At 38.3% G+C, this 266,853-nt stretch overlaps 3 protein-coding genes across 9 annotated transcripts; 2 read left to right on the top strand and 1 right to left on the bottom strand.

The window, feature by feature from the left end:
• Nucleotides 1-14,696: 14,696 nt before the first annotated feature.
• Nucleotides 14,697-81,694, top strand: samd7 (sterile alpha motif domain containing 7). Of its 4 annotated transcripts, none has more exons than XM_039761102.1 (13): nt 14,697-14,755; nt 16,197-16,288; nt 45,702-45,835; nt 51,648-51,739; nt 61,887-61,961; nt 63,191-63,328; nt 63,774-63,897; nt 75,108-75,232; nt 76,392-76,470; nt 76,685-77,364; nt 78,234-78,355; nt 79,659-79,769; nt 80,566-81,694. In XM_039761102.1, exons 6-13 carry the CDS (start codon nt 63,226-63,228, stop codon nt 80,794-80,796), a joined length of 1,575 nt encoding a protein of 524 aa, XP_039617036.1. In that variant the 5' UTR covers nt 14,697-14,755; nt 16,197-16,288; nt 45,702-45,835; nt 51,648-51,739; nt 61,887-61,961; nt 63,191-63,225; the 3' UTR covers nt 80,797-81,694. The 4 variants fall into 4 exon arrangements, with proteins under 4 accessions (XP_039617036.1, XP_039617010.1, XP_039617020.1 ...); XM_039761076.1 differs by lacking the exon at nt 14,697-14,755 and adding an exon at nt 14,826-15,491; XM_039761086.1 differs by lacking the exon at nt 14,697-14,755 and adding an exon at nt 14,826-15,491 and having other exon boundaries at nt 61,890-61,961.
• Nucleotides 81,695-107,615: 25,921 nt separating this feature from the next.
• Nucleotides 107,616-135,638, top strand: sec62 (SEC62 homolog, preprotein translocation factor). Its single transcript, XM_039761116.1, has 8 exons — nt 107,616-107,705; nt 122,115-122,223; nt 127,090-127,195; nt 127,938-128,121; nt 128,220-128,315; nt 129,527-129,587; nt 130,134-130,253; nt 133,025-135,638. The coding sequence occupies exons 1-8, from the start codon at nt 107,670-107,672 to the stop codon at nt 133,525-133,527; spliced, it is 1,215 nt and encodes a 404-aa protein (XP_039617050.1). The 5' UTR covers nt 107,616-107,669; the 3' UTR covers nt 133,528-135,638.
• A 2,399-nt stretch (nt 135,639-138,037) lies between these two features.
• Nucleotides 138,038-222,184, bottom strand: nadkb (NAD kinase b). Of its 4 annotated transcripts, none has more exons than XM_039761146.1 (12): nt 222,103-222,184; nt 194,337-194,634; nt 190,347-190,430; nt 155,768-155,897; nt 151,171-151,279; nt 150,706-150,791; nt 148,991-149,093; nt 145,439-145,599; nt 144,315-144,414; nt 143,766-143,923; nt 139,191-139,273; nt 138,038-138,590 (listed from the first exon to the last, which is right to left on the bottom strand). In XM_039761146.1, the coding sequence occupies exons 2-12, from the start codon at nt 194,558-194,560 to the stop codon at nt 138,449-138,451; spliced, it is 1,380 nt and encodes a 459-aa protein (XP_039617080.1). In that variant the 5' UTR covers nt 194,561-194,634; nt 222,103-222,184; the 3' UTR covers nt 138,038-138,448. The 4 variants fall into 4 exon arrangements, with proteins under 4 accessions (XP_039617080.1, XP_039617061.1, XP_039617072.1 ...); XM_039761127.1 differs by having other exon boundaries at nt 222,090-222,184; XM_039761138.1 differs by lacking the exon at nt 222,103-222,184 and adding an exon at nt 221,565-221,653.
• Between the last annotated feature and the right edge of the window lie 44,669 nt (nt 222,185-266,853).

Genomic DNA, 266,853 nt, shown 5'->3' on the forward strand with positions numbered 1-266,853 from the left:
GTAACCAGTGTAGTGACATTAAAACTGGAGAAATGTGTTCGGATTTTCTTTTCCTAGTTAGGATTCTAGCAGCTGCATTCTGCACTAGTTGCAAACGATTTATGTCTTTTTTGGGTAGTCCTGAGAGGAGTGCATTACAGTAATCTAGTCGACTGAAAACAAATGTGAACTAATTTCTCAGCATCTTTCAGATATAAGAGGTCTAACTTTGCTATGTTTCTTAAGTGAAAAAATGCTGTCCTAGTGATCTGATTAATATGTGATTTAAAATTCAGATTACAGTCAACAATTACCCCTAAGCTTTTTACCTCCGTCTTGACTTTTAATCCTAATGTATCCAGTTTATTTCTAATAGCCTCATTGTATCCATTATTGCCAATCACTAAGATTTCAGTTTTCTCTTTATTTAACTTGAGAAAGTTACTATTCATCCATTCTGAGATACAAGTCAGACATTGTGTTAGTGAATCAAGAGAATCGGGTCATCAGGTGCTATTGATAAGTACAGCTGTGTGTCATCAGCATAGCTGTGGTAGCTCACGTTGTGCCCTGAGATAATCTGACCTAACGGAAGCATGTAGATTGAGAAGAGCAGCGGACCCAGGATAGAGCCTTGTGGAACACCATATGGATATCATGTGTCTTCGAGTTGTAATTACCACAACTAACAAAAATTTTCTCCCTGTCAGGTAGGATTCAAACCAATTTAAGACACTGCCAGAGAGGCCCACCCATTGACTAAGGCGATTTCTAAGAATATTATGATCAATGGTGTCAAATGCAGCACTCAGATCTAAGAGGATGAGAACAGATAAATGGCCTCTGTCTGCATTTACCCAAGTCATTTACTACTTTAACGAGTGCAGTTTCTGTGCTGTGATTTGTTCTAAAACCGACTGAAATTTATCAAGAATAGCATGTTTATTTAGGTGGTCATTTAACTGCATAATGACTGCCTTCTCTAGAACTTTACTTAAGAAAGGCAGGTTAGAGATGGGTCTAAAATTTTCAAGAGCCGAGGGTCAAGATTATGTTTCTTAAGAGGGGTTTAACTACAGCAGTCTTAAGACAGTCTTGGGAAGACCCCCGTATCTAATGATGAATTTACTATGTCAAGAACATTATCAATTAGCACGCCTGATACTTCTTTGAAAAACCTTGTTGGTATTGGGTCAAGGATGCAGGTGGAGGGTTTTAATTGAGATATTATTTTTTGTAAATCGGGTAAATCTATCCTAGTGAAAGAGTTTAATTTGTTTATAACAGAATGCTGGGGTTTAGGAGGATCCTTAGTGTTGGAGGATATACTATGTTATTTCTAATATCATTAATTTTTTGATTGAAAAATACAGCAATAGCCTCACAGGTTTTACTGGAAGTACTTAGGAGGCATTCCTTTGAGTTACCTGGGTTTAGTAGGCGATCAATTGTAGAAAATAAGACTCTGGGATTACTAGCATTGTTATTTATAATCTTAGAGAAATAGCAGCGCCTCTCAAGACGGACAGTGTTATTGTATTCTGTTATTTTAACTTTTAATATTTCATAGTGGATAGTTAGTTTAGTCTTCCTCCATTTACGCTCAGCTCTATGGCATGTTCTCTTTAAATCAGACACTCTTTGGGTCTTCCATGGTATAACAATGCTAGAAGATTTTTTAACTGTCTTTTCAGGTGCAACTATGTCAACAGCAGCTCTCACTTTAGTATTAAATCTTTCCACCTTACTATTTACATTATCCTTGCTATTATAGGTGGCACTATAAACGGACTGATTGCTTAGAATGTTTGTAAGTTTTAAAGCTGCTGCTGAGTCAAAGAAGTGTTTTTTAACAATATGCTTCTCATGGGTGTGTTTTTATCATTATTTCTATATTAAAAGTAGAAGAAAATGGTCTGATAGACCAATATCAATGATCTGTTTTATATCAACTTTCAGTCCTTTAGTAATCACTAAGTCTAACGTATGACCTGCTTTATGTGTAGGCTGATTTACGAGCTGTCTCAAATCAAAAGAATCCAGGAGGTTCATAAATTCTTTTACTTTTAGATCACACTGATTATCTATATGAAAATTAAAGTCGCCAACTATTAGGAGTGTGTCATAGTTAGTAATTAAAATTGACATTAAGTCAGAGAATTCCTCAAAAAAAGACGCGTTGAATTTTGGAGGTCTATACACGGATAATACTAGAACTTGAGAATCTCCATGAATAACAACGGCGAGATACTCAAAGGACTTGAACTTACCAAAACTAGCACACCAAAATTAGCACATACTAATCAATGCAACTCCATTGTCTGGTAAATCTGACCTTGCCTGTTGTGACTACTCTTTTGTATGTACTTAAAAAACAAGAAAATATTTAAAAAAAGAATTCGCCTCTACTCTTACACTGTCACTCTTCTCCAAAAGATTTTATGAATGCATTAGAGTAATAATTTACATTCAGACATTACAAATCCAACCTACTGAGTGAGATGAAAATTGAACTCTGCCAAAAAACAATTTTCTTCCCTAGTAGAACTCCCAGAATACCTTACATCCAGGATGCAAAGTGTCCAACCAACCACTCTGGGCATCTGAGACAGCTATTACCAATGGTCAATTGACATTTCAGTGCATCTCTTTTTTGAGTGCCTCAGATCAAACTACACTACTACAAAGCTAAACATTGAACTTTGGTCTTAAATGCTTGGATACTCTGTGCTTAAATATAATATTTGTAAAGGGCAAAGCAAACTTAGAAGATAAATTCAATAAAAATTCATCATCCAGATCACATTAGATGGTCACTGCCTCCCATTCAGCCCCCTATGTGTTCTATGCCACTGCCACATGTAAGCATTTAAGTCTTGAAGTATGAGGAAAGAGCCAGTAACAGGTACCTTTTTGAGTCCTGAACCTAATGTCTGTAAGAAGGACAGATACTTGGAATGGTTGCTGAGAACACAAAGAACTTTTCTGTCATAGGACAGAAGAGCCAACATATCAACTTCAGCAACCCATTGTAACTTCAATGAAGCCAGATATTGTATATTTATTAAAATATTTTCAGATAGGGGAAGGAAAATCAAAGCAAAAACTAAAGTAAACAGCAAACCAGTTGCCTCTCTTGGACTACATTTGCAGCTGCTAATTCCTGCCTTCCCCACAGCACCTTAACACACTCGCTTCCTCCATCTTTTTCTGTCTCTGTCAAGTTTCAGATGATACCTTCTTCATTACATGATACATTATCTGCTAGATATATTAATTTGAAAAAGAGTAGACTTTGGGGATGTACAGGATACGCAATAATGTTAAGGTGCCATATGGCATTCAATTGAGGCACTATAGGTATTGTATATACCAAGAAAATATTTCACTACACCATTATATTACCTCCTGGCCTTAGGCAACAGGTGTGAAACCTGGTATGTTTCTGTGCTGCTTCAGGGATTGAAACATTCAGAAATTCCCCTTTATTGTAAAGAGATATTTTATCTGAGTAATTGTGCTCTGCTTTTCTGTTCACTGGAATGTGTTCAGCCATTCTTCTCTGACCTTTCTCAATGCTCAGAAGATCTCAAGAGATAACTACTGTGTTAAAACTGGTCAGGAGAAATGTCAAGTCAAACTATATTTTTAGTGTGACAGAGATGAGTAAATGTCTTAAGACAGTAAACAAAAGGGTAGGCCAAAACTAAAGCTAAGATTCCTTACACAGGTTTTCAGTTCTAAGATTGTTATCAAAACCAAAACATTAGCCAAAAACAAACAAGTAGTCTATACCACAACACATTAACAGATATTCTTTATTTGCTTAAGCACAGGTCTCTATCATGGCCACCATGAGGTCACAGGTCATATAGTGTGTGCATCTTCTGCCTTGCAACCCTTGCAGTATCAGTGATCAGACACACAATGTGATGGCACACATGAAATCTAGAAAGACAAAATAGCAGCATCTATAACAAAACAATTAAACAAAATGGTTATGTGATGTAACCACTGAAATAATGAAAACAAATTTAGACAAAAACAAAAATATTCTGAAAAATTGTCCAAAATTTAGAAACAAATGAAAAATGGAATATTTTAACAAATTCTTAAAAATAAAAGTGAGTTATGCTGCTATGCATAGAAACACTGATCAGAGAAGGTACAGCTTGAATCATAAAAATTAATGATCCCATGTTTATGTAAACAATAATAACAATAATTCTTAACATTTACAGCATATAGTGCTTTTCTCACTATTTAAAGCACTTCTGTGAGTGGGGAGCCACTTCAACCACCACTAACATGCAGCATTCACCTGGATGATGCGACAGCAGCCATTTTTAAGCCAGTATGCTCACCACACATTAGCTGTTAGATGGTGAAGTGGTGACAGAGATAGCTAATTAGAGTCAGGGGATGATTATTGGGCCACAATGACTAGGCCATGGTAGCCAATTTAGCCTGGATTTTGGGATACACACTACTGTTTATGAAGGATGCTCAGGGATTTTCTATGACCACAAAGAGTCAGGACCTTGGTTTCATGTCTCGTATGAAGGACGGCACCATTTTTATAACACAGTATCCCCATCACTGCACTAGGGCATTGGGATCCACATTCAGACAACAGGGTAAGTGCCCCCTGCTGGCCACACCAAAACCCTTCCATGCAGCAACCCAAGCTTTTCCTAGATAGTCTCTCATCTAAGTACTGTACTGGCTGGACCCGAACATGCCTTAGTTTCAGGCGGATGACCCGTTCTGATGTGTATGTGGTATGGCTGCTGAAAGAAGCCAAATATATTAAAAGCTGATAAAAGGTCAAGAGGCATAAGGACAAAAGAGTGAGAAACAGAGGCGAAAGCACTGTGTGACTAAAAGTTGAGCAGTCTCTGCAGAATAGCTTCTTTGAAAAACAGACCGGAAAAGATCTTACAGATCAATGTCCTCCTGGAGAACGTGGGGGATTATTTAAAACATATCCAATCCTGTTTCTTGGATAGATACAAGGATGAGAAAGACAGAACTCTAACTCCTGACATCAGCCAAGGTTAGAGAGTGCTTCTTGAAAGTAAGGATCACATAAGCTTTCTGGAGAATGTGCTAAAATGACATATGGAATATATAAGAAGAGACAGAATGAAGGAGATGCAAACAAATAGGGTTCATTACACAGATGGCGGGTGTATGGTTACAGAAGAGTCAAGAAATGTCAGAACAGATTATAAGAGAGAAAAATGAAATAGAACAGCTAGTATTCAGTGAATCAGAGGATATCTGAGGTTTGAACTGTTTCGAAATATCAGCAAAGTTAGAAGAGAAGAGGGTGGAAAACACATCCAGAAAAAAAGACAGAGGGAGCAGGAAACGCATGAGGGCTCAAAAGACAGTTGGAAGTCAGAGAACAAGCAAAATGGATTCCATTAGGAATACTGACTGATGAATAGAAGGAAGGAAGAATGAAGGGAACTATGGACACATAGCACAAACTGTGGTAAGACAGGCAGAAAATGCAAACAAGTCAACATTATTTAACCTTTCTTGCTCCTCCAAGAAAACATAAAGCAAAAGAATTTTTTCTTTGCTGACAAAACAGCAAGGGGAAGTTATTAAATTACATAATTCAAGTATCTAGTATTATTGAATAACATCTTAAATAGAATTAAGAATAGCTTTTTCATGACTGAGTAATTTGCAAATTGTGAACCCAGTAATACTAAGTCAATTGTCATAAACCGACTAAATGCACAGTATGTTGGTTTAAAACAACTCTAAAATGTGCAACTCTTAGCTTGAGGAATGGAAGCCAATGAGTAAGCACAGAGTACAAGGATGCGTTAAGCCGAGGGTTTTCAGCAGTTGTTAATCAGATCAGCCCATTTAATCCTTAGTTCATGTGAGTTTGCTGAAGTGGCATTAGCTGCAGAAAATTAACTATTCACTATGAATTAACTATTCACTATGAAACAGTGGGTCTTTAGAAAATTACACTTCTCAGCTTCCACAGCCACCTTTGTTTTGTATAGTTCCTTTCCATACATTGTCTTTTAAATGTATTCATATTATATTACAAACTGTTCATATGGTAAATATATAGCAGGTGAAACCTCGTCTTCAAAATGGCTTGAGACAAAGAAGAGCTTGATGGAGGCCATATAAAAAAGCAACCCACTTTGGGGACCATAGAACCTCTTTAAAATCTAATGCTACAAGAGCAGGGGCTGTTGCAGTAAATTTTGTAGGTATAGAGGGTTCCTCAGAACAAATCTAATTACATAGGTTAGATAGTGGCAGAGGCTACAGTGGGAATTGCAGGGCACAAACTTTACTCCCTCAAACTGCTAGATACCAGCAGGAAGTCTCAAAAATTGGCTGCAAGGTTCCCCCTGAACATAAAACCACAATGGTGTATAAATTGCTGCAACATCCCAATACACATTTGGTCTACAGGTTTTGTTGGTAAACCTTGGATAACACTCAGTAGCAGGGAACTAACACAACTCTAGTTAAACAGAGAGCAATGTGGCCTAGTGAGTTGTAAGGTGGGTGAGCAAATGGACCACCTCACCACCTAATGAAAAAAACTGAGCATTATGAAGTTTTCTTTTTTAAATAATTGGTACTTAGTATTTTCCTCACTTTCAAAGATTTCCCATGTTTTCTGCACTCAAATTGGCATAATTTTGTCCATCTTTATGTGAAGTTTAAATGCACAATTTGAGTTGTAGTTTAGGGTTATACTGGCATCACTGAGCAAAATGTACTGTATAAGCCAATACTGGAAAGATTATCAGTCAATTATAAGGTACACACATGGACAAACACTCGCAAAGAGACCATTTAGACTCACCATTTAACCTAACATCTATGACATGTAAGAATGCTGAAGAAGACAAAAGATAAACCAAATAAAAAGCCAACATACACACAAGAATGTGCAGCCTCACCAAAGACAGCAGTGTCAACCTAGTATTATCACATTTTAAAAATAAAAAAAAATTCCCTGTAGAACATATTACAATAATAAATGGGAATACTGATAGTCATTCAATAAATAATGATCCTACTGACTATATAACAGTGTTTAGGGTGCAAAGTACACTTCTTTTTTATGTTGTGTACTCTTGATGAGGGACAGACAATAGGTGTTATCAAAAGGTAGGGGAAGGTGAAATCCATTCTTAACTTATTCTTCCTGGTAGAAAGTTCAATTCATGTTTTTCCTTCACCCTGTAAGACCTTTTTGTATATTTTCAAAAGGATGTAGTAAACTATCTGACACATGTGGTGCAACCTACTCTCTCCAATAATTTTATTTTAATATTAGAACCACTAATTAAATATTTATTCATAACTTTCCATATGTTATTAAAGTGTTGTTGACAAGTGTATATATTGTAAGAGGAAGTTTACTTTCTAACTGCTACAGAATTATTTTTTACCCAGTATTTCAGTAAAAAGCTAACATAAGGAAGCTAATTTTTGCTTCTAAATAGTCTGCAGTGAGTTTATTTCAATTTGCACAAATAACAAAACCAAAGTAAAAGGATAGTAGGATAAATCAGATATTTCTGAAAACACTGCACTATGTAAAGTATATCTTATGTATACAACATGATGAATAAAGTAAATGTAATTAGAATTTTATAGAAATTTGGAATGATTTTTAAAAATATTGTGATTGAAGAAGAAGCAGCTTTGCTGACATGAGATGATTTGCTACAAGAAAACACACTTTTTCATAAACTTAAATTAAGGTAATTCTAGATAAGATGCAGCAACATGCAAATCTCATATCTCACAGTAATCAAAGTCTTTAAAAGTGCCTGATTTCGTAATAAAAGAAGTAATTTCCTGGCTGGGATTCTTCACTCTTTCAGGTCCTCGAGGAGGGCAGAATGCATCCCCAGTACAGTAAGCACCTCTGATGAAGACATGTATGAAATTTACTGAATTTAACAAGAAGGGAGTACTAGGGTGTTGTACCGTGTTAGCCATTATGAATGTAGAGAAAAGCCAAGCAAAATGACACTTTTTATTGGCTAACTAAAAAGATTACAATATGCAAGCTTTCGAGGCAACTCAGGCCCCTTCTTCAGTCGAGGCAACTCAGGCCCCTTCTTCAGGCAAGAAACTGAGTCTCTGGTTTATTTATCCAATGCGGAACCCAGTATGCGACAATATTTAAGCTACAATACTCCACCTGCAGAAAGAAGATTTCATAAACTTTAGTGTGAATTGTGTACATAATTACACAGTCAAAAACATATACATCCTCCGCTAAATACATTAAATGTTTTATTAAGATAATGGCTAATAGGACAGAAAAGGAGGACTGCTGTACATTTATCTTCCTATTTTTAATTGTTAACTTTATAAAGGACCTTCTGATGACATATTCTGGGAAAAGCACTATATAAATGAAGACTGATATATTATTACTGATATTTAAATCCAAATTTTCAGTTATGAAAATGATTATAATCTGCAGTGACTTTTTTAGGTTATAACCATGTACCATGTGACAAGAAAGATAATGTTGACTATTTTAATCACATTCTAAATTCTCCTAAATTTGTGGAGTACTGCAGGTCAATTTAAAATGAAATTGTACTAATAAAGAATGCTCCAGATCAGAACTTAGAAATCAAGGGCTACAAGGAAGGAGATGTAAATATGGACAGAAAGTAAAATCATAATATTAAAAAGCAAAAATGATGCATCTGTTCTTACACATAGCATAAACAATCTAATGCTCAGTATTTTGTTTTTACTTTTTTATAAATAGTATTTGCCAAATGTTTGTGTGAAATACAGTGGATTAAGGAAGTATTCAGTACTCTACACTTTTTACACATTTTGCTATGGTGCAGCTTTGTGCTAAAATCATTTTTCCTACATCAAGCAACACTTAATACCCGAGAATGACAAAGCGAAAACAGGATTTTAGAAACTGTTGCAAATTTATTAAAAATAAAACACTGAAATATCACATTGACTCAAGTATTCAGACCCTTTATTATGATACTTGAACTATGGCTTAGGTGTATCCTAATATATTGATCTTCACTGAGTTTTTTCTACACCTTTTTTGGATTGCATCTTTGGTCAATACAATTAATTGGGCATAATTAGGAAAGGCACAAACCTATAGAAGGTCTCTCAGATGACAATGTGAAAGAAATTGCCTGCACAGCTTACAGGCAGGATTGTGTTGAGGCACAACTTTGGGGAAAGCTACAAAATATTCCTGCAAGATTGAAGGTTCCTAAAGGCACAGTTGCTTTTATAATTCCTAAATGGAAGAAGTGTCCAGAACACTCCACTGATCTGGCTTTTGACAGAGTGGCCGGATAGAAGAGTCTCCTCAGTCACATGGAGGCTTTCTTTGCACAAAAGCTCCAAAGGACTCTGTAATGTCTAGGAGAAAACCAAATAGTACTCATCACTGGTGCAATACCATTCCAACAGTGAAGCATGGTGGTAGCAGCATCATGGTGAGGGTTTTTTTTCAGCAGCAGGGACTGATAGACTAGAAGGGGTTGAGGGAAATATGAATAGAACAAAGAGTACTGAGATATACTTAACAAAAACCTACTCCAGAGCACTCAGGACCTCAGTCTCTACTAAAAGTTCACCTTACAACAGGAAAATAACCCCAAGCACAAAACAAAGACAACACAGAAATGGTTTAGGCATAGCTCAGAAAATGTCCTTAATTTGTTCTGCCAGAGCAGGGGTATGAAGCAAATAGAACATCTCTGATGAGTACTAAAAAGAACTGCTAACCAGTGCTGCCCATCCAATCTGGCAGAGCTTGAGAAGATCTGCAAAGAAGAACGTCAGAAAATCTCCAAATCCAGGTGTATGAAGCTTGTCACATCATAACCAGGAAGATGCCAGGCTGCAGTAACTGCCAGGAAAAAAATACTTGTGTCAATGTGATACTTCAATTTATTTTCTTTTATTATTAATACATTTGAAAAAATTTCTAAAATCATGTTTTTGCTTTGTTATCCTGGTTTATTAAGTATTACATAATGTAGATTAAAAATGAATTTAAATGATGTTAGCACAACACTACAAGATGGCAAAATATGAAAAAGTGAAGAGGTCTGAATTGCTTCTGAATCAACTGTGTTTGTCTGTGTGTGTGCCTGTTTTACATAAGTAAATCTACTCTATATATATAAAATCCTAAGCCTAAAAGTGCAACGATTTTATGTGATGTTTTTATGTCACTTTTTGTCACACTTTAAATCTGGCTTATTTTAAAACCTACATATATATGTTTGGTATAATTCTTTTCAGAATGTATCGAACTTTAATGTGATGTTGTTAGATTTTCAGATTCTTATTCCATTTTTAAAGTATAAACTAAAAAATATCAAGAACTCATGTCCCTAGAGACAAGACTTTGTGCTATGAGATTTAACCACACCTGAGGCCGGAAAAAAAAGATAAAGAGTAGATGACAAAGTAGAACGTCATAGACACAAGGCAGTGAAAAAAAAGGACAGTTGCTGTGCAGGCTTTTAAATGTTCAAAGTGCTGTGCAAGATGCAGATCATGCAGCACGGCAGCAGTAGCAAGCAGCGACAGAGATGCAAAGTGGCTGTAGCGTAATGCAGGCCGGGGGGGTTGGGGAGTGAAGCGAGTAGGGAGTGAACCCCCTAGTATATATATAAAAATATACTATCACACTACAGTCTACAGTAAAATAAAGCCTCACTAATCATAGTAGTTAGTACTGCTGCCTCATAACTCCAGGGATCAGATTTATAAATCTTGAATACTCACAAAAAGAGCCTTGAAATGTTTGTATGCAACTATTGCTAATGTTGGGATCTTTAAAAAAAAAACTTAATGGGAGAAATTGCGTATATTTATGGCAGCTCTGACCCATCCATGCACAACATTTCAGAGAAACCTAGAAATAATCACACCCTTGATCAAGCAGGGAAATGCAGCTAAACCAGCTAAAGGATGACTCACTCATGTAAAAATTAATATCACTGATTACACTTTAATTAATATCACATATTACACCTCAATTGTGTTGAATATGATGTACAAACTGCATTTTAGTTTCCTTTTAAGAGGGTCAATGTTGCTTTTCTCTTTTAACTCCACCATGTTTGCTGTGCTGGAAGCCATTATCCAACCAGCGAAGCACTACCTACAGCTTTTGTATAGTGTGGATGTGCATACTGTGGAATTAGTGCTGTTGGCACCGACCTGACACAGACTGACAACGGAGGCACAGGTGAAAACGAAACAAAAATATTTATTTTTCTTCAGCCCTAACACAGTCCCCAAAAACACCAAAAAAACACCATAACACACTCTTCTTATCCTTTACTCCTCCCAGGCAGCGTTGTCCTCCCTCCTCCCGACTCTGGCGCCTGGAGTGGTGACTGTCTGCTCCTTTTATAGCCCACCTGGAAGTGTTGCAGGTGCTTGTTGACCTACTTCCGGCTGCACTTCTGGGTGTGGCTGTGCTCCCGCCCAGACGGGCTCATTAACCAGTGCAGCTCCCCCTGGCAGTGGCCACAGAGCCCAACAGGAATGAGCTCCGGTGTTCCAAAATTGTGACCCCGATGAAACCCAGTGGGCTGCCACCAAGTGTTCCGGGGGACGTTGCGTGAATCCCATGGCTGTTTCCCCAGGTCTAGTGTCAAAGGGGCATCCCAGCCGGGCATAGGTCCCAGCCATTTCGTCACAATACATAAATCATATTTTTGACAAAAGTTGCTGGTTTTCCTAAAATAATTGAAACACTTTACTGTGCTCAAATTGCAATGATAAGGGCATCTAGCGAGAATGAAACTGCTTCTGTTAACCATAAGCAGTGCCATCCCATTAATGCACAAGCCATTTGTGATGCCAAGATGAGACTGACTATTGTCATGGCTTGGTGACCCATGACTCATTTATTTTCAGGCAAAGCAGTTTTGGCAGATGTTATGATGCTGTATGTGGTGGCTGGCTTGTTGTTTGGTTTTTCATATGGTCTGCACTATTCATTGCAACAGTAATAATGTTATTGCATTTGCCAGGCAAAAGAGGTTATCTGCAGAGAAACTTGTACCTAATGCCTCAACCCCTGGAATCCAGAATTTTTTAAATGAGACCCCAGGAGACTGATTTGAATTCCAGTCTTGTCTGGATGTAGTTTGCTTGTTATATTGTTCTCACTGTGTTTGCATGGATTTATTAACAAATATTCTGTTTTTCCTACCACATCCCAAAGACACACATGGCAGACTGTTTGGGAAGGCATCACAAAATGAGAGAGAATGGATGCATGTATGTGTTTTGAATTACAGGTCAAACAAAATTCAAAAAAGGCTTCACATTCGAAAGTAGATCTCAGGATACAAATGAGATCTAGAAACACTGAAACGTTGCTCTAAACTAGAATAAACTTGCGGCCTGGACACATAAAAGACAAAGCTTACAAATGCGAAAAGAGAAAAATAATTAATCGGTACCCTAACTTGAGCAGGTTTTTTCACGGTTTCCCATGGGAATTGAATTTCAACATTTTAATACATGTTATTACACACCTTTACACACCAAACACATTGGTGAAGAAATTGTTTGGTAACGATTTAGTTGGCAGATTAGTGAGATATCTCATAAAATGCCCATACTAAGAGGGGAACTGTGAAAAAACCCTGGTGACAGAAAACAAAAACAGTCCTTCTTATTACACTAATAATAAAGTTTATTAAAAAAAAGACAGAATTCCAAAACAACAGAACAAAGAGTTAATTAAAACATAGAGAAAATACATTAGAAAAATGTTATCTTGAAGTGGGAACACTAGGTAAACAAATCTAAAATCCAACAATTAAATCATAAACATAAAAGATCAGAGAATCCAGAAACCACAAAATCAAACAGTTAACCTTAAAAAAATACTGAGAGTAAATCCAAAAAAATGCCAAACAGCAAAACTGGGGAAGCAAGCGCCTCAGTGATTATGTTTGAATTTCCTCACACTTAAATAGTGATGAGGGTAGTCCCACAGCTGTAGCATTGGGGACTTCCATCCTCCTTAGGTTCCACATACAGAGAACATGAGGGACTGCTAAGAGAAAGGACATTGTTGCAAAAAGAATAGATAACTAAAAAATAATTTAACTTCAGAAGATACTTAACAAAAAGTATTAAACATAATGAGAAAGCAATTAAATACAACATTCATTAATACATATATTAAAACATTATATATAAAAACAATAAAAATATCAAACAAACAAACAAACAAACTTGAACTGGACTAGACACTTCTGGTCACGGATGGAGAAATTATCATTTTAAACTTTATTGTCCATTTAAAGATCATCGTCATGAATCTGCTGCTTATAAAATAAATAGGTCCATAAATATTTGTGTTAAAAAAAATGCTTTAGTTGCCTCACATTTTTATGCAATCATTTTGTTCAACCCACTGAATTAAAGCTGAAAGTCTGCTCTTCAACTGCATCCAAGTTGTTTCATTTTAAATTCATTATGGTAATGTACAGAACCAAAATTAGAAAAAAGTTGTCTCTGTCCAAATATTTATGGACCTAAATGTAAATTACACCTTCTATAGGAACACTTATGCACCCATTTAATTCTAAATTTAATTTCATATAACCTTCTCCCAGTAACTTTTTTGTAATTTTGAGGTACAGGGTCAATTCTAAAATTATGGAACACACTACCCATAGGAAGCAGTGCCCACTCACCTTGCAATACACAAAGTAAAGCATTGAACTGTTAATGATGGGTCATCATTAGTGGATACTTTTAGAGTACTTTAACCGATCTGCCACTTTAACTGGAAAAAGGAGACTACTACAGAAAATGCCTCCATTCACATTCAGTGTATTAAACAGTTTATGAACCTGCATTATCAGTTTAAGGTGATGCAGTCAAAAATACAAACATACGGTCCTGATGGGCCCATTCCCGGAGGATTTTGACTTGTGAAGCACAATTACACTGACTTGTAACACTTCAACAGCATACTGCCCATTAGCTCTCTTATTATAACCTCTGTGTCGTCACAGTGACCTTTTGCCCAGAATATAAAATTTTTTTATTTTTTTTCTAAATTATGTCTTACAATAAAAACCTTAGTAATCATCCATGCATTTTCTAAGACGCAAATTGGCTCCAAGATCCTGTGATATGAGTCTAACTGCAGCCCTTAATACCAGTTAGACTCTGCTGGGGATTCTACATCTACCCTAACAGTACTGGACACAACTAGCCCTGGACGGGACGATAGTTCATCGCTGCGTTAGTACTTTTTCAGTTCATATACAATGCTTTTTTTATGGATTGATGAGCGACCTTTCAGCAATATAACCGACCAAAACACAGATACAAAAGATAATCCTTCTTATATTTTATCCATTCATTCTACTTAAAGGGCAAGACAGTCTATCTCGGTAAAGCATCAAGAAAGAAATCAGCACTAGACAGGGCGCCAGTCCATCAGTGGGTTCACTCACTCACACTGGTACAACTGAGAGTCGCCAGGTAACGTAAATGGTACGTCGCTGGGTACGTGATTGAAATCTCGCATAGCACACGATTACATGTAAAACAGCAGAAATCGAGTTTTAATCGGGAACGCAGCTTGTCTGTCAAGTGGCTCAGACAAGTGTCCCATGAAGGAAGTAATTCGAAGCCACAGGGGGTGATTGAAACTTAGTTGAAAAGGAGCTCCCCTGGATAGTCATATCAGCGTCTTCAAAAAAACGAGAAGGTAGGCTCATGCGTTTTTATATTTTAAGTTTTTCCACATAATATGAAGCAACAAAGTCCCCCTCAAGACGAAGCATTTCTACTTGGGAAGGAGGAGTCCGAAGAAGAGGCACCCGCTAGCTTCCCACAGCAGGGGGCCTTCTGGGAAAATCCGCTTTCCACTAGGTCGCTCATCGCAGGCCACGTTCGCGTCGGAGAATCCCAGGAGGGAATCGCACAGGCAATGCGAGATTCGCAGGTCGAGCACGACGATTTCACCGGGAACGCCGCTGTGCACCTTGACGCCCTGCAGGCTCCTAGCCTCCTGAACCCATGGCTGGTGATGAAGAGTTCGTGCTTCGCAGAGTCTGTACCTTCCGAAAATGTTTCGGGAAGCCCCCCGTCTCCCTGCTCTTATACCTTTCCTGGCCATTGTTACCTGTCGCCTGCCGTCGGCTACGCGGAGCTACGCGGCGGATTACCGCCGGCTTTTGCTTGCCCCTGGCTGACCTGTGTGCCTGAAGAAGGCAACGGAGAGGACGCGACTTTCGCCATGGAAGTGCTGTACGACTGTGGGGAGCCTTGTGTACCGGTGGAGTGCGGAGAGAAGCGAGCGCTGCTGTACCCCTCCCGGCTGTGCCAGGGTAGCCGTGGTCTGTCAATCTTGTACGGAGACATGTGGCTCACGCCAAACGAGTTTCAGAGCGCCAGCGGAAGAGAGAATGCCAAGGACTGGAAAAGAAGCATCAAGCACAAGGGTGAGAACTTGCATCTTACAGTGACCCCCCTCCGCCAGACCCTGCGTCATAGCCGCACTGCCCAGGTCACAAACCTGATGCTGTTTTTGCATACTACACATTTTGTAAAAGCTGTCGAATAGATGTGGTCTCCCTTGCCATTCGAAATGTGTTGCAAACGTTCAACATATAATGCACCAGCTTGCAGTCCTGCTGTAAGATTTGATCCATTTGTGACCAACAGTTAGAAGTGAAATGTATCACTTCAGTCACCTTTGTCATGTGGAACTGGAATTAATGGGGTTGATGTTGAAGAATAACATTTTGTACCCCTGAGCTCCCTTTGCTGGCATAAAAAGATGTGAGTTGGGGGCGCTGATTTGCACTGAAACTGCCTCAGTCTACAGTGTTCACTGGCAGGTTTGAATTTTAAATTAATGTGTAGTACCATATCCATATTATCTCTGCTTTTAAAATAAAGGTCTGTAAAGTAAACCTGGTGTAAATAATAAAATGAAGCTGTTTTACCAGAAGACTTTTTTGACCTCTTTTTACTTCAGTTTTTTACATATCCAATAAATCAATTGGTCAAGTCCTTAGCTCTACTGTGTGATAGTTCATGTGGTATATCAATAGAAAATATGCAGGCAAGATGAATAAGAAATCAGTACAGTAGATAGAAGGGCATGACTTCACCTTTGACTCTTTTTCTTCTTTTGCTTTTAGGGAGGAATCTGAAATGGTTAATCTGTAGAGGGCTGCTGAGTACTCATCCCCCAGTTTGTGAGCACACAGGATGTGGTTTCCACCAGTTAACAGTAAGTATACTATTAAAGTTTGAGATCTCCAAACAGCATTACATAGTCAGAAAGTCACAGGTTCACAAAAATACTATCGCAAATAGGGCAGAGAGCATCTTCCTCTGTATAACAAGCAAAATTGTGTAGAGGATTTGAACCTACAGCTTTGTGAATTTTCTTTTTTAACTTTATTTTAACCCAATATGCACATAGAGGTTTTTAGCATTATTACGGGTAAATTACATACCCAAATATTACTCTGCTTATGTAATAAAGAAGCTGCATATGGCTGAATACTAGTGAGTACAAGACTCCAGGTTTTTAAAAGAAAGTGTTTATATGTTTAAAAAAGCTTTGTTTATACCAATATCAACTAAATAAAACACAAAAATGCACTTTAGGGATTTCTTTAAAAAATGGATTTTATAATCAATAACTAATCAATAACAATTTGTGATGCAGTACCCTGGGATCAATTATCTTTTGTGCTCCAATCTGTTGACTATCATTGTACTAAGTTTAGATGTCATATTCCATAGCATTGCAAAATTACACTGTTTGGCACAAGGTGTCCCCCTTTTTACAAATCTTTTAGTCTCTTGCATCTAAACAATCTCTCAACACAAGTACAGTACAATCCCTCTTAACTGGCCTTGCATTAACCAGCCAACGGATTAACCGGCCTGTTAAAATAAAATAAAATATATTTTTTTTAATCCTAAATTCTTCTTTATATGTATGCACTTCCTTCTTTCCTGGAAGGTGAGAGGTATTTTAAAACCAGCAAACAACAAAACAGTGTTCAAATTAAATAAAGTGCAGTGTATAAAAAGACTTCTCTAAATAAATAATCCATTAAAACAAGTGAATTAGTGGAGGTTAAAATCCATTAGTTAAAAAAAAAAACAACAAGTCCTTTAACAACAACACAAACTGGAAGCAGTCTCTTAAAATCCAATGCACGGTGCCTTCTTCTTTCTACCTGCATGCTCCCCTGCTTCTCCCATTGGTCTAAGCCGCGAGTGTGGCGATTATTTATTTAAAAAGTGGCCTTTTTGACTTGAGCTGTGAACCCGCTACACCACACTGTCCAGTCGTTGTACGAGAAAAAAACCTGTGTGCGAAATCGTGGATGAAGCCTTGTGGATATGGTTTCTTCAGGAACGTCAAAGAGGTACAGTACATACCTTAGAAATATTTCTGGTTAAGAGGGATTGTACTGTATTGTACTTGCAGTTTTATTTTTTTATGAAGGAGGTTAGAGGATAGGGATAATGCCTTTCCTGTATTTCTAAGGTACTTTTGGATCGCAGGTGGCCATTACTACATTGTGAGCACATGAGACTAGTTCATGGTATAATATCCCCCACCCCAATCCCCAGCCCTCTCTCTGATTCTAATCAAATTCATTTTTGCCTTCTGGGGGAAGGAGATTATACCTTCAACAAGACAGTAGCTGAAACAGTTTTTATTTCTGACACCTTAATATGCGTGATGTGATACAATAACATTGAATTTTAGGGGGATGGGGTGCAGGACAGATCCCCACCCCCGTGAAACTGTGAGTGGCGGCGTAGCATTGCACAGTGTAATTCACTGACATTAGATTGAAGAGCGGTTCTCCGTGAAAATTAGAACTGTGTGATTTAGTGATATTTGATTGGGGGGATGGGGGTCTCCACATGAAACTGTGAGCAGCAGCGTGATACCAGTCTTTGATCGAATGAATTTGTCCCCAGTGAAAGTTTGCGTGGCCAGTGACATTTGATCAAAGTTGAAAAAGGAAGAGCACTGCTTAGCAAACTAACATAAAGAGAACATGTCGCAGACAGCATCCAGATGTGGTAACTGAACTGATTACGCTTAACTCTTTCAGGGTGGACATCAACTTTTGTTGAAATTCAGGGGTAGAGGACAGTTATCGAGTGTAAATGGCTACAAACTCACTGTTACATTTTAGTTTGACTTTCTTTGCTAGAAGAAAAGTTAGCTTCGTTGATTTGATATTGATTTCTTGCATGTGCATGAGTAGCGAATTGCAAACAACCTCTAAAATGGCATCAACATCTGGCAAAAGATGAAAGTGAAGACGCAAAGCAAAATACTCCGTGGATGACGTTTTGTGTATTTACACCGAATTGGACTCTGACTTGCCGGACTCGAATTTTAATGAAAGTGATCTGGAGATCAAGATCAAAAACAAAAGTGAGGTACTGGCATCAGTGGATCGTCCCTAGTGGATTGCGGTGCTGAATACCTTCTTGTAACTGATGCACCTATGGCAACATTTGCCTGAGAGTACCACCACTTCTGATGACAAGAGCAACAAACTAGATTGCGTTGTATTGTGACTGCCACCACTGCCAGGCAACAGACCCACTGTGCATTCCTGCTGGCCATCAAACCGCCCCCATATCAGAGATGGCGATTGTGCAGCGTCCGCAGCCACAGCATGCAACGACAGATGTTTTATGTTGATTTATGTGTGAAACCATCACTTTTTGTGCTTTTCAAAAAAATATTCAGCCCTCAAAGTGTTAATCTTTTTTACTTCACAGTTATACTAAGCAGTACTTAAAAATCAATCATAGCATCAATTTCTTCAGCAAACAAGTCGTTCTCGGTAGAAGCTGTGACTCATGGCCTTCATATTTTATATCACTAGCCTTCTGTAACTTTTCTAGTACTTCCTCAACTGTATGTTTTTGTTTGAAGAAAACATTTCCCTAGTATAAACTTCAAGTCTTATTGCACATCAACTAAAAAATCTGTCTGCAGTATTACAGAAATTTGTGTGTAACAATGCACAAAAATTAGTTGTCACATATGCAATATATTTTATGTCTTTTATGCTTGGCACTGACGTGTAGAACAAGGGACCAATCACAGACACTATACATTATTGAAAAGATTTTAAACTCAGCAGTCTAACGTTAATGAGTCTTTCACTGTATGTGGCATGATGTAGGTGAGTTCTTTGATAAAAGAAAATTCACTCAGCTGTAATGTGGTGCTCACCTCTGTACATACATGTGCAAGTCACATATTCTATTAATGTAAGAGAGCAGACAACATTGACATTTATGATTTACTGTGTATGAAAGAAGACACTCTTGGGTATATAAAAATGCCATTATTGCTTTTGATTAAGTTGTGTTTTTTTTTGTACTGTACACAAACAACTTTGAAATATGATGGTGCCCCGACTGCAGGGCACCTTGTGCATAAAATGACAACAGGAATATACAGTGCCAAAATATTTTTTTATATATTACTTATCCCATGCAGTTTGTAGTAAAGACAGAGAAAAACATTTATTCTCATGTTTTTGTAAAGAGCGAATATAATAGTGTTTCTAATAGAACAGGACTCTTGGTCCATTAACGAGGGGTGGAGATGGGTCTTCATTTCAAAAGCACAAACCCATGTGAAGGGGCTTCCTGTTTGTGGACTGCTTTAACTTTTCAGAGCTATTTATTTAACAATACTTTAACAAAAATATGTGTTTTGCACATTGTGAGCATATTGCTGGTTGACTTGATATGTGGGCTGTGCAACATAAGTAATGTGCAATTTTTCTTTTTTTTTTTTCTTTTCTGGACGTTTTTATATTGTTTGCTAGGGTCCAGTGTTGGTAGCAATTGACTCCTGTTCTATCAGAAAAATTCTGTTAGATCTCCATGAAAATTTGTGAATATTTTTTTTGTTAGCTATCACTACAAACTACATGGGGTAAGTAATAAATAAAGAAATATAATTTTGGGTTGGAGTATTCCTTTAATTTTTTTTTTTTTTTTGTAGTGCTTGCCAAATTTTATGATTGCTTTGTTCTTCTTTTCCCTACAAAACAAGTGACCATTTTCTCAGTAATATTTTTAACAGTTTAGAACATATATCTTTTCCCTTTTGGGAAGTTCATGTTATTTGATCATAGGCAATTTACATTTCCTCTGTGTGTTATGTAGATGATTACAATATAAATGCCTACTCCTACTGGGAACCATATATAGGTGACAGAGCACTTTTTTAATAATCGGTTTGGGGTAGAGATTTTAATGTGAGGTTTAGCTGATACAAGTGTAATGGCCTACCTCATAGTTCATGAGCTGTCATTAAGAGGAGGGCACACAGACTGATTACAAGAGGTATTGCCAGATGGCTTTTATGTAACTTTGCTTCACTTCTCATGTACAGTTATGCAAGTTAATTATTTAAATTATAGTTATGATTGCTTCCACACTGTATGCATTGCTGCTGCCTAATTATGCAAAGTAACCAGAATACCTAACTCATGCATTGTTGCTCTCTTAATCTGTTTATGTTATTAGTATGTATTTGACAAATGTTTACCCCAGGTAACATGCAAGAAATGTTTGCAGTGATTTATATATTTACTTTTTTTATTTATCCTTCATAAATAATAGAGAAGTCTGACTCTATTGTACCTTGGTTCATGTGCGGAAATCGGCACTCAGGTGTGTAGTAAATGCTGATGTAATATGAATAAAGAATTGTGAAACATTGTGTAGTCTTAACCACCAAATATTTCCTCCTTGCTTACAGCATCCTGCCTCTTCATGGAATATGAGTACTGCACACCAAAGTATAGCTAAAATCATGTTGTTTAGAATGTTCTTAGGTGATACTTTTTTTTGGTATTCAGTATTGTTACATAGTGTATTAAAGACAGGGTTGTAGTCTTCTGTAATCCTTTATCAGGTTCCTATACTATTGTTTACACTGCTTTATCTCATATGCTATATATAAATGGTTGGAGGCACCCAGTATGGCAGCGGCCACTCCAGTCTCTTGATTATGATATGCAATTTTCGTTAAATGTACTGTCTACTCCCAAGTAGTTAAATACTAGATTGGTCTACAATCGATGGCTTACTAGCCTTAAAACTCAAAACACTCTATAAACTAGGAATTTTACACCAGCAAGGCCCAGATGTCTGTGCAGCAGCGGACTCTTCTGTCATCACTGACAGCAACTGGAAGCGACACAAGTAGTATGAGAGGCCACACAAATGCGATACTGGAGTGGGTATTGGCGCTAGCTTTAAAGAATAACCCCTATGAACCCTTGCTTCCATTTGTTCTGTTGTCAAACATCCACTTACTGGAAAATAAAATGGAATATTTGAGACTGGATTTAACTACCCAGTGCAAGGGAGGACTAACAACATTCTGTGCGGATAGGCACCACGCTCTTAGCAGTAAATCACGGGGAGGAGGTCTGTGCATTTACATTAACAACAATTGATGCACTAACAGTGAAATTGTCTTAAGCCACTATTTGGAAGATATAGAGTTCCTAATGCTAAATTGTCTACCATTCTATTTGCCAAGATAATTCACAGCTATTAGCATTACAGCTGTATACATTCCCCTCAGTGCAAACACAAAAGACACACTATTCACACTGTATCAGTCAGTCAGCACAATGCAAAATACTAATCCAGACTGTGTGCATATTATTGCTGGAGACTTTAACCAAGGCAACCTGAGGACAGTTTTACCACATTATTACCAACATGTGGACTTCACAACCATGGGAGAAAACACATTAGACCAGGTTTACACAAACATCACATAGGCATTTAGGGTAGCCCCCCACCCTCACGCAGGGAATTTGGACCATCTCTCTGTAATGCTTATATCAGCATGCAGGCCACTGCTATCTAGAAGAAAGCAGTTTGTTAAGCAGATAAGGATTTGGCCAAAGGTGTTTCAGCACCTCGGGTCTGTTCTGCATGTACAGATGTGTTGAGAAAGGGTGCCATTGTTAACCAACAAATCAGTTTGTGGGAGTATGCAGAGTCTGTGATGGGATTCATATCTAAGTGTATGGAAGATGTGTCCGTCATCAAGAATGTTACCATATGTGCCAACTAGAAACGCTTGCTCACCAGAGAGGTGTGTGCACTTCTGAGAGCATGAAATGCTGCCTTCAAGTCTGGGAACAAAAATGCTCCTTAGGTCTGCAAGAGCCAACCTGAACTGGAGCATGAGAGCAACAAAGCATGCTTAACTGACAGAATCCAGGGTCACTTCACTGATTCAAATGATCCCAGGTGCTTGTGGCAAGGCATACAGTCGATCACAGACTACAGATAATGACATTATTAATTTCTTTAATATGCTTAACACTTCAGCTGGTTTGAAGAAAAAAAACAAAACAATAACAATGAAAGCCCCTCCCAGCCTGTCTGATGAAGTACTCTGTCTTGACCCAGCTCATATTCAGAGGACACTGTGCAGGGTCAACACATGGAAAGCTGCAGGTCCTGACAGAATACCAGGGTGTGCACTCACAGAATGTGCCGACCAACTGATGCACTTTCTTGGCAGACATTTGTAATACCTCCCTGAGTCAAGCCATTATATCCCCGTGCTTCAAGGACAGTACTATCCTACCATTGCCAAAGAAGTCACCAACATCAGTGTTCAATGACCATTATCCTATAGCACTCGCACGCATTGTGATGAAGTGCTTTGATAGGGTGGTCAAGGGTCATATGACATCCAGACTTCCTGCAACGTATGACACACTTCAGTTTGCATACCACCATAACTGCTCTACTGATGATGCCATATCGGCAGCACCTGACCATGGCCCATCTGGAGAATAAGAACAGTTATGCAAGGCTGCTCTTCATTGACTTCAGTTCTGCTTTTAATGCATTTTATCCCCAGCAATTAGTAAGAAAACTTGACCCACCAGGCATCAACACTCTATTATGCAACTGGGTATTGTATGTCTTCACTGACAGACTCCAGATGGTACGTGTTAGAAAAAACATGTTTGAGACCATCACATGAACATGGGGTTCCCCCAGGGCTGTGTTCTGAACTCTCTGTTGTTAACTTTGATGACTCTTGATTGTTGGGCTGGGCAAATCATATCATCAAATTTACAGATGACACAATGGTGGTGGGCCTCATCAGCATCGATGTTGACTCGGCCTACAGAGTGGAAGTGAAAGAACTCATCATCTGGTGTGATAACAGCAGCCTGTCCCTGAAAGTCAGCAAGATGAAGGAGATCATTGTTGACTTACAGAGGAAGTACATGGCACATACTCCACATATATAATCCATGGCATCACTGTGCAGTCAGGAGGAAGTACCAAGTTCCTGGGGTGCACATCATGGATGACATGACATGCACTACCAACACCACCTCCCTTGTCAAGAAGGCACTGCAGCACCTACACGTTCTGCGATGGATGAGGACACACAGCATTCTACAGAGGTGCTATAGAGAGCATCATGTCCAGTAGCCTTTCAGTCTGGTCCCTACAAAGAGTGGTGAGGACAGCAGAAAAAATCATCAGAACCTCCTCTGGTCTATACAATATCCCGCTGCCTTAGGAGAGCCTACAAGATAGTCAGAGACTCCACTCATCCAGCCTGTTATTTCCATGCATTATTTTAATGTTTTTCATCATTGGAGTACTTACCGTTGTTCACCAATGTCAAGTTTACATTTTTTGTCACATTTGTTTACCTTAGAATGTGAAATATTCTTAAATAATGTGCAATTTCTTTTTTTATCTCTTTGTCTATTGGACTGTACATGTAGTTTGTCAGTTTATGCTATTATGTCTATCTGTTGCTGTATAACTATGTGCTTTTCATTATGTTTATGTTCGCACACTGAGCCTAGAGAGAGTTTCATTCTGCTGTGAGCAGAAATGTACTTATTCATTCATATATCCTTCTTTTAACTGGTTTCATATGATGTTACCAGTGGTGATTAAATACCAATGTTAAGAATACAAATTTAGGGATGCAAGTGATTTAACCTTTGATTACCTTGTAGTAAGTATATAAACTGAACAGTCTTTAAGTAATTAATATTTTACACTTTCTTAACATGATCCTTATAACACTTCCTCTGCCCCCAGCAGAGTGTCATCCATGATGTAACTGGCCATATACCATATAGCCAATTTAAGGGCATGCTTACCATAAAGTGCTCCAGAAGCTTAATCTGGTGGCTATAAATTACCAAAGCTTCACAGCTATAAAGGAGGGTGATAATGCAGATGGCTTGGTAGACGCAGACATTTGTGTGGAGATGCAAATACCTGTTTTGAAAGACCCAGGGCTGAAGTATCCCAAAGGCAACTGCTGCTTACTGGATTAAGTTCTGGACCTCATTGTCAATGCTGCTGTCTTCAGGGAGAATACTTCTCAGATGTCCGACGAGTGAAAGTATTGACTGATATTCATCAGCAGTAGTAAAAACTGAGGGTGTTGGCACTCCATTGATGGATTATTTCCATTTTGGTGGTGTTAATGATCAGTCCTATCCTGCTGCCTGCTCTTGCTGCTGCATCAAGGACAAACTGAGGGTCTTGTAGGATGTGATAAACAGTCAGACACATACTGCAGGTCAAAAACTCTCACTCTGAAACCAGTGCCATCAGATCAATTGTTCTCGGCTGTTAACCAATTGGCTAACAGCTTACAGTATGTGGATGACTGACTCTTAAGGTTTTTGATGTGTTCTATTTCTAAACAAACTTTTATAAAATTCTTTCAGTAATGAAAAAAGGTTATAACACATTGTCATTTAAGGTTGAAACAAAGCATAATGCATAAATGAAATAATTTCTGGAAGATTATCCTTGCGTTATTTCCTATTTTATTAAGGAGGGTGTCTTTTTTAACTATATATGGTATTATTTGATTAGGAGGTTGATTATCAGTCATGATATGTGATTGATGAAAGTTTGCCTCCCTATTTAACAGCAAAGTGATTAAGAGTACATCTAGTCTCAACTGACTTGCACTAGATACAAAGCTGTGTTTCAGAAAACAAGGTGCAATGAGACAAATGTGTACTTGCTCTAGCATCATTGCTTTTTTGACTTCTGCATCTTTCTCACATTTTTGTTAGGATATTGTGAAATTTGTGCACATTAGAACATAGTTACCATCTTCAGTTGTGTAGTTTTCTTTATTTGGGTTCGTTTCTTTGTTTTTATTTTCTTTTAAGTATGTAGATGTGATATTAGGACATCTTAGCTATTAGCTTATCAAACAAGCATATTGGACTGAAAAGTCTCCACTCACTTGTCAAACCTCTTTGGTTGTTACTTGGAAGGTATGCCACGGATATCAGTGCCAGCATATACATATCCTTAACTATTTATAATATCAGTTATACCATGTCTTAAACAGTGGACTGTGAGTGCAGAACACTCATTAGTGTTTTTGTTTTCACTTTATATACCGTGTTTCCCCGAAAATAAGATTGGGTCTTATATTAATTTTTGCTGCAAAAGAAGCACTAGGGCTTATTTTCAAGGGATATCTTATATTTTTTCATGTACAACAATATACATTTATCCAAATACAATCATGTCATCTTCTTCTGGAATATCGTCATAACTCTCAACATTCTAACCTTGAATTCCAGCCTGAATTTCTTGCTACTCCAGCTGATTTTAGGATCCTCCAGGATCGATTTGTGCATGCTTCGATGTTTGATGGATGATTCGATGTAGTGAAGCAAAATACGCACATACAAATGTATTCATGTTGCCTTTATATTCAAGCGTTGCATATTCCCTAAAGTAACGACACAATATATTTTAAAAGTCTCACATACCATCTTCTGTGCTGCCTTTTTTTTTTTTTACCTCACGATACCATCAGAAAATACGGCAGCAAATTTGAGTCACAGATAAGAAAAAATAAGGACATAATGAAAATGTCTATTTTGTGATTTAAAGTGGAAATTTTGGTTTTAAATTTGAAATGTCCAATTTAATCCCGTAGTTTGTCATTAAAGTAGACCAGTGTAAACATCATTTTTAAACCGACCCAGTTGTTAATTGCAACACGCTTTTGGGGCTTCCTCCTGACCTGACAGCAGTGGCAAGCACCAAAAGATTGCCGCACAGAACACATTACATTTTTAATATTCCAGCTCTCTACACATTTAGAATTCTTAGAATTATACTTGATATCACTTTCATGATGAAATGCATTAAAATATGTATTACATTTTACAGATAGATTGTTAACTTTATTTAAATAATGAATACTGTTAATAGTTGCACATGTGGGGTGGCACAGTGGCAGAGTGGTAGTGCTGCTGTCTCACGGGGAGTCACGTCCCTGGTGATCCCTGCCCCTAGTTTGCATGTTTTCCTGGTGGGTTTCCACTGTGTGCTCAGTTTTCCATCCAAAGACATGAAGGTTTGGGGATTTGGTGAAGCTATAGTGACGTCAGTGTATGTGTGTGCTTGTGTTCATCTTGAGATGAGCTGATGCCCTGTCCAGGGATTTTGTTTCTGTCTTGCCCCGATGTTGCTGGAATGGGTGCATCCCTGAATTGATGGATGTAATCATTAAACATCCTTTTCAGGTATATTGTGGCAAGGTGTCCTCGGAATTTAATGGATGTTTCAGGCACACGCGTCACATCGCGTGAAGTATAAACCTGGCCTTAGGCACCTGTCTTTTCAGCTGATGATCTTGACTAGGGCTTATTTTTGGGGTAGGGCTTATATTACACAGCAGCCTGAAAATCATGCTAGGCCTTATTTTCGGAGTAGGTCTTATTTTCGGGGAAACACAGTAGATTGATAGAACTTTATTTGTCCTCAGAGGGAAATATGGCTTTTTACAGAAGCTTAATATATATAATATATATACAGTAATCCCTCCTCGATCTCGGGGGTTGCGTTCCAGAACCCCCCGCGATAGGTGAAAATCCGCGAAGTAGAAACCATATGTTTGTATGGTTATCTGTACTAATTATAGGCAAAGCCCTCACTGACTGACTGACTCATCACTAATTCTCCAACTTCCCGTGTAGGTAGAAGGCTTAAATTTGGCAAGCCCATTCCTTACAGCTTACTTACAAAAGTTAAGCAGGTTTAATTTCGAAATTCTATGCGTAACGGTCATAACGGTCAACAACGTCCACCATATTGAACTTTCTTATTCATGGCCCCATCTTCACGAAATTTGGTAGGCGGCTTCCCTGCGCTAACCGAAACCAATGTACATGCTTATTTCGGTGGTATGACGCCACTGTCAGCCACCATATTGAACTTTCCAACGTCACTAATTCTCCAACTTCCCGTGTAGGTAGAAGGCTGAAATTTGGTACTTATTTCGGTGGTATGATGCCACTGTCGGCCGCCATATTGAACTTTTAACGGAAACCGATGTACGTACTTATTTCGTTGGTATGACACCACTGTCGGCCGCCATATTGAACTTTCCAACGTCACTAATTCTCCAACTTCCCGTGTAGGTAGAAGGCTGAAATTTGGCAGGTTCATTCCTTACAGCTTACTTACAAAAGTTGGGCAGGTTTCATTTCGAAATTCTACGCGTAATGGTCATAACGGTCAACAACATCCGCAATGTTTAACTTTCTTCTTTGATCTTCTCGAAATTTGGTTGGCGGCTTCCCTGCACTAACCGAAACCAATGTATGTACTTATTTCGGTGGTATGATGCCACTGATGGCCGCCATATTGAACTTTTCAACAGTCTTTGTTACTTATGGGCCCATCTTCAAGAAATGTGGTACACGGGTTCCCAATGCTAACTGAATCCTACTTACGTACATATATACGTCCATAGCCTGCAGCTCGGTCACCGTGTGAGGTGGCGTTGGGTCCCCCATGCCAATGCCTCCCAGGTTGTTGGCTGCCTGCCTATATAAGACCATCCGTCGCTCCAGTCTCTACATTACCTTCCTTGCTTCACCACGGGATTCACGTCTCCTTACTGATAACTACAGCCTTTTTGTTTAATCCACGGCTTCTCCGCTGTTTATTGTTTGTTTATTACAATTATAGTTATTGTATAGGTATTTTAGACTTACTTTACATTGCTCAGGTACCCATTTCCTTTATCATTCCAACCCCCATTACCATGTCTATTGAGGTGATCACCATCGATCAAAGAACTGTCACTTACCGAGTGGTTTCCAAGCCCGGAAATGGCACCTACCTTTTCCATTCTCTTTGTTACATATTGCACGGCCATATCAGGCTCACTCTTGATATCCGGAGGAACATTGTGTCTTATGTATTGAATGACTGGGACAGGTTCAAGGTGTGGACTGATGACGGTACAGGGGATGATTATACTACACAGGAGCACTATAAGAGTGAAATACTGTACTTAAGCCCTTCACCTATGGTTCTGCATGTGAGTTGATGGCTGCCGCTGAATTGTTCGGTTGTCGCTTTCAAGTGTACCGAAAAGGCCAAATATTTTACACCTTTCGACAACCGCCAATACATCTTAAACATCTTAGATTGACAGGTGACGATTTCAGTAGTGGACACTTTGATGTTTATGAATGTTTAAACTCTCAAAAGCTGGATGCCAAGTTATCGATGAAACCGGTTGTGTGCTTACAACGCTTGACAGATGCCGAATGTCACTTCAACACAACAAATCCTGCAAATACTGTCGTAATTGAAACAAACCATGAAACTCAAACCGATTATGACAGCTGCAATCCAAGATGTGAGATTTGAAACAAGATTACTGTTCACACAGCCAATATGTATATGTATATATATATATATGTGTGTGTGTGTATATATATATATATATATATATATATATATATATATATATATATATATATATATATATATATATATATATATATATATATATATATATATGTATATATGTATATATATATATATGTATATATATATATATGTATATATATATATACATATATATATATATATATATATATATATATATATATGTATATATATATATATGTATATATGTATATGTGTGTGTGTGTGTGTGTGTGTGTGTGTGTGTGTATATATATATATATATTTTAAACCTGGCCCGGACACAGACAGACGGACAGCATATTCTTGCCCAACACACTTTTATTTACACTATATTATTATATACAACAGTCACGTGCACTCACAACCCCAGCGCCCTTGGCACTGATTCCCCCAAGTCCAGGGCCCACAGTCCTGTGCCTTGCTTCCTGGCCGCCTCCTGTCCTCGCTCTCCAGCTCAGTCCTTCTGCCTCCCGACTTCCACCAATCACTGGAGGGAGGCGGCCCCTTAAATAATGCCCCGGATGAGCCCCAGGTGCTTCGCCTCTATATATATATTAAGCGTGGCGGAAGTGTCGCTGTCTTCCTGGCAGCTCTCCGGGTGCCACACAAAGTCTTCCCCGGCACTTCCTGGTGTGGCGGAAGTGCGGGCTCCGGATAATTAGGCACGGCGCCGCCTGGCGGTGGCCACGGGTCCCTACAGGGCTGGGCTTCAAAGCCCTGTACCCGAGGCCCCTGCCTAACCAGGACGGACGCCCCCATAATATATATATATATATATATATATATATATATATATATGTACTAGCAAAATACCAGCAGAGAGAAGTAGTGTGTTAAAGAAGCAATGAAAAGAAAAGGAAACATTTTGAAAATAACGTAACATGATTGTCAATGTAATTGTTTTGTCACTGTTGTGAGTGATGAGTGTTGCTGTCATATATATATATATATATATATATATATTACACACACATAAACATATATATACATATCTATACATATACACATACACACACACATATATATATACATATACATACATATCTACATATATACACACACAGCTATTTCGTATCAGTGCAATACGCTGCTTGTTAAAACGGATAACTCCCGCTCTTACGTGCAAGTCTGCGTGGATATTATGAACTATCGTATTTGTTCAAGTTCTATTTAAATTTTAAATAGAAGGAATTTTTATTTAGTCGACAGAAATATCTTTGGTAGGAATGGTAAAACAGACAGGAATATTATTAGTGAATAAATCAACTCAAACCTTAAATAACTTAAAAGAACAAACATTCAAATTTCTTTACTCTTATGTAAATTTATATAAAAATAAACTTAGATTTTAAATATCCCAAAAGATTTTGCTCTCCATAAAAATATATCCTTTCAAAATTATACAAATTCAAATATGAACATGCTGCATAACAAAACCTGGAAATATAAATAAAATGTGTTCCTTTCAGCAATAACAAATCAAATCATTAAGTTGTCTTTGCTCATATGTCATTTTAGAGCTGGACGCCTGGCATCTATTTTTGGCAACAGGTTCGTTTATGTTTGGTGTGAGGTTCTGTGTTGTGGAGATTCTCAGGATGGATTGCAGGTGCTCATCAGTGAGGCGACTCCTGTGTGCTGTTTTGTTAGTCTTTATCACTGAGAAGAGCTTCTCACACAGATATGTGCTACCAAACATGCACAAGGTTCGAGCCGCATGTAGACGGACTTTTTGTTCTTCAAAGTCACCAAAGTGCCGTGCAAACTCAGTGCGCTCGGTTTATCAGCAAAGTGCGTTTGGGAACACCGTAGTGACGACTTGGTTTAACATTACTTGGCAACAGGGAAAGTTGCACTGGTGCATTTGTGTCTCCCATAAAAGCAACTTCACTTGAAATCACTTTGTGATTGTGACGGGTAAAACGTCCGCTGAAGTGTCAGATTCTTATTTAATTCTTCTGCTTTCTGTATCTTCTGCATTGCATTCAGGTCTTTCAGCCTCACTGATGAGCACCTGCAATCCATCCTGAGAATCTCCACAACACAGAACTCCCTGATGTTTTGTCTCATAGTGCCGTCTTAGATTAAATTCTGTAATTACAGCCACATTAGCTCCACAAATGAGACACACGGGTTCAGTAAACATATACTCAGCCTCCCATCGGTTTTAAAGGCTCTATTTTCAGAATCAACTTTTCTCTTCAGCATCGTGTGAGCTAGCTTCGCAATAACTTGCAGCATCATAAGCTAGACTTGATTAACGGTAAGTGTTGGCAAGGCAGCTGAAGCGCTGCATTATGGGATCTGTAGTTTATTGTGTTACCAGCGCTTCATATACCCGGGCTTTAATAACAATAATACAGTATATAAAATGATCTCGCGGGCTGGATATAATTACACGGGCGGATGTGGCCCCCCCTTGAGTTTGACACATATGGACTAAATAGAACTTGAAAAGATATATTTTTCAAATGTGATGCGCAATTCAGATAGAGTTGACGCACACTACAGCCTGCATGCCTCAATAAGTCATCCTCCCTCGCTCTTACTTTTTACCGTTCATCTAATGAATACACTGAGTATGGCTTTACCAAAACAATCATTGATGGCGAATAAAGTATCCATTATTCGAGTATGTAGATCGGGATATATATATATACATATATATATATATATATATATATCAGCGTATGCAGAGAGTAGTGTGTTAAAAAGCTAGAAAAGAAAAGGGAACATTTTAAAAATAGCGTAACATGACTGTCAATATACAGTATTTGTTTTGTGAGTGTTACTGAGTGTTGCTGTCATCAAGGATTTGATTATCATTATTTCTTTCAATCAGGTTCGTATTTGTAGGATGTGTTGTGTTCAAGTTACATTCCGTGTTTGTCAATCGTTGTAAAGATGACAGGTTTCATTCATCGATTCGTTTCTTACTGCATCAATAAACAGCTCGTCTTCTTCTTTATCTGAGACCTGACACACTGCATTCACGGGTTTTTTACACTGTCTTCCTTTAGCGGGACATTGACTTTTTCCACGTGTGCTTTGTTTCCAGTAGTTGGATTTATGAATATGCTTGTATGTATCAGGCGCTTCATATTTTTGCTGCCTTTTCAATTGTGTAATTCGGTTTTGTTCAGCTCTTTGGAACTGTTGCTTTTATCTGTGCACTCGTCAGTTCCGTGAGCCACTCGGTGTACATGCATCGAAGGTTCCCAGCTGTGCTGGTGCCATCTCGTGCTATGTCCATGGCTGTATTTAATGTTACCTTAGTCCTGGCACTTAAAACTTTCTCTCGCAGTTTAGCTGAGTTTGTGTCAAACACCACCCTGACCATCTCATCTTCCTCTCCATAAGCACAGTCCTTCACCCGTGAATATTTAGTGGCAGTTTGCTATTGGATTGCCGCTGACGGACGGCCTTATATGGGCAGGCACTAAATTACAAGCGCCAGCGCAGCCTGTCTATGAACTTAATTTAAAGTGTAGGTTTACATCGTGCTTTGTTTCAGTAGCAGAACTCATGAATATGGTTGTATATGTCACTCGCTTCGCTTCTTATTGTTTAGCTGCCTTCTCAATTATATAATGCATGTTTTCTTCAGCGCTTTTTGAGGTCTTCCTGGTTTTCTATGTACTGCGTGATTACGTGGGAGGCGTGATGATGTCACACGAAACTCCGCCCCGGCGTTGAAGCTCATCTCCATTACAGTAAATGGAAAAACTGCTTCCAGTTATGACCATTACGTGTAGAATTTCGATATAAAACCTGCCCAACTTTTGTAAGGAAGCTGTAAGGAATGAACCTGCCAAATTTCAGCCTTCCACCCACACGGGAAGTTGGAGAATTAGTGATGAGTCAGTGAGTGAGTGAGGGCTTTGCCTTTTATTAGTATATATATATATATATATATATATATATATATATATATATATATATATATATATATATATATATATATATATATATATATATATATATATATATATATATATATATATATATATATATATATATGTATATATATATATATGTATATATATATATGTGTATATATATATGTATTTGTGTATGTATATGTATGTATATTTCTGTTCTGTTTGGAATTCCGTGTTTGGACTTACATCATGACAATGCAACGTATAACCGTAAGTGAATATTGTTTCTTTCTCTCTAATAAATAAACTGACTTTTCACATTACAGCGAGTAATTAACCATAGTAAAAAATAGTTAAACATAATACATTAAAAGAAAGATATGTTTCATGTTACATGAGAGGTATTCATTGAGTTATACGTTTTGTGTTCTGTTTGGCTTTGAAATTAACACACAAATACTTTTTAAATTTACACTCTTAACATTTCAGTAAAAACATACGCCAAACAACAAATCTTTTAATTCTCACAGATAAGCCTCTTCACTGAGAAGAAACACTACTTTTCCCTGATGGCAACACGAATTAGATGATTTACAAGTTTCTGATTTAAACTTTAAAGCTAAACAATATCTACATACTTACTGTCATATCACCTATGTCTATATATTCAATCTTTTTTGCTGTTCCATTATTTCACTGAAAAATAATTTCCGTTTGTTAGCGCTAATGCAATCTTTTCTATCAGTTTTTTGTGCCTTTTGAATTTTACTACTTTCATAATCTGTAATCTGCTCTGCATGTGTATCGCGCCAATGTTTTTGAACCAGTTTACATCGTTCTGCTTTGTCTTCTACTCTGCCTTTTATTTCCATCCCCGCTTGGACCTGCTAGGTATTCAATTCCACTTGGTCCGGGTTGATTATTACTTTCCTTATTTTCCAAATTTGCACTTAGATTATTATTGTTCTTTTTTGAATTCTTTTCTCTCCAATGTTTTTGGGCCTCATTGACGCGCTGCCTTTTCTTCTTTGCTTGCTGTGTCATCTAGCACGTATAGAATTTTTGACCAAAATTTAACTATTATGAATGGAACGAATAGATTGCATGTATAACAATACTGTCCAGAAAAGCTTCTTTAAAGGATGAAACGGAGGACTTTTCATAAATTACTTAAAATGAAGAAAACGTAAACATTTATAAGAGCTGAGAGTGCAGGAAGTGTGTCTGACAAAAGCATTCACATGAATGAGAGGTGATTGAACCATGTGTGTGGTTGAATATGGTTGAGAGGAGTGCAGGACTTGAAAAAATCTCCTAACAAAAGTCTCATCTCACAGGACTTGAAATTTATCTCTTTGAAAAAGAATAAATATATATATATATTATATATATATATATATATATATATATATATATATATATATATATATATATACAGTGTAGTATCCCTCAGGCAGCTCCCGGCGGCAAGCGGTGACCCGTGGTCAATAGTCACTGGGCCACAGCTATCGCTCATGTGTAGGACGGAGGCTTGAAGGGATGGTTCACTGCCCACCCACCACACATGGCTGCCCTGTTCGTTCTCAGTTGGCAGCTGGTGATGCTGCAAGCGGTGACCCAGTTGTGGCTACACTGTGTTCGTTCTCAGTGGGTGGATGCTGCAGGCAGAAAACTGTATTCAAGTGGAGGTGACTGTGTGGTGGGCGGGTGGTGAACCGACTCTCGCCGCCCCCATTCATTCTTAATAGCAAGCCTGCTTGTACTGTTATGCAAATAGCAGGAAGTTGTCTCTCATCAGTACACCAGACGTGTTGACGACAGGTGCCTTCCAGCTGTGATAGCGTGTACAGTGCTGTGCAGAAGAGCTCATCTTAACCTTTTGTCTTCACCCTTCAAGAATGTCTCTGAAACACAAATCTGATGCAAGTGTTGGTGATACAGTAAAGAAGAGAAAAACCATCACCATGGAAAATAAAGTAGAAATAATAAAAAGGTCAGGGAGAGGTGAAACTCCATCATTCATTGGCAGAGCACTTGGTTACAGCCAGTCAACAATAGCATTTATTAAAATAATGTACCTGTTCCGACGTACATACAAATTCAACTTAAGTACAAACCTACAGTCCCTATCTCATACGTAATCTGGGGACTGCCTGTATGTATGTGTGTGTGTGTGTGTGTGTGTGTGTATATATATATGTATATATATTTATATGTATATATGTATACTGTATATGTATATATATATATGTGTGTGTGTGTATATATATATATATATATATATATATATATATATATATATATATATATACATACACACAGTGGGATGCAAAAGTTTGGGCAACCTTGTTAATAGTCATTATTTTCCTGTATAAATCGTTGGTTGTTATGATAAAAAATGTCAGTTAAATATATCATATAGGAGACACAAACAGTGATATTTGAGAAGTGAAATAAAATTTATTGGATTTACAGAAAGTTTGCAATAATTGTTCAAACAAAATCAGGCAGGTGCATAAATTTGGGCAACACAAAAAAGAAATGAAATCAATATTTAGTAGATCTGCCCTTTGCAGAAATTACAGCCTCTAAACGCTTCCTGTAGGTTCCAATGAGAGTCTGGATTGTGGTTGAAGGTATTTTGGACCATTCCTCTTTACAAAACATCTCTAGTTCATTCAGGTTTGATGGCTTCCGAGCATGGACAGATCTCTTTAACTCACACCACAGATTTTCTATTATATTCAGGTCTGGGGACTGAGATGGCCATTCCAGAACGTTGTACTTGTTCCTCTGCATGAATGCCTTAGTGTATTTTGAGCAGTGTTTCGGGTCGTTGTCTTGTTGAAAGATCCAGCCCGGCAGCTTCAGCTTTGTCACTGATTCCTGGACATTGGTCTCCAGAATCTGCTGATACTGAGTGGAATCCATGCGTCCCTTAACTTTGCCAAGATTCCCAGTCCCTGTACTGGCCACACAGCCCTACAGCATGATGGAACCACCACCATATTTTACTGTAGGTAGCAGGTGTTTTTCTTGGAATGCTGTGTACTTTTTCCTCCATGCATAACGCCCCTTGTTATGCCCAAATAACTCAATTTTAGTTTCATCAGTCCACAGCACCTTATTCCAAAATGAAGCTGGCTTGTCCACATGTGCTTGAGCATATCTCAAGCGGCTCTGTTTGTGCTATGGGGAGAAAAGGCTTCCTCTGCATCACTCTCATACAGCATCTCCTTGTGTAAAGTGCGCCGAATGGTTGAACGATGCACAGTGACTCCATCTGCTGCAAGATGATGTTGTAGGTCTTTGGTGCTGGTCTGTGGGTTGACTCTGACTGTTCTCACCATTCGTCGCTTCTGTCTATCCTAAATCTTTCTTGGTCTGCTACTTCGAGCCTTAACTTGAACTGAGCCTGTGGTCTTCCATTTCCTCAATATGTTCCTAACTGTGTAAACAGACAGCTTAAATCTCTGGGACAGCTTTCTGTATCCTTCCCCTAAACCATGATGGTGAACAATCTTTGTCTTCAGGTCATTTGAGAGTTGTTTTGTGACCCCCATGTTGCTACTCTTCAGAGAAAATTAGAGGAGGGAAACTTACAATTGACCCCCTTAAATACTCTTTCTCATTATAGTATTTACCTGTGTATGTAGGTCAGAGGTCACTGAGTTTATCAAGCCAATTTGAGTTCCAATAATTAGTTCTAAAAGTTTTGTAATCAATAAAATGACAACGGTGCCCAAATTTATGCACCTGCCTGATTTTGTTTGAACAATTATTGCACACTTTCTGTAAATCCAATAAACTTCATTTCACTTCTCAAATATCACTGTGTGTGTCTCCTATATGATATATTTAACTGACATTTTTTATCGTAACAACCAACGATTTATACAGGAAAATAATGACTATTAACAAGGTTGCCCAAACTTTTGCATCCCACTGTATATACACACTTACACACTATGGTCTGACATGCACCAGAAAGAAATACTTCTGATTATTTGCTGTCTTAAAAATGTCCTTACAATGAAATACTGCATATCATAAAAGAAAAAACAAGAAGAAATATGTTTTGATTTATGTTATTTATGTTGTTAACCTCACTATTGAAAACAACACACTAACAGCTTCCTCCTCTTTGTTATTCTTCCTGTGCAATGTATGTTTCTGTTTATGGTAATTGTTCTCTGCTTGTGTTTGTTTTTCCAGTTTATGTAATTCCACATGTTTGTCCAAATAAAGGCAGCTTAGTTGTAGATGAACCATGTGTCCTGCTAGGTGATGACTGATTATACTGTATTTAAATTTATTCTCTAGCCTGTTGGGCCTTTTTTCTTTCTCTCTCATGCATGTTTGTCTGTGCAGTTGTTGAGAAGAGGCCAATAGCACCCAACTATCATCCCATCCATCCATTATCCAACCCGCTATATCCCAACTACAGGGTTATGGGGGTCAACACAGGGTGCTCACAGACACACACACCTACACAACAAGCACACACTAGGGACAATTTAGAATTGCCAGTGCACCTAACCTGCATGTCTTTGGACTGTGGGAGGAAACCTGAGTACCCAGAGGAAACCCACACAGACACGGGGAGAACATGCAAACTCCACGCAGGGAGGACCCGGGAAGCGAACCCGGGTCTCCTAACTGCGAGGCAGCAGCGCTACCCACTGCGCCACTGTAAGATATGCGTTTATCTTTAAAAAAAATATTTCCATAACTTTCCATTCAATAAATGCTACACTTTTACCAAACCTCACAGAGTAGTCTGTAATGCCTCTGTAATAACAGATCCATGTACCGTGGAGGAATACATAGTTTCTGTTATGCATCTTGTAGTCTTGTGATCTGTGTTGTAATGGTGATCAGTTATTCATATTTTCTATTTAGTATAACATTTGTTCCCCAAGAGAAATAATGACCCAGGTTGCCTTTGGTTAACTGTAATGTTGGTTGTCTTTTGTTCAGTCACTGAAGGGTGGGGAAAAGGATCAATTTCAAAGTTATTTTACAAATTAAATATTCAAATATCATAAAGATTTGATTGATAAGTATTCATTGGTTGACTGATCTTGCTTAAAAGAGTACTATAATAGGCTAATACACCAAGAGTAGTTGGCTGTGTTCCTCCACTGTTAATTCTATAGTTTTTTATTTTTTCCCTTTCCTTTTTAATTACTCATGAGCTGTTTTTTTTTAGCTGTAATTTTAGTATTTATAAAATTTGCTTGGATGTCTTATACAATTTCACCACAAGCAATTTCTAGTTTTGCCGTATATTCATAGAGACCATTTAAATTTGCAAAAATGCACAGTCCATGTCAAAAAGAAGATAAAAGAAAGTGATACCTACCATTCAGCAAAGCAAAACCTTTACTACATTCCCTGTATTATCCGAGATGCTTTATGGACAGTTTAGTGCATTTTAATTTGGTTTGTTAAGCTTTCTGTGCTGTATAAGCTGGGGATTCAATTTATCCTGCAGTTTTTGCAATGGTTAATCATAATATTTTTCCCTCTTTCAATCTTTGAAACAGTTCCCAAGTTCAATTTGCTGAACGTATGATTAAACTCTCGGCTGTACATTTGTAGTTGTGTTGTGCTACCAAAATATAATTAATTTAATTTAGGAGCAGCCGGATAAAGCCTGGCTATCTTAACTATCACATGCTGTCGTAGTGCAGAATATACCCGTGAAGCTTGAATTGGAAGCGTATGGAAAAGGGAGAAGGAGGTATAAATGAGCATTGACAACTGCTGCAAGTTGCTTTATTTATGTATTTAAACTTGAACTTGAACTTCTGAAGGATTTTTTTAAATGAATTAAAACAGGATGATTATTTCTGTTTAACAATGAAGAGGTGAACTTCACCTGAAATTATGATTTTTCTGTTATATTTGCTGCCTCTCACAGTTGTTCAGTCCTTTTTATTATGCATTGTTGATTTCACCTATATCTGCTAATTCTTTCATTCACTGCTATTTCAAGCACAGGCAAAGCTGGAATAATCATGTAAGTTAAGATTGTGACACTACCAGGTGCCGCACAGCTAGCTGCCTTTTACAAGAGCTCTCTCTTCCTTTTTTTTTTTTCTTTCTTCTTTTTTATAATTATTAACAAACTTATTTAATTATCAAGATTTGGCCTCTGGTCACATATATATAACATCTCAGAATGTGAGATACTGTGAGAACATAAAGTGAGATATATTATGCATTTCCATACTTGGCTGGTAGTACTGAGATTACCTCTTCCTGCTACACTTTTTTGCAGCTCATCCTAAGATGGAAATAATATGGATCAAGGATAAAAGTAAGGTGGAAGGTACTCAGAATTGATAAAGGTGGAATGTTCAATTGCTTCCAAATAAGTTAAATGAACTTTTATATGTCATGGCAATTTCAGGTACTGAGGCATCTGTCTATCGCAGAGATCCAACTTAAATGTCATATTTCAATGCTATTTTAATGCTGGATGTTTTTATCACCTCATATGATCAGAGAGAATGGAAAAGGCAAGAGGTGGACTGGAAATTTTAATTAGTTGATCATTCTGATCCTAGAATTATGTTGACATAACCAGGGAGACATTGCAATGAACCAACTTCAATTAGCATGTTGAATTTGTGGACAGAAGAAGCTGAACTTGGCTTTATTCAAATGCCAATGCCTTTACATGTAAGTCTGCAGTTCAGTTGGACAGATCTGACCATCTTACTTTCACCAATAAGCCTTTGACCTTATGGGTCATTCCATGTCAAATCAACTAATGGCCTTCATACTTCAGGCACAGAAAATACTGGAAAAATTACTAGTTTGTACTCATGTAAGTCAGGAGACACCCTTTATTATTTTTTTTGATGTAAGGTCAATACTCTCCAAGATACAGCCAGTTTACCTAGGGGAGGGGTTGGTGTCGATTTTATCCAGCCTCATTTTTTTATCAAATCTCGCAACTCTGTAGCTCAAGAACTAAACCACCAAGCAGTCTCAAACATTGCATGTTGGTAAATTAATTGGTATAGCATATGACGATCTTAGGTTTGCCAGTGAATAGCTGGGCCTGTACATGTGCCATCTTCAGCAGGGGGACAATTTGGGTTCTACAAGATTTCAATCCTTTACGGCGCAGTGTGTTATCAGTGGTGTTCTTGGTGACTGTGGTCCCAACTGCCTTCATATCATTGACATTTCTTGCATTTCCGAATAATCACACCAATAGTTGTCACTTTCTCAACAAGCTTCTTGCTGATTGTCTCATAGCCCATTCCAGCTGTGTGCTGGTCTAGTCTTGTTCCTGATGTCCTTTGACAACCCTTGACAGCTCTTTGGTCTTGCCCATGGTGGTGGAGAGGGTGGAATGGAAGAAATTGATTCTGTGGACAGGTGTGCTTTACACACATAATAAGTTGAGATCAGGAGTATTTGATTGATTGATTGATTATAATCCGTGTGCCAAACTGTGGGAACCAGAATTCTGGCTGGGTTGTAGGGGATCAAATAATTGTTTCACTCAATGACATGCAAATCAATTTATAACTTTTATGTAATGTGTTTTTTTCTGGATTTTTGGTTGTTATTCTGTCTCTCTCCATTAAAATGAAACTAGTATAAAATTTAGAGACTGTTTTGTGGCTATATAAATATTTACATTTTTTCTGTAAAGTTTTGACTTTCCCTTGGGGACAAAAAAAGTACATTAATCTGTCTATGGTGCCGAAATAAGTGAATTTTTTCTTGTCTGAATGCATTTTATACACAAGTAATCCAAACTGGATGGTTAATTTCATGATTGTCATACTGAAAATAAATATGATTCATTAAATTAAACAAGGTGTTTACTTAATAGAACTGTATGGATTCTGATTAATAAATTGGCTGATACAAAAACAGTAGCCACAGAAGGGCCTTCTAATTTCTAAAGTGAATTGAGGCTACAAATCTTATTCCTTAATTACTATGTATTTGCATTTTTGGATATCCTTTTAGATATACGTTGTTAAAAGTTTCATAACAATGCTCAGAAGAGTTACGTTGGGGTCCATTTTTTCAGATGTGTTATGTTAAAGTAGTTTAAAGAAGTTATAAATGTTTAAAACAAGGCTGTAATGTAAGGTTAGACAGTTGGGGATCACTTCATGATTCATTGTGTCTTGGGAAACTTGAATTGTGGTTTATAAACTGCATGAATGATTCATATACAAATGTGGCCATTATTTTATTACTCAAACTCCTATGTTAAAGCAGAGGACAAATGCTACTAAACTACTAAAAATACATATTTACTGTATAAGAAAAGTAATTTATTTCATATGTCTTTAATTAAAGTGGCATGGTGATGCAGAGGGTAGTGGAGTGTCCTGGTTTCAAACTAAATGTGTGGTGGTTGACTGTATCTGTGTTGACAGCTGATTACAAATTGACCCAGTCTGAGTGTGTGTTAGTAGGCCCTGTCATGTACTGGTGGTTTTTGTTTTGGGCCCAGTGCTGCCAGGGTAGATTCCGGCACACCACAACCCTGAATTAGATTAAGCAGGTTTGAGAATCCTACTGTATGTATGTTGAATGGTTGTTAAATTGTTTGCATGATTTCAATATACAGGTGGGGCCATTTATATGGATACACCTTAATAAAATGGGAATGGTTGGTGATATTAACTTCCTGTTTGTGGCACATTAGTATATGTGAGGGGGGAAACTTTTCAAGATGGGTGGTGACCATGGTGGCCATTTTGAAGTCGGACATTTTGAATCCAACTTTTGTTTTTTCAATAGGAAGAGGGTCATGTGACACATCAGACTTATTGGGAATTTCACAAGAAAATCAATGGTGTGCTTGGTTTTAACGTAACTTTATTCTTTCATGAGTTATCTACAAGTTTCTCTTTGTTTACAGCCATTGACATGCCGCAGAGGTTAACACGTGAGGAGCGGATAGAAATTGTGTTGATGTCTGGTGAACGCAGTAACCGGGTCATTGCAGCAGATTTCAATGCAAGACACCCTACGAGACCACCCATCTCCCATGCTACAGTTAGCAAACTGCTTGCTAAGTTTCGTGAAACTGGTTCAGTGTTGGATTTGCCAAAATGTGGACGCATGAAAACTGTCACTAATGAAGAAACATCAGTGGCTGTCCTAGCTTCATTCAGCAAGAGCCCACAGCGTAGCACTCGCCGTATGTCACTGGAGAGTGGCCCTAGTCGAACATCCCTTCGGCGGATATTAGCTACTCACAAATGGCACCCTTACAAACTCCAGCTACTGCAGCATCTCAACGAGGATGACCCAGATCGGCGCACTGAATTTGCAGAATGGGCAAAACAAAAATTGGAAAAGGACCCTCAGTTTACGCAGAAGATTTTGTTCAGTGATGAGGCAAACTTTTATGTGAATGGTGAAGTTAACAAACAAAACCACCGCTATTGGTCTGACACTAACCCACATTGGATAGATCCCTCCAAGACTGTTGGAACAAAAAAATTGATGGTATGGTGTGGTATATGGGGTACAAAGATAGTGGGGCCATTCTTCATCAATGGAAACCTCAAAGCCACTGGATATGTGAAATTGCTACATGATGATGTGTTTCTCTCTTTATGCACTGAAGCTGGCACGTTCCCTGAGTTTTTCCAGCAAGATGGTGCATCACCACATTATGGGTGTCATGTCCGAGCATTCCTAGATGAACAGTTTCCTGGAAAGTGGATTGGTCGTTGTGGACCAGTTGAATGGCCCCCAAGGTCTCCTGATCTGACCCCCTTAGACTTTTATCTTTGGGGTCATCTGAAGGCAATTGTCTATGCTGAGAAGATACGAGATGTGCAGCACCTAAAACTACGGATACTGGAAGCCTGTGCTAGCATTTCTCCTGCGGTGTTGCTATCAGTGTGTGAAGAGTGGGAGAAGAGGGTTGAATTGACAATCCAACACAATGGGCAGCACATTGAACACATTTTATAAGTGGTCAGAAACTTGTAAAAAACTCATGAAACAGTAAAGTTACGTTTAAACCAAGCACACCATTGTTTTTCTTGTGAAATCTATACTAATAAAAGGCAAAGCCCTCACTCATTCACTCACTCACTCACTCACTCACTCACTCACTGACTCATCACTAATTGTCCAACTTCCCGTGTGGGTGGAAGGCTGAAATTTGGCAGGTTCATTCCTTACAGCTTCCTTACAAAAGTTGGGCAGGTTTTATATCGAAATTCTCGAAATGGTCATAACTGGAAGCAGTTTTTCTCCATTTACTGTAATGGAGATGAGCTTCAACGCCGTGGGGGCGGAGTTTCGTGTGACATCATCACGCCTCCCACGTAATCACGCAGTACATAGAAAACCAGGAAGACCTCAAAAAAGCGCTGAAGAAAACATGCATTATATAATTGAGAAGGCAGCGAAACAATAAGAAGCGAGCGAGTGACATATACAACCATATTCATGAGTTCTGCTACTTCGGAAACAAAGCACGATGTAAACCTACACTTTAAATTAAGTTCATAGACAGGCTGCGCTGGCGTTTGTAATTTAGTGCCTGCCCATATAAGGCCGTCCGTCAGCGGCAATCCAATAGCAAACTGCCACGGGTAAATATTCACGGGTGAAGGACTGTGCTTATGGAGAGGAAGATGAGATGGTCAGGGTGGTGTTTGACACAAACTCAGCGAAACTGCGAGAGAAAGTTTTAAGTGCCAGGACTAAGGTAACATTAAATAAAGCTATGGACATAGCACAAGATGGCACCAGCACAGCTGGGAACCTTCGATGCAAGTACACCGAGTGGCTCCGTGAACTGGCGCAGTGCACAGATAAAAGCAACAGTTCCAAAGAGCTGAACAAAACGAATTACACAATTGAAAAGGCAGCAAAAAATATGAAGCGTCTGATAAGCATATTCATAAATGCAGCTACTGTGGAAACAAAGCACACGGTGGAAAAAGTCAATGTCCCGCTAAAGGAAGACAGTGTAAAAAACCGTGCATGCAGTGTGTCAGGTCTCAGATAAAGAAGAAGACGAGCTGTTTATTGATGCAGTAAGAAGCGAATCGATGAATGAAACCTGTCATCTTTACAGCGATTGACAAACACGGAATGTAACTTGAACACAACACATCCTACAAATACGAACCTGATTGAAAGAAATAATGATAATCAAATCCTTGATGACAGCAACACTCAGTAACACTCACAAAACAAATACTGTATATTGACAGTCATGTTACGTTATTTTTAAAATGTTCCCTTTTCTTTTTCTACCTTTTTTAACACACTACTTCTCCGCTGCGATACGCGGGTATATATATATCCCTGCTCTACATACTCGAATAATGGATACTTTATTCGCCATCAATGATTGTTTTGGTAAAGCCATACTCAGTGTATTCATTAGATGAACGGTAAAAAAGTAAGAGCAAGGGAGGATGACTCATTGAGGCATGCAGGCTGTAGTCTTGCGTCAACTCTATCTGAATTGCGATCACATTTGAAAAAATATATCTTTTCAAGTTCTATTTAGTCCATATGTGTCAAAGTCAAGGGCCGCGGGCCACATCCGGCCCGGCGTGTAATTATATCCAGCCAGCGAGATCATTTTATATACTGTATTATTGTTATTAAAGCCCGGGTATATGAAGCGCTGGTAACACAATAAACTACAGATCCCATAATGCAGCGCTTCAGCTGCCTTGCCGAACACTTACCGCTTACTAGAGTTATTGCGCACTGAGTTTGCACGGCGCTTTGGTGACTTTGAAGAACAAAAAAAGTCCATCTACATGCGGCTCGAACCTTGCATGTTTGGTAGCACATATCTGTGTGAGAAGCTCTTCTCAGTGATAAAGACTAACAAAACAGCACACAGGAGTCGCCTCACTGATGAGCACCTGCAGTCCATCCTGAGAATCTCCACAACACAGAACCTCACACCAAACAGAAACGAACTTGTGGCCAAAAAAAGATGCCAGGCGTCCAGCTCTAAAATGACATATGAGCAAAGACAACTGAATGATTTGATTTGTTATTGCGTAAGAGTGGGAGTCAACCGTTTTAACAAACAGCGTATTGCACTGATCTGAAATAGCTGTGTGTGTATATATGTAGATATGTATGTATATGTATATATATGTTTATATATGTGTGTGTGTATGTATGTATATATATATATATGTATTTGTGTGTATAGATATGTGTATATATATATATATATGTTTGTGTGTGTGTGTAAATATATATATATATATATATATGTGTATATATATATATATATATATATATATATATATATATATATATATATATATATATATATATATATATATATATATGACAACAACACTCATCACTCACAACAGTGACAAAACAATTACATTGACAATCAGGTTACGTTATTTTCAAAATGTTTCCTTTTCTTTTCATTGCTTCTTTAACACACTACTTCTCCGCTGCGAAGCGCGGGTATTTTACTAGTTCCCAATAAGTTTGATGTGTCACATGTGTCTCTTCCTAATGAAAAAACAAAAGTTGGATCCTAAATGGCCACCATGGTCACCACCCATCTTGAAAAGTTTCCCCCCTCACATATACTAATGTGCCACAAACAGGAAGTTAATATCACCAACCATTCCCATTTTATTAAGGTGTATCCATATAAATGGCCCACCCTGTATGTATGTATGTATATGTATATATATATATATATATATATATATATATATATATATGTGTGTGTGTAATATATATATATATATATATAATTTTTTATTTTTTTTTTTGGTTATCATTCCTTCACTATAATGCATAAATACATTTTTAAAAATATGTCCAATATAAATAATCCGGCAGCATATTCTGGTACTTGCATTTTAGAGCTGAACAAGCTTTAGTGTAGGGCAAACAATTTTTATGTTATTATTGTTATGATTATTGTTATTATTGCCTTTCCTGTTAAAGGATGGGAGTCAAGCACCAGGACAACTTTTGGGTCCGAGCAACCAGACAGAAATCGAGGATCTATTAATCTCCAAGAATGAGGAGAAGAAGCAGGAGGAGAGCAATCATCTTGAAAGTAGTCATTCAGGGTAAAGGACTTCTATTTTTTTCAGCACTGGAAGGCAATTGCAGTTTTATCAGAACTGACCTTTAAAAATTTGATTTTATTGAATGATGCATTTAGAACTAACATTTCACAAGTTCTTAACTTACTAGCCCCTATGTTGACTATTAGAAACTATGTTAATGAGCCATATTTCTAATTTTAAAAACACTGTAGTGAAGCCGTTAATAAATGTCAGCTTGTTTTCTTGTATGTTGACTGTTGGCATTTCGATAGTGCTTATATTTATGTTCATAAGTCATAATCTTTGAAATCTGTATAGAGTGCCACAGAAATAATGATTATACACGCAACTAGTAAATTTCAAGCATCACACTTTATGTGGCAAAGTACTAGAAAAAAAATCGTGAGTGTGCTCCCCTTGATTTTCTCGTATACTGAGATAGAGGAAAAGGTCATCAGAACCACTTCCAGTTGCATAGTATTTCTCAAATATATCTCTTGTTTCTCATCATAACTAATTGATAGTAGCGATACACAATCATTTATTTCTATAATCAAACTTTATATTAAAATTATATTTTTGCACTTGGGAAGGTCAAACGGTGGTGAAATTTTTTTATGATTATATATGCACTACCTAGATTATGGGCAAAATATAAAGAGTTATAGTCACTTAAAAACATAGAATAAGTCTTAGTATTATATAGTATTTGTTGCAATAAATTGCTATAGGTAAAACTGCATTTAGCTACATTTAATTATGATAATGATGGCAGAAATAAAAAACAATATATCATAAAATTAAATGTATTACCAAGAACACGATGGGGACGTAGCAGCTTATTGTTCCCACGACATCTTTATATTTACATGGCATGTTCAATGTTTACATGTTATTGTTAAACTGATGATGTATAAATTAAAATCAAATTAATAATAGTTATTGAAAGAATGTGTGTTATTGAATACAGTTTTTAATGTCATGTACACATTTATATTTCCATGATACAAAATATTTGAATGCTTAGTTAAATAAAATACTACTTCCGGTTCAGTAATTTTTTTCAAATTTCGTATCTGTTTGCTTTTTATCATTATAAATGACTATACAAAATTTGAATCATCTATCTATAATTATAACCATATTTTACTTGAAAATTCGTGAAAGTATTCAGTTAAAGTAGCATTTCTGGTTACCAGAAGTGGCCAAAATGTAGATATGATTCCTTATTTTTGATATAAAAGAGGTGTACAAAATCTCATTTACGTAGGTCAAATGTTTTCAAGTTATCTTGTTTACACACAGACACACAAACAGACATAATTTCAGAAATTTTCTGACTTGGGAAGGTCTGAAATGTCAAGATTCATCAAAATCTCGAGGTTGATTTTTTTCATGATTCCTATACTTTATATTATGTACATGAGAAAGTAAAAAACAGACAGGTTTATGAGTGAATCAAAATTTGGGAGAAAATAAACTACATCAGATCCACTGTCCTTTTAAAAAATAAAGTTGTGTTTTAATAGGTCATCTTCCCAAGAAGACTTGCCTTAGGCAATACAAAGTCTACAGTATAAAACTTTCCACAGAATGTAAACTAGTATCCACAGCTGGAGTCAGACTTGTTTGTGCTTGAACACAGCGTAGTTGTCTGTTCAATTTCAGGGGTGAAATCAGTCATGTGGTACTGTAAGTTTCTCTTTCTTCCTTATTTATGTATGTTATACCTTTGTCACTGCCTACCTTTACCAAATCATGACCTACAAAACACATACTAAAGTAGTTTTTGTAATCAGTATGAATTCAAAACGATTTACTTCTGATTTTCACTTCAAATATGGGTAAACTTTGCAATTATTGTTGCTCTCCACAGGGACCTAATGTGTTTTTCTTAATGGTTTCTCCATCTTCTAAAATATCAACTTGCCCATCAAGTTCCTAAAACTTGAGACTTAGAGCTTTTTCTTGAGAGTATATACAATTTATACAATGTTGGGAAGCACAGAATGTTATCCTGATAGCTCTTATTTTATTTTTTTTTGATTATGCTAAATCTGCTATGTAATAAAGTGTAATTGCAAATTTATGTGTGCAATCTATAACCTACAGTAATTATAGGTCGAAATGGTTTATTTGGCAAAATTATAAATTTTAGCATAAAGGTAAATTGGCTTATCTAGACACATTGCCCTCTCTTGTGGAGAGATCCTTTTGTGTTAGTCATTTATTTTCTGAATGCCGCGAAAAGCACAAGAAGAGAGCTGAGGCAAATCTAGAGTCCCTATGTATAGAATAATGCCCTAGCACTAACTATATTTTAAAATGGTAATTCTAGGTAGTGCTCAACAGGCAATAAGCATTTAAGAACAAACTGTCAGATTAAAGAGTCTGAGAAGATGATCCTTGCAACACATTTAGTAGGATTGGTGCAAACGAGAAGCTGACAATCTTACAGGTCAACTTTTTAATCTCCAGTTCATTTCTTTAACATTAACACCAATAATTATTTAGTAAGAGTGATTTAGTTCCATTTTATCTACTGGTTAGTTAACATTATTTGGAATTGACTTCCCAAAAGTAATCTTATGCATGTAAAACTACTGCTTGCCATAGTAATGGAAACTGTCTATTTCCCCTGCTGTCTTAAACTCTAACAAGAGATTAGTAGGGTAAATGTTGGAAGAGGGTTAGCCTGCCAGCTTAAGCACTATTTGTGTAATTACATTTCACCACTGAGCAGCATCATATTGGAAGGCAGATCACTATGATGTCAGAAAAGGGAGGATTCGACAAGAGTGGATGAAGAAAGCTAAGGAAGATCAAATACGTTTGTATTTGAAGCAGGCTGTTCATTTAACACATTTCTATGGTATGGAATGAGCAAGTTTGGCCATTGTGCTGTATTGTGTGCGGATAGCTTGCTTTAAAGTGAAAGTGCTTTATTTTAAGACTTGAAATTCTCACTTGGGAAAATACACTTGCATTTTACTGTCAACCCACAATTTAGGTGAGTAATTTGCCAATTCAAAATTGCCTTCAAATGAAGCATTTTCTATTTTTCAGCTTGTGCCAAAACTCTTTAACTTTGACATGTGCTTTTAAATATTAAAGTAAATTTAGGTTAAAAGCAATGCATAAACTGGCACCAGGGTTGTTTCTTGCCTTGATCTAAACACTTCTGAGACTCTTGCTGGCTCCTTCAATCTAAAACATTTGTAAAGTTTACTGTTGTTTGTCTAAATGTTTCTTTGGAATGTGGTATGCCAATTATAATATACAAAAAGTTATGTTTTTTTTGTTATTTAATCAGAATCAAGTTTATGTGTGTGTTTGTTTTACATTTCAAACCCACTGTACCAGTGGGAAAGGGAGCATTTGAAATGATAATAAAAGATTTAAAAAATGAAGAATAAGTGTGATGTAGTGGTTAAAGGAGAGGAATTTAGATCCAAGGTTGCCAGTTTAATCCCTGCTTCACTGTGTGACTCCGAGCAAGTTTGTAAGCTATCTCAAATAAAGGCATTAAGCAAATATATAATAATAGAAAAATAAATAATATATATAATAATAGAAAAATCATTGTTCATCAATAGATGTCCATTAACTAATAATATTTCTGTCAATAATGCAAGATTTAGACAAGGAACCTTGTTCTTAATATTAAGGAATTGAACACATTTTAACACATTAAAATGTACTGTACTATTTGTTTAACCCTTGTCTAAGTTAGGATGAAAGTTAGCAGTAGGTGGTTTAGAAGAACGTGTTTATATGCAGAGTTTAAAATTGCACACATTCTGTGCATTTTTTAGTAACTATCTAAATAAAGTTACCAGTGCATTTCGTCAGCTGCAAGTATTGCTTAGATATGTACCCTATAGCCTTAAATTCATGATCGTATGCTATAAGTGTATTCCTCCTCACAAGAGCTTTTATTCAGTAGTGACAAAACTAATAATCATAACTTCAATAAGAGTTTACCAGCAGGTAATGTATCCTAGGGTAATGCATGGGATAAAATACAATTAGTAACTAAAAAATACAAATGCAATCTGTGTAACTGTTTAAAATACAAACTCTTAAAGGTTATAAACTCTAAATCATTTGATATCTTTTCTGATGCTAGAAGATTGTCTGCTTGATTTGCATTTAATACATAATGTCAAGAGTTTTAGTATGATAAAGTTTGATATAAATAAACATTACTATGATATTTTTATTGATTTAATTTTTCCTCTAATACAACACAGTTTGGGACAGGTATGGTGTTGTATCAGACTTTGCAATAACCTGTAATCCAGCAGTTTATATTATCAATAGTACATCCTTTAACCTTTAGGCTAGCTATTTGGATATTATATTTGCCCTTTAGTCTTTATAGGAAGTAGAGAGTTTAATCCTTAAGTCTGGTTTAAATATTGCTGTCCAACATAGGATGAATAGAAGTGTGCCTTTAAAACTATTAACATTTAAAGTTCAACACTTTTACTGATTCTGGAAGAGTGACAAACGCTGCACTTCATGGGGTCAGTCACAATTTTTACTTATCTGTTAGCATCAAGTACAAAGACATGATTCCAACAGACACCAAATATTTAATATATTTCCTATAAATGTAATTGTTACTCAAAGTTGTGTAATCAGCAAATTTAAGGTGTGCTTACACCTAATAATTGACTTTACTATCATAAATATAGTATTTTGAGAATTAACTACCTAGACTAGTTTCTGATCCCTTGGAAAAAGTCTAATAAAGATAGTCTGACAATTTTCAAATCCATTTTTCAAATTTGCTTAATCCAGTTACAGGACTGTGAGAAACTGCAGTCTGTCCTTGCAGCATTGGACACAAGGCAGGGCACCTTCTAACCGTAAAGCATATTCATGCATGCATGCACCTTTATTTACTCGTGCCGTGCCAATTTATAGTTACCTGTCTACCTAATTTTCACGTCCATGGAATGCGTGAAGAAAACCAGAATACCCAGCAGAAAAAGCCTACATAAACTGATAAACTGAAACAATGCAAACTACACACAAGTCAAGCTCAGTCTTCTGGAGCAGAGCAACATTGTAAATCACTGCAAATAATGAGAAAAATAATTTGTAAACATTTCATATGATAGGTTATGTGTATTTGCTTTTTCTCTGTGCACATTCACTTTGTACTTTTAGCGGATACAAAGTTTGTGTAGCAACAGCATTTCATACAGAGAACATTCCTGTGGTCTAGCTACAAATACTTTTTTATGACCATTGTGTGTTGCTTTTGCAAAGTCTTAACATATCTCTTAGAAAGACTGTAATGACTAAAAATTCAAATATTGAGTGACATTTGACAACGAGCTTGTGAATGAAAATGTTATGTGCCATATTTCTTGCAGGTACCATAATTCTTTATTTTCTCACCATTTAAACAATAGCAGACAGTATACTTTTAGTGTGACACCGATGTACTAAACAGTTTGACCTATAAAATTTGGTGGTTTCCTAATCTGCAAAGGCTTGAATGGACATCTAACTGATGTGCTGTATATGCATACTACAGTCTCTATAAAACTTTTAATAGGTAAAGTAATGATGGCCGATTTTAGTGGAAATGTTTTCTAGACTGTATGTGAAGTATGTATGAAAATAAAAAAATAAATTAATATAAATGGAATGATCACACAAGCTGCACAGTGGAAGTACCTGTGCCTAGATTCAAAGTGCTATTCATTGCACCACCATGCCAAGCAGCTTTTAGATATTGTTAAAAAATGATGATTGGAGGTCAAACAGTAAAGATTTATTTTTCCATGCTTTTTTCTTTCTCCATTACATCATTTAGCTATTTTGATGGAGTCATTTTGAAAGTAAAGAATGATCAAGAAGAGGCAAGTGTAAAGAGGTATCTGCCAGGGAGTCTTTCTAGTGCAGCTGGTGAGTATAATGGAAAGTATGAGGGGCTATCAGTCAGAGTTCTTTGATAATTTGCATAGGTTCCTTCATTCCAGAAAATTTTAAATAGCAACATTGATTAAAACAAGCCCCGGGTTTACTGAGGCAGGTATTAGAAAATTCATTCAGCTCTTTATTTATTCACATTTTTATTACTTTGCAATGTTGTATTTTTCAGTTTAACCAATTACTAACCTGCATGTGCATTTTCTGGGTTACAGGAGTTTCTCCCTATTTTATTGTATGTAATATGAAATTATTGTATTGATAAATGATACATACTTTGCAGTGTCAAAATGCTAATAAAATTCTGCAGATCATTCTAAATTAATTTTAAAAGAAAATACATGATTACATACATGACACACACACACCCTCATATTATGTAAATATTTTTTGAGATCAGTTTGACAGAGATTATGACCATGATTATTTTAGAAAAGTCTATTGCAGCTTTGCATCTCTTTACAATGTGTTGTTTTCTCATTCATCTTTACAAATTAGATTTCACTCCCTCATGTTGATTAAAGCTACAGGTGAATGGCATTTATTTTGCTACCATTACAATGTGATTGGTCTGAGGTCCTTGTTGTTACTATGGCATGACAGGACTGTAGTGTTTTTTTTTTCTTTTCTTTTTTTAATCCTATCCTGTACCTGGATTAACTGCACCCCCCAAACCGATGCAGAATGTGGTAGGTTTTTCTCCATAAATTCCATTCTTTGTGGTGTACCTTTTATTATATAGGGTGGTCCAGATCTAATTATGCAATTTTCATTACACTATAACTTATTAAGTTTATTACATAGAAAATCACCCAAAAAATCCCGGACCATCGAGAAGTGTGCGAACTGATGACATGAAGAATCGTCTTTGCGTCGAACTGGAATCGTCTCTGCATAAATCAAAGTCATCCAGACGATCTGGATCTGCATGATTAGATCTGGACCACCCTGTAGATCTTTACATATTCTATAAAAACCTCTGCATATTCACATAATACCACAAACACAATAGTGCTCATACTTCAATAATGGCAGTTATTACTTGAGACAAAAACAGATATTTTGTCTGATGAGGCCATAGAATATTTGGGTCTCAAAAACATGCAGCATATCTTCTGTTAAGATGTAGCTAAAGAATGTGTTTTTGTTCCCTCCTTGAATAACAGCCTCTTGTGTAACAAGAGATGACTATAATTCTCATAGAGCTGCCATTGGCTTATGTCTCCCCTTTAATAAAATTCTTTTTGTCCCTAAAACTCCATAACATTACGAAGTGTGCATTTTTCTGCATAGACTCACGGTTGTGACATAATTTTTATATTTGTTTTAAATGAATATTATATTTCTGTGATGAATTATTTAGGTTATTAATATCTTTTTCTCTTTTTACACCCTTATCCTGACTGGTGATATTTAATAATGTACAGTATATACTTTTTAATATTTTTTTATTAAACTTTCACAAGGAACATTTTGTAAGATTGATACTATTCAACACAGACACATGCATCTAATTTGTGAAACGCATTAACTATGCTCACATGGATGGTATTCGTATAATTAAAACATACATTACTTTTAAAACCATTGTCAAATAGGTGTTTAATAGCAGAAACAAATATAGTCAATTATTTTCACCTTTCTTTATTCACAAGCAAATTAGAAGGATCTGTGGAATTTTGTTTTAACCTTTATATTTTAGAACTGTATATGTTGTTTTAACAAAAAAAACAAAACGCATACATTGGTTTTTTTTTTTTTTTGCACCAGCTCTACTTATTACAGAGTAATGGAGTGCCAAAGCTTATCGTTATGCTTCTGAATGGGGAGACATGGACTTGGGGATAACATGATGACTGGGAATACTACTCTGGTCCCAAGAGACTCCAATTAAATCAGAGTCTATATTCCAACAAAATAAAAGTCGGCTATTTTTTATTTGTGAGTTTGAAAAAAGTTAAATATTTCCCTGCTAAAGTAGACATCTTATGCTGCTCTATGGGGTAGCTTTTGTCCAGTCTCATGTACTGTAAAGAGGTTGTTCTTGATTAGTGTGTATGTATTTTCTTAAGCCTCTTTTCACCCTGCAGACCTATCTTGTTTTATAATTATTATGCCTTTGCACTAAATGCCGAATGCTAGCAACTACTGTAAGTGGTGCTTTATATAATCCGATTGGCAGGAGTCTTTTTATAAAGGTGTTTTCAGGACAGGGGTGGGAGACATGATTAGCACTTGGTGTATGGTTCAGGATACTTAGAAAGAGGGTTTGCTGAGGGTAAAACTCCAAAGCTTGAGATTAACTCAAACACATCTCTTTAAAGTGGTGTATAGCCAGGATTTAGCTAATAGGATTTTGGGAAGTAGAGGGAGGGGGGCTGACAACTTGTATCTATGAGTTTGTTTTCAACAGATGTCACTGGCAGACTTTGGACTAACAGAGGATTAGCGTACAGCAAGATTATTTGTTTTCCATAAGGAACTGTGGGTCACTTGTCAGCATAAAAAAGGGATGAATCAGATAATTGCCCTTCTGGTCGAATTTAATACTTACAAAAGCCGTTGAACACTGCTGCTCAGTAGCTTGATCATGATCTGACAACCATTATCAGCTTTTTCCTGGACATTACATCCTTAGTCTCATCAAGGCCTTCTTTAATTTATGCAGAGCCAACATCTTCAAATATAATTCATGCAAATTATTAGAAATGCTACAGTACTGAGGTACACTAAGAAGAAAAAGAATGTAAGTAAATTGACATGCTACTCCAAACGAAATTCACCAGCATTATTTTAATGGAACATATTTTACAGATTACTTGGATGATATAAGATTTATAATTAATTTACCATGGTCTAGAACAGAGATGTCCAAAGTTTCTTGGCTAATTGGCCAAAATGTAACTTGCAAGAGCAGAGGACCAAACTTTCATACCAATTAGAATGGCTGGTTGTATCTCTGTCTATTTATGTGTTCTAGATTGTGTCAAACTAGATTAGTGGTAATGTTGTAGATAGTTAGTATTTTATTTGTCCCAAGAAGAAAATTAGCTTTAGCTTTTTACCTAAAGGAGCAATTTGACAAATACCTAATGTGTCAGTACTAAATCTGTTCCCTTTGGTAAAACTTTCAGGCTAATTAACCTGTCACTAGTTAAACTAAAAATTATAACAAAACACTGACAGCTCTTATTTTCTGTTTTAACTTGCATAGTCTTGAAAGTGTTCTAACCATGCAATTCTGCCATGTCCTGTACCACATCTACAGTGAAGCAAGTTACAGTTTGATATAAGTTTAAAAATGTTAGCTTTATCAGGAGTTTACTTAGCAGACACTGAAAGAAATTTTTAATGAGCTCTTCTATGGAAAACTACAGTACCTCTTACTTTTCACAAATGTTGTATTATGGCAAACTCTTTTCTGTAGTTCAAGATAATCTAAATTAATTCTTTTAGATGTCAGACATATTTAAACCCAAGTTGAAGAATATAGTACTTCTGGTATAATTTGGGCCTGTGTTTCTCTTTTTTCATTTAATATATATAAACTTTTAACTTTTTAAAATGCTAATACTTGGCAGGATAGTACATACAGGGAAATAATGGTCACTAAGAAAAGCAGATTTTATTCAATCAATATTTAGAGGTAAAAAAATCACACAATAGAAAAACTAAATACCCCAAAATCTCAAAAATGCCTTGATGGATTTGATTGAAATTTGTTGACGTTGTAGGAAAAACCAAACAACCTAATGTGTTTTTATTTGTTGATATTTATCATGTATAATGCTGCAATGAGTGGGACATTCTAATGCATTGCATTCCCCATTTCCCCACAGTGCTCTCCATAATCACCCAAAGAAATATGGCATGCCGGTTTATGCAAATGAACGCTTCTGTAAAAGCAAAGTGAGAGGAGCTAAATTCAACAAAGCGCTAGGTGCTGTGGCTGTGAGTTTAGTCAATTTTGTGCAAGTGATCTAGTAAGAAGCATATTTAATATATATTACCCCCATCCCCTTCATCTTATCTGTAGCCTTGTAAATGCCATATTGGGGAGTACAGTTCCCACTGCTCCAAATAATTTTGTCAGTGCTCACAAAGTTTAAATAAGAGCATTCATAAAAGCACCATATTTTTAAAGGTAGCAACTGCTGTGTTTTTTCTCTACCGATTTGGAATAACAGTTTCAACTTCTCACTGGATTACAGCATTTATTTTAGAGCAGTGTTCCAACAACAACATTTGAAGAGGGGAATTGTCCCCCCTTCTTGAATTGACATGGGGAAAGGGGTCCCTTTGATGAAATGAATACAGTAAGAAAAAGGGAAAAATATCACACAGTGTTGTTGATTGCAAACAGGTGTGTTACATGTGGCAATAAATCTGAGATAAACTGATCACACTTCAGTGCATAACATTGTATTTTTGAAAAAGCTAGCACTGTTCTTTACCAGTGTATCATCACTAAGTTTGCAACACCAGTCAGTGATCAATATTAAGCAGTTTTTGATGTTAAAAGAAAAAAACAAGAAAACAAATGCCACAAATCAAGTGTTGGAGCCAAGCCATGAAGTGAATATGATGGAGCAGGATTTTTTCAGTAGTTTATGGAGATGCTGCTTTTCAGAATGTTATGAGAAGAGAACAGGAACTCGCTTTTGAGTGTATAAAAATAATTAATAGATTTTGTTTGTTTCTTTGTTTTTGTACACATTTATGTAAATACACTTTATTCAGAGGCAATACTAATTTTACTTTTTGATGCTTTTTAACAGTCTTTAACTTTACATGAATATCAGCTTTATATCATCTTTGTAACATTACTGTGTACCACTTTAATATGGAGTTTTGCTGCAAGGACTTTATGTAGGATTTTCAATAGTTAGCAGCTCAGGCTAACTAATAATGTTTGCCCCTGATGAAATAAATACAAATATTGCATACAGAAGCCAATGGCACAATAACTGGGGTCCATTGACTTAGAAAATTTCCTGGACAAAGCCAGGTAACACAGCTAGTTTGTTGTATAAATCTAAATAACTTGATAAGGTGTACCTTACGCTGTGCCAGTGCAGCATGCAATTAGGGCACAGACATTCAAATGCACACTTGTTATTCTCAGTGTTTATCTAGTTTACACTGAAAGTGTATGTTGCATGAGGGCAGCTAAAGCCTCCTTCACACTACACATGTCCAGCAATTTTCAGTCATATCCTTCATATACATAATCTCAGCAAGTTGCTGACAGTCATGACATTCTTCAAGAAAAGGAAAACAGAGTTGGTAGCCTCAAAAAACACTAGAGGAGGGGCTTGTTGCACTGGGAAGCCAGTACAAATATATCTTAATGTCACATAGGCCCCATATTGGTACATTTTGACAGCCAAAATATGTCAACTTCACAATATTTTTGCAGTACAATGATAATTTGAACCTCTGTTAGTTGTGTAATCTACCTTTCTCAGGGCAATGAGAAATAGCAACTGCAGTCATTAAGTGTGGTATGTTTGACTTGAACTTGTGTAGTGTGACATGGCCTATGAAGAATGTTGCTTGTGGTGCAAAGGCTCCAAAAAATGGTGATTTTACACCCATCAAAATGACAATAGGAAAATCAAGCAAATGGCAGTTATTTTCAAGTTTGTTGATGAGAAGGGAAAGCTCTACCACTTGCTTGCAGTACTAGATATTTAAATTTTTTAGAAGACAACAGCAGCACCTTGGATCTAAGCTGTTACTCACTGTGCATTATTATTAAAGGAAAACCTAAGATAAAATTCACAATAAACGTACAAATGTCAAGAGACTTAAACAATAATAAAGACAAAATGTTTAAAGTTTGACTATATGACTTAGTCTTAGAATGCAAAAGAGATCAGCTATTATTGAGCCTCTTTATAATAATCCATACATGTATCCTACTTCATTTTCTAAATTTGTTGTGTGTCAGGCAGACCATTTATGGACTCTTAAGAGAAACAGATGATGGCTAATATTATTAACATAAAAAATACAATATGCATTATTTTAGAAGATGTTTAGGCCGACCAATGTATCCCTGTGACCATGGTTTTACCAACCATGCTCGAAGTTTTGTTTGCTAGTAGTAGATGTTCATTTTGTCACTGATTTCACAATATTAGTGCCTGGTGTTCGTGATTTCTCTGTTCTTTTCCTTGGAAGCATTCAGATGTGGTGAATGTTTTATGCATATTAGATATATCACTGAATCTATTAATTATGACTCTAAATACACTACATATTGTCCCTTTCTTGCTGTAAAATTTGTGTATTAATGACAGTTGTGTCATTACTCTTTTAGTATGTCTTTGAGTCTGTCTAAACATTTGTTCCTTATACAAAAAGGGCCTTATAGAGGAGTGTTTTCAAAGTAATGGCCTTTGTCACATCTGCAAGTGAGGCTTACCTAGGTAACCCTGTTGCCTTTTAGTTTTTCATCTGCATTTAAGAGAAATAAACAAGTGTTTAAGCTATATCCAGTTAGAATATGTTGGCACATGCATTGTAGTTTGCACAAGGTGTCATTTTTCTATCAAGCAGAAGCATTTTGCTTTCCAATAAAATACAAATGACTGTGAAAAGTGATAGGGATTTACCAAAGATAGATGTTACAAAATCTGAAGAAAAGAAAAAAAACAAGTCCAGAAAAACTAAAAACACACTAGATTCTGTGTAGAAAATTTTAAAGTCAAATTAATGAAATCTTGAACAAAAATATGTACCTGTTAAATGTTCAAAGCTTCTTGTAACATGAAAAATTTAATGTCATTACAATGCAGTTCACTTTCGTTTTCCTCATTTTGATAGCTGTTCCACTTTTTTTCCATTTTGAATGCTTACCCTGTAGTGTGTCATTTGACAAACTGGCTTCCTATCAAGGATTGTTTATTGATTTGCAACCAATGCTTACAGAATAGGCATCATCACCGATTGACCCTGAAATGGACTAATGGGTTTTGAAAATGTTATCATTATTTAAAAATATACAGTGTCCTCCGTAATGTTTAAGTCAAACATACATTTTTCCTTGATTTAGCCCTCTGCTGAGCTTAAAATTACAACTTCAGGCGTGATTAAAGTCACATTACAGACTTCAATTTAAGGGTATTTACATACATTTTGGTCACACCATGGAGAAATTACACTTTTTATCCACTGACCCCCATTTCTGGGCATCATAATGTTTGGGACAATTGGTGTCACAGGTGTTTGTGATTGCTCATGTGTGTTTAATTGCTTCATCAGTGCAGGCATAAGATACTCAGGCTTGTTCTGGAGTATGTACAGTAGTTGCCATTGTTTAAAATGAGAACAAGAGCTGTGCCAATGAAATTTAAAGAAGCCATTATGAGGCTGAAAAACAAGAATAAAACTGTTAGCTACATTGGTAAAATCATGGAATTGCCTAAATCCACTGTCTGGAATATCATTAAGAAGAAAGAATGCACTAGAGAGCTTAATAATTGAAAAGGGACTTGTAGGCCAATGAAGAACTCCTCTGCTGATGACCGAAGAATCCTCACTGTAGTAAAGAAAAAGCACCAGCCACCTGTCTGACAGATCAGAAACAGTCTTCAGGAAGCAGATGTATATATGTCAGAGACTACTATTCACAGAAGAAATCATGAACAGAACTACAGAGGCCACACTGTAAGAGGCAAACCACTAGTTAGCCTATGGGAGGTATTTTCTGCAAAAAAGAAAATAAAAATTACAGTTATAAAATGAAAATGCAATCTCTCTTTTTAAAATTCATTTTCAAAGTCTGCAGACGAGAATGCTGTGAAAATTAAAATGAAATAACCCCATTTGCGATTTCATTTTCAAAGGATGCTTCCACAGTTAGCCACCTAAACAGAATGGCCAGATTACAGTTTGCACAAAATATACTCAAAAGAGCCTACAGAATTCTAGAAAAAGGTCTTGTGGGCAGACAAGACAAAAATAAACCTGTATCATAGTGATGGTAGGAGTCAAATGGACACACAAAAGGAACTGCCCTGAATCCAAAGCATACAACCTTATCTGTTAAATATGGTGGTGGGGGTGTTATGGCTTGGGCATGCATGGCTACCACAGGTATTGGCACAGGTATCTTCATTGATGATGTAACTGCTAACAGCAGTTGCACAATGAATTCTATGCAACAAGGTACTAAATATGAGTGCTTTAACATACCTAACATTGCTATCTCCCAAACATTACGGTGCTGTGAATTGGGGGGTGTAAAACTGTTGTCTTTTCTACTTGTTATGATGAAAAACCCTAATTCAAAACTGTGGAGTAGAGTCATTCAAGAGAAAATGTGTCTTTGTCCCACATTGTGTAGGGCCCTGTACCACAAATACATTGTGAAAGACAATGCTGTTTTTTTGTTTTTTTTTACTTTTAAACATAAAAAGCTTCAGAAGGGGAATCCTATTTCACAAAGGTGATAAAGCTAGTTCCTGACTGCATTTTGACAACATTTCACTTTTTAAGCATACTGTCTCAAAACTTCAGAGTACTAGGTTCTTCTCACGTCAATGTAGGTCTTTCCATACGTACTCCAGTTTTCTTCACAAAATGATTCATTTTAAGTAAACTGACAACTTCATATTGGCTCTTCAGATGTGAATGTACACTTCAGTGGACTGACACATGTCCTGGGTGAAAAAGCAACCTTCTCCCAAATGCTGTTAGACTAGGAACTGGCTTCTTTTATGGATAAGTAGGTTAGAAAATGGATGGAAGTTCTTATTAAGATGAAAGTAAAGATCATATCTGAAGCAGGTAGCACAGTGTCAAGCACTGCCACCTCACATCTTCAGAGGCCAGGGTTTGAATCTCAGTCCTGGCATTGTTTGTGTTGTTTGCATGTTCCTCTATTGTCTGTCTGGTTTTTACTCCTTATAGTTCAGTTTTCCTCCCTGGTTTGTATTTTTAATGTATTTGATGCACTGTGCTAGGAGGGTGAGTGGTGTACTTTGGTTCATGTATGTGTTTAAGTTTGTCCTGTATAGGGTTGGTTCTTGTCTAGTAAGATAGGCTACAGTAGATTAGATAAAGAATGAATTATGTATCGAATAAAGGTTTAGTTAAAGGTGATGTGCAAGTGTTTTGGGCTGCTAAAGGCCAATATGATTTACACTATGTAACAAAGCAGTGAAATTTGTTGTCCTTAGATATAATACTTATAGCTATGGTAAATGTGTATCCTCCGCCAGATGAAACTGAGGAAAAAGTAAATGATATCTACACACATATTGTGAGTACTATACTTTTTAAATGATTAAAACAAAACAAATGCTTCTGGCTTCCCAGTGCAGATTTAATGTTAAGCAAAGCACCACATATACGGTAAAATAACATACCGTTCTCCAACAAGCCAAATCTAATTCAGGTTATGGTGGGCCAAAGCCTAATCTAGCAGTACTGGATGCATGGCAGGAACAGTGTGCCAGTACATTGCTGTGCCCAGACACAAGTAAGACATATTCATATTTTATCAAATATATTTTAAAATTTGTTTAATATTATGCTTGTGACATAGCAGATAAATATTTTTAAGCCCCTTGGTTTAGACTTTTTCAAGCCTGAAAACAATATAATTTAAGCAAAATTGTTGACTGATGCTATGCTATTGATAAACACAAATACTGATTTAGAATGATAACGCCTTTAACCCTGGTTTAACACATCTTGCCGTAGGTGCAAGATTTTAACTATCTACACAGGATGTGTGCAGTGTCTCTGCAGCTAAATCCCAACTGCAGTCGACATCAAAGGTGGCTAGTAATTTTTACTTCTACACCATTTTTACCGATTTAAAAAAATAAAGTAGGCCATTCCCTTTGTGACTGTAACAAGTCAATATTCTCAAATGAGTGCATTGTAGCTTACCTTTTTTTGAAACCATATAATTGATCCTAGGCATTTTGCTGGTGTTTCAAACTGTGAGTTGTTTGTAATGTGGGGGTTTCCCAGTCTATATCTTTTCATCTTGTTACTTCAGGGTTTCTCTTCACCGTTGTTTTAGCATTTCAGATATAATTGTTGAACTGTAGCATCAAGAAGGAATGCTTTGATGTTTCACGGCTGGGTTTTGTTTGCTTTGAAGCAGGAAGAAAACGACAATTGCCTGAGACGGAAAGCTTGCTTTCAGACAACAGTGTGCAAAGTCATTCACCCTTAGGTAAGTGGCCAGCTTTAAACTTTTGGAAGCAATAGACAGGACATAGTTGCTTTTAAATATTAACCAGAGAAAATTGAAAGAAAAACCACAATAAAAAATTTCCTTCTTTTGAAAAATTAAATTTTTAAATATGCTGTAATTGTAGCATTTTTACATCAGATTATTGTGTGATTAATGTGCTTTTTCATTTAAAATTTAGACATCATTGCTTCTTGTGATTTTTTTTAGTATTCATTTAAACAATGTATATTAGGCCTCAATGGACATTTTGGATAAAGGATTCATTTTTCATGCAAAAGCTCTATCCATATTCACGTTTTTACTTTTTTCAATTTAAACTTGCTTAGTTAAAGAAAGCATCATTTTAAACAATACTATATCACATAACAGTTAATACGTATTGTATAATATACGGATTGGGGAGGTTTTTCATAGTCTGTGATTCAATAGCTTTTAACCTTTAATACTATTTGAATGTTTGAAAAAGTGAAGTGTGGTGTTTCAGTTGGGGATACTTTGTACTAATATTGTTGCCCTGGTATTTGTCTTTATACTTTTAATTTGTGAGTCATTCTGAAAATAAATTTCAATAAATACATCTAAATACAAATTCTGTTTTACTCAGCATGGCTCTCTCTATGTTAAGAATGTTAAACATGCATACCTTATCATCCATATCTGAGAAATTTGTCTGTGACCTGAAATTATTGAAACTGAAAACCACATAAACTGAAAAACATATAATGCGCACAAGAAGTGGTGAATAGTATAGTTTTAAAACGTATTTATGGATATATGAGGCAAACATTTAAACTTACTGATCATAGCCAAGCATGTCTTGAAAATAACAGTATCTTAGAGCAGATGCATTGCAGTTGTAAATGTCCTAGTCAATAAACCTATTGTATTGATTTATACAAATTACCATTTTGCCAACAAGACTTTGTAAGATGATGCCCGAGTAAAATGTATGCAACTGTCTAGAGTTTAATAATAAATGTTATGTTTGTTTATTTTAAAAGTAATTTAGCCCTAAGTCTTTCAAAACTCTTCGCATTCAGATTCATACCACAAAAGGAAAATTACAATAATATATAAATCATGCCTATAGAAAGTTGGAGAAGGCCTTTAGGCATATAATCAGTCTTGATGTAGTTCTTCTTTTAAGTGTATGCTTAAGTTTCTTTTACTGCTTAAAGTATGTGCATCTCTCTTTTTGTTGGTTTTAGAAAAGCAGCAGCGGACATCTGATCCACAAAGTGAAATGACACCCCGGGAGCATTTAAGGAAGATGTCTGCACTGGGAGAGCAAGGAAATTTGGAAGAGAAGCATTGGTACCGCCTGGTGAACAACATGGCTGCAGGAGGTTAGAGAGTTCAGTTTCTAGAAAGTTTTACTTTAACCAAACCCAGTAAGAGTAATGAATTATGTTCTCCTATTTCTCTCTCTATCTCTTTAGTTTTGCATGTCACCGCATATTTGAGTTGAGATAATAATTTTATTAGGCCCCATTTGCTGGAAATGTTTGAGATAATACTTCTTTACCACCAGTGAAATGAATGAACACCATGTTGTGTCAAAGTGAAGATGCTAAATGTTAAAATGTTGACAAAGGAATTGTCCTAAATGACTTTGAAAAGGAGTAGACTTTTAATATTTTGTAACAGTATATTCATGTGTCTCTAAAGTTTGCGTAGTGTGAATTAATATTACAGGTAGCTATCCTGCTTTAAAGTTTTGCATTATATATCACAGTCATTTATTGTTCATAATTTGCTTTATAACATCCCATTTTTTGCGTTATTTTGTAGAGCTGCGACAAAGGCAGGAGGTATTAATGAGGAACCAAATGACCATGAATGCTCAGTTAATAAGTCCGGCACAGCAAAGGATGCAGGCCATAGCTCCTCCATTTGAGCCTCGTTTCTTGGAGAGGTTTTTATCATTTACTGTACTCTATTTATATAATGCATTGTATATGCTGTATACATGAGAACAATTCAAATGATAAATGGCCATTGTTTTATATTTGTCTTCTACCCACAGTAGAATGGATTGAAAATGTCAAATGATGCCATAGCTGTGTTTTTTTTTTTGGTTCTTTATTTTGCCACATACAATTTCTCGTATTAGGAATTTGTTCGTTTTCGCATACCCCTTGGGGTCAGAGCGCAGGGTCAGCCATTGTACTGTGCCCCTGGAGCAATTGAAGGTTAAGGGCCTTGCTCAAGGGCCCAGGAGAGTAGGATCTTTTTTGGCAGTGACGGGGATTCGAACCAGCAACCTTCGGGATACCAGCGCAGATCCTTAGCCTCAGAGCCACCACTTTGACTTTGTGGACTTACGTAATCCAGTTTTGCCTGTCTCGTAAAACAACACAATGACTTGCCTTTGTTGTTTTCTGTTTAAGTCTCTTTTCTATTTTAATATGGCTATTACTAAACTTTCTTAAATTGTCTTCTCCCTGTGGGAAATCCTGTGGCTTAGGTATAGTGCTGTCCTAAATAGCTTAGTACTGGTTCTGCCCCTTGATATAGTATAAACATTTAGTACATAGAAATCTGGTTTTGTATTTTGAAATTAGACAGGAAACTTACTAAATACAGTGACTAGGTGTGATATTGGATTGGAGCATAGCATTTATGGCTGCAAGCACAAATGAAGGATGAGAACTTGTGCGCTTATGTTTTTTGTGTATACATGTAGCTTGTATGCTTAAATACTTGTATTAGAATGCTTATATAACTACTAACTGAATGAAATAACAGATTTAAGTTGAAAATGCATAAGTAATCTTTTGAGTAAACACTCTGTCTTTATTAGCAATTAGCTTTCCTTTCTTTTCTGTATCAAATTTTTATCTTTTACTCTTCAGGTTGCTCTAGATCAGGGGTCTTCAACACTTCGCTCGCTAGCTACCAGTAGCTTTCAACCCCTTTCCAAGTAGCTCGCCAAAGGGTTAATGAATCCTAGATAAATTTGAAAACTTGATTAGTCAAATTAGAGGTGGGCGGTCTTTCCAAAAAATCATATCACAGTCCTTTTAAAACATCACAATCCAGAATCTAAATTGCAATCTATCTTTTCAATGTGGCATACACTTAAGAGAATATCCAGACTGAATCTCATCAAGACCTAAGTAACACTTTATTTTAAATATCAAACAAAATTGAATTCAATTGTTCTCTCATTCACTAGCTAAGTGGAATTAAGGAACATGCCCGTAGCTGGCAAGTGAGTGAGGATGGCCCCTCCCCCTGACCCATTGCGTGGATCGGTACCACAAGTGAACTATGGTACATAGCGAAATGAGACAATTCACAAAATCAACCGAAATGTTCAAGCAAATTATAGAAAAAACCCCAATCTAAATCCGTAAAGTAGTTCTCTCATGAAAAGTGGACAGACATTCAGACAGAGAGACATTGGATCTTATACATTATATATTGGTAAACCTTCAAAATAATGTGCAGTTAAAGTCTCAACAGCATTCTCAGCATTTCTGGAGCTTAGTAGAGCCAGATAACTATAGCCAAGTTTCCATCCAGTTTTTTGCGACGTTTTGTTATCGACAGGCAGAATATACGTGAAAAAAATGTGCGAAATTTGCTGTCTCCAGCCTGTTTCCATCCAACTGGCTTTTTATCAATAAAATGGCGTGCGTGATGATGTCATTTCCTCCAAAACGAACTGTTGCATAAGTTTTGTTGTATCACAAAAAAAAATCTGCCCTTGAGCCATATCCATACATAATTTTGTGTATGTTGCAAATTATCTACCTTTTGTTTTCCACGTTAGACCCCCTCCACTAAACAAAGAAATGGAGAGATTATTCAGACAGTTTTTTGAAATTTGCCAGCTTACTGTTATTTCAGTTTCACAAATAATTGGAATTGTACATAATATCCGAAGACGACAGCAGAATGAAGCAGTTGCTTGTCTGATAGCCCTAGAGCTCGAAGAAAGTACCCCAGTGCGACGAAACCCACGGGTATGGGAGAGACGACGGAATACGACCTTCTGGAAGGAGGTGGTGGGGAGACACTTCACAGAAAATCTCTGGCTGCAACATTTTAGAATGACACGGCCGATGTTTGAGATGTTGTGTGGATTCATCAGTCCTGATGTTGCGTCCATCACAAGTTGTTACCGACCACCGGTTCCAACCCAAAAGCGGATTGCCATCGCCCTTTACAAGCTGGCAACCTGCGCCGAGTATAGAGTAGTTGGAGAAACTTTCGGGGTTAGTAAAACTACCGTCCATCGGTGTGTATATGCTGTGTGCACCGCTATTAAAGAAAAATTAATGCGCCGTTATATCAGACTTCCGACTGTAGCGGAGGCCAATGAAATTGCATACCGTAATTCCTTGGTGCATCTTGTGCCACAGATTTACGGTGCGCCGGATGGCACGCATGTGCCTATTCTTCCCCCGACGGAAGGCTACCGCGATTACATTAATCGCAAAGGGTGGCAATTTATTGTTCTCCAGGCCCTTGTTGATGACAGGTGCATGAAACGAGACATTTGCGTTGGCACTCCTGGAAGTGCCCATGATGCAGCTGTGTTTGCAGCATCGGATCTGTACAGGTGAGCCTACCTTTCAACATCCCTTCTCAGTGCGATAACAACTGAATTAGTACTGTAACCTGCTTCCCTTAAGGTTTTAATTAAAACTGAAATTTGAATTAATACAAAATAACGACGTTTAATCAAAAACTAAAGTTAATATTAATGAGAGAATTTCTCATAATATGCTGTGAACGCTGGCCCGGCACAGACAGGCGGACATCATATTGTCACCACACACCATTTATTTACAGTATTATTTACAAAGTTTGTGCTCACGTGCACCCCAGTGCCTTCGCACCGATCTCCCCAAGTCCAGGCCCACAGTCTTTTGTGCCTTCCTGGCGCCTCCGTCCTCTCTCTCAGTTCCGTCTGCTTCCTCCCGACTTCCACCACTGACTGGAGGGAGGCGGCCCTAAATAAGGCTCCGGATGAGCCCCAGGTGTTTCCGGCATCTGTTCCTTAGCCACGCCCAGCGTGGCGGAAGTGCTGGCTGCCTTCCTGGCAGCTCTCCGGCGCCACATAAAGTCTTCCCCGGCACTTCCTGGTGTGGCGGAAGTGCGGGCTCCCGGGATAATTAGGCACAGGGGCGCCGCCTGGCGGTGGCCACGGGTCCCTACAGGGCTGGGCTTCCATGCCCTGTACCCGAGGCCCCTGCGTAACCAGGGCGGACGCCCCACTCTGTCTGGAGGAGGCACTCGCCCTCCTCTTGTCCTCAAAGCGTCCCGGCGGGCTCCAGCCCCAGCCGCGGACCGTCGGGATAAACCGGCATCGGGCGCCGCCTGGCGGTGACCACGGGCCCCTACAGGGAAGGGCTTCCATGCCCTCAACCCGTGGCCCCAACAGAACCAGGACGGGCGCCTCGCGGTGTGGAGGAGGCACAAGCCCTCCTCTCGTCCTCCAAAGCGTCCGGCCGGGCTCCAGCTCCGGCGGCGACTGCATGGGATCAACGGCATCGGGCGCCGCCTGGCGGCAACCACGGGCCCCTACAGGGTAGGGCTTCCATGCCCTCGACCCGTGGCTCCCAATAGAACCAGGACGGGCGCCCCCTCGCGGTCTGGAGGAGGCACAAGCCCTCCTCATGTCCTCCTGGGCGTCCCGGCGGGCTCCAGCCCCGGCCGGGGGCCACAATGCTAAAACATCTGCCATTTAATAATAAGAAAAAAATGATGATGAAAATGTATCATGTGACACATTTATTTGCGTTAAAGCCCTTTTTTTCCGACAAAAAGTGTTTCCAATGTAGTTTTTGCGACATCTGTAGTATCGATATGGAATTTATGCGCTAAAGTTAAACGGAAAAATATTATGTCGACATGTACAACATTTTATCGATAATTAGCATTTCCATCAGCTAAAATTTGAAGCGCTAAATATTTTTCGCAAAAACTCCTTGGATGGAAACCTGGTTTTTAAGAATCTTCACCAAGCAGCTCTGAAAATGTCTGCTTTGTTTGGGTCTACATACCTCTGTGAGTCTGCCTTTCAAAACAAGACTGACAGATGAACATTTAAATGACTCCATAAGAGTCAAACTGGTGGCTACACTCCACCATGCACCTCTCTTGTTGACTCCATGTAGTGCCAGTCATCTAAATAAAAACACATCACACAACTGGACATGTTAATATTCTTGTGAAGTGAAACAGTGACATGTAATAAAATGACAAATGAATAAGGAATATCTGTATATTTATAATTGCACTGTTTTGTTTTGACAGCATTCATGTTTTAATTCAATAGTGTGAGATACACTAGAAAATGCATACAGACATACAAAATGCACTTGCCGGTGAACTAAATATTTTTTTGTGATGTTTTAATGCAAAATGTGAGTTGTGGACACCAACATTTTGTAAATGTTCAGGCAAGACAAGATTATTCAGTTTGTTTGGGTTAAAATAAGCTATGAGAATGAATGTTAGAAAACATGAGTAGCTCTCGGCCATTTTGATTTTGTAAAAGTAGCTCTCGGGGGAAAAAAGGTTGGAGACCCCTGCAATAGACCAAGATATATATTCTTAGCCTTGTGTAAAACTGACAGCGATACATAAAAAAATTCTTTGCTGAGTGATGCCACAAGTGTTTGCATGCTGAAATGTCATAAGTAGATGAATGCGGTAATACACTTATAAACACACACATCTACATCAGCCTTAAAATCTGTATTATTTATGTGGGATTGTCCAAATTGGAGTTTCTGGTGTGCGCTTGTTAGAATCTACATACCCAATGCACTCAGTTCAGAATGATGCATAGCTTTTTGCAATACACTTCTTTGGAATGTACACAAAATATTCAAAGTTGTGAAATTTAAAGAGTTATCTACAGGGGTGTGAAAAACTATTTGCCCCCTTCGTGATTTCTTATTCTTTTGCATTTTTGTCACACAAAATGTTTCTGATCATCAAACACATTTAACCATTAGTCAAATATAACACAAGTAAACACAAAATGCAGTTTTAAATGATGGTTTTATTATTTAGGGAGAAAAAATCCAAACCTACATGGCCCTGTGTGAAAAAGTAATTGCCCCTTGTTAAAAATAACCTAACTGTGGTGTATCACACCTGAGTTCAATTTCGTAGCCACCCCAGGCCTGATTACTGCCACACCTGTTTCAATCAAGAAATCACTTAAATAGGAGCTGCCTGACACAGAGAAGTAGACCAAAAGCACCTCAAAAGCTAGACATTATGCCAAGATCCAAAGAAATTCAGGAACAAATGAGAACAGAAGTAATTGAGATCTATCAGTCTGGTAAAGGTTATAAAGCCATTTCTAAAGCTTTGGGACTCCAGCGAACCACAGTGAGAGCCATTATGGCAAAAACATGGAACAGTGGTGAACCTTCCCAGGAGTGGCCGGCCGACCAAAATTACCCCAAGAGCGCAGAGACGACTCATCCGAGAGGTCACAAAGACCCCAGGACAACGTCTAAAGAACTGCAGGCCTCACTTGCCTCAATTAAGGTCAGTGTTCACAACTCCACCATAAGAAAGAGACTGGGCAAAAACGGCCTGCATGGCAGATTTCCAAGACGCAAACCACTGTTAAGCAAAAGAACATTAGGGCTTGTCTCAATTTTGCTAAGAAACATCTCAATGATTGCCAAGACTTTTGGGAAAATACCTTGTGGACTGATGAGACAAAAGTTGAACTTTTTGGAAGGCAAATGTCCCGTTACATCTGGCGTAAAAGGAACACAGCATTTCAGAAAAGAACATCATACCAACAGTAAAATATGGTGGTGGTAGTGTGATGGTCTGGGGTTGTTTTGCTGCTTCAGGACCTGGAAGGCTTGCTGTGATAGATGGAACCATAAATTCTACTGTCTACCAAAAAATCCTGAAGGAGAATGTCCGGCCATCTGTTCGTCAACTCAAGCTGAAGCGATCTTGGGTGCTGCAACAGGACAATGACCCAAAACACACCAGCAAATCCACCTCTGAATGGTTGAAGAATAACAAAATGAAGACTTTGGAGTGGCCTAGTCAAAGTCCTGACCTGAATCCAATTGAGATGCTATGGCATGACCTTAAAAAGGCGGTTCATGCTAGAAAACCCTCAAATAAAGCTGAATTACAACAATTCTGCAAAGATGAGTGGGCCAAAATTCCTCCAGAGCTGTAAAGACTCATTGCAAGTTATCGCAAACGCTTGATTGCAGTTATTGCTGCTAAGGGTGGCCCAACCAGTTATTAGGTTCAGAGGGCAATTACTTTTTCACACAGGGCCATGTAGGTTTGGATTTTTTTTCTCCCTAAATAATAAAAACCATCATTTAAAAACTGCATTTTGTGTTTACTTGTGTTATATTTGACTAATGGTTAAATGTGTTTGATGATCAGAAACATTTTGTGTGACAAACATGCAAAAGAATAAGAAATCAGGAAGGGGGCAAATAGTTTTTCACACCACTGTATAAGCCTTACATAGATACAAGGTTTAGGCATTGAAAGAGAAAGTAATAGAAAGGGAGAAGCGGAAAATTACTGTGACAAACCAGTCTTACTGTTAATGACTGGGGAAAGAGAGATCAAAATGTTTTTTTCATTTTGCTTCAAAACCAACATATGGTTCAATCTAAATTTTCAATTGTCACTAATAATGAAGAAATGTGCAATATACTGTATGGAAAGCATTGGATCACATTATTTGGTTTTACAAAAATATTTATTTTTGATTGTTAACAAGTAAACTACTCTGTGCATCTCATTCCTTTTATATTATTTTTATAATACTTTTTATAATTTTAATTACTAGTTCAGTTCAAGTTTTTTTTTTCTCTTTTTTAACTCTAAATCTTTCTGGTGTATTTTATTTCTCCCATACTATAATGACCCCCTAAACCTATAAATGTCTATTCTTAAGTCACTTCATCTTCTCCTTGGCCATTCTCTTGTGGTTAACCTACTGAAAGAACCTCTTAGGTAGAAATTGCCATTTTCAGGAGCAATTTTTTCAAACTCCTTTCATTTTTAATTTCCTTTCTCTTTCTCTGAAGTTGTGTTAAACCCCATGGTTAGTGTTGAACCATGTTGATAAGTTCTTTTAAATTGCCTGTATTTAAATTTTGCAATTAGCTGCATTGCATGAAGTATTATTTTTAAAGCTCCCACATTGTCATATCTAAAAGTTCATCCCAGTTTGTTTCATTTAGACATTATTGACTCTGTTGAAAATTTTCCTTACCATATTGAAACTTGCTGCTCCCTGCATATATCATATGTTATCATTTTCAAACCCACTTAATCTAATTCCAGAGTTGCACGAGACCGGAGCCTATCCCCATGACACTGGGTGCAAGGCAGGAAACCTCATGCACACATTTACACTCATGTTTACAGAGGCCTAATTTGTAATTGCTACTTAGTTAAACTAACCCTTACATCTTTGGTGATATGGGAGGCAAACCCATACTAACATGAGGAGAATGTACAAATTCCAAACAGATAACAGCTGTGGAATGGCCAAATGGGGGAGGCAGCTTGATGACTGAGGTCTCCAGGACTCTAAACAAATCCAAATCATATTATGTGATATAATCTACTGTTAAATTCTGCTCTGTACTTGTAAAATTTTTACTTTTAAACTGTATTGAGGATTTGTTCAGTGTATTGTATTGACCCCGTTCTTTTTGACACCCACTGCACTCCCAACCTACCTGGAAAGGGGTCTGCCTTTCCCAAGGTTTCTTCCATTTTTCCCTACAAGGGTTTTTTGGGAGTTTTTCCTTGTCTTCTTAGAGAGTCAAGGCTGGGGGGCTGTCAAGAGGCAGGGCCTGTTAAAGCCCATTGCAGCACTTCTTGTGTGATTTTGGGCTATATAAAAATAAATTGTATTGTATTGTATAATTTCCAGGCTACCATGCCACTATCTCCATACATTTGCTCCACCAAAACACAGAAGATATTATATGAGAGAACTAGCCTCTCCATTGTTAATTCGTTTGGCCTCTAGTATTTGCATTTAAATTTGTTTTAGTTTGCTGATACTTTGTGAATGAAGGCTGTTAAAATGATAATTATATAGTCATCTACACGAGGTGCTAAAGCAAGTAAACAAGGAGAGGAAGGAAAGACTCAGATATTATGCAAATAGTAGAACAGAGTCTGTAGTAGATGTGTGTGAAACAGAATTCAATTAACAATAAGTACAAAACTATATTTAACATTTTCATTGCTAGAATATACAAAAAAACTTTGCCCATTCTTAGACTCAACATATATTAAATGCATATTAAATAGTTCTGGATAAGGAAATGTGTCTAGGTTCTCAGATGGCTTCTGCTAGAGAATTTATTTTTATTTTTCTGATGAGAAATGGATGGCTATGTTGGAGGTTGCAGATCAGCACAATAACACCATCATATTCTCGCTATGATGCTGCAATTTTTTTGTAGCTAATTATAAGTTATAAATGCGCTGCACAATTTTTAAGATGAGTCATTTAAGACCATAGTCTGTCTTTTCAATTGTTTGTATCCTGCAAATTTCATTGGAGGTTCCTGTAAAACTCTCCACTGGATAAACAGGTTAGAAAATGAATAGATTTTTCAAAATGTGGACCTGGGTACTTTAGATATTAATTCTAATAAATGTCTTCATTTGAGATTTGTTCTCGCCTTTACATTAGCTGTTTAAGAAGAATATTGCTGATGTATTGGTGTCATAGCTTTTCGTGTGATAGATAGTATTTATCTTGTTATTTTCTGTTAATCATTAAATAAATGACTTCTAAATGTATTGTTTCTTAATTATTTCATTCAAGATTCTTCGTCACATGCATAGTTATACAGTACAACAATGCAGTGAGATGCATCCTGATCCGCTTATTAAAACTGTGCAAAGTTAGAACAATATCAGTGAGATTAACAAAAAACAGTCCTAAATAGAAAGATAACAGTATAATAGGGCATAATAAATGTGTAAAATTAAGTGAAATAAAGTAGAATTAAGTGTTAAGGCGCAGTAGTGCAGTTATTGTGCAAAACCAAAGTTAGGCAGGTGCATAGTTAAATGACAGACCAATTCCAAAACAAGGTAAGAGTACAACTTACAGTCCAGTCTAAGTACTGTATGTGGAGGGTCATGGATGAGATGGCATGTTCTGATTTAATAGTCTCATGGCTTGAGGATAGAAACTCCTTCTGAGTCTCTCTGTCCTGGCCAGGATGCTACAGAACCTTTTGCTTGATTTAAACAGATGAAACAGGCTATTGCTGGGATGAGAGGAGTCTTTCATAATCCTGAGAGCTCTGGTCCTGCATCTTCTGGTGTAAATGTCCTGCATAGATGGTAGAGCTGACCTGCAGCAGCATTCCGCTGCATGGATCACTCTCTGTAGGGCTTTACGGTCCTGAACACAGGATGTAATGTTCTATGTCAGGATACTTTCCACAGCACCAGAGCAGAAAGTCTTTAGAATCCCTGAAGAGACCCCAAACTTCCTAAGCTGTCTGAGATGGGGTAGAGTCTCCGCTTTGCCCTTTTGGTCTGAATTTGGATGTGTTCAGACCATGTCAGGTCCTCAGAGATGTGAACCCCCAGGTATTTAAAACTGTTTACCCTTTTCACTGGAGTCCTGTTAATGATGAGGGGCTTATAGTCCCGCTGCTGTCTCCTGCTGAAGTCCACCACCAGCTCCTTGGTTCTGCTGACATTGAGCTGGCGACAGTTTTCCTGACACCACAATGTCAGCTTCGCAACTTCATCCATGTAGGCCATCTCATCTTTGTTCGCTATGAAACCCAGTACCACCGTGTCATCTGCAAACTTTGTGATAGTGTTGGAGGAATACATGGCCGTGCAGTCATGGGTGTAGAGGGAGTATAGCAGGGGGCTAAGAACACACCCTTGTGGAGCTCCTGTGTTGATGGTGATGGTGTTGAAAACACAGTTACCAACCCTCACTGCCTGTGTTCTGCATGTGAGGTAGTCCACCACCCACGTACACAAGCGGTTGTGGAGTCCTAAGTCCCTCAGTTTCACAAACAGCCTACAGGGTATTATTGTATTGAATGCTGATCTATAGTCTATGAACAACAATCTCACATAGTTCCCCTGTTTCTTGTCCACATGGCTGAGGGTGGTGTGCAGTACGTGGGAAATGGCATCCTCTGTCGATCTGTTAGGACGGTAGGCAAACTGGAGTGAGTCAACAGTGCTTGGGATGGAGGATGAGATGATGTCTTTCAATAGCCTCTCAAACACCTTCATGCAGTTAGCAATATTGCAATATTTTTTTAGAAAACCCTGGAGTGTGTTTGTCAGAAAACTTCTACCTTTGAGATAGTTTAAAAGGAAAAAAATATATTTTTGCCACATAACATCACAGACAGTGCCTTTAGCAGTAAAGCATGCATGTCTTGGCATTGCTCAAATTGTGTTTTAAATATATATGAACAGAAAATGGAGCATTAGATTGATTTAAGGAATGAATTAAACCTCTGGAAGAATTTTGTAATGATGAACACAGTGATGCCTGAGGACTAAAGTCTTAGAAGATATTTCCATAAGTGTTCACATAGCATGAGAAAATTTGCTCATGTATCCTACATGGTGTCTGAATAGTTGCACTGTACTGCAAATTAAAATTCCTCTAGTGTGTCCAGTGCAGATTACGCTTTACTGTGGAAATACTGACATAATTCTGGGTAGTCCTAATAAATAGACATACTAGATCATAACTTACTATTTTTTTCTTTATTTGGCTTTAAAATCACTGTTTATCCTGCAAAGTGTACAAGCACCTGTTTCATTAATGCTTTCTACCTTTTTGTTATAATATTATCATTCAATGTGATGAAAGGAGCTACTTATAAGGATTCACTTAAAGATGTGTGAATATGAATTGCATGCCTCTCAAACACTTCCATGCTTGTGTTAAAGGAAAGGCAGTGACATGTGGGATTGTTTTCAGTTTGATCAAACTGATACTTACAATTTCTGTTGTTTTCATTTCAAATTTTACTAAATACCTTTATATCAGTTTAAATGTATTAGTTTTCTCCTGCCTCATATCTGTATAAATTTATGTTTTCCTTACCCTGCTCCATTTCTTTCTCTGTGAAGGGATCTGGTAACTTCTGCTGAAATGGTTCCTTCAGAAGCAAGGCAGATGCACATTGGCTCACATCTGGGGCCCCCTCTTCCACAACACTCAAGTATCATACCAAGTCGAGGCTTTCAAGGAGCAGGTAAAGGCTTATTTTAAGTACCTACAGTAATCGTGTGCTACTGTAATTAAATAGACAACCACAGTAATACAGTAATCTAAAAAAATGCTATGCTATTACTTTTACCCTCCAACTTACCCTATCAAAATCAGAGCTTTGATTTTGACTTATGTCAAAATAAGCTTTGTTTATGCAATAGCTGACAACCAATGAGGGTTCACCTGGAAGTAAAATGCATGCAGTGTAGCTGCTGTAAATGGAAAGCATCCATACATCACTGATGTTGTCAACCCTCACATTATTGATTGCCACAAACAGGGACAAGTTGAGATACTTCAGAAATAAGGAATTGTGATGAAAAGTCATCACAGAGTTGTGTAGTTTGTTATCCTCTGCAGCTCCTTTTCACATAATTTGACATCCTCAGGTGACAAGATCAGCAAGAGCAGTCAACTAGTCTGACATCCCCTTTTACCATATGATGCCAGATTAAGTCAGTTGGGTTGGTTGTGTGTCAGGTCAATGATGTGGCTAAGATCAAGATGGCTAAAGTCTGATTACAGGTTAGGGAACAAATTGCAACAAATGATAAAGGAAATCTCAGTTACATTATGAACAGGTTTGTGAACTCATTTGGAAAAAGGCACACTGCATGAAAAGAGCATGACTGCAACCTGCCTTGAAATAGTGCTAGGACAAAGTCCATCTTGTCTAACGCTTCACTGAGTTAACCTCCAAAGACTACCTCAGCTTGCATCAGTTTTAAGTTAAGAAAAAAATATAAATATCTAATGTTTACATCAACTATTAATAAAATGGCTTGCAGGCAAAAACAAATCTGCCCAAAAGAAACACATTATGAGTTTATTATATAGGTTCAATTGATGAGTATAACAGCAAAAGAGAATCAAATGATTTTTTAAAAATTGAACTCTACTGAATATAATTTATTATAAAGTTTAAATCAGTAGTGCTAGGAACAGATACTAATTTCCATTCTGATATTTTTGTTTATTTTCATATCATTGAGTATGCATAATTTAGTATCACATATTTCTTTTATGTACATTCTTAATGTTGGGGATCTTGTTGTTGTAGGCTGAGTTTCAGATTGGTGGCATTGGTTTGTGCTTTGAATACAAGTAGAATTCACCCACTTTCTATTTTTTCTTGATTTAAGGTTTCGGATTTTTACCTTCTGAACCTATGGATTCAGTTGCCCGGCGCCAAGAAATGATACACAAGCAAAACCTAGCCAGGTAGAAAACTTTGTTTCTCATTATTAAAAGCTGTACACAGAAATTAGAAAGTATTATGTTAACATATCCATTTTCAGCTGACTTTTATTATATAATAACTAGGCTATTCTCATAACACATTTCAATGTTTGGACCTTGTTAGCATTCTTTTCAGTGGAATTGATGTTTCTGAATGCATGGGTATAGACTTCTATTTGTGTTTTTTTTTTTTGAGGATGGAGATGAATGCCATTCTTCATCAAAAGGAAATGGAAAGTGCACATCAGAAAGGTTTACTTGGGATGGAAGCACCAATGCTGTATCCTTCCATTCCAACCAATGCCATAGCTTTCCGGGGGAGGCACAGGCTTCAGGAAGGGCATCTCCCAAGTGACTTGTTTGTCCAGCGTACAAATTTAGAGGATCTCCAAGGGAATGCGCTGCTTATGTCCTCACACCCATATCCAACTGTCAACACTCTGCACAGGGAGAAAGTCCGTAGGTCTGGAAGAAGGGCTTCTAATCAAAAAAATGCAGACTGTAATGTAGCTGGACAAAAGTACCAGCTTGAAGAAAAGGTCATGGATCAGGCCTCTGGAACTCCAGGGGAAGAAAAAGAGCTTGAAACAAAAGGTGAATCTGAACATGGGTCTACAAATAAAGTGGACCAAGTGAAAATGGATGTTGACTTGTCATCCAATGGAGGGAAGAGTTACAAAGAATGTGAACAGGGGCTACGAAAAAGCTGTAACACTCATGAAAGTTGTTCTGATCCTACAAACTGCAGTTCTTCAGACAAAGACCTTCCTAATTCTTGCTCATCTTTCCATGATAAATATACATATTCTGGAGCAGTTCCCCACACAGGAATACCTTTTGGGTTTCCTGTGTCTAGCAATGGACTACTCCCTCCAGGTGAGTTGTTGTTAATAGGGTCAGAAACTTTACCGACATATGACCTTGTTGATCATTTTAATTCCTGTTTTGTCCACATTTTGTCATGTGTATTGCTGTTACACATATGCAGTAGCATTTTCAATGACAAAAAAAACATAGTTAAGTGATAGTTATTATTTTTTTCCATTTAAGATTATGTAAAGGAAAATGAAAGCTTTATTTTGGACTGTTAAATGAAAATATGATGTATCTAAACCTTATTGAACTTTGAATACACTAAAAATACAAATACTGTATTCCATGCTTACACTTGATAAATTTAAACTTTGTACCGTCTGCGTGCCAGTTTACAGCAAGACCATAAAGAGCCAGTTCAGTGCGGGAATAAACAAAGCAACAGAGTTGTGTGCTATGGTAGGTCCCACGGATTTTTATGTACGTTTATTTTGGTGAGATTGGCAAGTGGTTTACAGTAAACTAATACACAGGAAACCAAGTATATCTTCTAAATCCAAACATTTTGAATTGATTTAATTATTTAAAAATGACATTATCTTTGGTTGTAGCAGACCTTGACCAGGATAAAGGCTGTAATCTGGCCATATCTTTTTAATGTTTCCTTTTGGAACACCTGGAGCTGTCTTTATTTAGCCTTCTTGCCCAAAAAACTCAGACATGAAGTAATTTCTTCACCGTCTGATTGTCTTTGTGTTCTTTCTATCTACTGGACGTTCCTGGGGATTGAGCGTCCCATCCTTGATACCAGTATGGTAATAAGCTCTCTCCTGCTGATGTTCTTTGAGATTTCATAAAAGGTTCACAGGTAGGGACTGGACAAACTTTTTAAATGGACATTTTTAACATGTTTCTGATTGTATTTGTTACAGGAGCACACAGTGTATTTATTAATGGAGATGAAATGTCTTCCATTGAAGATATTCGCAAATGGACAGTAGACGATGTGTATAACTTCATCAGTAACATACCTGGATGCTCAGAATATGCACAGGTAATGATTGTGTTTAATTATTAGACCTTATGGAAGAGGATAAGTCAGGTGATTTTGCTAAAATTGCTGAAAAGGGCACTTAATGACATTTATGTCCTTTTTTTTTTTTTTAAACAAAGAAATTGATGAGTAACATCCATTTGCCTTCATCCTATAGAAATACAGTTTATATCCTCTACTTCAGGGGTATCCGACTCCAGTCTTGAAGGGCTGCAGGTTGTCCTTCCTGACACTTTCTTTATCAGTGGCCAGTTTCTGCTATTAATTCATTCTTTTCCCTTCATTTTAATTGCCTTGTTTTTAAAGACTCTGTCCTCTGGTTTGCTTCTTTTTCCCTTAAATAGCAGCCAAACAAAATGAGATGTCATGTGAAGCAACAGATGACCAGCTAAATTGGGGGCCTCAGACTCCAACCAATTTAACTCAAACCAGTTTCTTTATTAGAAGCCAATTCTTGTTGTTAATTAAACCCATTAGTTAATTCAGTGGCTTGGTGATGATCATCTCATTCTGCCATTGGAGACATTTTTAAAGCTGTTGATTTTCCTTTTTGTAAGAGCACTGTCAGAATGTGTTGTGGAAGTGAGCAGATCAATATTACTGAGATCTTCATCTTTATTTTCATTTATTGTATGAAGGACTTGGGTTAGCTGGTCATGTGTTGGCTCTTTTTATATCTCATTATTGTTTTCATGAGCATGAGTCTTAAATAGAAAGTCAATAAGAATTAACGCAAAAGAGTTAATGAGCAGCAAAAACTGGTCACTGATTAAGAAAAGGTTAGAATGAAAACCTGCAGCCACTCCAGCCTTCCAGGATTGAAATTGGACACCTGTCTACTTGATGTTTTCAATAAAAAGTCGATGTGTGGAAATTTTAAAGTGATACCATTAAAGAATGCATTTGTTATTAGTATGAGTGGATGGATTTGGATCCAAGTTTCAGTTCATATGACAAAGTAGGTTGAAAAAGTGAATACTGCAGAAATGTATACTGAAAATGGCTCTTTATAATATATTGTAAAATTTACATGTCTGAAATATAAATGTATTGTGAAGACCACCATTCACTAAATTCTTGTCAACAGCTGACCTATTTAATTAATTTTTTTATATACTTCATGGGCTGAATCATATGTTCCAATACATATTGTGTACTTTGCTTAATTAAAAGTCTCAGATTTTTTTTTTTGGTTTTTGGCTCAATTTTAGCTTAGCTTGATGCACTATAGAAAAATGTAAACATGATGTCAAGTCTTTAAATCCAGTTCTTTTATGAGTTGTTTAAATTTGACTGCATACAGACTTTCAAGGACCATGTCATTGACGGAGAGACTCTTCCACTACTAACTGAAGAGCACCTCCTTGACACGCTAGGCTTGAAACTTGGACCAGCTTTGAAAATACGATCTCAGGTTTGTTTCCAGTTATTTTCAAATCCAACCCTACTGTGAGAACAGTTTCACATTTAATTTTATTAAAATAGATTAACTCCTCTCCTAATTTATATAAGAAAACACTGCACAAGGCCTGTATACCAAAAATAATACTCATTCACAGCCCAGATTATAAAGTAAAAGCATACTAGATTTTACAATGAACATTTACGATAAATTAAATATTTGCACCATATATTTTAACAATGTCTTCTACTCAGCTATCCATATTGGTTTATTCATGGCCTACTTAAGTTAACCCACATTGCAAAATCAATTGTTTTTTAACTTAGGATAAGCTACTTCCAGTCTTAGTAGGTAATTTCATATGTGTGGTTTAAACCATCCATCCATCCATTATCCAACCAGCTATATCCTAACTACAGGGTCACGGGGGGTCTACTGGAGCAAATCCCAGCCAACACAGGGTGCAAGGCAGAAGTGTGGTTTAAACCGTAATGTGTAAATAGTGTGTTATTACATGAGATGAAGATGGGTGTGAATGGGCCTTTTAAGACAATATGTCTTTTGTATGTTTTTTTTTTTCCTCCTTTCATGGCTGGTTTGTATCTGTCAAGTACACTACCTTCATCTCTTTTAACAATTGAACAAAGTTTCAGCATACTGACGAGCCTATGTAGGATCATTAATTTTTACATAGGTACGTTTCTTAGAATTTGTGGAAATGCCATGACTATAATGAAGACATAACACTTTTGAAAGGATGCTTCTTCCCATCTATCACTTCAGCTGCATATGACTTGTATTTTTGCAGGTGTCTCGCCGACTGGGCAGTATGTTTTACATGATGAATCTGCCTGTCTCTACTGCTATGTCATCCATGACAGAGAAGCCAGGAGACCAGTCCTCCGATGTCAACTCTCCTGTTAACTGTAACAGTGCCATTGACTTGCTAGGAAGCCCCTGCTCAAGAGAATTAGAAAACACTAAACCTCAGGAACAAGCTCCTTCAGATACCAGTGTGGCTCTCAGTGAAACAACATAGCTCTTCCTAAGCTGGATTTGCAGAAATGTTGAGCTGGATTCAACTTTTTTTATTCATTTATTATGAAATATTAAATGGTTCAGGGAATCCTATTTAGTATAGCATCTGTGGCCTTGATTTATTAAAGACTTTTTTTTTTTTTTGGAAAATGGCCTAGTTGCAGTCTTTTTCTTATATGCAGCATGTTAGAAAGTAAAACAATTAAATTTCACATGCAGAATGTATTGACAACTGTTTTTAAAGTGTTTGCAAGTTAAAATAAATGGGCTATTTTTTTTTTAATAAAACAGTGAAACATATCAAAAGTTAAAGATAATAATGTAACAGCATGATATTTTGGAGTCAAATTTGCATCCAGCCTTTTTTATTACTTTTTTTATGTTTTTGTTGTTGCAATGTTGGTGGTCGGCATAGTTGGTTACTGTAGTGGGGTCACATTCCACTTTAGTCACTGTGCAGTTTGCCTGTTCTCTCCACTCCTGTGTTGGATTTTCTGAGTACTTCTGTTTTCTTCAACAAACCCCTAAAGACTTGCAGGATAAGTTAGAGATTCCAGATTACAAGTAGACAGTAGGTGGTGTGTGTGTAGGCCCTGTGATTAACAAGGGTTGTTTCCTGTCTTGCACCACTTGTTGCCGGGATAGGCTCAAGTCTGCCACAGCCCTGCAATTTATTATGTATTTTTTTTTAGAACAATGCATTATGTGTAGTACTATAAAATTAAACATACGTTTTTAGTGTCCATGATAGACTACCAAGGTGTGCAAACTTTTAACTTTCCTGGAATATGGTGCCTTGCAGGCCTCAGGTACTGTATATGTTTTAATGTTGCCATTCATTCTGGATCTTTTGATCTTGAATACAAGGTCAAAAAAAAAGTGTGCTTTTTTACTTAGATTCAGCCACAATAAAGTCATACATTAGTTTCATGAGCAAATGTTGTGGATGATAAAGTGCAAAATCTTAAAAAGCAAGGAAAAGAACAATAGTTAATGTCACACACAAATACTACCTACATTTCTCTAAATAAATAGCAAACCCATTTTGTAATTTCTGGATTGATACAAAAAAGGGTAGAAACTGGGAAATAACAGCTTGTTTACTAAATGTAGAAGTCCAGTTAAAAGCAGATGGTAGTTGGGGTGAAGCAGTTAAGGTGGTCTTCAGGACTGAACTTGATGACCACTGAGTTAAACCTTTTATTGTATTACTAATTAGCACACAAATGAACGTAACGTTGAATTAGCGGCTCTGCCCTAACATTCAGTGTCATTTGCAGCTGTGTCAGTACAGCTCATCACTAATAGTCAGTATTTGAATACAATTTAAGGAGCAAACTCCACAGAAATAAGGTGAATTGTAATAAAATTCAACTCTCATACTAGAGCTCTTATCTGAATGCAGAAAAAGAAAAGAAAAAAGGCCAGCAAAACAATTTGTTTGATGAAACATTAGCATGACCCACTCATTGGTGAGACTGTTTGGAATGAAAGCCTGTAGATACAGTGGTACACCAGAACTGAACTTCGGAAACCTTGTTGTATATGACTTCCTGCAGTGCCTCAGGTTTTAAATAATCTGACAAATATGCATTTCATTTTTCCTTTCCCATTTACTGAAGTCCCAAATGTGGTCAGTGTTAAGCAACAAGACATTGCATTTGACATTCAACGATATGTCCTCTGTGGGGGAAGTTTCAGTATGATGCAAAAATTCCAGGTCACTGTTAAAATAAACATCATAAGCAATGCTGCCCACTACAGTATGCTAGAAAAATGAATGATCCCAATGTGCTCACCCAGAAGCTTGATGATTAACTGCTGTTCCTCCTCAAATGTTGTAGAATATTCTTTACAACAATTTCAATATCATATACTGGTCAAAACACTGTCTTGAGTTAATTGAAAGTAGTTAGGAAAAGATTATGAATAATTAGAATGGAGCATAGTAAAACCAATTTTTTTGTCATCAGTTTGATTATACAAAACCAAAAAGTCTGTCTACTGTGCCCCAAAATTATAAAACTAATAACCATATATGATATAGCATAGTGCACTTGAAATCAATATACACTCACCTAAAGGATTATTAGGAACACCTGTTCAATTTCTCATTAATGCAATTATCTAATCAACCAATCACATGGCAGTTGCTTCAATGCTTTTAGGGGTGTGGTCCTGGTCAAGACAATCTCCTGAACTCCAAACTGAATGTCAGAATGGGAAAGAAAGGTGATTTAAGCAATTTTCAGCGTGGCATGGTTGTTGGTGCCAGACGGGCCGGTCTGAGTATTTCACAATCTGCTCAGTTACTGGGATTTTCACGCACAACCATTTCTAGGGTTTACAAAGAATGGTGTGAAAAGGGAAAAACATCCAGTATGCGGCAGTCCTGTGGGTGAAAATGCCTTGTTGATGCTAGAGGTCAGAGGAGAATGGGCCAACTGATTTTAGCTGATAGAAGAGCAACTTTGACTGAAATAACCACTCGTTACAACCAAGGTATGCAGCAAAGCATTTGTGAAGCCACAACACGCACAACCTTGAGGCGGATGGGCTACAACAGCAGAAGACCCCACCGGGTACCACTCATCTCCACTACAAATAGGAAAAAGAGGCTACAATTTGCACAAGCTCACCAAAATTGGACAGTTGAAGACTGGAAAAATGTTGCCTGGTCTGATGAGTCTCGATTTCTGTTGAGACATTCAAATGGTAGAGTCAGAATTTGGCGTAAACAGAATGAGAACATGGATCAATCATGCCTCGTTACCACTGTGCAGGCTGGTGGTGGTAATGTAATGGTGTGGGGGATGTTTTCTTGGCACACTTTAGGCCCCTTAGTGCCAATTGGGCATCATTTAAATGCCACGGGCTACCTGAGCATTGTTTCTGACCATGTCCATCCCTTCATGACCACCATGTACCCATCCTCTGATGGCTACTTCCAGCAGGATAATGCACCATGTCACAACGCTCGAATCATTTCAAATTGGTTTCTTGAACATGACAATGAGTTCACTGTACTAAAATGGCCCCCACAGTCACCAGATCTCAACCCAATAGAGCATCTTTGCAATGTGGTGGAATGGGAGCTTCGTGCCCTGGATGTGCATCCAACAAATCATCAACTGCAAGATGCTATCCTATTAATATGGGCCAACATTTCTAAATAATGCTTTCAGCACCTTGTTGAGTCAATGGCACGTAGAATTAAGGCAGTTCTGAAGGCAAAAGGGGTCAAACACCGTATTAGTATGGTGTTCCTAATAATCCTTTAGGTGAGTGTATATTCATGCAACCCATTATTAAGTTATATTATTCCTACTTTGAGCATAACATTGTCAATGGGAGAACTTATGAAGTAAGGTATTTGTGTTAGTAATTTAACAAACAGTCGATCCTTCCTAACAAGTTACATGGTTAAAAGCAATTTCTAGGTGCATCGTCCCATTTAATAAAGTAGAATAAGAAACAATCTGGAAATACTAAAGCGGTATATGTGAAGGAGCTGAAACCTAAATAAAGATGAGAATGTCAACTCTTCTCTTTGAAAAAGCATTGACTGTATCCCAGAGTAGTTTTAATTAGGCTCTGCTGAAGGAATTGATCAAGTAAGTGCATTCAGATGGGCTTTTTTATCTCCTATTGGGGTTGCCTGAGCACTATGGTTGGTAAGTCTTCAAGTCCTCAATCATTACTGTAGCTGCAGATCTCTTAACCAATTCATACCACTCAGCCAGACCTGAGGTTACTACCTGGTTTTGATCAGAGTTTTGTGAGGCCTTGAACACCTTATTGTTGGATGGCTTTGAATATGTTTTTGAAAACCAATTAAAGGATGTGGATGCTCTCAGTAAAGGTGATGACATAATAACCTAGGCTGAAGAGATTTTCCAGAGGTCGAAGAAGACCTTGAAGGAACACTAAACCTGGTGGTCATACTCTCCTTCATGCTGGTAAAGCAGGGTAAGGTGAAATCCATTCCTGTGATTGAAAATCCTTCACAGCAGTAGCACTGAAAGTGGCAGACAGGGTATTTTCAAAAATACTGAAGATATTACATTTCTTGACTTGAATGTCTATTTAGTGGTGAGTGGAAGGTTGGGATGGTACCGCTTGACTTACACTGGAGTGATGCTCCTCATTTAAAAAAAAATGAGGGGTGAATGCATACTTTTGGGGGATCAGATTAAAAGAGTATCGGAAAGCTTTTAGCCGGATGCATACTTTTGTCCTAATGTTGATCCTTGGACTTGGAGGTACAATATAGATCTCTTAACGAAACAGCTTTTTTCCTGGTATACAAATCTATTGATAACCTTCTCCGCGATAAATAGTTCTTTTACTGTTTGCACAATTTGCATTTTCTAATACTTTTTCAGTTTTTTCCAATATACTTTCTTTTTATAACTGGCCTTGTGCTCTATCTGTTCATTAATTGTTTGCTCTCTGTGGTAGTTTCAATCTTTTATTTTTTGTTTCATATAACATCTAACTTCATGTAACAAAAATGTTTATATTACTAGCTAGGTACTTAATATTTAGCTTACAGTGAAATAAAGGTAAATTGTGTAAGCAGAGCAACAGTATAGCATATATCAGTAAAGATTTTTGACATACAAATCACAGTCACATCAAGTGGTGTATTATTATTGTAATTCCTTAACAAAATTGAATTTTGCCTGTTCTTTAAACTTGTTTCAGTGAAGTAAGGTTATCACATTCTTGGTTTAAACTTGAATGCTATTAAGATCCACATTGGATTATTCGAATGCAGTATCGTATCTCAACTAAAGTCTGTGATCTTCATGTTAAAACACAGGTGAGGTTTAGAGAGTTTCCAGTTTGTAGTACTGAGGATGGCATCCCTGCTGTACAGGTATAATATTGTCTTTCTGACCATAAGGATAACATCACTAATAAAAACATCAGTAATGGGGTTTCTCCACAAGAGAGAGAGAGAGATTAGCAGAATTGTGATGCCAATGCCCACAGCCAAATGGCACCAACTGATTCCAGGGACATCAGTAGTCATAACCAAGATGCACCAGGGAAAGTGAGGTCACAAACAAGACTTGCTGTTCAGAATTGTTCAGGAGTTTTATTAAAACGGGGAATTCAAGTATTCAAAATTAAAAAAAAACCCTGAAGATGAATTAAAAAAAAAATCTTCAAAAATGTGACATAAAAACAATTGTGTCCAGTAAATAATTAAATCCAATAAATATTATTAAAACCACAAAACTCCTACATGATATAAATCCCCAAAAAAAATACTTTTTAGTTCACCCCATGAAGCCGATTGCATCCAAGTCTGCCATGTAGACTCGACCAGCCACATCAGTTGGTAACCCATAGTTTCTGGAGCTGCCACCTTGGCCAGTCTGCACAGTTTCCTTGAGCACCTTGCCCTCTGTCTTGATGATGCCACACTGTGGATCTGCTACTATTCCCATGGCCCATCTCCATCTTTATTTGCTCTCTTACTCGGCAGATGTGAACTTTGGCATACACTGGAGTGTCCACACAGCCAATAGTCCTGCTCCCTTTTAAACTGTTCCATCATTCACTTGATATTTGTTTTGTGGTTATATTTTATTAACAGCAATTATAATTTATTTGAATCATAAAATTAAATTAAAAAGGCATGGTTCTGATACTCTCCATATCCATCCATCCATCCATTGTCTAACCCGCTGAATCCGAATAGGGTCACGGGGGTCTGCTGGAGCCAATCCCAGCCAACACAGGGCAGGAACCAATCCTGGGCAGGGTGCCAACCCACCACAGGACACACACAAACACACCCACACATCAAGCACACACTAGGGCCAATTTAGAATTGCCAATCCACCTAACCTGCATGTCTTTGGATTGTGGGAGGAAACCCACGCAGACACGGGGAGAACATGCAAACTCCACGCAGGGAGGACCCGGGAAGCGAACCCAGGTCTCCTAACTGCGAGGCAGCAGCGCTACCACTGCACCACCGTGCCGCCACTCTCCATATTAACAAGTTATATATGTTTTAGTCAGATTTACATACCTCAAAATTTGAATGTAAATAATTGTTTTTAAATTAAAGTGATTGGACATTATCACATAACTGAGTGGGGGGACTGAAATATTCAACACAGTATTTTCAAAATGTGTGAAAGAAAAACTAAAAATAACACCATCCAGACCAAGACTAATTTCTGCCTCAGAAACAGGCCCCACATCAGGTTTCCTGGTCCCAAACTCAAAAGGCAGGTAAGTCTGCAAGGACCCAAAATGGGGTTCAGGTTTAGAAATACTTGAAATACTCAAATATGCCTTTTAAGGGAGAGGATAACTGCAAGCCACTGGCTTAAAAGGACAAAAAGAAAGCAATGTTCCTTAATTATTACATATTTATTAAACAGCAAAAGAATCACAAAAATATTAAGGCAAGAGGAAAAAGCATGTCAAGGCCAAGAAGTTCAATTTACAATTCAGTAATCAGAAGCAAAAAAATAAAAAAAATAATTCATAGTATAACAGAATATTCAAAAAAATGTACTTACAGTGATTTAAAATTCACAACTAGCAAAGACCCTCTGAGGGACCTAACTCCTCAACCTCAAATATAAAGGTTGAGGGAGCTTCCTTTGCAATGATATCATGGTAGTCCAGCCTCTTGGGGATCCACCAATAAAACACAAAGACAATATTCATAAAACAATTATACACATACATGAAAACTAAATAATAATTAAATGAAAGAACATTAACATAAATTACAAAATGACAAAAAGTACAAAACAAATAATTCAAAAAGAATATAAATGACAAAGAAGGAAAATACACTTAAGTCAAAGAACAGACTCTAAATGAAAAATAACTGTGGAAAAATCTTTGCATAGCTCATTGAAAGTCAAGACATTTACCAACGAAAACCCTCATAAATTTGTCAAAATTAATGGCTTAATTATACATTAATATATTTCTGACATACAATACAAAATGAAGCATTACTAAAAGTGTAACATTATTTTACACATTTCACGAAATGAAATGCTTTTATTGGTGTCATTTCTAACATTACCATGCCCAAGCTATCTCACTATCTATAATGGAGACAGGTCTGTGTCTTCAGGTTTCTAAAAATACACCAGCAAATTTTGTAATATTACCAGTACAAACATGATCATATGTTACAGCACGTGCAAATTCCATGTTGCTTCCTGCATAATTAGCAAGCCATTCCCATATATTATAGAACTCCATGATAGATGAGTCACCATAAGGTGTGGCTTCAGGACAAATGCATCTCATTTTTGCTTTGCACCCTCCTCCACCATAACCGATCATCTATGGGGAGGAGCGAAAGCTTTAGAATCGTTAAAACTTTTGATCTCCAGTTTTCAATGGACCTCGATGTTTTAGGGTCCCCTGATACCGACAAAATCGATAGCTCTATGATGGGTGTTTGTCACAGAGCTAAAACGGCTGGACAGAAAAATACCAAACTTGAAACCTAAGCCTGTTATGGGATGACGATCTGCTGATTAGTTTTTGAGCCAAATCATGCAAGAGAAAGTGGCTGTCTGGAGGAACCCTCAAATACCGTAATTCTGCAATTAATTATGAATTCTTCTTGTCAATTACTATCGTAATTACCTCAGCATCAGAGCGGTAAATAATTACTGAAATGTTATAGAATAGTTTAGGTAACTTGGTTCCTAGGGTGCAAAGCCAACTAACACTCCTGTCTGAATTTTTATTAAGGTATAATTAGTAGGAAGAATATTGAGATGCAATAAAACAGCCACGTTATAAGGGTAACTATGATTCACCTACCCAATATTAATCCTTTATCCTCCATTTTGACATGCCTTACTGAAGACACTAACCTGAACTGTTCTAATTTACAGGAGCTGTTTTAAAGCTATGATTACCTCAGGTCTCAGGAATTCCCACACATCATTTTAGCAAAGGAAGAGGTGGCTCCTTAAAATTCCAACTACTCAAGGTATTTGATCTTTTTAATGAGCACAAGATCAGGGCATTTGTAAGATTCACACAGTGTCTGGATTTGTTATATTCAGAACTATATAATATATGATGATCAGACTGCATTGTTAGGAGCAATTAATGCAGAAATCCTGAGAATCCCAAAGGGTTGAAAACATATTTCTTGGAACTGTATTAGTAGTAATAAATGTAAAAAATGATGGTTTTGTCATTGGCTTTCAAATGGAAATAAATTAGGAACAGCAGAAAATGTTAAACTAATGTAAATATCAGAAAAGTGCTGAATGTCTATCCTATCAAGTTCAAAACAGTAGAAACAATGTAAAGCTACTAAGATGAACTGACTGCATAAAACCAACTTTTCATATAAAAGCTCTTGAGCTGTGCAATATGAATATTTAAGCAATTTGTTACAGTAAATTACTGTCTTAGCCGACTACTTGCATTGACAAATAGCAGGTACAGCCAACTAAGCAAATTATATATAAATACACACACACACACACACATATATTTGGCAGCATGCAAATGTTGGGTATCGGTGAATTTCATCATGTTCATTAATATGATGGATGACTTACCATAAAACCCCAAATACAAGAATATCTTTACATTTATAATGTGCTGCCAAAGCATTTTATGATACATTAAGGTGGGGACGAGCTGACTGATGGGTGAATGTCTCTCTCAATCAATCAATAACATATACAGAAATGACCAATTTATTTATAAATGAGACTTCTTATGAACAACCTGGCAGAACTTCAGAATATATTATGCATGTAAATCCATAAGCAATGCAACAATGAAATGCTCTTAATCCAATGAGTGAAAGATTAATTTGAAATTCATCAAATCTGCAGCCTTCTGACAGGAAGAATTAATCTAGAGAATTTCACGTTTATCTAAAACCTATAGACAAATATAACAATTTTTTTTTTAATATTGTTTTTTATCAGTATGCTGCTTCTGGAGTATGTGAATTTCCCCTTGGGATTAATAAAGTATCTATCTATCTATCTAAAAGGGGAAAAACTAGAAAAGAAATACCAATTCTAATAAGGTTCCATGAATTAATATGAAAGCACCATTTACAATAAATGTATAGCCATTATTTGCTTCTCATTTTTCTCTAAAACACAAACAGTTACATTGTGTTAAGAGTTTAAATATGTACAATACAGTATATAATATACAGTGGTATGAAAAACTATTTGCCCCCTTCCTGATTTCTTATTCTTTTGCATGTTTGTCACACAAAATGTTTCTGATCATCAAACACATTTAACCATTAGTTAAATATAACACAAGTAAACACAAAATGCAGTTTTAAATGATGGTTTTATTATTTAGGGAGAAAAAAATTCCAAACCTACATGGCCCTGTGTGAAAAAGTAATTGCCCCCTTTTTAAAAAATAACCTAACTGTGGTGTATCACACCTGAGTTCAATTTCCGTAGCCACCCCCAGGCCTGATTACTGCCACACCTGTTTCAATCAAGAAATCACTTAAATAGGAGCTGCCTGACACAGAGAAGTAGACCAAAAGCACCTCAAAAGCTAGACATCATGCCAAGATCCAAAGAAATTCAGAAACAAATGAGAACAGAAGTAATTGAGATCTATCAGTCTGGTAAAGGTTATAAAGCCATTTCTAAAGCTTTGGGACTCCAGCGAACCACAGTGAGAGCCATTATCCACAAATGGCAAAAACATGGAACAGTGGTGAACCTTCCCAGGAGTGGCCGGCCGACCAAAATTACCCCAAGAGCGCAGAGACGACTCATCCGAGAGGTCACAAAGACCCCAGGACAACGTCTAAAGAACTGCAGGCCTCACTTGCCTCAATTAAGGTCAGTGTTCACGACTCCACCATAAGAAAGAGACTGGCAAAACGGCCTGCATGGCAGATTTCCAAGACGCAACCACTGTTAAGCAAAAGAACATTAGGGCTCGTCTCAATTTTGCTAAGGAACATCTCAATGATTGCCAAGACTTTTGGGAAAATACCTTGTGGACTGATGAGACAAAAGTTGAACTTTTGGAAGGCAAATGTCCGTTACATCTGGCGTAAAAGGAACACAGCATTTCAGAAAAGAACATCATGCCAACAGTAAAATATGGTGGTGGTAGTGTGATGGTCTGGGGTTGTTTTGCTGCTTCAGGACCTGAAAGGCTTGCTGTGATAGATGGAACCATGAATTCTACTGTCTACCAAAAATCCTGAAGGAGAATGTCCGCCATCTGTTCGTCAACTCAAGCTGAAGCGATCTTGGGTGCTGCAACAGGACAATGACCCAAAACACACCAGCAAATCCACCTCTGAATGGCTGAAGAAAAACAAAATGAAGACTTTGGAGTGGCCTAGTCAAAGTCCTGACCTGAATCCAATTGAGATGCTATGGCATGACCTTAAAAAGGCGGTTCATGCTAGAAAACCCTCAAATAAAGCTGAATTACAACAATTCTGCAAAGATGAGTGGGCCAAAATTCCTCCAGAGCGCTGTAAAAGACTCATTGCAAGTTATCGCAAACGCTTGATTGCAGTTATTGCTGCTAAGGGTGGCCCAACCAGTTATTAGGTTCAGGGGGCAATTACTTTTTCACACAGGGCCATGTAGGTTTGGATTTTTTCTCCTAAATAATAAAACCATCATTTAAAAACTGCATTTTGTGTTTACTTGTGTTATATTTGACTAATGGTTAAATGTGTTTGATGATCAGAAACATTTTGTGTGACAAACATGCAAAAGAATAAGAAATCAGGAAGGGGGCAAATAGTTTTTCACACCACTGTATATTATATACTGTATTGTACATATTTAAACTCTTAACACAATGTAACTGTTTGTGTTTTAGAGAAAAATGAGAAGCAAATAATGGCTATACATTTATTGTAAATGGTGCTTTCATATTAATTCATGGAACCTTATTAGAATTGGTATTTCTTTTCTAGTTTTTCCCCTTTTAGATAGATAGATAGATAGATAGATAGATAGATAGATAGATAGATAGATACTTTATTAATCCCAAGGGGAAATTCACATACTCCAGAAGCAGCATACTGATGAAAAACAATATTAAAGAGTGATAAAAATGCAGGTAAAAAAAAAATTGGTAGACAGTAGAATTCATGGTTCCATCTATCACAGCAAGCCTTCCAGGTCCTGAAGCAGCAAAACAACCCCAGACCATCACACTACCACCACCATATTTTACTGTTGGTATGATGTTCTTTTTCTGAAATGCTGTGTTCCTTTTACACCAGATGTAACGGACATTTGCCTTCCAAAAAGTTCAACTTTTGTCTCATCAGTCCACAAGGTATTTTCCCAAAAGTCTTGGCAATCATTGAGATGTTTCTTAGCAAAATTGAGACGAGCCCTAATGTTCTTTTTGCTTAACAGTGGTTTGCGTCTTGAAATCTGCCATGCAGGCCATTTTTGCCCAGTCTCTTTCTTATGGTGGAGTCGTGAACACTGACCTTAATTGAGGCAAGTGAGGCCTGTAGTTCTTTAGACGTTGTCCTGGAGTCTTTTGTGACCTCTCGGATGAGTCGTCTCTGCATTCTTGGGGTAATTTTGGTCGGCCGGCCACTCCTGGGAAGGTTCACCACTGTTCCATGTTTTTGCCATTTGTGGATAATGGCTCTCACTGTGGTTCGCTGGAGTCCCAAAGCTTTAGAAATGGCTTTATAACCTTTACCAGACTGATAGATCTCAATTACTTCTGTTCTCATTTGTTCCTGAATTTCTTTGGATCTTGGCATGATGTTTAGCTTTTGAGGTGCTTTTGGTCTACTTCTCTGTGTCAGGCAGCTCCTATTTAAGTGATTTCTTGATTGAAACAGGTGTGGCAGTAATCAGGCCTGGGGTGGCTGCGGAAATTGAACTCAGGTGTGATACACCACAGTTAGGTTATTTTTAACAAGGGGCAATTACTTTTTCACACAGGGCCATGTAGGTTTGGAATTTTTTTCTCCCTAAATAATAAAAACCATCATTTAAAAACTGCATTTTGTGTTTACTTGTGTTATATTTGACTAATGGTTAAATGTGTTTGATGATCAGAAACATTTTGTGTGACAAACATGCAAAAGAATAAGAAATCAGGAAGGGGGCAAATAGTTTTTCACACCACTGTATATGCTAGGCTTTAAATCTTTAGCACATTCCAGTGATATAAACTGCTCAAAAAAATTAAAGGAACACTTTGAAAACAAATCAGATCTCAATGGGAAAAAGAAATCCTCCTGGATATCTATACTGATATAGACTGGGTAATGTGTTAGGAACGAAAGGATGCCACATCGTTTGATGGAAATGAAAATGATCAACCTACAGAGCCCTGAATTCAAAGACGCCCCAAAAATCAAAGTGAAAGAATTATGTGGCAGGTTACTCCATTTTGCCAAAATTTAATTGCAGCAACTCAAAATTGTACGCAGCACTTTGTATGGCCCCTGTGTTCTTGTATACATGCCTGACAACATCGGTGCATGCTTCTAATGAGATGACAGATGGTGTTGTGGGGGATCTCCTCCCAGATCTGGACCAGGGCATCACTGAGCTCCTGGACAGTCTGAGGTGCAACCTGGTGGCATTGGATGGACCAAAACATAATGTCCCAGAGGTGTTCTATTGGATTTAGGTCAGGAAAGTGTGGTGGCCAGTCAATGGTATCAATTCCTTCATCCTCCAGGAACTGCCTGCATACTCTCACCACATGAGGCCAGGAATTGTCGTGCACCAGGAGCCACTGTACCAGCATAGGGTCTGACAATGGGTCCAAGGATTTCATCCTGATACCTAATGGCAGCCAAGGTGCCTTTGTCAAGCCTGTAGCGGTCTGTGTGACCCTCCATGGATATGCCTCCCCAGACAATCATTAACCCACCACCAAACTGCTCATGCTGAATGATGTTACAGGCAGCATAATGTTCTCCATGGCTTCTCCAGACCCTTTCACTTCTGTCACGTGCTCAGGGTGAACCTGCTCTCATCTGTAAAAAGCACAGGGCACCAGTGGTGCATCTGCCAATTCTGGTATTCTATGGCGAATGCCAATCGAGCTGCATGCTGCTGGGCAGTGAGCCCAGGGCCAATTAGAGGACATGGGGCCCTTGGGTCACCCTCATGAAGTCTTTCTGGTTGTTTGGTCAGAGACATTCACACCAGTGGCCTGCTGGAGGTCATTTTGTAGGGCTCTGGCAGTGCTCATCCTGTTCCTCCTTGCCCAAAGGAGCAGATACTGGTCCTGCTGATGGGTTATGGACCTTCTATGGCCCTCTCCAGCTCTTCTAGAGTAACTGCCTGTCTCCTGGAATCTCCTCCTTGCCCTTGAGACTGTACTGGGAGACACAGCAAACCTTCTGTCAATGGCACCTATTGATGCGCCATCCCGGAGAAGTTGGACTACCTGTGCAACCTCTGTAGGGTCCAGGTATCGCCTCATGCCACCAGATGTGACACTGACTGTAGCCAAATGCAAAACTAGTGAAGAAACAGTCAGAAAAGATGAGGAGGGAAAAATGTCAGTGGCCTCCACCTGTTAAACCATTCCTGTTTTGGGGGTCATCTCATTGTTGCCCCTCTAGTGCATCTGTTGTTAATTTCATTAACATCACAGCAGCTGAAACTGATTAACAACCCCCTCTGCTACTTAACTGACCAGATTAATATCCCATAAGTTTCATTGACTTTATGCTATACTCTGATTAAAAAGTGTTCCTTTAATTCTTTTGAGCAGTATACAATGGTGACCCTTTCTGCAAAATGATAGGTGGATCTGTTATAATGGTATAATGTGTTAGAAACTACAAAATTCAGCACCAGCAAAATAACTACAACTATGTTCTTTAAGAAGCTGTTGACACTATGAAAAGAAAAACAATGAAAAAATCTTCATTAGAAAATGGGTTTTTACTTTAGTTCAGAAATAAATGAAGTGGACAAAAATGTCAACATTTTTAGTATCTTTCATTTGTTTCTCAAAAATGCTGACAAAATTGGTTTACATGAACACTTCAGAGTAAGACTGGCAGATCACTACAGTGGATTGAATCTGGTGGCTAGGAATTAAAAAACAGCAGATTCTCACTTCATGTATCCCAACATTGGCACTTATCCTTAACACTGTAGTTTTTTAAGTTTTACTGCGTATCAAAACAGTGAAGCTGTCATTAGGCTCTATTGTAGGAATGAAGCTGGACAGTTTAACATTCGTGGCAGAGCAACGGAAGCTGAGCAGGCTCCTGTCAATCATGGAGAATTCACTGCATCCACTGAACAGTATCATCTCCAGACAGAGGAGCAGCTTCAGCAACAGACTCCTGTGACCGTCCTGCTCCACTGACAGACTGAGGAGATCATTTCTCCCCCACACTATGCGACTCTTCAATTCCACCCATGGGGGATAAACGTTAACATTATTCAAAGTTATTGTCTGTTTTTACCTGCATTTTTATTACTCTTTAATTTAATATTGTTTTTTGTATCAGTACACTGCTGCTGGATTATGTGAATTTCCCCTTGGGATTAATAAAGTATCTATCTATCTATCTATCTATCTATCTATCTATCTATCTATCTATCTATCTATCTATCTATCTATCTATCTATCTATCTAGGTGCACACTATAATATAAATGCCATATTATAGAATAAAGCTTGATTTTTGTACTACAGCACTGAGTTTCCATTTTATTTGCTGCATGTACAAATGGAAATTCATAGTCAGTGAGTAACTGATGCCCTATACTATCTGAAGTTGGAAATAATCAAATTCTCACTCAGAGAATCTGTTCAAAACATTTTTAAAATATGGCAGGATCTAATCAATAACATTTTAGAATAATCTTCTATATCAGGGAAAGGGATACTCTTCCTTCCTTGCTGCTTCAATGATTTGTTCTGTTTGCTGGCTCTGCTCTCTTTCTTTTGGGTGGGGGTTGAATTTTGGTTTTAAGTTTGATTAGATTGTATGGATTGTTGTTTGTTTTTAATTAAAATTAATAAAATTAATTAAACAGTGGAAATTCATTGTCTTTGATTTAAAGGTGCATCAAATATATCTGTATGGAGACAGCAGCAGTAACATGAGCCCACTATTTTTTTAAGCCTACCTGTCCCTTTACTGCTAGCTCTATCCAAACAATGTGCCTTTGACAGCCTGTACCTTGTTGACTTGTTTCCTCCCAGTGTCATTCTTGGGATATTTGAGAATTAATCTATAAACTGTATATAAAATAGAATGTATGTTTGTCTGTATGTTACCTAAAGAATCCTACACTCTTTGACAAATCTGGACCAAACTTTGCATAGTTTCTCTTTAGGACCATGCTGATAAAATAACCCTAGGTATCCCAGTGTTTTTTTTTTCCTGTGTGCTACAGTTAGCACACCGCTGCCACCTGCTGGTCCAGAACAAATGAAACATCCAACTGTTGGAGAAGAAAATGACCAGGGGCCTCATGTATAAACGGTGCGTATGCACAGAAATGTGGCGTAAGAACTTTTCCACGTTCAAATCGCGATGTATAAAACCTACACTTGGCGTAAAGCCACGCACTTTTCCACAGTACCTCATACCTTGTCGTACGCAAGTTCTCCACAGTTTTGCAGACTGGCGGCACCCAGCGTCAAAGCAGTGCTACTGTTCCTGTGTGGTTACACCTTATTTTCCTGACGCGGCTTTATAAATACACTGAAACTAACCGCATATTGTTTATTAGTGTAACGCATCTGATTGTAATTAACTTGTAACAATATAATGGTCCAGGGAACAGCCATAGTATTCCAAATACCATAACTGCTTTAGCGTTGTTACTCTCACTTCTACTTCTTCTTCTTCTTTCAGCTGCTCCCGTTAGGGTTGCCACAGCGGATCATCTTTTTCCATATTACTCTCACTGCACGACTCGGAGTATTTATATCAATGTATCTGAGTGTGAATCACAGCAACAGCTGATCGGAAAGAGAATTATCAGTATACAGTTTCATGGACACGCTATCTCAGCCACTGCAAAACGTTTTAAAGCCTTTCTTGTACGGACCTCGTGGTTCAGAAACAGTTTCATCTCAAGAACAATAAATGCACTCAATCAATTGCACCTTGTAGAACTGTTTGTACTTATAAGTACAATCACCCCACTGTAAACTTGCACTATAGTTATAATATTGCACAACCTGAGCCACTTTATAAAGCGCGTATTTACATATGATGACGATATCATTTTTAAGGTGAAATGCAGCAAAATATGTTTATTAAATTATACATATAAAACTTTAACTTCATTTAAATAATCTATATTCTTCACTGGGAGTGTCGTGAAGGATAGAATAATTAAACATGTACTACTAAGATATTTCAATGTTCCTTAAACGTTTTGAAGAATCGGTGCTAAGCTTACAGATGGCCTAACTTCTATTACAGAGATGATTGTGTGGCGATTGGTTACTTGGGGAAAGAAAAACAAGGACTGCACTGGCGACTACGCCAATATATATTGAATATAAAACAGAAAGAGAAAATAACAACACAGCTAAAAACGCAGCAACAAATTTCGGCAAAAGTTAAATGCTTGTGTCATGAGCACGAGGCGGCTATGCAATGTCTGCAACGGACGTGGCCATCCACTGTGCATAAGCTACCTTACTGACATTGGCGGGCGAAGGAGCCACCGATTCTTCCTCTGCCCAGTGCCACCACAAGCCTAGAGCCCCCCTGAGTACTGCTGCAATAAATTATTTCATCGAAGTGAAACACATGTTTAATAACGTGCTTTAACTCCTATCATCATAAAATTGATATCACGTATACATCTCAGTATTTTAGTTATTCAGAGAGCTGTCATATCACGAATGTAATGGATTCTGTGTCCAGTTGGAGGAAGAGAGCCGGTTTAAGAAGCAAGTAGTGATTCACACACATAGAGCACATGTTTACGCCATGTTATAGTGTGAGTTCTACGCACTGGGGCCTCATGTATAACGCCGTAGAACTCGCACTATAACATGGCGTAAGCACAAAAGCCGAAATGTGTTTACGCACAGAAAAATCCAGATGCAGGAATCTGTGCGTACTCCAACTTCCACGTTCTTCCGCTACATAAATCCCGATCAGCGTGAAAAGTAACGCCGGCACGCACATTATGTAACGGCCCAACTCCTCCCAGAATTACGCCTATTTGAATATGCAAATCAATATAAATCGCCCTTAAGCTCAGCCTTCTGTGAAAAGACAATGGGAAAAGCACAGGGAAAATATAAGAATTTCAGCGAATACCAAGTGGAGGCAAAAGAAAAACATACTATTTGTTCAAATAAACCGTGGTATAATCAACAAAAGGAAGTTGATCGAGTGGCATAGCGTGTTGGAGAAACTTAAAAGCTCACGTTCACAAAATCGCACAGTGCCAGAAATAAAAAAGAAGTCACATATCAAAGTCACCGTGAAAAGGTGAGTTGTAGCCCACTGAGTGTCATATGAAAGCTTATTAGGGTACAGAGAAAAAAAGGCACACAGTGGGGGAAAAAGCACGAAATGTCAACTTCAATCTAGACATTTCCACTTTAATCACGTAATTCATTTGTCATTAAAGTAGAACATCATAAACTTCATCTTAAAATCGTTTAATTAACCATCCATCCATCCATTTTCCAACCCGCTGAATACGAACACAGGGTCACGGGGGTCTGCTGGAGCCAATCCCAGCCAACACAGGGCACAAGGCAGGAACCAATCCCGGGCAGGGTGCTAACCCACCGCAGGACACACACAAACACACACACGCATCAAGTACACACTAGGGCCAATTTAGAATCGCCAATCCACCTAACCAGCATGTCTTTGGACTGTGGGAGGAAACCGGAGTGCCTGGAGGAAACCCACGCAGACACGGGGAGAACATGCAAACTCCACGCAGGGAGGACCTGGGATTAATTAACCAGTTTCTCAAATCACATCGTAATTAAAGTAGCATGTTAAATGCTTTGTTTTGTATGTGATCTTCTATGTGCTCTATGTGTGTGAATCACTACTTGCTTCTTAAACTGGCTCTCTTCCTCCGACTGGACACAGAATCCATTACATTCGTGATATTACAGCTCTCTGAATAACTAAAATACTGAGATGTATATGTGATATCATTTTCATGATGATAGGAGTTAAAGCACATTAATAAACATGAGTTTCACGGCGCCGTGATTGCGTGCGACCTTCGATGAAATAATTTATTGCAGCAGTACTCATGGGCGGCTCTAGGCTTGTGGTGTCACTGGGCAGAGGAAGAATCGGTGGCTCCTTCCCCGCCAATGTCAGTAAGGTAGCTTATGCACGGTGGATGGCCACATCCGTTGCAGACACTGCATAGCCGCCTCGTGCTCATGACACAAGCATTTAACTTTTGCCGAAATTTGTTGCTGCTTTTTTAGCTGTGTTGTTATTTTCTCTTTCTGTTTTATATTCAATATATATTGGCGTAGCCGTCACTGCAGTCAGTGCTTTTCTTTACCCAAATACCCAATCACCACACAATCAGCTCTGTAATAGACGTTAAGCCATCTGTAAGCTTGGAGCGCCGATTCTTCAAAACATTTAAGGAACTTCGTAATACATTAATTAATTAATTATTCTATCCTTCACGACACTCCCAGTGAAGAATATAGATTATTTAAATGAAGTTAAAGTTTTATCTGTATAATATAATAAACATATTTTGCTGCATTTCACCTTAAAATGATATTGTCATCATATGTAAATACGCGCTTTATAAAGTGGCTCAGGTTGTGCAATATTATAACTATAGTGCAAGTTTACAGTGGGGTGATTGTACTTATAAGTACAAACAGTTCTACAAGGTGCAATTGATTGAGCGCATTTAAAGTTCTTGGGATGAAACTGTTTCTGAACTGCGAGGTCCGTACAAGAAAGGCTTTGAAACGTTTTGCAGTGGCTGAGACAGCGTGTCCTTAAAGCTGTATACCGATAATTCTCTTTCCGATCAGCTGCTGCTGCGATTCACACTCAGATACAGTGATATAAATACTCCGAGTGGTGCAGTGAGAGTAATATGGAAAAAGATGATCCGCTGTGGCAACTCCTAATGGGAGCAGCTGAAACAAGAAGAAGGTGCTGTTAGAGTAACAACGCTAAAGCGGTTATGGTATTTGGAATACTATGGCTATTCCCTGGACCATCATATTGTTACAAGTTAATTACAATCAGATGTGTTACACTAATAAACAATATGCGGTTAGTTTCAGTGTATTTATAAAGCCGCGTCAGGAAAATACTGTAAGGTGTAACCACACAGGAACAGTAGCACTGCTTTGACGCTGAGTGCTGCCAGTCTGCAAAACTGAGTGGAGAACTTGCATACGACAAGGTATGAGGTACCGTGGAAAAGTGAGTGGCTTTACGCCAAGTGTAGGTTTTATACATCGCGATTTGAACGTGGAAAAGTTCTTACGCAACATTTCTGTTTATTTATACATGAGGCCCCAGAGGTTTATATTACTTTCCCAGGCAATGCCATATGCTGCTTCTATCTACTGTAATATAAAAAGGAGTTTCTTGAGCTTTTGCGAGGGGTGTTGGGTGAGGCTTGATAAAGAGTGGAGTGCAGCACAACACAAACCAGAATCGTAGGGTGGTTGTTTAAGTCCTGTTTTGTCAGTTTTTCTTCATAAATTAAGCACTACGAAATGTCCACCTTGTACTAAGAACACAAGTCAGACATCTATGTTTGCAACCCAGCCAGGAGTTACTGCGATTCTGTATCTGTATTCTGTATTCTGGAATCCAATCGGACCCAAAACAGAGCAAAACATGACTCATGAGAACAGAGACATTGATAGAGAGGCAGTGTGGATGACAGATGGGACTGTTGACAATAACAACAGGGTCACTATTTAAAAAACACATAAACCTTTGCTTGCTTTCCTTAACCCATTTTACAAATATACCTGGGTAATTTCAGGTATTTTGGCTAGTAACTGACAAAAAAAATGATGGATTCTGGGAACTATCTGAATATCACAGATGGCACTAATGTTCTAATTTGTGTATTTCTTTGAATCCAGTTAACACAAATTAATGCAGATCTGCCTGGCAAACATTCTTATTATCAGACATTATGCTTTTATTATAGCTTAAAAATCAGCAGAATATCTATCTCAAATGGACATTTTATGGGATATAATAAAAGCCACAGAGCAGTATCAGTAGCACTTCATTTGGTTTTAAAAAAACTTCAAATGTAACTTAGTAAGATTAACAAAAAAACAAACTTTTTCATTAATATTTGCATATATGTTTATGTTGCTGAATACTTTTGCTTTAAAGATGCTGTGTGAAAATTTGTAGATTCCATTAACAGTTCTAAAATGTGTCAACTACTGCTCATTACAGTCTACAAAATGAAAAAAATGAATGCTGATTTTCTTTTAATTTGGAAAAATGAAATTATAAAATGTTGAGATTATACTGTTTTTTTCTCTTTTTTTCATGAAACAGGGTACATGTCAAGAAACCACATTCACTGCATCATTAATTTTACAAAAATAATTATTGTTTTCAAAATTTTAAAATACTTTTGCTCTAATCCATGTATAATGATTCCACCAAAAAAGCCCTTAGAGTAAAGGACTTTGAATTTAGTCCTAGATGGTCATAATGGCAGAAAGTTTTTATTCCAACTGAATGTTTTAGTTAGAAGCTACTTATTGTACAAACAGCAATTTGAAACTTCATTTTTGTTAACTCGCTTGTTAACATTCACAAACCTTACTGGCTGCTTTTAGTCTCAGAACATCTGCATCCACTATGTTTAACTAAGTCTTCCTTTCTTAACCAGCTGCCAATATATAATGAGATGCCTTAACTCTTCATCTAACTTAGTCCATTTCAGACCTCTATCTGTTTTAGTAAAATGTTTGGGAAGAAATGAAGTGGAAAAGATGAAGGAATGAGAATTGCTAATCTCCTCCAGGCCATAAATCATTTGAATGACATTCTCAAAAAGAGTCTTACAATATGTATTAGCAATGATCTGGCATGAAAACATTAACAAACCATAAAATTAAATAAGTTCTGTTATTAGCAATGACTCTTTTCTAATTAAGCAACTGGGTTGTAAAAAAAATCTTGAGGACCCCTGCCTTAGAGCTAGCCTTATATAATTTAATGCACAGTAATAGATAGATGTGCTTTATTTGTTCCCAAGGGAAATTAAAACTTTACAGAAGTTGAAGAAAAAAAAAATACATAACAAAAAAGAAACCACAACCCACCCAAACACATGTAAGAATATCTGGCTTGAATAAGAGAGCTGCTGTTGATCACAGGCTTATTGGTGGCAGTAAATGGTCAGCTGAACTGCAGGCTTACAGTACATGCAAGGACATTGACATTTGAATAGAGCAAGTCCAGCTTGTGTTCACAAATCCAACATGCTAATTAAAGTTTGTTCATTTCAATGTCTCCCTGGTGAAGTCAACAGCATTCTACAGTCAGAATGATTCATTCATTAAAATATTAGAACAGAGTGAATCCTTTCTGTTCCTGAGTTAATAACCATTAATCAGGATGATGTAAGTTATCTTCAGGGAAGTGACATGGACAAATTCAGTCAGCATTTCAATTGTGAGATGCTTGTTTTTAACCATTACTCATTCACTCATTTCTAATTCCACTTGTGCCTTTTCCACTCTGCCTACTCATATGTGGTGAAAACTGTCCAGCATTAAAATAGTATATGAAATAAGAGGTTTAAGCTGGTTTTCCTCAATAAACAAACAGTACTTGAACTCACCTTGATTCACCATAACAATAAGTTCATTTATTTAAATGCCATCGAACATTCCACATTTATGGAGACTGGACACTTCTGACTACTTTCCACCTTACTTTTATCCTTGCTTTGTATTATTTCAATCTTAGGATGCTGCTGTGATCAGGTGGAATAGGAAGCGGTGATCACAGTGCTACCAGCTGAGTAGGGGAACATTTCATTCATTCCACTTTATGTTCTCAGAATCTCTTGTATTCTCAGATGTTATAAACATAGGTAGTCAACAGATTCTTCTGATTTGAATCACTTATCCCGTGACAACTTTCAAGTTCCCTGCTCATCCCAAAGGCTGACTGCTCAGGTGAATGTCAGTGATAATGGCAGAATATCTGTTTAATCATAAAAAAAGATTAGCAAGAATGAGAGAGATCTCCATTAAAAGGTGGCCAGTGCCAAGAAGCTATCTTTTCAGTAAGTGGTATAGCTGGTATACCAAAGTTCATTTTTCTTGTAACAATATCTAACAAAAATGTCTTCTATTTTTTGGACATTGTTCATCATTTTTATTTCCTATTCTAATTGTTGTTATCTTAATCTATATTTTAAATGTATATCTCTATTATAAAAAAAAAAAATCCTGGGAGGGAGAGACTAGGGAGACGAGAAGTGATCTTCATGGAAGACACTTACCGGCGAGACGAAAGAGATTGGCCACGGAGCGTCTCGCGGGGACCTTAAATATGAGACTTGGTGCCAAGAGATTGACTCAGGACCGTCTCGCGGGAACGTAGAACATGAGATTCTTGCAAAACACGCCCTACTTAACACATATAAAATGCATAAGGACAATACTTTATAGATGAAAATTCAGCGAATAATCAAAGAAGAAAGAGCAGCACGGAGAAAAGAGACCAAAAAGCCTTGGAGCGAGAAAAATGCAAAAAAGAAACAGAATAATCTATGTGCAAATTCAGAATATAAGGAAAGTAATAATCAGCCCGGAACAAGTGGAATTGAAAAAAGCAGGTCCAATCGGGCTCAGAAATAAAAGACACAGAGTAAAAGACAAAGTAGAATTTCATAAAGACATTGGCACGATACATATGGCTAGAGATTATGAAAGCAAAAGTAAAGATTGCATTAGCGCAAGAGATATTGTTACTCGGAGAAATAACGGAAAGGCGAATAGAGATCGAATATATGAAAATAGGTGCTATGTTAGAAGTATGTAAATATTGTAAGGCTTTGAAGTTTGAGTCAGAGACTTGTAGATCGTCTAATTTGTGTTGCCATCAGGGAAAAGTAGTGATTATACACTATGAGGAGCCGTATCCAAGAGAATTAAAAGATTTGATGTTTGGGGAAAGTGAAATCCACAAACACTACAGGCAAAATATCCGAGTCTAATCTTTTTGCATTCACATTATTCAACGTCTGTCATCTCAACGTCTAATCCAACATTACATTAATGCGTATCTAAAAGTTGAAGCTAACCGTCTCTTCTTTATTAAATCGAATCAAGCAAAACTTAGCTACATCGGCTCAGGATATTCCAACTTTCGTAAGTAGTTTGTTTTATCAGAAAGTCTTAATTTTATTGAAAGAACTCGAAACGGTGTTTGGTCAAACGGATTTTATGTGCGCGGCCGCGACTACCTAATTAGCACTCTCCCCAGCAATGATGTCTTTTATTTGCTTATCATGCGCTGCCGCGGCTAGTCCATTCACTGTGTGCCCAGCTTCCAGTGTGTGTGTGTCCAAGGTGCCGAGCGCATGGGCGGGGCACGGTGCGATGTGCGTCGTGACCCCGCACATGCGCACTTCACCAGAAGACACACGCATGGACACCTGGACGCACACAGGGCTTTTATTAAAGAGGATTTGCTAAAAAGATTCGATTATCATATTAATGTCGAATATTAAAAGTGTGTATCCGGAAAAAGAAAAACACAGGGGCTGGCGAGCGAAGCGAGCAGGAGGCGAAGCCCCCTAATTTTATTAAATGGCACAGTTATCCTAAGATGAATGTCAGTATTGTATAAGGTTTTGTAAAATTCTTTAATGTACTATATTTTCCATCCATACTGTGCCTATAAAAACTATTCACCCACTTGGAGGCTTTCACATTTTATTATTATATAACTTATAAAATAATGAATAATGAATAAACGTTGATTATATTTGGCGTTTCTAACATTGATCAACAGAGTAGGTTTTCGATTTACATCACTTTGCAGAGATTGTTTTCACATTGACATTAAAGAATATTTTTCTGTTGGTTAATGTCAAAAAACAAAACAAAGACAACACAAATCCACTATGATTCAATGTGGTGTAACAATAACATGTGAAAACCTTTAAGAGTTGAATACGTTTTATAGGCACCATGCAATTTGTTAATTCAAATTTGAAGGATATATTTATGTTACCAGTGAGATTAGATAATTTACATTACTTTATAGACATAATTACTAAAAAGATTGTTATAAAACAAAGGAAAGCCTAGAATGGTCAACACATGTACCTGATTTAAACATTACATACTGGCTGCCATTTTTCCACTTGTGTTTCCATTTTAAAAGTAGAATTTAACAGCATTAACAAAAAAAACTATCCTTAACAGATAAGAAAATTGTTCTTTTATAGAAAAATGTTAAGTGGCAAAGAATAGCTGAAGACAGTATTACTTTATGGACTTTTAATACTGGATTTGACATTATTTTTGCTAGAGCTAGATGGACAGAGAATGACAAGTCACACTGGGCTTAAAGGACTGTTCTTGTCATAATTATTTTAATGCCCCAATATTGCCTCATGCATTTGACTCATTCAAAATGTAATAAACAACAAAATGATTTTATGTTAATTTGGTAAAAGCAATACAATATCTGTAAAACACTTGATTGCCACAAGTATTTACACAAAAAACATTTGATTAGACCTACAAAACATTATTTCCAAGATTTTTAATTTTAACATATTTAAAGACTAGTCATATTCTGTTGAGTTTAGTAATAAGTCAAATGAATGTACAACTATACACTGAAAAAAACTTTTGATTATTTCATGTGATTTTAATATATTTTTGGCACCAAATTAAAAAATGAAAAAATATATTTCCATCACACAAATTTTTTTTGCAAGTTTTTTGTAATTGATTTTGCAGTTTTAATTTAATTAATTAAATATCATTATTTCATTTTATGGTGTGGCAGTGACAGCATTGCTGCTTTGTAGTAATGAGACCTGGCTTTGTGTCCTGGATCCTCTCTGCATGGAGTTTGCATGTTCTCCCTGTGTCTGTGTGGGCTTCCTGCAGGTGCTCTAGTTTCATCCCACAATCCAAAGACATGCAGGTTAGATGGATTGGTGATGGTAAATTAACCCTAGTGGGTCTGTGTGTGTGTGTTCACCCTGTGATGGGCTGGTACCCTGTCCTGGGATTGATCCTGCCTCGGCCTTCCCCACAACCCTGCTCAGGATTAAGCAGGCTTAGAAAATGGTATGGTACGTAAGATAATAATTTGTGTGAATGTAATTATTTCTAATATTACGATATATGCTTAAAGCAAAACAGTTATTTCATTAGATAATAAGGTTAGAGTATAGCTGAGAGTTCTGTGTATCTTACTGGGTTTTCAGTCAGGGTGTACAAAATCATCATGTTTGCTTTGTGAGTGGAACAGCAGAGCCAAGGATTGACAATGGATTTAAAAGGAATGTCCAGCTAGAAAAAAAACCTACAGCTTGGTGCCAAAAACATCATCAGACCTAGTCTGGTGGATCAAGATAAAGTGCTGCTGCCACCGCTTCATATTAAGCTTAGTTTAATGAAGCAGTTTGTTAAAGCTTTGGGGCCTGTTTTATGTATCTGTGCTGAAATTTTCCAGGTTTGTCTAAAACTGAATTGAAAGATGGCATTTTTGCTGGACTTGACATAAGAAAACTGATTTGTTATGTGCAATCTGATGGTGTGATGAATGACCTGGAATGAGAGGCTTGGGTATCACTTGAAGAAGTAATTTTCTAACTTTTTAGGTAGCAATTAACAATCCAAATTGCACAGAAACTGTGAAAAATGTATTTGTTAAGTTTAAGGAACTGGCTTGCAACATCAGTCTCGAAGTTAATTTCTTTGATTTGGAATTTTTCCCAAAAATAGTGAATGAGTTACATGGTCAAACATGCTATCAGGATATCAAGGATATGAAAAAAAAAAGGTGCCAGATGTTAGTATGATGGCCGACTACTGCTGTATAATTTATAGGGGCCAGAAAAAGTGTATAAAAGACAGGCCACCAAACAAGGTTTGCGATCAAAAAACCTAAGAAGTGACAAAAAATAAAGTTATATGTAAGTTAATAAATATGTATTGTTGTTTTCTTTACATATATATTTAAAATATTAGCTTGACAAAATATTTTCATGGTAAATTGATTCAGAACAATAATGTATACATGGAGAAAATGTGTAATTTATTACATTTTAATTAAATATCTTTTCAGTTTTGTACTTAATGTGATAAGATTCAAACATTGCAATTATACTGTAGTTTTATTATGTTCATGAATGCAAATAAAATAACTTTTTTATGACTTTAATTTTGCAGACCCATGATATGTATTCATAATGTACTTTAATACTAGGTAGGTATGATTTTACATACCTAATATACAATAATATTACAATTTCAACTATATCAGAATGGCAAAGCAGTGAAAAGTATATGATTCTGTAGCGGTCTAAAGACGACTTAAGTCATCACCTGGCAATTTAAATGTGTAGTGCGGGGTTTATTCGCGTTATCGGTTTTATTTCAGATTTATCTCTCCACTGAAGGTATGTCGAATAAAACCTGTCTAAAGTACGCAATAGCGCCTTTCTTCTTTCTTGAGCTCAGTTCTTGCATTCTGCTTGTCTGGTTGCTATGGGAACTCCACGATAGTTGGAAGGAAAACCTACGTTGGCGGAAAACAAAACTGCACACGTTAGTACGCGTGACTTCTCGGCTTTAGGAATTCACGCGCTTAACTCTCGCGACAGCTTGCTTCCTGTCCACGTCACACGGAGACAACTGGAGAAATATGGCGGAGCGGAGGAAGCACAAGAAGAGAATACAGGTAAACAAAATTGGCGATGATTATGGCAGGCTTATGTCGCGTTGTCGCTCTATGCAGAGGTGTTATCATTGCTAAAAGAAATTAACAGGCTGTGGATACTGTAATCTTGTCTTTACCGTTGATGCATTTCAGAGCAGTTCTGCAGTGACTGTATTGGCAGCAATCTGTTGATGGAAGTATATTATTTAACCGAAACAGAAAGCGCGTCTCATGGGACGTTAAACCCAGTTCAATAATGCTGTTTCTGTAGTTGCATATTGTATGAATGAGTTTATATGCCTGTACACATTATATACCGTTTGATAAAATGTCCACCTTCGAGGAAATGTGTATCAATGTGTTGGGTACCACTAGTCAGTCTCGTGCGTAGCTAGGTTAGAGATGGTCAAGCGTTTTGGATTCTGTTGTTTTGTCACTTTACAAAATGGGTAACAGAAACGCAATACTATTTACTGGCTGTGACTTGGAAATCACTTCTTCTCCAATGTAAGCGCTTCCTTATGGAGACAATTCTCTGAATGTTACCTGTAGCATATTGCGTCTATACTTCTACTTCTGTGCACTTCCAATCTGTCACGGGGCTCAAAGTGAAGTCTGAATCAATGCCCGTAACACACGTGACTGGGTTTTTATGTTGGGTAACTTTTCAATTTTAAAGTTTTAGTTATTTTGGAAAATAAAAAGAAGAATCCGTTATTACTACAGCGTGTTGGATGGGGGCATTGCCATGTGTTCATTATTTATATTTTTCATGGAATTACATTTTTCCAAAAGCCATAAAAATTGTATAAGGTTTTAAAATAACTATTTGAATCCATCCGTCCATTTTCAGAAACCACTTTTTTGGTCACGGGGTTTAAGGTAAAACGAATGTAAAAGTCTAGGATTAGATCCTACATTTGTCTTATTTTAGTAGTGGGCTTTGTATACAAATTTTCTTCACTCTGTTTCTTTGATATTTTAAAATTGGTATGGTCTATTTCAATTTCATAATTCTGTTATTTTACATTCTTTGTAAATTATTGAATGAACTTACTAGTGTATGTTCGGTTGACTGATGGATTTTTCTCAGGAAGAGTTAATGCTGTGTTTAAAAACATTTAACCCTTTAGTTAAGAAATATTAATCTAAAATGGTAATGCTTCTTGGACTTGCCTCTTTATTGTGTAATTTGCTATGTATCTGGTAACACCTGGGAGGTATAGTAGTAATAGGGTAATGTTGCTGTGGTAACATTTTTCACTGTACACTGCAATAAGATTAAATAAATTCTGTCAGTTAATACATATCAAAATGTTATGGCACTTTCATCCATCCATTTTCTACCCCATTTATCCAGATCAGAAATGGTGCCAGTTTCAATAGCACTGGACAGCAGGCAATATTTAAGCACACACTCTCACTTCCCACTGTTCCTGTAGAAAAAAACAAAACGCACAGGACATATGTAAGCACCAATAGAAGAATAGGATTCAAACCGAGGTACCACTGCTAATAATCACATCAAAACATTATATACACGATGGCTAGACTTCCACAGAAAAGTTGCTCCAGCAATTTTACTTGTGGTACACCCTTTGTGCATGACCACTTAATCAAGGAAGCAGCTCAGCAGGCATTAAGTTACCACTTGTGTATAAAGGCAATGTAAGTTATGTTCACAGGCCATAAGACAAACCCTGTAGTCATTATTGAGCACAGAAAAGGTGCTGCATAAATAAGGTGTATTATTATTATATTATAGCACACCACACATTCACTAGGGCATTTAAGAGTTAACAGTTAACCCAGCATGCACATCTTTGGAATTTTAGAGGAGTTCTCTGGTACCGACCAATGATGTCCAATGCTGACACATAGAAATTGTGTAAACACGAACATCGATGAGACCGTGACTCAAACCCTGGTCTCTTCAGCTGTGAGGTAGCCACACAAACCACTATGCCGCTATCCTATCCCAACATCAAATATACCGAAATGTATTTTTCTGATGATTTAAAAGCGCAGCACTGGACATGATTGACCAGCCTTAAAGGTAAAGACAATATCAGTGGGATAATAAACCCTGAGACAGAGAGATTGCACAACATTTTAGATACAAATGTTTATAACATTCCAATCGTCGGTTAAGTATTCGTTTTAGTTGCATTTTTGTATTTTTTCATATGATTGCAATAAACAAACAATTGTGTCTTGCAGCCATTCTTGTGGTGTTCAACTTATGAAACAATTGTATCTTAAAAAAGCATTTCTAGGTAAACATTTGTCTAAAATATGGCATATTTGACTGTTTACAGGAATATTTTCCATACTTAGCTGGGAAGCGGGAAATCTATCACTTTTATTTCTTTATCTTTTAAATGAGCCAAACTGAATTAGTTCTCAGTGAGTTGTTACTTTTTACCAGTAGCGATATGAATTAAAAAGTCTTAAACTCGCAAAAATAAAACCCTGAAACACCTACTGCTAAATATTTTCACGCATGTTCTGTGCATTTGGCTGCGAAACCAATTTTGAAAAATGTTTTATTTTTTACAAGTTTTTGAATTTTTTAAATTGTGAACAAAGGAGTGTGCAACCGTGAATAATAACTGATAAATTGTACTAGAGAAATTCCAATGGAAAACTACTAGATTTATTCTAGGATATGCAGTGAAGAATGTTAGAAGGTGTGGAATCTTTCCACCATGAACAAACAGAAAAAGTTAAGACATGAAAAAAGCATTTAATGTTATGACTCGATTAAAAGGGTGGGAACTTTGACTTTAAAAAAAAAAAAAAGCTTTTAGCTACATAAAACCACTTTTTCCATTTCATTATGAAAACTGCACTTCAAACTGAAAAATAAATATATACACTGTATATGTTATTAATCACAGGACAGTAAACACTGGAAACATTAGAAGGGAAAATCCAAAGTGTGACTTATGCAGAACAACAACAGGATATGGTAGCGAATGATTGCTAAAATTGTCTGATCGTAGAAAGTTTGACTATTGTTCTGTAGCAGAGTTTGGCAACATGCCTAATCCTGCCCTTTCTCTTTTTTAAATGCACATTAGTATTTGCTTTGATTGCAGAGTACATAATCTGAATAATTGGTGGTAAAGATTAGGTTAAAGAACATCAGTTTTGCTTTCAGAGATTTGAAGTTTCATTATAGTGAAACAGAAAAGGACACTCAACAACAAATTAATTGTTGTTGTTACAGTTTAACATGACACATTTGTTTGCTCATACCAACACTGTATAAAGATTGAAGTAAGCAACCATACCAAAGATTTTAAAAGAATATTAAAAAGATAATGTTACAAGAGAGTGACTAGGATGTTGTACCGTGTTAGCCATTATGAATGTTGAGAAAAGCCAAGCAAAATGACACCTTTTATTGGCTAACTAAAAAGATTACAATATGCAAGCTTTCGAGGCAACTCAGGCCCCTTCTTCAGGCAAGACAAGCTTGCATATTGTAATCTTTTTAGTTAGCCAATAAAAGGTGTCATTTTGCTTGGCTTTTCTCTACAAGAAAGTGCTATCAAATAGATGTACGCCCCATATCTATATAAAGGCACTTGAAATAAAAATTGCAGTTTTGGTGTGGAAAAATGTATGTTTATTAATAAATTGACAATCTCTAAATGAAACTATTCAATTTTCTATGTTTAGTTCATTTTTTAAAATGGGGTGCCAACATTAAGATTTTGTAGTCTACTTGTAAGAAAAAGGATTTGAACACATTATGGAGACTGCGTTTAGATAAATGAACACAGGAGAAGTGCAAACTAAACACCCTACTACTAATACAACATTCTTTTCCTTTTTCTGCCTAATCCACACTCAGAACAGCTATTCCCTGCCTTTTATTGCCATGTTCCATAAGCTATTCGTGTAATAAATGTTTGTTTCCATGGATGATTCTACAGTATGTATTGTGGAAGTTGACCCGGACACAGACAGGCAGACATGTTCTTCTCAACCACCACACGTTTATTTACAATATTTACAGATTATTTGGTCACTCAGACCCAGTCCAAAATGTGCACAAACCCCCAAAACAGTCCTGGCCACACAATGCCTTGTCTTCGGGCCACAATCCACAGCTCTCCTGCGCTTCGTCCTTCCTCCTCCCGACTCCAGCGTCGAATGAATGGAGACGGCCCCTTTTATATGGTTCCCGGATGAGCACCAGGTGTTCCCGGCATTCCTCTTCTGGCCACGCCCCAGCGTGGCGGAAGTGCCGGCTGTCCTCCCGGCTGCTCTCCGGGCGCTGTCCTAAATCTTCCCCCCAGCACTTCCTGGTGTGGCGGAAGTGCTGGGGTAACAGGTCCCCAAGGCATTGGGGTGCCTCCTGGCGGTGACCACGGGTCCCTACAGGGTGGAGCTTCCATGACCTGTTCCTGTGGCCCCCAGAGCAACCCGGAAGGCAACCCCCACGTGATCCAGGTTGGGCACAGACCCACATCCGGTCCCTCATGATGTCCCGGCCGGGTCATGGCCCCTGGCATCCCTGACAGTATAAATGAAACCACAAATCATTACACAATACTTATTATATTTACATGTAATACTAGTGAACATTCAACATGCTTGGTCATTGTCTGTGTGGAGTCTGCACATTAAGTCTTAATACGTTTTCCTTCCACATTTCCAAAGATGTCCAGGTTAGGATAATTGCCAGCTCTACATTGGTTCCAGCATGAGTGAATTTTTGTTTGCTACAGGATTGACTTGTACCCTATCCAGAGTTATACCATACTGTTGGAATAACTATCTCTCTACCCAACATTGAACTGGATTCAACAGTTTTGAATGTTACGTATGTTATATAGCGAGTGAATGAGGGTAAGTAAATGTGTACCAACTCCAAAATACCACCATATGAAGCTTTGGGGTGGATAAAGAATAACAAGACAAGAAGAGAAACTTGTAACTTTATACATTGTTCATGAGTTGGGATTATTTCTTACTAGCTGTTCCCCGCGACTCCGCCCGTGTAGTAGTGAAACAGGACAAACTTTAAAAATCAATAAACAAAAAGGTATCGCTAGCTAAGCAGAGGCAAGGTACACTCCAAAACACAGAGGTAGACCAACTCCCCACTCCTGACATCACGCTTCCCCCTCCCCTTGGTTCGCAGCCTCTGCCTCGGATAACCATGCTGCAAGCGAACTATGATTTCTAGCGCGATGAGAGAAGTCACAAAATCAACCGGAATGTTCAGGCTAATTCTAGAAAAAAAAAAACACAATTCATTAGCTAAGCAGATGCAAAGTATGCCCTGAGGCTGGCATTGAATGTTTTCCACAGTGCGAGTCTTGTTTGAAAGACTTTTCCTTTTGAGTATACCCCAAAGGAAGAAGCCTGGTGTTGTCTGATCCAGTGACTGTGGTGGCCAAAGCCCCTTTGAAATGACCCTGTTGCCAAAGAAGGACATCATTTCTGCCATTCTCCTTGCCGATGTGTGACATGATCATCCAGTTAGTTCTGACGTTGCTTAAATGAATTAGTGACCCAGTAGGTTCGCACCATAAAGATACGCTGCTCAATACTTTACACCACCATCCTGATGAGAAGTCGAGTGACTGAGTGAAGGGGTATGGGCAGTATGTACCCAGAAGTTGCAAACGGAGGTTAAACGTCGTAGTGGTTGTCCGGCGCCTACCTCATTACTCCGATGTAGGGGCATCCTGGCTTGTTCAAAGCTCCATATACTGAAGAACATATTGTATGTTGTTTCGTACAGATTGCTTCATCCTAGATAGAGCTATTACAGAATATTTGGGGCCTCTTTTGAATGATTCACCCTGTATATGGTATATACTATACCAAAATAAAATCGATCCATAAGTTTTATATTATTTGAAAATCGGACAGTATTTAAATATTGTGATTTCTTCTTTAAATTAGTGCTGTACACCATACTGGTGTTTGACATACTAAATATTTTATACTGTATGACCCTAAAGAAGTAATTTAGGTTTTCTGTCTTTATAATGATGCACACTTGTAAATTGCTGCATTTAAAAATAGTCCTTTGGGATTTCTATTCTCTGTGTGATGTGTTGCATACATTTAACATAATGTTTGTTACCTGTGTGATAAGTGAAATATACATTTGACTTTTAAGTGTTAATTGCTTTTATGACTCTAAGCATTTCACAACATATTATACTGTATGTATAATTTACATGTGACAAGTAAAATTTGATTTGAATTTGAAAAAGCTACTAATAATTTAAGTTTTTATATTGAAAGTTTTGGTAAAAGCCTTGGGTGCATGAATAACTGATCTGGCCCTGAATTTAGTTTTGGATAGCGGTCGGAATTTCTTCTGTATTACAACAAACTGAAAGATTCTCTTGTACAGGAAAGGTGATTTTTAGCATACATTTTTAGAAAAAATAGATCTATGATCATCAAGGTTTGCTTAACCTGTTCTGCCCTGAGGGATGTTTGGCATTATTGTGTCTAAATTACATGTCCGAAAATGAACAGCTATTATTCTGCTTATGTAATAGAAGAGCTGCAAATAGCTGAATAGTAGTGAGCATAATACTCTCAATTTTTGTAAACAAAGTATTCATATGAATGAAAAATTTTGTCAATTAAATAAAAACTGGATTTTACAGTAATTCAGACATTTTATGATGCAACACTGGAATCAGTTTTCTTTTGTGCCCCAACCTGTCAGCTATTATTGTACCAAGTTTAGATTTCATATCCCATAGCACTGCAAAATTATACTTTTTGATAACATGTAGTCATTTGCGCCTAAACAGTCTTTTAAAACAAGTTTTGACGTTGCAGTTATATTTTTCATTAAAAAAGAAATACTGTGTTTAAATAATCACTCTAAAACAAGTAATCAATTTGTAACTGTGTGCATAAAATTGTGCACTCATCCAGACCTTTACTTTCAAATTATTTTTCATCCTAGTCCTTGAAATATTTTATTTACAGAGGAACATAGAGAAATCTTAGTTTTGTACAGTAAGTTTTAGTTTATGTGCTTACATCTCCTGATTTCTGTTGTAGTTGCCCCACAGAAGTTTAATGTGTTTTTATTTCTTTCTGTTTAGTTGTTGCTTGTTTCTTGCATTTCTCATCTGGAATAACCTAAGTACTTGCATACATTTTCAAGCTAACTTCTTTCTGTGCTTGGTTTTGGGGTTGGGGGAAAGCCTTTCCAGTTATAGGCAATGAAAATTACCGTAGGAATCTCTGAAGACTGCAAAACATGTCTGACTTCATTCCTCTGTGCTGGTTGTTGTGTTTTTGTTGTTTAGATTGTTTTTGGTAGTTAGTTTCACATTCTCTTAAGAATGCTGCAAAAAAAACTTCCATAACTGCTGAAAATGGCAGAAAGAGTACCTTACTTATACTGAGTTTTCCTGGGTACAGAGAACTTGAATATCCACCTGGTATCGCATGCGTAGATGTTCCAGGCAGATGTGACACCATCATTTACTGCGCCTATAGGAAATGAGTGTCTGAATGAATGTCTTCTGTTATGTAATACTGTTTTATACCTTCATAAAATATGTAATGTCCTTCACATGTTTTAATCTTTCATTTTAATTTTAGCTGTGTATGTCCTGTGTGTCAGTGATGCAAAAGGTGTCTATGGACTTGTAAATATACTGGCTTTTTACTCTATTGTTTGTTTGCTGCCTATTTTTACAATGAAAATACATTACATTCATTTTTTTTGTGTTTTTCATAAGTCAGGAACGGAGTGAGGAAACTGTATAAGGCACTGTTGCAGTAGAATTTTTTGTTTTATTTAAATAAACAATTTTGTGTTTTATATTTTAAAAAAAAACATTTTCAAAAAACTGCAATTTTATTTGATAATACAAATCATCTCACTGCCAACAGTAGCATGTTGAATATGCAGAAGTATAAGGTACCTTGTTCTATTTAAACAGTGTAATTTTTATGTAAACAAACAGTGCAAATTTTCATTTAAACAATTAAAATAATTTCCTACAAATAATAATTACATAGAGAACCACAAGTTGAATCCACATACAAAAATTAATCATAGAAGTACAATTAAACATTTAGTTTAATGGTCGTAACTTGGATAAAAACCAAGATCCAAGCCTTTGATGACCTCTTGGGCACAGCCATAAGCAATGTGTTTGTCTGCGGAGAGAGCGCTGACCGCATCGAGAGGTTTACTTACCTTGACATATTTCTGGTGACTCTTCCAATGAAATGAATAGATGGATTTGGAGAGTCGCTGGAAAGAGGTGTGTGATCTTTGCAAAAGGCTGAAGGTCCAAGTCTTTAGAGTGCTGGTGCTCCCTGTTTTGCTATATGGTTGCGAGATGTGGATGCTTTCCAGTGATATGAAACCAAGACTGGACTCCTTTGGTAATGTGTCTCTTCAGAGAATCCTTGGCTACTGCTGGTTTGACTTTGTGTTGAATGAGTGGTTGCTCATGGAGCCCCAAATGAGGCACATTACCTGCATTGAGAGGGAGAGTCAGTTACGGCTATGTGGTGTGATTCCCCAAGGGTTATCCGGCTTGCAGGATCCTCATTGTTAAGGACCTGAGCGGCTGGACTAGGCCAAGAGGACGCCTGGCTGCGGCAGATAGATGGTCATTTCTGAAGGGTGGGACTGGATTGCGTGTCTGCCTGGGGGTAGCCAGCTGGGATCCTGAGCTGTTTTGTCATGTGGTGGGTGCGGCAATGCGCTGTACCAGTGAATGCTCCCCAACCTATCCTGGACTAATGGTCAATATCAGTTAATTGAATCAATGTGTGAGGTGAATATTTTTTTTAAACAAATGGTAAGAGAATACTTTTTTAAGTTAACCTTTGTTTACATTACAAAGTATGTTGCAGAAGAAATTAAACAATACGACAGCCTGAAATTATGGGATGCATTTTTCTTTAATGCCATATGAATTGTAGATAAATATTTTCTGTGTATTTTATTAGTTAACAATGTATATTTTAAGGGAATTTTATTTTAGTACTTTTATAGTTACTTTAACAGTAAGCCTAAATAATTTAATGCTAGTAAAAACAGAACAGGTAATACCTGAGCTGTATACAGTACTTTAATTTAAAAAAATTTGAAGTTAACACTTTAATATAGAACATAAGGATTCTCTGTGTCTGATTATGCAGGGTCGTAGTGTAAAAGTTTTTTAAATAAATATTTGTATCTGTATTAAACAAACTGGATTGGAAATACTCTACATGCAGATCACCTCTGTTGGAATAAACAATAAAAGAAAGGCAGAATATTCAAAGTGAAGAAGTTAAGTTTGACTTTGAAGTAATATCCATGTTCAATGTCATTCCTTTTTATTATTCTTACCTAAGATCTTAAATGGAGCATGTCTTTTTTTCAGGGCAATTTTCCAGCTTGCAGAGTATGAGTACACCTTCATTTTTCAGGATTGGTTTATTCAGGCAGACGCAGTGTTAGATGTTATTATGTTGATGTATTCTTTATAATCCCTATTCATTTCTTAAAATGAAAATTTCAATCTTTACTTCTTGTTGGCAATTTATCAATGTAGGGAGCTGTACTATTTGTTCAAATTTTCCTCTTCTGACTTGGCGTCCCAGGGAAAAAAAAAATCAAGGTAAGATTTTACACAAAAAAAGTTGGCTGTTACCTCAGTGAGCTGATTAACAGTCTACATCTATACTTGTTGTTAGGGTGTTGTCATCACTTCTGAGAGGCCACACTGCAGGAAGCACCTTTTGTATGTAGTTTCATTAGGTTTTTCTGTCTTGTGTTACCATTTTAAAGTAGTACCAGTGCAGTTATGCAAGTGTCTGGCCAGCTTAACAGTTTAGGAGCTTTGACTTGGAAATTTTTATTACCTTGTCTTAAAGTCTGGCACACAATTACAGGTTTTTTATTTAAAAAGTTACAAATCATTTCAATTAATAATGCAGAAAAAATCCTGCTGCACTGTCAGGGAAGAAAGATCTTTCACTGTTGCTAATTTTATCCCATAATGGAATTAGTTGAAAAATGAAAGTATGTGATTCATACATGCTTTAAGAGTATGATAGATAATATGACCAGTTGACAGTTACAAATGTCTTACCTTGTAGTGTTACTCATTTTATAGTCAGTTGAAATGATGACGATATTATTAGCCATTTAACACACATGAAATGCATGTGTTCCAAATAACGATATAGTATTTATAAAAGGTGTCATTTTGCTTGACTTCTCACTCTATACAGCTCTAAGCAGCTGACACACAGGTAAACAGACTTGAGCTGAGAAAACTGTGGGGGGAAGTGATAGTAGGCTGTGTGCTGCTTATCGACACATTTATAGGACACAAGACGCTGATGGAGAGGTGCGAAGCGATTTAAGATGGGACAGATCTATGAGTTTTTTCGTAGGCTGTGGTAATTCTAGCGTTAATAAAGTGCTATGCATAGGTCCAATAAAGGAATGAAGGCTTTGCATTCCTCCTTTGATTGTTATTAAAATAGCCAAAGTTGCCCATCCAACTCCCCCATTCATTTTTCAACAGGCTTATCAAGTACAGCATTGTTGTAAGCCAGTGTCTGTCCTGGCTTTGAGACAGTACACCCCTAGAGGAATGCCTCTTTTGCACACATTTGTCTACAGTGGTGATAAGTTAATTACAAAAAAATGTATTCAGTTACATTCATATTGGCCAGAAATGTCTGTTGCTCCACTTGTAATGCTTTGAAGCATGAGGGATTATTCTTTAAAGTGATAAAACATGTAATATGTTAATGGACGTACTTAATTACGGTGACTTGCTGTACCACCACTACTTTTAGTAATACTATTTACTACTGCTGCTAAAGCGGCATATACATATGTACTGAAAATAAATCATCAAATCCTAAGTTTCTGTTTGTTGTTTGGTTTTTGAAGCCAGAGTAATGACTGTTCGCATAACAACTAAAATGCACCTAACGCAATTAGACCACAGTAGCTTGAAAAAATTTAGGAAAAAGACTCTTACAGGAATTCTCGTAACAAAATTAAAAATCTTAAATTGACATGTTTTATTTGTTTTACAGTGGTTTTCATAAAGTTGTGATTAAATTTAAAAAAGGAGGTAGAGTTTTTGGAATTTAGATGAATTTTCTTTGTCCGTTAATAGTTGGAGAGTAATAATTATTGTCTTCTCTATATACCACTGTCAACATAAATCTCACAACAGCAAATGCCACAATCCAGACAAAATGATTTTCTGATAAACCTGATGTGAAAAGTGTATTGTTACAAAAGAGTCTATTTAAATGGAAATATCCCAAATTACTTGGTATTCAGTAACTCATGTGCCAATTATATAATAATGTTTGAATTTTTTTTCTTACAATTTATTTTGCTCAGCAGTTATTTTTCAGTTCCAGGAGAGTAAATGACCATCCAGAACTGACAACTATTTTAATACATAGCCCCTAAAATCCCCTACAACCCCCGATTTCCAGGGATTCACAAGTTTATGGACATTTGACTGACAAGCTGTTCCATAGTCGGGTGGGAGCAGTTCCTTCATTATTTCATTATAACTACTAAACAGGTAAAAGGTCTGAAAATGATTCCAAATGTGGAATTTGCATTTGGAATCTGTCACTGTGAACTCTCAATGTGTGGTCCATAGAGCTGTCCATGCAAGTAAAAAGAGTCCATTAGGCTGAGAAAAGAAAACAAACCCTTTAGAGAGATAACTGACACATGAGGAGTAGTCAAATCAACCATCTGGTACATTTTTAAAAGAAGCAACACCAGAAGGTTGGAAAAACCACGGAAACCAACAGTGCTGGATGATACATAGATAAGATAAATACTTTATTAATCCCAAGGAGAAATTCACAATAAAAAAAGTTGACTACTTGAATAGATGAGTCTCGGCGTGTAAAAATCCATGTCCAAGTAGTAGTAAAGTAGTGAAAAGTGTCCAGGGAACGAGTCCACATAAAAGAAAGTGCTAAGTCGTACACGGAGCTGCTGGAAAGGCTGCCACTCGCGGCAGCTCCCAAGTTCATAATAATTGATGATTTAATAATTAATGATTACAGAATTCTGTCAAGAATTTAGCCAAACCAAGAACACCCTCCAGGAGATAGATCAAAAGTTACAATAAAGAGAAGACTGGATGAAGGTAAAGACAGAGGGTTTAGGTTTGCCTCAAGGTACAAACCACTGGTAAACCTCAAGCATAGGAAGGACAGATTAGACTTTGCCAGAGACCATTTTTTAAAAGTCTGTCCAGTTCTGCTACAATTTTCTTCGGAGAATAAAAACTAAGATAAATATATAGTGGAATGTTGGAAAGGGAAAAGTATAAACAAGAGAAGAAATACCACATCATCCTAATTCTTTGAGGGCCTAATATTTAAATAAAAAAAAACCAACAAAACAGTTTTCTGAAAAACATGAAAAGCAATGATTTCACACAGAAATCAACATAAAATGTCTTTTGCTGCATCCTTTGACCGCCAGTTCACCTGGATGCAGGGCAAGCTGGCTGCCAGGCTGTCTTTGCGTGGTGGGGTTTAGCAGAAGCGGTTTTTTGTATCTCTCATGATTGTAAGATGTGGTCCTCTCACGCAAATATTTCTCTACGCTGGTAACCTACACGAACCTATTCAGCGCATCGATTAGCTGTGGACTGATCAGCTAATGCTGGCACCTCACATTCGTTTTTGATCACTTGTATCAAAATCACCTTCTGACAAGTCAGTCCAATTCAGCGATAATCTGTAAAATGTCATCCACCAAGTTTTTTGCTTGACGCATTTGCCGGGAATTTGGTCAAACAAACGAAGTTAACTTCCCTTCTATCAAGGAGAGTCCCAAGTAAAGCATAATGGTGGGTTTTGTCACTGTTTACATTGGGCAGAGGGTGAGAGTGTTCTTGGAGGGGATTGTTGGCATTAAGGTGGTCTCTCTTTGAAGGGATCTCGGGTGGATATGTTGTCCTCCACCTGTCCACTTACTTTAGAGTCGCTTACTGGCGCTAGATTGTAAGTGGCAAGAAGGGAAACGAGCAAAGTTTTAGAAAGTTTACATTTGTGGTTTTATTGAAGACTGCCATCTGGAGATTAAAAAAGGCGCTTCAGTGAGCGTGGGAAGGGAGATACTGGAGATGTTCATGGGTGCACACTGCTGCTGTCTCGCGAGTATGCATGCATGAGTGAGTGATTAGCTTGCTTGCATATAGGAGTGTGTGCATATGTGACAGAGGAATGGGTGACTGGACCTTTCCTAGCTTATAGGTTATAAAAGGTTATAAAAGGTTATAAAAGGTTATAAAGGTTATAAAAGCACTGCCAGAATTCAGTATGGGGTGAGTTGAAGGTGGGAGAAGCAGATGTAGTTCATGTAGCTAGTGAGAGTATTCTATAATGAGCTTATTTGCTTTTCTGTTTAGTCCGTTATCTCACAATGATAGTGGAATATTGCCTATGCTGGTATGCATGTGCAGTCAGTCACTTTTACTTAAAATACAATAAAATAAATAGATAGGAAAAAGCTGTTGCAAAATTTTACAGCTGTGCAAGGGAAGTATGGGAATCATTAGTGAACTTCTTGCCATTTGCACGTCATAAGGATTGCAACTGAGATTTGTGGTGTGTCTGGATGGAGTGCATCAGGGACTTTTTCTGATGTCTTCTTTTGTCTCATTGGGTATATAAGGAGTTATCAGAATGTTTTCTCCCTGAACCAAGAGGCAGTGTTCTACAGTGATCAACGATTAGCTCCTCTGTACTAAAATGTGAATTACAGGTTTCCAACTTTTGTGGTTAATGGAGTGTGTGTGTGTCATGCTTCACAGCTAAGTCAACATTAAAGCCAGAAAGTACAAGAACACGTATCTTGTTGCTGTTGTTGAATTTCTAGCACTAGGGCACAACAAAGAAGGAAAAACTTGTAATTATTTTTTCTGTGTACAGTATTCCCATTTCTCACCCAAATCTAAGTGAATTTAAATGATAATTAGTATGTGTATGAGTGTTTCATGTAGTAGACTGGCACCTTAGTGGTTGGTTCCAGCTCACAGGATAGGTTCAGTCTCCACGATACCTTGAACTTGATTAAATGGGTTTAGGAAATTAATGGAAGCTTGTATTAAACAGTATATCAAATAAGTTGTATGGGACTGTGCTGCAGCAACATTAAGAATAGGTGAAATGGCACAGGACATTTCACATTGATTGCATTTGTTTTTACTTCTGGAGTAAAGAAAGATTAAGTGACTTGCTAACAGTTACAGCCTTATTGTTTTGTACAGCCTGCCCAACCGTAATACGTAAACAGTATTACACGAGAAAGTAACCTAAACCTTTTAACTGCGTTGCCAAAATTTACCAAGTCTTGCTTTTCAAAGATGGTGTTAAAGAAATCTAATGCTTATATTTTATGTCTTACTGTAGGAGGTTGGTGAACCAACCAAGGAGGAGAAGGCTGTGGCAAAATATCTTCGTTTTAACTGTCCTACTAAGTCCACAAACATGATGGGCCACAGGGTGGATTACTTCATTGGTGAGATATGAATCCACTTCGTGGATGTTTTTGTTTTTGTTACAGGGAATTTGGTCTTTTAAGCAATTGATAAATTATTCAGAAAATGAATTTGTCATTTGTTGTACTTTTAAATAATGTGTAATGCAGAATATTGGCACAAATTTAAAATTTTATTTTATTTTTTTATATATTTGAGTGACTGAGAAAGAATATGGGCTACTTGTTTGTATGACAAATTATACAAAAATAGTGGGCAGTGAGATTATTGTATTAACTTTGGAGCTATCATTTTAGTACAAGTATCACTTGTACTTGAAGTTGTATTTTACCTTAAATAGGCTAATACTAGTACTATGTCATCACTACCCAAAGTTTAAAATTATTGGTATTGAATTCCAAGAAACTTAATTTAGTAAACAGTCATAGCTTTGTTGATCAATAGATCTCACTAAAAGTCTTTTCTGCTAATAGTTCTTAAAAGTAACCATAAAGGATGGATCAAGAGATTCCTGATAAAACAATTTGGCTTTTCCCAATAATTTTAGTGAATGATTTATCACTGTGGCAAATTTCAGCCTTTCGTACATCTGCAAGCATCTTAAAAATGTCTGATAAGCAGAAATACATTGGAAAATGATTATATATGAATAATAACATAGAGGCTCAATATTGACTTATGGTCATTGAGTGTATGAGAGTGTGCTCTGTGGTGGACTGGTACTCAGTCCAGGGCTGACTCTTGCCTTGATGATGTTGGGATAGATTTCACCTGACCGTGATCTTGAATTGATCTTGAAGATGTAAATATTCAACTTTGATTTGAAACACAAATGGATATTTGATGTGTTTATACAGTGTTGCTTCCACATCAAATGCCACCATACAAACACAGTTTGTTCCAACTCCGCTTTAAGAGAGGCAGAGGGTTTTTAAGTAATCAAGAGAAGTTGAGACACCTGTGAAAATTGTTTGCTTCAACTTGCAAGGCTTAATTTAATTGAATTGCTGTAGAATATCTGTAGGTTGTAAGCTGTTAGCTGATACCTAAAGAAGGCCTATTTATAATATTTTGAAATGTACTCTTATCAGTTTTTGCCAACCTAAACTTTAAATTTAAATCTCTGGAAGTTTAGTGCTTCCTTTCCTCCATTTTAGGTCATTCTTTGCATTTCAACTCTTGAAATTTGAAGAAAATCTGAAAAAACTGAGGTGTTCTTAAACTTCTGATTGCTAGTGTGTGTGAGTGTAAATAAATGAGAATGACTGACAACACAAAGAGAAAACTGAACTTTCACAGATGAATGGACAAACCAATATATGTTCATTCTTCCTGTGGGTAGTTCAAAACTAACTTTGTCTCATGTGTTCTGAGACCTTGGCGTTAGTAAAATGTAGAAATGTGAAGCGCCACTATGAGAGAAAACATGGATCATTTGCAAAAACACATCTGCAGTAGTCCAAAGTGAGGGCATGTAAAATTCAGCACAGCAGCATGCAAACGAATGTGGGGCAACATTAAAAAAACATTTTCTGATTGGACCATTGTAAAGGAGTGCACTTTTTAGTTTTATTTAGATGGCTCTGTTTTCTTTTACTTACTTAAAATGTCAATGTTATAGGCCTACTTTCATTTTTTATTAAATAGAGCTGTTTATTTGTTTTATTTATGCTAAACATGGTTATTTTTATTCCATATAAATACAAAGCCAACTAAATTCAAAGTGTCCACATGTGTAAGGTCTTTACTATAAATTGAAAATAAATATTGTTGAAATGCTGTTGTTATTATTATTATTAAAATATTTATACAGTCATTGAATGTCTAGGGATCTGAATTGTAGCACAAATGTGAGGTTCAGACTTTTGATAAGAGAGAATTTTGTTGGTCAGACTTCTAAGTTTTAATTCAGTACCCCTACTCTAGCATCTATATTTAACTTGCCGGTCTGCCAGGTAGCTTACAGTGTAGACTGCTCAAATATAATGACAAAATTCTATGAAATAGAAGTGCAATGATTATCCCTACTCATTAATCCATTTTGCAGTGTCTTCGCTAATTTATGGAAAGAATGCAACATAACCATCCAAGAAATGCACAGTGTCAGTTTTTAAGTGAGATGGGAGCTACCAAGATCTTATTTAGCATGCCAGGAGCAAAGGTGTAGGTAGAGCAGTGTTTTCCAACCTTTTTTCTCTAGTGGCACAGTTTTTGTAACATAAAAATCCCAAGGCACAACAACATTCTACTAACTAAAAAAGCATGAAATCTCTTAGATGTGCTAAACTGTCCGAAGGGGCGGGACAGGGTGGGTTGCCGTTTGCAGACACAGCACTTGGTGAGCACTTTAGATGCATTTGTGTTTTGTGGCTTTGCCCACTCATACAGGCTTTCCATTTCTGCCTCACTACATTAACCCAATTTCAGAGGCAACTTGTATGCCTCCACTGGCCCGTAGCTCTGCGAGAGTTGCTGGCGAACATGCACCCAGACTGATGGACCCCTGACACATCACCTGGCTGCTAAAGTGCTCTCTAAGTACTGTATCTGCAAAGCAGCGATCATGGAGTTGCTTTTATGTTGGCTTCTTCAGGTAGTCTCTTGAGTACCTGAGGAGTGTGTGTCTTTCAGGCCTGGACCCAGGGGCACTACTCTGCTATTTCCACGGAGCTTTGATTTTTGGCTGAATGAATTGAGGCCATTTGTACTTAAGGCTGAGTGCCGTAGGAGAACAATAGGGTAGTCTAAAAATTACAAAAACCAGCCACTACATGCTGCAAAGGCCATATGCCTTTTGTTTAAAATGTGCTTGCGGCAGCGCTGGCAGCCATAGAATGACACACTGTATTGAAGTGGTGGTGGAGCTATAGAGGTAGAAGCCTCTGGGCTGTCTTCGTTTCTGTACTGATGCTGCATATTGCAGTCACAGAGATCTTCAAGGCAATATGCTTCACACAGCTGGCACATCTTTTTTGGTTTTGACCTGTGCAGATGGTTCACACTTTTTTCTTGTATAAAGAACATAGAAACAGTCAATAAATAGTAATATGTCATTATTATCATTGTTTCATAGGGCCTTATATGTTTTCTGAGTCTTGGAGGGCTCTTTAAAGTTTGATTGGTGCTGCTCCACATGGCTAATTCTTATGCACTTGGCCTGCACTGCCTTAAAGATCAGTTTGTGCTACTGCATACAGGCAGGTACAGTATGCTAAATGATTACCCACACCAAACCCACAGAGCCTCATTTGCGATGATCTGTACACTTTGTGACCAACATATAGCCAGTTTGGCATCGGGCCAAATGGAGCCAAAAGTCTGCATGTGACTGTAATACAGTAATCCCTTCTCGATCGCGGGGGTTGCGTTCCAGAACCCTCTGCGATAAATGAAAATCCGCAAAGTAGAAACCATATGTTGGTATGGTTATTTTTATATATTTTAAGCCCTTATAAACTCTCCCACACTGTTAACATTATTAGAGTCCTCTAGACATGAAATAACACACTTTAGTCAAAAGTTTAAACTGTGCTCCATGACAAGACAGAGATGACAGTTCTTTCTCACAATTAAAAGAATGCAAACATATCTTCTCTTCAAAGGAGCGCCATCAGGAGCAGAGAATGTCAGAGAGAGAGAGAGAGCGCGAGAGAAAAGCAAACAATCAAAAAATCAATACGTGCTTTTGGGCTTTTAAGTATGCCGAAGCACCGCGATGAAGCGGCATTTTTTAGAGGAGCGTCCGTATCCTCTGTGCAAACAGCCCCTCTGCTTGCACCCCCTCCGTCAGGCAGAGAGAATGTCAGAGTGAGAGAGACAGAGAAAAGCAAACAATCAAGCACCGCGCGGGAAGCATATCGTATATCATTGAGGAGTTTTATTTAATACGTAATACATGCTCTGATTGGGTAGCTTCTAAGCCATCCGCCAATAGCGTCCTTTGTATGAAATCAGCTGGGCAAACAAACTGAGGAAGCATGTACCATAATTTAAAAGACCCATTTTCCGCAGAAATCCGTGAACCAGCGAAAAATCTGTGATATATATTTAGATATGCTTACATTTAAAATCCGTGATGGAGTTAAGCCGCGAAAGTCGAAGCGCGATATAACAAGGGATCACTGTACTGATATATACCTTCCTAACTTGGCCCAGACCTAATAATCATGCAGAAGATAATCTTGAATTCTATTGACATTGCCTTTTTATGGTATCTGAAATGCAGGTCCTGTGGTTTCCTTCAAGCACAAAAAACAACTATCGGCAAGTGACATTATTTAGTACACCAGGTGCCTAACAGAAGGAGCGTTTAGGTCAGCGTCACAAGAGTTTACACTCTACAGCTATATTCAGGTCAAATGAGCTGGCTGTAGCAATTTTCAAGTATTCACTAACTCTTTTGTGTATACTACCTGAAATTTGTAATAATACTAATGGCATTTTTGTTACTGTCCAAACAAATTAAAGTGTGAATTGTATGGCTACTCATGGACTCATATTCATACTTTTCTCATGATAATTATAACATTCTTAGCTGTCTGAAACCCTTCTTTGTGAAGTAAGCCTTTGAATTCACTGCTGTCACAGGCTTGCCCTACAAGTCGTAGTTGCAAACGGTCATTATTTTTTGTGTATACAGTATCTCATATTTCTGTTTCCAAATGTTGCAAGTATAACAACTCAAATGAATCTGTCTATAACATGACTTTTATCTGCTTTATACCTGTATAGTTTGATCATTTTTTTTTGTTAATAATTGGTTAGGTTATTATAAGTTTATTGGTTAATGAAACATCTTTATATTTTGTAGTTTTTAACATTTGTTAGCTATTTTTGGTGTAAATATACTACATTTATCTCAGTTATCTCAACTTTTTTAATTTCAGCCTCAAAAGCCGTTGATTGCCTTCTCGACTCAAAATGGGCAAAGGCTAAGAAGGGAGAAGAAGATCTTTTCACCACCAGGGAATCTGTTGTTGATTACTGTAACAGGTAGCAAAATCATATATAAAACACAGCTTTTTGTTCTGTTGCTTTTTTGTTAGCACATGGGTTCCTTTAGAAAGAATACAGTCCAGAAGACCATAAAAAAATAAATAGAATATTGCCAACCCACACTATAAACAACAGTATCTATCTATCTATCTATCTATCTATCTATCTATCTATCTATCTATCTATCTATCCTCTTGTTCAGAGCTCTCATTTACTAACAGGTTGCACCATACAATAGATTCAGTCATGAATTTCTTGTCATTAATATTTATCCTCTATGAAATAGCTGTAAGGAATTTCATCGTTTTCCTCTTCATGGTGACTTTTTAGGGATTGAATGAGCAGCTCATATCCGGTTATGTTACAATTATACATTACTAGTTACTAAGTAAGCCCCTGTTCAGTCTCCTCTTCAATCATTAGGTAGTGGCAACTGTCATCATCTTTTTCATGGTTCACTTTTGACTGTGCATAATGTAGCTAATGGACAATTCATCTGTCTATCTTCTTTAGATGTGTCTGAATTTATGTTATCACTAATGACATATTCTCCAGATATTGATACAGCAAAGCAAGATATGATTGCCAACTACCACTCCACATCCTTCACACTTCATAGTTTAGGGTATGCTGTTTGATTTTGACCACACAGGTTATAATGCCCCTTAAAAGTGTATTTTATTAATTGTTCTGTCTTCATAAAATACTGTTATCTTGCCCTTGTTTTTTTCATTTCCAGGCTTCTAAAAAAGCAGTTTTTCCATCGAGCACTTAAGGTTATGAAAAAGAAACCAGAAAAGGAACTCAAAAAAGAAAAGGAGAAAATCAAAAGTGAAATTGGAAAAGATGAAGATAAAAAGAGTAAGAAGGAAAAAGACAAGAAAAAAGAAAGTGAAACTGCAGAAGCAAAAAAGGAGAAAAGTGTATGTTAAAATTTCCTCCTGTTCCTTTGTTATGGTCCTCCAGTTACTCATCATGCTTAAAACTGTGATTAAACTAACTTTGTGTGCATGACATTTAGGATGAAAGTCCTGGAACCCCTAAGAAGAAAAAGGAAGTGAAAAAAAAATTCAAGTTAGAACCTCATGAGGATCAAGTTTTTGTTGACGGAAATGAGGTCAGTGGAGATTTGCCTTTTTTTTTTTAAAACTGATTTATTAAGAAGATTCAGTTATCAAAAGAGGAGAGACTTCTGTGGCAGCCTCTTAGCCAATATAATCAACAGAAAACTGTCCCATTGTCCCATTCAGTTTGGGTATTAAGTAAGGGTAAGGCTCTTCAGCTATTCTCTGCAAATGATTTCTTCCAGTTTTTCATTTCTGTTTGTTGTGTTAACAATTTACGAGACACTTGCACAATTTTTAAAATAACTGGTAGCAGTTGTCATTTCTCAAAAAACACCATCCATTCATCTGTTTTTAATAGCGTCTGGGAAATTAAGTTGCCTAAATAAGTTACTGCCATCTAGTGGTAGTGCAGTGGTGGAACATTCATATTTTTCTCAGATATATATTTGTCACATGAAATTGTGTTCTAAAGTTAAGTTTTTTCTTTCAACAGTGATGGCAAGATAGTTTTTTAAAGTGTTTTCTATCAATTTAAAAAAAATATCTTGCCCTCACTTTTGCTTTGCAATGTATAGTAAACTAATGGGGTTTTAGGCACCACCAGAAAATAAAAGCTTAAAACTTTACAAAACATGTCCAAGTTGTCAAGTATTTTTCCACATCTTATGATTACACACACACACTATAAAATAGTTTATACATGTCATTTTCGAACAAAACAAGGATATTATAATATTTTAAAAGAAGACTAACTCTGCTCACTTGCTCTCCATTTGTCTTCTTCCACAATAAACTTTCACCTTCCCAGGGCGTGGCTTCTTCTCAATTGATCAAATCACAGTAAACTTTTCGTGCCACATTGTTGGTTTTGTTTTGATTAGCTATTGTATTATTATGAGAACTCACACAAGCGAATAGAAAACATATCCTTACCACAAGAAAAATAGCACCAGGAATATGTGATAACATACTTTTTTTCCAGATACCTTTTCTTCTCTCAAACATGCATTGGAAACACGGAAGGCATTTTTTTTTTTATATCAAAACTTTTGCCACTTCGATAGGTTTTTATGCTTTTATTTTCTGGTAGTGGCCCATGCTTCATAGCGTCCACCGTAAAGTGCCATTATGGGCAAGCTGAATCTTACATATGCCATCTTTTTTTCTAACCAGCTGAACTATGTTTTAGAAGATGCAGTTAATGAGCTTCGTTTTTTATCCAAGATTCAATAAGCCAGAACTTTGCTATCATTTTTAACAGGTTTACGTTTGGATATATGACCCAGTTCATTTTAAAACATTTGCCATGGGCCTTATATTAGGTAAGTATCTGATTGTTAATTTTGCGAGAACTGCCAAAGAAACAGATTACTGGATTTCATCGGTTTTATTCCAGTCGTGTCTGTTTGGACTGATTTTCTTTTCTTGCTCATTTCCAATTAACAAGTTTTGCTCTGTTTTACCAACATCTGCTCAACATGGTATGTAATGTAGCCTTAGGGTAGTTAAACATGTTTCAAGTGAAGAAGTAATTGGAATTTCCATAGGGCAGTATCACCTTTTCAAACACTTTTAGTGTGCTTGACATTTTATTGTTAGCAATCTTTGAAAGCTATGTTTGATAAAGGGCAATGATGCAAAAGTCTGCACAACAAACAATTATTTAAATGAGGTAGTAATTAGTTATTAAGTTAAAAAAAACCCAGTGACTGTCATTTCTCATTTTAATTATTTTCTATAAGTTGTTAGCTGGAAGATAGCCATCCAATTGGTCCTAAAGTATTGTTTCTGTAGTGAAGCATTGACACCCGGAAGGGATGGAAATCTTGGAATGCATTTACAAAGTTCCATGTTTTCTTTTGCCCTAGTGATTGCAGTTATTGCTGCCACGCTATTCCCACTCTGGCCTGCCGAAATGCGTGTTGGGGTTTATTACTTGAGTGTGGCTGCTGGGTGTTTTGTTGCCAGCATCCTTCTCCTTGCAGTGGGTAAGTACTTTCTTCATTGTCTGCCTTTACTTTAGTACTATTCACACTTGTTCCTTGCCCAGTTTTCTCATTGTTGAATGATAATTGTGATGTTACAAGCTATTGTCAAGCCTTGCATTTGTCACTTCATTTTTTAAGCATGGCATGCCTGATTGTTCTTAGTTTAGACACAAGATGTCAGAATGACAACCATTCTAACTGAAGCACACAACTGGATAGCAGCTGTTGAATTCCTTTTGTATTCTGAATTTATGTTTAAAGTTCACATGTACTCCACTGTTCATGTGACTTTCCACTTACAGTCAAATAACCAGCTTTGTTAGGGCAAATGACATAAAGGCTGTATTGTGATGTGGTTGAGTCTGTTACTCCTTGCTTTCAAACTTTATATACAAATAATATTCTAGTAAGTTGGCGTAATTGTATTTTTTCAGTAAGGCATAATTAACTGTTTATTTCCATTGCAAAGAATACAGAAATATGACATTATTTGCAGTAAATAAGGATTAGTATTAAATAAATCAAAAGCACAAAATTTTCCTCTTTCTGTTAGAGTGCTACTAACCTGATTTCTGTAAGGCTGTTTCCTGTCTTTGTTGGCTGTGATTGGCTCCAGCAGACCCCCATGATGGATTATTGGATGGTTTTTTTTGACACTGATCAACAGGAAAATTCACTTTGGCATTAAAGAGACAACATATCTCTACAAAGTGTTCAAAATCAATTATTTTTCTATAACTGGTCATCTAACTATTCACCCCCTTCAAGCCAGTATTTAGCAGATGCACCTTTGGCAGCCATTATAGCCTTGAGTCTGTGTACACAGTTCTTATTAGTGTTATATGGGGATTGTAAATGAACCCCCTTTTTCAAGTCCAGCCACAAATTCTCAACTGAACTCTGACACTTGTAGGACATTAACATTATTGTTTTTAATTCATTCCTGTGTAGTCTTGGCTTTATGCTTGGGGATTTTGTCTTTCTGCAAAACAAATCTCTTCCCAAGGATTTTTGCAGCATTCATTTTACCCTCCACTATCACAAGCCTTCCAGGGCCTGCTGCATAGAAGCATTCCCCGAGCATGATGCTGCTGCCAGTACCATACTTCACAGTGGCATGGTGCATTTTTGTGCAGTATTTGGCACATTATCAAAGGTAAACAATTTCATCCACTTTAAAAGGAGACTGGCTGTTGCCAGCTATCCAGTCCGTCATTGTCCATGGCAACATTTAAGCCCCAGGAGCATGGATTCACAGCAGAAAGTCTTTGCAAAGTAACATTGTTGACCTTATTGAATGTTCATGTCCAAATGTGAATTGCTGTTTCTGTTCTGTAGACAACTGACAATAATAAGTGAAAAAGGCACCCCGTGATTGCTTATAGTTCATTCACTTATATGGAAGCTTTAATTCACTGCCATTGGATTGGTAAAGCCCTTGTGTGCTTCTGTGACAGCGTGCACGCATGTAGCATGCAATCAAGTGACAATAACTGAATAGACGTTCTAGGCCTCCATTTGTCCATCCACTAAACCTGCTCATACAGAGCAGGGTCACAGGGCTGGTGGAAGCTATACCATTGGATGTAAGGCAGGAAAAATATCTAGAGAGGGGTGCCACTCCATTGCAGGGTGAACACATCCGCACACACATATACTAGTAGTCCTCCTAAACTGCATGTGTTTAGACTGTGGAATGAAGCTGAAGCACCCAGGGAGACCAAGTCAATACCACACAGGGATGCAAACCCCAATCTGCTTCACTGTGAGACAGCTGTGCTAACAATACAACGTTTTGATAATTATTGTTATTAGATTAGATTAACTTAATTCCAAGGGGAAATTCAGATGCATACAGCAATAGAAATATAAAAAAAAAAAAAACAAAGATACACACTGTCATGACAAATAACACAGCCAATCAATCACTCACTCAAATCAATAAATACAAATACATTTATAAATGTATTAATTGCTGTCCTTAATATCCGTTTATCTATTTCTCTCTGCTATAGGCACAATGATAATAATCCATCCACCCATCCTCCCATTCACCCATCAAAACAGATCAGTGTCAAAAAAACCAAATGAAATCCAATGTGAATTAATGTTTTATAACAAATATTTGGATTTGAGCATCAGAAGGCTTTGTGCCCTTGGAACCAAGTTACCCGAACTATTCTATAACATTTAAATTATTTTTTACCACTCTGATGCTGATCTTTCTGATCATAAAATAGGTCATTATAATAGTAATTGACAAGAACAATTCATAATTAATTGCAGAATTATGGTATTTGCCATAATTCTCGAGATATTAGCAAAAATTCATTTAAGGGTTCCTTCCTCAAGGGTGCCCTTTTGTCTTGCATGATCTGGCTCAGAAACTAATTCCCTCCACCTTTTTTAGCTCTAGACCATCCTCAAGAAACTGTGAAACACACACCCATCATCGAGATAGCAATGTTTTCGTTATCCAGGGACTCTAAAACATCGAGATCTGTTCAAATTACGGAGATTGAAATTTTTGATGCCGTTAAAGCTTTCCCTTTCCCCTAACCAATAGATGATTGGTTATGGAGGAGGAGGAGGGTGCAAAACAATAAAATGGGGAAACTTCCAAGAGCTGAAGAGGTTTTAAAAGCTCTCTAAAAGTAATTGAAACCTAAAGACCGTGTTCTCTCATTTTTAGGGACTCCCGGCTGAATGTCCTTTTTTGTTTTTTGTAAACCAAGTCAGCTGTTGTTGACAGACCTGTTTTCTGTTTGCAGCTCGATGCATTCTTTTCCTGATTATCTGGGTGGTGACAGGTGGCCGACACCACTTCTGGTTCCTGCCTAACCTGACAGCTGATGTAGGATTTATTGATTCCTTCAGACCTCTTTATACTCATGAGTACAAAGGACCACGTTCAGACTCTAAGAAAGCTGCCACTGACAAATCAGAGACAGGACCTAAGCACAAATCAGACAGTGAAGACAAGTCCGACACTGAGAAGAAGGAAGAAGGAGAGGAAGAAGAGGACGAGAGCAAGGTACCTGGCAGTTCAGTAGAAGAAGTTAAAGCGGTAGAGAGGCATTCAGACACAGACAGCGACCAAAGGGAGGAGGACGGATCACAACACAGCAATGGTAACGACTTTGAAATGATCACCAGAGAGGAGCTAGACCAACACACGGATGAGGGAGAGTGTGAAGAGGAAGGAGAGTATGAAGAGGAGGACGAGGAGGAGGATGACAACAGTGAGACAAAGATTTTGCAAAAAAAATCATAAATGCAAACTTTTGCTGTCAGTAAAGGACTTCTACTAAACGTGAAGAATCTTTTTTTTTTTTTTTTTGGACTACCAAAACATTTTACACCCAGCAAGCTCATCTTTTATGTGAGAAAAAGAAAAATAAGCCTTACTGTGATCAATTCCTCCCACTGCCAGAACATTCAGGGTTTCAGTGTTCTTATCAAGTCAGTGTTTCCTACAGTTTTAGTCATGTTGGAATGTGAATAAATAAAAGCTTAAACACACGGCACAGTTGAAGAACGCTCTCTCATTGTCATTATGTACGTGACCAGGTCGTGCACAGGTGGATAAAGCCACTTTCTATGCCTGCATGCTTTATCTTATCCATATGGTGAGAACATTTTTATTACTGTCTTTAATTTTTAATTTCACGCCAATAAATGAGCAGCTCTTTGTAACACTTGGAACTGGAGCAGGCCCTTCTATACACCAATGGAGGGGCTGTTGATTTTTTTTTTTTTTGTACTGTATCTCACAGATTTCATTTCTTTGAATAAGAGGGGGGAAAAAAAAGTATAAAATCCTTTTAATTTTAGAAGCAGATACTTGGAATGTAAAGAACGTTTAGGTGCCAGTTAGATAACTAAGACGAAATGTGGATACAATCCGAGGTTGGTCCCTTGATGCAAGAAATACATGCAAAGTTTTCCTTCAGGTTTATTTACATGGTGCCAAAATGCCTAAAATGTATTGTGTTCAAGCTTTTATTTAGATGCTCAATTTTTGTATGCATGCAGTTTAGAAAGGCTGTGGGATGCAAACAGAGTGCTTGGAGCAGACCACACTTGTTTGACGCGACCAGAGCCACAGTAGCATATCCGTACTCCTTGTCTGTAAAACTCTGTGTTCAACAGTCATCTTTATTAGCTACCGTGCTCTCAGTATTTTCTTTTCATTCTTTAAATACATAAGGCATGTGGGAGGAAGATGATGTTGCAGTTGACTTTCTGAAAGTAATGTTATCAGCAATTAATAGTATAAATATCACCCTTTATCAAATTAGAGTAAATGTAGTACTTTTCTTTGGTATTTGAGAATCGCACAAGAATGTTGGCCTTCCCATTCAACACTGACGACACAAAACATCTAGGGTGGTAGACGTGTGGCTGTGGAAGGTGTGAACAGTTTGAGCTAACATTTCCACTGTAAGTGTGGGGGGCTCTCGCACATAAAAGCCCAACAAGAAAATTCATTGAAGAGAATTTAATACAATCTAATTATATATATATATATATATATATAAAAACCTGGGGTACCAATGAATTTCTAGATCCTGCTCCCAAAAGCCTTACCAGTACTTTTCCAAAAGCACTTTTATTGATTCATATATTCTAGTGAACTATTATTCCATTACCTTTATGGTAAACATTTCTGACTGTGTTCAGGATGAATTGCTTGAATGAGTTACCAGCGCCTTTTTATAAACTTTTGGTCAGTAGTAACCTAAACTGATCGACTGCCCAAATAAAGTAAGTCAGTTGGGTACGGTGTTTTTCATATTTAAAATCCAGATTAAAATCAAGACATGCACTTTCTACACATTGGTAACAGAAAAGAATTGACATTTAGCAGGTCCAGTCATTGCAATTTAGCTCTTCCTAGTGGCTTTATTCCTGCTTTTGAAAATATAACTTGGATGAGGACCATACGGTAGGATAGCAGAGGAAGTAGCATAGCTTTTTCTATCTAATACTGGTTCTTTTTCCTCATAAGCGAACCAATTGTCTTTATTTTACATTTTTCAATCAATTTCTTTTCTGAAGGAAAGGTTTGCTGGTGTGCCAGTAGCTTTATTGTAGATAAAGGAGGATCTATTATTTCAAAATATCTCAAATTGTATTTGAGTGTTGCACAGTATCAGTATCACTTGTATATTGTAGTTTTCTGCTGCTTTTCCATAACTTTCAGGAAAAGGAAAAAAAAAAGATATTGCATTTTTACTCCTTAACCACTTAGTTGTTCATGTTGGAATTAATATAAGAATACTCTTTGTAGTTACTGGAACATAATTTAAAATAAATGTATGTCTGTCTTTAATGTATGTCCATCATTTTAATTGCAATAAAATGAAAGCAGTGGAGGCTCTAGTGGTGTGTTTTTATTTATTTGTTTTACTTTTGATGTGTGTTTTGATTTATGAAGTGCCATTCAACAGGCTGGTGCTATGCTGAGGGCTCCAAATTTCCTGGCCTTGGCAATGACCCTGAACTGAGTTAGCCAGCTTCAGGAAATCAAAGTATGGCAGTTGACACAAGGAAAAACAAGGTGTTGTTCATAGTATTAACTAATACAATCATGCACTGTTTTCTCGTTTTTACCTTTTTAAAATTAGAGGCATTTCCACTTGCAGCCGTTTTTGACTTCAAAATAAAATGTGTGCAGGGTGTTTTTTGTTTTGTTTAAACGTGATATGCCAGTTTTCTGCCACATGTATGCCGTTTAAGGATAAAGTGGTATTGTTATAGAACAGTCCCACTTAGTATAACAGGACACATGGAAATTGTGTCTTGTTTTCCAAGAACAAATACAGGTGAACCTCAATACATTAAAATATTGTTGAAAAGTTAATTTATTTCAGTAATTCAATTCAAAAAATTCAACTCGTATTATATAGATTCATTACACACTGATATTAAGTGTTTTTCTTTTCATTTTGTTGATTATGGCTTACACATATTGAAAACTCAATTCAAATATTACAGAAGACCAATAAAAAAAAATTTAATACAGAATTGTTGGCCTACTGAAAAGTATGTCCATGTAAACACTCACTACTCGGTTGGGCTCCTTTTGAATGAATTACTGCTTCAATGCAGCATGGCATGGAGGCGATCAGCCTGTGGCACTGCTGAGGTGTTATGGAAGCCCAGGATGCTTTGATAGCGGCCTTCAGCTCATCTGCATTGTTGGGTCTGGTGTCTCTCATATTCCTCTTGACAACAGGTCAGGTGAGTTTGCTGGCCAATCAAGCACAGTGATACCATAGTCATTAAACCAGGTATTGGTACTTTTGGCAGTGTGGGCAGGTGCTGCTGGAAAATTTAATCAGCATCTCCATAAAGCTTGTCAGTAGAGGGAAGCATGAAGTCCTCAAATTTCCTGGTAGACGGCTATGTTGACTTTGGACTTGATAAAACACAGTGGACCAACACCAGCAGATGACATGGCTCCCCAAATCATCACTGACTGTGGAAACTTCACACTGGACCTTAGGCAACTTGCATTCTGTGCTTCTACACTCTTCCTCCAGATTATGGGACCTTGATTTCCAAATGAAATGCAAAATTTACTTTCATCTGAAAAAGAGGAGTTTGAACCACTGAGCAAACAGTCCAGTCCGTTTTCTCCTTTGCCCAGGTAAGACACTTCTGACATTGTGTCTGGTTCAGGAGTGGCTTGACACAAGGAATGCGACAGTTGGAGCCCGTGTCCCTGATACGTCTGTGTGTGGTGGCTCTTGAAGCACTGACTCCAGTCACAGTCCACTCCTTGTGAATCTCTTCCTGTGCTTCACAATCCTCTCAAGGCTACAGTTATCCCTGTTGCTTGTGCACCTTTTTCTGCCACATTATGTCCTTCCACTCAACTCTACATTAATATGTTTGGATACAGCACTCTGTGAACAGCCAGCTTCTTTAGCAATGACCTTTTCTGGCTTTCCCTCCTTGTGTAAGGTGTTGATGACTTTGTTCTGGACACTTGTCAAGTCAGTAGTCTTCCGTACAATTGTGTGGCCTACTGAACCAGACTGAGACCCCATTTAAAGGCTCAGGGCACCTTTGCAGGTGTTTTGAGTTAAATAGCTGATTTGAGTTCAACAATTTTGAACTTTTTCACCATATTCAAATTTTCTGAGATACTGAATTTTGGTTTTTCATTAGCTATAAAGCCATAGTCAGCACAATGAAAACTAAAAAGCTTGAAATATCACTTTGTGTGTAATGAATCTATATAGTATGAGTTTCACTTTTTGAATTGAATTAACTGAAATAACTTTGATATTTTAATTTGAGATGCACCTGTATCTCACTATCTAACATTCCAGATTGTGATTTACAAATTGACAAGCATGCAGCCATTATAGAGTTACAGGACACATAGGAATTTTTTCTTGTTTTTAGGAATGCTGGTCTCTGCTTCTCTATAAACTGTACTAAATAAATTGTTTAAATGGGAAACTTTTTTGTGTAATATAAAAGTATTCTGCTAGTGAGAGACCTTCTTATGCATCTGAAATAATAAAGTTGTTGATCTGGTTAATCAAGTAAATATCTTCCTCAAACTAGCAACATTTTGAACCTACAGAAAAGATGTTGGAGCTGATCATTCTGACAAGTTCATCTATAATGTCATTGTAATGCAAGTACAGTTCACCATGGGATATGTCATCCTCAGCGGTATATCCAAGTACATTCCAGATTTCAAGAAACCTTATGCACGTGAGTTACAAGCAAGTTCCAAAGTGATGGAAGAACTAGTCAACAAGTTGAAGCAACACGTTTTATTTAATGCATTTCATGCTGGTAACTGAACCTCAGATGTTTTTGGTTTGTTTCCTCAATAAACTGTTTGACTCCTGGGGCGAGTGAACACGGGTGGTGTGCTATCGATGTTGGTTCCTGGTAAAATAGCTTCTTGCCCCCCATGTCCCAGTGTTTAGAAACAGCAGTTTTCAAAAATGGATTAGCAGATAATCCTGTTTTCTTAAAACAATACAGCATTGCACAAGACAGCAAAATGTTTTACTTTAATTGTCCAAAAGTATCAAAAACTAGTTCCCCATAATCCTGTGCAACAGGCCAGTAGTGTATGTACAGTACTATATGTATTTAGCGCAGAGTCGCCAGGAGGAGTTGTTCAGATTTTCTGTGAGTCGGTGCTGCAGTTGGTAAATGGCTCAGTCAATCTCCTCAGACATTCTGGTCTGCTTCTTGCGAACATTCCAGTGCAGACACTCTGCCAGACTTTCAAACCAGTCGTACACCAGGTCATGGCAGCAGATGGAAGGCACAGAGTAGCAGGATGTTGTGATCTTAATGCTGAAATAAACCGGAACAATACTTAAGTCTTTTTGCATCATGGAAGATAAGAGAATACAGTTGTAAAAATTTACCAATGTGACTTTTTGCACTGGAGAAGAATGTAGGAGGTGAAGTTGTAGTGGTAGATCAGGGAAAACAAATGTCTGTGCTGATTGTTTCATTGGACATCTTAAATATATTTAACCTTACTTTAATTCAGTGTATTTTTGGGATGTTGAACAAGTAGGTATTTACCACTGCTGTGGTACAAGAGAAGTCATAAAATAAAAAATATGTTATTACGTTTAAAATACCAGCCATTAAGAGTAGGCTAGAACGGAGCAAATCCTCCTTTGTAATGTAGGCATAGTTTAATTTTTTAAAAGAGTGTCTCCCTTGGATTCATTTGATTCTCCTAAGAGAGTGCACAGCCCTTTGTTTCTATACTTGTAAAAGTACTTAGCAGCTTTTGACAGGCATTACGTTTTTCTCTTTGCGAAGTACTTAGACGTTTCTGAGTTAGCAATGATTTCCAACACCAGTTTTTTGGTCACAATAAATGTATAATACATTAACAAGGCTCCCAACCTTTGAACAAATTGGCCCAGAGCAGCTTACCAGTCACCTTGATGGATTTCTTGTCTCTTTCTGCCGTCAAAAGACACCCAGGCTGTGTTCCGAGCATCAGGAGACAGCATCACCTGTAGTCATGCAGAAATTTGGAGCTTATCATCCGAACAAAATCTCTGATGTGCGAAATGTTAAGCAATATAAACTGATTTGAAAACAGTTTTTTAGAAGACAAACTAATTCTGGTGTCACACTGGGTGCTCACTTTTAACCCTTACAATGTATTTGTATGTTGATTCAATGCTGTGTGCCTTCTTTTAAAGTGCTCTGAACATCAGCTTTTTCACCACAACCTAATTTATATTGGTTGACCATCTTGTAAAACTGATAATCTTGACTTTCAGAACAAATGATTCTGGGTAGTCTTGGACTTGCCAGTTGGAGCCTCATGCTACTTTTTCAAGGAGTGCACCATTGGGTCCTAAAACACACAAACAGACCAAGTTTCAGACACCACTCTAGGCTCCATGCACTCCATATCTCTGACCTGTTGTAGCACTGCCACATAAATGTATGATTCCGATACGTCTTTTGTCTTTCTATGTGAATCCTGTCTCCATCTGAGCACAACTATAGCATAAGATGGACCGCTTGGATTATGTAAATAGGGATGACCTTTGTGTGGTATGGGCTGTTGTTGCGATTTCCGGGAGTGCTATGGAAACAGACACACTATTGAGAAGAAGCGCGAAAAGGCAGGAAGAGAGAGTAAAAACAGCCCAAACTTTATGGTGGAGGGGAAAGACGTGACTTAAGGCCAGGGAAAGGAGTGTTACTTGTGGAACTCCATAAGTCCGATACAGTTTGGGGGTGGCCACCTCGAAGAATCCTGATACACCGAGGGAAGTGGACTAGACTGTGGATGGGATCGGTATCAGAGTGAGCAGTAAATCTTTTATTCTGGGATAGGCACCTCTGAAGAATTGAAATAGTGGGGGATATGATTATCTTATAAAGAGACTAAAATTGAGTGGATGTTGTGGGATATTTTTGGGTACATGATTTTATGGTATTTGTTTACTGTATATATATTGGGAGAGGGTGTGGGCAGTTTCAGAATCGGCTTATGCCTGGGGGTTTGTGAGATTGATTACAATTCATTACTTAAATTTTTTCACAGCACTTTTTCTCTGAGTCATTTCTATAAAATACACTTTTATTAGTGGATAGCATTTTCAGCGCCATGGAAAGGGGGCTGAAGACAGTATGGGGTTGACATGCAATCCATAGGATTTATCACTATAAACTTAGTGAAGTGTAGCAGTTATGATCACTACACTGTTCGGAGTTGCAAATCTTTTTGGTTGCCAGGAGACCTGATCATGTAATTTCTCACATAACAAAATGAAAATGCTTTGACATTTTGAATATGTTTGAACAGGTAAAATTAGATCATTAAGGTGATATACTTGAACAAATGACACATATGCAATTGACATGGTATGTTCATTCTCATAATCTTAATTTAACAGAAATGCAGATTTATCACATTGAAAAAACAAGTAAACCCCTACATTTTATTGAAATCCATCAAAGAAGAGAAGGATGTGGATGCTTTAAACTCTGCCAAGGGATATTAAAGATCACCAAATTATCTGAAATCAATCATTGGTGCCACAGTGCATACATCTACAATAAGAAGGAGACTGCAAAAAACTTGAACTGTGTGTGGGGTGTTCCAGGAAAATGCCTTTGCTGTCCAACAGATTGCCATTGAACGCACAGGCAAAGCCTTGTGGAAAAATATGCTTTGGCCAGATGAATCAAAGTTGTTTGGCCACCCTAACAGATAATTTGATGCATTTCTACATTTCAGAGTAAAACCTTTTGGCAGCTGTAAAGCATGGTGGTAGAAATGTTATGATTCAAGGTTGCATTGCTGCCTCTGGACCTGGCCAACTTCAGTCATCAAATCAACAATGAATTCTGCATCATACCAAAGTGTGCTTGAGAAGAATGTGAGGCCACCCGTCCAAAGGTTGAAGTTTAAATGGAAACTTTCAACATGATAAAGATCTGAAGCAGTCTAGCAAATCCACCAAAGAATGGCTCAAAAAGAAGAAATTTTGGGTTGTAGACTGGTTTAGTCAAAGCCTTGATTTATATCACGTTTACATGTTGTGGGGAGAATTTGAAACTGGTAGTACATGCAAGAAAACCCATAAACATGATGTCATGGGCTGGTGGGCAGTTATGCAAAATGCGTACAAGATGTCATTTCTGCTAAAGGGGGTAATACCAGCTTCTGAGCCCATGGGTGTATTTACCTTTTCCTAGTAGACCATTACATCTATTGATAATTTTGCTAAATAAATGATTAAAAAGGCAAAATGTTCCCTGTTTTTTATTCAAGTATATCACTCTTATCTGTAGGCACTGTTTACCTGGTTAAATATATTGAAAAAGCCAACAGCTTCCATGGGGTGTATTTACTTTTTCACATGGCTGTAGCTCATGACCTGTTAGTGGTGAGCGTCTCTCTAAACACCCAAAGCATATAACCTCAAATTAGGTGATACAACCACAAACAAGTTTGCTGACTTTTTCTCCACCAGATTGTGGTGTTGCTTTTGAATATTTTATTTCAAGACTACCACAGAAATCCCATACACATTCCGAACAACCGGTCTGTTCCTCCAAGTCAGGCCCCTCCAAGTATGTCCATCTTTCCCCAAGATGTGATGTTCTTAGAGCTTCAATAGGTGGTGCCCTTTAAAAGGACCAAAAGCTCCTGTTAAGATCTTCTACAGTGGGTACGGAAAGTATTCAGACCCCCTTCAATTTTTCACTCTTTGTTATATTGCAGCCATTTGCTAAAATTATTTAAATTAATTTTTTTCCTCATTAATGTACACACAGCACCCCATATTGACAGACAAAAAAAAATTTTTGAAATTGTAGATTTATTAAAAAAGAAAAACTGAAATATCACATGGTCCTAAGTATTCAGACCCTTTGCTCAGTATTTAGTAGAAGCACCCTTTTGAGCTAATACAGCCATGAGTCTTCTTGGGAAAGATGCAACAAGTTTTTCACACCTGGATTTGGGGATCCTCTGCCATTCCTCCTTGCAGATCCTCTCCAGTTCTGTCAGGTTGGATGGTAAACTTTGGTGGACAGCCATTTGTAGGTCTCTCTAGAGATGCTCAATTGGGTTTAAGTCATGGCTCTGGCTGGGACATTCAAGAACAGTCACAGAGTTGTTGTGAAGCCACTCCTTCGTTATTTTAGCTGTGTGCTTAGGGTCATTGTCTTGTTGGAAGGTAAACCTTCGGCCCAGTCTGAGGTCCTTAGCACTCTGGAGAAGGTTTTTGTCCAGGATATCCCTGTATTTGGCCGCATTCATCTTTCCCTCGATTGCAACCAGTCGTCCTGTTCCTGCAGCTGAAAAACACCCCCACAGCATGATGCTGCCACCGCCATGCTTCACTGTGGGGACTGTATTGGACAAGTGATGAGCAGTGCCTGGTTGTCTCCACACATACCGCTTAGAATTAAGGCCAAAAAGTTCTATCTTGGTCTCATCAGACCAGAGAATCTTATTTCTCACCATCTCAGAGTCCTTCAGGTGTCTTTTAGCAAACTCCATGCGGGCTGTCATGTGTCTTGCCTCTCCTCAGTGTGTGGAGACAACCAGGCACTGCTCATCACTTGTCCAATACAGTCTCCACAGTGAAGCATGGCGGTGGCAGCATCATGCTGTGGGGGTGTTTTTCAGCTGCAGGAACAGGACGACTGGTTGCAATCGAGGGAAAGATGAATGCGGCCAAGTACAGGGATATCCTGGACAAAAACCTTCTCCAGAGTGCTAAGGACCTCAGACTGGGCCGAAGGTTTACCTTCCAACAAGACAATGACCCTAAGCACACAGCTAAAATAATGGAGTGGCTTCACAACAACTCTGTGACTGTTCTTGAATGGCCCAGCCAGAGCCCTGACTTAAACCCAATTGAGCATCTCTGGAGAGACCTAAAAATGGCTGTCCACCAACGTTTACCATCCAACCTGCCAGAACTGGAGAGGATCTGCAAGGAGGAATAGCAGAGGATCCCCAAATCCAGGTGTGAAAAACTTGGTGCATCTTTCCCAAGAAGACTCATGGCTGTATTAGCTCAAAAGGGTGCTTCTACTAAATACTGAGGACCATGTGATATTTCAGTTTTTCTTTTTTAATAAATCTGCAACAATTTCAAAAACTCTTTTTTTTGTCTGTCAATATGGGGTGCTGTGTGTACATTAATGAGGAAAAAAATGAATTTAAATGATTTTAGCAAATGGCTGCAATATAACAAAGAATGAAAAATTGAAGGGGGTCTGAATACTTTCCGTACCCACTGTAAATATTTGCTACATACAAATGCATAAGTAGTTTTCCTCTGTAGTTTAAGGTCATATTCAGATTCTTGCTCTAGCAACAAATGGCTCAAGTGCCTTTTTTCACTTCCAAGCTTTAATATGCCTGTTATCTGCTTACTTGTTCCTGATTCGATTTGAAACTTCGATATCTATGTAATTTGCATTTGTCAAAATGTTATTTATTTTACAACAGATTTTAGACATTACCTTTAGCTCCACTCCTGCTGGCACCACAATAGGTCGGAATGAGAGTGAGTGTGGACAGATTGGAGTGACCATGATGGCAGGTACGTTAGGGTGGATCATAGAGGCTCCTGCGGCAGCAGCGTATGCTGTGCTTCCAGTTGGAGTTGACACAATCACCCCTGCACGTTAAAGACGAAAAGAGAAATTAAGTTTAAACTGCCATCTATTAATGATACAGGCGTCACCCGTATAAAAGTCTACTGTATTGATTACGCAGACATCACACAACTTTCATTCACGTTTTTCTGTAAAATGTATAATAACCCCTGCATATTTAAAAAATATTAATCAAACCAGTTGTTTACAGAACTTCAATACTTGTCTACATTTAAAAACCACTTTTAAATCTTCAGAATGCTAAAAAGAGATCATCCACAGGTAATGAACCACTAGGCAATACATTCACAGATCAAACATAAATATACCAATCTAACAAACGTACACATTTCCAGCAAGAATAGTGCTTAAAATTCAATGGCTTAAATATTATTATCATCAGCTCTTACTGACCATCACCCTGGACTGTTGTGATCAGACGATCATCCAGATACAAATCTACATTGGAGAGAAATGGTGATGGCCCTCTGTCAACAACCACCTCATTCAGCACCTGAAAAAATGTCAGAAGCAAATAAAAGCTTTATTTCTATTTATGCCACAACCCTCCACCCCTTGATGTTAATATAAGATCCTTGATTAGTAAAAGTGAGAGATAAAGCCCCATACTGGTATTTGAATAGTCAAGCCTTTGTCATACGATTCATCCATTTTCTAAGCTTGCTTTAAATCAAATTCAAGGTCACAAGCAGCTATAATGATTTTGAGTAGCACTACGTGAAAGACAGACAATAAAAACATAACTGGTTGGAGATACCAACTTATTGTTTCTTTACGAATCACCAACTGACCTACCACATCTTTGGGATGTCAAAGGAAATTAGTCTAGGGAAAAAAAACACTAAAATACAGGGAGAACATGAAAATTCTACACAGGCAATAAACAGGATGTCATTGATTCATCTATCCCCTTTCATACATGTCTGAAGGTTGGAGATCATCCCAGGCGCAAGGCAGCATTTAAAACTACCTATTCACATACATGCCATTCCAGCAACATCCCTCCCTCCTAATAAAAGACTAAAAATTGAAATCTAACCAGTATGAGTTTGGAGATGTTCAGCAGAACACATACAACCCCGTAGAGAATACATGCGGACTCCACACAGGAAAACAAAAAATGTTATTCGAACCCTGACTGATGGAACTATGAGGCAAGTCCACCGTCTCGCTAATGTTTTATCAGAAATAAACGACAGACCCACTAACTGTTCATCATTTAACTTAACTACTGGCTCTCGCCTTCTTGGTCCTATAAGGAATATTCCAATAGCAATGTGTTACCCCAGACATTTCAGATGGTTTGATATTTCATTATTTTAGCATGAACCCCTTGTCTCCTTGACTGTAGTTTGACGAGTGGTGAACTTCTTACCTTCATTTGGCCATACTCTCTTGTGTAAATATTACAGCCTTCATTCAAGGCAAAGTAATCAGTGTAAATTTTATCTTAGATATGACCTTGTGAGGGAACTAGGAAATAACTACACACATGAAAATCAATGCAGAGCATTTACCTGCAAGTTTAGGTCCACTTTTCCAACATCGCTGTTCACATGGCTTTGAGATAAAAGTCCATCTTCTTCCATTGGATATGTACTTGCACTCTCCTGCAAGTGGCTCAAATCCTTGGTAATCTTCACTTTCAGACGGCTACGTAGAACTATTGCTGCATTACCTTGAAAGTGAAGCATGGAGAAGATTTTTTGAGCTGATGTTAGTTGTTTCCTTTGTTACATTTCTATAACAGTGACTGATATATGTTCAGTAAATATTGGACTAAATGGACATAATGTGTTATACTTTCCATTTAGGACTACAGAACTAATCTTTTAAAAGCATTTTATTCTAGTGGATATGACACAAGAACAAATGACCACTTTATGTTTACATTTCCTTGACATTAGCAATACTTTCTATACTGTATTGTTTTTCAATGTTTATCTTAATCTGTAAAGGCAATACAGTAATCCCTCGCTACTTCGCGGTTCACTTTTTGCGGATTCACGACTTTGCGGGTTTTTAAATATAGTAGTAGTATTTCCTAGTCTAAGAACAACAAAACAAGTTCGGTGACTAAGTGCATTGTAACACGGGCTGTGATTGGTACATGGGAAGGAGACGACAAATCACAGCTTCCCGCTTTCTAATTGGGCCCGTGATTGGTGCTTTGACTGATGCCCAGATCCCACAGCATCTCCCCTGTCTTTCTGTCGCGGCCATTTCGCTTCAAGCTTTCTCGCCGAGTGGTTTACTTTACACTGTACTGTGTGTGATTTTTTTCTGGTTTCTTTGTGTTGAACTTCGCTTCAATTTTCACCCCCTGCAAAACTTCCCAAACGTGCTCCTTCTTCCAAGGCTGGTGCCGAGCCTAAACGCCATTCGATCGGTCCAGTTTTGCAACAAGGTTGACGACGTCATGACCGCCTACAAGCTGCTCTTCGACCGGAAAAAGAAGCAGCGGCAGCAACTGCTGATCACGATGTTTTTGCAGCCTCGCAAAAAAGAGCCAGTTCCTACTACTACTACACTACGGATACACCTTCGGAAACCGTGGAAGAGGTGCCCCAGGAAATGTTAGGTAGGTCCCTGTTATTAATAGAGTAAAGGGTGGGTTGTAAACAGTACAGGGAGGGTTTAAATACATCCAAATACACGTTAAATAAATAAATATGGTGTCCCTACTTCGCGGAAATTCATTTATTGCGGCCGGCCTTGGAATCTATCTCCCACGATAAACGAGGGATTACTGTAGTAATAATAAAATGCAACAAACATTTTGATTATTTTTACAGCAGTTGATTTATACTGCATTGACAGAGTAACTGCATACAGAAGGCTTTATATAACATGGTAAAGCAAATGCTTATCAGCAGAGTAGAGCAAGTAAACCCTTGGGGCCTCATGTATAAACGGTGCATACGCATAAGAATGTTGCGTATGCCTATTTCCACACTCGCATCGAGATGTGTAAAAACTAAACTTGCCGTAATACTATGCATATTTTCACGGCAGCCACAGACCATGCATATGCACTTTTCTCCTCAATTTTGCAAACAGGCGGTACCCAATGTCAAAGCAGTGCTACTGTTTCTGTTGTCGTTTCCCTTCCTTTTTCAGACTTGAATCCACGATGAGAGCCTTATCAAACACAATGAAATTAATTGCGTATCATTTACAAATTTAAGGCACTTAATTGTAATCAATCTGTAACAATAATGGTGCACAGACTGGCCAAACTACTCCAACTACCATGACTGTTTTAGCGTTGTTAGAAGACGTCACCAAATGAAAGAATTAGAAGAGAGCGCCTATTTAGAGATCATACTGATTTCTTGTCCTATGATGACGACTGGCTTCTAAGACGATTTCGATTTCCAAGAGCTTTCCTGTTGGAGAGGAGTGCTGAACTGGGGCCGACTTCACAAAGGCAGACTTTGAGGAATTGCACTCTACCTGTTCTTTTGCAACTTTTGTCCACTCTCAAGTTTTTAGTTTTTAGCCACAGGAGCTGTTCAGCATGAAGTTGCTGACTGATCGGGTATTTCTTGGTCATCACCGAGTCATGCCATGCCAGCTTTATGAGATGGTACTATCCGCTTGCCATCCAGATAGATAAGATTTCCTTACACTGTGCTTGAACAAGCAAACACCAAAGTGCAATACGCAGGTTTTTCAAATGTAATCGGAGCAGATAACTGTACGAACATTGCTATAAAGTTAATCTCGTAATGTTGTGGCAAGATGGCCTGGCTTATGATTTATTCATTCTGAGAAATAGTAGTGTTGGCATGGTTTTCTTTGCCTCCACTTCACTGAGCAGGACCCTCCATTTCATTTTCACTGAAATTCTTCTTTTTTACATGTGCCTTTGGCATTTGTCTTTTAACAAAGCACTGAACGTAAGGAGTTATTTACAGTATATTGATTTCCATAATCAATTGGCTGAATTTCTGGGACGAGCTGGGGTGGAGCTATAGGCGCATGCACATACATTAAAATTCACATTGATTGGGATTTATCAAGGTAAAGTGTACAGAACTTTACTTATGCACAGTTTTATGCATCTGAATTTTTTTGTACATACACAGATTTCTAGTTTTAGTGTGTGAATTCTATGCAAGGTGTTATACACGAAGCCCCTGGTGTGTTGCTGGCCCAGTGGTTCATCTCCTCTTTAGGCCTCAGTTCATTCAGTCTCACTGGGACTGTGCAAGCTTAATCCATGCAGTAGTCTAATCGGAGGTGCATCAAACATCAAATCAGTTCATTCCTAAAAAGATGTGTTCACACAAAAAAATCTCGTCATAAGCTGACACAATAAACAGATCCGATTGTATATCAAGGCACACTGCATAATGCTGGCATCCACAGGTATAGTGAGGTATTACATTGAGCCATGCTGCATTCACAACAACATGGAATTTAGAGGTGAGCCAAGTCCTGACATGTTGCCATCCAGAACAGCAAGGCATTGCCTAATGTGGTCAGCAGGCAGTGCAAGTTATGTTAGGGTATATCAATAAAGAGGATTGCTTGTGTGGAAATCTAATTTACTCTGAAACTTCCAAAATGAGGAGTTGCTTCAGTAGACCCAAACTGTGGGTTTAGTTGTTCAAGTTATCAGTAGAGTTGTTCAGTAGCTTATACTCTAAATTTAAAAATACCTTCTTTGGAAATATTTTAAAATAATGAAGACTCTTATAATTGGAAGGAATACAGCATTTTATAGGGGAAAGACTGAACTTTAAGTGAATTAGCAGTAGGTAGGCATATGATTTTGTTGCATTTTTATTTTTTGTTAGCCTTATTGCCAGGGGTTACCCACAGAACAAAATAAATGAGGACAGAGCACAGAAGATTAATTGTTTTGGCTTCCCAATAGAGTAATTAAATCATTTTAAAATAGCATTTGAAATATTACTCTGTTAGTCATTTCTTTTAATGTAAAAAGTGATATTACAATTAAGTGCTAATGAGAAATGCAAGATCAAAGTTGACTGTAAAAATGTAACCTTAATTAACATTTGCTTTCCCTCTCCTCTCCTCTCTCCCTTCTCCTTTCTTACCTTCAAAAACCTTGTTTATCTCAGTTTTGTAAGACTCAAATGTAAATGGTGTCAAAAACCCAAGAGAACCAAGATGGAAAGCCATGACTGGAGGCACACTGTCCTGGAGGTAACAGAAAATATAATAGCTGTTTAGTCTATTAAGCCAAAGAAAGAGAAAAAGACATATTACAAGTTAAGAGTGGATTCTTCCAAACATTTAGCTAGTCAACAGCTAAGTTGTCCTTATATGATAATACATATTTAAAAAAAAAAACAAAAAAAACAGAGTCTGAGCATGATGCCTAGATCGCCCACAGCTGGCTTCACTCCTTAAATTCAGACATTGATAGTCACCGAGATGGAACAGTGCAATGAGCACACATAACAGCAGAAGTTGGTGCAACCCAAAAACCCAAAGTGTTATATAGATAATAAAAAGCACAATGCAAAGCGTCCGAAACAAAGTGCAATGCAGTGTCTTGTTTAAACAAATAAATCATCCAATTAAAAACAAGTGCTTTCCCCCAGTGGGAGTAAAAATCAGTCAATAAATAATCCACTGGAATAAAACCACGACATTAAAACTAGGGCTCCTCTGTCTCTCCTCTAAGCTTTGGTGTCTCTCTAAGTCAGTGTTTCCAAAACTCGGTCCTGGGGACCCCCTGTGGCTGCAGGTTTTTGTTCCAACCAGATTCTTAATCAGTGACAACACCTGATAGCACTGAGCTCATTTAATTAGCTGGTATTTTTTTTCTTTTTATTCGACATTCAGAAAAGCATAGCAGCGTGATTTTCACATTTATGTGACATTTATAAATATTTCTGCTTTTGTTATAAATGCTTAACTCTCTTTTGTTGATTTCAGTATATGTTGCCCTTTCTCTGTTTTCCCCCTTCGTTGTATCTTAATAATGACAATTTCAGATGAGCAGATGAGACACGCTGGCAAACAACACAGTGAATATTCAAAGGCTGCAACTACTTTAGAGTCAGACCCACTAATTAGTAAATAATTAAACAATTAGAACACCTAGAAAAGTAGAATGAAAATCAAAATAAGGATTTTGTTAAAATGAAAAAAAAATACATTATTCCTATATAACTGGTACATTTTAAGATATATATTTTTTAGCAAAGTTAGTTTTCAAATTTCTATAATCCTCCCTAAACACAGAAATTGGGAAATATCAGTTCACTTAATTAGCCCAGGAGTTCAATTAGAAACAGAAGCTGGTTGGAACAAAAACCTGCAGCCACAGGGGGTCCCCAGGACCGAGTTTGGGAAACACTGCTCTAAGTCTTGTCAGCTTCTTGCTCACCCATCAAATATGGTCAGCTGAGAGCTGAGACATTGGAAAGTGCGGTCATCCTTTAAAAGCTCATTTGATAAGTTCAAAGTTTTTCTTAATGGGATTCTGTTAACTTTCACTTCCATTGTAAAAGGCAAAAGTGAACTAATTATTTTCAAAGATTTATAAAATATGCTTCATTTGAGGCAAATGAATACAAACCATTATTATGAAGACAAATGTTGATCTACATGAACCCATTTAAATGTTTTATGGCTGACAAAAGTCGATGAATAATATTTCAGATTGTGTTTGTATTATCTGCTCCAACTCCCATGCTGCTAACCTGGCAGATTGTTCCATGAGCTTTCAGAGATAATTTACAAACTAAATCAAATAACCATACGCAAGTTCCTCTTATGAGCATACTAGTATATTTATTACCTGAAATAAAGAGGATGCATACAACAGGGTTCCATCTCCACCAAGGCAAATGATCAGGTCAATACATTTAGAGATGTCATCATAACCTTTTAAAAGCAGAGAAATATGCAATGTGAAACATGACTTCTTCCTAGTAACATTTTTTTGGGGGAAGTGGAGGGGATGAACTGCATACCTTAAGGAATAACTGTACGAATTCAGAATAATCCCAAAGAAGATTCTGAGATCTTATTTTATACATTCATACAAATGCTAGCATCAGAATAGTTCCATAACGATATTAAAAATGGAATGTCTCCTCATGGCCTATGGAATTAAAATTTCAAAACTGATTTGAGACTGCCTTTAAGGATGTAAATTATTGTAAATATATAGTGAATTAAGTTACCATGTACTCTAGGTACATAATTTCAGCAGGGCAGAATGCTTTAGGTAGGTTTTTGCCTGGATACTCATAAGACTCACCTTCTTTGAAGGTACATAACTGGTTTCGTATTTTTCCAAACATCTCATCCTGTAAAAGTATGGCATCCTCCACTACTTTCCGTTCAACATACACCATAAGATGTTTCTCCTGTATAACAATAGTAAGATTAGTTTGGAAAATATGGGTTACTTAGCATATTGTCAACAAATATTATCCATATCTGCGAGGCTCTTTTAAACCCCATGTTTAAATCAAACTACTACTTATATCCTGAATTTTTTGTTTATTGTGTTTATTCTTCCTTTCTCATCTTCAAATAAAACTCAGTTGAAAGCTTTGCCTGCACTTCCCCTGTCTTTTGTGGCTACTTAATACATTATGTTTCTTTTACAATACTATTATCAAGTTCTTTGGGTAATGCTTTATGGTATTACATAAAACCAACTATCAGTCATTCAAATCAGTTTATCCAGAGTGGTGTCACCAGGCAGCTGGAGCCAATCCCAGCAAGCATCAGGTGAAAGGCAGGATCAATCCTTTGACAGAACACCAGCCCATCACATGACTAGACACACACACACAAAAATAATGAAGCATATAGGCAGGAGGAGTATAGCGAGTAAAAATAGTTCACTATGACAATGGGTACCATGCTATCTCACAAATGCACCAGACATCATATCTTTAAGACAGCCTGTTTAATAATTTTCTGTATCTAAGAATTATTTTTGTACCTGTTATTAATCGTATAGTGAGTAAGGGCAGGCAGCATTTGTCTGAGCTCTAGATCTTTGCTATCGGTGATATATCAACTCCCAGTGACACTTTCAATGACACAACCTTGCATGACTGAAATACAGTAGATGCTTAGTACTGCATACATTATGCTTGCTAAGAATTCAAGTGTGATTAAAATTATTATTATTTTTCGCTCAATCTATACCCAATGTTACACATCTCTATCTCCTTAGCATTTAGGCCCCTTCTTATTCATTTTCCACCTTTTACTGTTGTTCTTTCAGTGGCTCTGTACAAGATGGATACTACTGTACTTAGATAACCAGTCTTCTAAGTACTAGATTTAATTAGATTTAATATTTAAAGTGATCCCTCACTATAACGCGCCTTGACTTTCGCGGCTTCACTCCATCGCAGATTTTAAATGTAAGCAGATCTAAATATATATCACGGATTTTTCGCTGGTTCGCGAATTTCTGTGGACAATGGGTCTTTCAATTTATGGTACATGCTTCCTCAGTTTGTTTGTCCAGTTGATTTCATACAAGGGACGCTATTGGTGGATGGCTGAGAAGCTAACCAATCAGAGCACGTATTATGTATTAAATAAAACTCCTCAAGCGCAGTGCTTCGCACACTTCAAAGCTCTAACAGCCCGTATTGATTTTTTGTTCGCTTTTCTCTGCCTTTCACTTTCTCTGACATTCTCTGCTCCCGACGGAGGGGGTGTGAGCAGAGGGGCTGGTTGCACAGAGGCTGTTTGCTTAGAAGATATGGACACTCCTGTAAAAAATGCTGAAAGACTACCTTCGCATTGATCCCTTCATTGCGGCTGCTTTATCGCGGTGCTTCCCATACTTAAAAGCCCTATTGATTTTTGCTTGTTTACTTTTCTCACGCTCTCTCTCTCTGACATTCTCTGCTCCTGACGCGCGCACTCCTTTTGAAGAGGAAGATATGTTTGCATTTTTTTAATTGTGAGAAAGAACTGTCATCTCTGTCTTGTCATGGAGCACAGTTTAAACGTTTGACTAAAGGGTGTTATTTAATGTCTAGAGGGCTCTAATAATGTTAAAAAACGTATTGAGAAGGTCGTAAACAGGTTTTCTATGCTCTAACTGCGAAAATATTAGATTTATAAATAAAGAATCCTACTTCGTGGAAATTCATTTATCTGTCTGTAGCGGATTAACCGCTATAAACGAGGGTTTACTGTATAACTGTGCAGAGAATATTTATAAACAGTGCGGGAGAGTTTCTAAGGGCTTAAAATATATAAAAATAACCATACAAACATATGGTTTCTACTTCGCGGATTTTCACCTATCACGGGGGGTTCTGGAACGCAACCCCCACGATCGAGGAGGGATTACTGTAGTATGTACCATATTAACTTTTGCCAGTTCTTAAAGCATAAGTTATTTACATGAGCTGACACATAGTTGTCAATGTCAATTTATATAGCAAACAACATAACAACATAGGAATGCTGTGGCCAAAGTGCTTTACAATAAAAGAAAAAGAAAAAAAAACATACAATAAACATAACAGAAATAAAATATATGAACATAAATAAAATACATAATAAATAGAAGTAATGTTATATAATCACAATGAGGAAACCATCAGTATTACAGAAGGTCACGGAATGCAAGTTAATAGAAATGTGTCTTTAATCTCGTTTTGAACAGTTCAGTTGTAGACGACTCCTTTATATGATGGGGTAAAGAGCAAAAGCCCTGTCCCCCTTAGTTTTACACTTGGTATGAGGGACAACAAGAGACAACTGAGCAGAAGATCTAAGCACTCTGGATGGCTGGTGTAAAGCACACAATTCACATAAATATGCAGGAGCAAGCCCATGTAAAGATTTAAAAACTAGCAACAAGATTTTAAAATCAATTCAAAAACTAACAGGCAGACAGTGTAAAGAAGCTAAAATAGGAGAAACAGAGTCATACTTTCTTGCCCCAACCAGAAAGCGAGCGGCAGCATTCTGGACCAACTGTAACCTGTGTATCAGTGATTTGTTAATCCCAGAATACAGTGAGTTGCAGTAATCGAGATGAGAAAATATAAAAGCATGAGTAGCTTTCTCAAGATCCCTAGAAGATAAAAAAGGCTTGATCTTACCTAATAGACGAAGCTGGAAAAAGCAACTCTTGACTACAGGATTTACTTGTTTTTCAAAAGAGAGTTTACTGTCAAAGATAACACCTAGATTGCAGACTTGGTTTGCAAAAGACAGAGAAAGAGCCGAGAAGTCCAAGACCAATTTGGGCTTTAGCTGATGGACCCACTATAAGCACCTCCATTTTATTTTGATTCAGATCAAGAAAAGTATTAGCCATCCAGGATCTTAGTTTAAAAAGACAGTTGTGCAGCTGATTCATTGCAGAGTTGCAGACAGGAATATAAACCCAAGTATCATCGGCATAGCTGTGAAAAGAAATGTTACATTCCCTAAAAATAGCTTCAATAGGATGAAGGTATATAGAGAATAAGATAGGACCCAAAATGGATCCCTGAAGAACATGACATTTAAGAGGAGCAGTAGACGAAAAAGAGGAATTTAAAGTCACTGAAAAGTGTCTACCAGTTAGATATGACCTGAACCAGTTAAGAGCGGCCCCTTTAAGCCCAACAAGATGTTCAAGCCACAACAAAAAGCAGCGGACAGGTCAAGGAGGAGAAGGACTGCAGTGCCACCCGAGTCAGTAATAATAGAGATGTCATTGAATACTTTCAGGAGGACCGTCTCAACACCATGATAATGCCTAAAGCCAGATTGGTACCTCTCAAATAAATTATTGGAGATAAGGTGATCAACCAATTGATTATAAATTCTTTTTTCTAGAATTTTAGCCAGAAATGGCAGCTGGGAAATTGGGCAAAAATTGGCTAATACTCCAGGATCTAATTCTGCCTTTTTTAGACGGGGATGGACCGCAGCATGTTTAAAAAATGAGGGCACAACCCCCTCACTAATAGAACCATTGATAATGGCTAATAAGAAAGGCTTCCACTAAGAGGCGTGGTGGTACTATATCGAGGGGGCTGGGAGCTGGTTTAAGGGTGTCAATAGTTCTTTTTGACTGTGAAAGTGAGACTAGATCAAAGGATTCTAAGACAATGTCATGATTAACATAGTTGGATCCTTTTCTTTGGATTGTTGCGTCTTTTAATGTTCTTTCAGTAGTTTATATAGGATGGATACTACTTAGATTGCCAGTCTGCTGAGTATTAGATTTAATATTTATCTTATAAGATATAAACTCTTGCCAATTGATAAATCATAAGGTATTTATGTTAGCTGGCAGACATTTTGATTATTTGTTTTACATTTGTGCGTCATTGTGCTTGAAAGAGAAGGCAGGAGATTAATAAGGCATAACTGTCCATTGTTCAGAAGGCCAGCAACAGAGTTGTTTCAGAATTCAGCTACCTCTGTAAACATGATGCTGGCACCATGTACTTGCAAATACACATGGAAAATGTATCTATGCCTAAAACTGTTCCTGCTGTAGGATGTAACTGATTTCTATTTTTGACCCTGCTGTAGAAAATTATTGATGTCTTAGTGACAATGCTTTATTATATTTGCTAATCTGCATTTGAAGATAAAAAAAACACACTTTCTCCATCATAACTACGTCAACTGGCTATATTCCCACTAAAAGGCAAGCTGAACCCAAACTACAGATTCTTAGACTTAAAATTCCAAAGTTACACTTCAAAACAGTTTAAATATGGAAAGCACAATCTTACAGACTTTATGATTTCACACTGTTTCACAAATATGGAGGATAGACACAGGCTTTCCAACACTTCTCAGCAGACATGACTCCCAATGTCAATACATTTTGTAATCTTGTTTGTTTCTAAGTTTTCCTTTACCTCTATTAAAAATGTGCAAAGCTGTTTGAATGGTTCCAGCAGACTTTCATCTCGAACTTTTTTAATGACCAGGATATTCATAGGCGGCTTGGTCCAGGTGAGCCTTTGGCTTGCTGGATCTTGAATGTGCCTGCAAATGAATCACAATTTTCTAATTAGATCTCAGCTTAGCTTTTTGCCACCACTTAGGTGTAATACACTGGAGCTCCATGCACACGTCTGGATTTGGTTTGTGACAGGTTTTGTTTTGTTGTTTGCTTGTTTTTATTATAAAGGGCAATTAACAATAAACCAAACACTGGGCAAGCAAGAACAAAATTATAGCAGAGAACTGTTAAAGAAACAGATGGCCTGATGTTGACTCAGTGAAATTTTTTACCACTTCTCCATGCAAAATTCCTTCAGTTTCAAGGTGTTTGTAGGTTTTCTTGCATGTACTGCCCATTTCATATCCCCTCACAACTTTTCAATTAATTCAAATTAGGGCTTTGGAAATACCTAATCCATAACCCTCGACTTCTTCTTTTTCAGCCATTCCTTTGTAGATTTGCTAGTCTACCTTGGATCATTATCGTGTTAAAAAGTCCATTTCCAGTTCAACTTTGACAAAATATAAAAATTTCACTGTCACAAAAATGGAATTTTCTGGAAAGTACACAGAGCATTGAGTTACAGACAAATGAGACAAAGGTAAACCTCGATCAAAGTAATAAAAGGTTAAATATTAAAGAAAACTGTAACTTCACTGTGATAGGACGATACATGCAATTGCTTACTGAAGTGCTAGGATTTATTGCAAAGAAAGTGGAACAAATTCAGGAATGACCTGTTTGGCAGTTGGCCACTGATGGCCTAGAGTGCCTTGGAGGGCTACACAGACCTCCAGGTGCTAGCCAACAGTACCCAGACTGCTGTTAGGTACCAGGATGTAACCCTCAGTCCACTGTCAGACCTTACACTGGTACAGTGGGCCTTGTGTTCCTGCTTAGTGCAGAACAATGCCCGGCCTCATGTGGCCAGAGTGTGTAGGCAGTTCCTAGATGATGAAGGCTTTGATGCCACTGACTGACCCACACGTTTCCCAGACCTGAATCCAATTAAGAACCTCTGGGATGTTATGTATCAGTGCATCTGACATGCCACAGACTGTCTAGGACCTCACTGATGCAGACCCCCCAGGACACCATCTGCCATCTTATCAGGAGCATGCCCAGATGTTGCCAGGAGTACATACACGCACATGGGGGCCCATACACATTACTGAGTCACATTATGAGTTGCCATGATAAAATTCACGCAAGTTGGATCAGTCTGTGATATACCATTATTTTTTTTTTTTTTAGATTTTTGGTGTGATGTTGAATCAAGTTTTCAATAGGTGATGATTTTGGTTTCCATTGACCACCGTTACATCATTTTATTCTTAACGAGTTACATAGCATTACTTAGTAAAGATTTCGTTCATTGAGATCCGAGGTGGGACTTGATTGTTCCCTTACACCAGAGGTCTAATGATAACAAAAAACAACAAAAAAAACTCTTTATGAGGAAATGATTTGTTTAGTTTAAAGAACCAGAAAAAGTAGATATTTACACAGGACTCTGAGTCAAATTATAGTAGCTTAAAATTGACATAATTTATTTTCAGCATCACGCTGCATAATATTCTGTTCAGCATTGGACAGTTATGTTGACTAAGCTGTGCCTCTAGAATGTCTGCACACATGACAGAAAGGCTCCAATAGTTATTCCATGTTTTATGGTTATGTAGCTGGTTGATGTTTAAACATTGGGAATGGGGCTAATCCTACTTGCTATTAGGGTTCCTTTCTTTTGACCACTTACTTTGCACACTCTCTTACTTTCTCTCTCTTTCATTCTGTCCTCGAAGCAGCAGCATAGCAGGTTTGAAGTGAGCTATACAGTAACTTGTGTCATGTGACCCATTCTACCTCTTTCTGCTTGTGATGAAGAGAATAAAGTAAAAAGAAATTTGAACAGGGATCTGAAAAAACTAGGCAAGGCCAATTAACAAAAGGCAAAGTGCAGTTCTTAGTTTATACGCATGTGCGCTCACTTCCATTTAAACTAAATGCCAAGAAGTGTGCATCCCCAGGTGAGGGTTACACTTACAAATATTTATCACTAGCTGTGCTACCCAGCTTTCACTCATTGTGAAATTTCCAAAGACAGTGGGCCTCGGTTATAGTGCTGTTGGTTAATAAAGTTGTAACTCTGTAATATCCAATTACTTCTTATTACTATTTATTATTATTACTGTTTTGTATGCAGTATTTTGTGTTTTTATTATTAGGTCACTGGAGCTCCTTACTCTTGAATATGCTGCACGCTATTTCACAGGACTAAAGCATTCCTGTCATTGACCAATTTTTGCTTTTCCTAGTGACTGGCCTTGACTTTTGTTGATGGTCACTGCAAAACACAATTATAGAGGACATACTGTATAACAACACTCTAGGTCTATGTAAATTGTCTGAAATAATATCTGAAAAATAGTTTATCCTAACAGATTTTACAGCTTTCCGATAATTAGACATATTGACCTTTAAAATACCAAAAGACACCTGAAGCTTGTCTTTTTTCCACTTTTCCACATCTACATGTCTGCCTCAGGATATTAGTGGCATCATTTAACCATGGCTCAGGTTTAGGTTTTAAGCACTTGACTTTAAATGAATTAAGAGTCTAAAATGTTAGAACAACTATCATTAAACAAAGACAAGATAAACATTGCTTACTGTGCTCCCTGTATGGTGTCCATGAATCCAAAAAAACTTCTAAAACTTCTTTTAGTTTCTCAATGCATACTATACACCCCAGTCTCGTAGTCTCACTAAAGTCTTTTTTTGCTCTCTGCATGACTGCAAATTCATTGTTGCTTCCATGCCTCTGTTATAAAATTGGCCAGTGCAGGAATATGTATTGTATTTTAAGTTCTCACTGTGGTTGTCATCAGAGTAAGAACAATGAGGAAGATCTACAAGGAAGGTTTCCACAAATGTTTTACTTAGACCTGTTAGAAATCACTTTATTATACTACTTGACTTGATTCAATTGTGCATATCTTACAGGATCAACATGCAGTTTAACCAGGAAGCTATACTATACATCACTTTCTCTATAAAAGGCATTAGGCATTGTGTTCTCATGTTCTCAGCTGTGTGTGCATGACAGCAGACAACCAATGAATGCTCATTTGGAAGTACAAAATGTATATTGCAGCGACAAGGAATAAGGAACACGTGTTTTGAGCTTCACAAACAGAAGAGAAGATAGTCTGTCTGATGTATTGCGATTTATGTACCATGACAGAATGGAAACGAGGGGAAAAAAGGGACAGATTTTGTGGCTGAATTCGCAACACATGTTAATCTTTAGAATAGCTCCATCAGGTAGCACTCCGTCACAAAAAGGTTGGCACACATTCAATAACATGACATCAATTTTAGCAATTTCATGACAGCAATTTTAATTTGACAAGATCTGGCGACAAGAACAGCAACTGCAGTCTGCAAGTCTGACATGCACCACAACTAAAAGCCGTGTAGTATGACATTGACTAATAACAGTTTATGTTCAAACTGCTATCTGAAACTGTAACTTTGTTATCTATTTCTGGAAGTTACAAATAGCAAACAAAGGTTGTTTACATAAATATAGATTAGTGGAAGGGTAGCTGGGGTTTCCAGGGTTTTCTATATTAAAAGGGACACAAAAAAGGAGAAAAGCTGAGCAGGGGCCAAAAATATTCTAAACATTCATGCTGTCAATGAGAAAGTCTCTCTCTACATCAATATGGTAAGCCAATCACCACCAACAGGCAGTAAGACTTACAAATGTGATGGGTCCTTCAGACACAATTTAACTGATAGCATGAGAGAGAAGAGAGAGATCTGGTAGACAGGAACAAAGAGATCTGCAGCCTCATGTATAAACGGTGCGTACACACAGAAATGTTGTGTATGAACGTTTCCGCGTTCAAATCGCGATGTATAAAACCTAAACTTGGCGTAAAGCCACGCACATTTCCACGGTACCTCATACCCTGTCGTACGCAAGTTCTCTGCTCGGTTTTGCAGACTGGCAGTACCCAGTGTCAAAGCAGTTCTACTATTCCAGTGTGGTTTTCCTTTCTTTTTTAGATCCACATCCCTGACACAGCTTTATAAATACACTGAAATTAACCGCATATTGTTTATTAGTTTAATGCATCTGATTGTAATTAACCTGTAACAATACAATGGTCCACAGAATGGTCAAACTATTCTAAATACCATAGCTGCTTTAGCGTTGTTACTCTCATTGCACCTTCCTCTTCTTCTTCTTCCAGCTCCTCCCGTTAGGGGTTGCTACAGCGGATCATCTTTTTCCATATTACTTTCACTGCACCACTCGGAGCAGCTGATCAGAAAGAGATTGGCATGCAGCATCAAGCACATACTCCCTCAGCCATGCTTCCTATTTGAACTGCTTCTCACACGGCAAACACTTCAAAACCTTTCCAGTATGGACCTCGCGGTTCAGAAACAGTTTCATCCCAAGAGCTCTAAACACACTCCATTAGTCCATCAACTGCTCCTTGTAGAACTGTTTCTACTTATAAGTACAATTGTCTCACTGTAAACTTGCGATAGTTATAATATTGCACAACTGAGCCACTTTATAAAGCGTGTATTTACATATGATGACATTATCATTTTTAAGATGAAATGCAGCAAAATATGTTTATTATACAGATAAAACTAACTTCATTTAAATAATCTATACTGTGAATAATTAAAGGACACGGTGTCGCTATGCTAGCAAGGATCTGGCGCTCCGTTCACGGATTGTTCTTGCCTCGCACTGTATGCTTCACTGGGACTGGCGTGAAGGACAGAATAATTAAACATGTACTACAAAGATATTTCAATGTTCCTTAAAAGTTTTAAAGATTCTGCGTTTTAAGCTTACAGATGGCTTAACATCTATTACAGAGCTGATTGTGTGGCGATCGGTTACTTGGAGAAAGAAAAGGAAGGACAGGAATTGGAGGTTAGTATGTTTGAAAGAGACAGTACTGCTACAATAAATTATTTCATCGAAGGTCACGCACAATCACTGCGCCACCATGTTCCCATGTTTAATAACATGCTTTAACTCCGATCATCATTGTATACATCTCAGTATTTTAGTTATTCAGAGAGCTGTAATATCACGAATGTAATGGATTCTGTGTCCTGTCGGAGGAAGAGAAAGAACGGAAGGACGTAGTGATTCACACACATAGAAGATGAAATACAAAACAATGCATTTAACATGCTACTTTAGTTATGATTGGATTTGAGAAACTAGTAAATTAAACGATTTTAAGATGAAGTTTATGATGTTCTACTTTAATAACAAAATTAACTACGTGATTAAAGTGGAAATTTTGCGATTAAAGTTGACATTTCATGCTTTTTTCCCCACTGTGTGCCTATTTTTTTTTTTCTGTACCCTAATGAACTTTCATATGACACTCAGACGGTGGGCTACGACTCATCTTTTCACAGTGACTTTGATATGTGACAACTTTTTATTTCGGGCACTGTGCAACTTTGTGTACCTGAGCTTTCGAGTTTCTCCGACACGCTAGATCACTCGATCAGCTTCCTTTTGTTGACTATACCACTGTTTAAACCAACATGTAGTACATTTTTCTTTGCCTCCACTTGGCATTCGCTAAACTTCTATTTTCCCCCATGCTTTTCCCATTGCCTTTTCACAGAAGGCTGAACTTAAGGGCTATTTATATTGATTTGCATATTCAAAGAGGCGTAATTCTGGGAGGAGTTGGGGTGGGGCTGAAAAACCAAGGACAGGGTGGAGAAAAGCTGCCTTGGGGGAAGTGGCCGATTTAAGGCTACTGTATCATCATAGCAAATGCTTTTGCTTTAGACGCTGATCACAAACATAAGGTTATTTGCAGCATATATTGTGGAAGGACAACCCCTGGACACAGACAGACACCGAATGTCCAAAACACACACGATTATTACAAACACCACCACCACAATGCCTTAATCAGCCAACTCAGTCCTTTCTTCTCCTCGAATCCTTCTGCCGCCTGTACTCCTCTCCCCACAATCTCCGTCTTCCTCCTCCTGACTCCAGCTTGTCTACTAGAATGAGGTGGCCCCATTTATGCAGTACCTGGATGTGCTCCAGGTGCTCTGTGACGATCATTCGGCAGCACTTCCTGGTGTGGTGGAAATGCCGAATGAGCACCAGGAAGCACTCCGGGTGTCCCTGGAATTCATTCAGGCAGCACCTCAAAGTGTGGCGGAAGTGCTGCCATCCATGGTTCCATAATCATCCGGTCGCCCCCTGGTGGTGGCCATGGGCCCCAACTGGGATGAGCTTCCCAGCTTCGTTCCTGTGGCCTCCATGCAGACCAGGGTGGCTGCCCTCTCATGGTCTAGGGGAGGTATTGTCCCTCTCGTGGACCTTCCAGGTATCCCGGCTGGGTAGGGTCCCCAGCCGTCTGCCACAATATATAGTATTACATAGGACTTTCACCTAGACAAGATTGTCAGTCATAGTGCCCCCAACTAGACAGACAGGGCTTCAGCCACTAATTAGCATCCTTAACTTTAGTGCTGTTTAATCTCCGCTATGCACAGATTATCTATTAAGCCTGTGTGTTTGCATTACTACTTAACAGACCCGAGGACTGTCAGCCATAGTGTGTCCACTAGATAGCAGTGGCTTCAGTCAGTAAGGCACACTCTTACCCATATAGTGTCACTTCACCCAAGAGTACAGTACACACCGACTGTATTGAAAATGCCCTTTCTTACCTCTACTGACCTGAAATTAATGAGTTCTTAATTCCAAGAAGAGAAACTACAGGCACAAGCAGTAAAAGCAAACTGTTCCGTTCAATATAATCAAAGTCTACTATCCTAAGCAGTAGCAAAGATAAAGTTACTAAATAAAGCATACAACCTGGACTCTTGTAACTGCAGTAGTTTTAAGATGGTCTTCATTCTTTGTCCAAGCGACATATTTTTTAGTTACAGAGAGCCTCTCCAGGCAGACTCGCAGCAGCTTACTTCATTCTCTGATGGAAAAGGAAACGACTCTCTCTCTAGCTTATTGTTTGTAGGTTATATCACCTATCTATTAGCCCTGCCGATCCCGCTTGTGCTGAGTCATGCCTACTTGTTATCCTTACTTTAAAGACCAACACCCAGTAAATAATATATAGATACACCATTCTAATAACTGACCCTTTAAGCGGAAACAAACAAACAATTGTTAAAACTTAACCAAATCAAACAAGTATGCTAAAACAAATTCCCATTGTTAAACTTTAACCAAGATAAGGAACTCTAGTAAAGCCAGTTCGGCATACAACAATGTCTACGTAATGCCTCACAGAAATGCTTCTGGCCAGACAGGAGGACTCAAGCAAGGGGTTTAAAGCTGCCTTGTGTCAAAGGCATAATGAGAACTGGGACAAAGGAAAAGTCAAGTTTATGAGGTCAGGGCATGAAAGAGGCCGAGCTTGACTGTACTTAATAAGGAGGGTGAGCAAGAAGGTAAATCACACCGACCCCAAGAACTTGACACCTGTGTAGTGTTCTTGGTTTGTTATATATACTTTATACTGTTGTTATGCTGTACATTTTAAATTTCTCATATACTGTAACTTAAATGCCATTGCAATGAGAGCACGCCTCTTATCACAAAAAATATGTTCTTCTTTCAGTTTTATTAGGCACAGAAATATATAATCTATGGCTTTTAACGAGTGCAGACAGAGATACCCTTCCACCTAACAGATTAAAATTCAGAAATCAGTGATAATTTCATAATTTTTTTAGACTCTGCTCAGTTGTAAAGAATGATGCAGTAAAATGCAAACAGTACATTGCTTAATAGAGGATTAATTGTTCAAAGAAAAAAATCCTCCTGTGCTATGTATCCCCTATTTCAAAAATTCAATTTTTTTTTGCTTTATAGCGGTACACTGATTGAGGGATTTTAGTTTAGTGTGTTCTTTCATGTGAAATAAAAAAAAAATATATGTAACATACTTCAAAGAGCAGAGAATTCTGTCAATGTAGTCAGTGGTAGGAAATGAGGTCAGGTCAGGGAGCATGCACTGATACAGTGCACGACAAAACACCTTGTGATCCTGGTTTGCAACACCCCAGGCAGACACACGGTCCAGTCCCTCCCTTCGGAAATGACCATTTATCTGCTGCAGCCAGGCGTTACATGGGCGTCTCCTTGGCCTGGTCCAGCCACTCAGGTCCTCAAAAATGGGAATTGTGCGACCCGGATCACCCATGGGGAATTGCGCTACATGGCCATAGTGCCTAACTGACACTCCCTCACAATGCAGGTAATTTTCCTCATTTGGGAATCAATGAGCAACCGCTCATTCAACACAAAGTCAAACCAGCAGTAGCCAAGGATCTTCCGAAGAGACACATTACCAAAGGAGTCCAGTCTTCATCTCAGGTCACTGGATAGTGTCCATGTCTCGCAACCATATAACAAGACAGGACGCACCAGAACTCTAAAGACTTGGACCTTCGCCCTTTTGCAGAGATATTGAGAGTGCCACACACTTCCACACTTTCTAGTCGCCTCATGACCCTCCGTGCTCACCAATCGGTCTACTGAAGAGTCTCTGGAAACATGAATGTCACTGCCAAGGTAAGTAAATTGCTCAATGAGGTCGACATTCCCTCCGCAGACAGACACTCCGCTGATGGCTGTGAACAATAGGTCATTAAAGGCCTGTATATTGGTTTTTATCCAGGACACTCTCAAGCCCAGACACTCAAACTCCTCGCTTAGTCTCTTGAGAGCCCCGATCAGAGCCTCCATTTACTCTGTGAAGATCACAGCATCATCGGCAATGTCAAGATCAGTGAATATTTCTTTACCAACAGATGCCCCAGAGCCACTGGATCGCATGGCCCTGCCCAACACCCTGTCCATACAAGCATTAAACAGAGTAGGAGCAAGAACACACCCCTGTTGAACCCCAGAATCAACTGGGGAAAAATACAGAGGTTCTCCCGCCACTCTGTACAGCATTCACAGTATACATGCCAGCCATGATATCCTCTAACTTCAGGGGGATCCTGCAAAATCTCAGGATGTTCCACAGGGCAGCTCGATCAACTGAGTCAAACACTTTACAAAAATTGACAAAGGATATAAAGAAACTCGGATGATATTTACGTTTGCACTCAGTAAGAACCCTCAGTGACAGCATGCGGTCAATGGTAGACTTCTTACACATAAAACCAAACTGCTCCAGTCACTGGACGGTGGTGAGCAAGTGATCACAGATCTTATTGAGGTACTGAACCCAAAATCTCTCTCTCTCCCTCCACCAATCTTGCCCCATAATTAAATTAAATTTAATGATGGTTAAGTTCAACAATACCTTCTTATAGGTATTCAGCATGGATGTATTAGCTATGATATGCTACCTGAGACCTAATGACTCAGGGAAGTATAGATATGTAGGGTACATTACATGAATTTGCCAATTTGGTCCACACTCTACTCAGTGTTCTCCCTTTCAAGCCAAGGTAGAAACCAATATGCACCTTTAAGAACTCCATACACCTTAAGCACCTGCATTTCTTAAGTTAATAATACAATCTTATAGATCATAATACAAGAGATGTGATTGAAACGCTTTTGAACACCAAACCAGAGGCAGATAACTCTGTCCTGCTGGAGACTTTCAACCCTGTTGAAGATGTTAATGAAGAAATTCACCTTTGTCACCAAAGCTACCGTTTGTCGCCTCTCATCACTTAAGCAGCAGCCAAGCTTATTAAGAAGATGAGTTGTTTTTCCAATGCTCCCTAAGGCAACACACATTAGAGTATTCAAGCAAAACCATCAAATCTTCAAAACCGTACAAGAAAGTCTCAAAAAGTAAATAAAGAAATTGCCTTCCAGAGAACATTAAATATACAAACAGGTCATTTAAAAGGCTAAACTCTGTCATTAAAATACAGTATAAAGGTTTGGTGAGAAATGGCAACTGAACTGTGCTTAGCGGATGTATATATTGAAACAAATCATTCCCTTATTGTCCACAAGAACCATCACATTACTATTCTGCTAGTGCTGCATTGCCATCAGAAAGACTCCTATAAGAATGGCACCCTTATTCAGGATGTAGTTCAGTTAGCTGGAATACAGATAACAGGAAGCAAAAAAAAAAAATCAAGTTTCATACACAAATCTTTGACTTGCCAAAAAGTACATAATACAATACAAAACATCTTACCTACCAGGTAATCAACTTGCCTTAAATTCCCATTTTTAAAACCATGCAAAAAGAAAGTTTCAATAAGCTGTATAGCACCCAGACTTTGGAATGACTTCCCTAAATTAATTAGATCATCTGGTTCCATTCATTCTTTAAGAAAACAACCTAAAAATCATCTGTTCTGGAAAGCTTTTAACGTAGCCTAAGCATTCTGCCCCTTCTTTCAGTTCACCTCTCTGTCCAAATACTATTTGTTCAGGCTTTTCTACCACCACTGAATTTAGTATTTTACTCAGGGTTGTCTTTTATTCTGTTTAAAGCTTTCTTTATCCTAGATTTATCCATTTTAATGTTCTGTGCAGAAAATATTTGTATCCAATATTACATATACACTGCTGTTTAAGTAAGCACCTTGAATACGGGAAAGGCATTATATAAATAAAATGTATTACTATTATTATTACAATATTATATGCTAAAAATGACATGCTTTTAGATATTACTGCACACAAATTTCAAATTGGGGAAAGCAGTAAAAGGGATGAAACTTTGTTTGAAAACAGAACGATGTGGATTGAAAATGTTAAATCTCTGAGTTAGGTAACTAATGTTACATCAAACCTGCTACAGACCGAGTTGGAAGAGGCAGGCAAAGGCATTGATCAGCCAGGAACTGAAGCTGCAGCATCTCCTCTGGTCAACAGCGAATGTGGGAGCAAAACTGTGACAAAAGCAGGCGATGAGAATTCACCAGTCTCAGGCAAGATATGAGAACTGAGTATGGCCTCTTTATCCCAATTACTAGCAACCCGACTTGTGAGTCAACAGCCTCACCTCCAACAAGATACACAACACTGCCTTGTGAGTGTGGAGAAGATGGAAACAAACTGGATTACCACACTCAGGGTGAAAATAAATTATGCAAAGGAGGATATAAAGAAGGATATACACAACAGAATAGACAATCTTCTTCAAAATATAAAAGACCAGGAGGTAAGTTTAAAAAATAACTGATGGAAAAAAAAGGTCTAGCAAGAACTGATGAAAAAAATAGAGGAAAATATGAGCAAAACTGAGAATAAAATCAGAGTACTTGCTCACCTGGAAGAAGTTAAGTAAACATTTACGACTCAAATTGAACAAGCTGAAAAACTGACATCCACCATCTAATCTGAATGCAAAGTGCTTGATGACAAATTAGCTGTGTTTGAAGATAGATATAGAAGAAACACTGCGGTGGGCTGGCGCCCTGCCCGGGGTTGGTTTCCTGCCTTGCACCCTGTGTTGGCTGGGATTGGCTCCAGCAGACCCCCGTGACCCTGTAGTTAGGATATAACGGGTTGGATAATGGATGGATGGATATAGAAGAAACAACACCAGAATCAAAGGACTTCCTGAAAACCTTGAAAGTCCAAACCCAGTGAAATTCATATCTGAACTGTTTTCAGCAGCTCATCGCACACGTGGATCAAATGTGTCAAAATCTAGAAGTCTTATTATCCAATTCCACTAACTACAAGTTAAAGTAAACAACAGCTGCCAAATGAGCTGCATTCCACAGAATTAAACAGCTCTGACACAAAGCTGAAATCAGATATGGCCTCTTGTGTCCAGCCAAACTGAAAATGATTGTTGATGGCCAATTCTACATCTTTGGATCTCCTGACATATTAGAAAAAGATCAAAAAAGTCTGATCCCAACATCACTTAAAACATGAACATAAGTCATATTGTGTCCTGGTAATGCAAAGAAGATTCTGGTTGCAACTTGGTCTACATGTAACATTTCCCTTAATTATACATTCAGTTTCCTCTTTGGACACATTTTTCAGTGACTACATTGAAATTTATTCTGTTAAATATACATATATTTTGGTAACCATTAAGTAACTAGTAATTTAAAATCTGCTTAACATATACAATCTGGGTAACTTAAGCACATCCAGACACCATGCCATTACATCAAATGGCATTGGATACATAAACAAATAAAAAAAATGAATACATTTTCTTTGTGCCATAATCACACATAAATTACTTTAAGTAAAACTAAAGTGAAAGGTACAATGAGGCCAACAACATTTGACTTAAGTTGGCTTCCTTTAAAAGCAAAAATGGTAGTTTTTTTCTTAACAAAAAGAAGCATTTTTGCCTTTTCACCGGAAAGTCTGTTTCTCTTTTCATTTACTATATTTGACACAGTGGAAAAAAGTCATTCACTGTCTATGCTACTTGATCGCTGCCTTGGCCAAGGAGAGGAAATGGGCAGCATTCTTTTTTCAATACTGATGGGCACATTTATTTCTGGAGATAGGGGGCATGCCAGAAAGAGTTATTCTGAAATAAACAAACAAGTTTACAAACATAACAAAAATAATAAATTATTAGGATGACCAGATTTGTGGTTAAAAAAAACACCCTGTACCAACAAAATTAATAAAAACCTGTGATGTTGAAGGCTTCATAAATTAGGGTCCAATAAAGGGCATTCGATATAAATTGTGATGCAGATGTGCTTTTAAAAGCTGCAGCACAAGCTGTTTCACAATAAAATTCACACAAATGTGCCTTGAAATATTGAGAGAATGATATTTTTCATGGTGACCGTTTTAAAGTAAAGTTTACATTAAAACTGGAGTAGATCTTGTTTTAAAATCTTTTACAGTTTAAACACAGGAGACTTGAAACTTGAAGCTGCATTAAATTACATTCCTTTACTGTTTTTCCACAGCAATTAGACTGTCCGAAATGGAAAGACCCACAAACTGTACCGCTGCAGCAACAGCTTTGTAGGCAATCTGGCAAAGAAAGTTGTAAAAACTGGATGCCTTTAACATGTTCCTTTTCATCTCAGTTAATGTTTGCAGAGCAGTTTGCCCCGTGCTTCTAAGTAATGCTCTGTCCTAACAGGAGTTACTGGCAAATGCACAATATACTGATGGAATATTTAGAATTTAAAGTGTATGATTTGTGAATTACAAATAAACAAAAGAACTGAGATCAGTAACAGGTTTTTTTTTTTTTAATCCAGGACATCTGGTCTACATAAATAATGATTACTTTACTTTGGCAGCAGTTGAATGTGGTTTTGCAGCCACATACAAATTTTCTTCAAGAATTTCTTCATACATCTACAATAACGAAGCAGAAACATCTCTCTGTGCGCAAATACTTTTTTGTTGTGGTTCGCTGTTACCTTTTGCATCTCCATCACCAGCGGACATCTTCACCAGTTGTTTTTCAAGTGCTTCTTGCACTTGTTTTTTGATATCTTGGTTAAGAATATCGACCTTTGTACCATGGACCAAGGACAGTAGACAGATAATATAGTGGCTCTGAGAATACGACACTAAAAAACATATGGGAAATCTGTCTTAACACACGCCACACTTGCTAAGTAGCAATTCAAGCACTTTTGCGATTTGATGGAAAAACACCTGCAATTGTAGATGAATGCTCGCTTCGGTCTTTAGTAAGTTGCTTGATTGGTTCAAGTAGAGTAAACGTGTTTTCCCACAAGTCCCTGCTGGTGTGCCAAGAGAAAGGCAGGAAATTCATATTCAGCACCTTGTACAAAAAGAGTTGTGTTTCTGATCAACCGGACTTTTCAGTATATAAATAACTGCTGTTGCCAATAGTCGGGATGTATAGCTGAAGCATTGTTGTTGGGGTACTTAGTTGTTTGTATTTCTCTCAGCTGCAAAATTGTGAGGCGTGAGTCCTTAAAATGAGCGAGTATTCGTGTCCCAATGGCAACAGAGTTGGAGATGCTTCTCTGACTCAATAAGCCCTCATTTACGCTAGCATGCATATTTTTTTGCAGCTTATGGTCTGCCTCACCACACTGAACAATAAAAAAATATATTTATTTAGTGAACTGATAAGACTGGCAAGTGTGAATTATATCTGTCAGCAGTACGGATTAAAATTTACAAATGTAACCGTTTCTGATGTTGTTATTTTTAATGAATGTCGGCCAATAAAAATGCAGTTCCCAATATATTGTATATCTCTAGAAGATATCTCAATTTTAATCCTTACCAAACCACTGCTGGGGTTTTGTTCTGTTTTGGATGTGTATTTCAGAGGACTGGGACTCTGAAGTGTGGCCTAGCCTCACATGGGGAGGCAAACTGGGAGAGAGAATGAGAGCAAGTTACTTCTTATTTATCTTTTTCACCCCCACAGCTGTAAGTGCCAACATACCAATATGCTCCTTAGTCATAATACCTGGCAATAACATGTGAATTTCCCCTTGGGATTAATAAAGTATCTATCTATCTATCTATCTATCTATCGAAATCAAGCATACAGCTAACTTATGATGCAACCCACCACTTTTACTGAAGATTACACAAAAATATCCTCAGAAGTTCAGAAGCACCATCTCTTTGACCAAACAGTGAAATTTGTAAGCTGGAATGTCAAAGGTCTCAATCACAATCTAAAGACCGAACTGAAATCGTCCTTGCATAAATCAAAGTCATCCAGACGATCTGTATCTGCATAATTAGATCTGGACCATCCTGTAGTATCAGATAGAGTACAGTAATCCCTCGCTATATCACGCTTTGACTTTCGCGGCTTCACTCTATCACAGATTTTATATGTAAGCATATCTAAATATAGAATGCAGATTTTTCGCTGCTTCGTGGGTTTCTGCGGACAATGGGTCTTTTTACTTCCGGTATATGCTTTCTCAGTTGGTTTGCCCAGTTGATTTCATACAAGGGACGCTATTGGCAGATGGCTGAGAAACTAACCAATCAGAGCACGCAGTTAAGTTCCTGTGTGCCGATTGGCTGAGCAACGGAGCGCTGAATTCGATTCTGCGGCGTTAACTAGGAAGTCTCGTCTCGCTCATTCAGCATTAACGTGTTTCGCTGTGTAAAGAGTTAACTTTTGTGCTCTTTTGTGTTTATCTTTGTGCATAGTCAAGCCCTTCATTATGGCTCCAAAACGATCTGGTCCTGCTACTGCTTCAGGGGCCGTGCCCAAGCGCCAACGGAAGATGCTAACGATTGCCGAAAAGGTAAAAGTTTTGGATATGTTGAAGGAAGGGAAAAGCTACACCGCTGTAGGACGCCATTACAGCATCAATGAGTCCACGATTCTTTTTATGTAAAAAGTAGGAAAAGAATATAAGATCTATGGCCGCAGTATCCTTTTAACCAGGGCGCAAAATGAGCTGTAAGTGGATGTAATAAGGTGATAGTCCGGATGGAATCTGCTTTAGGGATTTGGATTGAAGACTGCCGGAAGAAGAACAACGGCGGTGCTACACAGTCGCCTGAAAAGGCGCCTTTAAAAGAGCTTTAACACTCTCCTTTGTTGTGCAGTAAAACTAAACTCATCGTTATCGGACAAGTCGTCATGTCATTATTGGTGAGTAACCATAATTAATTTTCTACATACAGGACTTAGTACATGTACGTACGTTTAGTGTCACTGTACACACATTTACTGTATACAGTTCTTGCATTGTACGTATTTATTGCTGGTGGCCTGTCTATCGCAATGGCTGTAACATATGTGATATCGGAGATGCTCGATATCTTTATATACAGTAAAACCTAAATGTTATTTTAAACAGTGTGTTTACATACATAATTTCAATGAATCTATACTAATAAAAGGCAAAGCCCTAACTGACTGACTGACTGACTCATCACTAATTCTCCAACTGTGTAGGTAGAAGGCTGAAATTTGGCAGGCTCATTCCTTACAACTTACTTACAAAAAGTTGGGCAGGTTTAATTTTGAAATTCTACACGTAATGGTCATAAATGGAAGCTATTTTTCTCCATATAATGTAATGGAGCTCGATGGCCGTGGGGGGCGGAGTTTCACGTGACATCATCATGCCTCCCACGTAATCATTTGAACTGACTGTCAATGCATTACGTAGAAAACCAGGAAGAGCTCCAAAAAGCGCTGAAGAAAACATGCATTATACAATTGAGAAGGCAGCGAAACAATAAGAAGCGAGCGAGTGACACATACTGTACAAGCATATTCATGCCTGCAGCTACTTTTGAAACAAAGCATGGTGCAAAACTAAAGTTTAAATTAAGTTCATAGACAAGCTGCCGCTGGCATTTGTCATGCCCACGGCTAATGCGGGATACAAGTTTAATGAGAGGACGCAGGGTATAAACGACAGTTTTGATCACTTTCTAACTAAGTTCAAATTGCTGGTCAAAGGCTGTGCTTATGCAAATTCTGAGAGACTGTGTTTGTGGGGGGATTGACGTCATCCTCTCCCCCACCATTCACCTCATTTCGCTCTGAGCTGAGCTCCGCGGCTAACGCCGTCTTCCGAAGCAACTTCGTCACACTGCCACCAAATACTCACAGAAAAATCCACAAGTTAATACACACGCTGTCTCTAGAGTTTCTCCAAACTGAATCCTCCAGGCACTACTTACAAAAGGTTACATTGACAATCGTGTTACGTTATTTTTAGAAGGTTTCCTTTTTATTCTCGATTCATTTTACCCTCGCACCCCCTTGGTTTGGGAAGAAGTATGAAAAAAATATGAGGTTAACACAGAAAAACAGATCATCAATTCAAGCTTTATGTTTTGGTAAAGCCATACTCAGTGTAATCCTCCCATTTTATAATTTTTCCCACTAGCCACTAGCCATGATTAAATGAGCGGTAAAAAGTATATATATAAAACACTACTTCTCAGCTTTACTTGTAGCGGATTCCAAAAAGTTGGGACACTAAACAAATTGTGAATAAAAACTGAATGCAATGATGTGGAGATGGCAAATGTCAATATTTTATTTGTAATAGAGCGTAGATGACAGATCAAGCGTTTAGTCCGAGTAAATGTATCATTTTAAAGGAAAAATATGTTGATTCAAAATTTCACAGTGTCAACAAATCCCAAAAAAGTTGGGACAAGTAGCAATAAGAGGCTGGAAAAAGTAAATTTGAGCATAAGAAGAGCTGGAAGACCAATTAACACTAATTAGGTCAATTGGCAACATGATTGGGTATAAAAAGAGCTTCTCAGAGTGGCAGTGTCTCTCAGAAGCCAAGATGGGTAGAGGATCACCAATTCCCACAATGTTGCAGAAAGATAGTGGAGCAATATCAGAAAGGTGTTACCCAGCGAAAAATTGCAAAGACTTTGCATCTATCATCATCAACTGTGCATAACATCATCCGAAGATTCAGAGAATCTGGAACAATCTCTGTCGCGTAGGGTCAAGGCCGTAAAACCATACTGGATGCCCGTGATCTCCGGGCCCTTAAACGAAATTGCACCACAACCAGGAATGCTACTGTAAAGGAAATCACAGAATGGGCTCAGGAATACTTCCAGAAACCATTGTCAGTGAACACAATCCACCGTGCCATCCGCCGTTGCCAGCTGAAACTCTACAGTGCAAAGAAGAAGCCATTTCTAAGCAAGATCCACAAGCTCAGGCGTTTTCACTGGGCCAGGGATCATTTAAAATGGAGTGTGGCAAAATGGAAGACTGTTCTGTGGTCAGATGAGTCACGATTCGAAGTTCTTTTTGGAAATCTGGGGCGCCATGTCATCCGGACCAAAGAGGACAAGGACAACCCAAGTTGTTATCAACGCTCAGTTCAGAAGCCTGCATCTCTGATATGGGGTTGCATGAGTGTGTGTGGCATGGGCAGCTTGCATGTCTGGAAAGGCACCATCAATGCAGAAAAATATATTCAGGTTCTAGAACAACATATGCTCTCATCCAGGCGTCATCTCTTTCAGGGAAGACCCTGCATTTTTCAACAAGATAATGCCAGACCACATTCTGCATCAATCACAACATCATGGCTGCGTAGAAGAAGGATCCGGGTACTGAAATGGCCAGTCTGCAGTCCAGATCTTTCACCTATAGAGAACATTTGGGGCATCATAAAGAGGAAGGTGCGACAAAGAAGGCCCAAGACGATTGAACAGTTAGAGGCCTGTATTAGACAAGAATGGGAGAGCATTCCTATTTCTAAACTTGAGAAACTGGTCTCCTCGGTCCCCAGATGTCTGTTGAGTGTTGTAAGAAGGGGAGATGCCACACAGTGGTGAAAATGGCCTTGTCCCAACTTTTTTGGGATTTGTTGACACCATGAAATTCTGAATCAACATATTTTTCCCTTAAAATGATACATTTTCTCAGTTTAAACTTTTGTTCCGTGATTTATGTTCTATTCTGAATAAAATATTAGAAGTTGGCACCTCCACATCATTGCATTCAGTTTTTATTCACGATTTGTATAGTGTCCCAACTTTTTTGGAATCCGGTTTGTGTATATACATACATATACATATATCTCTCTCTCTCTATATATATATATATATATAGGAGAAGGAAAACTCTGATCCCAAACCTCCACTGCCTTGTGGCTAGACCCATTCATGGGGAAGGCTAGGGGAGTAAACCCGAAGACAAATCAGGAGTCGGAGTCCCTAAGGCAGTTTGCTATCTGCTTGTCTCATAGCTTTCTGGCAACTCCTGCGACACCTTGGATGCCAAGATGTATAGGCTATGCCTTTCCCTTGTAAACATCTGATGTGTGGAGAGAGGGGAACTGGTACATGGGCAACATCAGTCTCTCCTCAACATGCTGCCCAGGCTTGCGCCCTGGAGAGGACACTCCAGCTTAAGCTATTCAGCGTCGACAAAACACGGAAGGCAGCAGTCTACCGGTTATAAGCCACCTGCTCGATTGACGTAGAGCTGGCGCCAGGGGTTGCCTTCATCGGTGGGAGAGACTACCTTATCTCATTGGACAGCTACCGCCCGCCTCAAACTGGGCAGCCCCCAGTCAATAAGGTGTTGTCTCGTCACAGTCTGTCTGCCCTACTGGGTGCGTGGGGCTCAGGACATTAATATGGCCGACAAGCAGACTGTAAAGTAAGCACCAAGCCAAACAATAAAAACAAAATCAAACTACAAACAGAAAGAACGACACTTGAGAATTGGAACTTGGAACGTAAGAACAATGACACCAGGCCTGTCTGATAGTGTACAGGACATAAGTGATGCTCGCAAAACAGCAGTCATCAATAATGAGCTGGCAAGGCTGCATATTGACATCGCAGCCCTCCAGGAAACACGACTGCGGACTCTGGAAGCATAAAGGAGAAAGAATACACATTCTTCTGGCAGGGAAAGAAAGATGGCGAAGTCAGAGAACATGGTGTGGGCTTTGCAATAAACAACTCTCTATTAGATATGATTGAGCCATGCAAACCGGGCACAGAAAGGATAATGACACTTCGCCTTCTCACAAGTACAGGCTACGTAAATCTGATCAATGCCTATGCACCAACCATGCAAGCCAGCACGAAACTAAAGATCAGTTCTATGAGCTACTAAACAGTGCTGTTGCCGCAGTCCCTACTTCAGAACACCTCTACCTTTTGGGAGATTTCAATGCCGGTCGGCTCTGACCACGAATCCTGGCCAAGTGTGCTAGGTCACCATGGCATAGGGAAAATGAGCGAAAATGGCCAGAGATTACTCGAACTCTGCTGCTATCACAGCCTATGTGTGACAAACACCTACTTCCAGAACAAGGCATGTCACAAGACATCATGGAGACACCCAAGATCAAAACATTGGCATCAGCTGGACTTGATCATCACCAGGCAAATTTCTGAACAGCATCCACAACACCAGAGCTTACCATAGCGCTGATTGCGATACAGATCACTCCCTCGTTGCCTCAAGGATTAAGTTCGCCCAAGAGGCTCCACCTCTCCAAAAGAAATGTCAGCCAAAAATCAACACCTGCGGACCACCGACCTAATCAAGAACAAGGAATTTATAGAACAACTGGGGGAACTGCAGAATTGTGACCAAGAGCCAAATGCAGAGGACAGATGGAACTTACTCCGGAACACCATCTACAGAGCTGCCATCCTGGCGTATGGCAAAAGGAGCGCAAGAACACTGACTGGTTCGAGGCCAATGCTGCAGAGCTCGAGCCCGTCATTGGCGCTAAGAGAAGGGCACTGATCAACTATAAACCACGACCCAAGTCAGTACAACCTCCAAGACTTGAAGGCTGCCCGAAGAAAAGCCCAACAGACTGCTCGTCGCTGCGCAAGCGACTATTGGCTCCAGCTGGCAAGCAGCATTCAGCAAGCGTCAGACACTGGCGACACAAGAAACATGTACGAGGGCATCAAGCAAGCAACAGGCAAACCAATAAAGAAGACTGCACCCTTAAAGTCCAAATCAGGCGAGACCATCACAGACAAAGACAAACAAATGGGAAGGTGGGTGGAGCACTACCTGGAACTGTACTCCAAAGAAAACTCTGTCACTCAGACAGCGATGGACGCCATAGAAGACTTGTCAGTTCTGCAGGAGCTGGACACCGAACCTACCATGGATGAACTCAGCAAAGCCATTGATTGCTTGAAAAGCGGAAAATCACCGGGTGATGATGGTATTCCGACAGAGATTATCAAATGCGGAAAACCAGCTCTTCTCAGACCACTCCATGAGCTCCTCTGTATGTGTTGGAGGGAAGGCAAAGTTCCACAGGACATGCTAACGCCAAGATTGTCACTCTGTACAAGAACAAGGGAGACCATGCGACTGCAACAACTACAGGGGTATTTCACTGCTGAGCACGGTGGGCAAAGCCTTTGCCCAGCGTGATTTTGAAGCCTTCAGATCCTCGCGAATGTGTGTATCCCGAGTCACAATGCGGCTTTAGGCCAGAAAGATCCACAGTTGACATGATCTTCTCAGTACGCCAGCTTCAAGAGAAGTGCAGAGAACAGCAGATGCCATTATTCATCGCCTTCATAGATCTGACTAAAGCGTTCAACCTTGTAAGCAGGAGCGGCCTGTTTCGGTTACTAAAGAAGATCGGTTGTCCACCTCAGCTGCTCAGCATTATAACCTCTTTCCACGACAACACGCAGGGAGTGGTCAGTTACGACGGGGACAGTTCAGAACCCTTCACAATCAAAAGTGGCGTCAAGCAGGGCTGTGTCCTAGCACCTACTTTATTCAACATTTTCTTCTCAATGCTGCTAAACTTTGCTTTCAAGGGCTCTGCGAGGGTGTTTACCTACACACTAGGAGTGACGGAAAGCTGCTGAATATGGCCCGCTAAGAGCAAAGACCAAGATTCGCACTGTCCTTGTCAGGGACATGCTGTTTGCTGATGGCGCTGCCCTAATGTCACATACAGAGGAACACCTCCAGCAGCTAATGGACCGCTTTGCCCAGGCATGCAGGGATTTGGATTGACAATCAGCATCAAGAAGACCAACGTCATGGGTCAAGACATCTCTGCTCCACCCTCTATCACCATCGACAATGAAGTGCTGGAGACCACCGATAAATACATATACCTGGGCTCCACTATTACCAGCAACTTGTCTCTCGACAACGAGATTAACAAGAGCATATATATATATATATATATATATATATATATATATATATATATATATATATATATATATATACACATACACTATATATATATAGAAAACACATCAGATCTCAATGGGAAAAAGAAATCCTCCTGGATATCTATACTGATATAGACTGGTTAATGTGTTAGGAACTAAAGGATGCCACATCGTTTGATGGAAATGAAAACGATGAACCTACAGAGCCCTGATTTCAAAGACGCCCCAAAAATCAGAGTGAAAATATTATGTGGCAGGCTAGTCCATTTTGTCAAAATTTAATTGCAGCAACTCAAAATTGTATGCAGCACTTTGTATGGCCCTGTGTTCTTGTATACATGCGGACAACATCGGTGCATGCTTCTAATGAGATGACAGATGGTGTTGTGGGGATCTCCTCCCAGATCTGGACCAGGGCATCACTGAGCTTCTGGACAGTCTGAGGTGCAACCTGGTGGCATTGGATGGACCAAAACATAATGTCCCAGAGGTGTTCTATTGGATTTAGGTCAGGAAAGTGTGGTGGCCAGTCAATGGTATCAATTCCTTCATCCTCCAGAACTGCCTGCATACTCTCACCACATGAGGCCAGGAATTGTCGTGCACCAGGAGCCACTGTACCAGCATAGGGTCTGACAATGGGTCCAAGGATTTCATCCTGATACCTAATGGCAGCCAAGGTGCCTTTGTCAAGCCTATAGCGGTCTGTGTGACCCTCCATGGATATGCCTCCCCAGACAATCATTAACCCACCACCAAACTGCTCATGCTGAATGATGTTACAGGCAGCATAATGTTCTCCATGGCTTCTCCAGACCCTTTCACTTCTGTCACGTGCTCAGGGTGAACCTGCTCTCATCTGTAAAAAGCACAGGACACCAGTGGTGCATCTGCCAATTCTGGTATTCTATGGCGAATGCCAATCGAGCTGCATGCTGCTGGGCAGTGAGCTCAGGGCCCATTAGAGGACATGGGGCCCTTGGGTCACCCTCATGAAGTCTTTCTGGTTGTTTGGTCAGAGACATTCACACCAGTGGCCTGCTGGAGGTCATTTTGTAGGGCTCTGGCAGTGCTCATCCTGTTCCTCCTTGCCCAAAGGAGCAGATACTGGTCCTGCTGATGGGTTATGGACCTTCTATGGCCCTCTCCAGCTCTCCTAGAGTAACTGCTTGTCTCCTAGAATCTCCTCCATGCCCTTGAGACTGTGTAGGGAGACACAGCAAACCTTCTGGCAATGACACGTATTGATGTGCCATCCTGGAGAAGTTGGACTACCTGTGCAACATCTGTAGGGTCCAGGTATTGCCTCATGCTACCAGTAGTGACACTGACTGTAGCCAAATGCAAAACTAGTGAAGAAACAGTCAGAAAAGATGAGGAGGGAAAAATGTCAGTGGCCTCCACCTGTTAAACCATTCCTGTTTTGGGGTCATCTCATTGTTGCCCCTCTAGTGCATCTGTTGTTAATTTCATTAACACCACAGCAGCTGAAACTGATTAACAACCCCTCTGCTACTTAACTGACCAGATTAATATCCCATAACTTTCATTGACTTTATGCTATACTCTGATTAAAAAGTGTTCCTTTAATTCTTTTGAGCAGTATATATATATATATATATATATGTGTATATATATGTATGTATGTGATCCTGAAGGGCAATAAGTCATAGTGATGAGTAATTTATTCAAATCTAAAGTAATTTTCCTAAATATCTATACACTTAATGTGAATGATAGCGATTTTATACAAAATGTATTTGGATTGAATCCCTAAACGAAAACTCATAAAATTAAAATGGCTGAGATTTTGTTTTAAATCCAGACCTAGATAGGTCTTCAGCTACAGTGGCGATAACATCTAATACTGCATCACAAAAACCAATCACACAATTTGTAATTGATCATAACTTATTAGACCCATTGAGATTCTTAAATCCAAACTCTAGAGAATATTCCTCCTCCTCACCAGTACAGAATAGTCACTCAAGAATTGAATATTTCTTTATCGATATTAATTTATTACCCACTATCAAATCTTGCAAGTATGACCCTATCGTTATATTCAATCATACCCCACTAATCTTGGAACTTGAATCACTATGCCCTACACACTCATTTTGTAGCTGGCATCTTAACCCCCTATCATTAACAGACGTGAACTTTACAGAATTCACCTCCAAACAAATGTAATTATTTTTCTGAGACAAGCACATCCTCAGAGATCTCTGCAGGAATACACTGGGAAACTCTGAAGGCATTTTTTTTTTTTTAAGAGGACAGATTATTTCATATCTTGCCCCTAAAAATAAATTGGAGACCAAGAAGGCATCAGAGTTAATCAGAAAAATTACCAGAATAGATCAACAATGCGCCAGGTCTCCAAATGAAGCACTTTATAGGGAAAGACAAGTTTTGTAATCGAATTTAAACTCTTGACAACAAAAGAAACAGAACAACTCATCTTTAAATTGCAACATCATTACAATAAACACAGAGAAAAGACTAATAAGATCTTAGCTCAACAAATCCAAAAACAGGAAGTTTGCAACACAGTAACAGAAATTACCACAGATGGAGATAAAATCATTGACCATAAAAATATAACCCACACATTTAAGGAGTACTATACCTCCTTATATTCTATTCAGTTTAACAAAGACACAATCTAATGAGTTTTTTCATGCATTACAAATACCACAGCTAGATACTCTTAGTCCAGGGGAACTGGACAAACCTCTGACACTCTCAGAATTACTGGATGCTCTAAACTAAGTATCCAGCAACAGGCCCCAATGGCTTCTCAGTGGAATTTTATAAATTTTCAAGTTAGCTCCACTATTATTAGCAAAATTTTGTAGGAGCTAGAGACAACAAAATTCTACCTCAAACTTTTTGCCAAGCATTAAATTACCATCTTTTCCAAAGAAAAATAAGGAATTATTACAATGTGCATCATAAAGAAGGACAAATAAAGTGCTTCCTTCTGTAATATCATATACCAGACCAGATTTATTAAAGGCAGATACTTAGCTTCTAATCTTTGACATTTGTTTAATGTAATATACTCCCCCAGAGATCTTACTATTATTGTACACAAATAAAGCATTTGACATGGTCAAATGTGAACACCTATTCACCAAATTGCACAAAATTTGGGTTTAGCCTACATATACATGTATCAAACTACTTTATACCAGCCCAGAAGCCTCTGTCTGTATTAACTTTATCTCAAACTACTTCAAACTAGAACGTATTATGGCTCATTTATACTTCATGCTCAGAATGCATACATACACGCATTGTGGCTACCACATGTTCCAAGCGTTCATTTGATGCATCCTCTGAGCATGTCCTCAGAAATTAACGTGACGCGTGCGCGTGTTGCAATACCAGCAAAAAGTCGGGGGTCACAGTGTGAAAAAAGTCGGAATGTGACATCAAGGTCTCTGTTTACAAACTACATGTAACAGAAAGCCGCTATGCAGATCATCCAGGATTGATGTGTGTGCTTTGATGTTTGATGTATGGTTCAATGTGGTGAAGCAAAATGCCAACATACAAATGCATTCGTGGTACTTTTATATTCAAGCGTTGCATATTCCCCAACGCAATGACACATGATACATTTTAAAAGTCTCACATACCATCTTCTGTGCCGTCTTAGCTTTTTTTTTTTTTGCACCTTCACAACAGCATCAGAATGTACAACAGCGTATTTGAGCCACACAGAAAAAAATTAAGGGCATGGTGAAAAGGTCTATTTTGTGATTAAAGTGGAAATTTCTGCTTTAACCTCGAAATGTCCACTTTAACCTTGTAGTTTTTTCCGGCGCCGCATCCAAGTGGCAGCCTTTCCAGCAGCTCCGTATATGACTATCTTTTTACCTTTTTATCTCTATTTTTCTCTATTTCACTGATCACTTCTACCACTTTCTTTTATGTGGAATTGCTCACTGGACACTTTTTACTATTTTACTATTTGACATGGATTTTTACACTCCGAGAATCGCCTATTCAAGTAGTCAGCTTAAAGCACTGAGAAGAAATGCTTATGCCGGTGTGGTTCCTTATTTACCTGACGAGGTAAGAAGGCGATATCGGGCAGCCGAGCGCGCAAAGATAAAAGATAAGATTAAATCGAGACAACTTGAGAGAAAATGGCGTTATAAACCGTCTGTGCCTTCTGTGATCCTGGGAAATGTAAACTCACTACCAAATAAGATCGACGGACTGGCTGTGCTGGTAAAAAATGTCAGAGCCTACAGAGAATGCAGCTTGCTGTGTTTTAGTGAAACGTGGCTAACGTCTACCATCCCAGATGCTAACGTGGAGCTACCGGGTTTAGCACAGTTAGAGCGGACAGAGACGCAAGTACCTGTGGAAAGAAGAAAGGAGGAGGACTCGCTCTCTATGTCAATACAAAGTGGTGCAACTCAGGACATGTAAACGTTAAAATCTCCACTTGCTGCAGGGACATCGAACTGTTGGCCGTAAGTCTGCGCCCTATTACTTGCCCAGAGAGTTTGGACACGTGATTGCTGTTATTGTTTACATCCCCTCAAGCGAGCGAGATGGCGAGTGACATCATCCATTCCGCAGTTGCTAAGTTACAAACGCAGCACCCTGAGGCACTTGTGCTAATCGCTGGAGACTTTAACCATGTAACGCTGGACAAAACATTACCTGCCTTCTCCCAGTATGTGGATTGTAACACTCGGGAAACAGGACTATCGACCTACTGTATGCAAGCGTTAAAGGCGCATACAGCGCCACCCGCTGCCTCGCTTGGGAAAGCAGATCATAACCTGGTTCTGCTTCAGCCTCAATACAAACCAAGAGTGAGGCGCTACCTACAACTACACGCTCATTCAGGAAGTGGTCCCTGAGGCAGAGCAGGCTCTGAGAGACTGCTTTGGAACTACAGACTGGGATATATTGCTTGGGTCACATAGTGAGAACATTGAAGAGGCTGTTGAATGCACAACTGATTACATCAACTTCTGTATGGACATTGTAGTTCCAGTAAGAACAGTATGCTGCTATGCTAACAACAAGCCATGGATTACAAGTGACATCAAGGGCCTTTTGAACCAGAAGAAAAGGGCTTTTAAAGGTGGTGATCAGCATGAGCTCAAGTGCGTGCAGAAGGAACTCGAGTCCAGCTCAGGGCGAAAAGAGCAGTACAGGAGAAAGCTGGAGCAGAAGTTGCAGAACAACAGCATGAAGGAAGTGTGGGATGGGATGAAGATTATCACTGGCTGCAGCTCAAGCGGGTGCCGCCATCGAGACAGGCGTGGAGAGAGCAAACCAAATGAACAACTTCTTTAATAGGTTTGATCACAGTAACCCACTCTCACCTCGAGTACTGCATCCTCCAACCATCCTTCTGCTGATACCAGCATAGGTGAGACATCCCCACCCACAATTACAGCAGCCCAGGTGAGCAGAGAGCTGAAAAGACTTTGTGCCAGCAAAGCAGCGGGTCCAGATGGTGTATCGCCACGACTGCTGAAGGCCTGTGCGTTGGAACTGGGGAGTCCTCTACAGCGCATCTTCAACCTGAGCCTGGAACAGGGAGAGTCCCAAGGCTTTGGAAAACATCTTGTATCACCCTGTCCCAAAGGTATCACGTCCTAGTGAGCTGAATGACTTCCGGCCTGTTGCTCTGGCGTCACATCTGATGAAGACCATGGAGCGGCTGCTGCTTCACCACCTGAGGCCACAGGTCCGCCACGCCCTCGACCCTCTGCAGTTCGCATACCAGGAGAAGGTGGGAGCGGAGGATGCCATCATCTATATGCTACACGATCCCTCTCCCACCTGGACAGAGGCAGTGGTGCTGTAAGAATTATGTTTTGGACTTCTCTAGCGCCTTCAACACCATCCAACCTCTGCTCCTTAGAGACAAGCTGACTGAGATGGGAGTAGACTCACACCTGGTGGCATGGATTGTGGACTATCTTACAGACAGACCTCAATATGTGCGTCTTGGGAACTGCAGGTCTGACATTGTGTTCAGCAATACAGGGCGCGCGGGGACTGTACTTTCTCGGTCCTGTTCAATCTATATACATCAGACTTCCAATATGACTCGAGTCCTGCCACGTGCAAAAGTTAGCTGATGACACTGCTATTGTGGGCTGCATCAGGGTGGGCAGGAGGAGGAGTACAGAAAGTTAATCAAAGACTTTGTTAAATGGTGCGACTCAAACCACTTACACCTTAACACCAGCAAGACCAAGGAGCTGGTGGTGGATTTTAGGAGGCCCAGGCCCCTCATGGACCCTGTGATCATCAGAGGTGACTGTGTGCAGAGGGTGCAGACCTATAAATATCTGGGAGTGCAGCTGGATGACAAATTGGACTGGACTGCCAATACTGATGCTCTATGAAGAAAGGTCAGAGCAGACTATACTTTCTGAGAAGGTTGGCATCCTTCAACATATGCAGTAAGATGCTGCAGATGTTCTACCAGACAGTTGTGGCGAGTGCCCTCTTCTACGCGGTGGTGTGCTGGGGTGGCAGCATAAAGATGAAAGACGCCTCACGCCTGGACAAACTTGTTAAGAAGGCAGGCTCTATTGTAGGATTAAAGTTGGACAGTTTAACATCTGTGGCAGAGCGACGGGCACTAAGCAAACTCCTGTCAATCATGAATAATCCACTGCATCCACTTAACAGTGTCATCTCCAGGCAGAGGAGTAGCTTCAGTGACAGACTTTTGTCACTGTCCTGCTCCACTGACAGACTGAGGAGATCGTTCCTCCCCACACTATGCGACTCTTCAATTCCACCCGGGGGAGTAAATGCTAACATTAATTATTTTTATTTTTTTTTTTCATTTTTATTAGTATTTAATTTAATATTGTTTCTTTGTATCAGTATACTGCTGCTGGATTATGTGAATTTCCCCTTGGGATTAATAAAGTATCTATCTATCTAGTTTACTTTATCATTAAAGTAGACCATAGTAAACGTCATCTTAAAACCGACTTCTGGGGCTTCCTCCTGAACTGACAGCAGCAATCGCCACACACAGTACACATTACATTTATGATATTCCGGCTCTCTGCACATTTAGAATTCTTAGATGTATACTGGATATCATTTTCATGATGAAAAGAATTATACTGTAAAGTATGTACATTTTACAGAAAAGTTGTTAACTTTCATTTCCTGGTGGGTTTCTACAGTGTGCTCCAGTTTCCTTCCAGATATGGATTGGGGACACGGGGACACTAAAATGACACTAGAGCAGGGGTCCTCAATCACAGTCCTGGAGGGACGCAGTAGCTGCAGGTTTTTATTCTAACCTGGTTGCTTAATTAGAAAGCAATTCTTGCCAATAATTTAATTTCATGGCTTGTTAATGCTTTAACTCTGCTATGTCAGGTAATTATCATATGCTGGATTTTCTTCCCCTTTCAAAGGATATCATCCAAATATTTTGAAGTCTAAAAACAGACAAGTTGTTCTCAGTCCTTCACTTTTTTCTCTTCAGTTTCCTTCCAAGCATTTAATTAAACCCAATAGTGCATGATAAATACGCACAGGTTTAAATGGTAACAAGTTAAATGGAGAAATGCTGGTCTCTTTTGTCATTTGCATGTTATTGCTAATTAGGAGCAAATAAAAACTAAGACTACAGCTGTTTTAAGACTAAAATAAGCCATAAGGGCTCAAAATCTTAACAAGTGAGACAACTAAAGCGAAGCAGAAGTGTTACTTAAGCAATAAGTACTTCTTAAGCAAATGGGTTGGAGCAAAACACTGCAGCCACTGCGGCCATCCAGGACTGTGATTGAGGACCCCTGCGCTAGTGTATGTGTGTGCTTGGGTTCACCTTGCGATGAGCTGATGCCCCTTCCAGGGATTTTGTGGCTTTCTTGCGCCCGATGCTTGCTGGAATGGGCACAACCCTGGATTGATGGAAGTTATCATTAAACATCCTTTTAGGAGATATTGTGGCAAGGTGTCCTCTGAATTTAATGGATGTTTCAAGCAATTCACAACACAGCAAAGCCAAACGTTTTCTCACTGTGATATCTTGCACTGCCACCTGTTGAAATCTTGCAGATTTACGTAAAGTACATGGCGCACGTATAAAAAGTACAACGCTTGCGCAGCAGTAGCGTTTGCTGGAGCATGCGTCGCATGAAGTATAAACCTGGCCTTACTCAACAACACGATGCCCTCTGTCACCACTATTTTTTGCGACTGCAATTGAGCCATTATCCATTCAGTTTTGAAATGCATTGGATATAAAGGGGATTACCAGAGGACATATAATATGGTACTGTATATATCAGGATAGATAGACACAGACAGACAGACATTCCTATAATCCTCCAACTGCCCACTCCTGATGCAGCCCACGATAGCAGTGTCTTCAGCAAACTTCTGCACGTGGCAGGACTCCGAGTTGTATTAGAAGTCCGATATATATAGGCTGAACAGGACCAGAGAAAGCACAGTCCCCTGCGGCGCTCCCGTGTTGCTGACCACAATATCAGACCTGCAGTTCCCGAGATGCACATACTAAGGTCTGTCTGTAAGATAGTCCATGATCCATGCCACCAGGTATGAATCTACTCCGATCTCTGTCAGCTTGTCACTAAGGAGCAGATATTGGATGGTGTTGAAGGTGCTAGAGAAGTCCAGAAACATAATTCTTACAGCACCACTGCCTCAGTCCAAGTGGGAGAGGGATCGGTGTAACATAGAGATGATGGCATCCTTTGCTCCCACCTTCTCCTGGTATGCAAACTGTAGAGGGTCGAGGGTGTGGTGGACCTGTGGCCTCAGGTGGTGAAGCAGCACATGTGACGTCAGAGCGACAGGCCGGAACTCATTCAGCTCACTAGGACGTGATACCTTTGAGACTGGGGTGATGCAAGATGTTTTCCAAAGCTACAGGACTCTCCCCTGTTCCAGGCTCGGGTTGAAGATGTGCTGTAGAGGACTCCCCAGTTCCAGCGCACAGGCCTTCAGCAGTCGTGGTGATACTCCATCTGGACCCACTGCTTTGCTGGCACAAAGTCTCCTCAGCTCTCTGCTTACATGGGCTGCTGTAATTGTGGGTGGGGGGAAACTTTCTCCTATGCTGGCATCAGCAGAATGATGGGTGGAGGGTGCAGTACTCCGAGGTCACCGTGGGTTTGGGTGGTCAAACCTGTTAAAGAAGTTGTTCATTTGGTTTGCTCTCTCCACGTCTCTCTCGATGGTGGCACCCCGCTTCGAGCTGCAGCCAGTGATGATCTTCATTCCAACCCATACTTCCTTCATGCCGTTATTCTGCAACTTCTGCTCTAGCTTTCTCCTGTATTGCTCCTTCGCTTCCCTGAGCTGGACTTTGAGTTCCTTCTGCACGCGCTTGAGCTCATGCTGATCACCGCCTTTACAAACCCTTTTCTTCTGGTTCAAAAGGCCCTTGATGTCACTTGTAATCCATGGCTTTTTGTTAGCATAGCAGCGTACTGTTCTTACTGGAACTACAATGTCCATACAAAAGTTGATGTAGTCAGTAGTGTAGTCAACAACCTCCTCAATGTTCTCACTATATGATCCCTGGAGGATATCCTTAAAGTTTTTGCAACATCCTTACTAGTTACTCCTTAATGCACTAGCAGAATTTCAAAAGATATCTGAACTCAAAATCAATTTAAATAAAAGTGTGATTTTTCCAGTGAACTCTCCAGCACACAATAATAGACTGGAAATCGATCAGTTTATTTACATTTATAAAAAGTTTTTTTTCAACACTATTTTGTGATCAGCATGGAAAAAAATTAAACAAGATACAGTACTGTCAAGATGAACATCTTTCCCAAGCTTCTTTTTCTACTTCACAGCATCCCTATATATACTAAAAATTGTTAACTTTAAAAAAAACAGTTTTTAATGATAACATAATTTATTTGGAATTAGAGATATCCATGCATTCAAAAGGCAACTTTACAAAGACCTAAAGCAGAAAGTGGCAGTATTTACAGTGCATCTGGAAAGTATTCACAGCGCATCACTTTTTCCTCATTTTGTTACAGCCTTATTCCAAAATGGATTAAATTCATTTTTTCCCTCAGAATTCTACACACAACACCCCATTAATGACAACGTGAAAAAAGTTTACTTGAGATTTTTGCAAATTTATTAAAAATAAAAAAATGAGAAATCACATGTACATAAGTATTCACAGCCTTTGCTCAATACTTTGTCGATGCACCTTTGGCAGCAATTGCAGCCTCAAGTCTTTTTGAATATGATGCCACAAGCTTGGCACACCTATCCTTGGCCAGTTTCACCCATTCCTTTTTGCAGCACCACTCAAGCTCCATCAGGTTGGATGGGAAGCGTCGGTGCACTGCCATTTTAAGATCTCTCCAGAGATGTTCAATCGGATTCAAATTTGGGCTCTGGCTGGGCCACTCAAGGACATTCACAGAGTTGTCCTGAAGCAACTCCTTTTATATCATGGCTGTGTCCTGCTGAAAGATGAACTGTCGCCCCAGTCTGAGGTCAACAGTGCTCTGGAGCAGGTTTTCATCCAGGATGTGTCTGTACATTGCTGCAGTCATCTTTCCCTTTATCCGGACTAGTCTCCCAGTTCCTGCCACTGAAAAACATCCCCACAGCATGATGCTGCTACCACCATGCTTCAGTGTAGGGATGGTATTGGCCTGGTGATCAGTGGTGCTTGGTTTCCTCCAAACGTAACACCAGGCATTCACACCAAAGAGTTCAATCTTTGTCTCATCAGACCAGAGAATTTTGTTTCTCATGGTCTGAGAGTCCTTCAGGTGCCTTTTGGCAAACTCCAGGCGGGCTGCCATGTGCCTTTTACTAAGGAGTGGCTTCTGTCTGGCCACTCTACCATACAGGCCTGATTGGTGGATTGCTGCAGAGATGGTTGTCCTTCTGCAAGGTTCTCCTCTCTCCACAGAGGACCTCTGGAACTCTGACAGAGTGACCATCGGGTTCTTGGTCACCTCCCTGACTAAGGCCCTTCTCCCCCGATTGCTCAGTTTAGATGGCCGGCCAGCTCCAGGAAGAGTCCTGGCGGTTTCGAACTTCTTCTACTTGCGGATGTTGGAGGCCACTGTGCTCACTGGGACCTTCAAAGCAGCAGAAATTTTTCTGTAACCTTCCCCAGATTTGTGCCACGAGGCAATCCTGTCCTGGAGGTCTAAAGACAATTCCTTTGACTTCATGCTAGGGTTGTGCTCTAACATGAACTGTCATCTGTGGGACCTTATATAGACAGGTGTGTGCCTTTCTAAATCATGTCGAATCAACTGAATTTACCACAGGTGGACTCCAATTAAGCTGCAGAAACATCTCAAGGATGATCAGGGGAAACAGGATGCACCTGAGCTCAATTTTGAGCTTCATGGCAAAGGCTGTGAATACTTACAGTATGCACATGTGCTTTCTCAATTTTTTTATTTTTAATAAATTTGCAAAAACCTCAAGTATTCTTTTTTCACGTTGTCATTGTGGGGTGTTGTGTGTAGAATTCTAAGAAAAAAATGAATTTAATCCATTTTGGAATAAGGCTGTAACATAAAATGTGGAAAAAGTGATGCACTGTGAATACTTTCCGGATGCACTGTAATCTTTGGCAAACATCCAGGATTAAAAACACTTTGACAATTATATACAGATGGTGTCTTTGTATCTTATAAACAACTACACTTCAAATTTAACTTCCAAGCAACACCATTTTTCCACTACTTTCAAAGGAGAAACTCTGATAAGCTAACCAATTTCCCACACCTGCCACCCACTTTTTACTCCAGAAGAAATACGGAACAGTCTTGAAGACTCAAACACCATCTCAATAATATTTATATGAAAAACAAATTCAAGTCTCTTCCTTTCAAAGATCCAAGGGTACAGTGGGAAAAAGATCTTATCACTTAATATCTCAAAAAAGGAGCAAGAAGCAGCAATGCACAGAACACACTAGTTACACATATGCAAAGCATTCAATCATCAACTTAAAATCATTCATTGATCACATTTATCTCGTTTAAAATTGTCCAAAATACATCCAGGGCAAGACCCAACCTGTGAATGTTGCAATCTAGCTCCAGCCTCACTGAGCCATATGTTTTGGGTGTGCACCAAATTAACATCTAACTAATTTAAACTAATTCTCACTTATATGATCTGTTCAAAACTTTAAAATAAGGCAAAATCTAATTAATAACATTTTAGAATAAGCATTTATAATCAGAGAAAGGACATTCTCCCTTCTTTGTTGTCTTTAAAGTTTTGCCCTTGCTGTTGGCTCTCCTCTCTCTCAGGAGTGGGTCGAATTCTGTTTTGCTAACCTCAACTTGATTATATGTAATATTATCTTCTTTGTTGTACAAGTTAGACTTGATTGTATATAATTTTATTTTCTTCAAATAAAATAAAAAATAAAAAATTGTGTAACCTTTAGATGAGCAAATTCATTTCCAAGAAAATACAGTTCCTATTTTGACATACTGCCCTGTTCTTTTTGTTTTACTACCTGACTGATTATTTTATAATAGTACCAGCATGTATTCTCTTCATGCATGAAATAACTTATTTTCAAAAACAGTCTACAGGACTATTTTGTCTTGTCAATTATATTGAGGCAAGCTTTTATAATCTCTTATCATGATGTGCTCTGTAAAAGGCTCTATTAAAATAAGCTGGCTTAGAAAAAAATGTTATGTAAATAACATGTTTATAGACAGTAAAGTATATAAAAAAAGTTTACACAAGTAAACTTTTTTAAAACAGACTGATTGGTATTATGACAATTACAATATGGCCAAGCATATTTTATAGACATAGATGCACCAAAAAAGAAAAAAAAAATACTTACATAACCGAAGTAGGATTAGGCAGCATGCAGGCTTTGGGCCCAAAGTGTGTTGCTGGACATGGTCCATGAAGGAAACGTGGATGTCTTTAAAAAAAAAAAAGAAAAAAAAGTGTGACTTCTGGACTTATTAAAACTTCTTTTTTACTTTACTGCTATAAAGATCAATTTTAATCGAATCTGATTTCTATTAACAATTCAAAGACCTAAAAAGTGTATGAAAAGTACCCTGACTGTATGACAAATAAGACAAACAGATCTAAGAAATGTTCCAATTGTTTAATATTTTCCCCTTTGAATGTACTGCACCAAGAACTGAAGGATGTTCAACACCATTGAAATGGTTTTGTACACTCCCCAGAATTGTTCTTTGATGTACAGTAAGCAGATCTCTGACCTACTTAGAATGCTCTTTTCTATTCTTTTTGAAGCTTCCTTTCCTCAACCTATGCCATACTGAAGAACCTTAAAAATAAAAGATATTATTCTCACAGATGAATATAAAGCAGGTGATTCACTATAACTCCTCTAAGTTTAGAGTGCATAAACATTGTATAACCTGTTGAGATAACACATTACAGTCCACCTGTGTGAAATGTCACTGACAAGTGGAATAGGGAACAACATTTAATCTTACAATTTCTGCTTTTTATTTTGTACAATACTTTTTTGACAATCTCCATTTGAATTTGCATGGTATATAAAGTATGAAAAAAAAAAAAAAAACTAACAAACAATATCAAAGTCAAAATCTAAGTGAACCAAATGTAAAAAAAAGTTTAGAATTATTTTTCCAAGGTACTGTTTAAAAAATAAATGATAACATTAAAATTTACCAATACTAAAGTAACAATTTCTCAATCAGGGATTATATACAGAAACAGATGGTCAGCTGATCACTAATAACTGTGCGTAACCAATTAATACAACTCAATTTCTAAACATTGGAATTGAATCAATATATGTTCTAATCATAAAGCAATACTTTACCAGTCTAAACATTTGCAAAACTAATGTCACTCATTTCAAATGTGCTCATTAGCAAGTTACTTAAAAACTGAATTTTAAAGGAGTAAGAAATGTTTATGCGTTGCAAAATTATAATCCTTTAGAAAATCATGGCTTGTTCTGCTTTAGAAAATCTTGGTTTATTTAAGATGAACAAGCCAAAAAGACTAAATTTCCTTATCATGACAGTGGTCAATACTTCATTATTACTTAAGTAAGAGCTTTTATAGCTAGTTTAATAATACACACAAACTATTTCTAATTAAAACACCATTAATAATTTTACCATTGTTTGCTGCAAAATTACACTAAAATTGATAATAAAGGCTTCTTCCTAGATGTTAATTTCTAAATAATATCTACCTGTACATTTTCTTTACAACCCAATACACTTTCAAAGTATATAAACCTTGTTCTACATTTTTCTGTCTTTTTAGGCCTCTTGCTAGTACCTTTTCATCTTGTCATTGTTCTTTGACAGGTGTGCATGTATTAGTTGGCTAGTCCAACAAAACCTTAATTCCAGCCAAATGCCTGACAAAGTTGATCATTTAAACAAGCTTTGAACATGGCTGGTATTGAGGACATTATATGAAAACATGACCAGTTTGCAATGTCTTTCAGACAGAGTAAATAAATTATAAAAATTTAAATGGTCCCTTATATCATGCAACATCTCACTTGGACCAGGCCAATTACTTGCTGCCATACTTTACCTTCATTTTTAAACATACCAAAGGGGTTCTGAGGATGGTGACCTAATAAAGGATGAATCTGCAACATACAATAACTGTAACTTAATTTTAAGTAATTATTTTAGTCCCATCTTGGGGACATTTACTGCATCTTATTTGCATTTGGATCATTGTTGGTATAGTTCTGATTTCATATAAGCATTGCAAAGACTAACAACTGGATGGTGTATTGTATTAAGTAGAAGTGAAGACGTTGCTATGTTACACTGGTACGCCACCAAATACATCTGAACAGATGTGCAGTGCTTCAGAATATGCACGTCCTAGGTTACACTTTTCACAGATACTCTTTACAGACATTCTGCTCCAAATATGAAATTAATTCCTTTGTTTTTAAATGCCTAATACAGTCACCTAAAGCACCGATTTTCATTGTTTTTCCCCAGGAACAATATGTGGCTGCAGTTTTTTGTCCAGAATCATGGAGTCATTTTATACGGAAGCATATTAGGGCCACGGTGAGAAAAAAAAATTACGGACAGAGTGAAGAAAAAAAAAAAATCTAAATGTCGAGATTAAAGTCGACATGTTGACTTTATTCTTGTAGTTTATTTTGTCAGTAGAATGTCGCAAACTAAACCTCATCTTAAAATGAATGTTTAATTTATTACATTTTCTCAAACTCCATCATAAAATTAATGTAGCAGAATAAATGATTTATATTAAGTGTTCACCAACCCAGTTGTTAATCTTTATGCACTTCTTAAACTGACTTCCTCATGCACCGAGATGCTTTAAATGTTTTAAACCATGTGGGGTACAGTGGCGTGGTGGTTGCACTGCTGCCTCGCAGCAAGGGAGTCCCGGGTGTTCCCTGTCTTGAGTTTGCAGGTTTTTCTGGTGGGTTTACTCGGCGTGCTTCAGTTTCCTTTCAAAGACATGTAGGATGTGGGGTTTTGCTATGTATTATTGACCCTGCTACTATATGTGTTGCACGTATTCACCCTGTGATGTGCTGGCGCCCCATTCAGGATTTACTCCAGACTGTCACACGATGCTTGCTGGGATGGGCCCAACCCTGAATGGATGGCGTAATTAAACATGTATAACAAAGATTTTTTTTTTTTTTTTTTAAAGTTCTGAAAACTCTGAGGTCTAGGTTTATAACTAGTTTTACTTTCACAAAGACGTTTATCGTGTGGTGATTGGTTATATGGAGAAAGAAAAATGATGGATAGGAACTGGGGGTTTAGTACATCAGATAGAAACAGCACGCATGCAACAATGAAAGCCTGCTCAGAAGAACATCCATTGAATTCTGCGTTCGTATCTTCGACCACCACATCACGAACCCAACATTTACACAGTATTTCAGTTAAACCTGTGCGATACCCATTCATATATCCAGTTTTTTGGAGCCTTGTCACACCTGCCATAAAGTTCTCTACACTGAACATACACCTGGGGACCCCTTAATGCAAGGGCGCAGGACTACAGCCACGCCACCGTGCCCCCCTGCCACCCATGTTTAATACATGCTTTAATGCAATTCATCGTGAAAAAGATATCAAGTATTTATCTTGGTATTCTGAATGTTCATAGAGCAGGAATATCATTAAGTCAATGTGCGGCAATCGCTGCCGACGCCTCTCGGTGCAAGAGGAAGTCAGTTTAAGAAGCACTTAGAGATTAACATCTGGGTCAGAGAACACTTAATATAAATCATTTAATGTGCTACATTAATTTATGACGGGGTTTGAGAAAATCTAGTAAATTAAACATTTTAAGATGAAGTTCAGTCTGTGACATTCTACTGACAAAATAAACTACGAGAATAAAGTGGAAATGTCGATAATAAAGTCAACATGTCAACTTTAATCTTGACGGAAATGTTGAGAATAAAGTGGAAATGTTGAGAATAAAGTCAACTTGATTATATCCTAGTAAAATTAACAACAAGCAGAGCAGGCACCCATTCAAACAAAAAAGGCTACACCTATTTCAGCATCTATTCTACAGTAGTAAGGTGCTTATTTGTAAATAATGGATTAAATAAACAGCATTTGGAAAAGCAGAATGAAAATCATGATGAAAATTTCAAAAACCATGTTTAAAAAAGAAAGAATAAATTATTCCCATGTAACATACATAAATGCTTAGTACATTCTAATACAAACCTTGCCTAAACATGCTAGGTTAGTACAAAAACCTGCAGCCACAGGGGGTCTCCAGGACTGAGTTGAAAAACCAGTAGTCTAAAAGTTACCCGTCCAAAGGCAGAGCAAGATACCTGCAATTATCGGAGGTCACATCAGAAGCAGCAGCACTAGTTTCTTTCCTGGACACTGGTTGCTTTTTTTCTGGATGCTCGGTTGATTGCTTACTGCTTCTGCATTTCATCATTTGTCCATCAGCTTGTGAGGTCCTTTTTACACTGCCAACCCTCCTTGGTGATTTGTCTTTCTTTTTCCGGGATATCATAATTTCTGTTTCTCCTGACATATGCTCCAGCATCTTTGAAAACTGCGTCTATGTTTTGTTAGTGCTCCACACAATGCAACACCCGCTCCACCATGGCACATTGAAATCTACAACAGAAATAAACAGAACCTCTTTTTAAATCATTTGAAACACATGGCAATGTGTTAGAACATCGTCTGTAAAAGAAAAGGCAAATAAACTGGTATATTAACAAAAAGTTTCCAATGATTTGGAAGGCAATTTTATCCTTGTGAAGTGCTGAAGATAAATAAATTTAAATGTGGCAATGGCAAAAGTTTTGCTCCCTAGTTAGTACTTAGGAATACAACCTTTGGCAAAAATCACAGCTGACAAAAAGTTTCTGTAATGTGGAAAAACATACATATGAGTGCGGCTGACATTGGTGGCTGCATGAAACACCATGGGACTGGGGGACAGAACAGGGAGAACTACTACGGTTTTATTTTTAACTCTTAAACTATTGCTAAAGTCCATCAATAAGAAGGGCTTAGACAGTTCCCGTTTTCACAGATGACTATAGTAAAACTCCCAACGGTTCTTACACAGCTTCATATTTTAATTATCACTATAATCGTTGACGATCATCGTGTTTTTATAAGACATGGTTTGCGCTAAGGCACATTCAAGCATTTGTTAAAATAAAAAATAAATAAATAAAAAATGTACGTAATCGTGCCTGCCATAGTATGGAAACTCGGCATCTAGCGCTTTACTATGACTACGGCGGAAGGCAGCGATTGCGGTTCAGAGCTTTTTCATCCACCGAACAGGCATTATTCAATGATTCAGTAAAGTAATTATTACCAGAGGACATTTTTTTTTTTTTTAGCAATTTTAGTCCCGGCCGTATCGCTTATGCCAGGAACTTTTTTTTCCGAACCGCGTGTTCACGTCTCAGTAAAGATTACAGAGCCTTTTACCTTCCGTAAAATTACGTAAATATAATGGCAAGTTAATCTTGTCATGTACGAATGTCAATAAAATTCTGTTATTTGAGCTGTTTGGACGGGACTAAAAGTAGGGGTCCTCCGGTAATGATTAACTTTACCTCCTGGTGTTAGGTCCTATTAAGGTATTACTAGTTTAAATCGGAAGTATGAACCTATTTTTGGTTTCTGAAAAATATTTTGGGGAAATGATCTGAAGATGCTGCCCTATCTTAAGAACATGCAGAAAGAAAGTGATGCAGCAGAAGGGAGAAAACACACCGAACTGAGTAAGTCATCTTCCAGACAATCACCAGCTATACAGCGATTTCAACTCATTGCTGTTTAACTTTCTAACTGCTCATCAGAATGAAATTGAACAAGTATTTTAATGCATACGTATTGTACCGATGTTTGTGTTACCCGTGTGTCCGTGTTGTTTACTGCGCCGGGTGGCCCACCTAGTATATTTTGTTCATTTGAATCGCTTTTACACGTCTTTAAACAGGCTACGTTAACGTATAGCTTATGAATCATCCAAGAGTTGAACTTCAATAAAAGAAACTTACATAAATAAATACATATTTTGGAATATAGTGATCTAACTGGACAATGTGATGTGTATTTTAAATAACGTTATCAGAGTTTGAGATTCAGCGCCAGATTGTGGGTGTTCCACACAAAGTTAGTAATACCTGCAAATTTCGGATTTTTAAAGTGATAATTTCACACTCACATTTATTTGGTATGCAATCTCTCTTGCTTGTTGCAAAAAAAAACGACGTTTTAATCACTATTTTATAACTCTGCCTTATTTGTTATTTACGTCTTGTTAAGATTGTGTGCACAAGATGTCACAACGCGTTGCAGCTGCTCTTGATTGATTCACAGAGGTAATCAGTGAGCCGAGGTCAATGACGGAGCGTGCAGTGCCCTCTGTTTGAAGAAACACAACTAAACTTTCCTAAAGTGAAGGCTATATATATATAAAGTGAAGGCTATATATATATAATATCAATACAAAAACATTAAGGAAACTGTCTTAGATTACTTAGTGAATTCGTACTCAATGTACCTCTTTTTTATTGGACAAACTGCTACCAGTCTGCAGCTGCACTGTTAATAAACTTAAAGATTCTTTCAATCGTCGTTTTTTCCAAATGTACGTGGTGGATTGACTGCCTTTAACACTGAAACTAATTCTTTATTTATTTGTCACATACATAGTTATACAGGACATGGTCAAAGCGCTGGGTCAGCCATTGTACAGCGCCCCTGGAGCAATTGAAGGTTAAGGGCCTTGCTCAAGGGCCCAGCAGAGTAGCATCTCTTTTAGCAGTGACAGGGATTCGAACCGACAACCTTCAGAATGCCAGCGCAGATCCTTAGCCTCAGAGCCAAAGAAAAAAAGATAATAAAACTCAAAAAATGGCGAACAATACTCAAAGATAACTTTCAAGAAATTCGCTGCTACCTCTCTAACTCTTAAAAGATGGATAACCCAGCAGAAAAATTAGGACATGGTTGGGCACCATTCCCTGTGATACCACAATTCACCTTTATATTCTGGTATGGTTTTATAGAAATGTCCTTTGGTTTTTTGACAGTAGTTTGTGGTAATCTAGAAGAAAATAAGTTTCCTGGCAAAGTCATTTTTATTCATAAATCCACTTACTGCAGTTCAAAAGGAACAGAACGCGAGAGTCTATCCTGGCAGTACTGGGCACAATGCAGGAAAAGGGCCTCTGCATGGTACAACTACGTCACAGGGTTCACTCACACACACATACTCTTGCACTGAAACTATTTAACCAAAGTAACAAGGCTTTGAGAAGATGTGAGGAAAACAGGAGTTGCCTATAAAAAACATACAAAAGACAAAAAACAAAAGGGAAAACCTGCAAACTCCACACAGACAATCAGGTGCTGGATTTAAGTAAAGTATACTGGATTGGTAAAGTAGCAGTGCCAATTAATCAATAATACAGTGCCTCCCTAAACTAAAGACACAGTAATTATATTTTAATATCTCAAATTCTTAAATTAACAGCATTCACAATACTGACTACTTAACTACCTTAAGGCGGCAAAACATTATACTCCAACAGGAAAAACAGTACAGTATGGATCAATCTTGTGAATTTTTATCCTACTAATTTATTATATGTAAATACTGTAAAAAATATAGTACATTACGTTTTTGGAATTTTGGGATCAATTTGGTACAGAAATATCAGTTCTTGCAACATCACTAGTGCATAATAGAATTTTAGGCATATAGCCACAATTAGTTTGGTTGAAACCTGTGTGTGTTTCGTTGATGTATGCAAGATGCTGAACAGCTGAAAAAAGAGAGAAGAAATTAATGTAACACCACAAAGTGTAGATGGTCTATCAGATATTAACCCATAACATTAGCAGTTTTCAAGAGCAGCTATATTCATTCATTCAGGCTATCCCAAATGTGCTAAATTTTATTACATATGTATAATTAGTAGCTGCGCAGACAGAAGTGAAAACGTTTTGCTGAAATTTCAAGTCTCCCACATTTAATTTATCTTTCACAGCCATTTCCTCAACCAGAAGAGGGTCCCACTGATGTGAGGAATGGGCCATGCATCAGAGTTACCAGGAAGTCATATACAATCCAGCAACCAGTTTAGCATCGACTGTTCAGTGTCAGTAGGCACACCATTTAAACTGAGACTTATGAGGGTAAATCAGACAAAGTAAATATGCTGACATTTTTACATTTGAATTTACAATACAGGAAACTGAATACATACAGGAGTTTACACCCAAAGTACAGTACTTTGTTTGTTTTTTTTATAAAGAGATTTAAATAACTGGTGCCCGTTTGATTTCTTTACATGTGTTTATATACTTTCAATATTACTATATTATATTTCAGAAATTTATCTAAGATTGTACATGGTTATTACCAACTAGGCATAAATTCTTGAGGTTTAATTATGCCCATTTGTAATATCTGACATTAAAATAAATTTAAAACATCTGAGACAGTGAATTTTTGTTTTTCAAAATGACTATATTCTCTATCAATACAAAAATTGGCGAAATGATTTCAATGTGTATTAGGGGTGTTTTTTTTTTTTTTATAATGACATTTTAACAATAATGCAATAGTGATAATACCGAACACCATAAAAATTTTGATGTGAAATTTGTTTCTCCATCGTTAATGACTAATCAACACATCTGATACCACTGGTGTCATCGTTTACTGTAAACTAGGGCAATTTCCTTTCACCCATACTTATTTTAACTATATGAGCTCTGTGAGGGACTGTCATCCTTCAGAAGTACTGTATATACAGTAGGCACCTGCGAGGTTGCGGTTCAGAGTTCGCGGCCTCAGTCGTTCGTGGATTGTTCCTTACAACCTAACTAATAATTGTTAGCTGAAACCGCCAATATTCTCCACAATTTTTATGCCTTTTCTCGTGGCAATACTGTACTGTAGAGAGAACAGGAAGCAACTGTAGAGGAAAATGCAGCTTGGGATGGTGAAAATAGCCAATAGAAGTTGAAACTGCAACCCCCAGCACTCCCTGCAGTAGCTCTGATTGGTCTTCTGCTGAGGGTGCAGGGGCTGTTGGGTTCAAAGGATCTTAGCACGGCTTTTAAAAAGGGGGCCGATGACCAATAGCAAAAAAAAAAAAGTTTTTGTAATTTGTGTTTCAAGTTCCTGTCTCTCTGCCTGCCTTCTGTTGGGTTACCTGTACTTATTTGTTTTGTCCTGGATCGTTTCATGGTTGGCATCTGTATTGTCTGCTGTGTACATGAGGACTATAAGTAGATTCATGGCCATCCTGTGAAGAAAGGAGCGCTCCTGAACCCGTTCACCTGTCTTACCATTTCAGGAACTACCGGTAAGACTATCTTTACATTCCCATTCAACGTACAGATCTCTGGACTATCTATTTTCATCATTACATTTCATCCTTTGCCGTTTTTTATGGACTTTTCTGTGTGTGTTTTGTTTGTGCTTTGTTGTATTTAATATGTAATCGCCGTAAGGGGAACAGGGGTGGTATCGTTGTTTTTGTTTTACATTCTTTATTTGCTGTTTGATTACCATTTTGCTTTGTTTTTGTCTCCGTTTATGAATGCGTATGGGTCGGGCCAAGGCTGGGTGTGTCCCTGTAATCTCCACCATAAAAATAAATAAATGTGAAACTTATCGGCACCGGACTACTACAACGTTATTCATTTCTCCTTGCCGCTGATTTACTGCTGCCCTGTGACACATCTCCAGCTGAGCGTTCTTGTGTTTTTCCGTTTTGTTCTTCTTAAAGCCCCAAGATGCAGCCGAAACGCCCTGCACCTTAAGACTTCTGGCAATGAAAATGCGCTTGCATGAATTACAGTACATATAGTGGTAACATCGGTATTTTACATTCTAGCACTGCAGGTGACATATCAGTACAGTACAGTATACTGGTTTACCTTTACATTCTTTTTTTAGGTAATGTATTAAGCGGAGTTTGAAATGAAATTAAAGTGTTTTAGGGGCATATTTAGGGTTTAAACTATAAAAATAGGCATTTTTTTTAACCACTTCCAAAATTCACTGTATTTCACAATTAATGGGTGCTCTAGGAACGTAACCCCCGCCAATTTCGGGGGTGTACTGTATTCTATCTAATATGTTTTATGCTTCTCCTCATGTGCTGGGAATAAATAGTGCTTAAATTCACTCTGTTGATTATCTTAGGTATATTACATGACAGTAGCCAGCTAGGAGCCTTTGAATACTTTTTTCCCCCCACTTTCACTTGTGGATTGCTTCTTGCTGTGATATATTCTGAGGCTGTCTGATGTGCACAGCATGTTTAATATCTACTCACAGATATTCAATGATGTTCAGGTCTAGGGACTCTGAAAGCAACTCCACAAATTTCACCTTGAGGTACACTTCATAGTAAATTTTGAAGTATATTTAGGATCGTTGTCTTGTTGTAGAAGCCATCCTTTTTCAGCTTTAGTTTCCTCCCCAGAATTCTTCTCAAGGAAGAAAAAAAACTTTACACTAAGTTCCTGCATAAACAGACGCATAAAAGCCTTATGTTCTATGTTAAAACTATAGATTACAGCTGCACCCTGTTAATTTTTTATTGACAAAATGACATTCTAGCAGTAAAATACTAAAATAAATAAAATTAGCTTAGTATGTATAAATACCTTAAGTAATAAAATATGTACAGAAACTTTTTATCTACAATATATATGGCATCAAAAATTAAAATACTGTATTTTATAATTACAAGCTCTCATATGGTTTAATTTCTTTTGTATTAACTTACATAAACATACTTACATAAAACCAATACTTAATTTAAAAAAGTAATTTTCACCATTTGTCTAACATGTATATACATTTTCAAACACTCATTCAGTGAATTGATAGTGGCAGTTAAACACTCCTTTAATGTAAATATACATGCACTTATCTTATTTTGCACTACACTTTGCTATTAAAATATACATTTACTATATACAGTGGAACCTCGGGTCACAAACGTCTCAGACCACGTACAAATTGGGTTACGACCAAAAAGTTTGCCAAACTTTTGCATCTGTTCATGACCACACACTCGGGTGACGAACAAGCCAGTTTCCCTTCTGGTTCGTACTCGCCGATTTCCGCACGTGTTTAGACTCTCCCTGTGCAGCGAGCGAGCGAGAGAGAGAGCGCGAGAAGGCAGTTAAAGAATGCACCGGGCTTGTTTTTAAAGAGACTAATCGTTTTAATCTCGTATTTAATGAAGACTTTTTTCTATTGGATTTTAACCTCCACTTCACTTCTGTTTTTATGGGATCATTTATTTATTGAAGGATTCTGAAAGCACTGCACTTTATTTTATTTGGACTTTGTTTTTGATTGTTGTTTTGTTGATTTTAATAAAAGCACTTGGCACTTTTTGCACCATCCGATTGCTCCATTGTAGTGCCTCACTGTCGTGCTCATCGGTAACATTACAGACGGTGATGGGTTTATGGGCTTCCCGGAAGCAAGATGGGAGCATGCAGCGATCCTGCATCGTCACAGATTTTACCTCAAAACTGTAATCTCCTCTCCACCCAGTTCCTTCTCACTTCCTTCCTGCCAGAACTCGACTCATGCAAGGTTAGATTTCTTGGTTGTTTATGGTTAGATTTTGTATAAATTACGGATTACTCAAATGTTCATTTTTTTCCTTGTGCTTAAAACTCATTAAAAAAAGTGTTTACAGAGAGCGGTACGTAAGGCTATAGCGTGAACTCTTGCAATTGTAGTTTTCTCTGTTCAAGGTTTTCTCAGTTTTATTCATTGTTCTTACATTTACAGTAATCCCTCGCTATATCGCGCTTCGACTTTCGCAGGCTTCACTCTATCGCGGATTTTATATGTAAGCATATCTAAATATATAACGCGGATTTTTCGCTGCTTCGTGGGTTCTGAGGACAATGGGTATTTTTACTTCCAGTACATGCTTCCTCAGCTGGTTTGCCCAGTTAATTTCATTCAAGGGACGCTATTGGCGGATGGCTGAGAAGCTAACCAATCGGAGCACGAGGTTAAGTTCCTGTGTGCTGAATGGCTCAGTGACAGAGCGTTGAATTTGATTCTGTGGCGTTAACCAGGAAGTCTCGTCTCGCTCATTCAGCATCAATGCGTTTCTCTGTGTAAAGAATTAACTTTTGTGTTTATCTTTGTGCATAGTCAAGCCCTTCATTGTGGCTCCAAAATGATCTGCTCCTGCTCCTGGGGCCGCGCCCAAGCGCCAACAGAAGATGGTAACAATTGCCGAAAAGGTAAATGTCTTGGATATGTTGAAGGAAGGGAAAAGCTACACCGCTGTAGGACGCCATTACGGCATCAATGAGGCTACGATTCTTTTTATTTAAAAAGTAGGAAAGGAATACAAGATCTACGGCCGCAGTGTCCTTTTAACCAGGGTGCAAAAAGAGTTGTAAGTAAATGTAATAAGGCAGTAGTCTGGATGGAATCTGCTTTAGGGATTTGGATTGAAGAAGAACAACAGCGGTGTCACAGTCGTCTGAACAGGCTCCTTTAGAAGGGCTGTAACGCTGTCCTTTGTTGTGCAGTAAAACTAAACTCATCGTTATCGGACAAGTCATCGTGTCATTGTTGGTGAGTAGCCATAATTTTCTACTTACAGTACTTAGTACATGTACGTACGTTTAGTGTCACTGTACACACATTTACTGTATACAATTTTTCTTGCATTGTACGTATTTATTGCTGGTGGCCTGTCTATTGTAATGGCTGTAACATATGTGATATCGGAGATACTCGATATCTTTAAAATAATATTTAGGTTTTACTGTATATAAACAGTGTGTTTACATACATAATTTCAATGAATCTTACCTAATAACTAAGAGAAGGGTTTATGCTGTATAACTGTTAAGGGAATATTTATAAACAGTTTGGGAGAGTTTAGAAGGGCTTAAAATATATAAAAATAACCATACAAACATATGGTTTCTACTTCGCGGATTTTCACCTATCACGGGGGGGTCTGGAACGCAACCCCCGCGACCGAGGAGGGATTACTGTAGTTCAGTATTACACTGTGCATTCTATGGTATAATTAACTGTTTTTGTGCTTAAAAATCCAGATTTACATACAATCCTATGGGGGAAGTTCTACTGTATTTATACAGCTGTTTTTATATATAAACAGTTTATACCAGTTAGACATTACTAGTGTTTGAGGTACAATTATAAATATGGATTACCATTGTAATTATGAGGTACTTGTTTCTTACTTATGACTCACACAAACAAATAATAAACACAGATCAAACCTTTAAAAAGGCCACAAATCTATCAAATGTCAAATGATGTTTATCAGAAAGATACAAGCCTAACATGCTTAACAACTTTACAAATTTTGCTGTTAAGATAACAAGCCTATTGTTTGCTAAGCAACAACTTCAAATTCTTTTTATCTTTTCTTTTTCTCATTGGAAACGTGAGCTGCTGAACTAAACACAAGCTCAAACACCTTCTAAACTCAGACAGTGTCTGCTTTAATTAAAGAACAAATTAAAGCCTGAATTCATTATAGTAGTTTCCTTACTGTTTGATTAACCGCACAGGATGACTCCTTCGATTCGTTTTTCTCAGGTTATTACTCCACTTTATTTTATGTGAAGGGTAATATATTGGTCTACATTCTCTCTGGTAAAGTCTGCCTTGCGCCACTCTGTTTACAGGAAGTTTGGATTAAACAAAAAAAAAAAAAAAAGGTAATCATTGATTACTTACAAAACTATATTTTATTATTGTTTTTATTTTTATGTATTCTCTGCTCTATTTTTTAAATAGGTCCTCTTTAAAAAGACTGACTTCAATAACAAAATGATTTTCCATCAACCTTCAGTATTCTGTAATTCAAATCAAAAGTGAAATTAAATTTATTTTGGGCCTTATATTCAGCATTTGATCCAGGTGTCTACTGAAATACGGCTTTGAAAAAAAAAAACTTCCATTTTGTTGCATCACTGATAGTGATGAGTGAACCCTGTTGAATTCACTTTGCCTTAATTTTGGGGAAAACATGGAAATGTTTGCAAACTGCACTGAAGCCAATTGGGAAGGAGGTAGTACACTAGGTTTTGAAAAGGATTGTATATGTGCAATAGTCTTTTTCCTAGCCCTCATGGACACTTAAAAGTTTAACTATTATACTAGACTGGTTATTATGACCAAATATGTGATCTCAGTTAACACAGTGCCTCAAACATCAATGGACGCAGACAGAACAAATACCACAAACAAATTGCAACATACAGCAAAAAAATAAAATATAGATCAGTGCTCTCACATAGTTACAATCTTGGGGCACACATTGGCATGCCATAAACCAGAGGCAAGGAACTGGCTAGAGTTCTACGGTTTGAAGTTGCATCTCCGGGCACAGCAGGAATGTATTTTTTGTTTCCAGTGTATCTGGGCAGGTGCTTTTCACTTTCTTACCAAGATGAAAACACCCCTTATAAATAGTAAAACATCTTTTGTTTTTATTATTTCACAGTATTTCCTGTTTGGTGGGGTTAGGCTCCTTTAAGGCTGGTTTTAAATTGTTTGTTCTGGGTACAAGGCTAAATTGCATGCATAATTAAACAAGCAGTGCTGGCAAACAGGGATGTGTTATTTATCCAGTGGTAGCACTCGTAATATTGCAAGATTTATTTATTTTTCTTAAACATATAAAATGGAAATCTGGCAGGGTTTCTCAACCTTTGTGGCTTCAGGACCCGTTTTTACCTTTTTAAGTTCACCGATGACTCACATACAGCAACTGAATAGCCCAGGGGATTGAAACAACTGCAAGTGAAGAGACTAGTGCAGTTAGAGACTAGGAAAGGCATTGCAAAACACTTTCAAGCACAGCAGCAGAAATATTTTTTGTGCTTAAGATCCAGCTATGGCCATGTCTGCAACAATCTTGTGCTGTATTTGTCATACAGCGAAGTTGGAAGTTGCAATTGGGTCATTTGTGACCTCCATGTGTTTACACTTCCCAAGTGGGAAAGTAAATATGGATGTCCCCATGAAAGCTTATGTTTTAGCAACAAATGCTAACAAATAGTTCTATAGTCCGGATTGAAGAAGGAACCGCTGAACAACAAAGGCGCAAAAAGTATGCAATGTCTAAAAAATATTTTTATGCTCTTGGCCATGATACTATTCTTGGAAGCCGCAATTAGAAAAACTGTACAAAGCAACTACTGAGCAAAGTGTATGAACAGTAATACATATCAAACTAATATTGAGTTTTTCTGCAATATTCTCAATATTTAGTATTACGGATTGAGGTGATTCATGTAAAGAAAATTCTAATAATTAAATTAAACCTAAAAGGGTGTTACTCTATTTCCTGATCGCAGTGTATGACGCCATTTTGGATAGATGTCATAATCTGAAGTTGGATAAACTTTCTGAGTAGGAATTCAGAGTTTGACAAGTTTTCTTTCTGTCAGAAATTATAGGTTGAGAGATTTATTCGGATACAGCATTACAGTAGGCATGTGTGAAAGTTTTGTTCATGGTTGCTACAGTTCTGTGATGTCACACTGGCCTTGCAAAGCATCATAGGGTGCTTGGGGGGAAAAAAAATGTTGACTTGAGATGGCCGCACAGTGAATTTCCAGGAAAATATGCAACAAACACGGTTTCTAGCGAACACAGCATATTCGCTACGAAAAATGCTTTGGCAAGACTTGCAACAATAATAACTTAGAATAGATAAAGGCATTCTATGTAAATAAAAATTAAAATATATACATCATCCATAAAATAGAACATAGTTTTATATTCACTGAAAATAAAATGTTTGAGGAGCAGCAACTTCGTACATGGTAAATTTGCACCAACTCCATTCCTGTTTACCGTTTTATTTATTGCAAACTCATAGGTTGAAACAGAAAGTGCAGGAGATGCCTGCAGTTCCTTATCCGTCAATCTTACTCTCCTGAGCATTAAACAGTGTGTTATTGCAGTGATCTTTGCAAGAAACCAATTCAATAGGAATACAGCAGTAGTACTGCATTTTCTCCATGAGTGTAATCTATACTAATAAAAGGCAAAGCCCTCACTGACTGACTGACTGACTGACTGATCACTAATTCTCCAACTTCCCGTGTAGGTAGAAGGCTGAAATTTGGCAGGCTCAATCCTTACAGCTTACTTACAAAAGTTGGGCAGGTTTCATTTCGAAATTCTACACATAACGGTCATAACTGGAACCTACTTACGTACATATATACGGCCATAGCCTGCAGCTCGGTCGCCATGTGAGGCGGAGTTGCGTCCTTCATCATCACGCCTCCCATGTAATTGACTGCCTGCCCATATAAGGCCGTCCGTCAGCATTACACAATCGAGAAGGCAGCAAAAGAATATGAAGCGAGTGACACATACAAGCATATTCATAAGTGCAGCTACTGCGGAAACAAAGCACGGTGTAAACCTTAAGTTTAAATTAAGTTCATAGACAGGCTGCCACTGCCATTTGTCATGCTTACGACGAATACGATATTTGCGAGATACAAGTTTAATGAGAAGACGCAGGGTATAAACGAGACTTTTGATCACTTTGTAACGGAGTTAAAATTGATGGTGAAGGACTGTGCTTATGCAAACGAAGATGAGATGGTCAGGGATAGAATAGTCTTTGGCATAAACTCAGCTAAAGTGAGAGAGAAACTTAAGTGCCGGGTTTGAGCTAACATTAAATGAAGCAGTGGACATCGCAAGATCGCACAAGATAGCACAACCACAGCTGAGAACCTTCGATGCATGTACTCCGAGCGGCTCATGTGAACTGACTGTGAATGCAGTACGCACACAAAAAGCAAGACCTCCAAAGAGCGCTCAACAAAAAATGCATTACACAATTGAAAAGGCAGCAAAAGAATATGAAGCATGTGACGCATACAAGTATATTAATAAGTGCAGGTACTGCGGAAACAAAGCACACGTTGAAAAAAGTCAATGTCGAGCTAAAGGAAGACAGTGTAAAAAATGTGGTAAATTGAACCACTTTGCTAAAGTTTGCAGGACTGGGAAAGGTAAACCCATTCATGAAGTGTGTGATGTCTCAGATAAAGAGGAAGATGAGCCGTTTATTGATGCAGTAAGAAAGGAACAACCCTCTGTAGACATATCAATAGGAAAGCAAGGTGTAAAGCTTAAGTTTAAATTAAGTTCATAGACATGTTGCCGCTAAATATTCGCGGGCATAATCTACAACTTAATACCGAGAATGCCTGTTAAACATCTTAGATTCACGAGTACCGATTTGGGTAGTGAACACTTCGATGAATGAAACCCGTTATCCTTACAACTGTTGACAAACACGGAATAGAACTTGAACACAACACATCCTCCAAATACGAACCTGATTGAAAGAAATAATGATAATCAAATCCTTGATGACAGCAACACTCATAACAGTCACAAAGCAATTACATTGACAATCATGTTACGTTATTTTTAAAATGTTTCCTTTTCTTTTTCATAACTTTAACACACTACTTCTCTGCTGCAAAGCGCGGGTATTTTGCTAGTATGTACTATATTTCACAGAAGTAAAGAAGCCAAGGGTCCTCAGGATTGCTTGTTAGCCTTTCTAGGTTTATGGTCATCATTTTTTTTATTCTCAGATAACTAAAAGTTGGCCTAAAAAACTAAAAAGTTTTTATTATATTATATATATATAAATTATTTTTATATATATATATATATATACACACACACACAGGTGTGAAAAACTATTTGCCCCCTTCCTGATTTCTTATTCTTTTGCATGTTTGTCACACAAAATGTTTCTGATCAACAAACATCAAGGGGGCAATTACTTTTTCACACAGGGCCATGTAGGTTTGGATTTTTTTCTCCCTAAATAATAAAAACCATCATTTAAAAACTGCATTTTGTGTTTACTTGTGTTATATTTGACTAATGGTTAAATGTGTTTGATGATCAGAAACATTTTGTGTGACAAACATGCAAAAGAATAAGAAATCAGGAAGGGGGCAAATAGTTTTTCACACCACTGTATATATATATATGCCGATTCAGTCGCCACATTTAAATCTCGCCTAAAAACGCACTTCTTCACATTGGCTTTTAATTCTTAACCCGTTTCATTTTCCACTTGCCTTTTGCTATTTTCTCTATTTTATTTGGTCCCCTGACCTGTTTTTAGTATCTCTGTTTTAATTCTCTCTTAATGTTTGTTTTAATATTTTGCTTTTAGTCCTGCTTGTTGTAACTGTACAGCGCTTTGGTCAGTTGTAATGCTGTGTTTTTAAGCACTCAACAAATAAATATGGTATATATAAATAAACAAATCTATGTACAGTACTGCATTCACTACCTGTCAGAAGCAAACAAGAGTGAATAGAAAGCTTTAAAACAGCTTGATTGATTTATGAATTTCTTTCATGCCTGTTTGGAACAAGGGTGTCAGCAAAAACAATCAAGAATGTTTGCACCACCTAGTGGGGCCACCTCCCCCAACCCAGTCTGCTTCTGGCACACACTGAGGTACAGCAAGCAAATGCTGAAGTTAAAGAAATTGTTGACTGAAATGCAGTATCTATTTAGCAAACTTGCAAATAATGGGATCTCAATTAGTTCAGAATGCAGCTCTGAAGCACTTCATTCTTCAAAATAGTTTTCATCATTATTATGCTCACAGCAAGAAAGGCAATTCGATAAAATGTTTGCTGCCATATTTTAGCATATTCTTCCAGTTTTGTAATCCCAGGAAGAGCAGCAAAGAAAAAAAAAGATAATTAGGATCCTGAAAAACAAAAAGATGCCATATGTAATGGCACACTCTCTCTGACACACTAACAAAGAGTACTTTTAGCCAAGTAATTATTCAGCAGAATTATATCAAGAAATGGCCAAGTGGGAATTTTCTTTCTTTTGAATTTTCTTGCTTTATAGTCTTTCCATTGTGTTCAGACCATACTAGACATACATAGTTTATATTTTTTCGGCACTTGAATGCACCTCACTTCTCATTCAAACCAAGCACACAAACTCAGCTTCGTGGTACATGTACATTGTACATTCGCACAACAAGCTACCTTATGTTTGGCTTGGACAGATTCCAGCCTGTCCCACTCAATTTGTGCCACAGCTATGCTTGACTCCACGTCCATCTTGGACAAGCTATGACCTTTCCCCACACGCTTAGCTGACACCTCAGCAAGTTCGCCGATATAATAAAACTGCTAGGAAGTCTTTAGGTTGTTTTTTCTCCTGAAGGCCACATGCAGCCATAATTTAAAGAGCTTCTGTAAAAAGGCAAATTTCCTTCCGTGAACAAATAAAGATCTGTCTAATTGCACAAAATAAAATCTGAAATGTCTGGCAAAATCTATAGACTTTAAAAGTAGATTAAGAAAAAAAAAAGAAAAAAAAAGGGGGAGATGATTAGAATATAGAATATGATTAATATCTGGGGTTGCGCAAATAAACATATACTAATCACAATTATAATTACACCTGGCTCAATATACCAATTGTGGACAGTGAAGATTAAGTTCTCCCTTTCGCTCAGCAATCAAGCTTTATCAACTGCAAGCTGCTCTAAACAGCAAGTGAGTGTTGTAATCAGGTGCAGACACGTATCAAACATTAAAATGCATTTTTTTACAAGTCTGACCCCAAACATCATCGTTGAAACAGTATGCATAGATTTTCTTTTATCTTTACAGCAGCTACCAGAAAAATTGAGAAGGTTGAACATAGATTACATGACACTTTAAATGTTTAAGTACCAAAATTAAGAGAATTGTCCATAATTTTAAAATACACTGCTCAAAATAATTAAAGAGACACTTAATCATCAAAGTCTAACACCAAGTCAACGAAGCTTCAACAATATCAATCAATCTGTTCAGTTAGGAAGAAGAATCGATTGTGAATCAACGTCTCCTGCTTCAGTGCAAATGAAAGTGACAACAGGTGCACGACCCCCAAAAAGGGAATGGTTTTGCAGGTGGTGGCCACAGACAATTGCTCTTTCCTAATCCTCCTTGATTGACTCTTTTCTAGTTTCTCGTTTGCTAGTGTCCTTGTCAACACTGGTAGCAAAAGGCGGCACCTGAAGCTGATTCAGTTTACACAAGTAGTTCAGCTCCTCCAGGATAGCACATCCATATGTGCTGTTGGCAAGAAGGTTTGCTGTGTCTCCAAGCAGAGTCTCAAAGAACATGGATGAGATGCCAGGAGATGGGCCATAACACCAGGAGAGCTGGACAAGGCCACAGAAGGTCATCAATCCAGCAGCAGGACCAGTGTCTACTCCATTGTACCAGGAACCTGAGGATCACTGCCAAAGTCCTACAAAATGACCTCCAGCTGGCTACTGATGTGCATATTTCTGATCGAACTGTCAGAAATAGACTCCTTGAGGGAAGCATGAGGGTCCAAAGTCATTTAGTGGGACCTGTGTTCATAGCCCATCACCATGCAGCTCGATTGGCATTGTCCAGAAAAGTACCACAATTGCTAGCTCTGTCATTGGTACCCTGTTCTCTTCACAGATGATAGCAGGTTCAGACTGAGCAAATGTGACAAATGTCTGGAGACATTGTGGTGAACGTTATGTTGCCTGAAACAACATCAAGCATGACCAGTTTGGTGGTGGGTCAGAGATGATCAATTATCATAATTATCAAATTATCATAATTGTTCACCCCTGCTTCAACAGAGGCTTTATTAATTTTATTGGCATAGTGGTATTTTTTAAAGTGGTAAACAAAAACAAAACAAAAAAAAAAAAAACCTACTACGCTTCCGTTGCACTTTGGTTAAAGTTTTTGCTTAAACTAGGGATCCTTTGGTATTGGCCATAAAAAACCTGATCAATAACCGATTTCATATTACTTGATCGTCTGATTCCGATTTTTTTCTGTTTATCCCCTTTAAAAACGTTTACACTAAGTTCCTGCATAACCAGACACACAGAAGCATTATGTTCTATAGTAAAGTGTTATTTTAGGAATTTTTATGATTAAAACTATAGACCACTGGCATTAACGGTTTATTTTTAAATGAAATTCTGTAGGCTTATTGTTCAGTGACCATAAAACTACTAAAATAAATACAATTTCCTTAAAAATACATGCTTTAATAAAATACAGTGCATCCAGAAAGTATTCACATATCACTTTTTCCACATTTTATGTTACAGCCTTATTCCAAAATGGATTAAATTCATTTTTTTCCCTCAGAATTCTACACACAACACCCCATAATGACAATGTGAAAAAAGTTTACTTGAGATTTTTGCAAATTTATCAAAAATAAAAAAAATTGAGAAAGCACATGTACATAAGTTTTCACAGCCTTTGCCATGAAGCTCAAAATTGAGCTCAGGTGCATCCTGTTTCCCCTGATTATCCTGCAGCTTAATTGGAGTCCACCTGTGGTAAATTCAGTTGATTGGACATAATTTGGAAAGGCACACACCTGTCTATATAAGGTCCCACAGTTGACAGTTCATGTCAGAGCACAAACCAAGAATGAAGTCAAAGGAATTGTCTGTAGACCTCCGAGACAGGATTGTCTTGAGGTACAAATCTGCGGAAGGTTACAGAAAAATTTCTGCTGCTTTGAAGGTCCCAATAAGCACAGTGGCCTCCATCATCCATAAGTGGAAGAAGTTCGAAACCACCAGGACTCTTCCTAGAGCTGGCCGGCCATCTAAACTGAGCGATCGGGGGAGAAGGGCCTTAGTCAGGGAGGTGACCAAGAACCCGATGGTCACTCTGTCAGAGCTTCAGAAGTCCTCTGTGGAGAGAGGAGAACCTTCCAGAAGGACAACCATCTCTGCAGGAATCCACCAATCAAGCCTGTATGGTAGAGTGGCCAGACGGAAGCCACTCCTTAGTAAAAGGCACACGCCTGGAGTTTGCCAAAAGGCACCTGAAGGACTCTCAGACCAAGATAAACAAAATTCTCTGGTCTGATGAGAGAAAGATTGAACTCTTTGGTGTGAATGCCAGGCGTCACGGTTGGAGGAAACCAGGCACTGCTCATTACCAGGCCAATACCATACCTACAGTGAAACATGGTGGTCGCAGCATCACGCTGTGGGGATGTTTTTCAGCGGCAGGCACTGGGAGACTAGTCAGGATAAAGGGAAAGGTGACTGTAGCAATGTATAGAGACATCCTGGATGAAAACCTGCTCCAGAGCACTCTTAACCTCAGACTGGGGTGACGGTTCATCTTTCAGCAGGACGACCCTAAGCACACATCCAAGATATCAAAGGAGTGGCTTCAGGACAACTCTGTGAATGTTTGAGTGGCCCAGCCAGAGCCCAGACTTGAATCCGATTGAACATCTCTGGAGAGATCTTAAAATGGCTGTGCACCGACGCTTCCCATCCAACCTGATGGAGCTTGAGAGGTGCTGCAAAGAGAAATGGGCGAAACTGGCCAAGGATAGGTGTGCCAAGCTTGTGGCATCATATTCAAAAAGACTTGAGGCTGGAATTGCTGCCAAAGGTGTATCGACAAAGTATTGAGCAAAGGCTGTGAATACTTATGTATGTACATGTAATTTCTCAGTTTTTTTATTTTTAATAAATTTGCAAAAACCTCAAGTAAACTTTTTTCATGTAGTCATTATGGGGTGTTGTGTGTAGAATTCTGAGGGAAAAAATGAATTTAATCCATTTTGGAATAAGGCTGTAACATAACAAAAAGTGAAAAAAGTGATGCACTGTTAATACTTTCCGGATGCACTGTATGTAAATACGCGCTTGTGCAATATTAGAACTGTAGTGCAAGTTTACAGTCAGGTGATTGTACTTATAAGTACAAACAGTTCTACCAGGAGCACTTGGACTGATTGAGTGCGTTTAGAGCTCTTGGGATTAAATGGTCTCTGAACCACGAGGTCCCTACAGGAAAGGCTCTGCAGCGTTTGCCATACTATATTGGAGAAGTTCACATAGACTGTGTGCATTGCTGAGGCAGCGTGTGCTAGATGCTGTATCCTGATAATCCGATCAGCTGCTGTACAGCTGTGATTCCACACTCAGATACAGTGGGTTAACACTAGAATTACCAGAGCCTACGAAAAAAACTCGTAGATCCGGCCCACCTTAAATCCATTCGCACCACTCCGTCAGCGTCTTTTGTCCTGTAAATGTGCCGATAAAGACAAGCAGCAAGCAGTCTACTATTCCATCCCTCCACAGCTGCAGAACATGCACAAACTTCTCCCAGCTCATGCCTTGATCGATTATCTGGGAGTGAAGTGCTGGAGTTTTGGAGTGGAAATAATAGATCATTATTTAGAACACATGCATTTCATGTGTGTTCCGTTTCTACAACTGTTAAAACAGAAATGTTTTTCATATTTTAGTAATAAATGACAAAATGTACAAATAAACTATATAATGTGTGAAGCCTGCAGTCCAAAGATCAAATGAACACTTTCACAAAAGGTTCAAGGATAAGACAACATCTTTTGTGGCGTATCGGTAAGATTTACTGACTTGTATTCAAGAGTCCCAGGTTCGATCCTGACTACCTCCTATATTTGCCTTTTTTCAGTAGTGAGCTGCTGGTAATTCTAGTGTTAAATACTCTGAGCATTTTTCACCGAGAGTGAAAACGCTAAAGCAGCGATGGTATTTGGAATAGTCTGGCCATTCCGTGCACCATTATATACAGTGGGTACAGAAAGTATTCAGAACCCCTTCAATTTTTCACTCTGTTATATTGCAGCCATTTGCTAAAATCATTTAAATTATTTTTTTCCCCTCATTAATGTACACACAGCACCCCATTTTGACAGACAAAAAAAAGAATTTTTGAAATTGTTGCAGATTTATTAAAAAAGAAAAACTGAAATAGTCCTAAGTATTCAGACCCTTTGCTCAGTATTTAGTAGAAACACCCTTTTGAGCCAATACAGTCTTGAGTCTTCTTGGGAAAGATGCAACAAGTTTTTCAAACCTGGATTTGGGGATCTTCTGCCATTCCTCCTTGCAGATCCTCTCCAGTTCTGTCAGGTTGAATGGTAAACGCTGGTGGACAGCCCTTTTTAGGTCTCTCCAGAGATGCTCAATTGGGTTTAAGTCAGGGCTCTGGCTGGGCCATTCAAGAACAGTCACAGAGTTGTTGTGAAGCCACTCCTTCGTTATTTTAGCTCTGTGCTTAGGGTCATTGTCTTGTTGGAAGGTAAACCTTCGGCCCAGTCTGAGGTCCTTAGCACTCTGGAGAAGGTTTTTGTCCAGGATATCCCTGTACTTGGCCGCATTCATCTTTCCCTCGATTGCAACCAGTCGTCCTGGCCCTACAGCTGAAAAACACCCCCACAGCATGATGCTGCCACCACCATGCTTCACTGTGGGGACTGTACTGGACAAGTCTGTATTGGTCTCATCATACCAGAGAATCTTATTTCTCACCATCTCAGAGTCCTTCAGGTGTCTTTTAGCAAACTCCAAGATAGAACTTTTTGGCCTTAATTCAGGCCCTGAATCAAAAATGACACCAAGATTCTTTGCAGTAGAGCCAGGTCTGATGAGATCACCTCCAAGATTGACTGGGAAGGAGCTCATTTTATTAAGTTGCACTTTAGTCCAAATTTGCAGGACTTCATTTTTGTTTGCCATTTAAATTTAAAGAGTTCTGCGCCATCCAGGTTTTAATTTCACTGAGGCAGGTTGTTAGCTGAGAAAGCTCTGATGAAGTTCCACCTTTAACACTGAAATAAAGTTGAGTATCATCTGCATAAAAATGATAACCCAGTCCAAAGCTACAAATTAATATGGTCAAGAGGAAGCATATAAATACAGAAAAGCAGAGGACCAAGGAAAGAGCGCTATGGAACTCCTTGTATGACTGGCGCTGTGCTGGCACTGCTGTTGCCAAGACTAACAAACTCTTGCCTATCAGTCAGATAGGACTTGAACCACAGGAGGGCAGTGCCAAAGATACCCAGCATGTTCTCCATTCTGGAAGGTAGAATGTCATGTCTGACAGTGTCAAATGCTGCAATGAGGTCCATCAGAATTAATATGCTGGTTTGTCCAGAGTTTGCTGCAATAAGCAAATCATTGGTTAACCGTAGAAGAGTAGTTTCACACTTTTGACAGAAAAGGTTAGTGGGAAATAGGCTGAAAATTGTTAAGATTGTCAGCATCAAGACCAGACTTTTTTAACATTGGGGTTACAGAAGCTGTTTTAAAAGTAAGTGGCACAAAGTAAGTGAGTATACTGGACCTCTGTTAATCATTAGCATTAAAATTTAAGTAATATGATCATTATAATTTGTTACTAACCCACACCTATTCGGTTTCTCTTCTCAGCACTCACATGTGGCACTTTGTGCCACTGCCCTATTGCCAAGCAGGAAAAGTTATCTCCGATATAAGAACACTGAAATCATTGGGTAAAAGAGTCCTTTCATCAGATTGGCTGGCCCAGCACTGACTCAGCTTTGGAATAGCCAGTAGAGGGAGGCAGCTTGATGGCCGAGGTCTCCAGGACTCCGAACAAATCAGAATCCTATTATGTGATATAATCTACTCTTGCATTTTGCTCTGTACCGGTATTATTACTATTGTATTGTATTGAGGATTACTTGTGTCCTAATATGTGTATTGTATTGTATTTACCCAAATTTTGACACCCACTGCATGCCCAACCTATCTGGAAAGAGGTTTTTCTCTGAATTGCCTTTCTCAAGATTTCTTCAATTTTTTTTCCCCCCCAAAAGGGTTTTTTTTTAGGGGGAGTTTTTTTCTTTTCTTGTCTTCTTAGAGAATCAAGGCTGGAGGTGCGGCACTCCTTGTGTGATTTTGGGCTACACAAAAATAAATTCTATTGTACACGTTGGGTAAAAGATATAACTTTTAACTTTTTAACAGTTACCGATCTTTGACAGATAAAGTGGTTAGGTCTTTTATAAATTACAAGCATTAAAAGAAAATTATTTTTCAAAACTTGCTGTGCAATCCCAATACATATGACTTAGTCAGAAAAAGAACTGGGATGAGTTTCAATCATTGATTTTTTAAAATAAATTAAGGAATAAGTTTTAAAAGTAAAAAATGGAACATGCAATCAGCCTCTATTAACTTAAACAATCAACCCCACAGACATATAAAGTGATAAAACACTAGAAGCTGAATTTTCAAAAAGAAAAGAAAACCTTTCAACACAGTAAGATGGCAGTCAGCAAAGAAACTATCCAGAGATGAATCCTAGGCGTTCGAATTATCTTCTGCATGTCCAGAATGTGGACTTTGCAATAATAATATACAGTGGCTTGCAAAAGTATTCGGCCCCCTTGAATTTTTCCACATTTTGTCACATTACAGCCACAAACATGAATCAATTTTATTGGAATTCAACATGAAAGACCAATACAAAGTGGTGTACACGTGAGAAGTGGAACGAAAATCATACATGATTCCAAACATTTTTTATAAATAAATAACTGCAAAGTGGGGTGTGCGTAATTATTCAGCCCCCTTTGGTCTGAGTGCAGTCAGTTGCCCATAGACATTGCCTGATGAGTGCTAATGACTAAACAGAGTGCACCAGTGTGTAATCTAATGTCAGTACAAATACAGCTGCTCTGTGACGGCCTCAGAGGTTGTCTAAGAGAATATTGGGAGCAACACCACCATGAAGTCCAAAGAACACACCAGACAGGTCAGGGATAAAGTTATTGAGAAATTTAAAGCAGGCTTAGGCTACAAAAAGATTTCCAAAGCCTTGAACATCCCACGGAGCACTGTTCAAGCGATCATTCAGAAATGGAAGGAGTATGGCACAGCTGTAAACCTACCAAGACAAGGCTGTCCACCTAAACTCACAGGCCGAACAAGGAGAGCGCTGATCAGAAATGCAGCCAAGAGGCCCATGGTGACTCTGGACGAGCTGTAGATCTCTCAGGTGGGGGAATCTGTCCATAGGACAACTATTAGTCGTGCACTGCACAAAGTTGGCCTTTATTAAAGAGTGGCAAGAAGAAAGCCATTGTTAACAGAAAACCATAAGAAGTTCTGTTTGCAGTTTGCCACAAGCCATGTGGGGGACACAGCAAACATGTGGAAGAAGGTGCTCTGTTCAGATGAGACCAAAATGGAACTTTTTGGCCAAAATGCAAAATGCTATGTGTGGCAGAAAACTAACACTGCACATCACTCTGAACACACTATCCCCACTGTCAAATATGGTGGTGGCAGCATCATGCTCTGGGGGTGCTTCTCTTCAGCAGGGGCAGGGAAGCTGGTCAGAGTTGATGGGAAGATGGATGGAGCCAAATACAGGGCAATCTTGGAATAAAACCTCTTGGAGTCTGCAAAAGACTTGAGACTGGGACAGAGGTTCACCTTCCAGCAGGACTACGACCCTAAACATAAAGCAAGGGCAACAATGGAATGGTTTAAAACAAAACATATCCATGTGTTAGAATGGCCCAGTCAAAGTCCAGATCTAAATCCAATCAAAAATCTGTGGCAAGATCTGAAAACTGCTGTTCACAAACGCTGTCCATCTAATCTGACTGAGCTGAAGCTGTTTTGCAAAGAAGAATGGGCAAGGATTTCAGTCTCTAGATGTGCAAAGCTGGTAGAGACATACCCTAAAAGACTGGCAGCTGTAATTGCAGCAAAAGGTGGTTCTACAAAGTATTGACTCAGGGGGCTGAATAATTACGCACACCCCACTTTGCAGTTATTTATTTATAAAAAAATGTTTGGAATCATGTCTGATTTTCTTTCCACTTCTCACGTGTACACCACTTTGTATTGGTCTTTCACGTGGAATTCCAATAAAATTGATTCATGTTTGTGGCTGTAATGTGACAAAATGTGGAAAAGTTCTACTTTTGCAAGCCACTGTACATCCATAAAAATGAACTGTAGAAAGCAAGCATATCATCTGTAAACTGTAAATGAACATTTAAAATTAGCTTTGATGATGGAAACACTGCATTCTTGGATTTAGTATAAATGCACTGCAATAAACATCATTTACTACCTGTCTTTGTGCATAATTTGGAAGCCTTGGGCCATTTATTATTTATTTTTCATATAGCCTACAAGAATTTAAAATATGATTCCTATATTAGTTCTGTCAGTATATTTTTTCAAATAAAAGATAATAGGCTTACTCTACAACAAATATATGTTTGGAGATTTTTCAGATAAGGAAGCCATATGTTCACAGGTAAGATTCATACTTACTAACTCAACAAAGTTACGCTCAGTAAACATAGTGAAAGGGAGATACTGATTAGCAGATATCAGTGAGCCTTTCTCTGTACTCTTTATTTGTGTACATAGACAGTTTTGAAAAAAGACCATATACAGGTATATGCTTATCATATGCTTATGATTCTAAGGAAGAATAAAATAACAGTGGGAGGTCAAGCTTTTAGTTACAGGGCCCCAAAGCTCAAAGTTGAAGGACTTATTTACTCACTCAATCATCAACAAAAACACTATTTTATGTTTAGTTAAAAGCTGAAATGTGGCATAATGGTACATCTAGGCCAGTAATTATTCACTAAGAAAGCAATTTTTGATATATCAAAACTTTGGGATAACCCCCTCTGACTAGAAAAATTAAATAAAGTCGAACCACACTACCTGCAGATTTAGTTTTCACTGGTACAGTTATCTGTGGTTTACTATGTTCCAAAAATATTACATGAAAAATTCCAGAAATAAGTGATTCATAAGTTTCAAATTGCATAGCATTTTGAGAAAATGATTTTGGCACTTCGGATACAAGATCTGCACTGCAGCATTCTGTGTGCAGTGCACTGCGAAAATCCAGTACGTGCCAGCAGTGTGTGGCGCTCTGCCTCTATTATTTACTTCTGGTAAAGTTTTATTGTGCATAACTTATCAATTAAAACCTTATCATCCATCCATTATCCAACATAAAACACCTGGATCTCCTAACTGCGAGGCAGCAGCGCTACCCACTGCGCCAACGTGCCGCCCTAACCTTATCATTGGTATGTAAATAAATGCAAAATAAAACATCTAGAGTTTGCTACTATCCATGGTTTCGGGCATCTGTGGCAGGGTTTTGGAACATATCACCTGCAGGTGACAAGTGTACCTCAAACTCTCAAAAATGCCTTGGATTTGATTAAAACTTGGTGATATTATAGGACATGTGTTTGTCGATATTTAATAATATTATGCTAACTTACATGTTCTGTACTGTGAGCATACTTTAGGCAAATGAGGGACACAGCAGACGTGACTGGCGTGCCGTGAAAATAACACCACAAACCGAAAGGGTGGATGGATGATTAAAGTCGGGCCAGTATCATAGACAGGAAAAAAGAGAGATGATCTCATTTTGAAATGGAAAGAGAAAGTTTGAAGCTCAAAGGTAAGCAAGCACCATTTTTAGCTGTTGACTACCAGTACTTTTAAATGTGTACCAGCTCTCATTCTGGTTAACCTCTACACTCCAATGACCTTCTGACATGAATTATTGAGCAGCACAAAACACAGCACATTTATACAAACGACACGCAAGCAAGCCCCTGTGAAGTGTCAAGTACCTCACAGCACCAACACGTGAACAATGATTGGGGTGTTAACCTGTGGAGTTTCTGGAGCTGCAGGTGCATTTCCAAAGGATTAAATGCCCAGTACCTGCTGCACGGCTCTTCTAAACTGCTGTGTGAGAGATGGAGAGAGCAGTGTCATAACAACTGCTACAGTTCAAAAGTGTTGCACAGTACCCCAAAAAAAGGTGTGCAGCCATGTACCTGCACAGCTTAGAGGGAATATAGCCGATTACCTGTTGAAATTAAAAAGAATACACTTTCCTGTAAAACTGTGTTTTGCAATGACCATAAACAAAAGGCAAGTTACTATGAAAAGCAGGAAGAAACATCTATGGCAGAAATGTTTCACTCATCAACAATTGTGTATAGCATGTACAAGGGTAAGCATGTCATACACAAGCTCCAGTGACCTAATAATATTTTTACTTATGTGACCATTGCCTTTATCCAAGGCAGCTTACAACATTTGAGATATATCTGGTTATGTTTCTTTAGTTTTTCCAGTTGGAGTTCCAGTTCCTGTTTTTCCAGGGAGATGAAATGACTTGCTCATGGTCACACTGTGTCAGTAGCAGGATTTGAACCCACAACCTCAGAGTTTGAAGTCCTGATTCAAAAGCCTTGATTACTAACAGTACACTACCTGCCAATAATATTAGCCATTGGTACAAAAAAAAAATACAAATATTGTGTACAGAAAAGCACTTAGCTATATACTAATTCCGATACACCCAATTAACCAACAGCACTATTACTGAGGCACCTTGTCTTACTAAATGTAACCCAGCTAGTACAGCACACATTAGAATTATTTCTCCAAGTACACAACTATTGTATATTGTTCTTTAATAGAATTAATGGACGAATATAAAAAATGATGACTTTTTCTCTTGCCTGTGCCTGTAGTGGGGTTATAACACACGAGTACAAAATTAACTGGAAATATCACATTTTGACATACTATGTGAAACTCTTCTTAATGTTTAGAAGACACTTTGAAAAACTGAATAAAAATGTGCATAGAATGTAAATTTAAAATTGACATGTCAGCAACATTCCAGCGTAAAGACGTTAAAATTGCCAAAGTACATGTGAATTTAATCATTATCTAATCAGAACCTATTTTAATTGTAATCCTGGAAAGCCAAAACAAAAAATATAGTTTAAAATGCAACAAAAAACCTTTTTAACTTCTAGAAAACCAGATATGTTTAATTATATGTGAATTGCATAGTCTAAACCCATTAGTTTGTTACCCATTTTTACTAAGATTTAACTTTTCATTTAAAACACTGGACACTTTTCAGTCAATCGTTGAACTATATCGGGCTAACAACAAAAAATGATAGATATTAACACACTTGTTAAATTTACTAAGCTTATTTGAGTGTTTGTAATGTGAAAAACCTCGGTTTAAGTGAAATTCTGAAATGTAATAAAGTTGAAATCAAAGCAGCGTGATGGCTGCAACCTATTCAATAACCATAAATTAAAACACACATTTAACCCCTACCTGCTTGTATTAAAAAAGGATGCTTCCGGAAAAGAGAAATGTGCAGGCTCAACCAGTTGGTATTAATAAAGGCGATAATAAAATAAATCCAAGACTAGCGTAGTCAAGCACGCTTCTAGATTTGAAGCTATACATACATGTATTCTCATACGTAAACAACCCTTCTCCTCAAATTCCTCTCATATTATATTTAATGAGGACTTTAACTACCGTAAAAAGACAAAATAAACAAACCTACTGTTTTTAGATCTTTACATTATAATAAATTTCCTGCACACGTTTTCAGCGCTTTTTAAAAGGTTGCAATATTGCAGATGATTAAACTATCAGACAAATATAGTAATAAAATCGTACGTTCAATAGTCACGTAGACTGTATTAAGACGTCTTTTATATATGTAAATATATGACTATATACATGTATGAAAATAAAAATCAGATTTAATACCTCTAAATATAATTCTAGTAGGTCCAAACTGAACAGATACTCATTCTACCTCCCGCACAGGAACCAAATAAAGCTAGTCTACCGGTTTGGGAACGGAGAGGGGAGGGAGAGAGGTCATTATCAAATTAACCAATCAATCGGCGATATGCACAGGCGGAAACAAGCTGTAACGTTATGATTGGCTAGTCAAATGACAATCTTTGTGTATCGCTTGACTTGAAATTAGGCCTGCTGAAACGACTTGTAGCGTGGGATAAAATTACTCAGAAAACGCACCCCTTCTTTGATTTTAATTTACTTTAAACGTTCGTGTCACTTGTACGCAAGTACTACCAAGTACACTGTCACTTTTGAGGTGAGATGTGAGATGTGCAATATCGCCTTTTGATTGCATGTGTAGTTTACTCATGAGCAGTATTATGAATGAACCACACAAAAACGTTCACTTTAATACAATCAGCAGATACACAACACGATTATAACAAATTATGAGAAAATAAAGACAATTTGGTATGTTCGACTTACAAAGCCCCATCACCTTTGATGCCACCTACTTCACTCCATTCAAAATGAGTATTGGCTCCCGAGCTCAAGTCTGGTTCCACGAAAGGCTCGTCTGTGGGCTGTAATAAGATCTTATTTCTCATTGGTCCAAGAATGACACGTGATTAGTACTGAAGTAATCACGTGGCTAAACAAAGACAAACGTGCTTGAGGGGCGGCCGTTTGACGCAAGTTGGGAACGGGCTTGAAGTTTTTGGTTTGAGGAAGTTCGATTGCTGGTAAAGAAAAGAGACAAGCTTGTTTTGATCGGTTCCGATCAGAGTTAACCTTTGAGGCCGCCAGAATAGGCCAAAGTCCATTGTGTTGTCTTTTAACCATAAATAACGATGTGCAAAGTGTGGTGGTGATCATAATTATGAAGAATGTAAAGAACTGCTTTTGAAATATTAATTGTGGTGAGAATCACATTGCGGCATACGGGGGGTGTGGGGGAGTAGGGGTTATTATCAAGAAGCAAGAGAAGTTCAGTTAAAATAGAATTAAAAAATATATGTTGAAGCAGTAAGAAAAGTTAGAGAGAATGATGGCAAGCATGATAGCATAACACAAAAAAGTAAAGGCGGTGGAAAAAAGATGCTACCTATAATCATGGAAGATGTTTCAGAACATATAAACAGTGCAACAAGAGAGCTATTTAATGATTTTAGCATTAAACAAGAAACGTGGTAGTGGATAAATTAAGATTTTTAGTTTTTCTTGTGGAGCTTTTTAATTGTACTGCATAGACAGGGAATAAATATGAGAAAATGAAAGTAATTATGAGGTCAGCTGTAAAGTACTTAAACATAACAGAAGAATGCACTGGTAAATTACAGTAATTATTTCCAAATCCCAGCTATTTAGGTCAGTAATAAAAAATTATTCCATGGAATATGAGGTTTACTAGAAAATGGTTAAGAATTTAAGTAATAAATATACAGTATACTAATAATAATTATTTGCATATATAGCGCTTTTCTCTCTGTGGACAGCTTGCCAGAATTTATTTGCATACAAGAAACCAGGCTAAAGGCTCGTTTACAGTTTAATTCAAGGGTTTTTTCTCAGGGAGATGGGTGTTGTGTTTTTGCAAGAAATGAAGTCATACAGGGTATATAGAGAACATAATATACAGTAAATATGTAATTTGAGTGTAATATGATAATAATAAAGACTTCAGAAGGAGAACTGGTGGTGGTTAACTTTTATAATCCAGAAGGTGTTTTGGAAAAACAAGAATTTTAAAAGCTGTTTGTAAATATGTTATCCATTTATGAATTGTGTATGTTTGTTTGGATTTAACATTTGTGTCTAGTAGGTGAGCTATTTGTATGATTGGGAGATAGATTATGAGGCAACAATGGGGAATGATTATTTCCCAATAATATTTAAAACAGATAAAATGAGTAAAACTCATAAGATGGATAGGATATTAATGTTCAATTTTAATAAAGCTAGTTGGAATAAATTTGAAAATATTTGTGATGAATTTGCTCAGAAATTGATATCAATGAATTTAACAATTAGTATAATAAATGAGGCAGCTGTTAAATGTATTCCAGTTAACAAAATAAAGCATGTGAGGTCAAAAATGGTGCCGTGATTGACTAGTGATTTTGATAAGATACTTCATGAAAGAAACAGAGCATTCAGCAAGCTAAGGAAGGCTTTTACATATGATAGTTTAATGCATTATAAAGGGCTAGTAGAGAAGTGCAGGAAAATACGCAAATCAACAAAAAAAGAATATTGGAGGAAGTATTGTTCAACATTAATCAAAAGACACTCTAATTAAAGAAGTTTGGGACAAAAAAAATGAATGGTAAATGCATAAGTAAGAAAGGGAAGTGTCTAAAACCTGAGCTTGGGTATATAGATGGGGATTTGGATAATGCAGATATACTAGCAGAAACTTTTAGAAAGGTTGCTGGAGATGAAAATTTGATCATTTTAAAAAGGTTAGAAATCAACAGATCAGGAAATTGAATTGGATTTTGAAGGATTGGGCTAAAGATGATAATTATGTGAATGACAAGTTTACTGTAGTAGAATTAAAATCATCAGTTCCTGAAGATAAAAATAACAGCTCCTGGATAGTTTAATATATTTAACTTATATTTCCAAGAATTTAAGTTAATTCACTTAGTATTAAGTTTGTTTAATATGATTTGGATAAGAGGCCAGTTACCAAAAGCATGGAAAAAATCAGTAGTATTGCCAATTGAGAAACCAGGGAAGGATCAAATTTCTCCTAATTCATGTAGGCCTATAGCACTAACATCAAATTTTAGTAAACTGATGGAAACAAAGATTAATAAGATATTACATTTTTTTGGAGAAACGTGCATTGATGACAGTTTTTGAAAGTGGATTTAGGAAAGGCAGAAGTACAATTGATCACATTTTGAAACTGGAAACTTAATTATGGAAAACTTTAAGTAACAAAGATAGTTGCAGTATTTCCAGATATAGAAAAGGCATATGATATGTTATGGAGAGATGGGTTATTAATTGAAATATACAAATTGAGATTGAGAATTTATTGGTGGATAAGGGACATTTTATCTGAAAGGGCCTTTCTAGTAAGGGTAGGCAATGAAATATCCTCAGAAATGAGAATAGAAAATGCCACACCCCAACGTAGTATTATAAGTCCAATTTAATTTAATTTAACGATAAACTATCTACCTAGTATGGTGTTTGATGTAGATATGTTGTTATCTGCAAATGATGGCAATATTTGGAAGAGAGGAAGACATTTTGAATACCTCCTTCACAAGGTACAAAGTGCAGTCTCAAATGTTGACATATCAGCAAATCAGTAGGATTTTAAATTGTCAGTGGCAAAAACAGTGCCAGTTTGTTTCTCATTAATGAAAATGAAGGTAAATAAATCCTTGTATTTGTATAGTTTTCTGATAGAATGGAATTTAGATTTTTGGAAGTCCATCCATCCTCTTCTGCTTATCCGAGGTCGGGTCGCGGGGTCAGCAGCTTAAGCAGAGAGGCCCAGACTTCCCTCTCCCCGGCCACTTCTTCCAGCTCTTCCGGGAGAATCCCAAGGCGTTCCCAGGCCAGCCGGGAGACATAGATTTTTGGAAGTGATATTTGATAATAAATTAAAGTGGGAAATACATGTTCAAGAGATTATAAGGAAATGTAATATTAGAATTAACCTAATGAGATGTGTGTCTGGATAGTTGGCTGATAGAGTTGTACTACTTAAAATACTGTATATGCTTCCTTGATTAGACCTTTATTGAATTATGGATATCAAGCGTATGCCTCAGCAGCCCCAGCCTTGTTAACACAACTAGATAAAATATAATACAGGACAATTAGAATATGTTTTAGCGCCTTTCCATCTACTCCTACTTATGCACTACTGGTAGAGACAGGAAAAATTCCATTGAATCTTAGAAGACATTTGTTTGATCTGAACTATTGGGCTTATTTAAAACAAAGCAATAACCATCCAACTGCTAAAATTTTGAAAGACTGCTAGGAATAGCAGTATGGAAGAACAAAGCATGAGTCTTATGGGAAAAGAGTGAGAGCATCAGCATTAGGATTACAGGAACAAATAATATAATTTCAGTATAGCCACCATGGTATTTAGTAAGGCCAAATATTGATTTTAGACAGGAATTATAAGGAGTACATCCAAATATATACAGAGGGATCAGGAACCTGGAGAAAAATCGAGTAGCATCGGCATTTTATGTAAAAATAAGAAAGAAGTAAATATCAGTGTATATTGGATGTATTATCAGTTTTTTTACCTAAAATGATAGCAATGTGTTTTGCTCTTGAATGGCTAATTGGAATAAAATTTCAGAAAAATAGCCAGTCACCAGCCACCCAATATTCCCTTAAAGGGCCAGTTTGGTGTAGACAAAAAGTGTCAGTTACATTACCCTCAGAGCTCTATGTGATATAATATAACAATATAACAATCGTTCATCTATACTAATAAAAGGCAAAGCCCTCACTCACTCACTCACTCATCACTAATTCTCCAACTTCCCATGTAGGTAGAATGCTGAAATTTGGCAGGCTCATTCATTACAGCTTACTTACAAAAGTTGGGCAGGTTTCATTTCGAAATTCTACGCCTAATGGTCATAACTGGAAGGTATTTTCTCCATTAACTGTAATGGAGTTGAGCTGGAAAGACGTGGGGGCGGAGTTTTGTGTGACATCATCACGCCTCCCACGTAATCAAGTGAACTGACTGTCAACGCAGTACGTAGAAAACCAGGAAGACCTCCAAAAAGCGCTTAAGAAAACATGCATTATATAATTGAGAAGGCAGCGAAACAATAAGAAGCGAGCGAGTGATATATACTACCATATTCATGAGTGCTGCTACCTCGAAAAGAAAGCAAGGTGTAAACCTAAACTTTAAATTAAGTTGATAGACAGGCTACCACTGGCGTTTCACATGCCCACAGGTAATGCGGGATACAAGTTTAATGAGAGGACGCAGGATATAAACGAGAGTTTTGATCACATTGTAACTAAGTTAAAATTGTAGGTGAAGGGGTGTGCTTATGCAAATTCCAGAGACTGTGTTTGTGGGGGATTGACAGTTAAGGCGGGTGGGGGAGTCACGTCATCATCTCCCTCCCATTTACCTAATTTCACTCTGAGCTGAGCTCCGCGGCTAACGCCGTCTTCCGAAGCAACTTCGTCACACTTCCACCAAATACTCACAGAAAAATCCACAAGTTAATACACACCCGTCTCTAGAGTTTCTCCACACTGAATCCTCCAGGCACTACTTACAAAAGGTTACATTGACAATCGTGTTACGTTATTTTTAAAATCTTTCCTTTTCTTAGCACAAGCACAGCTGAGAAGCTTCGATGCATGTGCTCCATAACGCTAAAAATAATGCATTTAATCACACTTTGCATTACAAGCAAAGGGGAGCTTTTGTCAATGCATGATTTCCTGGTACACCGATTACATTGATCAGCGCATCCCGATTCATTTTACCCTCGCACCACCTTAGTTTGAGAAGAAGTATGAAAAATATGAGGTTAACACAGAAAACAGATCACCAATTCAAGCTTTATGAATAATCGATTCGCCATCAATAATTGTTTTGGTAAAGCCATCCTCCTTCCATTTTATAATTTTTCCGCCACTAGCCATGATTAAATGAACGGTAAAAAAGTAAGAGCAAACCGAGGGTGACTTATTTAGGCAGGCATATATATGACAGCAACACTCATGACAATGTCAATCATGTTACGTTATTATTAAAATGTTTCCTTTTCTTTTCATTACTTCTTTAACACACTACTTCTCCGCTGTAGGCGGGTATTTTGCTATATATATAATATATGAATGACCTCCAAAGAGCTGAGACTTTTGATATCATGAACGTGTGTACAAAACTGGGGTCTCCTGCCCAGCAAAAGTCGAGCAGCCAGCGCGCGTGCATAGCTGTGCCGGCCTTTGAGATGCTGACTGCGCTTCTGCCTTAAGTCAAAGTGAGCACTTTTAATTTTTTTCATCCTCCCCTGAGCTATAGCCCAGACAAGTGCAAACACGGGACCCCTTTTCTACACCACGGCAAAATAATATTAAGGCGATTCACACTTTCTTTTGCACGTATACGATTATGAGGTCCTCACCTCGGATTATGAAGACACGCATACGAGTGGAGGACTGACAGTGCCATCACAGCTGATTAATGGCGGGACGTTTCACCAGTCTACACAAGACCCACCGCGACTGTCCCCAAAAGGCGATCATAACATCAGCATACACATCTCTCTATACTATATAAAAGAAAAAGGCAACTTTCCTTTCTTTACACCTTTTTTCCTTTTATCCCAAACCAAAGCCTTTCTCTCTTAACACTGCAGAGGACACAAAACTAATTTTCTTTAATTGCCGGTAAGGCACATTACCAGAGGCACAAATTTGAACGCTCACATAGAAAATGTAATTTCTATACCACAGCCGTGTAGCGCCTTTCAAAAGGGATCTACTACCGAGAGATGATCCATATACATTTTAGCTGCTGTTAGTTACTTACCTGTTGTGTTACACAGTCTTTAAAATGTAGTTTACCCAAACCACTCCAGTAGTGCTCAATGTACCTGTACTTCTTAAAACGTTAATGTTTTGCTGTTTAATAACTTATAGACTATATTTTTGTTATTTTTCCCTTGCACTCAGTGACCAAAGCTATACACACACATATAGATACATACAAACATACACACAAGTATATGTATGTGTATATATATGTATGTATGTGTATATACATATATATATACACACACACACACCTATCTAGATTATATATATATATATATATATATATATATATATATACACACACATACATACATACATACACATATCTATAATTTGTGTGTGTTTATGTATGTATGTGTGTGTATATATGATGTAGATAGGTATGTGTATATATATATATATGTGTATATGTAGATATGTATATAGATATGTAGATATGAAGATATGTATGTGTATATATGTATGTATGTATGTATGTATGTGTGTGTATGTATGTGTGTGTGTGTATATATATGACAGCAGCAATCCAAGCTGTGAGAAAACAGTAAAAAGGAGGCGTGTCAGACGTCGTGGTACATTTTCTGATGCAGCTACCGAAAACAACTTTGTGACGCTGCCACCAAATACACAAAACAATTACTTTGACAATCATGTTACATTATTTTTAAAATGTTTCCTTTTCTTTTTCATAACTTCTTTAACACATGACATCGCATGGCACGGTATTCTGCTATATATATATATCACAGCGACACTCATAACAGTGACAAAACAATTACATTGACAATCATGTTACGTTATTTTCAAAATGTTTCCTTTTCTTTCTCTTTCCTTCTTTAACACACTACTTCTCCGCTACGAAGCGCGGGTATTCTGCTAGTGTGTTATAAATCTTACGTATCTGACTGACCCAGACAATTTGATTACAGGTCCTCCTGTTAAATGAATCTTAGGCTGGAGAGGTCTATTAATTTTTGACATTGAAGATGAAGGTTTTCAAATGCTGGTCTTTCCTAGTGTATATATAAACACAAGGAACTCTAGTTTCTATACTACATCTTGCCTGAAGAAGGAGCATGGGCGGCCTCGAAAGTGTAATCTGTTCAGTTAGCTAATAAAGATGTTATTTTGCTTCACTTCTCATTGCACCCATAATGGCTAACACGGTACATCGCCCTACTACTGTATTTAGATAAATAACATGTATTTAGATAAATGTTTATTTAAACTATTTAAGTGCAGTGCATACAATTCCTTCATTAATTAATTTGTACATGAAGGTAAACAGATGTACAGTGTGTGTTATTAATGACCAAAACTTTAATAAATTTCATGCTAAATTGACTGCATATCTTTTCTAAACAGGGCATTGCATACAACTAGATTATTTTTAAATATTGTTTAAAGTTGGTTTAGAATTGACATAAATCACACCTCCGCAGTGATGTCACAGTTACCAGCTGCATTACAGTCTGGGCTTGCAAAAATGACTACCGTAAAGAAATTTATTTAATTTTTTTAACATATTATTTTACATCATTTCATTCCATTTGAGCCACCCGAGCCTAATCCGACAGAATTACTCAAAAAATTACAATAATTCAAGAAAATGATAAGAAGAAATAAATAGGCAGCTCCATCAATGAAAACTATTTAGCCACCTTTAAAAAAACAATGACAGAGAGCAAATTTCGAAAAACATAAATAGAAAACTTTACAGCTTAGCATATATTTAGCATATATTGTTGGTAGTAAATGTGGAGGTTTCTGCTTTTTAAACCTGAGATCTCTGATAAACTGCTTCTTTGTGATATAACTTTAAGTATTCATTACAACAAGCAAAAACTGGATTTCTTTGTCATTAAAGACAATGGAGTATAAAGGGCATATGTCTGATTTTCAATTTTAGCAATATTCCTTGTAGTTATTTCAGGTTTCAAAAGCACTTTCAATTTTAGCAATATTCCTTGTAGTTATTTCAGGTTTCATCAATAGTTTTGAAAAGTCTTTGTCTTATGTGGCTGCTGACTAAACACACAATGCCTAAAACAATAAGGCATGATGAAAAATAACTATTAAGATTACCCTTACTAAAATAAAACAAAATATGAAAGTATTATAGTTTTGATGTGTTTAGGGGGAAAAGATTAAATCACTTAAGCTTATTCAATGACCGTCAGTTCCTACCCACAACACGCAACTGGTATTTTGTGCTGCAAATACATCAAGTCAGCTCCTGCTCGCCTAATCCATTGTCCAGCAGTTGTGTGTGAGTGTGTTTTTTTATAGCTATAAATAAGAAAAAGAATTTATTAATGACAGTTTTTAACATGTTTGAGCAATCACCAGTGACTTTATCTGGGTTTTTCATGTGCATTATGGGGAGGCAGTCTAGACTGTGCTCCATTGCTCATTCAACATCACTTTGCACACCCAGTTAGTCTCATTTTTAATGCAAGGCTGTGTAATTAAGTGTCACATTCATTTAAAAGTTGCAGTTGAGTTTTTACTTGTTTCTTTTATACAACTGCACAAGATGTATGCACTTTATGCTCTACAGACATATTATGAGCAAAAAAAAGATAAAAAAGCACACACGCTATTGTACACATGTACTGTATATGTAGCACCCACAATATTTAATCTACATTTCAATATTTGCTTACTTTTAATATTATTTTAGCTAATATGACAAGCTTTCTTCAAAGCACTCATGAAGAGTGGGCATGAGAAAATCCAACTGAGTCAATTTAATATCAGTTTTTAAAGGATTCGCCTACAGGTTTTCCCATCAATTGTGTCATCCATCCTTCATAAAATTTCAGCAGGCAATGGAGGGGATGGATTTCTTGACTGACTTCTTTGTACACTGCTGGAAAATGTGTGAGGGTCTAACACATGTACAAAGTTAGTTATATTCCAACTAAACTTCTCTTTACTGCTTGCTTCTTCTTCTTCTTTTGGCTGCTGCCGTTAGGGGTTGCCACAGTAGGTCATCTTCTTCCATATCTTTCTGTCCACTGCATCTTGTTTTGTTACAACCATCACCTGCATGTCTTCTCTCACCACATCCATAAACCTTCTCTTAGGCCTTCCTCTTTTTGTCTTGCCTGGCAGCTCTATCCTTAGCATCCTTCTTCCAATATACTCTGCATCTCCCCTCTGCACATGTCCAAACCAATGCAATCTCCCCTCTCTGACTTTGTCTCCCAACCGTCCAACCTGAGCTGACCCTCTAATGTACTCATTTCTAATCCTATTCATCCTCATCACACCCAATGCAAATCTTAGCATCTTTAACTCTGCCATCTCCAGCTCTGTCATCTGCTTTCTGGTCAGTGCCACCATCTCCAACTCATATAATATAGCCGGTCTCACTACCGTCCTGTAGACCTTCCCTTTCACTCTTGCTGATATCCGTCTGTCACAAATCTCTCCTGACACTCTTCTCCACCCATTCCACCCTGCCTACACTCTCTTTTTCACCTCTCTTCCACAATCCCCATTACTCTGTACTGTTGATCCCAAGTATTTAAACTCATCCACCTTTGCCAACTCTACTCCTTGCATCCTCACCATTCCACTGACCTCCCTCTCATTTACACACATGTATTCTATCTTGTTTCTACTGACCTTCATTCCACTCCTCTCCAGGGCATATCTCCATCTCTCCAGGGTCTCCTCAACCTGCTCCCAACTATCCCTACAGATCACAGTGTCATCAGCAAACATCATAGTCCACGGGGACTCCTGTCTAATCTCGTTTGTCAACCTGGCCAACACCATTGCAAATAAAAAAGGGCTCAGAACTGATCTCTGATGTAATCCCACCTCCACCTTGAATTCATCCGTCACTCCTACCGCTGACCTCACCACGGTCACAGTTCCCTTATATATCCCGTACAACTCTTACATAATTCTCTACTACTCCCGACTTCCTCATACAATACCACAACTCCTTTCGAGGCACCCTGCCATATGCTTTCTCCAGGTCCACAAAGATGCAATGCAATTTCTGGCCTTCTCTATACTTCTCTATCAACACCCTCAGAGCAAACATCACATCTGTGGTGCTCTTTCTTGGCATGAAACCATACTGCTGCTCACTAATTATCACCTGACTTCTTAACCGAGCTTCCACTACTCTTTCCCATAAATTAATGTTGTGGCTCTTCAATTTTATCCTCCTGTAGTTACTACAGTCCTGCACATCCCCCTTATTCTTAAATATCACCACCAGTACACTTCTTCTCCACTCCTCAGGCATCCTCTCACTTTCCAAGATTCCATTAAACAATCTGGTTAAAAACTCCACTGCCATCTCTCCTAAACACATCCATGCTTCCACAGGTATGGAGGAATATTTCGGACAAAATGAAATAAATAAATAAATGCGTAAATAAATAAAAGATTTTAGATTCCGATATAGATGAAACTGTTTTTGAAATTATCGAAGAACAGGTGGAACGAACTCTACTACACTCCAGTTCAGGTGACGCAGTTCCCTGCTCTGGACGTCCAACCTTTGACATTCCAGCTGAGTCAATAGAACACCTTCTGTTATGCGGTTTAAAAGTACAACAGATTGCAGATCTATAAGGTGTATCGGAGAAGACGATCACAAGGCGAATGAGCCAGTTTGATATACGGTGAGCTGCAACGGCTGTATTAGCTTAGGTACTTTGACATGGAATGCCCAAAGCAGCTCCAACTAATATTTTGAACTGAACAACTTTACCACTGATCAGAGCTGTACAGTTGTTTGAAAAAGTAGCTGCGAATATGCAACTGACTTTATACTCGTAAAACAAGGGTCAAATACTCCGTTCTAAAAGGGCCGCCAACATTGTAATTTCTTCCGATAAATCTTCAATTCTCTCTCTGAAATACGTAATATCTTCGGCAGAATCCATTTCATCGGCACTAGTAAGCATTTTTCTAATGAATTCTTGTGCTATCGATTCACCAATCAGTAACTAGAGGGCGTGTTAGAGCCCACCCTCCCAACTTTGACGAGTGAAAGTGACAGTTTTATTTCAAGTCGTATTTCATGACGGTTTGCAGGAATGTTACGGACAAAATGAAATAAATAAATAAGCAACGAAAAACCTATTTCGTGACACATTTATTTATTTATGCTCTCATTTCATGACATATTTATTTATTAAGGCTCTCATTTCATGACACATTTAATTATTTATGCTCACATTTCACAGTACTTTTATTTATTTACGCATTTATTTATTTTCATTTTGTCCGAAATATTCCTCCATACACAGGTATGTCATCTGGACCAATGGCTTTTCCATTCTTCATCCTCTCCATAGCTGTCCTTACTTCCTCCTTGCTAATCCATTGCACTTCCTGATTCACTATCTTCACATCACCCAACCTCTTCTCTCTCTCGTTCTCTACATTCATCAGCCTCTCAAAGTACTCTTTCCATCTGCTCAACATTCTCTCCTCGCTTGTGTGTATGTTTTCATCTTTATCCTTTATCACCCTAACCTGCTGCACATCTTTCCCAGCTCAGTCACTCTGTCTAGCCAATCGGTGCAGGTCCTTTTCTCCCTCTTTAGTGTCCAACCTCTCATACAACTCATCATATGCTTTTTTTTTAGCCTTCACCACCTCTCTCTTCACCTTGCGCCTTACCTCCTTGTACTCTTGCCTACTTTCTGCATCTCTCTGACTATCCCACTTCTTCTTTGTCATCCTCTTACTCTGTATACTCTCCTGTACTTCCCAATTCCACCACCAGGTTTCCTTTTCCTCCTTCCTCTGTCCAGATGTCATGCCAAGCACCCTTCTTGCTGTCACCCTCACTACATCTGCTGTAGTTTCCAAAATGTCTGGTAATTCTTCACTGCCATCTAGTGCCTGTCTCACCTTCTGCCTAAACTCAACCTTGCATTCTTCCTTTTTCAACTTCCACCATTTGATCCTTGGATCTGCCCTCACTCTGGCTGACACTCTTTTCACCTCCAGAACACTCTTGACATACTATTCCTTCAGAATAACCCCTACCCAAATTCCCCTCCCATACACACCATAATAGAATCCACTTCCGATCCACCTGGCCTTACTCCCCTTCCATTTAGTCTCTTGCATGCAGAATATATCAACCTTCCTTCTTTCCATCATATCAGCTAACTCTCTCCCCTTACCAGTCATACTGCCAACATTCAAAGTCCCTACCCTCAGTTCCACTCTCTTTACCTTCCTCCTCTCCTCCTGCTTCCAGACATGTCTCCCCCCTCTTCTTCTCCTTCTTCTTCTTCTTCTTCAGCCAACAGTAGCCCAATTTCTGCCAGCACTTGTTGACTAACAGTACTGGCAGCAGTCGTTGTTAACCCTGGGCTCGACCCATCTGGTATGGAAATTTGTATTGTTGTCCACATATTGATTTGGCAAAATTTTACACTGAATGTCCTTCCTGATGTAAACCTCCCCAATTATCAGGGCTTGGGACCAGCACGAAGAAACACACAGGTTTGTGCATCCCCTGTGGCTGGGTTGACATTGCTTATTTAAACTTTAAAAAAGCTTTTGATGCGGGCCCACAACAAAGATTAATTTTAAAACTAGAATTTGTTAGAGGGATCAAAGGTAAGTAATAAAATAGGGTTTGGTTCCCAGTGGAGTTCCTCTTGTGTCTGTTCTTGCACCATTATTTTTTCTAATTTAAGTTAATGACATTAAATTTGAAAATAAAGCAGATCTTGGGGATATGGCAAGTAATTCAAAAATACCTGTACAGTCTTCAAAATTGGGCAAACACCTGATAAATGCAGTTTATTGTAGGAAAGTGCAAAGTGGTACACTTAAGCAAAAGGAATGTTAATTGTAAATTGAAGATGAGCTTTATGATGATACAACATTATCAACTAGACAATGTGCAAAAACAATCAAATAGGCAAATGAAAAGTTATATTTTAAAGACTGTTAAATATAAACCAAGGAGCATTTGGCTTAGGTTGAAGTGAGACCACGCCTGGTGTACTCTGTGCAGATCTGGTCACCGTGCTACAGAAAAGACATCACAGCACTACAAGCTTTACAGATGAGTGAATGAGAATGAAACTGTGGAGATAAGAATATTTTAAAATATTATTCTGGTACCAAATTATTTTCACAATAGCATGTATTTTCAGCAGTAAATGCAAGAAAAAATAAAAATCAGTGAAATAAACAAAAAATAAAAAAACACAATCAGCAGGTTTAGTTTTTCACCATTTTGCACTCTCTAGATACTTCTGTCAAACTGACAATAAACTTTACTTGTTGTTCAGTAGACATACTGCCAACTCAGTAATTATACAGTACAAGGTGTGCATCGCTTCATTGTCAAATGACCTTTCTAAAACACAGGTGATTCTGCAACAACAACATTATGTTCAAGTATGTGTAGACTCTAGTGAATTGCTCCATCCATTCATCACAGAACAGTTTTATTTACCAAAAAAGATTTTTCATGTATCAATTGTTTTCAACAAAATATAAATACCTGAGAAATAAACTGAAGCATTTTTAACTTGTGATTTTATGTCCATAATGCAATGCTTTTGTTTATCAGTTGTGAACGATAGGCGCTCGCTCCCTGAACCCTGTCCACGACTCCAGACACCAGGTAAAAGTCCAAATGTTGACTTTATTTCTCTTCCACAGTGCACAAAGCACACTCTCCTCCACAATACTCATAAATCTCACAATAATACAATAATAAACAAATAACCAATCCTCCAGCTCCCAGGCACGTTGCCACCCTTCCACCCAGCTCAGCTCGTTGTCTGGGAGTTCTCATAGTCCTTTATAATCCCTGACCCGGAAGTGTTTCTGCCCAATAGTCCACAAGTCCTTTTCCCTTCCGGGTCAGGGTAAATCGTCCCTTTCTTCAACCCGGAAGTCCATCGCTCTTCCTGTGACGAACCTCCGGGTCACAGGGCACGAAGAAGCCCTCGGTCCTCCCTGCAGCTCCCTCCTGTGGCCCCCACGGCATCCAGCAGGGCTTTGCATAAAAACTCCAATGTCCATGATGCCCTGCTGGTCTTCTGGGGACCTCCTCGCTGCAAGGAGGGCTCCATCTGGCGGCTTGGGGGTATTGGCCGGGATAAATGGCCGGCCATCCATTACAGTATTCCCCCCCCAGCGACGAATTATTATTGGGCGCCTGCCCCGAGAGGAAGTCTTCCTCCAAGAGGACGTCCTGGTTGAGCCTTGATTATAACGAACATCTTGGTCCCTGGAGAACCTAGGGGGAATATTATTCCAAATTGACCTCTTGTCCCCCTCTCTCCAAGGACAGTTCCGCCAAATATGGCCCAACCTGTGGCACCCGTAACACTGCCTCTGTCCTCCTGGTATTCTTCCCCTACGGGACTGAAAACAATAAGGAACTGTTAGGTCCGCCCCTTTTGCTGGGAGAGAAACCCCTGCCGCCTCTAACGGTGCTTTCACTCTCTCTGCTTCTTTTCCTTTCTTGTCAGGAGACCCTCGTTTCATTATCGGGATCTCCTGCTTAATCTGGGGCTTGTCCACAGTCTGAGTCTCTCTATTAAGTAAAGAGAGACCCTTTACTGTTTGCACCCCTTTACTTTTATAAATCACCGGCGGCGGCGTCTTCAGGGCTGCCTCGCTCCGGGAGTCAGCACTGTCTAGCTGCCCCGGATCGATTAGCCCTTCCGCCGACCACTCGGTTAATGTACCGACCTCTTTTGTAGGGTACGCCGTGTATTGGCACCCGCTACTTATTAAACGCGGGCCGGATCACACCGTCCCTCTATTATATACGATACGGGTCTCGCTTACCTGTATCGCCGATCATTCATTACGGAGGCTCCTCACCAAATCGCCGCACGTAGGCCCTCACCTTCTCCAACGGCTCTCTGGCTGCCGCTCCCAAATCCCCGACGATCTTTTCAATGGTCGTCAGGACCTGTAAGATACTCGCTACGGGCTCGATTAGTTTTCGAGCTCCGTAAGTCAATATAATTATTTATTTCGACCGGCAGAACACTCACTTCCTCGTTGTGTTACCTGCCGACCGGGAGCCAATGAGCACGCCCGCTTCAGGCACGTGCTCTGACGGGTCTCGCGAGGCTTCTGGGATTTGGAGTTCTCGGAGGGTCGAGTTGCCTTCTTCGCAACTGCGGTCTGCCTTTAATATTTTTCGACATCCCGATCAGCTACTTCCCGACCCTCCTTACCTTCTTGTGGTTTGAGCGATGCCTCGCTCGCCTCCCCCTTCCCCTTCGGAAAGACCAAGTCCGTTTCTTCGGGCTTGAAGGTGCAAACAGCAGGACGCGGAGCTCCTCCTTCCCAGACTGCACCGGGTTTGCTACCGTGTCCCTTGTCGGCTGCCATCATGCGGAAGTCGATTTCTAGGTGCTCTGGCTTCGACAAGAGAAGGCCGTCGTCTTCGGGGCAGTCTCCTTTTCCCTCGGAGCCTCCAGGTGGTCATCTCCAAGGTACATGCACGGGACAAGGTGAGAAACAATAAAAGGATTTTTAAAGTCGTTCCCGGCACGTACCTTAGAGGGATCGTTGCTTCCTGGAGGTTTCTCCGGACTTGTAAGGCCTCTCCTTAACTCCTCCCGAGCGTCGGCCATTGCACCTACGGCACTCCGCTGGCGTTGTCGCTTTGCTTGCCCTTCTTTTTTCCCATTTTGGACTCGGTTTTTTCGGGTTTTGGCGATGCTGTGGTGATTCCTGATTCCGTCGTCTGTTCAGGGTTCGTTTCCCACAGAAATTTTTGTTTCAGGTCCTCTGCAAACGGCGCTAGAGTATCCTGCGGCCACGCCACTGTGAGCGATGGGGCGCTCTCGCTCCCTTGAACCCCTGTCCACGACTCCAGACACCAGGTAAAAGTCCAAATGTTGACTTTATTTCTCTTCCACAGTGCACAAAGCACACTCTCCTCCACAATACTCATAAATCTCACAATAATACAATAATAAACAAATAACCAATCCTCCAGCTCCCAGACGCGTTGCCACCCTTCCACCCAGCTCAGCTCGTTGTCTGGGAGTTCTCATAGTCCTTTTATAATCCCTGACCCGGAAGTGTTTCTGCCCAATAGTCCACAAGTCCTTTTCCCTTCCGGGTCAGGGTAAATCGTCCCTTTCTTCAACCCGAAGTCCATCGCTCTTCCTGTGACGAACCTCCGGGTCACAGGGCACCTGAAGCCCTCGGTCCTCCCTGCAGCTCCCTCCTGTGGCCCCACGGCATCCAGCAGGGCTTTGCATAAAAACTCCAATGTCCATGATGCCCTGCTGGTCTTCTGGGGACCTCCTCGCTGCAAGGAGGGCTCCATCTGGCGGCTTGGGGTATTGGCGGGATAAATGGCCGCCATCCATTACACAGTACATTTCAACTTCAGGCTTTTAAATTACCTTGTAATGTGCAACAAGTGCAACAAAAGCCAACAGCTTGTTGCGACTGACATTAGACCGAATGTGTACCCTGGAATTTGGCTTCAGTGCGTGCTGCCATATAAACTGCTGTGTCTGTCTGTCACATGTAAAATACTGTCACTTAAAACCAGACTGGTAGGGATCATCTGTATGTGATACATCTGCCCTGTACCCTGGAGATTCAATGAACGACAGCCTTGAAACTTGCATAGGGACATATATGTTCTATATATTTTCTGTTCTTTTTTTGTGTGTAGCAGACCCCAAACCTTCATCCTGTTTCATTTTCCTTATTTGCAGATCACAGTGGCATAGTCATGCAGATATTATGGAGCAGACAGACCAAATGGACCTACTAACGGCAGTGCAAACCATATCGAAGCAATTTTATGCAAGTACAAGTTCAGGTATCTGCTAACCAGATCAGTTTCTTATAGGCAGAGGCCCGACACACAGCCTTGCAATGACATGTAGCCATTTTTGTTCATCTTTGAATAAACCATGACCAGGCAGAATTGGCCATAACAAGAGTAGGCACATATCCTGGCACTGTTTCTGAACAGCAAGGGCTTATAATGACATGGATGACTATACAGTTTCACAATGCAAGATGGTAAAGAAAAATATTCTGGCCCACAAATGCATCACTACAGATAAGCAAGCCAGGAATTGTAGACAATGACACAGTCGATTCACTGAGCAGGCAGAATGCCCAGATGATCAAAGAAAACAATGGATGGGACACCCCACAAAGCTTAAAACACCGTGACATGTGGAAGACACTGGAGTGGATCTAGCTTCAGTTCGACTTGCCAGGCATCAATGAGGACGTCAGGTGTTTTTCCTCTCCTGCTCCGACTGCCAACTAATCCAAATCCCCTGACAAGAGCAAGCACCCTTGGTTCCCATGCTGATTATCACCATCACCTTTGAAAGAATAGGAGTCAAAAAGTCTGACTGTTTAAGGCCTCAGCTGAGTGCACAAGTATATTTTAGCATTGATTGATTATGCTACCCGATACCCAGAAGCCATCCCATTGACAGCCGATAATAGCAGGACCGTTGCCCGGGAGCTAGCCAGGGTAATTGCACACATTGGAATCCCCAAAGATGTTTTTACCAAACATGGGGCCTAGTTTATATCAGACACCTTCAGGGAGACTACCAAGCTCCTTTGAATCAAACAGCTGAGAACATTGGTCTACCGTCCCCAAACAGATGGATTTAAACAAGTGCTTAGGAAAATGATTATGAGATTGGGACCAAATATTACCCCAGTCCTATTAGAATACCAGGAGGTGCCACAGGCCTTCATCAGTTTCTCTCTTATACATCGTGCCTCTGTGTAACCGACACCAAAAAATTCAGCTGTGCTTGTGCAAGCACCTGCAGAGGGCAAAGTGTAGTCAGGCACTAGAGTATGATCAGCATGCCTTGGTGAATTAATTCCAACCAGGAGACTGTGAGATGGTCCTCATCCCAACATTCCACTCCAAGTTTTTGGCTCATTGGCAGGGACCATTTGAAGTCAATGAGAGAAGGAAACTTTTGAACTATTTGATATGGCAGCCCAACCAAATCCTGCAGGAGCGCATCTACCATGTTAATCTCCTGATTCTCATAAGGCATCACCTTACTTTATAGGTGATGCTTGGAAATAAATTATGGTGACAGCCTAACCCATCAACAGAAACAGGAGTTTGAACAAGCCATACTGTCTGTGTGCCAAGTCATGGATGAGTTTCTGGGACATTCCAAGCTAGTGTTTCATGACGTAGTAGCTGATCCTAGAGTCGTCATCAGAAAGTAGCCCTACTGCCTCCCAGAGGCAAAGCAAACTGGGGTGGAATTAAATAATTAAAGAATGCTCTGATTTGTAATGAGCGGCACCACAGCCTGATCTCAAACCCTATTGTATTTGTTCCTAAACAGCTTTTGCAACAGACTTTTGCATTGACTTCTGCTGGCTCAAACAAGACTGTAAGTTTGACACATATCCCATGCCTAGGTTCGACAACCTGCTTGAACTCCAGGAAAAAGCACAGTATTTGACCACCCTGGACATGGGTAAGGGGAATTGGCAAGTTCCCCTGATGGAGTTTGCAAAAGAAAAAATAGCATTTAGCACTCCTAGTGGGCTCTGGCCATACTGTGTCCTTTCCTTTGGGCTGCACGGGGCCCCAGTGTTCTTTCAGCATTTGACAAACAGACTGCTCTGGCTCCATAATACCTTTAATGTTGCCTACATTTATATCGTAGTCATCTACAACTGAACCTGGGTAGAACAAATACTGTGCACTTTGAATGTCCACTACTTCGTACTCGCAGCTGGACTAAGAAACAATCTGAAGAAGTGCAACTTTGGGATGACAGAGACTAAATACTTAGGCTACATAGAAGCTGGTCAAAAATGGCAGCCATCCAGAGCTGACTCCAGCCGCAAACCTCCGGTTAGTGCCCTAATTCCCTAAAAGTTTTGCACCTTTCAATGAATTAATGTGGAAGTGCCACCAGTTGCATATCATGGCCTAAAAATGCCCCTCAACTCCACCCCAGCTCTACATACTACAGACTTTGCCTTATCTTTGCTCTCCATACTGACAGGTCTGACATAGGGCAGGGGACTGTACTCAGTCAGATTGTCAATGGCACGAAGCATCCCACCTTATATTTAAGTTGGAAACTACTGGAGTGGGAGACCAGGTATGCCGCCATAGAGCAGGAGGCATTAGCCATCAGATAGGCCATCACTCATCCACACTACAATCACTTAGGACAGGAGTTCAACCTGGTTACCTACCATGCCCCGCTTCAGTGGATGGTGACCCATAAAGACAGTAACCTCCAAGTGACATGGTGGTTCTTGGACCTGCAGCCCTATAAATTCATGGTAGTGTATGGCTGGGGCCCATTACCTCTCAGCCAGTTCCACTCGCCCCAAGAGAGCCATTTCACACACATGAAGAGTGAGCAAGGTGGGAACCATGAGACTGATGCCAAGATGGAAACAGGTTATGCAGTTGTACAAATACTAACCTCTTTGTCTATTGAAGTGGAGTGAAGGAAGAGATCACCGGTGCACCCTGAAGCCACTTCCAGGGTGTGAGAGAGTAGCCCCATTCGACACAAAGTCAAACCAATGGTATCCAAGGATTTTCCGAAGAGGCACAGTACTGAAGGATTCCAGTCTTCATCTCAGGCCACTGGGTAGCGTCCATGGTTTGCAACCATAGAGCAGGACAGTAAGCACTAGGACTCTAAAGATTTGGACCTTCACCTTTTTGCATAAATATTGGGAGCGTCACACACCCCTTTCCAGTGACTCATAACCCCCCCATGCTCTCCCAATCTGTCTACTGACTTCATAGGAAGAGTCACCAGAGACATGAATGTCAATGCCGAGGTAAGTACACCTCTCGACAACGTTGACACTCTCTCCTCAGACAGACACACTGCTGATGGCTGTGCCTAAGATGTCATTAAGGGCCTGTATCTTGGTTTTTATCTAGGACACTTGCAGTCCAGATGATCAGACTCCTCACTCAGTCTCTCAAGAGCCCTGATCAGAGTCCCGATTGATACAGAGATGATCACAGCATTGTCAGCATCGTGAAAATCAGTGAATCTTTCTTCACCAATTGGTTGAGCTCTATGCTAAAACACCTCATGTCTTTTAACCAATCAGTGTATGATATGTAAGCATTAATTCAGCAATATTATGCAAAATGAATTGTCGATGAATATAACTCCCTACCTATACTTTTTGAGAATTCTGACCATGCAGTAACAGATTGCTGTGATGGATGCTGCCTTTTCAAGCATTTGCTGAAGGGGTAATTAAAGGATGCAATGGACTGTTTTTCTCCTGCCTGGTTTCTGACCTGAAGAGGTTTTATCAAACTTGTCTTGGAAGAGGATAGGTTTCTTTCTTTAATTAAGATGTTCATTTCTACCACACCATCTTCTTTGTCCCTATTGTCTCTTGGTTCTACCTTTCTTTCTCTCTCCTTAATTATAATCTCCTTTTCCTTCTTAACGCTCTCCATAGCTCCTACGTTCATATGATTCTGTGGCATTTCTTGACATTGTGTTCAGATTGGCCACAACAAGAGTGGGTGCATATCCTAGCACATCACTCTGACGCACCCTTCATGCACGAGAGCATCTAAGATGAAGATATGCCAGCAGTCTCCTAGGAGGTGCAGCCTGCCTTCGCTGTACATTTTACTTACTTTTTCTGATAGTCACTGCCTCTTGCTTAGATTCATTCAGTTATTCTGTGACTTGCCTTGCTGCTGCTCCACCCAAAGTTTACGACTTTTCTTTGTAATTTTATGACAGGATTTGGGGGATGTGTCTTAAACCAGTTTGATGAGTATTTCTTTGCTAAAGTCTTTTAACCCCCCCTGCAAGGAAGCCAGGATGTTTAACATATGGTTGGGGGGTGGGGGGCGGTAGGTGTTAAGATGTTCTATTTCCCCCATTGGTCTGAGGTATGGCTGTTTGGAATTGGCTTGTCTCAGAGGCCTTTAAGTACCATGATGTCCTGTTGGTTCCAGGGGTTGGAGAGAACATCTATAAAATGTATGTGCTTAACCTCACATTCTCTCTCTCTAACCAACATATGATGAAGAAGCATCTCTCTAAGACCACTCTCTTGCTAACCTGTGATGATGTAGAAGTATCTTTCTCTTGCTAACAACTGAAGAAGACCATCACACCATGAACTGAAGACAACACAATGAAGAGCACAGCTTCAGCCATTTTGAACAGACATGTGGCTAAAAGCTCAGCACCAATGATGCTTTAACTAGAGACATTAAGTAACTACAAGTCTATGTGCCACATCACCATTTTCTCAGGTTGTATGGTTGCCAATATTCAAATGTACTTTGCATTTTGTTATTATTTATGAATATTATCAGTAATACATTATTTTATGTGTAACTTAATTCCTGCTTGTCTTTTTACTACATCTTATTGCCTGAGGTTATAGATATAGAAGGGAAGGTGGGGATAAGTTATATAGAATATAATACCTTATAAACAGTGGTAAGTCTGTGAGATTAGGCATTCTAAGGCTACATATTAATAATACAATAGGGGAAAGTAGAGCAATATACAGTATATATATTACTCTACCAAGATAAAACAGCCACTATGCACGTCTAGCTGAGGAAATAAGAATTGCATTCAGGGAATTTTGATGCAAGTAACTCATACTCCCTGAAGATTATTCTACAGTGACATGCCATTCTGGCCACCTTTTGCATGATATGCAAGCCAAGTGTAAGAGCTCCACCACAACACAGATGCATTTTTTTTATCAGATGCACACAATAGTTTCGTTTCGAAAGTCAATCTAAAAAGTTACAGGGTTTCATTCATTTATACATCTATTTATTGATTTTATTTACTTACGTTTTCACTTAAATAGTTGAAGTAAACTGGAGTCTATCCTGGTGGCATCAGATGCATGGCATGAACAAATACAGGGTGGGAAACCTATATTTCATTGGCTGGAAAAATGTAATTACAACCAGTTTGGTAGTTATCTTTGTGATATGAGTGCTCTTGCAAAGCACCAAAAGACTGCATTTCCTTTTGCTTCAAGGTCCTGATGGGATAAGCTGAAGAAACACCAGAATGTGCATTGGGGCTCATGACTGTTTTAAAAGTATTTTAACTTTGATTTTATTGGATTATTTATTGACTATTTTAACCTCCACATTTTATGGATTATTTACTTATTGTATTGACAAACTTGCACTGCACTTCTGAACACTTTACTGTTTCTGTAAATAAAAGAACTTAAATACCTTTCATCATTTGCTGACTGTGTGTGCATTCATTTGCCTGGCTCATCCTTGGGTACATTATCGATGTTTCCAAGTTCAAGTGGATCCTGAAAGCAGCCTAGGATTGTGGAGCCAACCCAGACTGTCCCAGTCTTCTAGCACAAAAGCTGTAAATATTTGAAATAATACTAATAATTTACATTTTAAATAAAAACATGTAAGCTGGCGTAGTGGTTAAAGCTTGGGTTCAAATCCCCCCTACTGACTGTATGTAACCTTTACCTGATATGCTCCATTTGGAAAAACAAAAGAAAAGTAACCAATGTTATATCAGATGTTACAAGTTGCCTTGGATAAACATGTCGCCCAAATAAGTAAATATAAAATTCTTGTAAAAAAAAGAGTATTCTACATTTTTATTGCATAAAAATGAACTATGACAATACTTACACTAGATCTGTAGGTGGCACCAGGAAGTACTAAAGAAAACAGGGCACTGCTACCCATTGCTAAAGGACAGGCAGCCCACAAGCAGTCCTAGACGTACATTTTTCATTTATTTAGTAACCAAAATTGAAAGCACAGAACTATACACAATAGCTTTGTGGATGCAAACAGTCAAGAATGACATATTAGTCTCTAACATGTACTGCATGATTTGAATAATACACAGGCTGCACATATTTTTACAAAATAGTAACAGAAAGCTCTATGAACAGAGAAACAGTTTCATCATGGACAACATCTGCACTGATAAGGCATTTGAGTATTTATAAATGTTTACGACATGAGGCTTGCCTATATTTTTAAAATGCTTGCAGTGACATATTCTAAATGTTCTCTCTGCAAACTATAATGATGATGGATCAGAAGCTGAAATGATACAGTGAGCATCTATTGTATTTGTTTGGACTTTGTGTAGATCCCCTGACTTCCTCATATATCACAAACATGATACAAAGCACCAGAATATAAAATCAAGCTCCATTAGTAACTTCTGCTGTCATTCCTTGTCCCTCTTTTACTAAATTTGGAAGTGATAAATCCAATAGTAAACATACTTGCTGTTAGCCTGGAGCAGATTGTGTTTTTGCCACCCCTCTCCTTTCACTTCCAAATATCTATTTTAATGATTTAAGACACAGGTATTGAACTGCAGTCTTGGAGGGCCGCAGTGGCTGCAGGTTTTCATTCTAACCATCTTCTTCATTAGTGACCAGTTTTTGCTGCTAATTAACTGGACTCAGGCCCCTTAGTTGTTTCTTTTTCCTTAATTAGCAGCCAAACTGTAATGAGACGCAAAACAAGCTGCCACATGACCATTTTACCTGTGCCAATCACAGATTATCTTAAAATAAAGAAAGGTGATGGTCTTGGTAAGGTTGATTGCTCAGGTCACCAAAACATTTTGACAGTGTTCTTAGAAAAAAACAAAAAAATCAACAGTTTTGGAAATGTCTGCTGTGGCAGAAAGAGAGCAGCAAAAAGCCATTGAATTAAATAACGGGTTTAATTATCAGCAAGAATCAGCTTCTCATTAAGAAGTGAAATTGGTTTAGCTGATCATCCGTTAGCTCGTTTCACATTTCATTTCATTTCGGCTGCCATTTAATGAAGAAAGAAATAAATTCAGGGGACTGAATCCTTAAAATCAGGGCTATTAAAATGAAGGGAAAAGAAATTAATTAGCAGTTAAAACTGGTCATTGATTAGGGAAAGGGTCAGAATGAAAACCTGCAGCCACTGCGGCCCTCCAGGCCCGGAGTTCGACACCCCTGAAGAATTGTTGCAAAGCATTCCACAGTGAAAGCATCACAACTAGACAAAGGCTAGGCATGTTTCATGGGGGCCAGGATACATTGGTAACTTTCTAAATCCAGTATGCTTCTAATTTCACCTCACCAGCTTTCAATATTTAAGTCTGGCTTGCTTATTTTCCACAAATGTCAGTATGCTGAAAGATAGACTAAACAAGGTAAATTAATTGTAATGTTATGAATCGACCAAATGTTTTCCTAGCAACCATTTATGTTCATATTGTTTCAACACTTTTATTTTCATGTTTTGTTGTCTGTGTAATTCAGTGTCAAGAATAGTCAATGATGAGGTATTTGGATGCTACAGATCAATGAGGAAGAAGGAGGAATCAGATGAATTTCAGGTAATTCTTAAAGTCATAGACTGTGAAATTGAAAGTTTTATGCTATTATGTTTAATGAAATTCAGACTGCATGTAAACATAGCCACTGTAAGCTCAAATAAGTTACTAGGTTGCTGCCACAAAAGACATGAACATACTGAGTTTGATGTGGTGTTAAAATTGCGGTTCATGTTTTTAGTCAGAAAAAAAAATGATATAATCACATCACAGTTACATTATGATGTATACAGTAATCCCTCCTCGATTGCGGGGGGTTGCGTTGGGTTGAATTAGAAACCATATGTTTGTATGGTTATTTTTATATATTTTAAGCCCTTATAAACTCTCCCACACTGTTAACATTATTAGAGCCCTCTAGACATGAACTAACACCCGTTAGTCAAAAGTTTAAACTGTGCTCCATGACAAGACAGAGATGACAGTTCTTTCTCACACTTAAAAGAATATCCTAAAAACATATCCTCCTCTTCAAAGAATGCGTGTCAGGAGCAGGGAATGTCAGAGAGAGAGAGAGAGAGCGAGAGAAAAGCAAACAATCAAAAATCAATACGTGCTTTTGGGCTTTTAAGTATGCCGAAACACTGCGATAAAGCAGCATTTTTTAGAGGAGCGTCCGTATCCTCTGTGCAAACAGCCCCTCTGCTCGCACCCCCTCCGTCAGGCAGAGAGAATGTCAGAGTGAGAGAGACAGAGAAAAGCAAACAATCAAGCACCGCGCGGGAAGCATATCGTATATCATTGAGGAGTTTTAGTTAATAAGTAATACGTGCTCTGATTGGGTAGCTTCTAATCCATCCGCCAATAGCGTCCCTTGTATGAAATCAACTGGGCAAACAAACTGAGGAAGCATGTACCATAGATTAAAAGACCCATTGTCCGCAGAAATCCGCGAACCAGCGAAAAATCCGTGATATATATTTAGATATGCTTACATTTAAAATCTGTGATGGAGTGAAGCCGCGAAAGTCGAAGCGCGATATAGCGAGGGATTACTGTATACTAACCAGAAGCAGTTGCTGTTCCATGGTGTGTTGTTTACCATCAGCACAGACTCATGCACATGAACTCCACAACAAACATTTGTCCTTTTAAAAACTCACTCCTGTGTTGGTAGAAAAGCAAGGTTATTCCAAAAATGCTTGGTACAGTATCGGCCTTAAGGTGGTACACACCTTTTGTAGTCATCATATTTGAAATGCTGGTGACAAACATGCATTCTGTCACAGTTTATAGCAAAATTTAGTCCTTCATTCCTTTTGATGACTTTGATTAATTTTCTTTACTCTCAGTCAGCATGAAAGCTACAGAAACTCTGGCAACTACTGCACTACAGGACTCCTCACATGCAGGTGGTGGTGTCTGGATGTGTCAGGTGGGAGGCTGCTCTACCAGCAAATTAAGGTCCGCAGCATCATGACTACATACACTGTGCTACATAATGTGGCACAGCATAATAATATTCCATTCTCCGGCCTCATTGATGTGGCACCAGATGACCTGTACATATATTGCACTAAGGTGGTTATTTCACTCGAATGCATACCTTATGTGTTTTTTACGTCATTCCTGTATATCTCATGACTGCTCTGGTCTAATGCAGCATACCTAATACACTTCCAATTACAGATGCCATTCACAGATCAAGATCAGAGAGTGTAGTTCTACGCCATGTCACAAAAGCATGACCACAGACATAAGGTTTGGGGCAGCCACCTGTATATTGTGCCTTGGCTGCAAATGAGTTTAAATTGATTGAGATGATCACAGGTTTGAGTCCAAAACAGAATTGAATGTAATAGGAAAAGATGGCAGCTTTAAAGCCTGGGAATGGAAGTAACGTCATTGGGTCCAGGACTGGAATTGATGTCTTCTGGATCAGACGTGACGTCATCACAGGCGGAGGAAACGGGAAGTGATGTCTTTTATAGCGAAAGTGGCATTATCCATGGCGCTGGGACCGGAAGTGACATCATCACTGGCTCTGGAAACAGAACTGATTTTATCAATGGCACAACAACAACAACAACATTTATTTATATAGCACATTTTCATACAAACAGTAGCTTAAAGTGCTTTACATAATAAAGAATAGAAAAATAAAAGACACAATAAGAAAACAAAATAAGTCAACATTAATTAACATAGAATAAGAGTAAGGTCAATGGCCGGGGGGACAGAAAAACAAAAAACTCCAGATGGCTGGAGAAAAAATAAAATCTGTAGGGATTCCAGACCATGAGACCGCCCAGTCCCCTCTGGGCATTCTACCTAACATAAATGAAACAGTCCTCTTTGGATTTAGGGTTTTCACAGAAGGGCTTGATGATGATGGTCACGTAGACTTCTGCCTTTTAATCCATCAACCATTGTTGGAGCATCATGAAGCTTTGAGTAGGTGGAGGTGGCGCCACCACAAAGAAACCGGAAAAAAGAAACAGAAAAGAGAGTAGGGGTCAGTACGGATTTTAGAGCCACCATGAATAGTTATTATGATGAATTGAACATATAGAGTATCAGGATTAAGTTAAATTAAGTTAAATTGAAGTTATAGAAAGGCCATGTTAAAGTAATGTGTTTTCAGCAGTGTTTTAAAGTGCTCTACTGTATCAGCCTGGCGAATTCCTATTGGCAGGCTATTCCAGATTTTAGGTGCATAACAGCAGAAGGCCGCCTCACCACTTCTTTTAAGTTTTGTTCTTGGAATTCTAAGGAGACACTCATTTGAGGATCTGAGGTTACGATTTGGAATATAAGGTGTCAGACATTCCGATATATAAGATGGGGCGAGATTATTTAAGGCTTTATAAACCATAAGCAGAATTTTAAAGTCAATCCTGAATGACACAGGTAACCAGTGTAGTGACATCAAAACTGGAGTAATGTGTTCTGATTTTCTTTTCCTAGTTAGGATTCTAGCAGCTGCATTCTGCACTAGTTGCAAACGATTTATATCTTTTTTGGGTAGTCCTGAGAGGAGTGCATTACAGTAATCTAGTCGACTGAAAACAAACGCGTGAACTAATTTCTCAGCATCTTTCAGTGATATAAGAGGTCTAACTTTACTATGTTTCTTAAGTGAAAAAATGCTGTCCTAGTGATCTGATTAATATGCGATTTAAAATTCAGATTACAGTCAACAATTTCCCCTAAGCTTTTTACCTCCGTCTTGACTTTTAATCCTAATGTATCCAGTTTATTTCTAATAGCCTCATTGTATCCATTATTGCCAATCACTAAGATTTCAGTTTTCTCTTTATTTAACTTGAGAAAGTTACTATTCATCCATTCTGAGATACAAGTCAGACATTGTGTTAGTGAATCAAGAGAATCGGGTCATCAGGTGCTATTGATAAGTACAGCTGTGTGTCATCAGCATAGCTGTGGTAGCTCACGTTGTGCCCTGAGATAATCTGACCTAACGGAAGCATGTAGATTGAGAAGAGCAGCGACCCAGGATAGAGCCTTGTGGAACACCATATCGGATATCATGTGTCTTGAGTTGTAATTCCCACAACTAACAAAAATTTTCTCCCTGTCAGGTAGGATTCAAACCAATTTAAGACACTGCCAGAGAGGCCCACCCATTGACTAAGGCGATTTCTAAGAATATTATGATCAATGGTGTCAAATGCAGCACTCAGATCTAAGAGGATGAGAACAGATAAATGGCCTCTGTCTGCATTCACCAAATCATTTACTACTTTAACGAGTGCAGTTTCTGTGCTGTGATTTGTTCTAAAACCCGACTGAAATTTATCAAGAATAGCATGTTTATTGAGGTGGTCATTTAACTGCATAATGACTGCCTTCTCTAGAACTTTACTTAAGAAAGGCAGGTTAGAGATGGGTCTAAAATTTTCAAGAGCCGAGGGTCAAGATTATGTTTCTTAAGTAGGGGTTTAACTACAGCAGTCTTAAGACAGTCTGGGAAGACCCCGTATCTAATGACAAATTTACTATGTCAAGAACATTATCAATTAGCACGCCCGATACTTCTTTGAAATAATTTGTTGGTATTGGGTCAAGGACGCAGGTGGAGGGTTTTAATTGAGATATTATTTTTCGTAAATCAGGTAAATCTATTCTAGTAAAAGAGTTTAGTTTGTTTATAACAGAATGCTGGGGTTTAGGAGGATCCTTAGTTATGGAGTGAGATACTATGTTATTTCTAATATCATTAATTTTTTGGTTGAAAAATACAGCGATAGCCTCACAGGTTTTACTGGAAGTACTTAGGAGGCATTCCTTTGAGTTACCTGGGTTTAGTAGGCGATCAATCGTAGAGAATAAGACTCTGGGATTACTAGCATTGTTATTTATAATCTTGAGAAATAGCAGCGCCTCTCAAGACGGACAGTGTTATTGTATTCTGTTATTTTAACTTTTAATATTTCATAGTGGATAGTTAGTTCAGTTTTCCTCCATTTACACTCAGCTCTATGGCATGTTCTCTTTAAATCAGACACTCGTTGGGTCTTCCATGGTATAACAATGCTAGAAGATTTTTTTAATTGTCTTTTCAGGTGCAACTATGTCAACAGCAGCCCTCACTTTAGTATTAAATCTTTCCACCTTACTATTTACATTATCCTTGCTATTATAGTTGGCACTATAAACGGACTGATTGCTTGCATCCCATGGATTGTCTGCAGAAGATTGAGAAAGAGAGTTAGTGCAGCTCGCCACCCCCTGGTCTGGCATGGTAGTACTATTCTTAAGGCCTTTCAGATGTCTCCCAATCGCACATGTGTGACAGCCACAAAATTTTTTTTTAATTTCAGCCATGGTGTATCTGGTAAAGCTCACTGCATTCACAGCAACAGTAATATGTTTCCATTCAACATATTCACTCTTGTTGTTTGCACACGTGCTTAGACCAAATAAAGTTTCTTTGTGTGCCTCTACTTCAGGATAAACTGTGCTTCCTTTAAGTGATTTTTTTGTGTAGCCTTGTGTAAAAGCCTGGAGTTAAACAAAATGTCAATAATGAAATCTCAGCTTTGAATCTCCGTGTCTTGCAAGACACCCTATTAATTTGTTTGCATTCTAGTTTTAATATATTACTGAGTAATGCTTTTCAAGATATGGAAGTGATTCAACAGCATTATCAACTAAACCTACTGAACATCCTCTTAGCCAGCATTGAACCTCATTTATCTGACCTCTCTCCTTTCACTTCTAAAAATTGATTTTGGCAATATAAGTATTATTGCTGAAAAGCACTCCACAATGAAGGTGTCAACACTGGACAATGGGTATACATTTTTTTGTGCAGAAACTTCTTCATGACCACCAAGGTAAGTTTGTCAACTTTCTTATGCTAGAGTGCTAAAAGTTCCAGCTAAACATTTTTTTATATTTAATGTTAGCTAAAGTTTCTAAACATTTGTTGCAATATAGTATAAAAAGGGAGGCATGGTGGCGCAGTGGTAGCTCTGCTGCTTCGCAGTTAGGAGACCCGGGTTGGCTTCCCAGGCCCTCCCTGCATGGAGTTTGCATGTTCTCCCCGTGTCTGCGTGGGTTTCCTCCCACAGTCCAAAGGCATGCAGGTTAGGTGCATTGGTGATCCTAAATTGTGTGTGTGTGTGCCGTGTGGTGGGTTGGCACCCTGCCCGGGGTTTGTTTCCTGCCTTACGCCCTGTGTTGACTGGGATTGGTTCCAGCAGACCCCCGTGACCCTGTACTTAGGATATAGCAGATTGGATAATGGATGGATAGTATAAAAAAGGCAAAGTAGCTGTAATCTTCTAAACTGGCTATAATTGATCAATATGTTTTCCTAGAAACCATTTATCTTCACATTTGTTTTATTTGTACTTCAGTGTCTCATGCATTCAATGGCAAAATGGTCATGAGATCTAGAAGCTAGAGGTCAATGGAAAAGAATCCATCCATTATCCAACCCGCTATATCCCAACTACAGGGTCACAGGGGTCTACTGCAGCCAATCTGAGCCAACACAGGGCGCAAGGCAGGAAACAAACCCCGGGCAGGGCACCAGCCCACCGCAGGGCACACACATACACACACCAACCACACACTAGGGACAATTTAGAATTGCCAATGCACCTAACCTGCATGTCTTTGGACTGTGGGAGGAAACCCACGCAGACACGGGGAGAACATGCAAACTCCATGCAGGGAGGACCCAGGAAGCAAACCCAGGTCTCCTAACTGCGAGGCAGTATCGCTACCCACTGCACCACCGTGCCACCCATATGAGAAAGAATGAGGAGCCAAATACACTCCAGAATAGTCTTTATAAAAAAAAAAAATTAACTCTAAACTTGTGATGTAGAAATTTTTTGCTATTGTGGTTAAAAGAAATTCAGGGTGCATGTAAACATAGTCACTGTAAGTTGAAAGGAATTATAAGTTCCTGATACGAAAAACTCACACATACAGAGTTGCATGTGGTTTAAAACTTAACAGCTCTTCTTTTAAGTAAAAATAATAAATGTAATCACATTGCAGTTATTTTCAGTTGTATATACTAACCAGAACAGGTGGAGTTTTATGGCCGTTTTCCATTGAATAGGGACCTGTTGTGCTATCTTCCATTAGATTCCTACATTTTAACTCGGAGGTGAACATCTGCCATTTCAAAAGCTGTTTTCAGCATCAGTAGGACACCAACGTATTTCCAGCTAGGAACGAGTCTTAAGGCAGTGTGTAATCATCAGATGTGAAGCACTGGCTTTAAACATACATGATTTGACAACACATAACAAAATTTGGTCTTTCATCTTTTCTGATGTATTAGTTAAATTATGGCTCCAGCAGAACCACGTGACCCTGTAGTTAGGATATAGCGGGTTGGATAATGGATGGATGGATAGTTAAATTATCTTTTGCATATTTCATCTGTGAGAAAACTGTTAAAACTCATTTAAGAATTGTTTTAGAAGTTTCAAACCTAGTTTTGTTAAACTTGACTTGCTTGTATGGAATCAATGAAATGCTTAAAAAAATTTAACATGCAGAGATATTACAGAGGCTATTATTTTGTGATTCTGCTATTGTTCTGGACAACCAGTACCCCTTGACCATACCCCCCAAAAGAAAAAATATAGAAGAGTGGAAAGAGCCTAGTGGATAACTATGAGTATTGCATGCCTTCCCCACAGTAGGCAAAACGTGTTAAACTGTTGTGTATGCATTCTTGACAGGTACTCTCATTGGCTAGGCATAATTAATTTTTCACTTTAAAATCTCAGTTTTTCAGATCTCAGAATGGGTATCTTAAAAGTTGATGTAGAAGTCTCCACGCTAAGAGATGAAGCAGCTCTGTGTTTACACCTTTCTTACTAAGGAGTGTATTCTGCATAGTTGTAAACCAACTACTTGTGACGAATATTACAAAAAATGTTCACATTTATATTTATACATTCTTAGACATATTTTTTTTTTGTGAAAATGACAAATCGAATTGAAACTGTTAGGGGATAATGAAGTGGTAAATGCAGACATTTAGAATTTCGTCTTAGTACTCTGAATGGCTGTCATTTCTATCTCTTTGTTGGCAACACTGTGAATTTTTGCGTTATTATATGGTGTCACATGTGTGTGCATAGGGGACAGCTTAAGGGCTCAAGTGATGGTAATAACCTGTGGTCTAATGACTTCTCTCTTCCTCCCTTTGCAGAACAGAAGCCAAGCCGCCATTCCAGTGCTGATGTTACTTCTGTTGTCCGCCCTGCTGGACCCTCCCCTTCCTGTCAAAGACCTATATAACCAAGAGGGCCACTACACTACTTCAGTTCTGTTTTGAACTCGTGTTCTGTGGAAACACCTCTGCAAAACTATTATCCAGGGATCACTCAGGGTGGTGCTCCCCAAATCTTTAACTTTGTTGTGTCCCTTTATTTGCGATGGTTTGCAATGTTCACTGTCATAGCATTGTGCAAAGTGAAGGTGCTGCCTTCCTTTATACTGTACATGGTAAAATATATACGTACTTGTCAATGCAATCTTGCTTTTCAAGCTCAGTGTTGTTGCACCCTCTATTTGATCTCTCAAGAAAAGAACATTTTTTCTTTTTGTGCACATTAACTACTTGTACTGGTTTTTCCAGTTTGAACAGCAAGGCGAGGGGCTGATGTTTACTGTGTCAATAATACACCTTGAGTGTTTTCTTTACTTAACAATCACTGACTGCACCCAATGTCAGTACTCGTGCATCCAGTCTGACATTAGATGACACTAAATGTGAGATTTGTTTTTCGAACTGAACTTGAAACTTCTAAAAATAAATTTGTTATTGTGAATGAAAATAATGTGATGTTTGCTAGACAAAATGGAGGAGAGCCTTTAAGGGCATCGTCTCATCAATAAGTACTGTATTTGGACTGTGACACAGTTGTTATCAGTCTGGTTCTCTACCCAAGCATACTTGATAAAGAACCACATCACATGGCTTCATTGGCATTAACACCTCTTTGATCCTCATGCTAAGTGACAACAGCAACGGATAGCAACTGAAATTACTACACTTAGAATGAAGTACCATACATATCATTTTCTAAGCCTGTGTAGTCCACAGCAGGGTTGTGGGGGTTGCAGCCCATCCAAGCCAGCATAGGGCACAAGGCAGGAACAATCCCCTGGACAGGGCACCAGTCCATCATAGTGGAACACACTCACACACATTCATGCACACACTACACACCCACTAGGGCCAATTTAACATGCATGTCTTTGGACTGTGGCTGGAAACAGGCAACCCACACAGACACGAGGAGAACATGCAAACTCCACATAAGGAGGACACAGGAAGCGAACCTTTACTGTAAGACAGCAGTGCTACCACTGCACCACCCAGAATATCCTAAGTGTAGCCTGTAGTCCTTGTATTAGGTAATTGTGCATGACTTGATGGTACAGTAAAACACACACATGGGCAAAGAACAGTAAAGCAGTCAATTGTCCAATTATGGCACTTGGTTCTTTAACATGTTTGGCAGTTCCATTGTCATTTTGTACTCATTTTTATGTAAATGCCCTCAATTTAAAACTGAAAGTCTACACTAAAAAATCATCTCCATAATTTAATTTCAACACCAGTATGCTTTGTTTGAGAGCCACGGTAATAACAACTTTATCACTGTCCAAATACTTAAGAACTGCACAGTATATTTCAAATTATGGTTTATATTTGACAGCTATTGTTATAATCAACACAAATAAGAATAATATCCTCTAGCAATAAACAATAATAAGTGAAAATTTTCAGCAGAATCCATACAACTATCCATCCATCCATTGTCTAACCCACTGAATCCGAACACAGGGTCACAGGGGTCTGCTGGAGCCAATCCCAGTCAACACAGGGCACAAGGCAGGAACCAATCCTGGGCAGGGTGCCAACCCACAAACACACCAAGCACACACTAGGGCCAATTTAGAATCGCCAATCCACCTAACCTGCACGTCTTTGGATTGTGGGAGGAAACCAGAGTGCCCGGAGGAAACCCACTCAGACACAGGGAGAACATGCAAACTCCACGCAGGGAGGACCCGGGAAGCGAACCCGGGTCTCCTAACTGCGAGGCAGCAGCGCTACCACTGCGCCACCGCGCCGCCCTCTCCATACAACTACTAGAATTCAAAATGCTTATTGCTCTGAGGATAAAAAAGATCTTAAATCTATTGTTATTGATCCCTAGGAACCCAAATCTGTAGCCTGATGACAACAAATAATAAACATAGTATGGACACTTGCCATCAGAATCAAGTCAGCCTTCTTTCTAACTCGGGGGTTTCACCCCCTGCTCGTTTCGCTCACCAACCCTCCAAGGCTGCTCCTGTGTCGCTCGCATATGTGGATTTCACTTTCACCAAACAACAAATCTTTTAATTCTCATGGACAGGCCTCTTCATTGGAAAGAAACACTACTTTTCCCTGATGGCAACATGATTTAGATAATCTACAAGTCACTGACTTAAAGATTAAAGCCAAACAATATCTACATACTTCTGTCATATCACCTATGTCCATATATTCAATCTCTTTTCGCTGTTCTGTTATTTCACCGAGTAATAATTTCCATTTGTTAGTGCTAATGTGATCTTTACTATCAGTTTTTTGAGACTTTTAGTGCTTCCATAATCTCTAACCTGCTCTGCATGTGTATCGCGCCAACGTTTTTGAAACCACTTTACGATGTTCTACTTTTTCTTCTACTCTTTGTCTTTTATTTCCGACCCCGCTTGGAGCTGAGAGCGCAGTAACTGTGAAATTATCTCAGAGAAAGTCTCATCCCAGGATTTCCTTTTATAATAGAGAGTCTTGTATGTGATACAGTGCAATGAGAGGGGTTTGCTACAGGCCAGCAATGTTACTCATTATGGCAATGCTATTTAGACAGTTCACATTCTTCATGCTAAGGTTTCCGAACCAACCTATAAAAGCAAATATGACAACATGATAAAGGACATGTAAAAAAGTGTAATTATTGTGTTTTATACTTTAAAATAATTCAGTTTCTTTGGAAGGAATAGCCGGGTTAGTCATTTCATTACTTTTTTGTTCTGTATTAGGATCAAAGGTCAGTTAGTTATAAATGATTATTCCTACATGTCGTGCTCCATTGTCTCAAGAGTGTCTTATTGTAAAGAGTAGGGAAAGAAGGTCAAACCTAAAATTAATAGCATTAATGCAAAAAGAAACAACCACCCAGTAGGCCCATGACTGTTCTTCTTATCTTGTAACAGAGTCATTCCCATATTCTAAATATGCCTATCCTTGTGTAAACTCCTGTAGTCATTTGTACACAAAATATACCTGGAGAGGAAACGAATATTGGCTTTGAGGTCATCCAGTAGAATCAATAAAGTTATCAGAAACACAATAATCTACACTTAGTCTTTCTTGTTTTATTAGTTAAAAAGTACAGAATCCCGCCGAACAATTCAGAGCAAAGCATATTATTCAGTTTCACAACTAAAATGTGACAATCTTTATATTAAAAGCAAATTAAAAGTCAATAAAAAACTATCTAGGGTGGGTTTTTAATCCTTCCGACTGATACAACAGATTCAGGACCACCACCACCTCTTTGCTCTGTATGAAGACTTGTAAGTGTACTGCCACACGATGAAACAGGCTGGCAGATAATGAGCACAGTAGGCCAGGATAAACCGCTCATCGAAAATACAAAGTGGAGGTCAAAACTCAGAAAGTAAAAATGATTGTGCGTCAGATCTAAAACATAAGACATCTCAAAGTTCACTTGTCAAAAGGATAAACAAAACAGGTAGGCTAATGAAATTGATATTGAAAAGTTTTAGTGAAGTTTTCCACACACTTTGGCAAAGAGAATTGCACAGTGCAGGCTCAAGTACATGGTATGACTTCTGGAATTGTAGTCCTTTCCAACCGTTACTCACAGGTTCCCTCATTTTGCATAGCCTAGAAAGGTAGTCTGCCACACTGGGTCCCGATGTCAAAGCAGAGCCATGTTCCAGGAGTTGAGACTTAAATCTTCACAAGTATCCGTATGGGGACATTTTAATATATGAGTGATAAATCACATTGTTTTCCAATTGCCTTGAAAGGTATTTACAGTGCAACATCAAAATGTTTCAACACATTGTTGACTTTCTCTGTTTGACCATTAGATTCGGGGCGACTCTGAAGTAAAGTTGCAATCTAGTTTACCAGATAAAAAACAGTAAAAGTGTGATGCTGTTTGAGAACCTCTGTCAGAGATGATAGAACAAGGAAGATGAAAGATTTCCGAAATAAGAGCATCAGTCAATTCTTTAGCTGTAAACAGTTTTTTGAGAGGAATGAAGTGTACACATTTAGAGAAGTAATCCACTGCCATGAGGGTTGTGAAACAGTGGTGAAATTTCGTAATGAACTATTTATAGCTTCCTAAAGTCTGTTTCTAGGAAGAACAGGGTGTAAAAGACCAATGGGGAGTACAGTGGGATGCAAAAGTTTGCGCAACCTTGTTAATAGTCATTATTTTCCTGTTTAAATCGTTGGTTGTTACGATAAAAAATGTCAGTTAAATATATCATATAGGAGACACACACAGTGATATTTGAGAAGTGAAATGAAGTTTATTGGATTTACAGAAAGTGTGCAATAATTGTTCAAACAAAATCAGGCAGGTGCATAAATTTGGGTACCGTTGTCATTTTATTGATTCCAAAACTTTTAGAACTAATTATTGGAACTCAAATTGGCTTGGTAAGCTCAGTGACCCCTGACCTACATACACAGGTGAATCCTATAATGAGAAAGAGTATTTAAGGGGGCAATTGTAAGTTTCCCTCCTCCTTTAATTTTCTCTGAAGAGTAGCAACATGGGGTCACAAAACAACTCTCAAATGACCTGAAGACAAAGATTGTTCACCATCATGGTTTAGGGGAAGGATACAGAAAGCTGTCTCAGAGATTTAAGCTGTCTGTTTCCACAGTTAGGAACATATTGAGGAAATGGAAGACCACAGGCTCAGTTCAAGTTAAGGCTCGAAGTGGCAGACCAAGAAAGATTTCGGATAGACAGAAGCGACGAATGGTGAGAACAGTCAGAGTAAACCCACAGACCAGCACCAAAGACCTACAACATCATCTTGCAGCAGATGGAGCCACTGTGCATCGTTCAACCATTCGGCGCACTTTACACAAGGAGATGCTGTATGCGAGAGTGATGCAGAGGAAGCCTTTTCTCCGCCCACAGTACAAACAGAGCCGCTTGAGGTATGCTCAAGCACATTTGGACAAGCCAGCTTCATTTTGGAATAAGGTGCTGTGGACTGATGAAACTAAAATTGAGTTATTTGGGCATAACAAGGGCGTTATGCATGGAGGAAAAAGAACACAGCATTCCAAGAAAAACACCTGCTACCTACAGTAAAATATGGTGGTGGTTCCATCATGCTGTAGGGCTGTGTGGCCAGTGCAGGGACTGGGAATCTTGTCAAAGTTGAGGGACGCATGGATTCCACTCAGTATCAGCAGATTCTGGAGACCAATGTCCAGGAATCAGTGACAAAGCTGAAACTGCGCCGGGGCTGGATCTTTCAACAAGACAACGACCCGAAATACTGCTCAAAATCCACTAAGGCATTCATGCAGAGGAACAAGTACAACGTTCTGGAATGGCCATCTCAGTCCCCAGACCTGAATATAATTGAAAATCTGTGGTGTGAGTTAAAGAGAGCTGTCCATGCTCGGAAGCCATCAAACCTGAATGAACTAGAGATGTTTTGTAAAGAGGAATGGTCCAAAATACCTTCAACCACAATCCAGACTCTCATCGGAACCTACAGGAAGCTGTAATTTCTGCAAAAGGCGGATCTACTAAATATTGATTTCATTTCTTTTTTGTGGTGCCCAAATTTATGCACCTGCCTGATTTTGTTTGAACCATTATTGCAAACTTTCTTTAAATCCAATAAACTTCATTTCACTTCTCAAATATCACTGTGTGTGTCTCCTATATGATATATTTAACTGACATTTTTTATCGTAAAAACCAACAATTTAAACAGGAAAATAATGACTATTAACAAGGTTGCCCAAACTTTTGCATCCCACTGTACATATGCAGGTTGAGCCTTAGAACAAACATCACTAATACTCTTTAATAAAATCCCTGTGTGCTTCCAGGTGTCCGTGTGTGTGTGTCTTCTGGTGAAGTGCGCATGTGCTGGGCCACAAAGGCACTTGTTCAGTCTCTTCCTGTGCATTCCCTGTGTGTGCAGAGAGAGAGACACACAAGGTGCGTGCGCGAGAGAGAGACAGACACACACACACATGTGCGAGAGAGACAGACACACACACAGGCGCGCATGAGACACACACACAGGCACGTGCGAGACAGACAGACAGACACACATGTGCGAGAGAGACAGACACACATACACAGGCGCGAGAGAGACACACACACGCGCGCACAGGCACGCGCGAGAGAGAGACAGACAAACACACACACAGGCAAGAGAGACACACACATACACAGACAGACACAAAGGCACGTGCTTAAGAGAGACACACACACACGCAGGCCCGTGAGAGAGACAGACAGACACACACACACACAGATGCGCGTGCATTGTTGCAATGTTACTTTTCTTGGTGGTTTATTAAATTATGAATTTTTCAAATGTTCATTTTTCTCCCTGTGCTTAAAACTCATTAAAAAAAGTGTTTTTAGGACTTACTATCTAGTGTACACATAATCATCTTGCATGTTTTGCCACCAAAAGTATCATAACAATTCCTTGGTTTGAGAAACATCAGGATGACTGAGCAACTAGACTGGTGATCCTTAAGAATTCATGCTTTTATTTCAAAGGAACGAAAAACTTGTTATCAGAAATGGTTGTTAGGGTTTTGCTGAAAGGAAGAGAAGCATAGTGGTTCTGTTAATTACTTTTGGTAGAGCTATCAAATATTGTTGCAGTGAGAAATGTATCAGGGGGTATAAAATGATCTGGGGTATCAATGGGTCCATCTGGTTTGAATTTCTAAGATAAGGCATCTTTTTTTCCATTTTGGCCTCCTGGTCTGCATGATATCACAAAGCAGCTAAAATTATGCCCATCTGGTTTGCCTAGAGTTCAGCCTCTTAGAGGTTTAAGATGAGCTAAGATTGCAGAAGGAAACATTGATCCTTCTAAAAAATGGTACTACTCTTTAAGTACCAATTTCTTCTTTTTCTTCTTCATCTTTTTGCTGCTCCCGTTAGGGGTCGCCACAGAGGATCATCTTCTTCCATATCTTTCTGTCCTCTGCATCTTGCTCTGTTACACCCATCACCTGCATGTCCTTTCTCACCACATCCATAAACCTTCTCTTAGGCCTTCCTCTTTTCTTTTTACCTGGCAGCTCTATCCTTAACATCCTTCTCCTAATATACCCAGCATCTCTCCTCTGCACATTAATATCAAGAAATTCACGATTTTCCACATCATCATAATTCTGCTCAGTCAGACAAAGATTTTTTTTAGAAATGAACACGTTATGGAGTAATTTTCCTGTATCTGGAAATTCTTGAGAAAGTCCAATACTCAGGATGTCAATTTCATCCGCAAACTGATGTGAAGTATCCAGATGTCCAGGTGTTTAACAATAAGGGCTTTTTGTCAATTTATTTGTAAGGGAGGCACTCGGGAAATCACTGAAAATGTTTTATAAAATGACAATAGTAATTTGCAAAACCTGGACTTGTTTAATATGTTCTGGAGATTTGCAGTCCTGAGTAGAACTAAACTTTTGTCCGTATTGATAGCTGAACAAGAAAATTCATTACCCTGAAATATGACGGATGCCTTGTGAAAATCTCATTCCTCTAATTTCAAAAATTCATTTTTTCTATTGAATTTGAAAAGACAATATAGGCCAAAACATAAAATCCTGTAATGGCCCAAATAAAGTCATTAACAAAAATTCTGAAAAAACACCAGAGCATTAGGCAATTCATAGGGCATTAGCCAGTTTTCAACATGTTCATTCCTCTCCTTCTCTAATAATAGTAAGTCTGTATGCACTTCTTAAGTCTAATTTAGGGATAGTAGTAGAACAAAAAACATAATTTAGCAATGAAGACTCTGGGGCAAATGATAACTGTTTTCAATTGTTATTTTGTTCAATTCACAAAAGTCAATGCAAGATCACAAATCCAAATCTTTTTCTGAATGAAGAAAAATCCTGCACCTATTGGACTGTTGGATGGTCTGACAAAAATACATTTTATGAAGTTTTCTGAATGTATTGCTAAATATTCAGAATGAGTCAGGGTGTCTTTGTTTAAGGTCATGGGACTCTAGGAAACAGTTCAACGAAACAGTCGTAATCTTCATGTGGGGGAAGCTTTTTTTAGGATTTTTGTTTGCTAAAGATGTCAGTAAAAACTTGATAGTGATTTGTTATTTTGATAACATGACAGAAAATCATTGGAGGGTGCATTTTGGTAATACAATCTGCCAAGAAGTAGTCACTTCACGGCTTAATGTCTGTTTTCATCCAACTAATTCTACTATTGTGTTTCTTAAGACAAAGGTGAAAGAGGTTAAACGTGGAGGAGGACTTTGTATTATGAAGAAAGTTAGTTCTTCAGAATGAGCAAGACTAATGCAGACTAATGCATAAGATCAGTAGAACTGTCACACAGTCAAGAATTCCAGACCCACTGTGTTTCCATCTACTAATTGTTAGAGACAGAGATTCTTCCCTGACTTGTGCTATTATTGCTTTTTATTTTTTGTTATTATTCCATTTATTGTCATTATTTCTATTATTACTTTGTTGTTTTTGAATTATTAATTTTCATGTTGTTCGTTGACATTGTTATGTTTATTTATTAATTAGTATTTAGGTATTATGTATTTAAGTTGTTTGAGTATGTTCTTTGTGTTCTGTGGGCAGAATCCCACGAAACAGGTGCACCTTGATGTCACCGACAAGGAACCGCCCTCTGCCTTTATATTCAGGTGGAGGAGATTGTTCTAGTAGAGAGGCATTGAACTTTGTGGAAAATAATTCTTAGCTGGGAGTATTTTATTGATTTTTCTCTTTTAGTGGATTTATTGCTTCTGTTCTTGAATTCTGAGTACTGGGTAGCAGATTGATTCTCATTTGCTTTGGATTGCCCTTTTAGACAAATCCTGACACCATTTTCTCTCTCTCGGGGGATATTTTTGTGTTTTTGTATTTTTGAACTTTAAAAGCTAGTACCCCTAATTGGTCCTATGCGGACCTGAAAACCTGCGTCTTGAGCTTGGGTTGTGGTTGTGTGGAGTGAGGCCTGTTTCATGGCAGAACATTGAAGGTCCTTGTGGTATTTTAGGCTTGCATCCTTTTTGTTATTTTGTGTGCTGCTATTCATAACATCAAGACCTTAAGTTTAAATTTTATGGAAATCATTTTACCTTTAATACCCTGAATAATACAGAACTAATAAACGTTTTCTACAGCCCTGGATTCAATGAAGGCAGAAATATTTGGAGAAAGAATGGTTATGGGTATATTATCAGAATCATCATGAAAGGTTTCACCACAAACACCCTACTAACACTTTAGTTTCCTATAAGTTCAGGACAATTTGAAACCATATACCTTGAACCACCCCAACAAAAACAGAGATACTTCTGAGTACATATCCCCCTTTCCTTATGTTTAAACTAGTCATTCCTAGTTCCATTGGCTCCAGATTCAACTGAAGCTATGGGCGCTCTTCCTGAGCCCTCTTTTCAGACCTTGTTAATATTTACTTTCAGTGATTCATGTACAGACTAATTACCCTGTGTAGTGTCCCTCCCAGATCATGACTAAGCAGCTCACTTTTCCATCTGGGAGGAAGCTCTTTTCGAACAGAAAAATGAGAGAAGGTCACATCAGCTGTGACAGTTCACAAATTGTTCATCTTCTGATCTGAAGCCCTGTTTAACATTTAATAATCTGATGGTAGCCACCACAGAACATTCAGGATAATGAAATATGGCCTTGAAGTCTCTCAAAAAGATTTCTAATGAAAAACAACAGAGATGATTGGAATTATATAGTACAGATGCCCACTCAATAGGCATATTGTCCAGGTCCAGGTTAGGCAAGTGATCAGGGAGAGAGGTTTTAGATTTCTGTCAGGTGATGTTTCAAGCAGACATAAAATCCAGTCTATTTGCTAACAGGTGGCAATTCAGTTTAGACAAAGAAGAGGTGAGATCCAGTCAGTAAAGGTGTAATGAGGGAACTCAATGCGAGACCAACGCTATCTAAGAGTAACTTTTGTACAGTTACATTTGTTAGACCTGTTTTGCCAGGGCAATCTCAGCTTCCAGAACAACAAAATGACAATGGGGAGAAAAAAGTTTGACATAATAGAAGCAAACAGTGACCAGTGTTACTAAACCCATGCTTTTTTGTGAAAATATTGTTAAATGGTTACTTCTGGAAAAAAAAACAGCACACATCATAAGCTGGAAACTAAAGCCTCATTAGGATTGAGTTTCTGAATTGAAAACAGGACTCTTGGTCAGCAGATGACAGGGAAAGGTGCATCTTCAATAAGCTATATGCACACAGTAGTGCTGATGTATTTCCGGTGAAATCTCAGCTAGATTAGTCACTTCTGTTGTCCATACTGATTTTGTGATTTTTGTTGTTGACTGGAGAGAATGTCAGAGAAAAAGAAGTTTACATTTTAGCATATAGATAGCTCTACAACTGAACATTGTTGTGTACCTTTATGTCGCGGTTTCATTAAGTATGAAAAGATGATTCGTTTTCATACATTTCCCTACTGTGCTCTAAATGGATCATCACTATCTGGCGAGAGAGCTTTACATTTAGTCCCCATACCTGAGTTTGTAGCTGGTGTTTTAAAAAAGAGGATTTTTTGAGAGCCAAGGTGGTTACTGTTAAAGAAGGGAGTGGTTTCTGTGTTGTTTGAGTGGAACAATTTCTCCATTGTACATGTAGGATTAGGGGTTTCGGAGAGGGGAAAGCCACCAACGGAGGATGACACACTGGACAAACAGAAGGATGATAAAGTCCTCAAGGACAAAGACTACAGTGGTGCTTGAAAGTTTGTGAACCCTTTAGAATTTTCTATATTTCTGCATAAATATGACCTAAAACATCAGATTTTCACTCAAGTCCTAAAAGTAGATAAAGAGAAACCAGTTAAACAAATGAGACAAAAATATTATACTTGGTCATTTATTTATTAAAGAAAATGATCGAATATCACATATTTGTGAGTGGCAAAAGTATGTGAACCTTTGCTTTCAGTATCTGGTGTGACCCCCCTTTGCAGCAATAACTGCAACTAAACATTTCCGGTAATTTTTGATCATTCCTGCACACCGGCTTGGAGGAATTTTAGGCCATTCCTCCATACAGAACAGCTTCAACTCTGGGATGTTGGTGGGTTTCCTCACATTAACTGCTCGCTTCAGGTCCTTCCACAACATTTTGATTGGATTAAGGTCAGGACTTTGACTTGGCCATTCCAAAACATTAACTTTATTCTTCTTTAACCATTGTTTTGTAGAACAACTTGTGTGCTTAGGGTTGTTGTCTTGCTGCATGACCCACCTTCTCTTGAGATTCAGTTCATGGACAGATGTCCTGACATTTTCCTTTAGAATTCTCTGATATAATTCAGAATTCATTGTTTCATCAATGAAGGCAAGCCGTCCTGGCCCAAATGCAGCAAAACAGGCCCAAACTGTGATACTACCACCACCATGTTTCACAGATGGGATAAGGTTCTTATGCTGGAATGCAGTGTTTTCCTTTCTCCAAACATAACACTTTTCATTTAAACCAAAAAGTTCTATTTTGGTCTTATCCATCCACAAAGCATTCTTCCATTAGCCTTCTGGTTTGTCCACGTGATCTTTAGCAAACTGCAGACGTGCAGCAATTTTTTTTTGGAGAGCAGTGGCTTTCTCCTTGCAACCCTGCCATGCACACCATTGTTGTTCAGTGTTCTCCTGATGGTGGACGCATGAACATGAACATTAGCCAATGTGAGAGAGGCCTTCAGCTGCTTAGAAGTTACCCTGGGGTCCTTTGTGACCTCGCTTACTATTACACGTCTTGCTCTTGGAGTGATCTTTGTTGGTCGACCACTCCTGGGGAGGGTAACAATGGTCTTGAATTTCCTCCATTTGTACACAATCTGTCTGACTGTGGATTGGTGGAGTCAAACTCTTTAGAGATGGTTTTGTAACCTTTTCCAGCCTGATGAGCATCAACAACTCTTTTTCTAAGGTCCTCAGAAATCTGCTTTGTTCATGCCATGATACACTTCCACAGACATGTGTTGTGAAGAGCAGACTTTGATAGATCCCTGTTCTTTAAATAACACAGGGTGCCCACTCACACCTGATTGTCATCCCATTGATTGAAAACACCTGACTCGAATTTCACCTTCAAACTAACTGCTAATCCTAGAGGTTCACATACTTTTGCCACTCACAAATATGTAATATTTCCTCAATAAATAAATGACCAAGTATAATATTTTTGTCTCATTTGTTTAACTGGTTTCTCTTTATCTACTGTTAGGACTTGAGTGAAAATCTGATGATGTTCTAGGTCATATTTATGCAGAAATATAGAAAATTCTAAAGGGTTCACAAACTTTCAAGCACCATTGTATGCTTTGGCTCCAGATCCAGCAGTTTTCAACCTAGCGCTTGATGGTTACGTGTCTCAGAGAGGAGATCCTCCAGCTAAGGAGCCAAATAGAGAACCTTACAATGAAGCAACGGTTTGGCATTCACCATTTTGCTAACTTAGACAGAGAGATTTGCCTTTTTATTGTCCAGCAGATTCATTTTATTATGTAAGA

This window comes from Polypterus senegalus, chromosome 1 (genome assembly GCF_016835505.1).
Source record: "Polypterus senegalus isolate Bchr_013 chromosome 1, ASM1683550v1, whole genome shotgun sequence".
Taxonomy (NCBI): Eukaryota; Metazoa; Chordata; class Cladistia; order Polypteriformes; family Polypteridae; genus Polypterus; species Polypterus senegalus.

Coding starts and splice junctions, on each gene's coding strand:
- samd7 (XM_039761076.1), top strand. CDS start 14,978: ATGCGAGATTCGCAGGTCGAGCACGACGATTTCACCGGGAACGCCGCT. Junction 76,471..76,684: donor CACAAGCAAAACCTAGCCAG/GTAGAAAACTTT, acceptor TTTTTTTTTGAG/GATGGAGATGAATGCCATTC. Junction 77,365..78,233: donor CAATGGACTACTCCCTCCAG/GTGAGTTGTTGT, acceptor TATTTGTTACAG/GAGCACACAGTGTATTTATT.
- sec62 (XM_039761116.1), top strand. CDS start 107,670: ATGGCGGAGCGGAGGAAGCACAAGAAGAGAATACAG. Junction 107,706..122,114: donor AGCACAAGAAGAGAATACAG/GTAAACAAAATT, acceptor GTCTTACTGTAG/GAGGTTGGTGAACCAACCAA. Junction 127,196..127,937: donor GTTGTTGATTACTGTAACAG/GTAGCAAAATCA, acceptor TTTCATTTCCAG/GCTTCTAAAAAAGCAGTTTT.
- nadkb (XM_039761146.1), bottom strand. CDS start 194,560: ATGCTGGAGCATATGTCAGGAGAAACAGAAATTATGATATCCCGGAAA. Junction 139,274..143,765: donor CAGCAGGAGTGGAGCTAAAG/GTAATGTCTAAA, acceptor GCATGACTACAG/GTGATGCTGTCTCCTGATGC. Junction 138,591..139,190: donor GAAATCCATCAAGGTGACTG/GTAAGCTGCTCT, acceptor GGTTTATTTCAG/CATTAAGATCACAACATCCT.